Raw genomic sequence first — 273,864 nt, 5'->3', positions numbered from 1 at the left:
AAGATACCTACCTTGAGTCGCACACTGTGGGACTGCTGCTGCTTTTTGGTTCCTGACAAAGGTTCTCTCCTTGACCATCTGGTTGTGACATATAACTCAAATTCTGATTCAATATTTGCATCTAGTTTCCACCATCTTAAATAAACTTGTGCTGTGGGCGATAAATAGGCAAGAGGACCACTTGGAGTATAGTAGCAGAAAGAAAAAAAAAATCATTGCTATTAACCTAAGATTAGTTTATGCTCCTAGGTTTCAATATGTTAACTTTGCATGCGATTCCCAAGCTACTGTGCCAGATTTTTATTGTTTTTTATATGCTTATATTTTTTTTAAGTATTGTGGAAATTTCTTTTGTAATTTATGATTATTATTTTATTCTTCACGGATCCTTAACTATTGTAGATTTTACCATCCCTGCATCATTAATACTCAGTTTACCTTGGAGAATAATCATTGAAGGGGCCACTTAAGGATGAATTGTCACTTTATCCATGGATGACTTTTAGTTAAAATTTAACACAACAATTAAACTTTTATGTTCAAATTATATAGATCCTCCATTAGACTCTATCCTCTTGTAAGGGGAGTTAATCAGTAGCAGTTATCTGTTAATTTGTGAAGAATTTGACATGTTTTTGTCTTCAGATTGCTTCGTGTGCTGGCTTCACGTGCACGCATTACGCACTAGCAGCAGTGGCCCGACATGAGCAAGAACAAAGCCATTAAAGCCAGTCCCAACTGCTCCTCTTTTGGACGCTTCGACTCCATGTGACCTCCAATTCCATGCCTAGAGAACACTGTCAAAGATAGGGGAAGAAGAAGAGCAGGAGGGGGAGAAGGTATCATACACGATGTGCTACGTGGGGAAGGCCACCAAGATCTTCTTCTTCCTAACCGGCTTCCTGCTTCTCCTCGGCCTCGTCGTCGGCTTCGGCCTCTCCCGTCATGGCTGGGCCCACAAGGCCGCCGCCGCCAAGCCCTGCCAGTCCTCCGCCGCTGGCGTCGGCGGAGGCGCATGCAGCTCCATCTTCCCTGACCCAATACCCGCCGACGCCGCCTCCGCTGCCGCCCCGCCGATACCCGTCGGCATTTTCGCCGCCCCTCCTCCGCCCTCAACGGCCGCCGGGATGCCGCAACCTGAATCCGCGCTGACCCCGCCGTCGACGCCCTCCGTGCTACCGTCTCCGCCGGCCACGCTGCCGCCTCCAGCCCCAGTCGACCTGCCGCCGCCACCAGCCCCAGCCGACCTGCCGCCGCCTCCGACGACCACCGATCCGACATCCGCTACGGCTGCGCCGCCACTTGCCAGTCCCGGTCCGCCGAGCCCGGTCTGGGGAGCGAGCGGTCCGGCTCATTCATAGTGGTATAAATGCTTTTAAAGGTCTCATTAAACTAATTAGTTTTTTTCTTCTTAATTTTCAATTAGTTTTAGAATAAAAGGTACATTCAATTAGTTTAATTTGTTTTTTCTTCTGAGAGGAAATTTGACTTCACCTCCCAAGATTATCATGATTTTCAATCCACTCCCCATGTTAAAAAAAAACCATTTTGTGCCATAATATTTGTTTTTAAATTTGTTCATTTCCCTCATAAAATGACTTCACCTGTCATTAGGAAACATGGTGGAAAGGTTGAAATGAAATCGATTTGGAATATATATATATCCCGAAACCTTAGTAATTTGTCTCATCATTCAATATATTTTATTTTTATTTTAAAAGTATTTTTATTTTAATATAATTATAGTAGTTTTTATAAAACTTTTACGGTAAATTATTGAATCACGTAGCTAAAGTTGCCGATTACTCAAATCTCATAGGTAATTTTTAAAATTATCAAATCATTGCAATCGATTAGTAAATCTATCAATCATTTGGGGAATGATTTTGTGGTCAAATCTAAAAATATTTTAATATTGGTTAAAATTGTTTGAATATTAGAATATTGAAAGTTTAGCTAATATAACACTTATTATAATAATATTAAAAGTAATTTAAATTACTTTTACACATTTTTATTAATGTTAGAGTCATTTTATGATCATGACTTATGTCTTCAATTGGTATATTTATTTATTTATTTATGTAGTTTATTGTGTATGCATTAGTGGATTCAAATAAATTCATTTAAAATCTAAAATATTTTCAATGTAGATCTCATTCTAAATTCGAATGAACTCAATATTTCTTAGCTTTTTTACGTGATAAAATTCTGATTTGATTTTCAAAAAGTCAAAATAAATTAATTCTATAAAGTCAAATGTTTTTGATAAAATAAAAAGGAGAGAATTGAGGGGTTGTTTTTAGATTTAAAAAGGATAAGGGCATATTTTAAAAACTTTGTAAATATTTTAACAATTTCTAAAAATTAAATCTTGACTTCTTTCGATGCGAGAATAAATTAACTTATATTGACTTTCATGATGTGAATATTAAATATGTTCGATTATCTGTTATATATATTTAAATATTTTTTACATCATTAATAAAAAAACAGTGTCTAATAAAAATATGTCATACCATTTTTATTTTTGCCCATTCTATTTTCATTTATCACGAAGTCAACAATTATGTCATATTATCATATTTAAAGACTTCAATCACATCATGAGATTTATTTTCAATAATTATAAAAGTGATAATTATAATTGTGATGTAATGATAAAATACTTAAATAATAAATAAGAAAATAAAATTCAAATTATAATAAAAATAAATATGTATAAGTTGTATTAAATAATAATAATAAGAAGAAGAAGAAGTAAGGCAAATGAAATGACACCACTCTTATAAACATAAATTAAAATGTTAGGGTTAAAATGAAATTATCCAAAAAATTGAAATGTACTGTAATGCGCCTCCACTATCTTCGCACTGTATAGAGTTCGTTGACGAGGAGCCGTCGCCTGCGCTTCGCTCGGACTCACAAGCCGTGCGTTCTGGATTGGAAGAAGAGATCGAGGGAAAAGGATAGTTGATCCAAGTTTTTCTTTTGCAGCCACTCCCGGAATATGGTACAGAAGACGACTGCGACGAGGCGGAGCCCCAACTCCGAGACATCTTTCGGTGTTTGACTTCCCGCCCAAGCTTGTTCGGCGCGGCGGCGCGCAAGGTATTCGGTGGATGGATTGGATTCCCTTAGTCATCGTATGTTCGTCTTCGCGATTGTTCCGGTTTTACTTTGATCAGTTCTCTGCCATTCGTTCTGGGAAGAGTTCGGTTTGTTTATATAGATTGCACTTTGATTTGTACGAGTTCTGTTCCTTTAGGGTTAGAGGTTTTGGTAAACCCTTTTGTGTTGAAGAGTTGAAAATCGGATTTTGAGTTTGCTGCAAGGTGTAGTTCTGACTAACTGGTGGTTTTTACTTCAGTGCGAGTCTTTATTCCTTGGTTTTGAGATGCTTTGTGGATAGGTCCCGAAGAACTGCCGTTTTTTTTTTCCGGCGAAGCATACAAAGATGGTTTCTTGATAAATCTTTTTTCTGGAAGAGCAGAAAGCTCCGTTTTTTTTTGGAGTTTGTGGGAATCCCGCATCTTACAAATGAGTGATTATTCATTCTTCTGGCTTTAGTATTACAAGAGAATTCGTATCCTTGATTATGACCAATGGGCGAACCTTCAGCAGAGATGCTTGGTGATGGCTTAGCCCTTTTCATGGGCATTTATCAACTTTTGCATCAATCTAAAAAAAATCCCTTTATGTTGTTTGTTTTAAGGAAGGAGCATCTGCGACAAAGAGGGAACTGAGAGAAGGGATTGGAGCTCTAGGCTCTTTGGAGCCATGGGTTTCAAGCCGGTGGTCTGGTACTGCAGGCCAGAGAAGAACGGAGCATGGTCAATGGTGGTCGAGAATGCTTTTGGTGCCTACACGCCTTGTGGCACTGTGAGCTTGTTAGTTTGCATATCACATGTGGTCCTTTTTGCTGTCTGCTTCTATCGGATTTGGAGAACCAGGAATGACCTTTCCGTCCAGCGGTACTGTCTAAAGTCTCCATATTACAACTATTTGTTGGGGATACTCTCATTTTTCTGCGTAGCAGAGCCATTATTTAGGATGGTAATGGGTTTGTCAATTACAAACTTGGATGGGCAAAAAGGCCTAGCTCCCTTTGAGGTATGCACATAAATTTCCTTTCCTTTTGCTTTTTGGTGTATTGTTTCAAATAATTTGTTCCTTTCCACAACGGCACAATCTATGTTTAGTTGTTGAAGTGTGTTCCTGCATTAGTGAGTGGATGCTTTCCAGCTGGTTGCTGTTCCATCTCATCACCATCCTGTTTTCCCTATATGATCTAATAATTTCCATGCTCCTTTGTTACTTCTTCCACACTTGCTCAAGTTAGTTTTTGTTGCGCACATTGATTTTTAGTAGCATTTTTTACCCATAAAATTGCTTAATATCTGTCAATATATTTCTATGGTTGAATTAATTGAATCATGCAACATTAATTTCTCATTAAACAGCTTCTAGGTAAAATTTAATGTGGTAATCTTATTTTGAGCAAAGAAAGGGTGATATAACAAGATGCTGTTCCTTATGAAAAAAAAAAATCCAAGGATTTTAATCTGCTCCGTGTTTTGTTGTTACTAGGTAAATTTTTATGATCTTCAATATTTGGGAAAATGGAAATAAGGAGAGCTGGATCAGAGTGTTTTGAATCTTTTTTGATTTGTAGTCCTTCTCTCTCTCTTAGTTACTAAATTTGCTATCTGACTATGATGGTTGATGACAATGTATTTTATGGATCAGTCTGTTTTAAACTTTTCTCCTGCAATTTGTTTTACCATTTTTTTATTTCGGAGCATGAGAACTTAAAATTCACTAGATAAGGATATGCCATTTGCATCTACTTTCAGGTTGTTTCACTGCTTATTGAGTCTGCTGCTTGGTGCTGTATGCTTCTGATGATAGGATTGGAGACAAAAATCTATATCCGTGAATTCCGGTGGTATATTCGTTTTGTAATGGTCTATGTTCTAGTGGGAGACATTTCCATCTATAACCTCGTGCTTTCAGTGAGAAACCACTATGACAAGTAAGTTGCTTGGATTTTTGTTGTAATTACTCATCATCAGCTGCACTGGCATACTCCTTTTAGTTGTTTGCCATCATTCATCAACCAATTACTAAAAATCACTCAAGCATTTAAGCCATAGGGATGAAAATGACTTGTATTTTAATGCGTGAAATTGGTATGTTGATGTTGGTCGCAAATGCAAAGCTACCTTGCTTATATCCCGCTAACAAGTCATGAAGTAGCATGCAATGCACACATCTCATTGGTTCTACAATTCATACTTTGTTCTGCTATATAGTAAATCTTTCCTTCTAAAACCAAATCACAATTCTTAGAATATCAATTCTGTGAAAATTTATAAACCCCTTTGTCTCTGTGGAAAGGCTATTTTTGATTTTTTTTTTTGGAAGAAGCAATTTAAGAACTGTGAATATAATTCTTTTTTTTATGCTTTCAATAGAAAGGGTATCACATAATGCATGCTGTCCTTAACCAAAACCATCCATAACCCTTTCTTCTGTTAAATTTCTTTTTGACATCAGATATTGCATACACCTAGAAATTCCTCCTCCTTACCATATCTTAGTGACTTTAATGTTCATCAGACCACAATTTTTCTACACCTATAAAAAAGAACTATTACCTGATTATCTTTTTTCTTTTTTCTCATGCAGATCAATTTTTTACATATATACCAGCGAGATTGCAGCCCAGGTCTGTAACTTTCCACTCACATAACTGACTGATAGCACTTTATCATGGTCAATTAACATTTTTTTCAACTATTTAGGGTCAACTACATGAACTCTTATCTATCCAACTGCTAGGACATAAAAAAGAAACAATTTATTTAGATGACCTTTGATGATATCAATGCTTCAAAGGTTTTATTGTGCATTTGATGCCTACTTAGATGAAATTTCCCTGCTTCTTTCTTTCTGTCAAAGCATATAAGCTTATATGCTAAAGAAATTTTGTTTTCCACATGCAGTTCTTGTTTGGTATTCTTTTGCTGGTCTATATTCCCAGTTTAAATCCTTATCCTGGATACACTCCCATCAGATCTGAGGCATCTATTAGTGATATGGACTACGAACCACTTCCTGGAGGAGAGCAGATTTGCCCTGAAAGGAAAGTCAATATAGTTTCTAGTGAGTACAATGAACGAATGGATTTTTTAGGGACAATATAAGCATAAATTTGCTAATAACATGTAAGATTCTGATTTTTTTTTCTTCTTATTTCTCAGGAATATTCTTTTCATGGATGACTCCTCTGTTGCAGCAAGGCTTTAAGAGGCCCATTACTGAGAAAAATGTTTGGAAGTTGGATTCTTGGGACCAGACAGAAACGTTGAACAACAGGTTTAATTCTCTGTTTTGTTGGCTGATGCATTCTCAAGATTCTAAATACTTCTTTTAACTTGATTCAATTGCTTAATCATAGCTTCTTGCTCCATTTTGTTTCAGATTCCAGCAATGTTGGGCTGAAGAATCTAGGAAACCTAAACCTTTGTTGTTGAGAGCACTTCATCGCAGCCTTGGAGGAAGGTATACTCCGAACATGTTCTATTTTTTCTTTTTCTGTCCTGAAAATGACATTATTATTTTCCTATGTTAATATTGCAATTTCCTCTCAATTTTTTTGCAGATTTTGGTTAGGTGGCTTTTTCAAGGTATCATAGAAAGTAGTCTATGAAATTCAAGTTTTACCATTGTTTCTTTTGCCAAATTTGTTGTCTACATGTTAATAATTTTATGAGACGGAATTATGATCTTGTGGAGCTCTCTGTCAAGTTTATGATTTTAGTTTGTGGGTAGTCAAATCATTCTTGGTATATTTGAGGGCTATTAAAGAAGTAGGGCAGTCAACATGTTTTACTTTCAAACATTCTTGGTAACTTTAAAATACCAGCAAAATGGAACTAATTCATGTCTCTATTTTGTCTAAATGTATTTTTCAGTTCCAAATCACAAAATTGAACTATTTTTGTTGGCAAATCTCATTGTTCTTCTTATGTGACTTGTTTTCTTGTTTGGCTCAGATTGGTAATGATGCTTCTCAATTTGTTGGTCCTCTAATATTAAACCGTCTTTTACTGGTACGTAATTTTCTTATGCCAATCATGAATGCAGAGTTCCTTTTTCCATGCTGGTGACATTCTTATTCCTTTATATGTGCTTGTTTAGGGGTTTGTTTCATTGTTGAATTTCAATTTTTGTATTTTCTTGGTATTGTTAAATTAACATAAGCAATTACATGTGTAGTCAATGCAACAAGAAGAACCAGCATGGCATGGCTACATTTATGCTTTCTCAATTTTTTCTGGAGTGGTATGTGATTTAATTCTAAGTTTCTAACTTACATATGCTATAAATTTTGTTCAGCTTTGGTTACATATTTCCAAATAACTAGAATGGGCTTCTTGAGATAGAGATGTACAGGAGTTAATAAATTTGTCCATTTGAAAATAAATATTCTTATTCTATTGCCTATACCTTAGTTATTGAGGTATCCTATTTAGCAAGTTGGTGGTTTGACTCATCAGTTGACAGCATAGTGTGTTAGTGAGCAAGCGCCTTGAAGTACTCATTTTGAGAGTCTGCTCGGTATATTCAACTCTTTGACATGGTAGTAAACCAAATCTGCACACCCTTTAAGTTTGAGTGCTTAGCCCATTTAGCTTCTTTAGTCTATACATATAGTAGTTTTAATATAGTAACTCTTGCCTTCTTTTGGCAATTAAATAATTTGGATTTAAGCCACAATGTTGTAGTCTTTTACTCTGCATCACAGAACCAATGTTGCTCCTAGCGTTAGCTACTCTACCTATTGGGGGAAAAAATACAATTGTTCATACTTAAACTTTGCTCTTTGGTTCAATTGGGGGCGCACTTTTTTTGTGTTCTAAATTGTAATCACATGAGCTGACATAAGTGCTATAATTGTTTATGTTTGTCAAATTAATTTAATGAGACATGCTGAAGAATTGACTGAGACTTCCAATCAACATTCTTTTTTTCTTAAACCTTCTTTATTTCCTTTTTCTTCCTCCCTACTATGCTTTCATCTTCTTTGCCATTGCCACTAGAGGGGAAGCCCAAGGCGATATTGCAGGGATACACTACCTTAGGGCTGACAACCTTGTTGATGGGGGTTGTAATAAGATAGAAGAAGCGAGGAGAGTGAGGAGGAGAGGAGAGGGAAAGAGAAAAAGGAGGGAACAGAAGCTTTAACCCAAAAGTTAATAAAAAATTGATTTAAAATGTTTATTGAGCTCACAATTAGTTTTTTGTTGGCTATGTGCCCATGTCTTCATGCCATCAAATAATTGACGGATGAATCCATTTGTAAATATTTACGCAAGTTCATAATTCATACACAATTCCATCATATTGGATTAATATTGTATCACTCCTAATTACTGACAAAAGATTTTAGATTTAAAGGATGCAGAAAATTGATGGGGCGAGCTGGTGGGCTTATAATTCCTCGAGTCTTGGTGTACGCTTCATCATATGAAAATTTGAACATCCTAGCAGGTTCTGTGAAGTTGAGATGCTTAGGCAATTGCAAGTTAGGATCTTGCAAACCTTCGGAATTTGCAATTTTGATGCAAGCTACACTAGGATTCTTACTATTTGTTATTACTTTTTTGAAAAATATTTTGTTTGATAATTAAACCAATTGCTTTAATACTTTTAGAAGTAGAATCCAACACCAGAGGTAAGTTACATTATAAATAAAGTGTGCACTGATGAGATCAAGTGTTTCTACCAGTTCTATAATCAATCTCAAATTCGAAGTTGGAGCTTTTATCACTGTAGAAATGATCAATAGTGACGTAATTGCTTCATGAACATCCTATATTTTTCAGAGTGAAATAAGTGTGCATCAAACTATTTGAGGGGAAGAACTAGCAATTTTGCATGAGAAAAAACTGATTATGTAAAGTGGGAACTTAATAATATAGATGTGAATATACAGTTACTGGTGCAGGAATGGAAAAAAGATTGCTGCAACTGGGCTTATGTAACTTCCTACAACTGCAAGATGCAGTGATACAAAATTGCAGTCTGTAACTCCTGCACGCTTTATGGTTTCACTCTCACAGACCACTAGTAGTCTATTTTTGTGCTTTCTTCAGGAGTTCTTTTGTCTTTTTGCCTTCAGACCTCCTTTTTTTGGTTGCTATTTCTGTACAGCTGAGAGAGATTATGTCATTTCCTTTACCTACCTAAGGATTTATCTTAGGTAGCAAGAACTTTAGTAGCAGCTACAACTGAAGTATTTGTCGGTGGCAAAAGGTGAATTTGCCACCTCGGTCGCCCCTCTAGGGTGGCCCCCCACTTTTTGGATGGGAGGTAAATCACATGGGACTTTGCCCTTAGCAACAGTAGATTCATCAACTGCATATTCATCATAGAATGTTACCAAACCTCTGATTTGTATACCTTACCCTTTTTCTACTGACATCGAGTAGAAGATTATATTGGTAGCAGTTTTTTTACTTGTGAATTTTCTGTTGTTCAGGCACTGGGAGTATTAGCGGAAGCACAATACTTTCAGAATGTTATGCGAGTTGGCTTTAGATTGCGAGCTACTTTGGTATGCTACACATCTCTTTCCATTACCTAAGTTACCATAATTACAATTTTATTCTTCATGTAATACATTTCTCCAGGTTATGCATGCTATCATCCTTGTGCAGCTCTGTTTGCCCCAATTGCTTGTGGCAATCTATAGACGTCATATCCCTCCATTGAATTCTATAAAGAATGCATGGCTAGTTTAATAGTCTGTTGTCTGATTGCACAGTAGATGTACATACATGCATGAATCCATACATAGATACACATACCCTAAACTATTTTCTTTTATTGGTTATATTCTTCAAATCATATGATCATATTGTCTGTTTATTGGCAGATTGATTGCATGTTCTAGAACTATAAGCAAATTCTTGTGCATCAAGCGATTAATATATATTTAATACATATCTACTGTCAGATTTTATAGATGTAACTTTGATATTCTTCATGAAACTTGGAAAGCATTAGTGTCGTCCTTTGTCAATGCCTGTCTAATTTTCCCAGATTCATGAATTGCCAGTATATTCCTTCTACCTATGGCTTCTATTACAGCATGATTGCCATCAAGCTGAGTTTGTCCCAACTATTTGGAATTGACTAGATGACTTATACTTCCACTAGCCTCTATGCTCTTTTAATTACATATTCAAATTAATTAGTCTCCCTCTACCAGTACACTTTGGGCTCTATTCCTTTCAACTCTTGTAACCATGGAATACTATCTCATATATATATTTTTTGTGAATTTGCTATAAACTAACACTGGAGCTATGCTCTTTTGCTGTTTTTCTCATATATAAGCCTAAGGGATATATATATATATATATATATATATATATATATATATTTTTAGACCACCATTCTTATTCTATTAGTGATATAAATCCAAGATTATCTAAAACTCTTACAAGAATTTCAGTTGGTTCACATGATATTGTTATAATCAGTCTGATCATGTACTGATATAGAAATTGGTTTTTGCTTTTTGGTATACCAACTCTGGTTGAACAAAAGGTCGAGACTCAAGAGCTTTGAGAAATTTTGTATTTCGATTTTTGATCAATATGGTAAATTGTTTTGGCACCATTTGCAGCAGTAGACATAACATTCTCCTGTACTCTTATGAAGTGCAAGGGGCACCATGACACCTTATCGTAATTGAATTTTGCCTTGACTCATGTTTTCTAACTGTTTTTGAATTGGAATTTTTCACTTAGATTGGAAATATAATGCTTTAATTGCTATGATGTTTCTCACATGACCTCCAAAAGTTTACAGACTGCTATAAATTTTATTTAGTTTGTTTGTTCTTGTTTTATTCTTACTTTGGTTCCATGGTTGCATGGAAGAAGTTGTTTGATTGTTCTTTTGATTACAGGTTGCAGCTGTGTTTCGGAAATCACTAAGACTAACTCATGAGAGTCGCAGAAAAATTCAATCAGGAAAAATAACCAACTTGATGACCACTGATGCAGAAACACTTCAGGTTCTTGCTAAATCTACTTACATAAATGAGATGACGCTGAGGAAATCAGTTCATCATAACTGCTAAAATTGCCAACAAGTTTTCAGTGAGATGGAAAATTAGAAATTGTTCCTATTGACTTATTTTTCACCCTGGGACCAAAGTTATGATTTTAAGAACATTTTTTTCTGTATTATTTTGATGCTAGATACTAACTTCTATTTATCTCTTTTAAATACATCTCGTGAATAAGGGTACTACACTGTGGTTGGCTAGTTCAATTAATTAATTTACCTTCTGATGTTACTTAAGATGTGTGGTACAACTGAACACTTCTTTCCACTTTTTCTACAGCAAGTGTGCCAACAACTTCACAGTCTGTGGTCAGCTCCCTTTCGGATTATCATTTCAGTTACTCTTCTGTATCAGCAGCTGGGTGTTGCATCTCTTGTCGGTTCAGCAGTGCTGGTTCTTTTGTTTCCTATACAGGTACTTGACATTCTGGAAATCTTCATCTTTTAATTTGTTCCTTGTGGATTGAATTGATTTAGAAAGAGAATAAAATCTCAATGCAAGTCATGATGGAATTAGCTTGTTTACAAATAGAATTGTACTTCAAAATTTAATAGAAATTATGTGAAACTAGTATGTGTTTTGTCAAGAAGCAAGCCACTTATGCTCAAAAACTTTAAATTTAGCTAGATATTTACCTTATTCCACCTTGAAATTATCTGATGATGCACTCCAAGAATGCAGATCAATTTACCAACTTCTATAATCATATAGTTTACAAATTTGATAAGTTTTGAAGTGATTGTTATATCTCTTAGTGATAAACTAAACCTTTTAAACTTTGTTGTAACTTAGAGATAACTTAGGTTTTTTTTTAAAGCCGACTTGGTCATGTTATGAGTTTATAAAAGGGATTAGGATCCCATGTACTAATATCTTTGAGTTTAATATTTTTTTGCTTACCATTCAAGCATTATTTGTGCGGTATGATTTGTTTGTGCTGCATCAAGTGGTATTAGATTTGAACCTAGTTCGGCGTCGATGCTAGCATTAAGTGTTTCCATGTTTCCTCTACTTTGGTTGGAGTTTGCCTTGAAGGAACCTGCCTACTACCTGTGAGAATCCATGATCTTTGAAGAGAAGTCTTCCCTCTTATCCCCAACAAACAACAACACCGACACCATCTGTGATCACATTAGTTACTGTATTATAATGCTGCTTCGATTAGAGCCTAGGCTTCCCCTTGTCCATTAAAACTCTGGTTATTGGTTAGTCCTTTAAATACCTATCCTCCATTGAACAAGGTGTGCTTGCCACTTGGTCCTGCATCAAATGGTAACTGGTACATACTGGTTGGAACCATTTGGCAGTCTGTTGCAATTATTTTACTATTCAGTGGCTCACTTGAATATTTCATTTGTTTTAATCAAGCATTAAATTCCACGAGTAGTTTTAATTGGACTGTTCTTGATCTTTACATATTCCAAGAATTTATTAAATGATACAAAAAAATGGTCTTGATCTTGGCATCTTGCATTGTAATTTGAATGCAGCTTACTACTTTTCATATACAGGTGTTGTTTATATGTAATTCTGTGTATGTAGGTTGTCATTGAAATTTATCTACATTCTGCAGCATACCAATTTTTAAATTGATGGAAATATGAGTTATTTGTCAACTGTTCCTTGGAAGGATGTATCAGCCTGTAGACTAATCTCTGAGAATGCTAATGCTGCAACTCTTTTCAGGCTTACCAATAACTTGCTTGTATTTCCACCATACTGATCTTTGTTGGTTTAATTTTATATCAGACGTTGGTTATTAGCAGAATGCGAAAACTTTCTAAGGAAGGTCTTCAACGTACAGACAAACGGGTTAGTCTCATGAATGAAATATTGGCTGCTATGGACACAGTGAAGTATGCTTAGGTTGGATAACTGTTTTATGGAATCATTTATTGTGGCAATCGTTTCTAAATCATTTGGCGTCGCAGATGCTATGCATGGGAGCAGAGTTTCCAGTCAAAGGTCCAGACAATTCGCAATGATGAGTTGTCATGGTTCCGTAGTGCCCAGCTATTGGCAGCGGTGAGGCTTAAGCAAAATGTTTATTCCATCCCTGGTGGAATCAAAGAATATACTTTTGTGCATGATGCTGAAGCTATAGCATTTCCTTTTAAGTTTCATATATTCTTATGGTTTACATATCTTTTTTGCAGTTCAATAGTTTCATTTTGAACAGCATTCCAGTTTTCGTTACAGTTGCCTCATTTGGGGCCTATTCTCTTCTTGGAGGTGATTTAACACCTGCAAAGGCATTTACGTCACTGTCACTGTTTGCTGTGTTAAGGTTTCCTCTTTTCATGCTGCCAAATTTGATAACTCAGGTGCAGTACTCTGGAAGATTTTAAATCCATTTTATTTTGTGCGATTAAAAGATATTGAAAAATTTTCTTCTTACATATATTCCCTCGAACTTGGTATGGGTATCCTGAAGCACATGGATCTAGGTGTTTGATACAATTTTTCTTCTTAAAATTTTTCATACGTGATCAATAGGGATGTTAGTTTTGGCGTGTCCAATGTCTGACATGGGTTGGAGCCCTCATAAAGAGGAGTATTAAAAGCTTCTTTGAAATTTCAAAAAATTATATTGCTGATCTTTGGATTCTATATAGATGTTGGATATTCAAGTTTTTATTATGGCTAGTCTTATCACCAGTAGTGTTCCTGTTGGATGACTTGTTAGGCCATTAGGGGGTGATTATAAAATTGATCTCGATACTGCCATTTGGTGTGTGTGAAGCATATAATCGTCTGTATCAATGACAAAATCACTGATAGGAACCTTTTTTTAAAGATACTACCAATGCTTGAGATGTCAGTATTTTTACTCACGTCTATTTTGGCTTAAGTGTTTTTGTATCTATCAGTGTTTAGAAATCACATTCTTATCAGGAGTTTGATAGGCGCTAGTGCATGAATCATTCATTTTTTGGCTGCACATTCTTTATTTATATTTATTGTCACAGTGTTGTGATACAGTACGATACATATAAGTTACCCAGTATGTAAGCTTACATATTATTATTTTTAATCATTTTATGGTTTTGTATGGTAAGGTACATGTTTAAGAGATCTTCAAGACCAACGTCAAGTCAATTTTTAAATGCTTGTAGTAGTCTACGACTCTACGTTATGGGTTAGTACCATTCAGATCATGTTTAGGACTGATGCCACTCCTCTAATCCCTTCTCATTTGGCTTTTAAAAATGAGAAACATACTAATTTTTCTGTTAATTGAGATAACATTTCAGTGGAACGTCTTCATAAAGTATGAGAAGAAGTTAATAGGTATCCTTAGTAGTAATTCATGGCTCCATTAGTGGAAAAATGATTATCACCCAGTGAACAGGTGTGGATTATGCAGCAACCAAGTAAAATCAATTCTAGATGTTTTCTTTGAATAAATTAGATTAGTTAATATAAAAATAGTCCCACATGTTCACACCAAAATAAAGTCCCACGTGTGCTATTTTATTTCTTTCCATGTATGGAACTATACAAGGTGTCCCATATTGTGTGAATAATGTTGTTTCCTCCAACTCACTCAGATTAACGTAATTACAAAAGGATGTTATCCTGAATCCTGAAGGATTTGCCATTCAACAGGAACAGGAATTGTGAATTATCAGTTAGGATATGAGGAAATACAAGAGGACCACAAGACAATTACTTTGCATGTCTTTAACAAAGAAATATCTTGCATTATTTGCCTGTACCTAGTCCATTTAAATTCAACTATGAATTTATCACTGCGATGTTTTCTTAACCCACAAGAATCTGCAATCTGAGCAAGAATGAACTGCCTTGATTCTGAGTGCTGATTACATCCTTCAGCAACCATGCTTCATCAGTTCATTGATCAAGTCCCATAATTACTTTCAATTAACTCCTCAGTGTATACTTTCATGAATTAAGATAAAATTACAGAAATAGCTTAGTATTTACCAATAATATTACGCATTACTATGCCTGAAAGCTATTTATTTTTGTCAGGTTGTGAATTGCAATGTGTCACTCAAACGTTTAGAGGACCTACTTCTAGCTGAAGAGAGGATTCTATTGCCAAATCCACCTATTGAAGCAGATCTACCTGCCATCTCAATTAAGAATGGATACTTCTCATGGGATTCAAAGGTTCTCTTATTATCATTATGTCTTCATTCGTTAAGTTGGTATACAAGATGAACTTTTCATATAAGTTTAATAAATATTAGTTTAGTGTGCCAATTTTATGGTAAGATTTACTAACCAAGAACATAAAAGCTGAAATGTTTATTAATTTCTGTATTTTGTTTGTTTTGCAATTAATTACCAACTTGGCTCTTTTGTCCCAACTTTTGGCATTTACTACTCTGCTGAAACATTTGTTGAGAGAAAAAATTTAGTACGAAATGAAGAATGAAATATAAAATAGAAAGGGAACATGTGTTATTGTGAGCATTATCTATTCATTTTGTCAATTTTAGATTTTTGTAACGCATATGTTCCAGTTCATTATAACTGTCATACTATCTTTGCCATTCCATATGATAGATACTGTGTCCCTTGAATTTGACTATACTAATGTATTGATTGATGTGCTCTTATTGTGAAGACCAACAGATACTGTTGCTTATTACGTGGATATAACTATGCAGTCATATCATTACATATTTGTTGTATAACTTATCAGATTTATGTTTGTTAGGAAAGCAATATATACAGGTGATTTTGTTTGTCATGTATAACTTTCATATTTTGCACATATAGTCAGTGCATTATCCATGCAATGGCCATGTTAACAACTCAAACTCTTGAGCAGCCCCCTTCCACCCAACCTTCTTGTCCTGAAACTGTTTACCCTTTTTTCTTGTACTTTACTTTCTTCTTTGAGTCAATACTGCTTGACATAATGATGTATTCATCCTGGAATCAAGCCAAGTCATCTAGATCAGCCCATATATTCTCAGTTTGAGAGATTTCAGATAGTTTTTGGATGTATTTTGAAATGACAATAGATTCATCTGACTGCAATCATCTTCCATGCTTTCAGATATTGTTTGATTTGTCTTAGAGTTCTATATTCAAATTTTTTTGAATCTCCCAACTGTACTAACAAATGATTATGCAGGCAGAAACTCCAACACTATCAAATGTCAATTTGGATGTACCTGTTGGTAGTCTAATTGCAATAGTTGGAAGTACTGGGGAAGGAAAAACATCTTTGATATCAGCCATGCTTGGGGAACTACCACCAGTAGCTGGATCCAATACCTCAGTGACCATTAGAGGAACTGTTGCATATGTTCCTCAAATTTCGTGGATATTCAATGCTACTGTGAGTCCTAGAACCGTCTTTGCTATCAAATTACTTAGTTGTTGATCTAGATTTTCTTTTTCAATACAGGTACGTGACAACATATTGTTTGGATATCCTTTCCAACGATCAACTTATGAGAAGGCAATTGAAGTTACTGCTTTACAACATGACGTTGATTTGCTCCCAGTAAGTGCATGTGTTATAGAATAAATCTTTAAGCTCTACGATTTACATGGTTTTTCTCCTCTTTCCTCTTTATGCACTTTAAAAAACACTGAAATGGTGGGTTTCAAATATTCAGGATGTACACTGAAAATATATGCTCATTACTCCCAACACATGTACGTTTATATGCATGCAGGAGAATTTATGAGCGTGGATCATCAAAAGTTGTGTCTAATCTCTTGAAATATAGATGAAAATAAACTATCTAATCTTTACCTCTTCTTGTCTTCCTGTTTGTGGATAGGAAAAGTGTATATTAAATATTAATGAAAAGTCTAGTCAGTTAAGTATTGGCTTAGAATTCCTGAATTTAATGGATTTTTATACTCTAGTTTGTATGGTATAGGCAATCTATGTGCAAATTGATTACAAATTCTAGATCCTGTTGTTGATGAGGAATATATTCCTTCACAAAATTCCTTGCAATTTGTTTTCCAGGGTGGTGATCTTACAGAGATTGGTGAAAGGGGTGTCAATATAAGTGGTGGACAAAAGCAAAGAGTTTCCATGGCCAGAGCAGTATATTCTGACTCAGATGTGTATATATTTGATGATCCTCTGAGTGCATTGGATGCTCATGTTGGTCGGCAGGTATCCCCTATCCAAACCATCATCAAGTAGATTATCTTATCCTATCATTGTATTTGGCGGTTTAGATATCAGATGTCTTTCTTGTTTTAACTTCTAGAAATTCCAGTTTCCTATGTAGTTCAGACAAACACGAATAACTGGATCTTTGCTTTTGCCTAATGCACCTAACTTGTTTGAAGATAAAACCTACTTAAATGGAAATGGCTACCCGTTGTATTTTGCTATTAATGCTGTTTTTATCTAGCTATGCACTGTAAATTCTAGTTCTTTTTCTTTCCCAATGTCTTCATTATGTTCTTAGTCTGTAGAAAGTATGAGATCTTTATTCAATTATTAGTCTTTCTTCATTGCATTCTGATTTATGATCCATTTCTTTCCAGGTTTTTGATAAATGCATCAAAGACCAACTTAGAGATAAAACTCGTGTGCTGGTAACTAACCAGTTACATTTTCTTTCGAGTGTGGACAAGATCATCCTGGTTAATGAAGGAATGGTGAAAGAGGATGGTACCTTTGAAGAACTCTGTGCCAGTGGAACCCTCTTTCAAAAGCTAATGGAGAATGCTGGGAAAATGGAGGAACAAATAGAAGAGAAACAAGGAGAAAATGCTGAAGCACCTGCAAAGCCTTCTGAAAATGGACAGTTGACACTTAATCCTTTGTTGAAGAGTGAAGAGAAAACAAGTAAAGGGAGAGAAGGGAAGTCAGTTCTTATTAAACAAGAGGAACGTGAAACAGGTGTTGTTAGTTTGAAGGTTCTTGCAAGGTAAATGTAAAATGATTTAAGATTGATTGCAATAGGTTTTCTTATCACTTTATTCCTGTACTCATGTGGTGAGCAAGTTGCTAGTGGAGGAATAATTAATCCATGCTTAATGGAGGAATAATATCAATGCAGCAGAAGCCAGACTGTTTGGACAAGCATTTCTTGCTTTTACCTCAGCAGTGGCACAAGGTCAATGTTTTACTAATCTGTTCAACTGTCTTTTTGCAGGTATACGAATGCTTTAGGTGGATTGTGGGTTGTCATGATAATGTTGTCTTGCTATGCCTTGATTGAAGTTCTCCGAGTTTCAAGTAGCACGTGGTTAAGTGTCTGGACAGATCAGAGCTCCCCAAAGGACCATGGACCTGGATTCTATAACCTGATTTATGCTCTTCTTTCTTTTGGTCAGGTACTTCTACCTCAGAAATGTTGATTCTTTTGTGCACTGTGTCGAGTGTCGACAACTGTTTGTAGTTCTAAGTTGGCTCAAAGTCTGCTTAATAGTTGTATTTTTAGCCCTAACTTTTCTCGTTCTATTTTGACTTAGGTACTTGTGACTCTGTCAAACTTATATTGGCTCATTATGTCAAGTCTTTATGCTGCCAAGAGGCTGCATGATGCCATGCTTCATTCCATATTAAGAGCTCCTATGGTATTTTTTCACACCAATCCACTTGGGCGCATAATTAATAGGTTTGCAAAAGATCTTGGTGATATCGATCGCAATGTTGCAGTCTTTCTAAATGTGTTCTTAGGACCAGCCTCACAGCTTCTCTCAACTTTTGTTTTAATTGGCATCGTGAGCACTACATCGCTGTGGGCAATATTGCCGCTTCTGATGTTATTCTATGCTGCCTATTTGTATTATCAGGTACAAAATTTTTAACCAAGTTTAACATATTTTCAATTCTGCTCCTGGAAAAACATGTTGCGTTCGTTAGCAGTTACCTGATGACTTCTATACAACATCAATTTGAAAAGATATGTCATCAGTCATCAGTGCATCATTGATATGTCTAACAAAGGAAACCGACAATCAATGCAACAACGTATGCTCGCTTTGTAACTACTAGCATCCATGTGAGTAAACACTAGAACAGACAGAAGGCCACTATATGATCAAATACAATCAATGAGCATTAATACAGAGATGTGGGTGTTTCCCCTTGCACTTCCCAATCTATGACAACAGCATGACATTACATGTCGGCTTGGACACAAGTATGGTCATCAATTAGCTCAAGCGTGTTGCATCAACACTTCACATAAGACAATCTGTGAACAAGATTGATGAAATAGGTACAAACAATGCATTATTACGGGATTGTATTATCTACATGACTGAGGTATTATTTGTACTAAAACCATCATAAGTGCGTATCACTTCCTATGCATATCAAGTCCCTACTAAGTATCATATGATCATTTACCATATTGATATCCATACATATCAGAACATTTAACTCATACTGATCAGCATGCAATCATATACTTCAGACATTAACATGTATGCTGGTTAATTATATAAGCATGATACTGTGCATAGTGCTATCACATAAGTTTGTATTTATAACAAGATGTGATATCATATGGTACAATTGTATTATGCAAGAACAATATAAATGCATTGTCCCCATATGCTCTCTAACCAATAGTCATGCTAAGTACCATAAAATCAGTCATTAATTTGTCACCATTTTTTGTCATCCATTGCCATTTTGTCTATCTGTATGCTTGCTTGAATCTCTGTAGACAATCTATGGCATGCACACTTGTTGATTGATCATTCATTATTTTAATGCAACTAATGGACCTTGATGGCGTCCTAAAGGATGGAAATTTGTTTTAAAGATTGGAACTTTAATTATTCATGCAAAAAAATCCATACCCCTTATGTTAGAGGTCAAGAACATAGTTCCAACCAATCTGGTAATCCAAAAGGTATGATAAATGGATTTTTGGCTGGTTGTTTGGACTTCCAGTTTTGATTATAGTTCTCTGTCAATGTTGGTAGCACTAATCTCATTCCTAATTTCTTGTTTAAAAAATTATTCTCCAGACTACAGCACGTGAAGTAAAGCGGCTTGATTCCATCACCAGATCTCCAGTTTATGCACAATTTGCTGAAGCATTGAATGGTTTGTCAACCATCAGGGCCTACAAAGCATATGATAGAATGGCCAACATCAATGGTAAATCAATGGACAATAATGTGAGATTCACACTGGTTAACATGAGTGCTAATCGGTGGCTTAGCATTCGGTTGGAGACAATGGGAGGTATTATGATATGGCTCACAGCAACTTTTGCTGTTGTGCAAAACCAACATGCAGAAAATCAAAAAGCATTTGCATCCTCAATGGGTCTACTTCTTACTTATGCTTTGAACATTACCAACCTCTTGACAGCAGTTCTAAGGCATGCAAGTCTCGCTGAAAATAGTTTAAATGCTGTTGAGCGAGTTGGAACATATATAGAATTGCCTTCTGAAGGTCCTTCTGTAATTGAAAGCAGCAGACCTCCTCCATGTTGGCCTTCCGCTGGTACTATCAGATTTCAAGATGTTGTACTTCGTTATAGGCCAGAGCTTCCCCCTGTTCTTCACGGCATATCCTTTAAAATTGAAGCAAGTGAAAAAATTGGAATTGTTGGTAGGACTGGAGCTGGAAAATCTAGCATGCTTAATGCTTTGTTCCGTATAGTGGAACTTGAACGAGGACAAATATTTATTGATGAGTATGATGTTTCTAAATTTGGTCTATGGGATTTGCGTAAAGTCCTTGGCATAATACCACAGTCACCAGTTCTTTTTTCAGGTACAATTCTTCTTCATTGTTATGTCTCCTTGAAACAAAACTAGATTTTCTTTCTTCCTATACAAGTTTATTCTTAGGAGTAACAAAAAATTATCCAGGAACTGTACGGTTTAATCTCGATCCCTTCAATGAGCACAACGATGCAGACCTCTGGGAAGCTTTAGAGAGAGCTAATCTAAAAGATGTCATCCAAAGGAATCAACTGGGACTTGATGCAGAGGTATAGTTCACCTCTACATCACTGTGTTTCAGTTTTTTGTCTGCAATACTTCCATTGATTTTCTATTTTTACATTTGTTGCTGAATGCTCAACCCACATGTCGTTACCGATTAGGTCTCAGAAGCTGGGGAGAATTTCAGTGTGGGACAAAGACAACTTCTGAGTCTTGCACGAGCATTGTTAAGGAGATCAAAGATTCTTGTCCTTGATGAAGCTACAGCCGCAGTGGATGTTAGGACTGATGCTCTTATCCAGAAAACAATAAGGGAAGAATTCAAATCTTGCACAATGCTTATTATAGCTCATAGACTGAATACCATCATTGACTGCAACCGGCTTCTTGTTCTTAGTGCTGGCAAGGTTTTTTTTCCTTTCACTTCTATTACCATTCAACTCGATGAAGATAATCTACTTGCAATTTTCCCCCTATTATCGTCAGATAATGATGTTATATATCCTAATAATAGCCATCTTTTGTTTTGTAAAGTTCTATGTTTGATTGTTGTTCTAAGGTAAGGAAATACATCCACTCGTATCCATACCGACTTTAGGCTATGCGGCTAATGGCACAACAATTGTTCATATGAGACTGAATTTGAATGCCAATCTCCTTCACTTAAAGCTTAACATCTCTACCAAGGCAAAAAGCTCAACTAAATCATCCCAAATTGAGAATGTGTAGGTCTAGTAATGCCTCCCCCATCGCATAGGCAATCCTTTCCAAAGTCCAAACAACTTATTATGCCTAGTATTATGTTCGCTTTGAACTAGTATTTTACTCATCTAAGCTTCTAGACACCTATGTTGGCCCAAAACCTTGTAAGTACTAAGATGTCGACGATACTTTTTTGGATCTCAAAATTCAATCAGGTCACTAGTTCTTGTCCCACTTCATGTGGTTACTTATCGTTATTATTTCTCAAATCTTTTGTTAATTCTATGATCCGGTATGCTTTGCAGGTGTTGGAGTTTGACACCCCTGAGAATCTTTTATCAAATGACGAAAGTGCTTTCTCCAAAATGGTTCAAAGCACAGGATCTGCCAATGCTCAATACCTCCGGGTACTCAGTCTCTCTCGCTCTCTCTTTTTTTTCTTGATTTTATTGAGGTAATATCTAGTGTCATTTTTTAGATTTATGATTCATCAAACATGCAAACTATTACGGTTTTGAGCCTTTAAGTCTTATTTTACTATTCTTTGATAGTTTTTTTCATCGATTCAGATGGAAATACAAAATGCAATTTGATTGCAGAAATTGCTTAGTAATTTTTATTTTGTCCAGTCTCAAATCTCTATCTTGCATAATTGTGGAGCGATCTAATGATCTTTCTCTAACATTTGTTGATTATTGTGATTCAGCCTTGATGCCCTCAACTGTTGGCACTTGATATTTTACTTGCTTTCGGTGCAGTTTCATTGTCAACATATTCTTTTCCTTATCCTTTGCGAAGTTGTGCGCATCAAATATTCATGACTATTAGTGTTCAAATTTAGTTGTTAGCTACTTATTCCATGGATGTTGTTTGTTGCCTACTTAGTCGACTTTTGAATCAGAATTTATGACTTTAATATACAGAGTTTGGTGTTCGAGAGGACGACAATTGATCTCGAAGAGAGGCTATCAAGAGACTATGCATTCTAAGACAAATCGCTTGATTGGGATCGAATGGACACGTAACTCGTAAGTCGCTCACAAATTTTCCTCTTTGAAGATTCACATGGAGAGCATGATGCTTCCAGTTTTGGCAATCCAAAGAGAGATACTTAGAATTCAGCTCTCTCGATCGATTGGAATTCACCTACTACCGAAAACAAGTGCTTAACTGTCGTCAAATTTAGTTGATAGAACTATTCGATATTGTTAGTCTAGGAATATGAATGTCCTTGTATGAAGATACTTCAGGTATTAGAATGTTTTATGTTGCGATTTTCACATTAAGAAGTATTCTTAGTGTGGAGATGATTAAAGGAGAGTTTCACAAGTAAACAAAGAAAGAACAAGTATGGCAAATTCAAATTCTATGTTTCCTCCCAAAGATGAATTATATGTATCTTTCATAAACTCTAACTAGGAAGAATATGTCATGTGATCACATGCGATCGAGTTGTTGTGGTTGGTTTAGTACGAGGAACTCGAGAACGAAACCAATTTAGTTGGATTAGTCGATCGAGTTCTCTTAGTATACTCAACAAAGTTTGCCTAATTTGTCTAGATACACTAGTCATGTTTTGACTTAACACTCAACTTAATAAATCGAGTATGATTTTTATTGTGGTAATCAAACCCTAAATTTGGTTTCGGAGGGTGAGTTTTTTATGTTCGGGATTAACTTGACTCCGATCAAACCAACCCTAATTGGTCTAGTCACTTGGTTCGATTCGACTTGAATTTACAAAAGATGCTGCCCTACCATTATCTCAGCCTTGGAATATTCCAAGGTCCGGCCCGAGCAAAATGAGCCGGAGCGGTTCACGTTCCGGTTCATTATAATTGAGATACGATACGCGCTTCCACCGTCCATGCGGCCATGAGACCAAAACTAAAGGTGGATATTTACTCTCTCTCTTCCGATGGCCAAATCCAGCCGTCCATTTTGGCGGAGAATATCAGAAGCAAGTGTTTACTAATAAATCTTCCCCAATCTCCACAATCCGCATCTCGTCCGACGACGACGGCGAATCCGATCTGAAGCTCTTCCTAGGGTTTCTACCTTCTACCGTGGTTGGATCGTCGCTTCTGGCGTCGAGGTACCTCCCTTGCAATTGCCTGTTATTTTGATTCTGATAACTTAGTTAGGGTTAGGGTTTCGTATTCGAAGAGTCTTTTTGAAGCTTAGATTAGGATTCGTTGTGTGTCCGAGCTTAAAGGTTAGGGATTTATTGAGGATTGTTGTTAGAATCCTCCATTAGTTTTTTTTTTCTGCACTGCCATCATTAATTAAGGTATTGCATCGGGAAGAAAAGGATCCTTTGTGGATTTGATCCAGTTTAGGCCATAAAGGAACCTGTTTGAAGAGTAGTTTAGCTCCAAATTCAACTCTTTTATGGCCTTTGCGTCTCCGGAGATAGAAAGATCGTCCCTGGAGAAGTTTGTTGATAGTCCTTGGGACGAAGATATTCCTTTGGCTCGCGTGAAATCCCAGGTTTTATATTCCGCTCCGGAAGCAAAGTGTGATAGGAAGTTTAGCAGCAAATCTTCCCCATTGGAATCTGCTTGTGTTCCATTGAAGAGAGGTGATTCCAAATCTGGAACCACAATTGCTGATGGTTCAGGTTGTGGCGGTAAGCTGAGGTCCTTCACTGACCTGCCGACGACTTTGGTGTATGAGATTCTTCAGCGTCTTGATGCCAAAGAGCTTGGTGTTGTGTCCTGTGTCTCTACTTTGCTGAATAGCCTTGCATCTGATCATCATGGTTGGAAGGATTTCTACTGCGAGAGGTGGGGTGTTCCTTTTGGTCTGAATGCTCAATCATCGAATCAGAAGTCATGGAAGGAACTATTTGTGGACAGGGAATTTCAGAGTAAATCTTTTATGGGGAGGTTTTGCATAGATGTGCTCCATGGGCACACTGAAGCTGTTCGGTGTGTATTTCTTCTCCAAACCGCAAAACTTATCTTTACTGGAGGATATGACTCTGCTGTGCATATGTGGGACATGGAAGAAGGCTTGTCAATTGGGGTGTCTCGCTCTCTTGGTTGCACAATTCGAGCCATTACTGCTGATTCAGAGCTCTTGGTGGCTGCAGGAACAGATGCTTTTCTGCAGTGTTGGAGAGCAATTGAAGGCCATCCTCATCTGTTTGACATTGCAGCTTCTATGAACCACAACTCCAGCTTCCGCCTCTGGGGGCACGAAGGGCCTGTCACTTGTCTTGCACTGGATTCAACCAGAATTTACAGTGGTTCATGGGATACAAGTATTCGTATATGGGATCGAGCTCATTTGAAGTGCTTGAGGACATTGAGACATGGCGACTGGGTTTGGTCTCTTGCCCCACGGGGAGGCACAGTTGCTAGCACAAGTGGTAGAGATGTTTATGTCTGGGACACCGACAATGGATACTTGACTACTATTATTCATAATGCTCATGTAGGTAATGTACATGCATTGACTCGAAATCATTCGGGGGATCTTCTGTTTACTGGAGGTGAAGATGGTGCAATTCGTATGTACATGGTTTGTGATGATTGTGATGACGATGATATGAAGCCAGCTGCAACTTGGATTCCTCACACCGGTCCCGTGCATTCGCTTTCTTTTGAGTTTCCATGGGTCGTGTCATCTTCAAGTGATGGGAGAATTGCATTGATCGATGTGCGAAAGTTACTAAAGTCACCACAATCTTGTTCCTCTAGGCTGCATTACAAAGTCAAGCATTCACCCCCAGAAGCAGTGGAGCCTCCCCAAAGGATGTTGCATGGCTTTGGCTGCAATCTTTTCTCTGTGGCAATTGGATCCGATCGGATTGTTTGTGGGGGCGAGGAAGGTGTTGTTAGAATCTGGAACTTTTCACAGGCACTTGAAATCGCAAAAAGGGTCGAAGCCCTCAGAAGCATCAGGTTGGAGAATCGGATGAGGCGACGGAAAGCGCAGACCGAGATGAGCGGTAACGGTGCGAGAGCTGATCAATGTTCAGTTTCAGCAAAAAAGAATCAGCTGAATGCAGAACGCATTGGTGTTTGGCACAGCAAGCGCGGCTTAACCGGAAAGCTCAAGCCCTAGAGATTGCTAATCCATTCACTTTAACAGAATTACTCCATGCTTTCTTTAATAGTTCTGTAGAATGTTTCTGTCAGTCTTCAAGTTTAGCTGGGAACATTCAATTCTCCATTGTATTGAAATTCATCTTCACTATCATTTGCAACTTTGAGCAGCTAAACTTGTTTTTATTTCTCCACTTAACATTTTGTTTAAATTCAATGTCTCTATCCAAAGAGTTGGCATCTTGTTCATAGCTTCTTATTAATTCCTTATGCAAAAAATTTACATATTTTCATAAATAATCTGAGAATGCTAACTGATTGGCTTCCCTTTTGAGTTTAGTGATTGTTTTGGATAATAAAATATAATTAAATGCTCACTTTAAAGGGTTTTACTCTCATCATACTGTGGTATGTATAAGGAATTTATTCATGCCATAGATAATTTGTGATTGTTGTTAATAATAAATACCTTAAACTTTTATAAAGCTTTCGTGATGAAGTTAATGCTAACTTTGAATTTTATGTTTAAAATAAATTTTTATAATAAAATAAATAAATAATTTTGCTCTTAAAATAAATAAATAATTTTCTATTTTTTATTTAATAAATATATTCAATTTATCCCCGATAAATATAAATGGACAGACGACATGTGGGCCCCGACGGTCAGTGTCTTCTGGGCTTCGACTTTCGTCCTTGTTGACTTCTCGGGCAAGTAATCGAGCGTGCGTTATTCTTCACTGATTTCTCACGCTCCTCACCGCAGAGGGCTCCTGGAGGCGGAGGGAGAAAGGTAGGCGATCCCTTTTTGAAACCTAATTGCTCAAGTGCTTTCTTCCATTTTGTTGTTGCTTCTTATGTAAACTTTCCACATCCGAGGTTGATCGCATGTTTATGATGCGGAAGATTGTGATGTCTGTGTTTTTTTTTTTTGTTTTATGTTTTTCTCTCGCGATGTTCGTGGCGTGTTTTTGGGTTCGATCAGCGTGTTGTTCGTTTCTGTTCTTGTTATAATCAGCGAGATCGCCTTGTTCTTATTGTAGGTCGGAGCATAATGTGTGTCTTTTGATCATGGAACACGAGGTTCCTTCCTTTTTCAAGCTTCTGTTCCATTTTTTTAAGAAAATATTTATTTCAATGTCAGTGTTCGAAAACTAGGGAAACGATGCTGGTGGTGCGAACAGTAATGTTCACGACGAGTTTTGGGCTCGATTAGTGTGCTCGTCTTCTGTGCTTGTTATTAACGCCAGCCTAAAATCTTCAGTTATTAATGGGATAAAATTAGTAGAATTAATTAGTTTTAAAATATTTTTTATTACTTTTGTGTGGAAAATGACTGGGATAATAATTTGGAGAGTGTATAATTATATTAGCGATATTTCACTGAGAAACTAAAAAATAAAAAATTGGAGGGAAGATAAATTTCCTCCATAAATAATGTAGGATCTTATAGTGAACATAATTTATTTATTTATTAAAGAAAAAATGAAAGTCAAATATAAACACTTAAATTACAATAATAAAAAAATACAAATATATTTTAAAAAAGAGGATATCAAATGTACAAACATATTTGTAATGTATATTTATGCATGGATATATGTAGGCATCATGAGAAATTAACGGATAGGAGTTATATGACGAACATTTTTGTAATGCTTTTTAAACCTGTTATTACTTGTAAATTGTGATGACATATAACACTTTGCGATTTGCTAAATCTCAAAATCTTCATTGGCAATAAAACTTGATTCCATGTATTGCCATATATATTGATTGTCTGCTTTAGATATTCTAGAGTTCTTAATGTTCATAATATGTGAGAATACATTACATTTTGGTTTTGTTCTTTCTTTCTTTATTTATTTTTTGTAGTTTTTGGTGATGAAGTTTGGTTTGTTTGGATATTTACCTGGGAACTGCTAGTTTGGTTTGTCACTAACTTGAGAATACTTATGGTTGTGATAAAAAAAATCAAGGTTATTATGGAATTTCCAGAACAACCAGGGCTTTCCATAAAACGACCAGTAATGACACCTAAGGCTCTGATTCATCAGAAATATGGTAGTTCTGCAACTTATAGGATTGAGGAGGTAAAGGATGATGTTGAGAATGGTTGCCCTGGATTGACCATTCCACAGCAGGCTAAGATTTTATATCGATGTCATCTGGATCTACCAGGTCTCTCGGTTACTTCTGAACCATACAATAGAAAGAAAGATGCCGAGCAGTCTGCTGCAAGAATTGCTGTTGAAAAAGTATGGCATTTCTCTATTCTCATCTAGATAACTTGAATCAGTATTTTATGTTGTTAATTTCATTCAATAAAAATATACAGCTATTTGTTAGATTGATGCTTGGAGTAGTCATAAACAGAGTGACGAGAGAATCAAGCTCATGTGACTTAGCTCTAAAAAGTAAATACCCATGAATACTTAGAATGTTTCGATTTATTATTTTCCTTGATCATGTGAAAGGGGAATACTGGTCATGAGTTCTTTCTCATGGATATATTCTGAGGACGTGACCACTATTTGACGATGAAGTTTTGAAGATCAACTTCAAATAACAGTGACGTAAGGGGATGAGAAGAAAAAAAAACTATGGTTGCGCAAGGGCTCTTATTAAATCCTACTTCTTTCATTATCTATCTTGTAATGAAAAACATGAAAGCTATAGTCTAACATATCAATTTAAAGGATCTTCCATATCATTCCAAGAGTGTCTTTAATCTGTTTCTTGTGTTATATTTATTCAGATTATTTTTCTTGTGTTTAATAATAACATGGATTTATTATGTTAAACCTAAATAGTTTTATTGGGGCATAGTGACATGACACCTAATTATTATTATTTTTGACTTATTTAATTGAAAGATTTGAGTATGCTACTATGTTTAGATAGATTCCACCTTGTCCATAAGTTTTTCTTCTCCCTCTGTTAACAAGATTATGTATACATTTTGAAAGTCTAAATTCTCAGATGTTGTTCTTTTGTTGTTATTGTGACATCTATAATGAGCAGGACACTTATATGTCATAACCATTTATATAATAATACCCAAAATTTTATTTCATGTTATATTCTTTCCATTTTGTATGTTCGGTCTTGATGTTTTTTCCTCCTTTCCTCAGCAGATATTTTTCTTTTTTCAGACCAGCAATAAAAAGACATCTTTCACAGTGTGAGAATAAGCATGTTTTATACAGTGTATGCCAGAGTTAGTTATAGGCCTCAATATACTGAGAAGAATTTATAATTTCACCATAAAAAAATTGAGTTGCCCAATCAAAAACTAACGAAAGTCATTTTGGTGATCTAGAATGTTTCATTTAGTGTAGAAATGTCATTCATTGATTACCATAAATAGCAAACTTAGATCTGTGAATGTTTCATATACTGATTTCATTATTTCATTTTATCACATTTGTTCTCCTACATAGTCAGCCTTCGGGGTGAAAACTATGAAAAACCTCATCTTATTCCTGTTCTCTTATGCATGTACCATGCAAATTTATGTGTTATTCTTGAAAAGTAAATGTGGCCTAAGATTGTGATAGCACTGCTCTATATAATAGTAATAATATATGGTAAAACATTTTACCATAATATGCCTTATGCTGTGTTTCCTTATTCTGTGAATCCTATTTATTGATGGTTGGAAAAAGGTAATCTTGCATATGTTTTGCTCTGAAGAGGTTGTCAGATGATACACAAGCTTCTTTATCTAGCTATTTGATGTTTTTGTGTTTAACTATTGGTTTTTGGCAGCTGCATATTCAGCCTTCAACAAATGATTCCACTCCAGAGGAAGCATCAAAAGAATTAGTTGAACGTATCTCTGGTTTTTTCACTGATGGGGTAAGCTATGGACCACAATTCTTTATGTTTATGTTTTTACCATAACAACCTTGCAATTTCTTAGAACATAATTATCTAAAATTGTTCTGGGTTGCAAGAAGTATGCCGATCATATATGTTAGTATTCTACTAAGTATGCTGATCATATATGTTAGTATCATGCTAATTTTGACTCTGAATAAAGCTTATATATGGCACATGCAATATCACTTATGTGAAAAATGGCAAACAAATCACATTGCTGAATGATATAGCATAATCCCCGTTCTTCTTTGCTTAAAATCACTTTGATTTTTCTCTTTACCACCTTTTAGAATCCTAATCAAACACTATTTCCATAACGCCTATAGGATCAAGACAATTTGTTTTGCCCTAGCATCCTACGGCAAAAGGTCATATGCTGACCCCGGGCACCCCACACAGCTGGCTCCACATCCATCTGTAGAGAGATAAATCAAGAAACTGAAGCACACCCCCATGTGGGAGGTTATGGTCGCACGGTTTTGCCGGGATTCCACTGTTGCTTTTGTGGCAATTTATGGTGACCGGCTTGGCTATGCCTTGGGGGTGTTTTGCCCCAGCATCCTGATGTGGTCTTGGTGGTCAAATTGGAGAGGAAGATACTAATATTGCTGTCATGCCATAATTAATTCCCTAGTTTAGTCCGTCATTTCTCTTCTAGTTTCAATTTCATTTGTTATCCTATTTAAATTTTCTCCTGAATTATGCCTCTCTTTTTTTGGGAATTGATAAAAAAAACCCTATCATATGTTCCATTTTTCTTGCCATGCAAATTACTGTAATTTTATATCAAATTTGGATAATTTGTTGAATAAGTCAATTATGTAACTTGTAAACAATGTATGAAATGTTTGGTATTATCTTCCCTGGATGAATCTGTTTTTTCTTGTTATATAATAATTTATTAGGTGTTGACTAAATTTGTTTTTTTTTTAATGATTTTCTTTATGTGAACTGTTAATCCCTTTGAATGTATGTAATGTAAATGTAAAAAAAAAAAACCCATTAACACTACCGTTCTCTTCATGGAACTGGAGTCTATAGCTACTAATACATTTTACAACTTATGACAGTTCCTTTCATCATCTCATCCATTAATTGGGCATTTTGGTGTCGCACTTAAAGCAAATAGAGAACATTTTGGTATGATTCCCATATCTGCCATTGCCTCATGTGATGTGAAGGTTAATAACCTTTGCAAAATCATTATCTATAAAGCAGAATCAGATCCTCTTTTGGTTTCATCACTTATTTTGGATGCTGCCAGAAAATCATCTGAATTGTGTACTGCTGATGATGGACTATGGATTTGGAAGAAAGTTCCCTATTCTTCCGAGACTATAGCATCAGTAAATAGTCGTGATTCAGATTCTCTTGGGTTTCTAAAAATACAAGCACTACATATTCCCTGCTCTATCAAGGAAAATGTTGAAGCACTTACTGTTGATGTCTCTGATGATGATTACTACCTTGATTTAATTGCTCAGAAGTTGAATGTTAGGGATTCTTCTCAAATTCTAGTCTCAAGGTTTGAAACATATTGCAAATTGTTTTTTCTAGTTTCGATACCTTTTTTCGAGAGTTGGCATATTAATGATAGATAATCTTGCTGACGTAGTTTTCTGGTATTTCAGGACAGTTGGCAAGGCTTCTTCTGAGCTGAAGTTATACTTCCCTTTGCCAGACATTCCTTTCTGTGAGGCTTCATCAGATCTATATAGATGCACAAGAGGAAATGTTGAGTTGATGCTAAATCAAAGGGCTTCATGTCTCTCAGGGCAATATGTTTATGGAAATGCCATCTTAGCTAATATTGGATACTCATGGAAGACCACCAATCTATACCAAGAAAATGTCTCCATCTGTTCTTATTATAGGTTTGTCTCGCTTACCAGATGCTTCTTTTTCATTCTGGCTGTTCTACATGTTTCATTCCTTTTCTCCTGTCCAAATTTTCTTTAGCTTTTTAGTAGCTTGTAAATTTGTACCATATGGTGTTAGAGAATCTATATCTTGACTATACTTTTTCAAAATCAGTGATTTACGTGAATATGACTGAACTTATCTATGGGTAAATGTTATGGGTTTAAACCAAAATCATCAGACTTCAGCCATCATTTTGACATGTTATATATTACTGGCATCATTTGGGTAGATGAGATTCCAATTTTTGTTGACCATATGTTTATCTGCACATGTTCTGATATCTCTTTTGTGACCTTTTACTCCGTTCTGCTATTTAAACTCAGTATTATACTTGTGATCTGCTATCGACACCAGGTTTCATTTTTCTTTAATAACTACTAGCTTGTTGTATTGTCATATGACTTTCTGGGGGATGTAAAATTGACTTTTATATTCAATTTCTCCAACAAAGTATCATTATTCTCTAGAATATATTGGACTGATTTTGGTTTTTCAGAATGCTTCTTTCTAAGGTCCCTGACGGGTACTACAAATTATCCAGAGAGGCAATTCTTGTATCTGAGTTACCCACTGAATACACTGGGCGTTCCAACTGGAGGGGTCCTACTCCGAAAGATCTTCTCAGTGCATTTTGTCATCAACATAGGTTACTGGAGCCCGTTTTCTCTGTTACAAGTAATGACACAGAATCTTCTTTATCACATACTCTAGTGAAATCTAGTCCACTGAGCTCAACTGAAGTAATTGATAAAATAGGAGGAGATAGAGATGATGTTGGCCACAGGAATATGGATAGTTCTGATATTTTCAGATGCAAAGTAAAGATACTGTCGAGAAAAATGCAATTAATACTCGAGGGTTCTTTTGTTGATACTAACAGGAAAGAATCTGATGCCATTCACTCTTCTGCACTAAAAGTTCTTCTTTGGTTTGATAAGTATTTTAAACAATTAGATATTCCTGTGGAGACATTATCCTCTTTTGGATCTGCTCATGGTATTACTGTGAGTATGGAAAATGTTTGCAAAGAATTTTCTTTGTGTCTATCTACCTTAGGACTGAAGCAGAATTACTGCCTTGAAAGTAGTCCACTGGAATCATTCTGCAAGAATCATCCTGACAGAAAAGTGGAGAATGGAATGGTTATGTTAAGTATTGATGGTCCAGAGTCTGGTATATTCCCATCACATGGATCTTTGATTTGTATTGGTTGTGCCGTTGCACTGGTGAAGATAGGAGATCCTGAAAAATATCCTTTAGAAAGTGAAGATGAGTTTGAGTTTGAGGTAGGGACTGGTGCTGTAATAAACCAGATTGAAGCATGTGTTACTCAGTTGTCTGTCAACCAAACTGCACTATTCGTTACTGACATTCCTTCTAGAGATCTTATATTGGCTGCAGCAGGCGAGACTGCTAAACATCTATTAGAAATGCCTCTTCGTGAGTTCTAAACTTTTATCTGTAGTTGTAGTTCTTTTGTCATCAATCATCATCATCATCATCACCATAATCATCAAGGCATCACGCCAACAATTTTAGATCGGTAACCTATATTCTCTCACTGGAGTTACACCTAATATTGAATATTAGTATTTTATTTTATCTTTTCCAGTAACTTAACACATTCATCTTAGCATTCTAATCTCTTTTATATTAAATTCGTGGATGTGTTATTTCCTAACAATTCCAGTCTCTTATCAGTAAGTATGGCAGGTCTTACAAAATCCAATAGATATGATAATCACATAAGATTCTGAATGGATCATTTGTTTTATCCTATTAATTATATCTTCAACAATTTTCCTTTATTTTGAATAATGGATCCAAGATAACTTCTAGTAGCTGTAACGACATTATTGCACATATTTTTTCACATCAATATAAATTAGAGGTTCCCTTTCCAAAATGCATTAAAATAGTTGTCTTGAAACTCTATTATAATCTTTTTCTGATCAATAAAAATCATATGGAAATCCTTTTTATCTCTAAATTTTTTAGTTGTCTTGTCAAATAAATAATTTCTATGGTTATTCTTCCAGATATGAAACTAAATTGATTTCTAGAAGTGTTACTCTCACCTTCTATTGTTCTCTTGATAACTCTTTTTCAAAGTTTCAAAGCATGACTCATCAACTTGATATTTCAATAATTAGAATAATATTGTATATCATCTTTCTTCTTTTAAACAAGCACTAAGTCTTTTCTCCATTCTTCAGGCATCTTATTTATTTTTAAATTTTATCGACTGACTTAGTTAACTGAATTGCTCCTTGATCACTTAAAATTTTCCAAACTTCAATAGGAATATCAAGTAAATCTGCACATTTTCACGTGTTGTGATTTTCTTTTAAGTTTTTAACATCACTTAATCTATCAGTATGAACAAATTTATATTTCTCAAATATACGGTAGTTTTTAATTTTCAAAATTAAATTATCTATTGGATCATAAACAGTCTATCAAATTTTGATTTCATGTTTTTTAATTGCATTATTGTCAAATTGTATTTTTTTTATTCTTTTATTCATTTAACGTTACCTAAGTCTGTATATCTCCTTTCTGTAGCCTTCACAATCCAATAAATAGTTTCCTCCCCATTCTTAATTCCTAGATTATCATAAAACTTATATGATTTGTACTTTGCTAAGATTATAGTTGTTTTGTCTCGCTTTTTTTGCTATTTTGTCCCTATTATTCATACTATCTTCATTTTTATAATTTTATCAATATTTAAAATATAATTTTCCTTCTCACACTGCCACCAGCTCTCCCTATATATTTTTACATCTACACTCCAAGAATGGATGTAATTGCATTCTTGATCTTATAGTCAAAGTTTACATGACATCTAAATTGTGAAACTTTTCATTGTTAAACTTCTTTAGTGATGAGCAAAATTGGAAATATTTATGTTTCTCTTTATCATAGACAACTGCTTGTTGGAGTACTCGCTGAAGGTTTTACGTGTTGCTGAACCACCATTAGAAGACAGAATGGAACAAGCGTTTTTCAACCCTTCTCTTTCAAAGCAGAGGGTTATGTTTGCAATTAAGCACATTAATGAATCTAGTGCTGCCACTTTGGTACTACTTTGCTATGTTCCCTTTTCTTGTCAAGATTTTCAAATTTTAATGCTCATGCAAGTTAACATCCTTTCGTTTTTTTTCCATAATAAAAGACTTTGACTGTATTTCCTAATGAAGGTGGATTTTGGATGCGGATCTGGTAGCCTTCTTGATTCTTTGTTGGATCATGCAACGTCTTTAGAGAAGATTGTTGGCGTGGATATCTCTCGAAAGGGCCTCACACGCGCTGCGAAGGTATTGTGTTACGTCTGTTGTCACTGTTTTTAGGAGCTATATTTACAGACACTGTGAGTCCTTTCAGATTATAGTAGCATATACCAATGTCATTCTCAAGTTTGAACTTTAAGAACGTCTTCCATCTTTCGCTGTCGATTGCATTTCCAGCTTCTTAAACTTTCTGGTTTTTCCAATTTTCAGATTCTTCACCAAAAGCTAAGTCAGAATTCAGGCACGTGCACAAGCATCAGACATGCTGTTCTTTATTATGGATCAATCACAGTTCCTGACTCCCATGTTTTTGGATTTGATATTGGCACTTGCTTAGAGGTACTAAATATTTAGTTAGATTCCTTTGTTGAGTTTGATTGAAATCTGATTCGGTGAGCCGACATAGAGGTTTTCTCTTCACTGTTCTTGTCATTATGAGATGGGACCGACATAATATGCAGTAATTATGACTCACTGTATCTGTGTTCAGATGGAATTTCTAGATCATGTTTTTCAATTTTGAAGGATATTAGAGAACGAACAATCCCAAGGAAGATGAAAATGTTGAGCAAATGGAAAATAGTTCAAACAATTAAAATTATAGCTGACAATAGAATGCGATATTAACAATTAACCCACCGTTATTTAGCTGGTTACTTGACTATTACCTGCATAATCTCTTATCCATCAAATTATTTGAATGCAGGTCATTGAGCATATGGAAGAAGATCAGGCATCTCTGTTTGGCAATATCGCATTAGGCACTTTCTGCCCTAGAATACTGATCGTTTCAACACCCAACTATGAATACAATCCCATTCTGCAGAGGTCAGCTGCACCAACATCGGAAGAGAAAACAGCACCATGCAAGTTCCGCAACCACGACCACAGGTTCGAGTGGACGAGAGAGCAGTTCGAGCGCTGGGCCACTGACCTTTCGGCCAGGCATAACTACCATGTTGAATTTAGCGGGGTTGGTGGATCAGCTGACATGGAGCCAGGTTTTGCTTCCCAAATTGCTGTTTTCAGAAGAAACTCAAACTTATGTCTTCCAGCAGAAGAGAAGTCATCCCGACCTTATGAACTCGTATGGGAATGGCCCAATTCTCAGATTTCTATATCCTCACTCTAGGGCTTTTGCTCATTGCATGCTATTTTAGTCGAGGCTTGCTATAGCACTTAAGTCAGGAAGTCACAACTCACAAGCCACTCCGGTAGAGGTGGATTGTTAATAGACGCACCGTTTGAGCATCGAATGGAGCTTTTTTCATCCTTCTCCATGGCCTAGTGGTTTCAAGTGCAATGAGGTATCTCTGCTGTCAAATTGCTAACCACTACCAATTTTGTCTCTGTTTTAGTACCTAGAAGAATATATCGATCTACATGCAATAGTTGCAAATATTTATCAAGGTGATTGATGTGTATGATTTACCTCATGGATACACTTGTTCTTAATTTTCCTTCATCCTTTAACATTATCATTGACCTACATTTGCATTACTTGTGCAAATATAAAGGCAGCTGTTGATCAACACTTCAACATATATCAAACCCTATGCTGTAAATCGATCTTAATAGAGAAAAGAACATTAGTAATAAATTTAGTTTTAGTCAAATATATAATTTAAAAATGGTCTATATACGATTTGATCTACTATCTTTTATATATAATTTTAATAAAAAATTTTTAAAAAGAATCACAACTGATCAAAAAATCCTCAACTAAAATTCACCCTGCTAGGGTAAACAAATCATAATCTACACGCACATGAAGGCTCTCCTTCAGAATTCACCAAATTAAGAGATCTTGCTCAACTCTTTCAGACTTCTATTCATCTCATACTTCACCGCATTTGCAAAATTATAAAGGTTTTTTTTGAAAATGGCATAAATCGGGGGATGAAATTTTCCATGTATTAATAATTAGCCACGAGTCTCAATATTCTGAACCCGATCCGGATCCAGCAGCCCGGTTCAATTGTAAACCCGGCTCAATCCTCTCACTAAAACAACAGCTCGAATTATTAATGGAAAAAAGCCATAAAGAATAAATAAAGCAGAGGAAAGCAGCTTAATAAAATAATTTAATGATGGAATCGTCACCCAGCCCTAATCGCATCTCGCGTCGATCGTCGCTCCACTCCGTCGGCGACTCCCAAAGGTGCGATTTTCCTTTTTCTCCCAGCCTATTTGCCCAATTTCTGCATCCATGCCTTCCTACGAATCTTGCTCGTTCGTGTTTGGAGTTGGGGATCGAAATGGCTGCGTCTGTTGTTCGGATTACCAGAGGATAATGGCGTGTGGGGATCCAGTTTGAAGCGTTATTATGCTTGTTTGATTGCGGTAGTTTAGTATAGTTTGGCTTGTTGATCTATTGGATTCTGACTGTTTGGAGGGAACGGCTTGGCACTAGTTGTAGTTTGAACAATTTTGGATCCTATTTGCATATACACTAACTTGGATTGTAGAAGGTCTGAGACATTATTGAGTGTTAAAAAGGTAGCTTTTGTAGTTTTGGAAACTACGCATACGTAACTTTGTGGTCTTATTTTAGTGCGATTGTCAATGTTTCTTCAGTTATGGTACGTGGAGTTTGATAGTTATGGAATAAAATTAGCCTGCCTATTCTATTTTGAGTTTCCAACCAAGGTAACCAGCTCTTGCTTTCTTCATCAGAATTCAGAACTTCTCTCCTTCTGTATATAATAAGCCTATGAAAACAATGCTGTAATTTGTTGAATTTTTCTCTTCATCTAACCATTCTTTTTGCAGCCATTGGGGTTCGGCTACACGAATTTTGTACCTCCATTTAGCTCTATGCAGGGTTATAAGCCTATATACCTAGTAATATACAAATTAATTAAATAAGTTTTAGCATATTTATTATTGTTTACACTTACCACTCTAATAGATTACCTATCTAGATTATAGGGGATCACTTCTGTGTCTTCTTCTTTCTAACGTATTATGTATACTATTAGGGGATGGAATGTTTAATAGATCATGCATGCTTACTACTTTCATTGCCGTAGAACAGCAGAGAACTTATGAAAACAAAATTATCTATTTTAGAAATCATTATTGTTCTAAATAATTCTATAATTTGTTGTTTTCTTCCTTGCAGGGTTTCGTTGTTATGTTAGTTTGAGTTTCTGCTTTATTCTAGTTTGAGAAATGGAGGATGCAGGAATATCAAGCTTTTGGGGACCTGTGACATCTACTACTGAACTTTGTGAGGAGAATTATGCATATTCTTCATATATTGCCGAATTTTACAACACTATATCAAACATTCCCTGCATTCTTTTGGCGCTCATTGGCCTGATAAATGCCCTAAGACAAGGGTTTGAGAAAAGATTTAGTGTTCTTCATATTTCCAATATGATTCTTGCAATTGGGAGCATGATATTCCATGCCACGTTGCAAAATGTGTAAGTTCCTTTGCTTGTCTCTGTGAATTTTCTTTTCAACTAATAACAACTTATGATTGTTTATCTTATTTTCTCTATGTGACCATCTTTAATTTCTGTTGGCTGCAATGTAATTTTCTCTATGTGACCATCTTTAATTTCTGTTAGCAGCACACTGATAGATATGTAGGACTCAAAGGGGAAAAACATACATCTATGGTAGAAGTCCTTGTTTCCATATACCTCATAAATGCCATGATTAAAAATTCATATATTGTATATTATTGCTTTAAATTCTCATATGCCTCATAAATGTTGTTCACATCGTGGTTGGCAGAATCATCTGTTGTGACATTGTAAGAATCAAGGATGGGGTTTAGTTCTGAAAGGAGGAAGAGATCCCATTACCAATTGAGGAAAAGGCAAGTCTACTGCCATTGATCTGAAAGGAGATTTTCTCACGGAAGGAGCAGCTTTTCCCGGCATCAAAACCTAGGGTGTTCCTTGTGTTACACATATAAAATTAGATTATATAATATAATAGGTTATATAATATTACACCTGAAACGCAATTTTGAATTTAATAATAATGATCCTATTAATAACATTTTATTATTTATTATTCTGTACATAAAATTTTATTTATTTATTTCATTTTTAATGTCATTTCAATACTATTAATAATATTATCAAGAATTGTATTTATTTATCTAAAAATAATAATAATATATATTTATTAATAACGATACTATTAATTTATTTTGTTTGTCTTTGATATAAGATAATCTTATTAATAATTTTTTTGGTATTTATTTGCTTATTTATTTTTAATATCAGATTAATCAAATTAATAATATTATTTATTTGTTTAATCAGATGACTTATTTATTTATTTATCTATTCATTGTTTAGTATCAGATTATTGATAATATTTATTCACTTTTAATATCAGATTATTATGCATGTGTTAGTTTGTATCACATTATCTAATCAGATTCTGATTTTATTTTGTTTTTATATAGTGCTATTTATATTACATTAATTTTTGTTGATTATTAATCCTCTAGCTTGAAAACACGTAGTTATTTATCAAGTATTAATCATGGTTTAAAATCTCGTGTCGTATCGGATGACACGGGCAAAATATTTTGTTTCACCCACCAATCTGTACGGCACAGAGACCAACATGTCTGGCAGTCGCGGGGTAGTGCGATCTTCGCGGCCGTAGTAGAGGGGTCGTGCGTGCACGCACGTGCAGAGGTGCTACTTTGTTTTTTAATTAAAACATAGCTTAATAATTTTAATCAACTCTTAGCTATCGTAGGAATAATCTAAATATGTTTAATTAAACTCTAATAGAACTATCCCATTAATTATATAACTATATATATATCTATATATATATATATATATTATCTATTTTAATTTTAAAAAATATATAATAAAGTTTATTTATTTATCATACTGGAGATCTTGTATTTTTTTAATTTTTTAAATATTTAAGTTAAATTTTTATTTTTATTAATATATTTTATATTTAAAAAATATCGAAATTTTATCAGCATAGCACAATATAGTATCGAAATCGTATCGTTTCGGTCATAAATCAAAACTGTAATACAGTTTGAAATTTTAAACCATGGTATTAATTATTTATTAATTAATTTTGTTAGAAAGAGATGGAAAATAATAAATGACTAATTCAAAGTGGGTATTGATCAAAGAGAATTGATGAGATAATTGTAGATTATGAAGCTATTGGATGCGAAAATGATAGATTACTAAATTTTAAATAGTTGAATGCGAATACTTAATGTTTGGAAGAAATTTTACTTGTGTGATACTGATATTTACTGAAATATAAGTTACGTCATCATTAGAATTTTTATTTTTTTAATCTTATTAAACAAACTTATTTGTTATTATATATATATAAATATATATATATATATATATATTTTTTTTAAATTGTTAAGAATTGTTTCTCATCAATCACTATCCCACTGATTCAATATAGCCGAGTACCTATGTGCTTTGAAAATGCAATACTGATACCAATATTGACAATCATGATTTACATGATTAGAAGTTGGTTAATAATAAAAATTTACAATTATTGATGTTGGAATAAAGTTATATATCCTAAATTCCCATATTATAACCTGCAACTATTTGATTTGCTTTTATTCTTTCCATCAATTTCCATTATGGACTTTATTTAATATTTTCTTTTAACCTGCCCAAGAACTAAACAGATATACTAAAATAACAAGGTTGCATAAAACTATTAGATGTTAGTGACAAACTTTGATTTTTGTCTTTTTCTTTTCATCAGTTTCCATTTAGGATTTTATTTTTAATCATTTTTTTTGTCCAGTATCATGCCAAATTCTGAACAGATAATACTAAATAACAAGGTTTCTTAGATACATTAGTTAGTGGCCAAATCCGAAGACACTTCATATCATGTTTAAAGGTAAACTCACATACTTGAAAGATTTTTTTTTTACGAAAAATATATTTGTAAGATCAAAATTGAAGGGATATAGTCCTTGGTCTCCAAATTTCAATCTACTTTTACGACTCTAATGCCTTAAGTATAGATTTTGTTGTTTGGAGGGTACATTTCTACAAATTGTAGTGACAAATTCTGAAAATTTAGTAACAACATTTACCCTGATCCTTTTTTAGCATTTATGTTTTCAGGCTTTCTATCTGTGCATTGAATATAACAATTTTCCATGCTTTTGTGATCTCTTCCAGACTACAGCAGAGCGACGAAACACCAATGGTATGGGAGATGCTTCTTTATCTTTATGTTATTTACTCGCCAGATTGGCACTACAGGAGCACTATGCCAACTTTTCTGGTCATATATGGTGCTGCCTTTGCTGTGGTTCATTTCTTCGCGCGGTTTGGAATAGTTTTCAAGATACACTATATCATCCTTTGCCTTCTTTGTGTCCCTCGGATGTACAAGTACTACATACAAACGAAAGATATTGCAGCTAAACGGCTTGTCAAGCTCTACGTGTTGACTATCTCCCTGGGGACCTTATGCTGGTTGTTCGACAGAATATTCTGCAAGAAATTATCACACTGGTATATTAACCCTCAGGGTCATGCGTGGTGGCATGTGCTCATGGGCTTCAATTCATACTTTGCAAACACATTTCTGATGTTCTGCCGGGCGCAGCAGCGCGGCTGGGAGCCACAGGTTGTTCTCCTCTTCGGCTTCTTTCCATATGTGAAGATCCATAAGCCCAAAAAGCAAGAGTGAGGAGTCAGTTTCCAAAGTGTTTGATACGGGTTTCTTTCGACATATTTTGTTAGTTTTAACTAAGCATGAACTGGAACTTGCTTTGTATCATAACTAACTCTGGAATCCATGCTGATAGGGTTTGATCATGCTCTATTTTATTTTCATTTTTTTTTTCATCTGTATGTTTTGTAAGGTTTAGACTCAGAATTGGATTCAATTTTTTTTCTTCAAATCATGTATCAGTCTTTATTTATTTATTTATTGTTATGGGCTTTTGTCATTTAAGACAGATTTATGAGATTGAATTGTATTTTGTCTTCCAGTTCTGAGTTGTGTATCATTTCTGAAGAACATTTCACTAAAGTTTTCTATTTTTTATTCTTGCAATTGAAATATTCTTTTATATGATGTGTATCTTTTGAGCTTTTTAAAAATCTTTTTTACTTGCAGAAAGGAGACAACTTTTATTGCAAATGCAACCATCACAACTAAGAATTTTTATTTGGATAGCCAGCCTCTTCATGGCTGAAAAGAGAGCTATGTGATCAGAAGACATCAAAAAGTGGCGCGAAAATAAGAAGGGAAACTTCGATCAACCATATCGGTGGTCTAGTCGGTATGTTCCTCCGATCAAGACATTTGTGTTTCATTTGAACTTAGAACCCTGCTCGGCCCTTTCAGCTCGGGCTTGACTCAAATCCCTACATAAACTTTACTGATGCATTTGTTCTTGCAGCTAGCTTCATTGTGTTTAGTGATCGATGCTCAATGCTGGATCTGATCGTTGTCTTTTATGTTCTCGGTCGCCTAAATGCAGAGAGACACACAGATCTTCGCCGGACGAGTTCGCTAATGATGACAGGTTTTTCCTTTCCGGTCCATCCTCTTGATCCCGCCGCACTGGGGAAGTGCTGAAATTCAGGATGAACTGATGTTCTTCGACGTTGTTTGCCACCTCAACAGTATCTACCTGAAATTCAACACCTGCACAAGATGGATTAGTATCTGGAACAGAAGCACACCTCCGCGAGCGAGATATCGAGAGTTACTAATACCGATTGGTTCGTATATCTCATCGATCTTTTCGTTTGGATGGGTGCATTCTGTAGGAGATGATTCACCAACTGTAGAGTTAAGAGCTGCGGCTAGAGCAAATCTTTGCTCCTGAAGGGCATCTTTGATCACAATGGAGAGAACAAGGAACACAAGTCGAACATGTCAATATAGATACGAGGAAGAAAATGATATAGTTCGATGAGAAAAGTAAACCTTGAAGTTCTTCGCTAGTCGTTATAAGATCAAGCTCCAAAAGATCAAGAAGGCGACCGAGATCAACTCCGCTTGTCCAATTCTCTGGACCATGACCACTTTTGAGTTTCAATCTTCCCCGGTTGGCAGTCCCACCCCAGATGATCCCTATCGGCTGTGGCTTCTCGTCGTCTTGTCCTGTTAGAATTATGAGACTTCCACTATCACCTTCCAGATCAAATGTCTGCTGGTTCTCACCCACAACAAGAAAATCAGTGAAGAAGCATATCCCTTTTTCATCGTTATACTCCAAGGCATATGCCATCACAGTGCCGGTCGTCAATCCAGAGCTTCTTCCAACCTTGACCACTCGCCTCCCGATCAGGCTGCCGATCGGTGATTGTAGATCTATGACCTTGACATTTCCAATGTCACCCAACCCCTTCACAGTGGTGGTGACACAAGACACATCAAAGTCATCGGCAAAAGGAACGAGCGCACCATCTGCCCGCACAAATGTTTCTGCAGATGCATTACGAAGTAAGAGTTACAATACGGAATCATAAAGGCCGAGAAGTTGAGATAAATGACACCCTCCAGTCCATCTCCAACCTTTATACATGCAACTAACGAGTTCCATTTATCCTTAACATGCAAATTCTCGGAGCATCATAAGCTATTTTAGGTCGGATTGAATTTGCCCCCGGACCTTAACATGTTGAAGAAGCGGGATCCCCCACCTAAGTGGCTAGCGAGCTACTTTGAGGAAAATTGGGATCATATTCGATTGGATTGGTTTAGTCTTCGCGGGTGAGTTATTGTCCTAGGCATTACCCGATCGCTAGTTTGTGTGTTCCTATACTTGCTTGAGTGACTCAATTCTACACCTAGGTGATTAGCCATTTTTAGGATAGTAAACAAGCCCTGGACAAGGCATTAAGGATATACAGATGAAACATGTAAATACTAGGCGTTATAAACCGTAACAATTTGAACTATTAAGTTCGTTTTTACCTGGGTTAGTTCCGGCGTAGATCCCATACCAAACATCATCTGTGATAAAGGATGTTGCCCTTTCAACAGCACCCAGATAAACTCCAGGGCCAAGATTAGGTGGTAAAGGATGAAACATCTTCTGGTTAGGGTAATCCAAATCAACTGCAACATGGCGATTAGTGAGGAAACCAACTTGTTTATTACCCGTTCGACTTTTCACAATGGCACCTAAAGTTCCATATGTTTCTTGGCTCGCAACCTGGTTATGCATCAACCAGAGAATAAGGATATGCTGGTCTCTATCATTGTTAACATTATGCATATGCTATGTCTGCCCGAATCGGTTACAAAGGTTTACAATGAATGATAAGCAAATTGAAGGTGAATGTACCTGAGAACCTGAACCGATACATGGATCACTTCCCCGCAATCCATCTACAAGCTCATTGTACAATTGCTCTTTAGGAGTTGGTGCTGGTGCACCATAATAAGAGAATTCCACCACATCGACATCACACCATACACCTCCTGGTCCCTGTTCAGAAAGAATTAGGCTGCATCAAAATGAATTTCTCGCGTTTATATGGTCGATCGAAACTCCATAAACACATACAACAACTACAAATAACTTTGGAAGGAAGCACAAAGCTAATGCACCATTGGTAATGTTATTATATTGTCAATAACATTAATCATCCTTATACACAATCTGTATGTCCTTAAAGAAGAAGAAAACTAAAATAGTAGTGTTTACCTCAAGCATAGATGGAAGACATTGACTGTGGCTTAGCCATTTTCTATGAACTTTCCGAGCAACAAAGATGAGAATTGCTGGAATCTCTGTCAATTGACCTTTCCTTATGCGGAATCCTATTGCTGTACCAAGACTATAGCGACGCAAAATCTTGCTGTGAAATGCTCTTATAGTCATCAGATCAAGCAGTGTCGTGGCCTGTTGCCCGGTTGGAAACCGGCCGAGATGTGCAGGCAATACTCCTTTCTGAAGGTTCCCAAAATAATTAGCTCGACCTTCAGCAGCACCATGTAACAGTGTTGAGGTTGGCCAAGAGAAGTATGCAGCAGTGCATTCGGAATGTTGGCCACCTGATGCAATAGGTTGCAGAGGAGATGGACTGCATGAATACAAGTGATTACATACATTTCTCTCCATGTCCAAGGCTGATTCCTCAGATTGTGCAGACCCTGAGTGATGATGATGACCTTGAGTGCCTGATAGCCTCATTATCCCAAAAATTATACATGCTCAGGCAACCTAACTAACTGATTGTTGAATTCATGGTTAAGATTAAACATTGAGAAACAAATCCAAAATGTGTTTGCGAGGAGGCTACCATATTGTTCATGAGGCTAGTCATCAAATCCAAAATCTGCAATAGACACAGTTAAGAAGAAAGAAAAAGAATATAATAGATCAGAGTATAATCTTTGAAGGGGGAAATGAGTTCATGAAGGTAAAGCTTTGACATGCTTCGCAAGTGTTTGTTTAAAATAGGAAAATACCCAAAATCAAAATGCCATACATGAACAATAATCCTAGCTAAAATTCCAAAAGACCATAGGTCTTCAGATGGATCGATAACCACAGAAACACTTCCATTTGACCACACAATCAATTTACTGCAAGAACAAAGCTTTCATCTTCCAATGGAAAAGGGATGAAGGATCCTTTGAAAAAAAAGAAGGGGAAAAAAAAGTGAGCATACCTTCCAAAAAATGCATTTTTATTGTGGGAAAAGATGGAAAGTGCCGCAGAGAGGGTAGGGAGATCGTCGCGGACGTTCTACGGAGGGATGGCGATAGGCGTTCGGGGACGTGGTCGATTGGCTCAAGTAGTGGACGCCAAAGGCCCAAAGGGGGGCCGATGCAATCCGGGCCTTTTTCTTTCGCGCTGGGCAGAGGAGGAGCCACAGGAGGAGAGAGCAATAATGGAGGAAGGGAGAGGGACAGGGCAGGGCGGCAGCCCTCTGGGGACTGTGGCGTGAAAGAGACGGCGGAGGGAGAGAAAGAGAACGCTGGTGGATCGGTGGATGTGTCGTCGGATGAAAAAGGAGGCAGTGTCCTAGTGGGAATGGATGGTGCGATGAGGAGAGGATTGGGAAATGCAAGCAGAACAGCGAACAGGGTGCCCGCTGTCCAACCACCAACGACCACGCCCTCGCTCTAAAAATAAAATCCAAATTAAGTCCTAATATGGATTTTTATAATTCTATAAATATTAAATTTCTTAATCTAGAGGTGCCTGATCCGATAAGATCTAGATTGTGTTTGGCTAAGCAAGGTGGCTCGATCTATGGGTCGAGCACAAGCGGTCCTCTTTAAAAATAAAAACTAAATATGAAAGAACCGATCGGTCAACCTCCAGCCGCGATTTAGTCAGAATCCGATCATAATTTGGTCGGAAACGTCGCGTGGTACTATCGGCCGTGTTCCGATCAAATTTCACCGGATTCCAGTCACAATTCGATCGAAAATCTGACGCCAGCCGATGTGTCGGCGAGTGGCGCGTCGATTGGGTCCGGTCCAATGGGCGACAGTGACCGGACGGCAAGGCAAGGGCGACCGAAAGCGGCGGGAGTCAGGTGGGTAGAACATTGTGCATTTCTACATTTGGACGATTAGATCTGACTCACAATCGTGTGATGGACGATGGATCACGAGTCACGCACGAGCGTGTGTATATATATATACCGAATCAAAAAAACTCCAACTTTTCCGTTCATCTCAACCGTTCATTTGGGACGGCCACGTTGCACATAAAGGGCAGGAACATTCTGGAAGCCCAGCACATGTTAGCGTCAGACGTCTTAGCGTGAGCATCTTGACTCCCTTCCTCCTCGTCTCCAGCTCGCGATCGAACCGATCGAGGTTTCCGGCATCGGTGCTCGAGCTGATTCATCGGAGAAATGGCGAAGAAGAGCGTGGGAGACCTCAAGGGGGACGACCTCAAAGGGAAGAGGGTGTTCGTGAGGGTGGATCTCAACGTGCCCTTGGATGAAAACCAGAAGATCACCGACGACACCCGCATCCGCGCCGCGGTGCCGACGATCAAGCACCTGATCGAGCACGGAGCCAAAGTGATCCTCTGCAGTCATCTGGTCGTTCTCACTCCCTGATCTAATCTTATGCTTTTAGTTCATTCTCCGTCATCTCCATCACGGATTTCGCGCGGAGTGAACATCACAGATGGGGATCTTCAAAATTTCCTGAGGCTAGCTTATCTTGATCTTTCCCTCTACTGTAGGATCACAATTACAGATGTTTGATCATACGTATGTTGTTCGTTTCCGTTTTGTTGTATGTTCATAGCAAGGAGTCATTCCAAATTTAACCTAGTATCTGCTATCATATGCTTAATAGAGAACTAACTGTGAGTATTAATCTTTCAGGGGCGCCCTAAAGGTGTCACCCCCAAATACAGTTTGAAGCCCCTTGTGCCTAGGGTTTCTGAACTTCTTGGTGTTGATGTATGCATAAAACTTAACTTTTACTTCAATTCTTTCTCGATGTTTATAGTTTCTCAGATAAAGATTTTGTAGGTTGAGATGGCTGATGATTGTATCGGTGAAGAAGTAGAGAAGAAGGTGGCTGCGTTACCAGATGGAGGTGTTCTGCTGCTTGAGAATGTGAGGTTCCATAAAGAAGAAGAGAAGAACGACCCAGAGTTTTCCAAGAAGTTAGCATCGCTTGCTGACCTCTATGTCAATGATGCCTTCGGCACAGCTCACCGGGCGCATGCTTCGACGGAGGGGGTTACCAAATTCTTGAAGCCTGCTGTTGCTGGCTTTCTGATGCAGAAGGTATTGGTATTTTTGATTTCTTAACAAACTCTTAGCTTATCCTTATTGTGTGTTCCAGGTATGATATATACTTCAATTCTTGTTTTGTTGAGGATTCCTGGATATGTTCTTGTTGATAATACAGTATTATTCATTTTATGATTGGAAAAAGTATGCAATTTGCTGTATTTTCCTTGATCTGTTGTTTTCAATTTTGTATCACTCTGAAGATTGTCCTCCTTCCTCTATTCAGGAGCTTGACTATCTTGTTGGAGCTGTAGGAAACCCTACTAGGCCTTTTGCTGCCATTGTTGGTGGATCTAAGGTTTCAACCAAAATTGGGGTGATAGAGTCATTGTTGGGGAAGGTAGACCTCCTCCTGCTCGGCGGAGGAATGATATTCACTTTTTACAAGGCACAAGGATACTCTATAGGATCATCTCTCGTCGAGGAAGATAAGCTTGAGCTTGCAATTTCACTTTTGGAGAAAGCCAAATCTAAGGGGGTTTCTTTGTTGCTACCCTCAGATGTTGTAGTTGCTGACAAGTTTGCTGCTGATGCCAATAGCATGGTTTGCTCTTATACTTTCTTTTTGTTAGTTAAGCAAACTAAATTGTCGCATCGTAACAACTTAATATCGATCGTTGTTTCAATTAAGAAGAATAGATTGCACAAGAATGGAAACACTTATTTGACGCCATGAACTTGCAGCCTCACATAAGACTCCAATTGATGATAATTTGTGGTTTTTTTCTTGCATTTTCAGGTTGTGCCAGCTTCCAGCATCGCCAATGGTTGGATGGGTCTCGATATCGGCCCTGATTCCATCAAGACATTCAGTGAATCCCTCGACGCTGCCAAGACCATCATCTGGAATGGACCCATGGGAGTCTTTGAATTTGAAAAATTTGCCGCCGGAACCGATGTATAAATGATCAAAAGCACTACTATAACTCCATCACTTTCTCAGTTAAAGTAGATTGTGAAGCATCTTATGTTTGTTTACCGGCAGGCGATCGCGAAGAAGCTAGCCGACTTGAGTGGCAATGGCGTGACGACCATCATCGGAGGCGGCGATTCGGTGGCTGCGGTTGAGAAAGCAGGGCTCGCTGATAAGATGAGCCACATCTCCACCGGAGGTGGTGCTAGCTTGGAGCTGCTGGAGGGCAAGCCTCTTCCGGGTGTTCTTGCACTCGATGACGCCTGATTCACAATGTGTCGTTATTAATCTTCCAGTTTGTTTTCCAGAGAGTTGGAAAAAGTTTACTTCGAATAATAGGCTTCCTTGGATCTCAAGGATGAATCAACTGCTATGGTGTTGTATCAAAAACTCAACTTTTAAGTTTGTTCTCTCGAAGAGTTGCATGTTCTGTGCATCGGCAAATCCAGTTTGATTGTGTATAAGTGTTTTTTATTAAAATTGAATAATTAAGAATTTATTTGTATTTTCTAAAGTCATTAATCATGAACAAATGAAACTTGGATCGAACTTGAGTTAAACTCAAGCGAAACTTGAACAAGTTGATTGGTTTGACTCGAGCTCGCTCGTCTCTCCCTAATTCCTTAAGAAGTGATCGCAATCTCTCAGCCCTACGCCGCCCACTCTCCTGATCCATCTGCGGCAGAGCAGCGAACGCCACATGCGGTCCTTCGGCAAGCTAGCCGCCGTCCCCGGCGGCCGCCCCAAGGCGGCCACCGCCCTGTCTGCCTACTCCACCTTGTCTGGTGGTGGGAGTGGCGGCGGAAGAGGAAGAGGCCGGGGCTCGGGACCCCCGACCCGCGTCCCTGGCCAACCCCCCTCTCCCGACGACGGCGACGAACATGGTTTTGTCTCGCCGGGCGTTGGACGCGGGAGAGGCCAACCCCCCGTCCTCCCGTCCTCTCCTGTCCTCCCCTCTTTCTCGTCTTGGATGCCCCCCGGGAATCCTGCTGCTGTAGGGCGGGGCCGCGGGCGCTTCGCCCCACCGCCGCCGCCGCCGCCGCCGCCGCCTTCCGATTCCTTTGAATCCTCCGCCGGTCCTAAAAAGCCGATATTTTTCAAGCGGGGGGAAGTCCCCTCCGACCTGGGAGACAAACCGAAGTTAGCTGGCTCGGATGAAGTCGCGCCGCTTCCTCGGAGCCTGTCCCCTGGACCCTCTGGCGCAGGGAGGGGCAAGCCCACCCGCGTCGCTGAATCAGATGCCCGGCCGCGCGAGGAGAATCGACATCTCCGGCAGAGACCAGCTCCTAGGTCTGGCCCGGAAACCTCTGATCAGACGACGAGCCAGCTGAGGTTGGGACGGGAGGAGGCTGTAAAAAGGGCTGTGGAGGTGTTGTCTCGTTCGGGCGGCGGGCAAGGCCCCGGGAGGGGAAGAGGAGGTAGAACGATGACGCGGGGAAGAGGGAGAGGCGGAAGATCCGGGGGACGAGGAAGAGCGGAGGAACAGGAACTTGACATTGGCATTTATCTCGGAAACAATGCTGATGGAGAGAAATTGGAGAAGAGGCTTGGAGAAGAGAAGATGAATCTACTGAATGAAGCATTTGAAGAGATGAGCTTGAGAGCTCTGCCATCTCCGCTGGTGCAGGCTTATTTGGATGCCCAACACTATAACAATATGGTCTGTGTTTCATGACACTGGGCAGATTTGTTCTATGGTGTCTTGCTTTCTCTAATCTTTCTGTTTGTGCAGATTGAGTATGAGCCAGAATACTTGGTTAATTTTGAAAATCCAGATATCGATGAGAAGCCTCCGATGTCCCTTGAGGAAGCACTGCAGAAGGCTAAGCCATTCTTGATGGCCTACGAAGGGTTCCAAACCCATGAACAATGGGAGGTGATTCATGCTCCTTACTTTGTATTTTGTCTGTAGATCTGTGATCTGTTTACCTTATGATAAATATTTGATGATTCTCAACTGAAAGTGATCATTTCTATTTCCATATCAAATCTTGAATTGCAATCATGTAAACTAGGCCTAGGTCTTTGGTATAAGGTTTCCGAGGATTGTTGTCCGTCTTTAGACATGGTAAGTGATGTTGTAACTGACCTACCATGTTAAAGCTTGTATAGTAATAGCAGTGTTAGAAACTTATGTCATGTACATTATAACATTTCTGCACATTAGTTTTGAAAGCTTTTGCTATACACAAGACATGTTTTGCTTACTATTGGTTTGTGTCGGAACCTTATGCCTTTTTCTTTCTTATTAATTAGGTTGCAGCTCAGAATTTTTTGAATTGTTTTAGAGATTTTGTTCTTTAGGATTATTCAAATCAAACATTTTTGGGTGTTAACTACTATTGTACATCATTAAATAAGATCACATATGAATGCTACTTGACACTTGTTGATTCTCCCCTTACAAAACTTTACTTCACCCACTATTTACCACTTGTGAGATATAGGCTTATGTTGGTCACTTCATTTTTGTTGTTTGTTCCATAATTAATTAACGGCACAAAATTGGTGGTATCATCTAGTGGTCCTTGTTCACTTGGCATTTTTGTTTCTATTTTCTACTACAAATTCTGTTATTATCCGTATATAATGGATTTGTTTTCCCCAGTGGCACCATACTTTTATTTGGTAAACTAATGTGCCTAAAAACCTAGAGGCTTCAATACAAAGAACTGCAGCGACTATACAAAAGCAAGTGTTGCTACTATTTATGCCTCTGCATAACTTGGATGAATTTTGTTTTGCAATTGTGGACATTTTAGTCGTAGCTAGCACTTGGACACAATAACAGCAACAAGCTGTTAGTTCCATTTGCCAGGGTCAGCTGTGTGTCTAAGCACTTAGACATATTTGTATAGTATTTCACGAATGTCTGATGTGCAATTTTCTTGACAGGAAGCTGTACAAGAAATTATGAAAAAGTTGCCTTTGAAGAAAGAACTTATTGATATGTATTGTGGGCCTGATGTGATTACTGCTAAGGAACAACAGGAAGAGTTGGAGAGGGTGGCAAAGACTATTCCAGAGAACGCACATTCTTCTGTGAAGAAGTTTACTGAGCGAGCTGTTCTTTCTCTTCAGGTTGTTTTACTCTTGCTAATTTTTTGTGTTATACTGTATCACAGATTTCAAAAATAAAAAATATATAGTTTAATAGGCCATATATCTTCATTTAAGGTTTATATTGCATTTGCTTCCAATCATTCTGTTCTGAAAATGCGCTTCACGAGTAAACTTTATAAAATAGCTTGTAGTAATACTAAGGAAGTGCATTGTATAGGTGTGTGGCTGCTGAAGGATCAAGCCACCACCCTTGTCCATCAGTTTTATAAGGACCATCTCCCTTAATGCAAGTAGAATCCTACCCGATTCCTAGTACTGACCTACCGATTCTTGTGTAACTTTGTGGTTCAAAATGGCCTTAGCTCCTAATCCTTCACACTAGAGATTCAAAAATCAATACTCAAACCAACAATGTTATCTATAGATGAGAGACTAATTCTGAATTGTGGTCCCATCATCCCTAGTGAGAGGTTTGAGTGCTACAAAGGTTCAGACATATAGATGGACAGAGAATCATAAAGATTCTCATGGCATCACTTCATTAATTCATCATGCATTTGCTTCATTTAGTTCCTTCAGGGATATATTTGATTTTCCCAGATTCTTGATGATTATCTTGTGGATAAAAAGTATCTTTTTGTTCATCAACAATTCATGTAGGTTATGCTATCTGTTGTGTTTGAGTAATTTCTGTTGTGGTTTACACGCTGATTTCTGTCATTCTCATCAGCATTGTTTCATGGAAATTCTTCATAGATCTAGTTCAAAACTATGAACTCTAAACTTATTGGCTTTTCTTGGAGTCCTGATGTGCTTTCTGAAACTAGTTATGACTATTTTCCTCCAGTGCAGAAGAAACTATACATTGTTCTTTTTTGTTTTGATCCAATTTTGTCATCTTTATTACAATCGAAGTAATCACTAAATCCAAATCTAATATTTTTCCTGATGGGGTTTCTGCAGAGCAATCCAGGCTGGGGCTTTGACAAGAAATGTCAGTTCATGGACAAGCTTGTGTGGGAGGTCTCACAGCATTACAAGTAATTCATCATCCCTCGCCGGATCAACAAAGCTTCAATACATTAAACCTAAACTGATTTTTCGAGCTGAGAACTTTTCTATGCGTCCTTAATTTGATCTTGTTCATTTCAAGCTCCAGAATAAGATGTAGTCGACTACTTTCTACTCTTGTAACTTTATCATGCTGCTTGTCGAAGTCGACAAATAGGAGTTTCCTAGGAAATGGGAGTTGGATCCCTGTGTAATGTCTGTTTTTAGATCATTTTGCTGATATTATTAATTCATGATCTTTTAGTGAAAAAGAAGTAATAACCATCATTTGAAATTTGATTAGATGTCTGTAGTTCAAGATCCTGGAGCAATTTCAGTTTATAGAGTTCTGATAACCATGAAAGTTTAGGGGAGGAGCATGAAATGAAGTTTCTTTCAATTCTAATGGCATTTTCCCTTCAATTTCTTGGCTTTATTTTCTCAAACGTGTTTAGTTATTTTGAATTATCATGTACCTTCTAATTTATTTTTTTAAGGATAATTGTTAAAACATTGTTTTTTTTATTTTTAATAAATAAGTTTGTAGTTTGGTAGATTGTCTATGTAAAGTAATAATTTTATCATTATATAATATTTTTATAGGATTTTAAATTATTAAAATATTATTTTTTTATTGTATATGTTTATTGATTTTTAAAATGGTATATTTTTTTTGATGTGATAATGGAATCAAAATGAAATCAAATTAATGTTTTTTAAAATCGAATGAATAATGATATTTCAAATTAATTTTATGAAATTTAAAATGAATAAAATAAATTTTTGAATTAACTGACCTTTTAAATTCAATTAATTTATTTAATCGATATTTTGCTCTTTGTCTTATCAATTAATTTAATAGATTAGGTTGAAATTTTATCAATCTATTTTAAGATAAATTTAAATAGATCGATCGGTCTAGCCTATGATTTATGCAGGTTATTTCATGACAACTTAAATTGATCGTGGGTTAATTTTTTTAAAAAAAATTAAAATTAAAATAAAAAATTCAATATATTTATGAATTTAATTCATTTAAATTGTAAATCAAATCTAAATTTTTTATTTTTTTTTAATATTTTTTTTATTTTGTTTACATGTTTGTGGATTGCTCTGTCTAAATCGAAAGTCACTTTAGATTAGGTTGGATTGATACACTCCCTTAAGAAGTCTATTTTCGCCTACCTGAAACTCGAAGACATCTATCTGAATACTCTTACTGATTCTGAAAACGCTAACCTGAATACAAACCTATCTTTGCTAGACCAATCCGATACATCTAACTTATCTTTGTCAACTCGAATACACCTATCCGACATCTAAAGATGCCAATCCGAATATGCCCAATCTATTTTCACCTTTCTTATGTGCATTATTTAAGATGGTGAGCTAGTCCATTCTACCATATGATAAACTTTTGATGGAGCAGTCTACCTTATCACGTATTGACTTGTTTAACAGCTTTACCTTAGATAGGAGACAATTTAAAAATCTTAAATTGATCTGTACAAATAAAAATAATTATATTCTATTTCTCCCTGCCCAACATTTTCTTATTATTTTTCCTTAAATTGATCCATACATGATAAAAACCGCTGCAATTATATTGATATTTCTCCCTGCAACATAACTGGATCTTATTATTATTTGTAAAATAACTATTTAATTTAACACCAATAAAATAAAACCTATAAGATAAATAATAATTAAATAAAAATTGTAAACCGCATATTTTATAATATAATTTCGGAAATCATGGTATTCCATGATTTATTGATTTAGAAAATTACATTTATTTTTTACTTTCTATATGTGCCTATGAATTTTAAGCTATATTTAAGCCACAAGATTTACAAAATATGTGAAATAAAAATGAACTATATTAATATATTAAAATTAAAATTAATTTATTTTGTCCTTAAATTTATTGGCGATTAAGTATAATTTTCTTTAATAAAAATAAAAAAAATTGTTTTTCCAATTTTTTTTATCGATTCTTAAAATATTAATAGTCGGACCAATTCTCTTTTGAACCGGCCCGGTTTAAACACTCCTCGCAAAGACGCATAGGCCATAGAGTCGCCAACGCCGACGCACGCCGCCGCTCTTGAAGTTGCGATCCGCAATCGCCGACGAGCCTAGCCGCCGCCACCGCCGCCTCCTTACCCTAATTGTGCTTCTCTCTGGACGCCGGTGTCTTTTCCTTCATCGATCCTTCTGAGGAAAGGCCGTCCTTTATCGTTCTCTCGATAAATTTTCCCGAAGATGTGCGTGCCTTGTATTCTCTCTTCCGTCGCGTTAACTCTTTACCTACCTTACCTTGTTGCTCTGATTAATTGTTTAAGCTCGTCGGCAGGTCTCGGCTTTGCGTCAAGAATTTGCCCAAGTACGCCAATGAGAACCGGCTCCGGGAGTTCTTCTCTCAGAAAGGGGAGGTCACTGATGCTAAACTCATGCGCACTAGGTAAGATTCATAGTGATTGAAAATTAACTATTTTCGTTTTCACGCCTTCTAAATATTTATTTGAAGGGTAGACAAAATTATCTCATTGCGAAAGGTCACAGCTTTTTCTCACCCGTCTAAATTTTAATGTCTCGTGAGCAAAAATTTTTAGAATTTTGCTAAGGAGACGGGGCCTTTTTGATTTTCATATCGACTATGTGTCATGCTGTCTAGAATTCATAATCTGTGCCCAAACTGAATTGAACCAATTGTTTTCAACTGATATGGCACATTCTATTATTAGGGTTATCAATTCTTGATTTATTTTTATGTCTTGAATAGTCTCATTTGGCTTCCTCAGAGATGGAAAGAGTCGGCAATTTGCGTTTATTGGTTTCAAGACGGAGAAGGAAGCTGAAGATGCGCTTAATTATTTCAACAATTCTTACATGGACACATGCAAAATCACATGTGAGGTATTGTTTGATGATTATAAACCTTTTTTCCCTTTCTACTATGCTCTTATTGGTAGTAGTAATATTGATGTAAACAATGTTGGCAGTTCTTCTTATTCAAATACATATTTGGTATTGGTGATGTGGAGTGGACAAGATTTCATTATCGCTTGGATGGTGGCTTTGTTTGTCATTGTAATCCCAGCTAGATTAAACATTTAGATGAAAAACAGATTTTCTTTATAATTATTTTTTGGTCAAACAACTTGCATGGTTTATCAAAAGCTAGGAATGCCACAACTTGTAAAACATATTCCTAATTCTTTGACTTTTCTGTTTTGGCAACTATGCACTTAGTTAATTCTCTTACTAATTATTGGAGACATGAAGACTTAAACAATATGCAACAGTTACATAATTTACAAGATCTTGTATCGCCTTTTCATCTGTTTGAGAGGTATTGTGCAAAATAAAATCGTTTTCTAATAACATTAATTGAATTGTTTATGTGATTCATACATTTTACTTTTTTGTTTGAATGCAAACTGATTTATACACTTTAAATTTTCTTGTTTGATAGCTTTTTAACTTTTAGATATATCTCATTTACTACTAGATCAATTTTTGACACATTTATCAGGTACTAACACAGTCTAGATGCTGGAGATTCAGTTTGTTGAATTGTAATGTTATCACTAGTTTTGGGACTGCCATTGTCATGCTAAACCAATTGTTTTCCCCCCACGTATCTGATTCTATACAAAATCTTTTGATAAAATTTCATTTCATATCATTTTCAGATATTTGCTTATTTCTGTGATAAATGAGCCACCTTTACTAGTATCTTTTTAAGTTTCATTTGCCTTTTGCCTGGAACAATGGCCGGAAACCTCAAAAAGATTTTTAAAAAGGTGAATTTACACTACCGACCAAATTAAGATAGTAAATTTAGTTTGGTAAATTCAATAGCAAGTGATGGAGCTGCTCTGTAGTGCTGGCAATCTAAGACAACTTGTTCCTCTAGTATTTGTTTGTCCTAGTAATTCCACTACTAGTCAAGGACCAGACATTTGATAACTAAGTTGAATGGTTGTTATAGACACATGAAATTTCTCTTTTTGTTTTTCATGCATAATGAAAGCATTGATGTAACATGGAATAACTTTCTTGTAGGTTGCTCATCGAGTTGGTGATCCAAGTATTCCTCGTCCATGGAGTCATTACTCTGCAAAGAAAGTCAGTACATGTAGTCCAAATGATTCAAAGACAAAGAATGAAGTTATGAAAGTTTCCAGCTCAACTTCCAATGACTCTTCTCTTAAGCAAAAAAATGTCAAGCCTAGTGAATATGAAGATCCTAAATTTAGAGAGTTTCTTCAAATCATGCAGCCACGATCAAAACAGAAGACGTGGGCTAATGATACTTCAGCTCCTTCTGATGCAATTGTGAAAGATGGAAATGCTGACCAAGAACAAATAGAGACAGTCAAAGGGATTTCATTAAGCCGTGGAGAAAGAGAATCTTCTGAAACAGTAGACAGGGAGCAATTAAATGGAGATGATGACACAACAGATATGGAATATTTTAAGAGTAGGGTTAAGGCAAATTGGTCGGATTCAGAAGATTCAGAAACAGAAGGAGAAGCATCTGATGGTGAACCTAGTAAGTCTGATGTAAATGATGAGACGATTGATATGTCTGGTATTGATCAAGCCCAAATGCAAGAGGAACCTTCAAAAACTTTCATTGAGGAGAATAATGACAATGAGATCCCTAATTCATCATTTAATGATGACTATAAGCTGGAATTAGAAACTGGCCGATTATTTATCCGCAATCTTCCATATACAGCAACGTATGGTGAAGTTCTTTGAACTTAATTATATCAGTAGAACGTCATACTAACTGCTTTCTGGCAATACCCATTTGTTTCCCTCTATGTGATTATCATTTTTTTTGTATCCAGCGAAGATGATCTGGCAGAACTTTTTAGCCAATTTGGTGAACTGTCAGAGGTTCATCTTGTTGTTGACAAAGATACAAAAAGATCTAAAGGAATAGGCTATGTCCTTTATGCACTTCCAGATTCTGCAATAAGGTAACTATCCCAGTTAGTGTATTTATGTTCAAATTCATGAATGTTTGGCATGTCATCCTCTACTGTTAGTCTACTGCAAAACTTGTGATTGTACTTTCATATTATTCTGGTGTAAAAAATTCATAATCATGCAAGAAGAATGGTTTTTTAGAACATGAAAGAAAGTACTTGTTTTAGGTATAGTAAATTGTTTAGTCAATGATGATATAACTGGAATTAATAGCATCATTTGATTTTTCTGTGATCAGCTTCGCGATTGTCTCTACAAGTACAGAACAAATAATGTTGCATGAAGTATCTTGGGAGCTGTGACAATTTGATATTCCTAACTTTGGATAAATAATAAGAATTTAGAATTCCTTAGTTTCTTGCATTGGAATTACCTTGGGGCTGCAAGATTCTAATGGTTTGTGTATGCACATGTATGAGTTTTCCCTCCAAAAGTTAGTGCTTGTATGGTCTCTCTCTCTCTCTCACTGTTGCCTATTTTTGCAGAAGCCTTTTGTGCTTCTGTATGATGCATAGGAATTTTCCAGTTCCTTCCCTCACTGTTAGTAAATAGGCGATTCTTCAGCCAGTAGCACCACACCCTGCAATTTATTCAGAAGAAATGAATCTGTAATGCAAATTGTCTTCTCAAAGTTTGGATTCATATCCGATTTGTTCAGTTTTTTTTTTTTTAAAGCAAGGATGCATATTTACCATCACTAGTTCATTTTTGTGGTTTTGGTTTCATCTTTTATAAATCTAGGTTATGTGACTTTCATGCATGGACTAGATTATTGCTGGCTGACTACTTGAATTTTGATTAATGCTAGTTTTTAAAATTGTGTGCAACATTGATTTAATTAAATTCTTAAATGTAGGGCACTAGAAGAATTGGACAACTCAATATTCCAAGGCAGATTGTTGCATGTTATGCCTGCTAAAGGAAAAAATCCAACTAGTGAAAAGATTGAGTAAGCATATTGCAGTGGTTTCTTTTCCCTTGTCACATTTTTCTGAAATAGGGAGCTGCAAGTTATATTTTTCTTACAGTCTAAGCTAGTATGCTTATTCTTTTTTATTCATCATCCTTAAAGGTCTGAACATGCCACTTCTAAAAAGAACTTGAAGCAGCTACGTCAAGAACAGAGGAAGGCATCTGAAGCTAGTGGTGATACACGAGCATGGAATGCTTTGTTCATGCGTCAAGATACAGTATGATCTTCTAAAACTATAAGATGAAACAATTTTCTTGTGTGGATTACATCAGTAGTGTAGGGTTTGATAATGTTATTTTCTTCTGCTGAGACTACAAGTTTCTTTTATTGCTTTCTATCTTTTCATATATATGGGATGAGTTATCACCTTACAACCCTCAAGGTTAGAGATTTTTGCTAAAACAATACTCTGGTGTAACTAGTATTCATGCACACCAGATTAGTCTACAATTCATTTTTAGCAATATAGTTATACCTACCTGTCATAACAAGCCCATAAGGCTCTTCTTATGGAGTATCATTTCCTAGTTGATCCATTTAAATACCACCTTTTAATCCCTGTGTATATCTATTTAAGCTGTAAAAGACAAAGGAATTTAATGAAGGATAACATCTGTAGTTAATGACTTGGGAAAAATAATATCATGGGTTATAGATAAGATAAGAAAGATGCTTTTATGTGCTTACATTTAGAACTTTTCCCAAACAATGTACTTTGTGGTGTAAGGTACTCTTGGCAAATAATATTACTAGCAAGTGTTTTTAACTATTGAATCCTATTGGTTAGGTCTTCAAGATGTTCAGGCAGCAGGTGGCCGACCCATTGCATAATGCTTATTAGTATATTTCATATTTATTAGTAACATACATATAATTGATTTGTAAAGTTGAACTTAATGTTCTCCTTGCATGAATCAACGGGGAGAGGAATAGAAGAGACCATTCTTAGAGACTGGTTGCTACATCTATAAAGTTAGCCTAACAGCTGGCAGATATTCATCATGTATGGAACAATGGATGTGCAAGAATAAGACAGTTCAGAGATCTGATTAATGATAAAAAATAATAATATAATTTTCCAAGGCCGACATATTTTGTGTTTTTTACTGATCTATTAATAAGATTCACTTTGATGGCACATATTCCAATCTAACATGACATGGACTCCAGATTTGTTGACTACTTGGTAGAGTGTCACTATAACTTTGGTTATATTCTCATGTTAAATTTTGTTTTATTTCTTTTTCACACAATTTTTTCAATGGTTGCTATGGTTCATATGTGATCAATTTAATACTGAAATTCAGCTAAGAAATGTGTGTTGTATTACATAGGTAGTAGAACACATTGCAAGGAAGCATGGTATCAAGAAAAGTGATCTCCTTGACAATGAAGCAAATGATCTTGCTGTACGCGTAGCTCTAGCAGAGACACATGTGATAGCAGAAACAAAAAAGGCTCTGTCCAATGCTGGAGTTAACATTAAAGCATTAGAGGAATTTGCTTCTAAGAAGGCTGAAAATTCCAAAAGAAGCAATCACGTGATATTGGTTAAGAACTTGCCCTACACTTCTAATGAAGGAGATCTTGCTGGCATGTTTGGAAAATATGGGAGTCTGGACAAAGTTGTTCTCCCACCTACAAGAGTCTTGGCCTTGGTATGTCAATCACTCTTCAATCATCATATATTGTATCTGTTCATGATTAGTTTCTTTCTTCTCTCTAGTATTTTGTTTTTAAAAATGGATTTTGATCGCATGGAATTAGCTTGGAGATTTCATTTAAAATACTGTTTACATAGCCATCTAATCTCCCAATTGTTTGCATTAAAGCTTATTGACATAATTGTTCTTCATTCAAGATGACATTGACAACCTAGTTGAAGTGCCATTTGCATCTCATGTGTTCCACTGAATTTTCTCAGGTAGTTTTTCTTGAAGTTGGAGAAGCTCGTGCTGCTTTTAAGGGTTTGGCTTATAAAAGATACAAGTAAGTTCTGGTAACAACATCTTGAATGGCAGTCTTGTCCATGCATTTTCAGTGCATCTTCTCTTTGGTGACAGCATCATGTTTTGATTGCTTTATGTAACCATCAGTAATTGCACACTTACACATTTCAATGCTGATTACAATAGTATAACATGCTATATTCTTAACTACTAGATCTACTAAATCTTTTCATTCCTTAAATAAGAACCATTATAAACTAGTTAGTTAGCACAATTTGTCACATGACCTCTCCTAGGTGTTTCTTTATTCTTTTCCTTCAATTCAGTCTATTTCATTACAATATTAGGTTTGTAAAGATTCACATTGAAAGCACTGAGCTTCACTAATTCTAACTTATGTCCTTTGCCTTTATTTTTGAACCTAATCATTAAGTGTTCATTTTGACTATTTTTAGAAAGAGGAAATATATTTGGGAATCTACATGTGCGTGTGAGTTTTCATGATCATTATGTAAATATTGAAAATATTTGTGTTTGTTTCTCATGGTTTCTTCTTGTGCTCTTGATAAACACAGATACAATCGTCATCTCTTCTATCTAGTTATTCTTTTAAAAAATGCTTTAACTTGTTAGGGATGTACCGTTATACTTGGAATGGGCTCCTAGCGACATTTTATCTTCTAGCCCAAAGTCAAACAATGAGGAACAAAACAATATAGTGGGTGAAGAAAAACTTAACAAAATTTTAATTCGGCAAGCTGTGGAAGGAATAGCAGAAGAAGAAATTGATCCTGACAAGATTGAGGTGTGGCATCCTCATTCCCCTTCTTGTTTATACGAATGTGTATGCAATTTATTTTTATTTCTTTGTTTACTAAGGCTAAAATTGAAAATTACTTGAATGTGCTTAGTTTTTAAAGTAATTTTCCTATTGGTACATATCACCTATTATTGATCACTTACAATTATAGTTTTCGTCAAAACTCATAAGTAGTCATTTCAGTTTATCCTGTAGTGTTTCTTTCAAAATTTTGCATCTTACTAGTATGCAGGTAATTGGGTAATTCATACCACATATGTGGATTCATATTTCACTCAGGCCTCATTTAAGGTTTTAGTATTTCTTTCACAATTTTGCACGTTAGTGATGTGTAGGTAATCAGGTGGCTCTTAGTGATGGTTTCATATTGCATATGGTGAATGTATATTTCTTTATTCAAAGGTATTTATTTAAGTTGTTTCACCAGCTCACGTTTCCTAATTCATTGTTCATACTCCAAAATAAAAGCACATCTCATCACAATATAGGAGCAAATCAACAATGGGTTTTGTTGTCTTAATGCCTGATATCATGGAAGAAAAGCTGCTGATCTTCATAGATTGACCACACAATGATGAGTTTTGATGTCTTGACTTTGAATGCCTGAAGTTATGGAAGAAAAGCTGCTGGTATTTGTAGATTAGCCATACAAAAGTTATAGGATTTCTGCACTTGTTGCATGGTTTAGCTTGTAAATGATTACTGGCGATCCATTGCAAAGCTACACGCACTTAATTAATATCGCTAGGGTCTTACATGTGGCCACGTGTACCTCATAAAGTCATAATAGATGTTGTGGTTACCATTAGCATTTTGGTTTCATAACACATTACCTTCCAAATACAAGTGCTTTGCTGAAGTCGATGGGCTGCATCCTTATCTGCAGGCACTTAAGCGAGTGCTTGAATAAACTTCTGTAACTCTCTGATTTTAGGCAAAGAAAAGTGAGGCCCACTATCTCATTACATAAAAAATAAGAGGGCTATGCCAGAAGGCCATTTGCTAAAATCGATAAAATCAAAATTAAAATAGAAATTACTTGATACAGAAGAGATAAATCCAATCATGTCTGTATCCAAAAGATAAACAATAGAGTGAAAAAAAGAGAATGCTCTATGGAAATGATATTTGTTGCAGAAGGTAGTGCCTTGATATACTTTAATATTAGACATTCTTGATGACATGACTATGAACATGAATTTGCATTTAGCAGAATTAGAGGCCTAGTTAGTCTTCTTTTTTTATGAGGAACATTAGAACATTAGAATTTCATGAGGACTTTAATTTCGTCCAATTAAGTTTTTTATGTAATTTTTTTTCTTTTTGCAATCTGTATTCTAGCAAACATTAGAACTTCATGAGGAATTCAAGCCTCTCTTGGGCTTATTTTCACAGTTTGGTTTGGTTTTCAGTCACGGTCACTATTTGTTAAGAACCTGAATTTCAAGACTACTGACGAGTCACTAAGGAACCATTTTAGTGACAAAATGAAGAATGGGACACTTCAAAGCGTAAAGGTAGAGTCTGGCGATTAGCTTGTGAGCTTTTGTCTACTTATGTTACTTTTTCTAAGAAAAACATTCTACTGCTCTTCTATCAGGTGAAGAAGCATGTAAAGGGTGGCAAGAATGTCTCTATGGGTTTCGGGTTCATCGAATTTGATTCCGTGGAAACTGCTACCAATGTGTGCAACGATTTACAGGTAAAGTGTCCCACAACTTTCAAAGCACTAACAAGAACAAATATTTTTCTCATGAACTCTTTTTCCGATCGAAGTTTTTGCTATATGTCTCTTGGTTCACAGTTAAATCTTAACAGTGAAATTACAAGCTTATACTTAAACATGCAGGGAACGGTCCTGGATGGCCATGCTCTTATCTTACAACTTTGTCATTCAAAAAAAGCCGGTGAGGCTCCCAAAAACGATGAGAAAAATAAGAGCTCAACGACACTAATGGTAAAAAATGTTGCATTCGAGGCAACAGCAAAGGATTTAAAGCAGCTTTTCAGTCCATTTGGTCAGGTAAGCATATGTATCTAACCATCGTCTTACTTTCGAACGATTTCAGCTTTACACAGCCTCAAAAAGTTGGAAATTAGTTTGTTATATAGCCAGAGGCCACAAAATGCTGAAAGTGATTATTACATTTATGGGAAATTTTCTTAAACCTGTCACTTATGTAGCTTGGCTTAACCTGTCATCAAAGTGCATTCGCATCTTAATTTTCAAAACCGAGCAACATGAATCCACAGACATCCCACCATCAGTGGTTAATCGATCATATTCGCAGTCTCCCAATTCATAGAGTGTGATTCATTGATTGAAAATTACGCCTATAAATGATCATTCAACTTGTTGATACTGAGAATTAGACAGGTTCATAGCATGACATATCTTCTAATCTTCAATAGCATGAACCTCTTTGATTCCCTTTTGTGATTTCAGATCAAGAGCTTGAGGTTGCCAGTGAAGTTTGATGGCCACCACAAGGGTTATGCATTTGTCGAGTACATCACGAAGCAAGAGGCCCAAAATGCAATGGAGAATCTATCGAGCACACATCTCTACGGCCGCCACCTGGTACTCTTCTTGCACAGAAAGTCCAGCTTACACACTTATCCACTTATTGATAAGTTAAGAACTAGCTCACCTTGCATTACCTCATGCAGGTCCTCGAACGAGCAAAAGATAAAGAGACGATGGAAGATCTAAGAGCAAAGGCGGCTGCTCAGTTCGCAGATGGACACAATGTCCTGCCCAAGAAACGAAAACAAGATACTTTGGCAGAGAAAGCCGACAAGATTGCAAGAATATTGTAGTAGTTCTTCCGAATGTGGTTGTTATCTGTTTTGCTCTACTTCTTAAAACTAATTTAACATGTAACAAAAAGAAAATGTTGTAAGAAATTTTGTTTGAAGTGTAAGTTGTGGTATTAAGTTATCAATTTGCAACTAAAGAAGTTTATGGTTTTGTTTAAATTAATTTGATCAACAATAATAAATATGGAGTCTGTATTAAAATAAGTTTTTACATAAATGCTTTTATGGTTATTTTAAATTGACCATAAAGTGATTATTAAATTACTTAATAAATTCTTATGAAATTTTGGTAATTTTTTTTTACTTTTGTCAAAATGATTAAGTTTAGGGTTAGAATCTTGGCGAGAAACACTAGAAGAGAAAGGTTTTAGGTTTAATAGAGTAAAGACAGAATATATAGAATTTAAGTTTAGCAATATTGAACGTAATGAGATAAATATTAAAATAGGAGATGATGAGTTGTCTGGAACTAAGAGTTTTAAATATTTAAGATCATTTTTGCAAGCCGATGGAGGGATTGAGAGAGATGTCTTACATAGAATACAAACAGGATGGTTGAAGTGGAGGAGAGCATCAGGTGTTTTATGTGATCGTAAAGTGCTTCTAAAACTTAAAGGAAAGTTTTATAAAACGGCAGTTAGACCTGCCATGTTATATGGCGCTGAATGTTGGACTATCACTCGAGCACATGAGCAAAAGATGAGAGTTGCGGAGATAAGGATGTTAAGATGGATGTGTAGACATACGAAGATGGACAGAATAAGAAATGAGAGCATTAGAGAGAAAGTTGGAGTTGCATCTATTGAGAAAAAACTCCGTGAGACACGTTTAAGGTGGTACGGACATGTACTTAGACGACCGATAAATGCTCCAGTTAGGCGGTGTAAAACTATGATAAATACGCATATCAAACGAGGGCGAGGTAGACCAAAAAAGACTTGGTTAGCAACAATAAAACAAGATAAAATTTATTTAAATATAAATGATGATATAATAGGAGATAGAGTTCAATGGCGTAAAAGGATCCATATAGCCGACCTCACTTAGTGGGATAAGGTTTGGTTGTTGTTGTTGTTGTTGATTATGTATATTATATTAATTTTTTATTAAAAAAATAATTGTAGTTAAAAATAAGTATTCATGGCTTTAAATAATTGAAATAATTAAAATTTTGGTTGAAATAATTGTAGGGAATACCTTTTTATTTTTGATTCTTTTAAAATTTTGGTATAGTTTTTAATTTATTGTAAAGGTCTAGGGAACCTACCAATCTATCTTAAAATTTAAACTAAATTTTAAGAACTAAATTTTAATTAATCGAAATCGAATGGAATTAAATTTTTTTAACTAGTCGAATTGATTGAATTTTTAAATAAAAATCGAATCAATGAAATGGATAAAAATATCAATTAATTTGATTTTCAACCAAATTAATTGAAATAATTAAAATTTTTAAATATTATAAAAAATTTATTAATTAGTTATAGATCTATAAGTTTACTTGGAATTTATAAATTATTTTTTTTATTTTGATTAATTCAGTTTATTCGATTTAATTGAATAAAAAATTTTAAAATTAAAATTGAACTAAATTAATCTATTTTTAAAAAAATAATTAAAATTTTAAAATAATCAAATGGAATTTTTAAATTTGATTTACTCACTCCTACTTTAAAACTAATAAGATTGATTAAATTTGATAAGAAAAAGATGAACATATAAGGTGTCAAGTTATGGATTCTTTAGATACACATATCTCCGATTTGTTCGAATCGATAATTATCCATATTTTGACCGAAAACAAAAATTATATAGCATTTTGGATACCTATAAATATTAAGTGTCTTCCTAGTATACTATCTATCCATTTTGTGATATCACAAAAAACATCAGCCATGAAGTACTACTTCCTTCTCTTCTCTCTTTTGATTTTGGCCTTGGTAGGCAATACCACCTCCTCACCAACAAGGAAAACAGTAGGGATTTACGAGCTCACGAGAGGAGAGTTTGTCGTCAAAGTCACCAATTGGGGTGCAACTATCGTCTCCGTCATTCTTCCCGACTCCAAAGGTGAATCACTTATCAAAAGCTTCATTCATGGATGTAGCAATTTGACATTTTATCCTTCAACAGGGAAGTTAGACGATATCGTCCTCGGATACGATGGAATTGGCCCTTACATAGTAAGAATTAGACATTCATCAACACACATTTCTCTTCGATATATCATGACTAATATATATATATATAAATATATATCTTTTGTTATCGCAGAACGACACAACTTATTTCGGTGCATTAGTGGGACGAGTTGCTAATAGGATTGCAAACGCCACATTCACTCTAAATGGCAACAAGTATCATTTGTATCGTAACAATGGCAATAATTCACTCCACGGTATTAAATATTATATATTTTTAATTTATTTATATATATATATAGTAATAATATACATTTTTTATTTCTAATAATAAAGGTGGGCATAGAGGATTTAGTCGAGTTATTTGGACAGTAAAAGAGAAAGTAGATGGAGAATTTCCGTACATCACATTTTATTATCGAAGCTTCGATGGAGAAGAAGGTAATAGTTTTTTTTTCTTCTAAAAATACCTCTAATATTTCTTGGAATTTTTTTATTTTATTATCAAAATAGTCTCCGTAATTTAAAATAATCAAATAATTTTATTAATGGGTTTTATTGTTATTTTTTAATTAATTAGGATTTCCCGGTGACGTGGACGTGTTCGTGACGTATAAAATCGACTACGACTTCACTCTCAGCGTCCTCATGCGGGCCGTCCCCCGCACCAAGCCCACGCCCATCAATCTGGCTCAGCACGCATACTGGAACCTCGCCGGCTCCGGCGACGTCCTCCGCCACCGGATCCGCCTCCTCGCCGACCACATCACCCCCGTCGACGCCGCCCTCATCCCCACCGGCGCAGTCGCCCCCGTCGCCGGCACCGCCTTCGACTTCCGTGACCCCGCCGAGCTCGGCCCCCGCATTCGCAGCCTCCCCGGCGGGTTCGACATCAACTACGTCCTCTCCGGGGAGGCGGACGGGCAGGGCGTGCGGCGGGCGGCGGCGGTGTCGGACCGCCGGTCGGGCCGGGTCCTGGAGCTGTGGACCGACCAGCCCGGTCTGCAGTTCTATACGGGCAACTTTCTGAAGGCGGAGAGGGGAAAAGGAGGGCGGGTCTACGGGGCCCACGCCGGACTATGCTTGGAGACGCAGGGATTTCCCGATGCGGTCAATCATCCAAATTTCCCCTCGCAGATTTATGAACCGGGCCAAGTTTACAAGCACTACATGCTCTTCAAGTTCTCCTTCGTTAAGTAAATAGACAAAATTTGGGGGGTTTTGCTTTATAAAATTTTGGTTAATAATTTGTGTTTTTATTTTGATTAGGTTGAATTATGTTTGGAATCATATGTAAAAATAATAATAAGAAAATATGATTTGATTAGTTTATTTTATTTTTTATTTTTTCAATTATCAGGGACTTTTTTTTTTAGTTTTGGGTCCATTATTTATCATTGTTTATAATCTTGTGCCTGTCACTACTGACACACATCTGACAATATTTATTAAAATAATAAAATTTTGAAAGGTGTTTTTGAAGAGGCAGTAAATAATAAGGAGCATTTTGAAAATTTACCTTTTATAAAATAACCGTAATAATTAGCAGTTAACTACTACAACTTTTTTTTATCTTCTCCTTTTGCCGTGGGAGAAGACGACTCGCCAAACCGGCCAAGGCTGCTGCGTCTCCGTCGAGCGAGTGTGGCTCCGGCGAAAAGGCTTCGCCTTTCCTTTCACCCTTTTCACCTTCATCTTCCTCCTCCTCAACTCAGCCAGCATCGGGGAATCTCCCCAATCGGCCATGGACGCCGCCACGTTCTCAGGTCAATGCCGTTCCCTTCTGCGCCGCAATGCCGTCCTTCTGCTTCCATTTCCTTCCATTTTTAGCCGCATTTAGTTTTTCCAGATTTAGCATCCTGACCGCTTTGTCCTGCGTAAGAAAGATGCATCTTTTTTGCCTTTGGAGTTTTTTTTACCCCGCTTCCCTTTCTGGTTTCCGCTGCATTGACGAAATGCCGCTGTGACGCCCCTTTTTTAGATTTCAGATCCTAAAGGTGGAGCCTGGGCTTCGATTTTGAAGATGCTTATCGCTTTTGAGTTGATTTTATCATATATAGTTTCTCGGAAGTTTCAGGTGTTAGGTTTGAAGGGAAAGGAGGATCGACACAGTAGATGTTGATCTTAGAATTATACTCGAACAGTGAATACTCTACTGAGATCCAGCGCCTAGATCTTTAAAGCTTTAATTGCTGGCATAAATGTCTTTTTCGTTCTAGCATATGTTGGAGAAACCTCAAGGACTATTATTTGCAGGGTGCTTTGCTTCCAAGTTGCAAATTTGGAAGGGATTGTTCAAATAATGGAAAGCCTAAAATTTAAACTGTAGGAATTCTTTTCAATTTTAACGTTTTGGGAAGGTGTTGACCTTGCATGTTGGAATTTCACCTGCTTTCTTTTGTATCTTAGATGTCACACTGGCTGTGCACTTGAAAACCTTTTAGCTCTATTGCTCCATGAAGTTTTCAGCTATTAGGTCACGGGAAGAGTGTGGACACTTGAGATTTACTTGTAAAAATACTGGACTATGTAGGTACTGTTGCATGAAAGTTTTCATCCAATGTTTAGGATAAAGTTCAGATCTTTCCTTCTATCAAAGATATCACAAGTAGTATGCTAGACTATTTGAAAGTAAATCTGGGAGCATCTTGAATAGTTCTTATGCAAAATCTTCATAGGTCCTTTTTAGAATTTTTGAACAGGATGACCATGCATGCTGGTATGCTTCATCCTGCCTTCTTTCCAGGATGCTTACTTATATTTCCCTGATGGTTTATGGTCATTGGATTTATAACCTTCAGAAAGGGTGCACAGAAAGATAAATCTGATCGTTTGTCGTAATTTTGAGGGTGAAACAGTGGGCAATTCAGGCTGAGGTGTTTTTAACATAGAGTTACCGAGATCACTATTAAACAGTTGTTTGTGTTCCTTGGTTTAATGGATGTTACTAGCTAACGCATACCGTTTTCTGATTTTATGGTGTGCATCTTTCTTTTAATCAAGGAATGAAAGAAGCCTCATATTATAAACAAGATATTTTTCATCTTTTTGAAAAATTTTGGTGGCAGAAGTGGTTATTAGACTGCTCAAGATAGTACCGGGACATGGCAAAGAGATTCTCCTGCAGAGCATTTGTATATCTTTGTTTTATTTATGACATTATCACTTCTCTGGAAGAATCCGATATCATGTTGTTTAAGTCATTGAAAATCTATTAGGAGTTTTGCTCATGGCAATAAAATTCATCAAAAGTAACAGCTTTTGGCTGCTATATCCAATTCAAAAATCGAAGGACCTAGCGTGACTCTTAAAGAGGAAATAGCAAGTGGCCTTTTGGCATGAGTTGACTCGCAAGTTGAGAGTTTATGATGAGATGGTTCCCCAGATTTGATACCACTTGTTCTTGTTTGCTTCGCCTTGTCTGTTTATCTTCTTGTCGTCAACTGACTCACTTGTTTGCTTTAAATTGCTGGAGCATTTTCTTTTCTTCCATCTACCATCAGATGTCCTTTGGCCTCAATTTATGATCAAAAGCAAGGGCAGAGCATAATGCGACTCAAAAAGTATCGTCAATCTTCAGACCATCTGCTCTGAGTATTCTTCTACAAGCTTTGCATCCTCTCCTAAGGATAATATGATAAGTGGACTTATTATTATCGTATAAGACATTCACCGACAACTCTATGTATCAATTTGTGTTCAGTCATTGTGTTTTGATGAAATTGCTAAAATTTCATGACTACTTATTCTACATGATAATGCTATCGAGATATAAGGTAAAAGTTCCATATGTATTGCAAAATTTCCCTTAAATAAATTATTCTGTGAAACTGAAACTTTTCAATAACTGACATTCCTTTTAATATTCAGGTTTTGTAATAGACCCGTCGAAATGCAGCCATCTAAATTTGGAGGAGAAGAGAGAGCTAGTTCATGAAATATCACAGTGGGCCGACAGTGCACCTGAAATTCTCCAGTCATGGAGTCGTCGGGAGCTTCTCCAACTAATTTGTGCTGAGATGGGAAGAGAAAGGAAGTACACTGGCGTAAGCAAGCCTAAGATGATCGAGCATTTGCTTAAGCTAGTTTCTCGAAATATTGGAAAAGAAGATATAGCAAGCCCTTTATTGATCATACCAAAGAGTCAAAACAGATTGAAAAAGAAAAGGAAAAAGGAAATTGGGATACAGATTGCTCCTGATATAACAACTCATGCTATGGTGAAAGTCACACAAGAGCACAGCACCACCTTAATCTGCCAAAATCCAGCTTGTCGAGCCACATTAACTCTAGATGTCGGTTACTGTAAGCGATGTTCTTGCTGCATCTGCCATCATTACGATGACAACAAGGATCCTAGTCTATGGTTATTTTGCAATTCAGATCCTCCTTATCGTGGAAAATCATGTGGTATGTCATGCCACTTGAAATGTGCCCTTAAGCATGAAAAAGCTGGCATATCGAAGACTGGGTGTTCCCCAAAATTGGATGCCAGCTTCTATTGTGTTTGCTGCGGGAAAGCGAATTGGCTGATCGGGTAATCAACTTTTAGAACACAATGATTTCTAACTCATATCATTTACTGCAAGTTAAGCATACATTGCTATGTTTTTCACTTTATTTCATATCATAGAACTTATTGAATAACTCATGCCGGCAAAGATACTATTGCTCTAGTGTTTAACAGACCTTTTATGCATCATTTCTGCAGATGCTGGCGAAAACAGATGCTCGCTGCAAAGGAGGCTAGGCGAGTCGATGTATTATGTGAGCGCTTATCTCTGTCTCACAAGATGCTCAAAGGAACTGAATGCTACAAAGAGCTACAAAGTGTTGTCAACTTGGCTGTAAGGATACTCAAGAAAGAAGTTGGACCTCTTGACAAGGTCTCGACGGTAATGGCTCGGGGCATAGTCAACCGACTTAATTGCGGTGCAGAAGTTCAAAGGCTCTGTGCCTCTGCGCTGGAGGTCGTAGACTCCCTACTTTTAACTTCTTCTCACCTACTGAATGCTCCAGGTGCGATTTTCTCTCTTGGTTTTCTATTTGTGGCTGCTTTTGTTGATTGCTTTGCTGCACTGACTGTTTTGTGATTTGTTACTACGATCAGTTGGTAAAGGCTCCCAAGCATTCCATATTGATTTTGAAGATGTATCTCCATTCTCTGTCGTAGTGTCTCTTCGATCCCAAGATGATATGTTCGAAGAAAACATTATAGGTTGTTCACTTTGGTATCGTAAGTACGATGAAGAAAACTATCCAGAAGAACCCACCTGCCTTGTACTGAGGCCGGATACGAAGATTATGATATCAGGACTTATCCCTTCAACTGAATATTACTTCAGAGTTTCTCCTTTTAGTAGCACCAAGGAGCTCGGTAAGTGGGAGGCCAAATGTGTGACAGAGGGCCTCATTGGCAATGGCGGCCAATGCTCAACCCGGAACTCCGGCAGCACTTACATTGGCGAAGAATTTATTTCGGTTTCAAAGAAGGAACATGACATGGCTGAGCTACCAACGATCATTCGATCAGATTCACAGAAAGGTTCAACAAACAACAGTGATAACAACCATGCCCCAGAGCTTCCCAAGTTCATCAGCCATGCCAACCACCACAAGGTTTTGCCGTCCGAGGATGCCAGTGACAACAACGAAAGGCCATCGAGTTTGGTGCCTTGTGAAGCAAATGCCAATGACACACCGGATTCCGACAGCAAGAAGGAATCAGCAGAGAGACAGTATGAGTACTGCGTCAAGGTGATCAGATGGCTGGAATGCGAGGGGCACATGGAGAAGGAATTCCGGGTGAAGTTCCTCACTTGGTTCAGTCTGAAAGCAACCCCTCAGGAACGAAGGGTCGTTAGTGCGTTCATCGACGTTTTGATCGACGAACCTGTGAGTCTGGTGGCCCAACTGATGGATGCTTTCATGGATGGCATATGCACAGGGGAGAAACCATTGCTGCACAAAGGATTACGCGCAAGGCTTTGGCACTAACCATCAGCTTGCAACTGAACTCTGTGCCAACCGATTTAACTGTCACGGAATGGAATTAGTTTCTTCTAATTCATTATGATTTTGCAGTAGATTGAAGCTTGTAATTGATTAACTGGTGTTCTTTCTAACCATTTTGCCACTAGCTTGTGAAATATAAAATTTTCATATAGCAAGGTTAATATTGTTAGGTTTGTGGAGTTTTTTCTAGAAACTAATCAGGATAACTTGTTTATCTCGAGTGAGAGGTGTAAATCGGGTTGTAGCATCCGTGATCTACTTGTCGTAGTTCTATCTCATTCGTTTTCGGAGATATAATTGAGTTGTTACGACGGAGCAAATTTATTGAAGTGGACAAGGTCGAATCTCGATGAAGTTGAGGTAATACTTTTCTTTGTCATGATTAAGTATAATTTTTTAATTTACCTCTTCACATATGATCCTGAGACCCGTTGGAATCTTTTGCTTTGCTGAAGTAGTTCTATCTCACTCACATCAAGATGGTTGTCCAACTTAACAAACAACGTTCTTTAATATTAGGACAAAAATAGAGCAAAGGTGATTTGGTTTCATTTCGGGCACGTCATATTTAAGCTAATTTTTTTTTATGTTTCTTTGGGGTTTTTTCTTATTTGTTATTTAAAAAATTCATGAATAAATTTAGTATTTAATTTGATAAAATTCATTTATGTTTAATCAATAAGTAAAATAACATATAAATTAAATAAGTTTGAACACTAATATTTCGCTGATGAATAATTTAAATTAGTTTTTAAAGAATTACATATTAATAAAAAAAATTAAAAAACTAAATGAAAATTATTAAATAAAATTTAATTTTGTTAATTTAACTGTAAATAACAATAAAAAAATATAAAAAATAATTTTTTTCATGAATATAAATATCCAAAATCACCGCCGTTAATCCCCTCTTTCCCATTTTCTTCTCTCTCTCTCTCTCTCTCTCTCTCTCTCTCACCTTCGCTGGAGAAGCGGTTCCTGGTTCCTCCTCGCGATTCCGTTTTCCTCGAACCCTAACACGTTCGATGCGATTGATCGCTTAGTCTACTGCCTAAAGCCCCAACTGGTCGATCGATCTGGACGCGCCATGGACGACTGCAGCAGCACGGCCGCCACCGTCGCCCAAGCAATCGCCGCCGCACTGGATTGGAACTCTCCCCCCGATTCCCGCAAGGCCGCCGTCGCCTACTTGGAATCCGTCAGCACCCGGATCTCTTGAATAGCTTGTTTGTTTTAATTTGATCGGTTCCTGTTCGCTCTTTGTAGAGGTTCAATCCGGGTTCTTTTACAATTCTATTATAGAAACGACTCATTTTGCCATGAAGTTTCCAGTCCAGCCTTGAAAAATAGGCGTGGTCGAGTGAATCCAGGAAGCAAAATAAGATGAAAACATGAAAATTAATACATCGTTTGCGAACATTTGGAAATGCGCATCACTGAATTTCTAGTGGTTTCGATACTTGAAGACTGGTTGGATTATGTGCGGTAAGAGCTTATATTTCGGATGAGTAGGATAAGTTGAGAAAAGTGGAACCTTGGTTGATCACTCTGCTAAATACAGAAACACTACCCTTGCAGTGTGTTTGATGAAACAAAATTATGTGCAAGAATTCCAGTTCACTTATAATGACCTGGCCTACATTAGTAGATATTGTTGTCCTGGTTGAGAGCTGATTTGACGCTATAAAATCAATGATATTTCAGAAATCTGTAGTGAAAATGATCAATGAATAAGATGAGACTAACAAAGGAGGTTCAATTAATCATTCACATATATTTGCAGTACTACCCTTAAATGTAGTGCTTCATGAAGAGAATGCAAAAAATTATGCCCTATATCATGCAACTAAATCCAAGCAATAAACTGTTTGCTGATTACAAGGCTCGATATAATCCTTGTCATTACAAAGCTCATTTTCTTTTTAACAATCTGATGCATTCAAAAGATAAATAGTGAATGTGGTTGCTCAAAGATGTAGAAAAAGAAAAAGAAATGCATAACTGAGATGTTCATGATGTTTGGTTCCTTTTGCATTTTTGTAATTCACATAACATGCTTTTTTGTGTTGGGTTCATTTCTGTATTGGAAAAATGGTCATTCAATTTGTAGCATATGAAGAGTAGCATGTGAAATTGGGGCCAGACTCAAAGTTTGAGACTACTTATCCAGTCAAGTTCTTTCAATTATTTCTACAACTTCTTAATGCATATGGATAACTAGGATTCCTAGATATTATGTCCTGTTTAATTGTCTGTTTGTGTTTCATTACTAGAGAGAAATCTAGTGCATCTTTGACTATTGTTGCATAGCCATACCTAGGGGGAAATATAGTGTATCTTTGATTATTGCTGCATAGCCTTCTTTAACTTTTAGGTACTTTGTTCAAATGACTTAATCAGTGCCTAGGTTACTCTATCTGAATTTTTTATGTGTGACATTGGTCTTTGTTCTCAATATGCTATGTAGGTCAAGAGTGGGAATGTTCGAACTTTGGCAAGCACATCTCTGCTCCTAGTTCGACGGGATTGGACCTCTGAGATTCGACTACATGGGTTTAAGATGTTGCAGGTCTGTGCTTATTGATCCTTATCTTTCATTGAACATAAAAGGGAAATTCTTGACCTTTAAGGGTCGCATCCTTTTATAACCATACATATAATCAAATTCACTAAATCCATTTGTTGCAGGTTATAACATAATTTTTTAGTTTAATATGATTCACGGTTTGTACTTTACATAATACAATGCCATTCATATAAAATAATATGTATTATAGATTTGAATTGATTATAAAAGAAACATGGAATTCATTTAGCCCATTATGGTTTAGGGCGATTCATATTTTATACAATTAAGAAAGAAATTCTTTTTAAAAAAATTCAGTTCTACTTGTTAAAATTAAAATAACCCATCAAAAATTGACCTAATTCATTGTAATGAAAAAGAAAGAAAGAAACTATTATATCAAATAGAGAAGAAGGGATGGTGGAGTCTCAAAATTGACAATGATGTGCATGCAAAAAATTTTCCCTGCGAGTCTAAATCAGTTGAAATAAACTTAAATTGTTTGAAATAGTTTTTAAAATTTAAAAGTTAGATGCTAATTTTAGTCATCTATATCTAATTGGTTATTCTTTGACTTGAGCTTATATTTATGACTTTTTTCAACATTGTTAGGTATGGATAATTCATACTTTATTTTGTTTGCTTGTAAATGAATGACTTTGATATGATGTTAGTTCTTGCTAACAATATAAATATGTAATTTGGTTCCTTTTTTTTAACTGCTCCACCTTTTTTGGAATAAGTGGTTAGATAATCAATTTCAATATAACACCAAAGCAGCAGGATTTGGGTGCGAATCTTATATGTCTCAAATTGACAAAAAAAAGGCTCGTTTGAAACCTTCCTAACTCAAATTGACAAAAAGGCTTGTTTAGTTGATGTGATATATAAAATTTGGCATTGCAGTTATAGGTGATGTAGGTCTGATTAGTTCCATCTCTGCTAACTAATTTTTGTATTATGGAGAAAGATTTCAGCTGTTATATCCCTGTAGTCCTTCTGAGATAGCTCTTTTTTCTCAGATGCCATTCAATCGCTACTTAAGCATTATAATTATATGGAATGTATAACAAGATGTCATTATGGTGATTTACTTGTATTTTCTGTAGCATTTGGTTCGATATAGATGGGATGAGTTGAACATTACAGAAAGGAGAGAGTTTGCAAACCTTACAATTAGTATAATCTCAGAGGTGGTGAATCCTCGGGAGGAATGGGCATTGAAGAGTCAAACAGCTGCTTTAGTTGCCGAGGTGCTTTTATTTCCTTATCTTTACAATGATATTTCTACAGTATGCATAGACTTATATCATTGGCCTTTGCTGGCATAAGGTTGTGCGACGAGAAGGAGTAGCACTTTGGCATGAACTTCTACCAACTTTGGTTTCTCTATCAGTCAAAGGTCCCATTGAGGTACTAATCACTTCAATGTCTTTTCTTTTCTGGTCTCTTTTTTATTTTAGTGTCTATGCCCGTGATAATTGGTATATTGTCTGTTTTGAATCAGGCTGAGTTAGTTTCCATGGTGCTGAGATGGCTTCCTGAAGACATCACAGTTCATAATGAAGACCTAGAAGGTTCTATAAGATTTTCTTAGGGAACAATTTTTAATTTCCACAATTGAGTTGTTAGTGGATATAGATTAATGGGAAGAAAAATAGTGCCTTCATGACTTTGTATGTTTTTGAGAGTGTAACAGGTGATAGGAGAAGGGTATTGTTGCGTGGGCTTACTGAATCATTGGCTGAAATTTTACCACTATTATACACTGTAAGTTTAGTGAGCCACAGTTAAAAAAGGTTATTTCGTTTGGTTAGGCGAAATGTTAAGACAAAGGATATTATCAATTAAGTAAAAGAGAAAATTTTGTTTTAGTTGCTTGAGAAACATTTTGGAGCTGCTTTGAGAGAGTTCATGGCACAACAATTAGATGCTGCAAAACAACACGCAACTGCAGTAATAGCTTCTCTGAATGCTGTAAATGCATATACTGAATGGGCTCCTGTGCCTGATCTCGCAAAATATGGTTTGATCCACGGGTATGCATATATTATTATCTGAAACACCTATTCTTTGGAAAAATACATAACTTGAAGATCTCTTTGATAGGGATAACCATTTCTTCCTGACAGGTGTGGATCCTTACTGCCTTATAATGAATTTCGCCTCCATGCTTGTGAGTTTTTTAAGTTCCTTTCTCAAAGGTATGATGTATGCATCAGAAAAAATCTGTGTCGGTGCTATGGTTAATCAATGTTTAATCTTTGTCTTGTACATACAGGAAAAGGCCCACTGATAATACAGCTGTGGAGTTTGATTCTGCAATGATGTCTGTCTTCCAAATTTTAATGAACGTGTCAAGAGATTTTTTCAATAAATCTAAATCAAATTTTAGTGCAATTGATGAAACTGAGATTGAGTTTATGGAATCTATATGTGAGTGTATGGTAACTTTAGCTTCTTCCAATGTGCAATGTATTACTGGTGATGGAGCAATGACTTCTCAATTTCTTCAACAGGTGAGACCTAGAGCCTTCTTATATTATGCAGATGATGCTCAAATAGTTCCCTTCAACATATTTGTTAAAATGAGTAGCATTTTCGTTCAATGTTTGATAGATCAGATTCCAGAAGTATCAGGTGTGGGTAATGTTAAAGTTGGGTTCCTTAAGTACAAAATTCTTTACAGCAGGTTTTCAATAGATTTTTTATGAAGTGATAGGGCACAGCTTTTTGATATACTTGTTTAGAAAACAATAATACTCTTTTTAAGGGCCCAGGGGAGCTCACTAGGTGCTCTAACTAATTAAAAAATAAAAATCCTTGTCTTCCTTGCCATCAATGGCCTGTGGCAGAACATGTCTCCCTCTGCATGATTCTTGTCGTGCGATCTAAAGACCTTGCTAGTTGTTACTACAACAAACACGAGGTGGTAGTGATGCTAGAAACAGTTGCTGCTAGTAAAGGGTGACTTTGCTTGTGAGTTGATGAAGAGATTAGGGTTGAAGGTGCCGCCAATGTTTTTTGGGTGAGTGATTAAGCTTGGTAGCATTTAACGCTGAGATTGATTGAGAGGAAGGACTGTTGTTGTAGGTGTTGTGGACATGGACAATAACAGCTGTGTTGGTCAAAGAGCAATGACGGGGGCAATTATGTGTACAACACGAGCTTGGTATTGATGTCATTGTACCCATGGCACCAAATCCTAATGGGTTATATGTTGATCATAGCAACAGGGGTTGGCAATGCTTGTGTCTTGATTTGTGGCATCAGGAGAGGTTTGGTGGTTAATGCTGCTCGTGCCCGCTGAGCAAGGGAGGTTGGAGGGTTCATGTCGAACAACCCAGTGAGATGGATATCCAATGGGCAACAAAGTTAGCAAGTTGAAGAACTGCCTCTGATGATGTTGGTGGTTTGTAAAGATCCTTGGGGATCTTCTGTAACAAATTGTACGATGGGGCTTTGCTAGTTTATGGTATGGTGCCATTAAATGGGAATGATAAAATGATGATGCTGTGTAATAGGTGGCTGGATGAGATTAGGCTTATATCATTTGACACAACACAAGGTAGATCTGTGCCTCAGTTTGGGATCCGGAGGGATTTTATATTTTGGCAGATGATCTCATGAGAGAGAAGCCCAAATAAGAAAGGAGAAAAGCAGTATTATTGTTGATGGTCAGAATGATGGGGCGGTGGTACCTTTTTGTGGTTTATAATAACCTGGTTTCATTAAGATTACTAGGTATATTGGAAATGAGAAAATGATAAATAACATTTATAGTTTAGATCTAGACCCTAAAAATTTCAAAGTGATCTTTAATATTTGCAATGACATGGGTGGATCCTTTTTTTGCATTTTGACGGGGAATTTGGTTGTTGGTGTTATTAGTTGAATCGGCTGTTGCTGTCCAGCTGTTATAACTGAGAAGAATTATCGGTTTGCTTAGTTGGGTGTAACCTCTTTCTAGGATTTTGATACTTTATTTTCTCTCATCCTCATGAACAACTTCTAGTTCTCATGACTCTTTCTAAATTCTGATTTCCCTCTTTGATGAACCCAACAATGCAGATAATTTAATTATTATTATATTATCTCTTTATTATCTGCAAATATATCCGCACTTCTCAATACCCAATCTACTAATTGGTTGAACTTGACAATGTATTCATGGGATCTATAATCTCTTTGTTGTATTTTATTTGCATTATGTTGGTTATAGCTAGGCTTTAATTGCATACCTTCTCTTTTTAGATGCTGGAGTATTACCAACATGTAAAGTTTGCCCTCCATTTTCAATCCTTGCTCTTTTGGCTCGTAAGTATAACTTCTTGCTCTGGATTTCTTAAACACAGCTAGCATCATATATTATCCATACCTGTGATGCACAGGTAATCATGAGAGAACCTGTATCAAAGGCGAAAAGTTCTGGACAGGGTGGGGGTGAAAATTTTCTTGGGAATTTGGGAATTGCCTCCAAACCCTCCGATAAAGAGAAGATAATAATGTCAGTCCTCATGAATGATGACATTTGTGCAGCTATCTTGGATATTTCTTTCCTGAGAATGTTAAAGAAAAATCCATCTGCAGGCAATCTATCTACACAGAATGACTTTGAACTATGGGCTGATGAGTTTGATTCAAAAACTGACTTCAGTCAGTATCGCTCTAGGCTGGTATGACTTCTATTGCATTACAATTTATAAGATGCATCATCAAACACATGGAAGAATCACTTGAGCGTATGACTTTTATTGCCTTACAATTTATAAGATGCATCATCAAACACATGGAAGAATCACATGAGCCTGTAATTTTCTCAGTTTACACTAGTAATTAGCGACAAATTTCTCCTTAACTTTAATGTCGTGTTTTTGGCGAACAACATCATGCTGATTGTGGATGAGATTTGATATGAAATCTTCCTTTTTCCCTGACATTTTTTGGTTCTTACTTTTCATTAGAAAATGTAACAAAAATTCTAGTTTGTTTGTGCATTAAATCTGTATAGTTGTTGACTGCTTTGGGTTACCACAATTTTCTTATACCAGCAGTAATTTAGTCATCAACATTGTCTTAGAAAGTAGTCCATGCGGCCACATGTGCATATATGAATAGAGTTTGTGTCTTTAATTAATTATCTAGTTCATATTTAATCTGATTACATCAGAAGGGACTAAATCCTTTTACTTCAGAAGGTAGATTCTAAAATCTTGATTTAGAAAAATGGGTCATTAGCTAAGGATACATGCAATTTACTTTAAGCCTAAGGTAAATTTGCTCACTTGAGCAAGAGACCTCTAAATCTTTTTGTATATCAAGAAGAAAACTGAGGGTCTTAGAACCACCACTAAATTTGGAGTAAGTGTAACGATTGAGGAATTAAATTATATTCTATGATTATGAAGTTTTTTAGGGCGTGCTTTCCTAATGACTAATAATTTTGCACATTGATTTTTGATGCTTGTGAAACTGTGGCAATATGTTCTGCTTAGTGTTTATTTGTATGTGTCAGAAACTTGATTAGATAGTATTTTGTTACAAATCACATATACATCCACATAGTTGCCATTTTGTATGCAAGCTGCATGGTAACCTAATTGCTTCCTGCATAAACTTCTCAAACCTTGGTGATAAAAAGCCTTAATTTTGGTTGACTCTTTATCCTTCTGTATGGGAAAAACTGCATTTTTATGTTACATATTATTTCACATCACATATGTAACTTCACGTGCTGTGTCTTTTCATGCCTTATTTGGATAAAGATTTTTTACAACCATTAACTTATTGAACTGTCCAATAGGTAAAATTCCGCTTTCAAAGGAAAGATTATCGGTAATGTGGGCTATATATCAGATTTAAGTTTTAAATATAGTCCTCCTCTAGGAAGTTTCAAACAATTAGTTGCAGAAGTTAGTGCAAATTCTCCAGTTGTCCTATGGGTGACTGTTTTTTTTTTTTTGTTTTGCCCATTTCATATTTGTGGTTGGTGTATTGTCCCCAGCAACATATTTTGACTTGTAGTCAGGGTTTCTATATAATGTTGGATTGATCATTATACAAATTTATTGAGAGTATTGGCTAGTAGGCACTAGTCGGTTTTGAACCCTTGATTAATGTGTGAATTTACAACTTTGTAATGTTTTAGGATCAAAATATAGTTGATTTCACGGGATCCATAACTGAATAACTGAGAAAGGCGTTATCTGTTTATTCTTGCATTCTGTTGCCCATAATAATTTGGAGATCTCATACTTTGTTAGATTACTATTGGATGTAGTTTCACAATCTTGTACTGTATTATTTGATACAGCTGGAGCTTATTAAACTTATTGCTGTTCAAAAGCCATTGCTTACTGCAACAAGAGTTTCAGAGAGAATTACTATGATTTTTAAGACTTGTGCTCAGGCTTCTGTGTCAGCTCAGGTTTGGCACTTGAATTAGTAGAAGCCTAGATCATTACTGGAAACAAAATTTATTCCTGATCTAATTTAAGCAGAGTTTTTTTGTTGTTGTCGTTGCGTGTGTTTGAACCTTAGGAATTAGCATTGATAGAAAGTGCTCAAATGGGACTTGAAACAATTGCTGTTGCAATTTTTGACGGCCCTGTTGAATTTGTGAATATTGTTGCCGAGTCCAAGTTTCAGTTACACAGTACTTTTGAAGGTTGGCCTTTGTACTCCATGTCATTGATGAAGGCTTGTATGTTTCAGTTACTTTCTTGCATAATTATATTCTCTGCTGCCGCCATACCCAGGTCTTCTTCAACATTTCCTTTCCTTAAGATGGACTGAACCAGCACTTGCAGTAATTCTCTGTAGATACTTGGATTCGTTGGGACCTTATTTCAAATACTATCCCGACACAATTGCTAGTGTTGTTAATAGGCTTTTTGAGCTGTTAACATCACTTCCTATTGCAATCAAGGTTTGTCAAAAGGCCTTTTTCCTGAATGAAACGTCTTAACTTCAGTGAAATTATCTTCTCTGAGTTATGGCTACTTTACACTATTGTGCAGGATCCTTCTTTGAATAATACTCGACATGCTAGACTGCAAATTTGTACATCATTTATCCGCATCGCCAAAGCTGCTGGTAGAAGTCTTCTTCCTCATATGAAGGTAATTTCAACTTGCTCATGAATTTAAAGGCACAAACCTTTGTGAATTTGTACGATCTTGGTTTTAGTTACTAAATTTATCACAATTGTATCTTGTATGGGTTGTGATGTTAGTGACTAAAATACAATGCTGGAAACTGATTAGAATAGTGCATGTAACCTTACTGGCCAACAAATGCAACCTGTTAGATATTAGTTAATCAATTAATTTCTTAATTCCTGCTGGTAATCCTTAACTTTTGGTACCATTTAACAGTTCTATTCATACCAATGGAAGTCTAGAAGTGGGGCTATAGAAGTTGGACCCATCTGTATTTGATGGGCTGATTGATGGGTAAATCATAGTATCCACCATGCCTACAAGAATTGCACCAATGGTTATTCTTTAAGGGGGCCCTAGTACCTAATGTAGCCTTTTTTATAACGTTTTCCCTGTAATTCTTTTAATTAACCACTTCTCCATGGCAAAACCCTCTTGCACTGGAGCCTTAATTCTGAATCCCGATGATCTTAGTTCTTTCAGATTTGAGCTTGTTTGGATCCTCCTAATTTTCAAATGTTCATTATTATTAATTTCTAGATAATGTTGATTATACTAAAAGGCGAACAACTCAACAAACAATTGAGAAACTAAAACTAACAATGCACATTGCATGGTCTAATCAGATTCACACATAGTCAACGGAATATTGGATACAAGCAAAAGAGAATGAAGATTTCTGCCATGAGATTATTCATGTCCCAATTTGAATGCAGAACGAACTGTGACAACTTAGGTATTGATGAAAGTTGTACTACCTATGCTGTGTTTGAAAAGCTACTACTCAAGTCATGATATTTCTGTTCATCCCAGCCATGATGATGCCAATCTTATATCCCTGTTTGTGTCAGCCATATACGCCTTTAGTTCCATGATTTCTACTATGTAAAAAACCATTTTAGACTATAGAGTCAATGATACTCATGAAATTTGCAATATTTCCTTTGCCTAGTTGACATCCTTATTTTTCAACATCAATGTTGTCCACTTTAACCCATAACTCATACAACCAGTCTGGTAGCTTTGTCGTATGGTAGAAAATTTCCAACTATGACAACCCATAAAAATTTACAGATAAACTTGTAAAGCAAATATGCTAAACTTGCTCAGAATATTTCTGTGAGATCATTCCAACACAAGTCTCAAGGTGATATTCTAGTAGGCTTCACAAAGCAGATACTGGAGGGCTTTATGCTAGGTGTATAGATTGACATATGTAAGGGGGTTTGCCTCTTCTGCAGCTGCTCACTTTTTCTTCATGTTATTTCTTATTTGTATAATGAAGAAATTGGAGATAGACCATTGCATAAACTGATTAGAGCTCATTATCAATCCGGATGTTCACAGATTCACTTTGCAACATGGTGTGAAATTCTCCATCATAGTGTGTTGGTTACTTAGAGTCAACTGTTTAATGCTGTGATATAAGATTGCACATCAGTCATAAGACACTTGAGGGTTTTTTTGCCAAATTAAAGACTTCTAACCAAATATGTGCATCAGACATATCTACTCAAAATTGTGGATGATTCAAAAAGGATGCTATATTCTGCCAGATTATTAAGTAGATAATTCTATACCGCCAAGGTATTCCTTGACGCATCTGATCAATTCTCTTTTCTTTAGTAACGTGAGAATCATTTGGCCTCATTCAAAGGGAGAGCAGTGGTATGGAAGTTGTCAGATTCTCGCAAATGCTCCCAATAATATATTAGTCATGAGAGAGAAATTAAGTGAATTAGTTTGATAATAATCACAAGGTTGCTCTGACATGCCTTTTTGGTCCAATACCTGCTAATTGTTGTTGCTGTGGAATACTTGTGAGTGTAAATTTGGGTTACGTCAGGTGTTTATGGATACTAGGATCTTCATAATGCATAATTTGTTTTTGGAAGGGCATCCTGGTAGTAGGCTTTTCATCCATTGAATGATTTGTAAAGGGTGGTCAAGCTATGCAGATGCAGCAGAAGGGTTTTTTCTTTGATCTAAGCATTAACCATAATATTATTTCTAGCGATACTTTATGATTTTTGCTTATTAGTTACCATTTTTTTGGAAATCTCAACTTGTAAAAATGTTCACTTGAATATTTTTATATAGGTGTTACTTTGTGTGATTGTTATGAATTACTTTCGCAAATGTTGGAAAAAAGTTGTAGTAGATCTGGTTAGCAGCCAAGTAATTGGATTTTTAGCCAAACTATACTTCTAATGTTGTAGGGCATTGCTGATACCATGGCCTATCTACAAGGAGAAGGTCGATTGCTGCGGGGTGAGCATAATATTTTAGGCGAAGCATTTCTTCTTATGGCAGCTTCTTCTGGGTAAGTTTCTACTCTGATTGTCATTGCTTCATCATCCACCTTAGCAATCCATAGTCTTTCTGTTTCTTACCTCTTTCTTATGGAGAGGGAATAATGAATGTTATATATGTTATCTTGCTTTCAGGATTCAACAACATCAGGAAGTATTAGCCTGGTTGCTTGAACCTTTGAGCAAGCAATGGACCCAGTCAGAGTGGCAAAATGCATTTTTATCTGACCCGGCTGGTCTAACCCGATTGTTCTCTGATCCTCAATTTATGTGGTCAATTTACCATAACGTGACCTTTTTTGAGAAGGCACTCAAAAGAAGTGGAATTAAGAAGCCTGTCATGAATCTACAGGGAAGTTCAGAAGCCGCTGATGCATCTACTCATCCATATGCTATGTCTTCTCATTTATCATGGATGCTGCCTCCTCTCTTGAGGGTGAGTGAAGTTGTCGAAGCTTCTTAGACTTTAATGTCTTTTGAGTTGTAAATTGAAGAGGCAAAGATTATTTTTATGCAACATCATCATCAAAAAACATGAGCTTAACTATTTTGTGTCGGTTACACATCCATACCTTTCCTATCTTTCTAATATATGAAGCATTGGTGTCTCCTTGAAACACAACCTTAATTTATATTGTTTCTCTTGACAAAGCTTCGTTTATACTTTGTCTAGGCTTTCGTCGATTAGCATACTTTCTATGCAAGTAATGTACACCACATAGATGTTATGTTGAATATGATTGGTAGATAGTGTTGAAATAACTGACAGCATAATGCATATAAACCTAGAGTCAGAGGAAAACAAAATCTTACATGTACTCTATGAAATTTCTTATAAAATCACTTAAGAGTGCTTGTTTTTTGTACTTCCACAGTTGTTACGATGCATACATTCTCTATGGTCTCCACCGATAAGTGAAGCTTTGCCAGCTGAAATTAGAGCAGCTAAGGCTATGACTCATGCTGAGAAGGCTAGCCTTCTTGGCGAAAGCACTAAATTGCTAAAAGATCTGTCTACTTCAGGAGATGGACGGCAGGCTGACACAATAAGAGAAGAAGAATTAAGTGAAAATGACTTGAGAAATTGGTTAAAGGGAATCAGAGACAGTGGGTAAGGATGATAATGCTGTGTTTGCCTTTACTTCTTTGAAGCATGAAAGATTTTTGCATCCTTAGCCTTATTGTTTGGTTGAGCTAGCAACAATAATTATGTCTTATTAAATTAAAAGAAGCAGCTTGGATGGCCAAAGCGCTTTGCACTATTTTTGTGTTAAGGATGCAAAGCCAAACCATAACCTTGCATTGGTAACCAAATGTTCATTGCTGGAATCTTATTAACAACTTAGAAAGAGACCAACGTGATCAACCTACTTACAAGTTACAGCAACATCATGTACTGATACCAAAAACTATACATGGAAATATATTTTCTTGACCAACTAAAATTTCACTACTCAACAAACTTACTGCCTGTTTCTAATAGAGTAGGAAATAGTCAGAATTGTGGAGTATATTATGTTGAGCATAACTTGTGATTTATTATATGCACTCGCCATGTAAGTTACAATTACTTCTGATACTTGAGGAAGTTAACAAGCTGAAGTTAATTGGTACATAAATACAATTACAAATTTCCTTAAAGTTAAATTATCATTCTTATACAATGTATTCTGAATCATCAATCTTGGAAATGTCAATTCCTGAAGTGGGGAATCAATAAGAAACTAGTTTTAAGCTGTTGGGATAATCACTTGGCTTGAAATGTATCATAGTGCAGTTATTGGAAATCCCTATTGTCATTCTAGTCATTTTGCTCAATATTCCCTTATTCAGCAAAATTGCTGGTGGATTCTGCATGCAAGAAATAGGAGTCTGGCATAATTGTGGGTCCACAATCCTTTCTTTTTGTTTTTGGTTACATGCTCTTTAATCTTTTATGCCAAATGATATATGAAAGAGTTTGTTAACCAAGAAATGATTTTCATGAGATATTATACCATGAATTATTTCCATCTTTGCCTCTCTATGGTTGTTTCATTGTCTTGCAGTCCTTGTATATTTTCTGTCACACCTAAAAAATAACAATTTGTTTGATTCATTGTAGCTACAATGTAGTAGGACTATCAACAACCACTGGCGACACATTCTTTAAATGCTCCGAGAGTCATTCTGTTGCATTAGCTCTAACAGATAATGTACAATCAATGGAGTTTAGACATCTACGACTACTTATCCACTCAGTCATCATTCCTTTGGTGAAATTCTGTCCTCCAAACTTATGGGAGCTTTGGCTAGAAAATATCTTACACCCTTTACTGATCCACTGCCAGCAAACCCTTGCTTGTTCATGGTCCAGTCTTTTATGTGAAGGTCGGGCAAAGGTTCCTGATTGCTTTGGCAATCTTTCTGGTCTGGAGCTGAAGGTGGAAGTGATGGAGGAAAAGTTGCTCCGTGACTTGACTCGAGAAGTGTGTTCGCTTCTTTCGACTTTGGCTTCACCACCTCTGAACACTGGGCTTCCTTCTTTGGAGCAGCTTGGACCTGGTAATCGTGTTGATGCACTTAAAGATTTGAATGTCTTTGCCTCAAATTCTTTGGTCGCGTAAGATCCCTGGCACACAAAATTCCAAATTCCATCACAATGCCCTGCATATTTACTTTGATCCAACTTATGCTCTGCAGCTTCCTCATGACTCACCACGGTCTCGCTCTTCAGTCATTGAGAATAGGCATAAATGCATTGGCATGGACCGATGGCGATTCTGTGAATAAAGTTATCCCCTTCTGTGGGTCAATTATTGTTCTTGCTATTATAACAAGCAGTGTGGAACTTAGAGAGATTGTCTCCAAGGATTTGTTCCTTGCTTTAATTCAAGCTTTATCACTTGAGTCCAATGCCGTGATTAGCTCGGACCTCCTTGGATTGTGTCGTGAAATATATGTATATCTGGCAGATAGAGATCCTGCACCACGCCAGGTATCTTATTACTAAGATTTGTACCAAGTCATAAACTTTCGATTCAAATTTTTTCCTCCCATAATAAGAACTAATGTCACGAGATGTGATTGCTTTATTCATAGGTTCTGCTGAGCCTCCCTTCTATTACAAGCAATGATTTGCTTGCTTTTGATGATGCTCTGACTAAAACTGCTAGCCCTAAAGAACAAAAACAACTCCTTAAGGGCTTGCTTCTATCAGCTACTGGAAATCAATTGAGAGCTCTTGCTGCCTTAAGGACCACAAACATCATAACAAACGTTACAGGTGATTTTTTTTTTCTTTTCCAAATCTCTTGCTATGCTGTATTTTTGTTGTCGATGGGACAATTTTCAATTGTATTTCTGTTGTAATTTCTTATTATTAAAAGAATACCATTCTTGCAAAAGATACAACCATAATCCAATGAGTGCCTTTCAAAAGTCAAAAAGTTAGTGAAGATTCCGCTAAATGTTCTTCCCTATTCTTTTCTTCCATATTTTCATGTCTGTCTACATTCGGATGCTCAACATTGAAAGGGTCAGCAGTAAAGGTAGCATCGATTCTATCCTTAGGGTAAAAGATCAGAATCAACTCACACCAAAGATTGAATCCTTGCATTAGGACAGCGAGCTTTGGTTTCTGTTTTTTTTTAACTCTTTACTACCGTGTTCATATTAGAATTTGTTGTTTGATTCATCATTTGATATCTCTTGCACGAGAGAGTCCAAGTACAAAATAATCTTCAATTGCTCACTTGAATCGATATTATTTCTAATATTGTGGTTCTGACATTTCCTTGTAGACAAGTAACTTAACTCTTTTGGGTTCCTTTTGCTTTATTCGCATTTTCAGCTAGAACAAGGAGTTCAGCTTCAAACTCTGGACCAAACACTGAAGAAGACAGCACCATTGGCCTGGCAGCAATCACTTGAAATACTTTCGTCTCTATAATGTTCCTCACATCATCACATTATTGACAATGGCACAAGAAGTTCCTAACCGAGCTGAGAGAGATCGACCAAGATATCCAGATTGAAATACTAGAATCAACGCCGCAGCGATTCCGGATATCAAAAGAGCGAATCAACTCACTACCTGTTACTACAATTTTAGCAAGGCTTTTTGTTGTTTGAGCTCAAACCGTGATGTATCAATGATTTGAGCGAGGTTCTCTGATTCGACTGTATATGTTGCACACCTGTCCAGTTAAGTTAATTTGTGTTGTATATTATGGCGATGTGCAACTTGAATACCTCAATTATTGGTGGTTTAGAAATGTAGTTCTACTAAAGAGTGCAATGAAAAAAAGGCTGTTGCTTGTTCTCAAAACCATAACAAGCACCTTTGTTGGTGATTCTTTCTTTTAGTAATAATCTTGGACTTCACTGAATTTTTCTTATCTTATTTTCTCACCATTTATATCACAAGACCAAACCCTAATTGATCTTGTTTCATTGGAACCCTTCATAGCTTGCCCTTTTTCATTTGCACAAATTTCTTCTATATCTTTAATGAGGAAGAGTTAAAGATGAGTGTCTCCTGAATAACACCCCGTGCGCACTAAGTAGAAGATTAATGACTCCTGAATAAATTATTCGTATTTTTAAATTTAAAAATATTTCTATCAAATCGAACATATCATTTTGACAATTCGTTTAGTGCAATCACCATCTTAATTGTAGGGTACTAGGAAGGAATTTGAATATAACGCACACGCCCAAATAGTATTACTAACAAAAGACAGCATCCAAGCTTATGGGACCCAGGAAGCTGACAAATATGATGGCACCACAATGGATGGCCCCACCTGATCGTGACGGTACTTTGTCTCTTTATTTCCATGCACTAATTGCATCGCTTTTAGACGCTTGTCCATCGATCCGATTCCACATAAATTTTTTATTTAGGATAAATCGAAAAACACATACGACGGTCAATCTAGATGTCCAATATCCTTTGATTGCGTTACTTATTTAAAAGAAAATTTTTATAAATACACCGTAGCTAGAGATCAAATCATGAATCTCTGATCACAACTCGAATGTTCTACCGTTGCACCATTCTCCCAGGGATCACACATAACACAACAAAACAGTAGCATAAATGCAATCGAATTAACTAAGGCACGTGAGCTGCAATTATTTCAGGAAAGGAACTTTATCACAGAGGACCCTTGATAATCTTTTCAACACTTTTTAGCAAACGGTAATTTGATGAATTACATCGACTCAAATTTAAAAGTATCTTTTTATAAATTTAAAATTATTTTACTATTGGCCAATCTATTTAAAAAATAATAATAATTGAGAAAGAAAATTTAAGATGAGACTTTCTTTTTTACCCTTTTAACAATAATGATAAAACGACTGAAGCCTAAATATTTGGATATATAAAAATAGCGATAAAAATAAGAGGTGTTTTCAATTATTTTTTTTACTAATGAGTATTGTAAAAAAAATTTTAAAATTATAATTGGCAACAAAAAATAGAGGATATCTTTTATTCATATTTGTGCCCTTAGAATAATTAGAACAGCCATCTTTAAGCTTTGATCGAATTTCGATAAAAACTGTTTTAAAAAAGAGAATTTTCCAATATCAAATTATGAGTGAGATATTGTTACCGAAATACAAATAATTTAGGGGGTTCTTTTAATATTATGTCAATAATTTTCTGCTATTGTAATCCCAAATAAAAATACAAAAGCAAAACAGGAATCTAGTGGGCCACGTCCACGTGGACGTCATTGATTGGGGATTAGAATTCCTCCGCGATTTAAAAATTGTGGTCTAGTGCTGGAAGATGATTAACAGATTGGAAAGAAACCAAATCGCTACTTCACATTTTGGCGATCGATTGCTGCTCCCAACGCGATTTCAAAGAAAGTAAGTTCCTGTTCCTGTCTTTCTTCGCTTAAAGTTTTGTTTTTTCGCTCTATTTCAGCATTTTCTGTTGGAGATTTGGTTCCCCTTTTTCTGTACCTCCTTTCCGCATTCAGTTCCATGTAATGCTCGAAGAATCGCAGAAAGATTAGTCTTTTTTGCTGTTCCTGTAGGAATCTTCCCTGTTTGGATGGCCTTTGCCCGACGGACGTGGTTAATGCTGCTGGTTTTGGTCGGATGGCTTGGTGTTTCCGGTGGAAGAGGTAAGCTGAACTCTTACCTCTGTTGGGCATTGTGTGTGAAAATTGGTATGCTTCTCTTTACATGTTTTTGATTCAAGACTTGTAATACTTGCTCATGGTGGTGAACAGAAATCGCGATCGAGCATGAAAATAACTACCCTTGCTACAATCAAACTATTGCGAAGATACTTGTGGAATATGCTTCTGCTGTGAGTATCAAAGATTACATGCCAACATATTTAGAAGTTTTCATTTGGAATCTATGCAAGTAAATTCTATGCTTATACACTCAAACATAAAGGTTTGCTGAACTCTCGGTTGTTCTCAAGCTGATCTGTTATGATTATAAGGCTTTTTCTTGGAGTTGATTCCTGTGTTTCACATCCTTACTGCATATCTAACATGTTTGCCAAATAATCCTCCTATTATGGCTTCTTATCACTAGAGAAAGGCAATATGTTTCTTTTGTTGCTATGTAGGAATAACAGATGAGAAAAAAAAGCTTTACACAAATTTAATATTGCAAAAAAAAAAAATCAATGTTGTCGGCCTTATAAATTGGAACTTTGGACTTAGTAATGATTTGGGCATAGAGTGGGAAAGAAAATATGATGTGGCAAAAGGTGACTCGCTCACCCCAAGTGCTCCTCACCGCCGGCTCCACAGCATGATGAAGGGAGTAATTTAAATCACGGTAACTGAACGATCTTTTTAGGTGGAAGAGATTTTATTTCCCAAGGGATTGTTCCCTCGGGGATTCAATCTCTGTTTTCATGTGATAATCTACCATCCAAGTACCAACTCAGTTATGTCCATGGGGGCTTATGCAGTCTTCTTGATGCCATTACAGTGGTTTGTTTGTTTAAGAATTAATATCTAAGTTGACTCAATGACTGTTTATTATTTAGGCTCAGAAAAATTGTGTTTAGTTGTGGAAGAAAAAAGTTTGGCATCCTATAGCTTCCAGTTTAGTAGCTATGCTAATTTTTTAAAGGAAAATTTTCATATTTGTGAATTTTTTGGAGAAAGAACCTTTTAATAAACAAATGTTTCCGAAACATACTGAAAATTTGTTTTTCTTCTTACATGGATACAGATTCGAGACACCATTCAATATATTTCCTTTTAGCCATTGGTCTGCTTGTATTTTGTGTTCATAATTCCTGCAAGTATAAATGCTTTTTGCAGGTTTACATCACAGATCTTACAGCACTTTATACATGGACCTGCTCGAGGTGTAATGATTTGACAGAGGTAAAAGGAACAATCATTTACTGAATCAAAAGTTTGCCTTTCAGCAAAGGTTGTCTTTTTATGATGACCTTTGTAACTTACTCACGAGACTGTCTCCCTACAATAGGGGTTTGAGATGGTAGAGCTGATTGTTGATGTTGAAAACTGCTTACAGGTGCACTTAAACCAAAGTTTTTATGCATGTTAAACCAAACGCAGAAGATTTTCCGTTGTCATTAATATGCAAATTATTTTGTAGGCCTTTGTGGGAGTTGATCATGATCTGAATTCTACCATTATTGCTATCAGAGGCACCAGCGAAAACAGGTAAAATTCACTTTAAATCAATCATCTCTTCAATTTTCCTCTTAACAACACAATAGATATCGAGTGACCAACCATTTATTATAGAATCATAATTTGCAGTTGTGGCACAATGCCTCTTATCCAAAGAATGGCAACTGTTGTCTTCTGTCATTGTTCTCCTACTTTGTCTTGAACCATCAATATCAATTTACTAAGCACAGAGTTTATTGGATATTTGCTCTCCTCACTTTATATATCTCTTAATTACAAAAGAAAAGGAAAATAAGATAAATAAATATTTTCAAATTACTACCTCTCTTGGTGTTTATGGCCATTGGGCATAGTTTGACACTTTGAATTACTGATTGACACAGCATAAAGAATTGGATTCAGGATTTGTTTTGGGTGCAGCTTGATTTGAATTACCCGGGTGTGAAAGATGCAAAGGTATGCTAAATACCAATTTTTACTCTATTCAGTTCTTACAAATCATCACTGTGCTGCCTTTTTTTTGGCTCCATAGGTTCATCACGGGTTTTATCGCGCTTACCATAACACGGCTCTCCGTTATGGGATTACAAGTGCTGTTCAAAGGATTAAGGAATTATATGGAGATATACAGATTATGGTTACGGGACATTCTATGGGAGGGGCTATTGCTTCATTCTGTGCACTTGATCTTAATGTAAGTTCGATGAAAAATTTTGCCCTCAAAATTCTTCAAAAAACTCAAATTATGCACTAATTGTAATTAGCACTGGTTTTCGTGTGGTTACGATGATGCCCACAGCTTCTTATCTGTATTTTTTCTTATAGTTGTTTGTAAACTTGTTTCTAAGAATGGAAATCCTGTGAGGGTACTAATGATATTAACTGAACAATTTTATCTTGCTTATTGTTTTTCTTATTGTGGCAACTAGTCGGAATCTTTATGTAACAGGACTTATAATTGAATCCTTTTCAGGTAAATTATGGAGTAGAACATGTTCAGCTTATGACCTTTGGACAACCTCGAGTAGGGAACCCTGCCTTTGCTGCCTACTTCAGCAAGCAAGTGCCTGATACAATTCGCGTGACTCATGCTAAAGATATAGTACCTCATTTGCCACCATATTATGCTTCTTTCTCGAAAAGAACATACCATCATTTCCCAAGAGAGGTATAATCTTTTCAAACTTTTGCTTCTATCGAGCGTGATGAACCTCTATAAAATGTGTTCCATCTTATTCCTCTTCGGATCATACTCTTTGGAATTATGAATTGTAGCTCTCATAGAACTCTCAGTCAACTAAGCTTCATTTCCATATGCTCGAAAGCCATTAATTTCGACGACAAATCAGGTATGGCTCCATCGCGCTGAAGTGGATGGCCAAGAGTATATAGAAGAGAAGATCTGTGATGGCTCTGGAGAAGACCCAACTTGCAGCAGGTATTCTGCACCTTCTTTCCTTCAGTGTACCATTACATCAATGCTCATGCTTCATCGTCGAATAGGTCCGTCTACGGGACGAGTCTAGCTGATCACCTCGAGTATTATGGTGTCGACCTCGAAGCCGATGCTTGGGGCTCTTGTAGGGCTCTTGTGGATGCTAGTGTCTCACAATACTATCTAGAGTACAATGGCAGCATAATCTTATGGAGGGAACCCACTACTCTACATTCTAAAATAGTTTCACCTCGATCGGTTGGTAGTTCTCTATAGAGTTAGTTCCTTGTGAGTTTGCATCGAAAAACTGCCCGTAGAAGAATACTTTGCGATTGCTATTTGCCTGTAAATACTAGACACAATCTTACGTGTAGTCTGTGTGTGATCTTTGGTGGATGATGAATTGAATTAGCATCCAAATTGTATCAATTATGAACTATTTTATGAGTAGATTGTCATAATTAACAAAACTATTTGAGTAACGAAGGAAACTAATACGAGGGAATGCAACACCATCACTTCATGACCGAATTATCTTTTTTTCATACAACATCAAGATTGAACTGTTAAATTATTCAAAAGCAAAACTCAAAAGGATGTCTTTTTTCGTTTTTGATTTATTATCAAAATGATATTCCATCATACATATGTACATTTTATTTCTAAAATTGTCCTCATTTTTTATGCTATTGTAACAGTAATAATATCATAATTACTATGATCTCGTAACTGTTACATAATTATAGCAGTTACGATTATGTAGTTGTTACAATTATGTAGTTATAGTAATTATTATCTTTACAGCTGCTATAATATAATATTGATTAGGTGACTAATATTGATTAGTGTTGACTAAAGATGAAGTATCATATCATAAGTTATGAATTGTAATTATTATAATATAATATTATTAATATTGATTAAAGTTGAAGTGTTATTATAATATAATATTCGATGTTAATTAGAGATGAAATGTTACTACATAGTTTATTAGTGTTAAAGTCCCCGTCCCCGGCGCAATGGTGCAACGGTAGGACATCCGGATTGTAACTCAGGGACCCGCGGTTCGATCCCTAGCTACGGCGTATTTGCAGGAATTTTCCTCCAAATGGGGAACGCAATCAAAAGGATGCTGGGCATCTGGATTGGCCGCCGTATGCGCTTCTCGATTTACCCTGGTGGTCGATGGGAAACTTCCGTGGGACCGGACCGACCACCCCCAGAGATGTGGCTACTGGGATTATCATTAGTGTTAAAGTCCCCGGGGCAATGGTGCAACGGTATGACATCCGGGTTGTGACCCAGGGACCCGCGATTCGATCCCCAGCTACGGCGTATTTGTAAGAATTTTCTTCCAAATGGGGAACGCAATCAAAGGATGCTGGGCATCTGGATTGGCCGTTGTATGCGCTTTTCGATTTACCTTGGTGGTCGGTGGGAGATGCAATCAAAGGATGCTGGGCATCTGGATTGGCCGCTGTATGCGCTTCTCGATTTACCCTGGTGGTCAGTGGGAAACTTCCGTGGGACCGAACCGGCCACTCCCAAGGATTGAGTCCATGAGACTGACTTGGATGCAATCAAAGGATGCTGGACATCTGGATTGGCCGCTGTATGCGCTTCTCGATTTATCCTGGTGGTCGGTGAGAAACTTCCGTGGGATCGGACCGACCACCCAGGGATTGAGTCCATGAGACTAATTTGGATTTAAAAAAAATTAAGACAATTTCAAAAAATAAATGTATAAAGGTGGAATGATAGTTGATAATAAATAAAAAAAATATCTTTTTTACCATTCCTATTATTTTAATTTTCGCCCAATAAATTTGTCAAAAGAAATCTTTTTCAAATTTACTATTTTAAAGTATTTAATAAAATTTATTTTTTACCAATTTCAAATTTCTATTATTATTTTTTAATTTATTATTATAATTATTTTTTTAATAGATCATATCACACATCGCTTCGCCACCATTTTGCCTATTCTCAACCGCGGGACACCGTACCGCCTCTTCTAGGGTTTCTGCGTGATTGAGCCATTTAAATAACGCAGCAATTCGGATAGACGTCTCCGGAAGCGGCGGCTGTACTCGTTCGGAAGATGAGTCGCGGTGGATCGGCGGTGGCCGGTGCGAAGGGAGGGAAGAAGAAGGGCTCCACCTTTGTCATCGACTGCGCGAAGCCGGTGGAGGACAAGATCATGGACATCGCCTCCCTGGAGAAGTTCCTCCAGGAACGCATCAAGGTGAACGGAGGCAAGGCCGGCGCCCTTGGCGACGCCGTCACCATTAGCCGTGACAAGAGCAAGGTCACCGTCACCTCTGAAGGGCCCTTCTCCAAGCGGTAACGATTATTCACATCTTACTTTTCCTTTATGTTGAATCTCATACATTGATCATGGTGATCTCCGTTCAACTTCGGCGGCTTAGCTGGTCGTGTCTATTGTCCGAATGTTTTTACAAAGAAGTTGCTCCTTATCAGGTGCCATTGGCTTTGAATCTTAGATCACATTTTGTTAGGTAATCCTTTAAATGCTAAGTTATCAAAATTATGTATGTTAGCATCTTGTCTAACATAGCTAGAAGGATGATAAGATGAAGAAATCTTGCAGGTTTATGTTTTTTTTTCTGATTTGAAATGGATAAACTTCAGGTATTCACTCCTATAGTTAGCTTATTGAATGGATTAACAGAAGTCTCATGATTAAAGAAGATAAGTGGATCACATAGCTTGCAGGCCTCAATTCATCCTTTGTAAAAGAACGTAGAACAAATACAGATACTGAATTGTTGTTTATAAAACTTCGAGGCTCTTATATGTTGTTTATAGGAACAGATTGAAGACCTGAACATTATATTGGATTAAGATTTTTGGCTTCTAAAGATATGACTGTGAATTTATACATAAATTGAGTTCATATCTAGGAGTAAAACTTGCTTTTTTATCTTCTTTTGACTTACTTTTTAATGAAATGATGGCATGTTTTGGCATATCCTTAACAATATTTTCTATGTATTTGTACTCTGAAATAATAGTTGCTCGGTTAGTTCTGGGTGCAAACAGCAGGATTCAATGAGTAAAAGTCACCAGACAGGAGGGAAAATTTTTCTATGTTTGCATAGACTTTCCTCCTCTCGATTGCTTTTTTTTTTATTTTTGTGCTTGTTTCGTCTTAGTTATCATAGAATTTCTTGAAACTATGATTTATACTCCATTCTATTTCTTGGGAGGTTTGAGGAGGGGAAATAGTGAGGAAGACCTAAAATGCATATTCTTGTGTAACATTTTGTTAAATTTTAAGCAATTATCATATAAGCCTGAGCACTTTGAAGCTTTTGGTTTGGGGATGTTTCACAATTTACAATTTACAGTTAGAATTGCTGTAAACTAATCAAACATGTAAAAAAGGCTTCTTGCATCACTTTGTCAATTGCCTTTGTGATTGTAAATCTCTTTACTCATCACTCTAATTTCACCATCTTTATTCTTCAGACCTCCATCTAGTTTTCATCATCAGCTTAAACCCCTTTTGCATTTACCTCTGATCTTACAGATACTTGAAGTACCTAACAAAGAAGTACCTGAAGAAACACAATGTGCGCGACTGGCTGCGAGTCATTGCTTCGAACAAGGACCGCAATGTTTACGAACTGCGGTACTTCAACATCGCAGAGAACGAGGGGGAGGAGGAAGATTAATCTGCCATGCTACCTTTGTGCAAGGTGCATTGTTAGGGTTTATTTTTGATAATGTAGTATGCTTCTTGTTTGGTACTGTTTGTTTGAATGAATGCTTATTATTTCCAGTTGACTTCTTTATGTGTGAGGTTGTTTAGGTCAAAGATATTCTTCAATGCTATGCTTTTGGGGAAATGATCTAATAAATTTTATGTGATAAGTTTTGAAATATATATATATATATATTTGAATTGGGATGTGTATTTTTTGATCCTTTTTCTTTCCTTTATCAGAAGGTAAACACAAGCTGTTTATATATATATATTTTCTTTTTAAAATTTTTAGTTGTATTTTATAAAAATTGCTAGCAGTTAATAATTTTAAGTATTTAATAATATTAAGTAAAATTGTAATTTAATTGATTTAAAAAGGATTTTTATAATTTTAAAAATAATTAAAAGCGTAAATATTAAAAAAATGGGTTAAACAAATTTGGTTTTATAAAATTTTCTTTTAAACTTGTTCATTAATGATATATAGTAATTTCTAAAATTTTATAATTTTAAAATATTGATAATATCTTTAAAATAAAAAAATAATATAAGTTCATGTATTTTATCTAAATTATAAAAAAATGTAAACTTAACGTGAAATCTATAACATTTTTAATAAATAAATAAATAAGATGAATAAACTTAAACACAGTAACCTCATGTACCCGCCTCGGAGACGGCATCATTGGCTTTCCCTTTGCATGTTCTGCCCCAGCACGCTGCCGGTTCTCTCGCGGGATACGGTCGCAGAATTAGGGTTTAAGTTTTAGGAAAAGGAAAGGAACCGGATTCGGAGATCCATGGGGAATCCGGAGCTGGTTCTCTTCAATTCAATGTCGAAGCAGAAGGAAGCGTTCAAGCCTCTGGTCGAAGGACAAGTCTCCAGGTAAGTCTGCAGCATCACGCCTTACGATTACAGCCATATTGGCCATGCTCGCGCTTATGTCGCCTTCGACGTCCTTTACAATACAGGTGATTTCTGAAAATAAATTCTAAATTTGTTTGTCTTAAAATGGCTGGTTAGTTACTTATAAACATAAATTCTAAATTTGGTTTAGACAAAACCTAAAAGTATACTAATATAACTATTATATAACAACAGTGCCTTCTCCTAAGCAAGGCTTGGAGTTTTCGAGACTCGAAAACAAACTTAGGTTACCCTCATGCCATCACTATGATGTTTCTCTCCCCATATTCTTAAAATTTATGTTTTTCTTTTAATCTGTCCCCTTTTGACTGATATCTTCTTCCTGATGCTTTACATCTTTCTTCTATCTCTTTTGTTCCTGCTTACACCAAGTAGCCATCATAACAGTCGACCATATTTCAGCAAATTTGAGTGAGTATAAATTCTTGTAACAAGGATAGTGATGCATGTTTTGTAAGACATCATGTTATGTAATATCATGATGTAACAAGGATAGTGATACACTTCTTGCTCTGAGGTAATTGCTATTTTATTTTATTTTTTCGCTGGAGTTCAATTGCTTGCAGTTTCGACAGCTATGAGAATTCTCTTGATTCAACAGATCTTAAAAGATAAAGCACTATTTAGAGTTGGGATAACTGAGGAACAAATACAGCAGCTCATCGAGAAAGAAACCTAGTGAGGAAAAACAAGGAGTCCGAGATCTCGGACAATATAAGAAAAGACCTTTCCGTCAAGGGCATCGCTCTAATGAATGAATCAAAAGGGAGCATTTGGAGACCTTGTGAACCAGAGGAAGATGCAGCCCTAATGCTCTCTAATTGCAGTATCAAATGCTGACATTAGTAGAATGCCGAGTTCCAATATTATGATTGAGCTGCAACATGAATTGTTCCTTGTATTCTCCATTCAAATGTGAGAAATGATCATAGTTTTTGTATCACTAATGCTATATTTTTACTTTTTTTTTCCTACAAACATTAAACATGGTGGTGGTTCTGCTGTTGCTGAAATGAGTTCTACACAATGCTAGTAATTTCACTTTGAGATTGAAAATGAGAAGCAACTGAATTAGTAATATATAGCAGCATTCAGTTTATATAATATAAAATTTTCAAATAAAGCATTTTCATTTGAAGGTAAAGATAGGCCACACCCATAATTGCTCTTTAAAGTAGATTCACTGCCTCAACGGCCCTCCTAGAGTCGGCCCACAGGTATGGAAAAAGGTTCATTCAAGTAACCGTTAAGCACATGACGGGCCATGCAGGTCATCACCTCCTGAGAATAGATCCCTAACCATTACACCAATAATACCATGTGTGTCTGTGCTACGCCATGGGGCACCATAATTGCTCTTTAAACATTCATTTAAGAATGAGATAAAAGGAACACAATTTTTTCCTTACCTAAGTGGTACAATTGATTTGGGCCAAGAACCAGCACAAAAAAGTTTAAGCCCAACAAACTCATGCCATGCCAGCCCATGCATCTGATCCATCCTAAATCCCTAATTAAGTTCCACGATCAGATCAACCCAAGTATATCACAGTGCATAAGTATCTTCCTTCTGAAAAAAAAAATTAATCCAGTTCCTTTTGAAAAAAAAAAAATTAATCCAGATCATAATTCCTGACTCCGCCCCATTGGGCCCATGCATCAGCCCATGACAACCCTAGACCATAATATGTCGAGGAAAAAATGATTTGCAAATCACACAGACAGTTCATCAATCACGACAGTAAGAATATTGACAGGAAAACAAGTTTTTCTTATCTCAGTGACTTGTTGGTCTGGTTTATGCCCTAGTAAGATCACATCCAGCAGCCGCTACCAGTTTTCTAGAGAAATAAATTCTTAAATTTGCCATTCGCGAGCTGGCATAACCCATTGTAAGCTGACGAATCTGAGAAGAACAAGAACTTGTTCAGTGATGGAAAAGTAGCAGGAGATATTATGTTGCACATATGAAGGGTAAAAACATGCTCTGATTGAATAAACATAGGATGATATTCTGCATTTCATAACTACAAGAAAGAAAAAAAATTATAAGATGAGGATTCGGAATTTGTATATGTTCATCAAACTGCACTCGAGCAAGAAGCTAAGCTCTCAAGGTAAGGCATTGCTAGAATGCCTTTAATCTTGTAATGGGAACCATTTTAAATCGGTATTGATAAGCCGAAGTGTTTAGTCGGTGCCTAAGAATGTCTCAGGGATCAGAAAGAGTGCTTGAGCATGGAAGATTATATTACATTGTTTTTTATAACATAAATTTTATTATCAATCTTTCAACAGACATGGTCATTAAGGAATCATAGCATAATTATAAAAACCAAATTGTTCTTAGTTTGCATATCCAACATCCTTTTATTTGAAGAACTTAACTCCTCAAATATATTAAAATTAGAATGTCCAAATACGATAATACTTTGCTTCAAACAAGACATGTAGCAGACTTGTAGACCCTTGAGTAACTTGTTAATTCATACAGGATTTTTTAGCTGTCATGACGTCTTACATGTGAGATAAAGCCGTCTAATTTTGAATTTTCTGTAAACTAATACAGATTGAGGAAAAACTGCATTTTTAATCAAGAGTTTTTTTTATTCTGTGTAAGCCAAGATCCTTTCAGGTATGTACATTTCTAGGAAGAAAAAGTAATGCTTAGGACTAATTATGATAGATGAAACTATTATAGGTGGCATTCTAGATCAAAATTAATTAAGGTTACTCCTAATCAAACATCTTTTAAGTATAAACAAACAAACAAAAAAGAGTGGAGTTCAAAATTTACCAAAATTTTCACCGAAATCAGTGCATATTTCAGCTCGAATTGATTGGTTGCTGTCAGCAATGCCAATGACCTCAACATAACGGGACAGGGGAAAGGCCTGAGAGCCCTTAACAGTTAGCTGTTGCCCATCAGTTGATTTGCCAACAATAACTCCAGCATCATTTCGCAAGACTTGAATGACAGCCCGGACTCTTCGACCAAGGTACATTTTCAGAATCTCTGAGTTGACAAAAACAGCAGGACTAGATGTATCCATACTCTGTACAATCATGCATAGAAATTTAAAAAGCTGCTGGGAATTATACACGTAAAACATATTTTCTAGATACCAATTATTAAATTAAGGTGACTCAAACAAATAACGAAGACTAAATTTATATATTTAACAGATACTACAAGCATGATTATACAATAGAATCTCCAACATGAAGGTGGCTATATACTGTGACAACATATAAACAAAGTAATAAACTTATATTTTGGTCAGAAAACATAGTGTGCATACGGAAGCCAAGATAAAGTATTTTTCACATAATATGTTGTTTTGTTTTGACATTGCATACAACTAGTCACGAACGATTATTCTTGCCTTGATCATCAAACTGTAGAGAAAAATTAATAATGGAACCACATTGCCCTCAATTTATCTCATTAAATGTTTTTCTGTGATCAAACATGTGATTTTGTCAGGTAGGAGAGGTAGCAGCTGACCTGACCACGCCTAGGTGCAACCTAGCAGAGATCACCAGACAGACAAGCAAGTGTGCACAAGCAAATACAACCAAACATCATGATCCAACAGTTAGTCAAGCAGTTGGCGTGGGCTCAAGAGGTTGCTTAACTACCAATGCCCCCTTGAATTTGACCATAAAATCATGTAAACCACAGAGAAGACATAATGCAAGGAAAAAGTCTCAACATGGTGTTTAAGGTAACCTTGCTGACCATCAAACTAAGCAGATCACGATTGAAAGGTACTCGTTTTTTCCTGCTTCTTGCAATTTGTTAAATAAGAACACAGCGAATGACCCAATCAAAAAATAGATGACGCAAGAAAAATCTCAAATCAAGCCGTCAAGAAAGGGTATGTTCAGAATACAATTTCTACATGTCCCCCCAAAAATCCCAACAAGTAGAAAAGAAATGCACTCTCATAAACTGTTAGTGGCGAACATAAAAGATTAGACTAGTTAGAAAGGAGAAGAATCCAAGGGATAATCGAGTTTGAAGTTGCTCTATCGTCTCGCAGACAGCCACTAAAAGGCAGGAACCAAACCGATCTACAGGACTATACATAGGGACATGAGAATGGTTTAAAAGATGATGAAGCGTATCGCACATGCGCAGATTTGCGAAGAAAACAAATCGATCAAGTAAAACCTAAACATAACGACCGATCCACTCCAATCTCCCAGCGACGACCACAATAGTGAAAAGGCAAACAAAACCAACATCAGATCAAAGAGATGCAATAGGAAAGAGTAGATCTACGTAGAGGGTTAGGGTTTTCACCTTTCCACAGCGCCTCAGGATTCGTCCTCTTTTCTCGGAGACGGCCAGTGAGGGGAGCGAGTGGCAGAAGCCGAAGGGCTTGCAGCGCTTTTATAGGCCCTCGCTCCGTCGCTCGCCCAGGCCGTGGGTCCACTTGCGTTATGTGATGAACGGGCCCCCGCGTAGAAAATAACGTGCGACCTGAAGTATCAGCCGTTGGATCTCATCGGAGGGCAGAGCAGCGGTGCAGGCTACTTTATTAGCAAAGTTAGGCATGGTAGTCCACTGCTATTGGCTGCAATGGCGGGGCCCAACTTGACTCGCCAATGGGAATGCCCATTTCATCTAAATACATTTTCCCCCAGAAATTTACAAAATATTTAAAAGAAAAAAAAGGAGACTTTGGAAAATTACAATGGAGAAGAAAAAAAAAGGCAAACATTAAAATAGAAAATTGGAAATTAATTTTAATACATTAATATTAATATATTAATGTATTAATTACTAGAGTTGGAGAGGTATCGGCGGCGGCGGTGGCGGCCTCTTCTTCGGGTCCATCGCCACCGCTCCGCCGCTCCCCACGATGATCGGCCCCGAGTGGGCCACTAGCGCCCCGTCGTACTCCTCCTCTCCTCCGCCCTTCTCTGCCGCCTTCCTCCAGTCGAAATCCTGCAGCGTCTCCCGCCCGCTCGCGTACCTCCTCATCGTCCCCAGCGCCGGCAACGTTAACGACGCCGGATTTATATCTCCTCTGACGATTTCCTTCTCATCCTCGGCCGCCACGGGCGCTTTCATCCTGCGCGGGAGAAACATCCGACTGAGAAACAGGGAGGCGTCGCCCGTCCTCTTACTCTTCAGCCGCTTCTCTGCGGGGGCTTCGCTGGCGGAGGCGGCGACTTAGTTTCCCGGTTACTATTGCAGCTCATCTTACTTAGCTTCACCTTCCCCATGCAGGTGACCTTCGGCGACGTGGGCTCCTCGAACTCCCCTCCGGCTCCGCCCTTCCCCTTCCGCCGGACCTCTACCGGCACGATCGAAACGATGAAGCCTCGCCGCTGCTGGAGGACATCTGCGTGCGCGTTTCCGTCGCCGGAGAAGCCTGTCCGTTTGGGGAGGAAGCTGATGATGGACGCCGCCGACCTCCTTGGCTTCTCCATGACTGTTGAATCACGCACAGAACGCCAATCGTGATCAATTCGCGAGCTCCCGTCGATTAAAAATCAAAATTTGAAGCTCGATTCCACGAATAAAGTTGAAATCGAAGAGAAGTATGTGGTCAAAAAGAGATTTTGATGATGAATCAGAAGGAGGGGAGGATCGATGAGATGAGATATAAAGGAACAGCGGAGGAAGGGGATTACGAGGCAGCTGGAGACAGACTGGTTGTGGTCAACGCTATAGAAGGTGTGTATCAGCTTTTTTAGGTCTCATTTATTAATTTTAGTCCAAATTAATTAAATATTTCCATTTTAAAATTTTTATGCAAAATAAAATATTCTCTTTTTTGGCTAATTCTATCCAAAATAAATTTTATTGGAAACTAATTTTATAATAATTAAAATTATTGTAATTTAATTTAAAATTTATAGGGTATTTTACAAGAGGGCGCATCCAATTTTTTAAATTTCCTAATGAATGCAGCACACTTATTACTAAAGCACACACTTAATTTCCAAAACACCCCTCCCCTAAACCGTTATAACTCCCATCTAACTTCCAAAGCATCAGAAATGAAGATTATTCGAATCACACAAACGTCAACTAAAGGTTCGTACTTTCTAAGTCATGTTTGCTCAAAGAATTATTTCGACGATATAACAACCTAGAAAAAAATTTTAAAACTGCTTTTTTTACAAAGAAAATTGATTAGGATTTACTTCCATCATTACTTCACGTATAATTTATGTTCTTCACATTTATTATTTTTTTCCAAAATTTTCTCATGTATGTTTTCTAATTTTTTTTACAAGTCATATTTTTAGATTTATTTTGTTTTGGAACCGTTGAGGTTGTAGAGGGGTGAATAACGATTTGTAATTCTTTGATAGTCTTCAATCATCATTCGTTGTACTCGTCGTCTAAGGAGTTAATGCACAACAGAAATACACATAAAATAAACATGAATCAATTTTATTTGATTCAGAACTCTTAATTCCTATTTTATGGTCTACCATCCCAGTGAAGCACTATTATTTTTTTTTTTATCATAGATCTTCCAAAGGTATAGAAATCTTTTACAATTCTTGTTCTTACCAGCAACACAACATGAATACAAAAGATACAATAATTAAAAAGAACAAAGCAAATGAAATAATTTTATAATAATAAATCTTTGCTTTGATCGCTTTTGGTTGCTTTAGTTTGCCTTTTGAGATTTGAAAATGCAACAATACTCTCATCCAAAACCCTTAAGGATAACGTCGAAATCCTTCACAAAATCTTTCCTTTATAGCCTTTAGATCGGAATTGATTTCACCTAACAGTCGACTACTAGAATTCATCAATCGATTGCTTCATTGAATTCGTCTGACTCTTTCTACTTCAGATTTAACCATAACAGTCAATTGTTACTATTCATCAATCAACTAATCTGAATCAATCTAGTATAATAGTCAAACTATAAATATTTTGTTCACTTCAACAATGGTAATAGTCAACTAATCATTTTCATCACATAACTAATGACAAAAAGTTAAGTTCCTAACTTGACCTAAAAATCTTTTGTTCATTGTAACAGTTCCTTTAATAGTCGAGTCCTTAACTCGACTTGAAAATCTTATGTTCACTGCAATAGTTCCATTAGTTAAGTTCCTAACTTTCCAAAAATCTTATGTTTGATGCAATAGTTCCATTAGTCAAGTCCCTCACTCAATTAATATATTAGTTGACTGATAAAATCTATCAGTTGATTGATCAATCATAAATCTCCTTAAACCCTCTCAAACTCCAAATTTAATATTTAAGGGTCATTAATCTATTACTATTCCTTAGCAGCCAATTGATACCTCTGATTTCAATTTTTCTAAGGTTGAATTCTCGCATTGTTTAATTATTCGGTTGACCTTAATCTATCAGAATTTTCTTTGTTCAACATCTGATTAACCTTAATATGTCAGAACTTTCTGTGTCTAGTATCAGATTAATCATGATATGTTTGGAATTTTTCATTGCTCGCATCCGATTGATCTTGACCTACTGAGACATTATTGTTGCCTTGACCTATTAGAATTTCACCGTTGCCTAATATTCGATCAACTTTGATCTGTCGGGACTTCATCATTGTTTATCTTCTAGACAATCTTAACCTGCTAAGATTTCATCACTATCAAACATCTAGTCCTCTTTGACATATTTAGACTTCCTTCATTATCAAGCATTTGATTAACCTTGAACCACTTGGTGCTATATTTCTTCAGGATCCACTCAGACTTCATTTTCCATGTCAATTTCCTATTGAACTTCCAACTGCCCAAATGTTCTGTCAACTTTGATCCACTGGAATTTCACGTCTTATGTTAAGTACTTGATACTTTGTGATCCACTTAGACTTTACTTCTTATGTTAATTTCTTATTGAACTTCTAACTGTTAAATGTCTTATTACCATGATCCATTTGGACTTATGTACCATCGAGTATTTAGTCAATCTTAATCTACTTAACTTTTCACTCAACCATTCCCCTTGGTCAATCTGACTCGAGTTCGATTACACTAACAACCTCCCTCTCCAATAAATTCTTCTTCTCAACGTCTCAACTCTCAAACATATCGAGCAAACACCAAAACTCAATTCCAATCAACTTGGACTTATCAACCTTAATTAGAAATCAATTGCAATAACATATTTATATTTTAAATATATATTATGTAAAATATATATTTAAATATATATTTTGAATATATATTATGCAATAACATATTTAAATATATATTTTAATTATATATTATGTAAAATATATATTTTGAAAATTGGGTTGAAGCTTATGCGGTTTGGAATTGGAGGAGAAGCGGAACTGGTAAATTCGTAATTACTTGGAAAGTTCTAGGGCATTTTCGCTCGCCCGTCTCCTTTTCTTTTAAAAGAGAGAAAAAGGAGATGCTGCTTCTGCCTCTCTTCGTCGTCGCACCTTTTCCTCTATACGACGAATCGCCGGAAAGCAGACTCCAGTCTCCGCATTGTCGCCTCTCTGCGCCCTCCACCTCTGCCGCTTTTGCACTGTGCCCCCTCCCAAGTTTTCCCCCCTTCTCTCTTTCTCCGCCGCGATCGCTATTCGCTCACATCGCCACCGCCGCGAACCCTAACCCTACCGCTACCACGCGCCGGCCATGTCGCGCTCGCCGGATCTCTATTCTCCGTCCGCCTCCGACGCTGCTTCCTCCTCTCCGCCGGCGCCACCCCGGGAAGAAGCGTCCGATCGCCCGCTCGGGTCCACAGACGGCGTCGACCGCGGGACCAGCGCCAATGCTGCGCTTTTGGAATCCGCAGTCAGCGCGTCCTCCGCTCCCCTGGTGCGATTCCTTCTTCTGAATTCTTTTCTTGAATATTAATTTTTCTCCATTCTTAATCGCGAAGGAACGGAAAGGAATATGATCTTTTGTTATGTGTATCTTGATTCTAACTTCCTCGTCTTGGTAGAGGTCCACGATCGATGCTCCCCAGTCAAGGCTAAACACTAACCCTAGTTTTACTCGGAATCACGATCCTTTTGTTCGCCAAAAATCTCATCGGAACCCTAATTTTTCAAAAAGATGTACCGATGCTAGCAGCAGTTCGCCGATCAATCATAGTCCAAGGGAAGCTCAGCATCCAACTAGCCCTTTGGATGTGCCTCCGCTCATGCCTCAGACGCAAAGCAACAGCACTTACCACAGAGCTGGCCATAGTGGCAGTAGAAGGGGAAACCATGGTGGCGGAGTCGGTGGAACTCCTACCCACCATTTGCGCCATGGTAATCGGCGTGAACATGACCGTGGAGGCTATGGCTGGATGAGTCCTAGAGGTTTTAACACTAGAGAACCGCAAACGCCGACACCATTCCTTCAGCAGCGAGGAGACCCCCGGCCATTCATTCAGCCACAACTACTACAGCAGCCTCCACCCTCACCTACTATGATGCCGTTCTTTGGCATGCCACCGCAGTTCCGTCATGTTATGCCTCCCATGGGCTATGGTATGCCTTCCCTGTAGTTGTGATGCGTTTAATGTCGTTTGTTTGCATAATTTTGAGGGTGTTCATCTTTTTACAAGAATTTCCTCCTCTTTATTATCTCCCTCCGCCACTGCCTCCACTACCTCCGCCACTTGAGAGCATGCCTATCATCACACATCAAGCGCCTTCTGTAGTTCCCCCTGCTGGGTTTCCATCGCCAGCAGATTATCAGCGCTTAATGTTGGTGAAGCAAATAGAGTACTATTTCAGGTAATTTATGAACCTTTGTGGCAGATTAAACTTTTCTTATGCATTTTTACATCTGTTGTTTAAGGGTTTGAATTGGCAGTCCTGAGAATCTTTGCAAGGATCATTATCTCAGACAAAATATGGATGATCATGGTTGGGTTGCTGTTTCCTTGATTGCTAGCTTTAACAGGGTGAGTTATTTTGACTACATGTTTTCTTATTTTCGTAATGCTTCTCATTGGCATGTTTGTTACTGAATAGTTTGCAAAGGTGAAGGCTGTGCCAGAATCAGTGTTTAATTTTCTTTGTGAGATCTAGAACACAATGTTGCCTGCATGATCTTGGAATCTCAATATCTAAAATCCTGTAGTCAAGAATTCTGTAGGAGTTCTTGTGTCTTTGAACTTGTGTAAAATTATGAATATGATAGTGTATGAGCCTTATTTGATCATCTTTTAGTTTTGGACTGCCTAGGGACACTGACATTATGAGGTGTGACCTCATGTTGAAGCATGTATTATTTTTGTTATAAAATAGCTTATGAGCTAGGTATTGCTTAAAATCCTTTATTATGTGAGATTAAGTATGAATTTTACACACCAAGGAGTTTGACAAAGGTTTTTTAAGAGATTAAAATAAACTAAAGTACCAGCAACATATGGCTACTTGAAATGGGAAGAGATTACTAAATTCTTAAGTTACCATTCTTGTTTACAACAACAAAAACAAGGCATTGAGTAATGTGTCTCAGCTGTTAATTTTCTTGTTTTGAAGTCTCAAGTGTTTTTGATTGTTGGTTTGAATGCTTCGGCTAGTGCTTACCTGTAGATGCTCAATAAAAGTGATTTTTGAATTAAAAATGAGTGATTGATTATAGGAGGAACTACTAATACTGTGATTATCAACAAGCAAAGGACTTTTGAAACACTATGTATTTTGTCTAGATGATAAGAAATTATCCAAATTTTCATTTGGAAAACAAGATTATAATGGGTATTTAAATAACATCGAATCAACTTTTAAGGTTTTGATACTTCTTCCTTAACTTTGAAGGTGATCATGTTGGTCATATGCTCAAAGCATTTGCCTGGGTGGGTTGTTTATTTATTTATTGTTTGTTTGAGTGAGAAAGTGAATTATTTATCTTTTTAACTGCAGGTCAAGCAGTTGACACATGACATACCATATATATTGGATGCATTACAAGGTTCAACAGTAGTGGAAGTACATGTATGGTTCATCATCTCACTTTTTCATCTCGTAGCTCGTTTTGACCAATCGAATCTCCTATATCATTCTGCCATCTTGTTCATTCTTGCATATGCATGCCATATGCTATTTACAATCTTCATGAATTATATATGTTGTAGGGTGAAAAGCTGAGGCGACGGGGTGACTGGATGAGATGGACACTGCCGCACTCCCTCAATCAATATGACTCAGCTTCTAGTCCTCGATCGCCTCAACCACTACATCCTGATTCTATCCTATCTCGCCTCCATGCTTTTGGATTGAATGAAGATCCTTCCCGACATAATGGCACTGGGTAGTTCTGCACCATTCAGAATTTTGAACAATCAGATGCAGGAGTTGCCTTAGTGAAGAAGAAAACAAGTTGATCATTCATCTCAGTGATAAGCTGGAGCGATCTCTAGTGGTCGAAATACGTGAAGGAAACCATTTCTTGGATCTGGAAAAGGGAGATGTGGCCCTAAATGAGGTATTTTCTTCGACAGCAAATATCCATCCATTGGAAAGGGAAAAAGTAACGAGTACAAAACGATGATAAACTTGCATGGAACTTAAGATGGTTTGGCTGCTACTGCTACTGGCTGGTTATGTGGTTTGTTTCTGATGGGGTGTATGTTCTCTCTTCGGTAGGATCACTGTCGGTGGGTGATAAATTTTGTCACATTATTTGGGAAGAAATTGGGTTCAGTAATGATTGGAGAACTGGATTCTCAATGTAGAAATGGTTGTATTCAACTGATGGATTTAGCACGTTCTTTTTGATCTAGTTCTCTTGTTGTTAATTTTTTTCCTTCATTATTCCGTTAAGCTCACCTAAATTGTGCATTTGTTAAGCTTAGTAGGCTTGCCTCGCCTGCTATACTCACACTCAGGTATTAAAGCCAAATGGTATGTTTTAGGCAAATGAGACTAACACAGACTATTAATACCAGCTCACAAGCTCGAACAGGAGGATTTGCCTCAAACACTCACCATGAGGAATGTCGATAAGAGGATGTTATACTATTTGGTCTGTTCAAACTTAGACTCATTAGACATGTGCATGCTGGTCAACGATCATTGCCGCCAACATCTTGGTAGCTCTCAGCCATCTGCCATACCTGAAGAATATTGTCCTCGGCCATACTGGCAATGACCCAGGGCTCCTCGGGGTTCCATGAGAATTCTGAGATCTTTGCAGTGTGACCTGCGTGGACAAAGAACGCCTCTGGTGGCCCATAGACAGCATCGTCGGCAGTCTGTTCATCCCCAATCCTAGCCACATTCGTCAAAAAAAAAAAAACTAAAGTTATCGATTGTGTTGTATTCACTGCAGTCCCAAGCAGTGTTCTTGCAGTTCATGCATATCAAGAACTATCAGATATATGCACAAAAATGAGTGAATGTGGCATCTAATAGTCCAGTCAACCAGCTCTTTAATTGAAGCTTTGATTCATCGGTTGCCAAATAGAACGGTCAAACTAAGAATGCATATTTCTATACTATTATTTATCAATTCCATTCCTTAACCAAAAGCAGTTGTATTCCAAAAGAATGATTCATGCATTTGCATTGAAGTTTTATGTACCGGTTAAGGTCCCAAATTATCAGCCTTTTGTCAGCAGCAGAGGAAGCAAAAATAGTTTCATGCCTGGGGCTCCATTCCACTTGAGCAACAGATCCTCTGTAAACACAAATACTCATCAAAATAACAAAAACAATAATAAACTACATAATAAAGGATTTATGAAACAATAAATATAAACTTTACTACCATATTTGAACCTAGCTACAAGAACCAGTAGTTCATAACTTCTGGAACTATACTTTCCTGACATAATTATCTTAAAGTACATTTTAGTTTTCTTTGTGCCAAACTAATGTTATTAGAGCTGAATAGTGGCATATAGGTTCAACCAGTTAGACTGAGAATCAGTATGATCCAGTTTGAGTAAGAAAATAAAGAAATATAAATAGCTCCACCGGTTCACTTGTGAAGGAACAAGAAGTCTGGACATCTGAAAACAGCCAACATTGCATGTGGTAAGTTACACTAAGATCTCATATCGTATTAGTTTAACATTAACCGAATAATTCAACAAGGCAATGCAGAAGGCCATGTACTTACACATGACCTGAACATGTATGCAAACTTGTAGTGAGCTTCCGAAGGTCAAATAGGTTAACTGTACTGTCTTCAGATGCTGTTGCCAAAAGCCACTCATTAAATGGATTAAATGATAGTGAATTGACCTGGGAGAGCAAGGCAATACATACCCAACATTAATGAGTGTTGATATGCTTAAAAATAAGCCAGAGAAAACATAATTAGGCAGAATACTGAATAAATGCAATGCAAAAAGAGCAGAACAACCAATTGTTACTTGTTTTCACACCAACTTGAAACAACTCTAGTGTGGTTCGCACTTGAGAAATGTTACAATGTACTTGGTTTATCAAGCCCTATAAATGTCTAATTGTTTGAAACAGAGTGACCAATGCTATCTGCATTCTGGTTTATCAATCAGCTGTGCCAAACTACTTATGCATAAGATCATATAAGAGGCAACTGTACCTTTGTAAAACATTACTACTTGCAGGTGCATATGAATGTATTCATATTGACAACAAACTACTTTACCTTATTTTCATGAGCTTTTAATGACTGTTGTGGCTTTCCAGATGCCGATGAACGAAGGTCCCAAATCATCAAAAGATGGTCATTCCCAACGGACCCAAACATGTTTTCATTCTTCAAGTGCCAAGCAACATCCTTAACAGAATCAGTATGGGCCTAGAAGAAAGTACATAGTTTGAAATCATGAATTAGTTATGTGATTTCAGTTTGCAAGGAGAAAACTAGAATATAATCTATAAGGCTAACCAAAATGAGAAGGAAAAAAACTTTGCAGCAACATCAGCTTTCTCATTAGGTGTTTGAATCTAGAAAGAACGCACACCTAGTTCAATCAGTGGAACCACAAGTCCAAGAATCTTAGAAGGATCCCTAGGGCAAAATTTGATGGTTTTAACAAGGATTTGCTTCAAGTACGAACATTGAAATGCTCTTTCGATAATTTTTTTTTTTGCATTAAACAGAGTGAAGTATCATATAAGGACGATGCTAAAGATCTACGACGCGTTACCTCAAACATGTATCTTGCATCAAGAACCTTCTCTTCCGGCATCATTCCCACATCCCACAGACAAATCTTGGAATCATACGATCCGCTCAAGAGAAAGCCCTCCTTGTGCGGACTCCATGAGATCCCATATCCTTCCTTGGAGAGGCCGCTCAGGACGACGTCCGGACCACTCTCCTCCCCCTCGACAGGCTTCAGTGGCCGCCGCTCGCAGTCGAACACGTGAACCTCCGAGCCACGGGTCATGGTGGCTACAACCGATGGTCTCTGCGGCATGAATCGGGCGCGTTTGACCTCCCCCTGATGGGGGATGGTCTGCGAGATCTCGACCTTGGGGAGCGGCGCGCCGGGAGGAGCCTCGGGAGGGAGCGGGAAAAGCACGTCTGCGATCATTAGGGAGTTAGGAGCGTAGCCGGAGGTGTTCGTGCCGAGGAGGAGGCGGTGGGTGGCGCCGCCGGGGCTGCTTCCGGAGGAGGAAGACGGCGACGAGCACGGGAGCCATCGGACTGTGAGGGAGGGCCACTTGAGGGGGTGGGAGATGACGAGGTCGTAGAGGAAAGGGGTGCTCACCTTCCACAAACGGTAATCCTCCTTCGCCTTGTCGCGCTCGGCAGCCTTCTTCGCCTTCATCTCTCTCCCGCCAAAACCCGCCGATGGCGGCCGATCGGAGCGAGTCGCCGCTGCTTTTATTGCCGGGACCGGATCTCCTCCAATACTTGCGCGGGAATTGTGAGCCCCTGCGATATTGCATCTACACCGTTCGATCGACAGTTCGTCCCATCTTCGCCGCCCATTTTTAAACCTTCACTGAATGCGGGAGACACCATTTTCCTTTACAAAAATTTAAAAACTTTTAGGAGTTTTAAGATTAATTTTGAAAACTCCAGATATAAATTGTTTTCAGATTAGATAAACTTTAGGGATCAAAATGAAAATGTTCCTTTCAGCCATCAGATATATCGCCGTTCTCCAAGCTGCTTCCGCAACAAGAGAGGTTCTCCCCGGAATCAATCGCCGGTGAGGCACGCCGCCGAAGCGAGCAATGCTCTACTGCCATGAGACGGTCGAGGAGCTTCAGATCGACTCCTCGTGCACTGGCCGAACACCTTCGGGTTGGGAGCCAACCTAGCCGACATCGGTGGAGTTTCCGGCCGCGTTACGCCAACGAGGTATCATGTGTCCTAGCTTTCTTCCTACATAACCAAACTTGCAAGCGCCTTTGTGTTGTTTCACTAGAAATAGGATTTTTGATTGCTGTATTGTTAATCAAGAAAAGGATTTCTATCACTATATGATTTCCATGCCAAGATTTTTTCCCTTCCTTGGACAATTACTTCATCAAGCCCACCTTTTTTTGTTGATGTATTTGCTCAAATAACTAGGTATATATGTTTCTGAGATAGGATTATAGTCGGTGCTAGTATATTGAGAATGATGGTTGTGGGTTGCATAGATTGCACCAAGAGCAGAGTGTAGGATGGAAATTTGTAGTGAGGCTTCAATGCATTAACTTCATGCAGGAGTGTCTTAGTGACTGCAACAGATGGTTGCTTCTCGACAATTTGTTGGCAAACCTGTGTCATTATGTTCGTAAGGATGACCCAGTTGAAATTATTGATTCTTTTGCTTCATTTTTTCTTTTGATACCTTGGTTTTTGCAACTGCTTGAAGTTGCATCTCACTTGGCTTTAAATTCTGCTACACACTTTGCTGTTTGGTTAGAAACCTCATGTTGTCATGTTGAAGGCGAAATTATTCTTTTAAAATCTTAGCTGAGACATTGCAACTTAAAAAGGGATTAAAAATTAAGCTTTAGGAAGGGGAAGCCATGATAGAGAGTTCATGATGTGACACATTGATGATCTCCGTACTCCGTATATTGAAGAAGGCAGTCTGGTAGCAATGGAAATGGAAGAGCAACTTGCTCCTACTTAAAAATGGTGCTGAAGAGAGACACTGCAAAGGTGGCAAAATATGGAGGTGGCTATGATACGGAAAGGAGACTCTACTATAAGAGTATAGACGTATAGTGATGATGGACAGGATCTCTGTGGCTTTAATTCCAGGTTGATATGAACCACTGCCATATCTAAGGAGTTTGGAAGTGAAGAAATAAGAGGATGATCATTTTGAGGGGATTGTCCTCCAATCCAAATAGAATAACATAATTTAATGATCGATTTGCTTGATAGAGAATGAAAACAAATGGTGATGATTTACTGATTTATAGGCAAATAAGGTTTCTTCTGCTACAGAAAATAAAGGGAATAACTCAGTGTAGAAAATAATATATATAAGGTATAACTTGTAAGAGAAATTGGTGCTCTACTGAATGAGCGAATGAATGGGTCTTGACTCCTATGTTAGGGCCATCTTTATTTTCTAAGAAGAAGCCCTTGTTTTCCCATTAATTTATTTTTGGATATTCTGGTTTTCAGTTACTTAATGGTAAACTCTTTTGACCTTTGTTTCTTCTCTAACATGACCTTTAGAGAGGAACTTAGAACCTTTATGATTTAGTCTCCAAGAGAAACTTTTAACATAGATATGGTAGGATAGTGCTGTGTGTTTCAGTTGATTTGGCTAAAAATGGATATAAAGATTATTTTTCTTCCTTCTTGCTTATTGTTGTGTTTATGGTTATTCTAGTTTACGTAACCCTTTTTTTCTTACTTATATTTGCCTAGTTTCCTTGCCATTTTTGTTAGCAAATTATGAGGCCAATATACCAATCCAATATTCTTCCCATATGGATAGTATAATGATGATTTGGGAAGACAATTCACTAAAAATCTGTGCATTATGACTGGACTAGGGTAAGTCTCAACAGTTTGTAGCCAAATCCAAAAATATGCCAAGTTTTTTAAGTCCAAAAGTGAGTGTCTCAACTGTATAATTGTTGTTCTAGATGTTTTTCTAAATGCCAAAACATAAAGCAAGCCTAACCTAAAGATTGGGCTTCTTAATATAGTTAAAACTTTGGTATCAAAGAATTGCTCAATTTGTTTTGTCTAGATTGAAATTCCTTCAACAGGGGAGCCTTGGTGCAATGGTAAAGTTGTTGTTGTGTGACCTTGTGGTCATATGTTTGAGTCGCAAAAATAACCTCTTGCAATGCAGGATAAGACTGTAAACAATTAGGGGGTGTCAAAAATAGACCTGACTTGCCAACCTGATTTGACCCAACCCGAAAAATATCGGGTTAGGTTGAGGGTTTTCGGATATGGGTTGGATTTAGGTTGACTCGAATTTAGGGTTTAGGGGTTTTTGGGGTTAAATCAAATTTTGTTTTGAAACCTATGATGTTTTATGTTATCAATAGTAGAATGTTAGTATGACAATGATGAAATATTGAGATAAAAGTGAAGAATTATTAAGAAAAATAGTAAAAAAAGTTTTTTCCCAAGTCAGTCAGATTATACATGTTTGGATTTAGGATTTTCGAGTTAAGTTCGGGTTCGCATCGGATTTGGTTTGAGATTTTTTTAATAATATTTTTGCTTTGACCAGACCCAATCCACCTGAATTAACACCCCTATGAACAATAGACCAAATGTGGTTTGACCTTTCCCCAGGACCTTACATTGGTAGGATCTTCGTGTACTAGGCTGCCCCTTTTATTGAAATTCCTTCGATATGTAAACCTTGTACGGAAAATTGCAAGAGGCTTAAAAACTTCCCAATTTATTATAAGGGCCTAAGCTTGTGTAGATTGGCACTGTAAAAGGAAAGTAACATTAATAGAGTAAACATTGCAAATGTAAAGACCTAAAATTCTAAAGATTATATATTAGATAGTTTTGTATCTACATTTGTTAAATACTAAGGTGTTTATTCCAAAGTAAGATTTCATGAAGCATATGGAATCAATATATGTCAGTCGTGGTCGACCTACTCATAATGCAATATGATCAATATTAATGTATCAAAAAAATATTTATATTGATATGTAAAGTATTTTCCGCTTGTAAAATAATTGTTCAAGTTAATACTTACAAGTACAAGCTACTAAGTAGTAGATTACAATTTTAAGTTTAAATTATTTAAATAAATCAAATAATGTTTTTTAACTGTAAGTAGATGCTGTTATGTGCTCTCCTTTAAAATCTCCCTAGGCAGCAACAAGAAGGGCTTTTTAAAATCATGTTCCCTAGTGTCAAACTACATTCTCTGCTCTACCTAACTACACTCTCTGCTCTACCTAATTGCATTTGTTAAACTAGTGGATGACCCAACATTGCCTTCGAACACTGAAAATATTTGTTTATACTTTTTTTGTATTAGATAAAAACAAATTAAAAATTTTATTATTAAAAGAAATTATATAAAGTTTATAAAAAATATATATAGTTAATTTTTAAAAATATAAATTTAAAAATCAGTTCTACAACTAATTGAAATAAAATGTATTCTGAAACTCTGCTACATATCTGCTGTTATCATTTCCAACTTTGAAGTAAAAAACAAATCAATTTACAAAATAATTTTTAAAAAATGAGGATGCTAGTGCTACCATTATGAAGGTTTAACCGTTTAAGTGGTGGGCCCTCCAGAGGTCTGTATCACCTAGTCAATAAGAGAAATTGAATTCTTGGGTACATAGTTGGAATAATTCAAATAAAGTTTAATATATATATATATATATATATATATAATATATATATATATATATATATATATATATATATATATATATATTTTATATAAGAATGTTGAGAAGATAGAGAAATCTAATAGTAGTGAAGGTATTACTCAATTGCCTCACATGAGCGTTATAACATGGAGAATAAAAAATGAGAGAAAAAAAGGAAAAAATATTGAGGAGAAATAAGATGGAGTGGTTAGGATAATTGATAGGGTTTGATTGAAGAACTAATAAATGTCATAAATAAATAGTACTATAATAGTAATAGTTGTCCTAAATAAAATAGTATATAAAGTAAACAGTTGGTGAAATTATAATTCATCAATTTAAATGAATTATAAACATATACATAAAAAAACTAAAATATACTTTGGTAGGAGATGCAATAAATAGTTAGTTAATAATGAAATTAGAGATTTCAAAATGTCACCTTCTACAACATGACTACCAATTAAACACAGAATCAAATGGAGGAATGTAAAGGGTGAAACAAATAAAGAGAACAGGAAAGCTACAAGAAAATTTAATGCAACTTAAATATTATTTATTAATTACAGTGTATCGTATAGAATATAGAATGAGGAGTTAATACATCATTACACAGTATAAAAAGGATAGAAATATAATCAATAATGGATTGATTTCCATATTATCTAGAATTAACAAATGGAAGCTATCAAAGCACAATAAATTGCATTGTATTAAAAGTTTCTAAATTGTTTTTAAAAAATAACTGTTTTGAATGGGAATATCTTGCATTCAGCCTATATTTTTTCAATGAACAAACATAAATGCGTAGCTTTTATGAGAAATTTTAAATTCCACTAGAAGCAAATAAAGAACAAATGGCGAGTTTTGATTAGCCATTCACATTGAAGGAAACATGCTTATGTGGCAAAAAAGCGGAAGTCACAATTTCGTTGATTTATGCCTGTCAAGTGCATGCTTCCACACTTTCTTTCATAAAGGAGAAGATATTTACTTACTATTCTTTCACATAAATGCCTTTTCTTTTCAGTAAACCTATATAAATTATATTACTAAACATATTAATAATTAAGTTTTTCATAATCCCATCTCTATAACCAGTCTCCCATGTAGGAATGAAAATGACTCCGAAATATCTCTATAAATATGTGTGTGCATGGTCATATCTTTCTTTACTTTCTATTTTTATATTAGAAATCATTCAATTCTTTGTATATAAGGATTTTATACATGTAATATGGAGATATCCACATCTAGAAAACTCAACTTTTGTGAAGATATCGCTGGTGAAACGTATAGGAAAGCATAAACTCACTTGGACCGTGGGATTTAGTGGACTGTGGGATTTAGTGAGATGCTTCAGAAGTTTGCTTCTCTTTCTATTTCAGTTTCATAAGTCTGTGGAAAGTGAATACCAGTTCTCTACATTAATCACGACAAAGTAGTACTGAAAATTTGCATAAACGTTCTAACATGTGGTTCCCAAGAGTTGTTGCGGCATCCTAGCTTCCGTAGACGCGTGTTCGAGTACATGTCAGCTTCCTATCTTTCCCTGCTTCCTTAGTCTAGAAGTACCCGAGCTTGTTATATTCAGCCATAACTTATGGTCTTTATCTATAGCCTTGGCTATCTTCTTGCTTGTTCTCCTCTTGTTGCAAGCTTTTATTTTTTATATCTCCTTGGCTATCTCCTTGCTTGTTCTCCTCTTGTTGCAAGTTTTTATTTTTTATGTGAGATTTTTCATGGGGTTTCAAGGTCCTTTTCCATTCCTTCCAACTGATGGTGCAGATGCCCACTTCCAAAGTTTGTGGCAACCCTTTGAACAACAAAGACAACAAGAAGTCTTGTTTACATCCCCTTCTACATCAGCTTTGCTTCCAACTTCATCCTATTCTATCGATCAATCTCTCTTGGTTGATATGACAATTTCCGTAGCATCGTTGATGCAGACATTTCAAGAAGAAATAGACCGGTATCTCCAATTACAGGTAGATTATTCTTTAGTCAATCATAAAGAGTTTTAATCCAATTATGATCTAATAGAGTCAATGTGTGTGTATATATATATATTTTGGTGGAAGCACATAGTGGTTGATGCTCACTTTTTGATTCTGTTGTGTAAATCAGAATGAGAGGCTAGTGGAGTCGCTTTTTGAGCAGAGAAAGCGGCATGTGGATTCTCTTTTGAATAATTTGCAAGCAAAGGTTGCCGTGCTACTTAAGGTGAAAGAAGATAAGCTCTCCATTGCGATCATGAGACATCAAGAATTATGTGAGCAGCTAAAGAAGACTGAGGAGTCAAAAGAGTTATGGGAAAGTATTGCAAGGCAAAATGCAGCCCAGGTTTTATCTCTTCGAAGGGTGCTCAAGCAGATACAGCAACCTCAGTTCTCCTCTACGAATCCAGGCACAGCAGTTGGCATCAATTCCACCTCACCAATGGAAATCAGAAAAGAAATGAAGCCAACAAATGATGGGGATGACAAGATCATTATCCAGTGCAGGTGTTGTGGTGCTCGCAATGCATGCCAACTCCTCCTCCCTTGTCGTCATCTTTGTACATGCAAGGAATGTACAGACATCCTCGCTTCATGCCCTGTTTGCAGCTCTAAGATAAGAGGTAATGTGAAGGTCCTGTTTTGATGTTGCATTACTGATGCATGAATAAAAGATGCCAAATCTCATGGTTAGGGGTAGTGTACTTGGTCTTTTGCAGTATGTTTAAGGTTCTTGTCTTTTGATTTTCATAGAAAAAGTGAATCTTTCCTGTTTTCTGAATGAATGTTTCTTCCATACTGAAGTCATGGTTTCCTGTACTGTCATCATCTTTTGGTAACTGGGCATCTAATAGCATTACTGAAGGTTGATCCTTCAAATCAGTGTTTTTAGAACCAGATGGCCAGTTGAATCAATGGTTCCGGCAATTCCTGATTTTTTTTCTCTGGTTGATTTTGTAGGATTACTGAATTAGATATATCCTTGTTTAATCCTTTCAGAACAGTGTTCTTTAAAAAACCAATTCACCCACCAGTTTCCATTTTTTTTTAAATCTTGGTTCAATTGACTTCCTGTTCTTGGGTTAACTGGTTTAACCAGCCGGTCTAATCTGATTCTGAAAACACTTCTTCAGGCACTCATATATTTCTTCAATTCAGATCTCTCTTTTGATTCAACCACATCAGTTTGACTTCCAGTTCTTGGTTTAACCTGTTTTAACCTTTCTAAAACACTGCTTCAGACACAAATACATCTTTGATCTTGGGACACAAATACAAGTCTCAAAAAGAGCCTGACAGGGGCCTTTTCGATTCAGTAGAAGCAAAAAAGAATAGTAGTAGGGAGTGTTGTTGTTATATGTCATGTTGGATTAAAGTGTAAAGACATTGGACTTTAACCTGAAATCCATGAAAAGTCGAAACAACCAAAACAACATGTACTACTTTTTTCTTTGGCTGAGTAGTTGCAATGTGGTTTGACTCAGAAAAAAGAAACACAAAAGCTAGTTTGGCTTGTTTGGTCATCGACTTGGATGCTTCTGTGTGGTTACATTTCTCTCTATTCTGAGCTGAGTAAAAGACAGGAGGAGTCCCATGAGAAAGCTTTGGTTGCAACAAACTGTCTTCTTGTGAGTTAAAGTTGTAAAAGATGGGACTCAAAAGTTCAATTCAAGCTCTTGTTCTGTTCTGATTGACTTGTGCCTGTGCTATCCACATGTTTGTTTTCAGTTTCCACACTTTTGTTTCATGTGTGCTTTCGTGGGATAGGTCGCGGGCCGTGGTTTTTAGAATCAAACCGGTCAATGAACTTAGAGTTATCTGATAGGATCATGAGGCACTTAGCAATTGTTCCAGACTTTTTGAGTATTGTGAGATTACTAACTTGCAAGGACTTTCTGCTTAATTGTGTAATGAAAACCCCTAAACTAGTTCAGTTCAACTTTTTGACTGTACAGCTTGATTTTCGTATACGAGTTTGATACTTGATAGTATCGAATCTTTATCATCGAACAGATCTCAAACCATTTAGCTGAGCTTGTTGGGGGGCAGCACACAAAGTTTACCTGCATTTCTTATGATTTCTGAAGTGCTATTCTTTTGTGTTGTTAACATCATCTGGTGCATTCGAGCTGCAAATTACATGAACATCAGGGGGCTGCTGGATCAGATGCACCTAACACGATAAAGAGGAAGACTACCGAAACGATCCATAAGACATTCAACATCAAAAATAACTTTCATTAATCCATAGACCAACACACGCACAAACCGAGTTAAGAGCAAAGTTCAATTATGTTTAAGCTTAATAAATTTGAGCTGACTCAAATCTAAAAAGTATACGAATCAAATCGATACAATTTATTAGGAGCAGATTCAACCAAAACAAAACTTGCATCACATAGACACACAGAGGCATTGGACAAAAAAGGATTTTGAAACAAGAAGCCAACAAACAATCTCAAGCTTGTAAACAAACAGTATGTGATAAGATTAGGTAGAAGATCGCCAGTTATCAACCTGCTGAGGCCGTCAACGGAAAGATTCAGACGCATAAGTGATATGATTCATGATCGCGAAAGAAAACCACACCCAATGCTTCAATGAGTTGCTGCAGCTGTCAGTTAATATACACCTACTGCCCTAAATCAAGCTAGCGACTACGAGGAATGGTGGCTGTGTTCGTTTTTGTATTCATAGAATGGAACACAGGCCCTTCCCCTTAGTTTTCTTTTGCCTGGGAGGTTGAAGAACCACCTTTATAGCCATATCGAAAACAGCCTTAATATTCTGCATATTATATTTTTAATAAAGTGAAAATTTATAAGGATGCTATGATCTGAAAAAAGTTTGTAGCTTTGAGGATACAACATACTTGTTGGCTCCTCGCACTGCACTCGATATAGGCAGGTGCTTCAATAGTTCTTTTCAGCTCTTCTCCCTTCAAGCATGCGAGAGTTATCGTCAATACACTATATAGTGATTTTGAATGAAATGATAGAGTAAATAGTTCATGCTCTAACTCGGTTGCCATCACGGACCTGAGCAGTACTTATTGGTTGAGAACTAGGGTGATCGATGAAAAACTGTTTGTCATCACGAAGATCTGCCAACAAAGCTACACATAATCACTTGCGACATTCAGAACCAAAAGCTTCTACGTGGATCACTCAAGCAGACATAGCTGATTGGCTGAAACAGTTCTTTGGCACAAACTCACCAAGGAATGTTGCAGTCTCAACAGCATTTTAAAAAACAGGTTATTTGGAGTTTGAATCTTATAAGTACACCCATATAATTCAAACAAAAGGAAGGAAAGAAATATGAGTACCGAGTTTTGTCCCGACGAGAATAACTGGCACACCAGGCGCGTAGTGCTTCAGTTCAGGAATCCACTGAAACATTAAAATGTTGCAATCCAGAACAAAGCGAGGCATCAGCAAGTGAAGCAAAAAAGAGAAAACTTAATGAAATCTTACCTTCTTGGCCACATTCTCATAGCTAGCTTTACTTATTAAAGAGAAGGCTAGTAGAAAAACGTCGGCGCCTCGATAACTCAATGGTCTGAGTCTATTGTAATCCTCTTGACCTGGTTCCTCACACCATCACATTAGAATATCCATCACATTAGATCGTCGCTTGGAAACAATAAAGGGGTAGCAGACAGGAAGAAAGGGTTACCTGCAGTATCCCAGAGGCCCAAGTTAACTGTGTTTCCATCAACAATCACATTTGCACTGAAATTGTCGAACACAGTCGGAACATAATCCTGTGTATCCAAATAAAGAAGTTAATGAAAAGGCTATGAATGTAGAAGAATTATTCAACAGATTCATAATTCATCCCCTTTCATCTATAGAAAGCCAAGAAATTAATAACAACAACAATTTCATAAGACATTAGAAAGCCAAGAAAACATTGGTGTATGCATACAAGAAGAAAGTGAACAAACATGCAAGAAAGAGAAGATAATATATCGCAAAACTAATTAAGCATACAAATCGTAAAGAACCAGGAGAGGAATGCTTTTGATCTTTCCTCATTCCATGTCTTCCTAGAGATCAAATCATAAAGAACCAGGTGAGGAAAGCTTAAAGATTCGTGATCTTTCATAATTCCATGCCTTTCCAAAGATCAAAGCACAATGTTTTCCTCATTCCATAATCAACCCATAAAGAACCAGGTGAGGAAAGCTTAAAGATTCATGATCTTTCGTAATTCCATGCATTTCCAAAGATCAAAGCACAATTTTTGTCCTCATTCCATGATCAAACCATGAAGAACCAGTTGAGGAAAGCCTAAAGATTCTTGATCTTTCCTAATTCCATGCCTTTACAAAGATCAAACGGCACCACAATGAACTACGGGAGGAAACCCTAAAGATTATTGATCTTTCCTCATTCCATGTCTTCCCAGAGATCAAATCATAATGCACCAAGAATAGGGAAAAGGATCGATTAGCTGCAGACTGACCGTGGGGAATGTGTTGCTGGTGTAGGATATGAGCATGCAGGTCTTGCCGACGGCGCCGTCGCCAACGGTGACGCACTTGATGAACCTCGATGCACTCATCTCGCTTCTTCTGCAGCTATTCGAAGCCTAATCCCGCGCAGCCACAGCAAGCGCAAATGCACCTGAAATTCGAAAGCGAAGCCCAATCCCACGAACCTCAACAAGCGGGGCAGACGCAAGAATCTCTTCGAAGCCCAATTCCACGTCGCCGAGGCTTCTCGAAGCCCAATCCCACGCAACCTCAACAAGCGTGACACTCCTGATAGAAGCCACAAGTATGCCTTTTGGGAGAGATGAATATATAGAGGGAGAGACGGAGAGAAGCGAGGGCTCAGCGTAGACTTCGGAGAGGAGGAGGAAGAAGAACTGGCGGAGCAGAGAAATCGATGCTGTAAAAACGGCCGCATAGAATGAATTTATGCTCCACTAAATTTCTTTTCATTTTACCTCACATATTTATATTAAAGAAAATTTAAATTAAAAATTCAGATTATTATTATAGTTAATTAAAATTGAACCTAATCAACTGAAGTATTTAATCGACTGAAAAACTAGGCTTTACTATAAAGTTTATATATGTTTAAAATATAGAATCTTCTTTGTTAGACTTAAATAAGCCGACTGAAAGACTAGTTTAGTTGATTGAACTTTTAAATCTTGGTTCACAATATGTTTATTATGTAATCATCTATGTAATCATCTAAAATGTTTTCATTGCAAATTTCAAGATGACTAAATTTTTTTACTTGGTGGTCGGTGGGATGGAGTTTCTACAATTTAAATGGCATTAATTTTCTACAATTTAAATGAGAGACTTGTAGTTGAAAGAAAATCTTCTTGGAGTAATTTGTTTCCTTCTTTTTGGCCTCCAAAATTCAATATCAATGAGGTTTTTAAGCTCTAATTCTCTTTAGTCTTGAGAGAGCTCACACATACACAAGGTACAAATTAAACAATGTGTTTATATGGAGTCCTATTATACTTCTACAAGGGAGTCGACAAGCAATAGAGTGGTCTTCGAGCTCATTCAATTGATTAGAGTCATCCATCTAAGAAAGCAAAAAGTAATTTCGTTCATCTCAAACAGTCCAATATCATTTGCTCAACATCGAGATATAAACAAATCAAGTACGTAGTAAACCCCAAAAGGGAACAACTGTCAACTCCGCAATTCGAACCCGTATCAATAAGACTAATTATAGTGCGAGGAGAATTCGTAAATGATCAAGGGACTTGGGTGATGATTAAGAGATTCTACTTAAAGGTTTAGTAGGAGGTTTGACATCATATCTACTAATGTAACAAAGTCTATTAAATACTCCACTTGACAAAGAGACGAGGAAATCATCAAATATCAAAGAGTGATCAATAGATAATTGTAGGGGTGAATATTCACTTAAAATCGAATTGAATCAAATCGAATTAACTAAAACTGAATCAAACTGAATTTTTTTGAACTAACCGAATCGATTGAATTTTTAAATAAAAATCGAACAACGAACCGATAAAATATCAAATAATTATATTTTCGACCGAATTAACCGAAGTAATTAAATTTTTTAAGTATTATAAAAAATTTATTAATTATTTAAATATTTATAAATTTACTTACGAAATTTATAAATTATTTTTTTAATTTTGATTAATTCAATTTAATCAAAGAAATTTTAAAATCAAAATTGAACTGAATTAATTAATTTTTTTTAAAAAATTAACATTTTAAAATAACTTAATAGAATTTTTAAAATTTAATCGGTTCGATCGATTTATTTAATTTAACCAAACTTTTAATCACTCCTAGATAATTGACTAAAATAGTTAGAATCATCAAAGAATGTGTTTGAGACAATGTCATTCATATAATAGCCAATAAAACTATAACAAAGCACTAAGTAGAGATTGAAAAAATATATACACCATGATCACAAAGCAGTAAAGTAGGTTCAATTTAGCCGTCGCCGTTGTAATCACCGTTATTTCAATCCACACGCCTCACTGCCTCCGCCAACGAGGGAAGGAAGATATCATTAACTAGCTCCACGCGGGGCTGGCTTCTTCGGACATCAAGTACTGCTGCTTCTTCATATGCTCCCTAAGTTGTTGAGGCAACTATTGGGTGACCTTTTGCTTTATCTGTTCTTTAAGTTCCGATATGCTTCATGATCGTGAAAGAAAATCAATCACCCAACTCTTCTAGGCGTTGCTGCAGCTGTTAGTCGAATATAAATTTATTTTCCATGTCAAACTAGACACTACAATTAGGAATGTTCATTTTCTGGAACAAAAGCATTCACAGAATCGAGCACAAGCCCTTCCCTTTATTTTTCTTCTGTTTGGGAGGTTGAAGAACCACCTTGATTGCCATATCGAAAACAGACTTAATATTCTGCATATCATCATATTTTCGATAAAGTGGAAACTTATAAGTAAAGATGTTATGATATGAAAATTTGTAGCATTGGAGACCCGACATACTTGTTGGGTCTTCGCACTGCACTCGATATAGGCAGGGGCTTCAATAGTTCTTTTCAGCTCTTCCCCCTTGAATCATGCGAGAGTTATCGTCAATAAACTAGACAGTGTCAATAAACAGTTCGAGCTCAAAATGGGTTGCAACGGGTACCTGAGCAGTACTTATTGGTTGAGAACCTGGGTGATCGATGAAAAACTGCTTATCGTCACGAAGATCTGCCAACAAAACTACACACAGTCACTTGTTGCATTTAAAACCAAAAGCTTCTACATGGATCTAGTGATGAAGATGATTGACAGAACTAGTTCTCTTGCACAAACTCAATAATGGAAAATTACAGTTCTAGAATTGAACAAAATTTAACAAACAACTTCATTGGTCAAGAACCAAAATGATAAAGAAGAACTATGATCCACAGAGAAACACCTCAAGTTTACAATATTCAAATGTTCTCCAATGCTTGGACTCACTCTTCTTTTAGCTCCTCCATACCTATGTGACATCACTCAAACACCAACACTCAAACGTGGAGAAGAAACTTAGATTTACATATATGTCAAATACTGATACATGACTCCGAGCAACGCATCAAATGCTATTCTATTATAACTTTTCAACTCAAGAATTTAAGTTGACTTCTTTGTAGAAAAGAACTTGGGATAGTGCCCAGTAGCATCCATTAAACTTATTCTAGACACAATCTATAGTGTACATAATGTTTCATTGGCTGAGACAATATCAATCCCTACCTATCGAAACTTAGATTTACATATATGTCAAATACTGATACATGACTCCGAGCAACACATCAAATGCTATTCTATTATAACTTTTCAACTCAAGAATTTAAGTTGACTTCTTTGTAGAAAAGAACTTGGGATAGTACCCAGTAGCATCCATTAAACTTATTCTAGATTATAGTGTACATAATGTTTCATTGGCTGAGACAATATCAATCCCTACCTATCGAAAAAATGCCCCCAAACAAGATTTCTAAATAACATTCAGAAAAGGCTACGAATATATATAAATAGATACATATAATTTAAACAAAAGACAAGGAAAGAGTTACGAGTACCGAGCTTTGTCCCGACGAGAATAACTGGCACACCAGGTGCGTAGCGCTTCAGTTCAGGAATCCACTGAATCATTGAAATGTTGCAATCCAGAGAACGAAAATGAGGCATCAGCAAGTAAAGCAAAAGAATAAAACTTTAACAAGCATAACTTTTCGAGACTGAAGAATGACAATTGCAATCCGAAAAAGAGAAAGTGATACATTAGCAAGTGAAGCGAAAGGAGTTCTTACTGAAACATTACCTTCTTGGCCACATTTTCATAGCTAGCTTTACTTATTAAGGAGAAGGCTAGCAGGAAAACGTCGGCACCTCGGTAACTCAAAGGTCTCAGCCTATTGTAATCCTCCTGACCTGGTCCCTCACACCATCACATTAGAACAGAGAAATAGACCATGGTCATTTATCAAACGGGTTACCTGCAGTGTCCCGGAGACCCAAGTTAACTGTGTTTCTAACAATCACATTGGCACTGAAAGTATCGAAGACGGTTGGAACAAAATCCTGTGCATTCAAAACTACTAGAAATTAGCGAAAAGGTTAGGAATGTAGAAGAAGAGTTATTGGGCATAATCATTGTTCATCCCCTCACATCTGTAGTGGAAAGAGAAGGTCTTAATCTTTCCTCGTCGTCCCATGTCAAATCATCCGAACAGCTAAATGTACCAAGACTGGGGGAAACGTCGATGAATTGCAGACGAACCGTGGGGAATGTGTTGCTGGTGTAGGATATGAGCATGCAGGTCTTGCCGACGGCGCCGTCGCCCACCGTGACGCACTTGATGAACCTCGAGGCACTCATTTGTTCAGGCGCAAGTTCGTCAGCAGAGAGAAGCCACCAAGCAGAAGAAGACTAAGAAGAAGAGGTCCGCAATGAGGAATACATAGAGGGAGAGAGGGAGAGAAGAGTAGATTTTGGAGGAGGAAGAAAAGAAGCAGTGGCGGAGAAGACAAATCGAGCGGTAGAAGCGGTCGGATCTCTTTAATACTTAGAAAATTTTGATTATTTCAATTATAGATCGAATTAATCAATATTTTATTGATTCGATTTATTCAATTTTTATTTGAAAATTTGATCGATTGAATTATTTCAAAAAAAATTAATGTATTCGATTTCGATTAATTTGATTTCGTTCAATTCGATTTTTATCGAATATTGAACCCTACTCCTAAGTGGTTTTGAAAGGTTGTTAGTGCAAGAAATTTTATACAAATGGTTAGAGCAACAAGTTTGAGATTGTAATTTGTTCCGATTGAGAACCGTCCAGGGATGTGTCACCAACCAGATCGCCTCACCAGAAAAAAATCAGATTGAAGGGTGTGAAATCGCTGAGTCTTGCAATCAAAATGAATGTGAGAGGGAAGGCCAGGAGTGCCCTAGCGCGACCACTCCGACGCTTAAGTCAGCGAGTGAGAAGGAAGAAAGAGAAAGAACAGAAGAGAGGAGAATGAAAGAGTGAATTGTGTGATCACGTGTGAGCGTACCTGAGGGCAGAGGGGAGTGGTCTCATATATACAGGGAAGGGGTGTGATGTCATGTCCTAATTAAGGAACATGTCTCATCATTAGTTATTACCTTGTCAGAAAAGATATGGAATGATCAGATTACAAGTCACATCGCTGACATAAGTTTATAGGGTCACGTCGCACATAGGTGTCAGGGTGGCGATCATAATTACAGAGTTGGGGACTTGTCAGAAGAAATGATCGGAATCAACGTAGTCGGGCATTGTGATGACCATTTTGCATGGACCTTAATCGAATCCGGCTGAGAGTGAGGTAGCCGAGTCAACTGGGGAGGATTCGGCTCGAAGCTGTGCATGGGGTATCGACGAGTCGGCTTCGTGGGGAATCATCCAAATAAGAGGATTCGACTACATAAGAGGGTCCGAGTAAGGATTCGGCTCGGGCTTAGGAGACCTTATCTCAAAGAACTCGGACTTTATCTCTGACTTGATTCGGTCGATTCGAATCGGGCGTGGATTCGACTCAATGGGCGACTCACTCAAGGGCCTAGCTCGAGTCCCGAGGGAAAGGATTACAAGTCGAGGGCTGACTCGATCCAGCCTTAGAGTCGGTAGATTTGGGTCGACAAGGGACTCGGACCGAAGGTCAAGCCGCCCCCCCTGTTTTGTCGGTCTACACTCCTAACCACCCATAACTAGATCGCCTCACCAAAAAAAAAAACCGGATTGAAGGGTGCGGAATCGCTGAGTCCAGAAAAGAACCGGATTGAAGGGTGCGGAATCGTTGAGTCTAAAAAAGAACCGGATTGAAGGGTGCGGAATCGCTAAGTCCTGCAATCAAAATGAACGTGAGAGGGAAGGTCAGGGGTGCTCTGGCGCGACCACTCCATGCTTAAGTCAGTGAGTGAGGAGGAAGAAGGAGAAAGAACAGAAGAGAGGAGAATGAAAGAGTGAATTGTGTGATCGCGTGTGAGCGTACCTGAGGGCATAGGGGAGTGGTCACATATATATAGGGAAGGGGTGTGATGTCATGTCCTAATTAAGAAACATGTCCCATCGTTAGTTATTACCTTGTCAGAAAAGATATGGAATGATCAGATTACAAGTCACATCGCTGACATAAGTTTGTAGGGTCATGTCGCACATGAGTGTTAAGGCGCCGATCATAATTATAGAGTAGGGGACTTGTCAGAAGAAATGATGGGAATCAGCGTAGTCGGACACTATGATGACCATTTTGCATTGACCTTAACCGAATCTGGCTGAGGGTGAGGTAGCCGAGCCGACTGGAGGATTCGGCTTGGAGCTATGCATGGGGTATCGAGGAGTCGGCTTTGTCAGGAATCATCCAAATAAGAGGATTCGGCTACATAAGAGGGTCCGAGTAACGATTCGGCTCAGGCTTAGGAGACCTTATCTCGGAGAACTCGGACTTTGTCTCTTACTTGATTCGGTCGATTCAGATCAGGCGTGGATTCGACTCGATGGGCGACTCACTCAAGGGCCTAGCTCGGGTCTCGGGGGAAAGGATCACAAGTCGAGGGCTGACTCGGTCTAGCCTTAGAGTCGGTAGATTTGGGTCGACAAGGGACTCGGACCGAAGGTCAATCCGCCCCCCTATTTTGTCAGTCTACACTCCTAACCACCCATAACCAGATCGCCTCACCAGAAAAATTTTGGATAGAATGGTGCGGAATCGTTGAGTCCAAAAAAGAATCGGATTGAAGGGTGCGGAATCGCTGAGTATAAAAGAATCGGATTGAAGGGTGAGGAATCACTGAGCCATGCAATCAAAATGAACGTGAGAGGGAAGGCCAGGGGTGCCCTGGCACGACCATTCCGACGCTTAAGTCAGCGAGTGAGGAGGAAGAAAGAGAAAGAACAGAAGAGAGGAGAATGAAAGAGTGAATTGTGTGATCGCGTGTGAGCATACCTGAGGGCAGAGGGGAGTGGCCGCATATATACAGGGAAGGGGTGTGATGTCATGTCCTAATTAAGAAACATGTCCCATCGTTAGTTATTACCTTGTCAGAAAAGATATGGAATGATCAGATTACAAGTCTGATCGCTGACATAAGTTTGTAGGGTCACGTCGCACGTGGGTGTCAGGGCGGCGATCATAATTACAGAGTAGGGGACTTGTCAGAAGAAATGATGAGAATCAGCATAGTCGAGCACTGTGATGACCATTTTGCATTGACCTTAACTGAATCTGGCTGAGGGTGAGGTAGCCGAGCAGACTAGAGGATTCGGCTTGGAGTTGTGCATGGGGTATCGAAGGAGTCGGCTTCGTGGGGAATCATCCAAATAAAAGGATTCGGCTACATAAGAGGGTCCGAGTAAAGATTCAGCTCGGGCTTAGGAGACCTTATCTCGGAGAACTCGAACTCTGTCTCTGACTTGATTCGATCGATTCAGATCGAGCGTGGATTTGACTCGATGGGCGACTCACTCAAGGGCCCAGCTCGGGTCCCGGGGGAAAGGATCACGAGTCGAGGGTTGACTCGGTCCAATCTTAGAGTCGATAGATTTGGGTCAACAAGGGACTCGGGTCGAAGGTCGAGCCGCCCCCTGTTCTATCGGTCTACACTCCTACCCACCCATAACATAATTGATGGTCAAGCCCAATTCTAGAGCCTTGTGTAGATTTAATTGTTACAATCCTACCGTGTCTGAATATTAACTCATAGATTTAAGAGAAAACAAGATGAGTGAAGACTTTGGAGCAAATTGAACCGATTTAAGTATTTAGTTGATTGTAAACTCTTTGAATCGACTATAAGATAAGTTTAATCGACTTTTAACTATTGGCTTGCAATGACTATTTATGTCATCTTAATCGATTAAATTAGAAATGTTCAAAAATTAATTTTGACTAGCCGTTGAAAGTTATTCTGTATGTGTTGGACGCATTTTTTCTTCAAAGTTGTGCACAAAATTGATAGTGATATTTCAATATCTAAATAACCGAGAAAAACATTTTGGCTCTAGAATGGAGTTTAATAATGAATTTCAAGGTAATTCACCTATCTGATAAGTGTTTTTGTATCATTTGAAGTATTTCGACCAAACATTGATTTTGCAAATGGTATCAATGCCCTTTCCTCCAAGAAAACATCATTTGAATGTTGCCCATCTATAGTTTTTCATCGATGATTGTACTAGTATGTCGAACAAAAATCAACTCTGAACTTCACAATGATCGTAAAAAATTTTATTGACGGAGCATTCTACAACTTAGAAGACATCGTGGAAATGCATTTTTCATAACACAAGCTTTATTCCCTATGTAGTTAACTGAAGAAAAGAAAGCTACAATCAAAACAGTACTTTCATCAATGTATGTGTTTTAGATTTAGTAACCAGGTGATCAGTATTTGGTCTACTGGTATGATTCTTGCTTTGTGTGCGAGGAGAGCGAAAGCAATCCCTACGGTGCTTTGATGGAGTTGTTTCTTCTGGAGGAGGAGCTCTGCGCGGGGCTTCTTCGGTTTCGGGGGCGGGCTTCATGATGGGCACCATCGTTGGGTGCTACCTCTTCATCCACCCCACACCCTTGCATGTCGAGTTAGCTACCAGGTGACTTCTTTGCTTCCAAGAATTGTTGCAGCTGTTAGTTGAATATACCTCTATTTCCTAAACCAAATTAGATGCTACAAGGAATGACGGTCGTGCTCATTTTCGTATTCATAGAATGGAACACAGCCCCTTCCCCTTAGTTTTCTTCTTATTGGGAGGTTGAAGAACCACCTTGATTGCCATATCGAAAACAGACTTAATATTCTGCATATTAACATATTTTCGATAAAGTGGAAACTTATAAGTAAAGATGTTATGATATCAAAATTTGTAGCATTGGAGACATGACATACTAGTTGGGTCTTCGCACTGCACTCGATATAGGCAGGGGCTTCGATAGTTCTTTTCAGTTCTTCCCCCTTGAATCATGTGAGAGTTATCGTCAATAAACTAGACAGTGTCAATAAACAGTTCAAGCTCAAAATGGGTTGCAACTGGTACCTGAGCAGTACTTATCGGTTGAGAACCTGGGTGATCAATGAAAAACTGCTTATCGTCACGGAGATCTGCCAACAAAGCTACACACAGTCACTTGCTGCATTTAAAAGCAAAAGCTTCTACGTGGTCTAGATGATCGAGAGAAACACTTCTCAAGTTGCAGTTCTAGAATCGAACAAAGTTTTAATAAGCATGGTCATTGGCCAAGAACCAAACAACAATGAGAGAAGAAAAACTTCAAGTTTACAACAACGTAACATTCAAATGCCCTTCAACAATGCTTATGACAACCTCAAGATCACTCGAACACCGACACTTGAAGTGGATGATATTTATAATAATCATGTGTACAAATATTTCAGAAATAGTTGCATAAGACATATTAAATGTTATTTTATTATGCCTTTACTACTCATTTCAATAGGAATGCGTATTCGATTAAAATCGAACTGAATCAAACTGAACCAAATTATTCGAAATCGAACATAATTTTTTCAAACTAATAGAACCGACCAAATTATCAAATAAAAATCACACAAACCGAACTAATAAAATATCAATTAATTCAGTTGAAAATCGAATTAATCGAAATAACTGAATTTTTTAAATATTATAGGAGATTTATCAATTAGTTAGAGGTTTATAAGTTCACTTATTTAAGAATTTATCGATTATTTTTTTATTTTGATTAATTCAATTTATTTGATTTAACCGAATATTAAATTTAAAACTGAAACGGAACTGAATTAATTGATTTTTTTAGGAAAAGAATTGAAATTTCAAAATAACCAAACTGAATTTTTAAATTCGATTGGTTTGTTCGATTTAATCGAACTTTTACTCACCCCTATATTTCAATGTGCATAAAGTTGCATTGGCTCCTAACAAGATTTCTAAATAGCATTCAGAAAAGGTTGCTTGGAGTTTGAATCTATCCAAATACAACCACATTATTCAAACAAAAAGTGAGGAAAGAGTTATGAGTACCGAGCTTTGTCCCGACGAGAATAACTGGCACACCGGGCGCGTAGTGCTTCAATTCAGGAATCCACTAAAACATTGAAATGTTGCAATCCAGAACAAAATAAGGCATTAATAGGTGGAAAAACAAAACTTTTTACATTGAAAAATGGCAATTGCAATCCAAAAAAGACAAAGTGAAAGTGGTTTAATAAAGAGAACTTCTTGCTCTAGCATTACCTTCTTGGCCACATTCTCGTAGCTAGCTTTACTTATCAAAGAGAAGGCTAGTAGAAAGACGTCTGCACCGCGGTAGCTCAATGGCCTGAGTCTGTTGTAATCCTCTTGACCTGGTTCGTCACACCATCACACATTAGAACAGATCGCTTGGAGACAATAATGGAGCAGCAGGTAGGAAGAAAGAGTTACCTGCAGTATCCCAGAGACCCAAGTTAACAGTGTTCCCATCAACAATCACATTCGCGCTGAAATTGTCGAAGACTGTTGGAACGTAATCCTGTGAATCCAAAACAAGAAGTTAACGAGAAGGATATTACAAAAAAGTTTACAGATTCTTGATCTTTCCTCATTCCAGAACCAGGTGAGGAAATCATACAAACATAAAACATGCACCACCAAAGATTGGGCGAAAAGGGAGATTAGTCGTATACTAACCGTGGGGAATGTGTTGCTGGTGTAGGATATGAGCATGCAGGTCTTGCCGACGGCACCGTCCCCCACCGTGACGCACTTGATGAACCTCGAGGCACTCATCTCCTTCTCGTTCCAAACCCAAAAAGAACAAGCGCGAAGCACCTGAAAGGAGGAAGAAGAAATCGGCGATGCAATGTCTTTTCGGCGGGCAAGGAAGAGGACTATATAAAGGGAGGGAGAGAAAAGTGAGGGCGCAGCGTAGACTTCGGAGGAGGAAGAAGCAGTGGCGAAGCAGAGAAAGCGATGCGGTAGAAGCGGTTGCATAAGAAAACTTAATTCAATACATTCTGCGCACGTTTCTTTTCTATCTGAGAAAATTTCATTTTACCCTATATATTTTGAAAGTCTGTCTTCGTTATTATTATTTTTTAAATTATATTTAATTTATCTCCTCTGTTCCGTTTTCGATCCATTGCCCGCCATTGCCGCCTCCTCTGTTCGTCTTCGAGAACAGGGCCCAGAAGAGCCGCCACGATCGCGTCATCCAACTCCGGCCACCTGTCCGCCGCCGCCGCAGCATTCTCCTCCTCTACCATCGCCACCGTCGCCATGTCGGCCTCGTTCCACGACCTCGTCCTCTTCAAGTTCGCCAGAGGATCGTGATTCAATTCCTTGACCAGCTTCGACGAGAAGAACGGCGGCGCGTCGATGTTGAGCGCTGCTTTGTTCAGGGTATTGGCGTTCTCCTAAGAGTTTTACCGCCTCTGGGGATGGAGCTAGAGGTGGCATTGACGTCTGGTAGTCGACGCAGGGCTGGGGCTGCCATAGCGAGGCGGAACCGACGAAGGCCTCAAAGAGCCAGCTCTGGTCGGAGCTTCCGCATCTCCTGCGCTCTCTCGAAGGCCTTGAGGTGCGAACCACGCCGCGCAGGCCGTCCGCAGATGCCTTCACCGGCCGCACGAGCTTCAGCGTGTCCTTGGCCTCCGCGATCCGCCCCTGCTTCGTCTTGGTACGCTTATTGCTGTCGGCGCCGATCTGGAGGGCTAGCAGGTAGGCCTCCTCCGCCTCCGCGTAGTTCTCCTTCTGCATCAGCGTCCATCCCAAGTTCCCCTGCCACACAGGCAATACATCAAACACTTAAGTGCCTTCCAAGCAACTTCTTCCGTGCATGGCGGACCAACGATGGCGGCAGCGAGCTCTCACCGGGAATCTGGTGGATTCCTGTTCCAGAGTCACCTGGAACTTCCTTCCCTGCGATCGCGCCGTCTTGGTACGCGTCCCGTTGAAGGCGAGCCCCTTCTGGATCAGTTGCAGCTTGTGCTTCAGGAGCGCGATTTGATCGTCCAATCTCCCGCACCTCTGCCTAAACAACCCCAAATCAATCCACATTCGCAAAATCGAGCAATTCAACACGGACCTAGGATCAAAATCGGACCTTCTACAAGTCCAACTGGATGTTGTCAAAAAAAAGAGCAATAAAAAAAGGGAACCTTGCCATCCGATCGATCGAGAAGGGAGGAGGAGCAATGGATCACCTGGACCCGTTTCGCGCAGACGTAGGGCGTGTCGCCGACGGGGACCTTGTGGGCGACATGGAAGGGATCGGAGCGAGCGCTTGGTTCCGGAATGGGCTTGATGGGGAGCAAGGTGCGTACTGGGACGCCAGCCGGTCGCATGTGGGGGCGTTGGCATTCCAGGCCTCGTGCATCATCAACTCTTCCTCATTCGAATTCGTATGCAGCGCCATGTGCTGCGGCCGAAGGAAATCGAAGACGAAGAAGAAGATCTCGAGGAAGGAGGAGGAAGAAGACGCAGAGTCGCGAAGCATAGGAGAAACGACCGTTGGCCGTTGAGAATTGACACGCATAAACGAATAACAGAGGAGGGTAATTTGCTTAAATGTCCTTTTCCCGTTACTTATTTTCAAAGGCACCCATCATTTGGGAAATTTATCAAAATGCACCCTTAGATATTCAATAATATCAAGCTTTGTAAAATTTATTGTGTGAATGCCCATGAATTTTCTCTAGAATAAAAGACTAGGAGGATTGGGTTCGACATGTGTATAAGGTTTTATTACAATCATATCGATATGTCTCTAGGCTTAGCTTTCGAATTTAAAGCTCAAATTGGATTATAATCTATATTGATTCAATTGAACAAATTGCACCATAAAATTAAGACCGTTCAACTCAGTCTCTTATATGAGTATTCCGTTCGTATCCCTAACGAAATAGAGATAAACATAAACACTGATATGGATGGTCAGCATAAACACCCTCTCCTGTGGGTCAGGGTCAGGAGTCTTCTGATAGTCAAGGTCTAAGTTGAAGTGTCAACACAGATCAACATGACCTTGATCTCGTCTCGGTTAGCAACTACCTTAGTCTCGGTCGACTCTGTTTCGGCCACCTCTCGTCTCGGCTGACGACTGCCCTTAGTCTCGACCAACTTCGTCTTGGTCGACTCTGTCTCGGCCACCTCTCGTCTCGGTCGGCGACTGCTCCTAGTTTCACCCAGCCTCGTCTTGGCCGACTCCGTCTCAGCTACCTCTCGTCTCAGGCGACGACTGCCCCTAGTCTCGGCCAACTCCGTCTCGACCAACCTCGTCTCGACTACTCACTCCACCTCACCTAGACTCACCCCTAGTCTTAGCTATGAGCCCCTAACACACTAGCCCTGTGCGTCGCCGCTTAAAGAAGGACTTGTCTGTAAATAACATAGGTTTGGTTCCCTCTGATCTCCTTCTGCGTCACCGTACAGAGGGTGCATCAAGTTGTTAGACGTGACCTCCCGCTAGCCTCCTAGCCTTGCACATAACGCCAAAAGGAAGATATCGGTGTCAGACCTGATCTCCTCCAATGCTTTTTCCCTGCATATGCGACCAAAAGGGAAGGGGACAGAGAGGAGTTGCTTTCTATAGCAGGCGGCCGCATGCAAAGAGGCGGACGTCATCCTACCCTGCAAACAAAACCCTAATATAGGTTATAAAAAGATTAGTTCACTATCGAGAGGAGGTCCGATTTCTGAAACTCTTACTACTCTTACTGCTACTTGCTTCTCGTTCTCCTTATCCTCACCAGAACCCTAACTTGAGCGTCGGAGTGGCTTGTTGGGACTCTCCGGCACCAATCTAACCTCTTTTCTTCAAGTGTGTTTCAGGTTCGGTTCGGGTTCGATCCTTCAGCTCAACCTCTCCTTCACGCCTAGTCCAAGGATCATCCGCGTTGGACAGTTCGCTGACTGATGGCTTGACCATCCGCGATGTTTAACCGGAACAAACACTTATGACCAAACAAACCTACCTCCTTTCCCTTCCACAAATCCCACTTGATACTTGCACCAAACATAACATATACACGTGAAAAAGAATACGAGGAAAAGGAAAAAAAAAAGACAAGTGGAAGGTGAACCAAAGCACATAGCACTACAACCACAACCATGACCACACCATTCAATTCATAGCTTTATCCACCACCTCCATCTTCTAGATTCATATATCATCGAGGAATTAGCGGTTGGCATCTTCGACAACTCTACCTAATCAAAAGCGACACGAACCAAAATATCCCCTAAAGTTAGCCACCCATCAATTGTTTAGTTACTTTAAAACATTAGTACTCACTAAAAGTAAAGGAATTCTTCCATGTTGCCCACCTTAAGATTATTCCTTCAACTAGGTTAAAAGGTGTTAGATAAGAGTGCCATGTGCCAATATCACACACCGTGCACATACAAGGCCCGGCAAGAGAATAGGAACATATCCTTATCCTTTTATGTTTGTTTCTCTTGGCAACAAGAAAGACTAGGTCTTACAATGATTTTTAGATCCTACAAACCCTAAAAGATCAAAATGAAGCCGCGGGAAGATAAAAAAAATGCATTTACCTTACGAACACAATCTCAACAGTGTACCTAAATCACATTAGTTGGTTGTAGTGTTGCACATGCATAACGAGTAAATTGCAACTTTGTTGCTTATTTTCTTCTAAGAAGATTCCACCTTTGTTAAATTGGACAAACAACTTTCGAACTCACCTTGGAAGCATGTTGAGAGAGTGTTCGCCCTACCCTAATGGATCATCGAGGAGACAAATTCCCCTTTGGATTTATTTCAATAGTATAGATAAATGAGATGAATGGTGGGCATACAAAGGGACCCCTTGGTGGGTTCAAGTCTCAATCATTGCTCGGGTACACCAAACCAAACTAGACCGATATGAGCCATATAATATACATGATCCTATGCTCCACATGAAGAATTCATATTGTGATGGCCCCTCTCACCTTCCTCTCTTCTCCCATGCCCAACCCTCATCGCGAATTAGCTTGTTCTTGTGGGTTACGAAAGCAAAGGTTCGATTAAACTCACACACAACCAATCTAAAAAAGATATAGATGGGAGGTGCTAAGTGTTTCTTCAATCAATAAACCTCTTAAATTTTTATTCTCTGAGCATTGATGATTATTTTGTATTAAATATAAAAAATCAACGATTGAGACTAGACAACCTACGAAGGGTCTTTATCGAATTTAAGTTCGGTTCATAGGATTAAATTCGGTGATCTAGGTCACAACCCTCTAATGATCGAGTCAAATAGTAAGTAAGGGACGAGTCATCGTAGGTCAAAACGTTGTTAGTGACCCTCTAAAGACCGGTCCGAGTTGGTCCGATGCATCTTTGATCCTAAACCGGGCCGGGTTCGATTGGCGGTTCGCACCCACCAACCTCGAGGTCGGTCATGGCGACCAATGATGAGACGCTGTGCCTTTTGGAACGAGACGGTGACGCCATGGTGGCTCTCGAAGGCGACGCCTACCTTCCTCTCGGCCTCCTTTTCCTCATCAACTCGACCGCCCCCTCTCTCTTTATAAGCAGATCGAGGGCGATCGGCCGCATAGCAGCGGCGGGATCGATCGGCGGCGAGTGACCAATCAGTCGATGGGGAGGTCGCCGTGCTGCGAGAAGGCGCACACGAACAAGGGGGCGTGGACGAAGGAGGAGGACGACCGGCTAGTCGCCTACATCCGCGCGCACGGCGAGGGCTGCTGGCGGTCGCTGCCCAAGGCCGCCGGCCTCCTCCGCTGCGGCAAGAGCTGCCGCCTCCGGTGGATCAACTACCTCCGCCCCGACCTCAAGCGCGGCAACTTCACCGACGACGAGGACGAGCTCATTATCCACCTCCACGCTCTCCTCGGCAACAAGTAATCACGACGCGATGCCCTAAAAAAAAATTCCATCTTTTCAGGGGAAAATAATCCCCAATATCCGATTTCGATCGCAGATGGTCGCTGATCGCCGCGCGGCTGCCGGGGAGAACCGATAACGAGATCAAGAACTACTGGAACACTCACATCAGGAGGAAGCTACTGAGCAGGGGAGTCGATCCGGTGACTCACCGGCCGATCGCCGACCCCGACGCTTCCATTAATTCGACCGAAAAGAAGCCTCCTTTCACGCTCGGATTCATGTCGAATCAAACGGAAGCGAGGAAGGAAGACAAGACCGCCGCCGCCGCCACCACTAGCAGCAGCAGCGGCGAGGAATATGAGTCCCCAGCATGGCGGCGGCAGCGGAAGCCCAAGTTGCCGGACCTTAACCTTGAGCTCTGCATTGCGCCTCCCTTCCCAATCCCCCGGCAGCTCGAAGGTGATCCAATGCCCACAAAGGAAGAGGAAGAAGACCAAGAACAAAGAAGAGTTGAAGGCTTCTGCTTCAGCTGCTGATCAACTGTAAGCTTTAACTAAAAATTATGTATTTAGTCATAGAGAAGATGGACAAACCTCCACTAGAGGCTCACTTTCAATCTAGAGGAGTTGTATCTTGTGAATTTACGAGTTTTTATTAAATTAATTCAGTTATTGGTGATGAATTCTTGCATATTTTATTAAGTTTTTGTTCTTGATTTTCCTAGATCATGTTGACCTCTGGTTTACTAGTTTCTTGGATCATTTATTATTGCATAGTAAATATTTTTCGCTAGACAAATGAATCCTTAGTTTAACAAGTTGAATAGTCTGATTCTTTTTGAAATTTATTATTTAAAAAAAAACATCTCATCAGCCCCTTAAAATAATATAGAGCTATAAATAATTACAACAGCTTTATAAATGCTACAACGCAAAATAAAAAATAAAAAAGAAAAAAAGAAACATTCTTTCTTTTTTAGGTTTGGCAGCTGCACAGCACAACAAAATGCATTGCATGGATTTAGGTACGTAGATGAGAGGGGGTAAGAGGAATCTTACTGAATAATAAATGAGAAAAGTTAATAATAATAATAATAATAATAATAATAATAATCCCAACAGAACCGTTGAGCGAAGTGACCTCACCAACCACTAAGCATTGATTGATTGGTTTAGTAGATCAATATCGGACCGGATCTACCGGTTGGATCAAGTAACCTAAAAGTCGAAAACTAAATTAGTTTAACTAGTTGAACTACTACTTAATAATAAAATCGATCGAATCGTATTAATTAAAATTAAATAGACTAAATTTTTAAATAAAAATTGAATAAATAAATTGATAAAATATCAATTAATTTAATTTTCAATCAAATTAATTAAAATAATTAAAAATTTTAAATATTATAAAATTTTTATCAATTAATTAAGGATTTATAATTTTTTTATTTTAATTAATTTAATTTATTTGATTTATTTGATTTAATCAAATAAAAATTTTAAAATCAAAATCGAACCGAATTAATTAATTTTTTTATAAAAAAATTAAAATTTTAAAATAATCAAATTAAAATTTTAAATTCGATTAGTTTGTCCATTTAATTGAATTTTTACTCATTCCTATTTAATATATTCAATAAAAGTTGAAATGTAAAATTTGATAAGACGGTATGGCCAAAGATGTATGTATTGAAGCTTCAATAGAGACATTTTGTTGCCTCCAATCCACTAAAATAACCTTCTATCAATTGCTTAGGCAAATATGATCATTGAGCTACTAACTTTAGCAAAAGGTGGAATCTACCACCTCATCTCACACGATCATCTCACGTTTATCTGTGAACAGGTAAATCAGAAAATTACAGTTGGCCACGACGGAGAGAACATTACCTTGACTTTGCCAATTCGACTCTTGTCCATTCTCTGCTCATAACCAACTCAACTATGCTTCAAGCGAAATCTATATGTTGGTTACGATGCACTAACTCAATCAATCTTGACGAAGCTAAGCAATACCCTCCTGTGTCGTGATCATTGAACTACTAATAATTATATAGACAGTAGACTAGTACTACAGTAGATCCAATAGATTGAATTGGCATCTAGGTAGTAAGTTAGTCAAATATGACTTGAAATATGTTGTCCCTCACAGCTTCGTTGATATTTTTCGCCCACAAATCCACCTCATGTCAAGCAAAAGCTCCTTGAGTTTGTTCTACATCGTCCGAACCTCCACACGTACAAGTCCTCCTTGCTTCAACTATCCTAAAGTACACCTCCAATTAGGCTCTCCGAGTTTGCTCCATACTATATATCCGTCAATCCTTCTTACATTCCTTAATCTATCTCGCAATAGTCCTTCGAGTCATTAAACCCATGATTGAATTTCACCACTTGCGGTAATCATTTGAAAAAACAAAGAGGAGTCATAACTCACTAAGCTACGATGAAGTTCCGGCACTCGTGTAGATCAATGTCATCTCGATCTCCTACGGGAAGCAGGGGGCATGTCTATAAATCCTTTTAAATCATAGTAGCAAATGCCAAAAACACATTGCAGCCCAAACTTTGGACACTATCTTTGTAAAATAAATGCAACAAAACAATATGCTTTTAATATACTACACTCATGCTCATAATGTGCAGATAAATTAGTTGAAAGCCTAATTAATAACTCTTCTATAAGGTGTTGTCGCAATTCCCTAACAATTTAATGCACATTTTAATCTTCCCGATCATTAAAAGTTCAGAATGTGTACTTAAGTGATGTTTGAATGAGATGAAAGAAAGTTCATTAACGGAATAGAAAAGAAAGGGAGAAGGAAAAAGAAATAAAGTATTTATGTTTTACCTTATTTGTGGGGCTCGTTTAGAAAGGATGGAAAGAGAAAGTGTTAACTGATGATATGTATTATCTTATTTAGGGAAAAAAAAGATTCATAAAAAATAAAATATATAAAATTATAAAAAAAAAATATCTTTACTTTTTAAAAAAGATAATGTTTATATAGGACGGAAGAGAAATTATAAAATTTTATCAAAATATTAATATTGCATATAAAAGTTGGAATATGAAAAACTTTGAAATAGACGTGTATGCTTCTTTGAATAAGTTTCTATCCTTGGAGAATCGGCACTAACATCATTGGATATGAGCAGTTGGACATTGAGTGATGATTGCATGTTGTGTGAGGAGCAACGACGTAAAAATGAAATATTTAAATAGTTAAATTAATTTAAAAATTAATATTTTAAAATAAATATAAAATTAAAATAAAATATTTTTAAATTTTCCTTCTCCCTTACATCCTAAGGCTCTATTTGGATAGGACAAGAGAAGGTTCATTAATTGAAGGAGAAGAGAAAGAAAATAAGGGGATCTAAAGTATTTATAGTCTTCTCGTTTGAGATAAATGAAAGATTCATTAACATAACATATATTATTCCGTTTGGAAAGAATAGAAAGGAAATGAAAATTAAATATATAAAATTATAAAAATATCCTTATTTTTTAAATTAGACAATGACTTTATTTTTTATAATATTAATATTTATTTTATAAATACAAATTAATTACTTTTTAAATAAAAAATTAATTCTTTTGAATAAAAAACCCTTAAAACTTATCTCACTCCTTTCCAAACAAGGTTTAAAGTTCTCTTTCCCTTATTTACCCTTCCTTCCCCTTCCCTCACCTCCTCTCAAACAAAGCTTAAATCGAAATGTAAAAAATTCTAACGATTCATGAGCATGCAAGAGTAAAACTTATCCTTCTCTCCCCTTCTCTCCTCCTTAACTCATTTCATCCCAAACAATGATCAAAATTCTCCTTGTCTTATTTATTCTTCCCTCCCCTTCCCTCGCCTCCTCTCCCAAACAAAACGTTAAACTGCATGAAATATTAGGTATTTTTTAAGTACAAAAGATGATTACATGAGCATGTCTAAATAATGTATTAGATAATACATTTCTCAAAACATACATAATTTGGAGAACATAAAAAAGCTACGATTCAGTTTGATTCAGTGTGCTAAACCTAAGTCTCATGCCTTAAAAAATTTGAGGGCTAGAAAAGAAGGATAATAAATCTTTTAGTTCTTTGTAGACTTACTTTTTTTTTTCAGTGTTTGTCCACTTCAGGAGGGGCTAGCTCTGTCGTGGTACAATAGAACAGGTCTTGGTTTTATGAAAGCACTGCCTTGATCTTAGTCTTCTGGTCTTCGGTTAGCGACTTGGGGAATAGAACTTCGTAAGTGACGTATAAATCTCCTTTCTTGGCGCTCAGGTGGAGAGGCATTCCTTCCCCTTTGAACTTTCTGATCTCTTTAGGCTTAGTAATACCCTGGTGTTCATTTTCTCGATCAGTAAATGGAACTGAGAAGATGCTGCTAGAAAAGTGGAGTGTTGGAGTGTTCACTGACCTTGCTACCTATTTCAACCGGATGCCCATCAAGATGTTGGATGGCTTTCTCAAAACCAACAAGAGCTTCAAGCTGGAAGAACAGGCGAGAGTTATTAGGCATAGCTCGCAATGGCACACACAAATAATAATTCTGAGAAAGAAAGATGATATAAAGGTCATTTAGAGAAGAAAAAAATACCAATTTGATAGTCACTGTCATATGCAAGTCATTTCCTTGTCTTGTGAAGCGATCGTGGGGTGCTGTTCGAATCCTGAACTGTTCATCAGAAATCCAGCTTCCAGTCATAAGTTATATGTTCTAGTAAAGACATTCAAGATGTAATGGCTAAAAATACCTTCAAATCTCCAGCTTCACCATCAATTTTGGGTTCTCCATCCTCGTAAAACATCACCTCCTATAACATGAGTATATTGTTTTAAGCGATTTTAAGGTGAACAAAAAAGGCAAAGGAAGAAGCTTCAGGACATAATCACACCTCGTTCCTCCATTTAAAATAGGTATTAATGCTAATAAAGGATAGACTAGTAATATAGACACAAAAGGAAGAGAAGAAATAGATATCGGACAGAAATAGTCAAATCGTCTCTAAGAGTTCACAAACTAGAAAATTCTATTTTGTTTTTCATTGTCATGGATGATCCACATCAGTTAAAGGTTGAACCTAGAGCTAATACCATATTATGTCAATGGGGGAGAGATCTGAGGTCCCTTGTGCCATCCAGAGTGTGATTAAATACATTGTGCCTGTACTGTTATTGTACTTGAACTCATCAATTATTTTACAGGCCTGAACGTGCCGACGCCTTCAACTTATAATGCACAGTGCTGATTTTCTTCATACAAAGTTGTAACAAATGCAAAGATTGGACAAAGGTGAATCCTTATAATTGGTAATGATAGTAACAATGGCTACATAGCAACACTAGCAATCAACAATAAGATATTTAGTAGCAAATCTACTTTTGCAAACTTGAAAACAAGAAATCCTGCAAGCATCAAGAACATAAGAAATAATTTTATCTATTTGCAAAGAACTGGTCCATTCAAGACAACAAGAGGCATTTGCTAACTGAACCATTTAGCAGCGACAGGTAAGAAGTATTAAGGTTTAGTAATTTACTTGACCATCCTGCATTCCCTTCTCAATATCCACTGTCAAAAAATAGCCTTCTCGCACAAATTTCACATTGGGACATTCTTCACATACCTGAAAAATTCAAAACATTGTGAAATTTCAGTAAACAAAAGCATAACTACAAAAGCTTCTGTTAAAAAAATGATGCTAATTTAAAATAGTTCAAATAAAATGAAAAAGATAGTTAATAGACACCAGCATTACCAACTCAGTCATTTGTTGGAACATTCCTGGAGCAATTTGCTTATGATATACTTCATTCTTGCAGTTACAGCGCCTCTTTCCAGGAGCTGGCTTGATGACATTCTTCTCTCTCCAAATCTTATAGCCAAATCACAAAATAGATTAGGATAACTACTGTGCAAGTAATTTCTTCACTAATATCTTAATTTCCTTGATCAATATATTAAATTTAAACATGTGATAAACATAATTCTGTAGAGCCAAAGAACAATTGGTTCTTCTTTAATTGATTACCCTTTGAGAGAAAAAATGCAATACCCTTTACTGCAGCAAGGAAAGCTCTAAGGTCAAGAAAAGCTAGAACAGAAAACCTCAAGAACCTATAAAATGGTTTCTTACCTTTAGTGTGCCTCCCATGTATAAATCTTCCAAAGTGGCATCCAATTCAACAACAACATCATCACCTTTTGGTATTGTCTCTTCCTCCTCTTCTCTTGGACCACCCCCAAAGAAGCTGAAGAAATCTCAGTGTAAACAATGCTTATTAGACTGCATCATCATTAATTCATTGAACAAATGATTTACATGATATAAAAAGAAAGATAAGCAGCTTTTGTGAAGTAATTCAGAAGTTACTAAAAACACTACTTGAAAAAATAAGATCAAAACAAAAGAAAATGCATATATTTATGTGTGTTACGTCAAAAACATGAAAAATTAAAGCCAATACACAAAGAAAAAGCATCCTAATAGTTTACCATGATTGATCCCTTTTGCATCTAGATATTTGTTGTTCGATGCATCTTTTATTAGTATTTTTTACTCAGATGACTAAGACTGCTAACTTTTGTGTAACATTATTTGGTCAGTAAAACCACTTGAGTATGATTTTGTAATAAAAGCTCAGAGTAAGAATGAACATCTTGATGCTAAACTAAAATTTACAAAATGTATTGGCATGCTGACTTCCATTGTTGTTGCTGTTCTTGTCCTTGAACATAACTAGGCAGGGATCCCCCACTAGAGCGCTACATTAGGAAAATAACCAGTAAAAGCATTTGCTATTTTTCTTCCCTCTGATTGGAATAGAGAATGATAGCAAATTATGAAGTATAGAAATGAGTTAAATATGGCACAACAGCTAGCATGAGGGCAGATAGTTGCAACAAAATTTTGAGGATTCCCCAAAATTGCTTCATCGTAGAAGCTTATGTTTCTGTCTTATTCATGTTCTAAAGAAATCTATCATTTTTAAATAATACCTTCAAATTTAAGGTATCCATATCACTAATACCGTCTCACAGAAAACATCAATTTTGGCTGGATGTTTGTTTTGGCGACTGCCACATTACATATTATATTATCTAATATGTTCCTAAACAAATTTCATTATCCTTTTAAAAATACTCTAGCATAGAATCACAGATAGGAAGACAGCAAGAGCATATAAGTTTATCTGGTGAAATAAAATGGTAATTCCAAGAGATAAATTGTCATAGTAGATTATGCGCCGAGCCTAACAAAACTGATCAAATTGAAGCAGTTAAAGTATCTCTGGCAAAGGGGCAATTCATATGGTTATCGGTATACAAACTTCCACAAGATTACAAAAAAAAAAAAAAAAAAACTTAACATAAATAACCTTTTTACCTGCTAAAAATGTCTTGAATGTTCATTCCTTGGCCTCTTCCACCCCCAGCAGCATGCTGCTTCAGTCCCTCCTCCCCATACCGATCATAGATTTTCCTTGTCTCACCATCAGAGAGCACTTCATAAGCTGGTACCAAAAGATCATATCTTTTTGATAAAACAGACCAATGATCGCAAGAATCGAAGCACTAACTTCCAATATAAAGCAAACAGATATCACATTTCTTCATCCTAAGTTCTCTCAACCCACCATTATTGATCTCGGCAAATTTCTTGTTGGCCTCTTCATTTCCCTGGTTCTTGTCCGGATGGTACTTCAAAGCGAGCTTCCTGTAGGCCCTTTTGATCTGCTCCTCCGAAGCACCCTTCGGCACCTGCAACACGTCGTAATAATTCTTCCTGGACATGGAACCCCAAACTTTCAGCGATCGAACGAGAAGCAAAGCTCGAATCTCAAACGAAGCGAAAGGAAATCGAGGAGGGAACTGATCGAGCCGTACCCTCCGAGCGCGCAAAGAGCGTGGGCGAGGAGCAAGGCGAGGAGGAGGAGCAGACCTCTCGCCGGAGTCGGCATCGGGAGCCTTGCGATGGGATGATCGATCCGGGGGTTCTCCGATCCGGCTGCCGCCGCTCGCCTCTCGACGATGGAAGATCGAATTGCTTATTTATTAAAAGCTTAATAAATGTTTTTAAAATAATTTTTTATGCAAAAAAAAATAGAACAAACTGTGGCGCGTCAACGAGACTTCGAGGACGTGGAACGAATAAGTTGAGCCAATGAGAAGAGGAGCCGAGACCATGGTGTCCAATTGGAAGAGGACACGGGGCGTCGATCTTTCAAGTCGTTATTCCACTTGCTGATTTGAGGAGAACATTACATTGTCACCCTGTACTTTCACAGACTCCCGAAACACCCCTGTAGTTTTACTTATTATAAAGTTTTTCCCCTTTTCATGAGTTTTGTAGTCTTGTAAATTCCCTTTTTTTTTCTAAACCGGGTGTCTCATATTTATTTTCAATCAGAAGAGCATTTTTTGACACTGTTCAACTATGAACAATTATGCTAATATCCTCAAGTATTATTCTATATTATTTAATATTATTATTTCTGATGTAAATTCTAAATCTTAATTTTTAAATTGTCTAATTCAGGATTAAATTTATATTGTAGTGTCTATGAAATCATAACTATAATAATTTGAATATTTTTTAATAGATTTACATCGTAACAATTATGATTTCATAGTTGTTACAATATAAGTTCAATCATGAATTCATGTTATAGCAGCTCCAAAATAATAGTTGCTATAATGTAAATTTTTATTTACATTATAGTAGCTACGAAATCATAATTACTATAATATACCTTACCAGCTCAAGATTTAGATGGAAATAATAATATTAAATAATATAAAAAATTAAATGACATTTTTTTAAATCCTATTGATTAAAAATAAACGTAGGACATTCTTTTAAGATTTAGAGGGGAAATGAACTCAAACAAAAATATTTTTACTTTTTGAAATTCTTAAACTAGTCGACTTCTAATTTATTAGGGCAATATAGTTGACTTGACTTACTATCGAGTCGACCAATACAAAGTCACAACATCCATCTCAACCGACTTATGATCTTGTAGCTTACCCTAAGGTTTGGAAGGTTACTAGTTGGGTCTTGAAATTAGATTTTTGATTCCATGTAATCATAAAAATACAAAAAATAATACAAGATTTCAAATTATATTTTATCTATTTAATCCCACAATTATAAAAATTCAGATGGAAATTTCATTTTATCAGGTAGTTAATCATTTTAATTATATCTAATCATTTTATAATATATATATATATTCTTATTTAATTAAAAGAATCATAGATTGTTTAAGAATCATGGATAGGGTTAATAAAATTCTACACTTGCTTTAGATGATGAAGTTTTAGATTACAATTAGTCCCATATCGTTAAAATAACCAGATGCAAAATGTGAAAACTGCTATTAAAGTACATGGACATGAACCTTTGCTCCATACTTACCTGGACGGGGTTTATAGGCGATCAAGAAGGCCTATGACCTAGCCCAACGACCTCCATTGCACTTTGGAGGGGCATTGGGTCTACCATCTCCCCAAGTTGGGAGAGTGGACGTCGTAATTTGTGATAGTGGGGGTTTGCGTTCGCGCAACCCCTGCCCAATTCTTAAAATAAATTGTTTTGTTTTATTTTAATTCTAAATTTATTAGTAATAATATATATATATATATATATATATATATATATATATTCGTTATTTGTATTATTTAATCATTTTATTTTACATTCTTACATTTTCAAAGAAATAAAATTTTAATTATAAATAAGTAAATATTTCAAAAAATTAATATAACCTAAGAAAGCCAAATAAATGAAACTATATTTATTGTTAGAAAAAAATTCAAATAGATTAAAGTTGAAGTTCAACACCTGAAGACAAAAAAGAGGTTCACAAGGACCTTGACCGATAGGGATGCTTGAGTAAGGTAGGTGCCAGTAGCACATTCTGCTTGCAAATAAAAAAAGTTCTTTTTTGAGTTGAATCAATTGAAAATGATTTTGATCTCAGGGAAATAGGTGTTAAGTTATTAAATCATAAATTTTAAGTTAATTGTGTTGATCATCCCTCCAATCAACAAAATAAAATTTTTATTATTCCTTGTCCAATAATCAAGGTCACATATTTTTCATCACACTAGAAAAAAATATTCAATAATTCATCATAGTAAAGATTCAAACTATAAATACTTGATTAATTTGTTGAACGTTTTACTATTATATCAAACCGGAGAGGCTACTCTTATTGCTTGTACTACTTATAAAGGTTTTTTTGTAAGAAAATTTTCAGCCTCTAAAAGGTTTCATAAAGAAAAAGGTTTAATAACTTTTCAAGGGTTAACTCACCTTACCATTCTAATTCTATAGATTGAGAGATGAAAACATCAGGATTTTGATCCATGATAAAATATGTTGTATTTATTATTTTATGTTTAATCTTAACAAATAGAAATGTTTTTTAACTTTGATATTTGCATTGGAATGATTTTCAAAACCACAAGATCACTCCCTTCAACCCCTCTAGTTGTTTGTCTAATTATACTAACATAATGAAGTTTTAGATTTTAATTAGTCCCACATCGCTAATATAATAAGAAGGAAAGTGTGAAAGTTACTATTAAAACACATGGACATGAACCTTTATTCCATACTTACCTGGACGGGGTCCATGGGTGATCAAAAAGGCCTATGACCTAGTTCAATGATCTTCATTGCACTTTGGACGATTGTTGGTCTACCATCTCCTTGCTGCAGGGAGAGTGGACGTCGTAATTTGTGTTAGTGGGGTACGCGTTCGCGCGACCCTACCCAATTCTCATAATAAAATTTGTATTATAATTCTATTAAACATGAAATTGATATGATTCTATCTAAATCTCAAAATAAAATGTAAATTATTAAAAAATAAAATTGATATGATTAAGAAATAGGAAATAAAAATTGATTTTTTAATTTATTTTGATTATCGATATTTAAAGTATAAAAAAAAAAATCAGCCCTAGCAGGCACAGTTGGATCGGGTCCAGTTTAAAGCCCATGGGCCCAATTGGCCCATATTGCAGTCTGCCTCTGGGTCAAGCAAAACCCTAAAAAAAACCCCTCCTCTTCCACCTCGCCGTCGTCGGTTCCGAGCTCTCCCCACGATACCGACTCATGGGGAAGTTCCCTCCTGGTCTCCGCTCCGTTGCAAGGCTCCCCTCCGCCTTCCTCGCGCCCAATCCTTCTCCCTCTGCACCTCCACCTGCTCCTTCCCCTTCCCCTCCGCCTCGCAAGCCCTTCCCTAAGAACAAGCCCCGGAAGACCTCCAAGCGACCGCCCGCCGTCGCCTCTCCGGCGCCGCCCCCTTACCAGCACCTCTTCCAATCCCCTCTCCTCTCCGACGCTATCTCCGCCTTCGACTCTCTCACATCTTCCTCCCCCGTCGAGCCCAACTCCATTATCCAATCCTTCTGCAACGCCGGGGCCTCCCCCGCTGACGCCCTCGCCTTCCTCCGTCATGTCTCCACCTCCTCTGGCCTCGTCGCCGAGCCTGGCCGCTCCGCCTTCCACATCCTCATCGGGCACTCCTGCCTCCACCCTTCGGCTCCCGACATCTCCCCCCTCCTCGACCAAATGTCCGCCGCCGGGTTCCCCCCGGACGCCGCCTCTGCCGACCTCGCCGTCCGCGCCCTCTTCTCCGCCGAACGCCTCGACGACGCTTGCGCACTCGTCCGCGGCCCCCTCGCCGCCGTCACCGACCGCTTCACCTACAACTACCTCATCCGCCGTCTCGCCCGTTTCCGCCCCATCTCCTCCGTCTACGCCCTCATCGAGCAGTTCCGCGACGCCGGCCTCCACCCGGACCTCGTCACCTACACCAACCTCATCGACGCCGTCTGTCGCGGCAAGAACCTCCGCGAAGCCACGCGGCTCCTCTCCTTGCTCACCGACGCCGGATTCAAACCCGACTGCTACCTCTACAACGTCATCATGAAGGGCTACTGCATGGTGGACCAATGCGGAGAAGTGATGGAGGTCTACAACAAGATGAAGGACGAAGGCATTGAGCCCGACCTCGTTACCTTCAACACCCTCGTCTTTGGACTCTCCAAGGCCGGAATGCTCGCCCAAGCCAAGAAATTCCTGAATGTGATGGCGGAGATGGGGCATTTCCCCGACGTGGCCACCTACACCTCACTCATGAACGGCTTGTGCAGGAAAGGAGATGCCTTGGGAGCCCTTAAGCTTTTAGGGGATATGGAGGAGAAGGGATGCACTCCCAATGAGTGCACATACAACACATTGCTTATGGGCCTTTGCAAGGCTAAGTGCTTGAGCAATGCCATTCAACTCTATCAAGAGATGATTACCAAGGGCATGAAGCTCGAGAACCCATCGTACGCGACATTCATGAGGACCCTCTGCCGTGCAAATAAGATTGCAGAAGCATTCGAAGTGTTCGATTATGCAATCCAGAGTAAGAGCTCAACAGATGTTACAGCATACATGGCACTGGAAAGCTCACTCAAGTCACTGAACAAGACAAGAGTGTGACTCACAGGCACTCATTGGTTAGTTCTCTTCAATCTCACTTCTAGTTATTTTATTTATTGTGGCTTATGCATTATAGATATCAGTAATTTAGTATGATGAACTTTCTTCTACATATGAACAAGTAAAAGATTTTATTGTTTGACACAAACATGGTCAAAACTAAGAATTGTGGTAGGATGATTTGGCTCAAGTTGAGCATCTAGTGATGACATCCATGATTGTTCTAGGCATTGTTTACTCAGTTTATGTGGCCACATATATGCACTTCACTATATGATAACATACTTATATGTAGTTGTATTTTGTTGTATTTTGAGTTCACTTAGATCAAATTTGCTATCTTTACAAATGAACTATGAACTAGGATTTAGAGTGCAAGTTTGCTGCTTATATAGTGCAAATATGAATAATAGTCAACATGAGGTCCAGCCGGGGATCGTTTCTTATAAAAAATTTTGAACTTGTATGAATTTTTTTTTTTCAAATCAAGGTAAGTCGATCCAACTCTACTCAGGTTGGATTGAGTCACACGAGTTATCATTTCTTGCTTTGGAATTAGAGAATAGAGATGGGAAGTCATACGCTATACCTGTTTCATAATGTTAAGATGAGAAGTCATACGCTAAATTACGATAAAAATCGATGAGAATAGCTTCTTGAGACCACGCAAGTAGTCATACGACCTATCTAACAATAATAATCGATGTCCACAATGAGATCGTGATTGGTGTACCTAAATTAACATCTTTTGTTTTTCAGGTGGATGCAGCGGAGGCCCTCTGATATCAGGCGCCGATAGAGGTGGTGGAGCTACTCCTGGAGGTGCATTGCCCACCGCTCGGCCTCTTTCTACTGAAACCGCGAGCAGGATGAAGGAAGCACTCTGCATAGGTCCTTTCTTAGTTCTTATTATCGCTATCGGTTTCAGAGATAAAAACTCTATTTTGCCTGGTTTCATTTTGTTCCCTTCCAATCCTACCTAGCATGTGCAAAGTCTTGGTACAAGTATGGCAATTGGATTTCTTACTCTCCAGTTGCTCTTACAAGTAAGGTTATAATTTTGTTTCATGCCGATTGGCCGCGCTAATAAAACTTCTTGTTTTGGTATCGATCGACACACTAGATACTCTGATCAACCAATCTGTGGATACTCTTTGCACATGAATTTGTTTAGTGTTATTCAACACAATAACTTTGCTAGAAGATCTTGCTATGGCATTAGTGTTATTGTCCACACTAGAGTATCCTTTGCCACAAGCTCGAGCATGTTCTTCTTTGTTATTAGGTCAAAAGGCTCACGGTAAGTCCTCGAGTCATCGTCAACTAATAACTTGAGGCCGAGACGAGGTAGGACTTAGTAACTATATGAGAAATGACTAGTTTCTAGTCCATTGCAAATCTTCTTTGCCTAAACATTATGTTTCTTTGGAGGGTGGGAAAGTAAAGGAGGCGAGGCGATGCCAAGGAATACAATGTAGGTGTTTACTTGTAATGATGGCTGTGGATGACAAAAGGGAATCCAAACGCGTAAACTACCTCTCGTAGAACACTCATTCGAAGAGCTTCTTGCCGATGAGATGATCGATGAACACATATCGACACCTTGAATCGAGAAACCTTGTGTCAAAGACAAACCACTAGATGGCCATATCGAATCGGAACGAAACAAGATTAACAAAGACAAAATCTGAAAGTGACAAAGAAAGCAATTTCAAGTATCAAGAACTCATGTATACTCACTGCTAGAGAAAGGTCCTCTGTCTCGCTATTCTTTACCTTTCTTTCTTTCTTATTCTTCTTCCTTTTGTTCCATCAATTATGCTTGTGGTCGTACTCCCTGTCCTCCTGGCTCTTGTGGTTTGCGCAGTTGCCGTCGGGTGCCTGCCAGGAGGGGAAGATGAACCTCCTCCTCGGCTTGCTCTGCGCCGGGGCGGAGCGACTGCGGCGCCGCGCTCGGCCACGTCGGGGAGGGGTGGCGGCTCCACGCATGGCCGTGCAGCGCTTCGGAAGAGGTGGAAGACTGGTAGCAGACGTAGCAATGCAGGGGCGGCGATGGCGGCGGAGGAAACAGGGGAGGCTTGGCGTTGGTCCCGTCGCCGGCCGCGGGGACGTGGAAGGGGGCAGCGTCCTCATTGGCTGCGTGGGTGGGCTTGAGGCGTTTGCAGGGGGGCGAGAGCCCTTCGTCTCTGTTGAAGCCTTCGCCGGCAGCCGCGTCGGCGTAGAGGTGGAAGCGGTGGGCGGAGGACATGGGCGTGGGCTGCGGATACCAAGAAACTAGTAAACTACTTTATTTTATAAACAAAAGAATATTCCTTTTTAAAAAATAAAATAAAATCATAATTAATTATATAAAGATTATTAAGAAAATTGCCGAGTGTGCAAATTCTTTTAACCACTTTGTCATCTCTTAATTATTTATCTTTTTTGGTATAAACTATGCTAATTAATTGAATGAAACAATTATTATTATTATTATTTTGCATTTTAGTTTACTTGAAATTTGTATAATAAAACTGTTTTTTTTGTACTGGTGATTATTGTAAAACATATACTTTTAAGAAATGGAAAATTTGTAGATTGTCGATAGTTTTTTATCTTTGAAACTAATTAAAATATCTTAAAATAAGCTATTCACTAACATTTTAATTATCAATGACAAAAAATGAACTGAGTTATTAATACATAAACAAATATTTATAGCTCAACCACATTTTGTAAATTTAATCACTATAATGTAAATTCTCATCTTGCTCTGGCAAAGTTGGGTTGCGCCGGCGATCGGCTCTGTGCCGGAACTTGCCCACCGGTTTGGCGATGACCCACCGTCACGGTATGTTCAGGAGCATCATTGCCGATTGTCCCTTCTCTCAATCTCGCTTTTATGCCCTTGATGCGCTCGAGCTCCACCACCACTTCCTCCATGGACGGTCGACTCTTGGGGTCACCGGCGAGGCAATTAAGCGCGAGTTGTGCAGCTTGGAGTGACCCCCTTGATGAGTATTGCCCCTCCAGCCGCTGGTCCATGAGTCGAGCCAACTTTCTTCGATCAGCCAACATGGGTCGCGCCCACTCAACCAAATTGTGCTGCTTTACCGGTCGATTCATGTCAAGTGCCCTCTGGCCCGTCAACATCTCCAACAACACCACTCCGAATCCATACACATCGCTCTTCACATACAAATGACCTAACCACCATCATCCATGGAGTCAAGACTATGTAACTCTCAAATATCGTAAACAAACACATACATATTGCTCATACATACAATTGCAAGCATACCTGTGGCTACATACTCAGGCGCGGCGTAGCCAAAGGTGCCCATGACTCGGGTGGTCACGTGCGAATTCTCACCCGTCGGGCCAATCTTTGCCATGCCGAAATCGGAGAGTTTGGCATTGTAGTTCTACACCAAAAGCGTTGCGGAATTAGAAACAACACACAGCTCTGGCCTCTTTTGCCAGGGCGCATAGCTGAAAACTCACTGTGTCAAGAAGGATGTTAGAGGCCTTGAAGTCGCGATAGATGATCTGTTTCTCCGAGCCATGTAGGAACGCGAGGCCGCGCGCTGCCCCGATCGCGATCTTGAGCCTCAACTCCCAAGTGAGGGGCTCAATGACACCCCCTAAGCAATGCATACATATCATGGTCAATCACCAGTAGCAGTAAACTTAACTAAAGAACTGAGAACCTGAAAGAAAGAAAGAAAGAAAGAAGATCTACATGATAGCCAGCTCCAAGCTTCTGGAGTTGACTTTTGGAAGGGAATTTAACAAAAGTCAAAGGGAGAATCTTTTCAAGTAAAAACAATAATTGTTAGTTACTGACTTCTGAAGAGGTGGTTTTCCAGGCTGCCCTTTGGCATGTACTCGTACACAAGGAGGAGCTCCCTCTCCTCCCAGCAGTAGCCCAAGAGCTTGACTAGATTTGGATGCGAAAGCCTTCCCAAGAAGTTGATTTCTGACTGCAAAACAAAAGTCAATTCATTGATTAGTCAATGACTAAAATTGGTTGACTACCAATTCCAAGTCATCGAGAACATTTGCAGTTTAGTCCCTTGAGTTTTAGGAAATTTCATTTTATTCTCTAAGAGTTTAAGAATTGTATTGATTTGCACCCTAAACCCTAAAATTATAAATGGAGATGTGGTTGACCGAGCCTTAAGTTTGGCAAAGTTAGACTTTTATGGCTATAGGGAATAAATATAATTTTTGGTATAAAGAGGAAGTAGAAAGATAGTGTGAAAAAATTTCAAAATAAATTAATTAAATCTACTTTTTAAAATACCTCTCAAAATTTAAATATTAAAATGTCTAATATGATCTAAATGTAAAATGAAAATTTTTGAAGATGGGTCGATTATATGTATGGTAGTGTGGGAATGAAATGGCAATAATGAATTATAGGGACATTTTAGCAATGCCTATAAAAGTGTGAGGTAAAATGACAATTGTGAATTGTTCTTATGATAATAAGTGCAACTAAAGGGGCTATATTGAAAAAATTGGGGGGAGAGAGAAAGAGACCTGCCATTCTTCGACCCCTTGGAGGCTCTCCGGGTTGAGCTTCTTGACGGCGACCACCATGCTGGCGCCGGACTTGGCCGGATTCAGCGTCTTCTCATCCACCCATCCCTTGTACACCCGGCCGAACCCACCCTCGCCGAGCATGCTATCCGGGCGGAAGCCCCTGGTGGCGCTCCGGAGCTCCGCGAAGGTGAAGATCCGCAGGTTGGGCACCTCCAGGATCCGCCCCTCCTCCGGCAACGGCAACGGCACCGCCTCCTCCGCGCTCGCGCCGCTGCCGGCGGACCTCCCGAGCGTCGTCGTGCTGCTGCCGAGGCTCGACAGCTTCCCGGTCGTCGTCAAGCTGCTGCCACCGCCGCCGGTCTTCGACGACGACGGGCCTGCGCGAAAGATTTTCTTCAGATTCGAGGCAAGATTTCAAATATAGATCAAAACAGGGAAAATTGCGATTCCGGTAACGGCGACGAAAGGAACTTCATGCAATTTGTGTAATCCAAGCAGAGAGATTCAAGGAGGGGATAGAAGCGATCCAGCTAAAATCAAATCTTCAAAAAGGCGACTTCGATGACAAAGATGGATATCTCAAATCCCCATAAAACTCCAAACTTCATGCAATTTGTGTAATGCTCGAAAAAGGGAGAATCCAAACAGACTGCTCCATGGAGCAAAAAAAAAAAAAAAAAAGAGGGTTTTGATAACTTTTTTCTAGCTTCAACAGAGAAAAATCAATAAAAGAGCCGACTTCGATGACAGGGAAAACAAGAACATCCCCTGAAACCCTGTAAAAGTCGAGGCTTTTTGCGACTTGCGTAATGATCGAGGAAGAGGGAATCCAAGCGGATTGATTCAAGAGGCGAATACCTGGACTTGATGGCGAGGTATCTGCCGGAGTTGGAGAAGAAGACCCGAAGCAGTTCCCCATGCTCTTGCCTTCTTCTCTCCTTCTCCGCCTCCGCCTCCGCCTCCTCTCTAGTAGACGCTTCTTCTTTTCTCTGCAATTAGGATCCGCGAGAGAGAGGAAGGAAGGAAGTAGGGAGGGAGGGAACATGGAAAGGGAGCATTTATGCAGCGAAGAGTTGGCCGGACTTGGAGTCATGACTTCCTCTTTGACTGTCAGCACAGAAGTCAACGCGGGAGGGGGGAAAGCGCATGCGCATGAAACACTTTCATAACAGTTTGGTCCTTCTACTTTTCTTTGCAATTGGCAACGACGGACGGTGGCGTGTCGACGAGACTCAGGGCGGAGTCTTCCCACATCATAGCTTCCTTCCTACAAGACAAGGAAGAATAAATCAATTAATTATTTTAAAAAAAAACAAAAAACAAAAAAACAAAGGATCAAAGTTAGATTTGAATTTGATTCGTAAATGTGTAAGTGGTGTCTGAATGAGGACTTTAAATTCAAACTCAAAGTCTATATCACAATATCATGTTTCCATGCTCTCGGCGACTCAATAGCCGTCGATAATATTTGTCGTCCACACTGTCGCTTCTTGCTCTAACATGAGTAGCTCATGCCATGGACTAGAAGAGAAGAAGCAATGGTCTTTCCCTTTTTCTCTATCTTCTATGTTTTCTCTTCGATAAAAGAAAGCTTCACTATTTTCTCTTTAACCTTATCACTACCGCTTTAAACCGAATTACATAGACACCTCCTAGTTAACAAAGATACTTTGAAAGACACCTTTATTCATCTAATATTATAAATTTTGAACACCGGCCTCAAAGAGTAGTTGTCCTGGTCATCCTTTGGTAGCTCTACGTTAACTATAGAAAATATGTAGGCTCTACATGAATTAGAGTCAAATGTAAGACAATACAGCTGTTGAAAATGACTAATAAATAGTTTACTCAGATGTCATGATTACTGTAAAATTCAAAGTTATTTATCTCTTAACAGGAGAGGATAGCCAGTGTGGTGTCTTAATTGAAGATATCTGACAAATAATTACAAATTCCAATAAGTTCATACAACATCTGGTGAGCAATGAGCATAGGAAAGATAATCTCAACAAACTATAAGAATGTTTTTAAGTCCCCTAAAATCCTATAACCAATTGCTTAAACTAAGAACAGTTTACACACTATGACTATTCTTTTGAACTTATAAAGAACCCAAAGTTGTGTCAAGGCACTCTACCTTAATTAGCATTTGAATGGAGAATAAATTGTCCTAAAAAAATTCTTTAGGCTCAGTGCTTAGAGGTCAATTTGGCTTTTTTTTTTTTTGTTTTTTGAGGTAATATATTCCCCTTTCAACGTGATTAATCACAATTTGATTATTGTTGTGAAATTGGATTGTGTAGCTGATTACTCTTAGCAGTTTTTGAGTGGTTCGACTCCAGAGTATGAAGATTGAAATAAGGATTAGGATCTTTGAGTTTCTGCCACAACATCACTATTGATCTTTGTTCACCAACCATTCGGTATTAAATTTTGGATTTCTCAATGGGTTGTTCTAGTTGTGAGATAGGTTTAGTGTATGTTTAATCGAGAAGATGATGGTTGTTTCTCAAACTTGAGTGATTTAAATGGCGAGTCTTTCATCGCATAGAAAACTAGAATAAGTTGAATGGTAGGCTAGAGATCCATGATGTACAAGATTGGTTTGATTTGCAGTTGGTGGTGGATATTAGTTAGATTAATCAATAGACAATGGGAGCAGAAAAATAGATACACCATCATAACACAGACAAACGCAAACAGATTCTGAGAAAGAAAAACACATCATAAAACAAGCAGATATGATCGAAAAGGTCTTTCCTGTGACAGCGATTTCAGTTGTTCGTATTCAACTGTTCTACCATAGAAAACTAGAATAAGTTGAATGAAATGCGAAGGTAATCAAAGACCATTATTGAGGGGTATCTTGCTTTTGCAGGATACATATCAACACTATTATGCTAGTTTTACATAACACCAGAATTTAAAGAATTCCTGTAATATGATGAGTATTACACAGCTTAGCAACCATGAGGTAGCTTTGGTCATGAACCAAGAAATCAATATACATATATATACAGGGAAAAAGATTTTTGATTCTTAGTAGAAAAGCTAAGACAATTATATTAGAACTAAGGAACTGCTGCTTCTAACCAGCAGATGGATCACAATACACTTTAAGGCAACTCCAATAAGTACATTGGAAAATTCCAATAGAACAGTTCTTGAAATGAGTAGAAGATAACCAAAGATGAGAAAGAATGAATTCTAATCAATTTGTGGACTTTAGACAGCTTGTGCAGTACCAGGAATAAGTTTTGCATGCCATCTAATGTGAAAAATTCTTGTAATGTGAAAGAACTTTGCTTTCTTTATGAACAACTACAAAGGAATGTTGAAACAGAGAGAACAATACAACAACACAAGCAGGAAGAAGTTTTCTAACCTTTTGAAGAAGCTTTTGACTCCAGCTCAGAGAGTATGGACAATGTCTTTCCATCCAACCTCAGTCCAGCCATCTCTGCCTCTTTACGCAACTGCCTGCACTTTGCCAATCTACCTGAAGCTGCATTAACAGCGATCATATCATGGTAGATGTCGCACGTTGGAGAGAATCCAGCGTCCTTCAACTTGGAGAAGTACCGAGTCGCTCTCCCGAGATCGTTAAGCGCAACCAGTAGCCTAATCACGACACGATAAGCCGGGAGATCAAAGGGGCACCCGGAACTCTCCATCTCCCACACCAAAGCTAGTGCTTCGCGGAACTTCTTCTCGCAGTACTTGCCGTGGATGACCGTAGTGTACATCACCACAGTGGGGTGCCTTCCGCTGAGCTTGTACCAGTGGAACAGGTTCTCCAGGGCTTCAAACCTCTCGAGCTTAATGCAGACCTTCATCACAGCCGTGCAATCCTGCGGCTCCAGGTCGAAGTCCTCCCTTTCACCGAGCTCGTCCAGCACGGCCGCTGCCAGCCTGTAGCCATCAGAAGTCTTACCGGCCTCGGCAATGAGCTTCGCGTAGATACCGGGATCGAGAGTTCGGTGGTTGTCCTTGGCGAAAAGCAGAATCTTGCGGGCTCGGCTCAGCCGCCCTGCTTTGAGGAACCCCCTGGCCATGGCTTCGATGACGGAACGGCTGGCGGAGTTCAAGTATTTGGACAAGTCCGCCTCGATCCTCAGCTGGCCGCACCTGGCCAACACTTCCACCGCCGAGGCGAGAGTGCGGTCGTCGGGGAACAGCGAGGGCTGCTTCTGAACCCAGCACAAGGTCTGCAGTGCTCGATCGGGGAGGCCCATGTGACCCAGCTCTCGGACCGTCATCGACAGTGACCCTTTGCGGAGGAACCTCCGCCACCGGTCGAGCACCTCGCAGGCGTCGCTGTCGGCGGGAAGCGCCGCGATCTCGCGCGCGATGCCGATTAGGGCTTCCGGGTTCTTGCGAACCCGGTCGGCGAAGGAACACCGCGGCGCAAGTGAGGAGCCTGAGGCGGAGCGAACATGGCGCTTCGGGGAAGGAAACCCCGGGGGACGCGCCTTGTGGGGTGTCGGGAGTGGCAGGGACCGGTTTATAACGCTCTTCACCGGCTTCTGTGCCATCGGCCGGTCAAAGAGGGCGGAAATTGCCTCCAATTCTAGGGCACTCCACTCCGAACCGTCGTCGCCGTCCGCCCCGTGCTTCTCCTCACGACCGTCGTCGAGCAGTTGGCGGCATCCCCCAACCCTATCCAAGGGCATTCGTGATATTCCCAAGTCAGGCGGCTGCTTGGGGCGGCGAGGGTGGAGAAGGATCTCCGGCGGCTTCCGGCGGGACCAGGCACGGAGGGCGGAGGCGGCGACCCTGCCGTGGCTCGAGCAACATCTAGTTATATACATCGCAGGCGCAACCGGAGGTAGAGAGGAGGAGCTCGCGAGCAGGTGGCGGTACTCCATGGAAGGATGGATTTCCATAAGCAGCTTGCGAGCATCTTGTATCGACGAGTACCTCTCAGTGGTCACGTGAATACCATGTGATATCAACTTGGGCTGTCGTGGGCCGCTTCAGGGCCGGCCTTTATAGGACAATTTAGCAAAAAAGCAATATGTAGCTTGCTGACGTGGCTCAAATTATAATAGAATTTATTTTATCAGTAATAACCTAAAATTTTTGAGAAATTAGCAGACAGCTATAAGAATTCAATAGTCCATAAACTCACAATGAAACATCCAGTGATCAAATTCGTCTAATATTTTATTTCTGAAAGAAAGCATTGATCAAATTCATAGTAACCATTTTTCACTCAAAAGAATTCTCTTGCTAGTTTGCAAATTGTTAAGAAAAAAAAATCTTAAAATGAAAGACGACTGTATAAGCAATACGTGTTAAAAAAAAATCATCAGCAGTTCCCTCATACCTGTATCTGCAGAGGTAGGATTTCAAATGAACTCAAGCACTCTAGATGAAGTATCAGTTTTGTAGATAGGGCTTCCAAAAGCACAAATCTTTCACAATCTCATGTATCAAATTCGATAGAATGGCCCTCTCGATCTGTCTTCCTACCACATCCATGTCCTCATACAACTTGGTTGGCCAAGTTGTCATCTTCATCTCTTGAACAACAATGCTATCTAGAGTGTCAGACTCATGCATAAAAGGGTTCGAGTACAACTTGATCTGATTCCATAAGTCCTCCAACAAATTTTTTCCTTCTGATGGTGTGGCTGGACCTAGAACCCATCTCTTCAGCATGGGGCATCTTATCTTTGGACCAAGCATGCTTTGTAGAGCCTCATTTACCAAGTCGAACAGAAGTTTGTGTCCTATGGTTACATCGTTGTTGTAAGCGATGGAAGACTGTGTATCCGCATGGCCATATTTGTATGCTTCTTCCACTTCTTCAAAAACCTGGTGTGAGATTGGCCTTGTTAATTCATCCAACCTTGAGTTTGCAAGATCTGTGGAATTATCCTCGTAAAACCCAGCAGTGATGAGGATATCACGCAAATAAGACGCGTCCCTCTCTTCCATGTCATCTATTTCTTGCTCTTGAGACTTCTCTCCAGTTGCCTTATCCTGTCCACCATGCTCAATATTTACAGGCACAAACGGCTCTGCCAAAGAGATGTATCAAATTAAGTGTAAAATCTAGTTTATAAAACAGTTCAACATAAGAATAAATTATCATTTTTTTAAAGGGAAATAGAAGTATGCAGATCTGAGATAGTTGTTTCGTGTCCATAGTCATAAGATAAAATATCTAGGAACCTAAATTGTGTAATTCTAGTTAGAGTCAAGCACACTCACATATCCATTAGAGAAACATAACTACATGTTGTTTCATGATGGCAGTACCATAGGTAGACGTTAAGCATACTAGTCGAAAGCTACCTACCTCTAGCTGGAAGATCAGTGCTAAACTCTTCAGAGACACACGATGACGTATGATACTCCATGACCTCAAGTGGAGATATAGGACTCGGGTTATCTTGCCTGTAAAACTCATCAGGAGAAGCACTGGATACTGATGCTGGGCTTGGTGGCACCTCAGTAGCGTTTTCCTGAGACCGAACAGTTTATATAGAAACATACAATAAAAGTAGTCCCAGAAATATACAAAGTTTGAATACAAAAGCCTTGCCTGCAAAATCCCAGAATTGGTAACGATAGAAGGCGCAGTTTGTAACTCTTTCGCTGGATAGAAATCACTTTGGATTGGTTCCTTAATCAACCGATTCTTGTTTCCAAACAACTTACCTCTAAGATTTAAATTATGTTTTAAACTGGATACTGTTTCCTTTATGTTGAAACTATCTTTCCTCTGCCTTCTTGCTTCTGATAAATTATTAACAGATGATTCACGTTTTCTGCGGATTTGAGCCCCAGAAATGTGCTGGTCCTCCAAGAGGAGCTTCCCAAAAGGTGTTCCAGACACTGGTGCAGAGAATGATCTGGTTAGGTTTCGCTGTGATTCTGAGTCAACAGCCAGAAACTGTCGAGTATTTCTTGGAACTGATTCATGCGCAACTTTCTTGTTTTTCCAGTAATCTGCATTTTTACCTTTATTTGCAAAGTCAGATATCACCTTTCGTATTGCTTTCCCTGTCGTTAAGGAAGCACCTGAGCGTCCATGGTTAACTAGAGGACTCTCAAAAAATGACTCATTTTTCAGTACATTCTTTGATTTCTCTGCTAGGAATTTCCTCATATCTCTTCTAATGAACTCAGGCGAATCGAGTGCATTGATTTGTATGCCACTCCTAAATGATCTAGTGGAGTCTGATGGCATCAGAGTAGCTCCCATGTCTCTACTCACACTTTCTCTTATTCGTTGTGCTATGTCACGAGCAATTTGCTTTGTATCAACTGACCTTTCACCAAATGAAGACCTCACATCAGTTCCTCTAAATTCAACATTGTTTCTGTTCCTTCCTTGAATATCATTTTTGAGCCTTTCCTTCACCTCCTCAAGAAAATCTTTCATGCTACATCCCTTCCCTAACTGATTGGATGAAGCAGCTAATTGCTCCACAGTGTCATCCATCATATAAAAAGTAGGTTTCAGGATCACTATTCGTGTAGGTGAACTAGGTCTCTCCTTCTTACTATCAGTCTTAATGCCTGGAAAGTGTTCGAAATTGTTCATTTTGGTATCAAGTGTCGTATGCATGAAGGTGTTTGAGAAAGTTTTGGACTGTCCGTCCAAGTGTGTGTGTAAGTTGGTCACTTCTCGAGTAGCTACAGTTTGTTTGGCTGATGAAGCAATATCTACAAACTCTGTAGGTTTCTCTTCAGCAAAGTTTTTCTTTGCAGTAAGATATTTAGTCATTTTTTCTTTGTTCAGAATTTCCTGTGCAACAGTTTGATAATCCTTGATATCTCTCAAAACCTGATTCTTTTGTGACCCCGAGTGTTCCCACGATTTGGATGCTTGCCGTGACTCAAATTCCTTCTTGAACTTCTGCAGCAGCTCCTCCTGTGGATGTTTGCGTGGACGTGGTTTTCTTCTATTCACAGCTTTTGAATCTGGTGCGCTACCAGTCAGAACTAAGCTTTGTTTTAATTCTCTAGAGGACATAGAGCTACATGAAGTTTCTTTAACTGAATTAATCAGAATAGGGCTACTTGTGTCCATAGATTTTCTTGATCTGTAGATTTCATGTTCCTCCTTGAGAACTTTCAGACTTGGTTCTGGCATCGAGTCCATTCCCATCAATCGGGCCACAACACTTGGTGCAGCATGACTATCACTTGCCTGCCTAGAAATCTCTCCATCACTCAACTTCTTAATAGGGGTTCCATTGAGACAATTATTCACTTTAGAGGAGTGATGTTTCACCTGAAAAGAATTTTGATATTCAAAGGCTCTTCGATAGAATATCCATGACTGCATATATAAGTTTTTAGGTTGTGGAAAAGAAAAACTTGTAGTGGAAGTATGTTGTTTAGAAGATGCCATCATCTATGAACTTAAGACAAAAAACCAAGGTTTTGTTTCACTTTGGCAATCAGTGGTAGAGAAGATTATTGCAGAATTGGGTCGAAGCATAGCGTAGTATAAATTGTATATTTAATCTAACAACACATCATATAATCAATCCAACAAATACAAAGAAAAGCATAGAGAATCTTCATTACAGAGGTTTCTCAAAATAATCTTCAGTAAAGACAAGTTTCCAAAAATTTAAAATTGATCAGACGTCAAAAGGAAATGGATCTAATATCAGAATTCCAGACGCAAGCTTTTGTTATTTTTTCCCCTTAACCTTCTTAAAATTAGAGAAATAACTTCTTTCACGCTGTATCATAATTTTAATCGAACAAAATTGCATAACAGGGTGAGAGTGTAAAGTTCATAAAAATTTGAACTAAGTCTAAGACTGATGTTTAATCATTGAAGTGAGTAGTACATAGTAAAGCCTTATCTAAGTCAAAAGGTTATTCATATGTTAGAATAAAAGGATGTCATCAGTGACAAGAAGCTCCTAATTTTGATGTGCAATGTTTAAAATCACATATTTGTAAATATGGCACATATAGCTCACCTCTTCAGTGACATAGTGATACCCATAAGATGTGTTAATGGGTATATCCAAGCTATTCCGAGGAGCTTCGAAACCTACCATAATCAACAGAATCTTCTTAGGAAAAGGAAAGATCTAGCAATTATGATAAAACAAGAGATTATACAAACAAAAAATTCAAAAACCGCAATAGTTGCTTTTTTTTATTATTTTAAGATCTCAATCAGTAATCTAAGAAGGAGCACAGTTCGTACCATCCTCATGGTTCTTGTGTATGGATTTGTGGGATTTACCCAATTTGCTGGATTCAAAATTTTGTGTTATTCCTCTCATAGGCCCTGGCATGCTCCCAAATGCTTGATCAAGTTTGCTTATCAATCGTCAGAACAGCAATTTCCTATCAGAAATTGCAATATTGCAAGAATCAAAATTTTACTTTTTCATGCAATTTAATCAGCTATTATCACCAAACTCATTATTATCTACAAACCTTAATTTATCATATAAGAACAAAGCCAGACGATAAACATTGGAATGTCAATAAAAACAATTCCAACAAGCTATAATACAGGTATGGAATGAAGCAAAAAAAGAGATGGAAAAATCCAAATTGGAGGCGAAAAGCTCTCATCAAAATCACAGGGAAAAAAATCAATTGGAAAATCTCAATCACGGAAGCGGAGTTAATTTTTAGCTGAGAAAAACTACTGAAGAAAAAGTTTCCCATAGCAAAGAAATGGATCATCTACTCCGCTAAACAACACGAAGAACAAACAAACTCGAGATGCGGCGGTTGACCTGACTCCACAAACCTGCTCCGAAACGAGCACCGAACGTCGCATTAAACTTGCGACGCCCAGAAACAGAAAAAGGGTCAAAAATTTTCTTTTTCGTCAGGAAAACCTAATCCCAAAACACGAACAACTTGAATTAAAATCGCAGAGATGAGAGGTCAAACCTTTAGTACACAGCCCTCGTTTTCATCCTCCGCTGCGATCGAAGAGGCGAGGCGCATGAGGAGGAGGAGGATCGAAGAGGAGATTTTAAGAACGAAGAGAAGAGATCGACGAGGTTGAAGCTGGCCGTCTTTTTAACGCCAGCACGAACCCGAACCGTTTCCCCCGTCGCCGGCGTTTCTCCTAACCAGCTTGCAGTGGCAATTAAATTATTTTTTTTAAAAATAATTAAGGAAAAAAAGATATATTTGATTTTGTAGGGCTTTTACTTTGGGATTAAATTAATTTTACTTTCATTTCATTGATTAAAAATAGAGAATATTTTATTCTACACTATATTTTATTATATATTTTTAGTCCCTAAATTTTTTATGATTTTGGAGTTATTAAAGTTTCTCAAATTCCTTGATTAAAAGAGCATTTTTTTAAAAAAAATAAGTATTTTATATTTTAACAATATCTTTATCTAATATTTTTTAAAATAAAATTACTTTAATAGTATTCACCAATTTTAATTAACTTTGATCATTCTAATTAAATTATAACATTTTTAATTAATATTGAGCATTTTTATCAAATTATTTAGTAATTTTAAATATATTAGAATAATTTTGATCAAATTTATTAGGATAATAAGTGCCCTTTTAATATTTTTTTAAAAATAAAGTACTTTTTAACAATAAATGTAAATAAATATTATCTTTTTAATTTTTATCATTTAGAAATTAATTTACTGTCATATGCACACAACCTCCTCTATTTTGAAATAGTTGGTAATAGATCCAAATGATAAGGATAAATGAAAATCTTAAAACTATTAGAGACATTTTGAAAAAGAGTAAAATAGTTTTATTTTTATTAAAAAGAATTAAATATAATTTTTATCGACGAAATTAATTAATTAAAAGAGGCGACAACTCACAGGGAAAAGAATAAAAAGGTTAGTTGGCCGTTGCTTTTCGCGCGTTGCATTTGGCGCCATTTTTAAAAATGGTTTAATCTGCCGTCTGCAAACGGCGCGTTCCGCCGATTCCGGTGCCTCGCGGAGCAGGATAACTTTCAACGTAATTATTCATTTAAGTGTACATCTATTTTTTTTCATCTAATTTCATTCGATTAATTTTAAAAATAAACGGTCTATTTTTTATTTATCTATTAAATAAATTTAAAATATAATTTATACATAATTAAAGTTCGACTTTTAAAATATTCAATTTAAAGAATTATAAAAATACTAGACATCCAGATCAATTTAGGTTCATTAATACTTTTGGATAAAACTATAAAAAAGTATAATATTTTTGGGCAAAACTACTACAATATTATTGAACTAGTCGGATAAAGATAGATAATTTTAAGTATAAAATTTAGGGTAAGTACCTAAATTTTTTTTAATATATTTGGGTAAAAGTTAGAAGGACGTCCTTTTATTTTCTCAATTATCAAAGAAGTTCCACTTTAATTCTTTATCAAAAGGATGTTTCACCTCATTATGCTACCATGTATATTTACTCAAATGCTCTCCTATATTATTTTGTATTGTTATCTTAATTTCTCGAAAGTGCGAGTTACGGTTCACAGTTGTGATAAATCATCTAATTTCGTAACAATGCGTCCGACATATTTAATATTAGAAATTATTTACATTGTGGTAGCTATGATTTTGTAACTGCTATAATTCATACTTAACCTATTCAAAAATATTCATATTATAGCAATTATGAAATCGTAGTTGCTATAATGTTGTAGCAACTACGAAACTATAACTATTACAACTTTTATAATAGCTATGAAACTGTAACTACTACAACGTGGATTCAACTTGCTCACCTAATATTCATGTTATAATAGTTATAAATCGTAACTGTCACAGCGTGAATATTTTTAAATTTAAATATATCAGACGTGTTGTAGTAACAATAAAATTATAACTGTTACCACATGTATAGTAACTATAATTTTATAGTTGTTATAATATGTCTGACATATTCAGAAATTAAATGAGAAATTTAAATAGAGATAACAATATAAAATAGTACCAGAGACATTTAGATAACTATACCTAATAGAATAGTGAGATGGGGTGCCTTTTTGATAAAGATGAAAATGAGGTCTTTGATGATTTAAAAATAAAGAGACTTCATTTGATTTTTATCCAATATATTCCATCAAAAGTCGTTCTCATCATAATTTTTTAAAAATATTTATGAGATACATAACCAAACATCATGAGAGTTTGACCATGGCTCCCTGATTAGAAACTAATTAAAAGCTGAGTTGTAACATGCACAGTCTTGCCTGTCCAAAGAAGGTAGACATTCTCTTTAAATTGTTAATTAATTGATTAATTAACTAAAGTGTTCATTAGTTGATTAATTAACTAAAGTGTTGATAAAAAAATTCCATGACAATTGTAAAGATTAGGTAACCTCTTGATTACTTGTGTGTTGGAAAGGCAACCCTAGAAAACTTCACCCTTTGAGTATCAAAATTTTCAAGGGGCATGTGGACCAACAACAACAATTTCTTCTTTTGGATCGGACGACAAGTCACTCGACAACAATAAAAAAAATCAAGATTCTTCTAGTTGAAGACATTCATGATCAAGGATGGACATTCCCTCAACTTTATAAATACTAATAAATTTTTACAAAATCTCATCAATTTGAACTAATGTCTCGTTTGATCATCAAGGACCATCGAATTGATCTCTCGCCACCTCCTCCCTCGGTCATGATCTTCCTTTAACACCTTGTAACTCGACTCGAGTGGGTCTGAACTCTAAAGGGTCTTAATATCTTTAGTTGTATAGGAGTCATGATGATGGCATGTGTTGTGCATTGATAATGTTCTTGACATTCCATATCGATTTCTCCCTTTCTTTTATCACCTTTAACTACAAATGATAAATAAAAGGATCACCGACACAAGTGATATAACAATGGATTAGGTTCAAAAGCCGTTATTCTCCGAACCACTCCTTAACTTTGTAAGAGGCTTAGCACGTATCTCTCTACGTGTGAGAATCCTCTTATTGAATTGCATCCTTATTCAACCATTAGTATCCTCATCTCTATAACAAAAATATCATAAAGGTTAGTAAACTTGCCATGATTGATTCATAGTGGGAGATATTTTATATTTTGTTGATTTATTACGTGATAATTTTATTTTTTTTTAAGTAATTCTATGTTATAAGACCTATCATGTTGATGATTGAGCCCAGCCCGTGATGGCTTGTGATGGGCCGTAAGCCCTCGAACCGGTTCGCTCAATCCGCCGGCCCGAGTCGGTTCAAAAACAGATCCGCGATCTGATCTCAAAGACCACTGCTGATTCGACCGGGTTCAACCAATTTGGGCCGGCCATGGAGACATCAGAGATATTGATGATGGGCGGCAGCTCCCGTGCTTCGTCTCACTCTCTCTCCTCTTCCTCTGAATCGCTCGCGAAAACGATCTGGTAGCTGAACGCCATGGCGGCAATCGCGAGCTCCCTCGTCTCCTTCAGAGATCCCTCCTTCCGAGAGCACTCCGGTATTCTTCCTACTACTGGCGTTGGTATAAACAAATTGTGAGATCCGCTGCTTCTCGTTCTCGTGTTTTGGGGGAAAGACAAAGATGGATTTGCTTGTCTACCACCGTTTCATTTACTTCCGTTTATTTGGCGTTCGGGAAATTCTTAATACCTGATGTAGGATTGTGGCCTCGTTTGTTCAGTCCATTTTTTTTCTTCCTGATTTCGTGTTTCTATTGGCTTTCTGATCGCTCAGGATCTTTTTTTTTTAAATTTTTTTTTTTTTCATTCCAGGAAATACGTTGAAGACATTGGAGAAATCTTTTGTCACTTGCCATCCATTGGGCTCGTCTTCTGTTCCTCTTCGCCAAATGAGGGCTGGAGTTACAACTCCCAAGCGTCAATTAATCCTTCGATCTGCCTATAGGTGATCTAGTTGTTATCTAAAAAGTTGTTACTTTTTCTTAAAGTTCTGAAACCGTTTGTTGATTTACTCGTATTTAGTTATGGTTGCTTATCCAAGATATCGTGATAGAAAGAGTTCAGTCTGGTTAGAATTATGATTAAAAATATGTTGAATTTAGTATCATGATTAACCAAACCAGGGCTTAGATTCAGGTGCAAATTGAATAATGATTTACATAATTGTTATAGTTTGTTGGGACTTTCTTAATCAGTTCTATCAAAGTGTACAATAATTTAGTAATAGACTAGAAGTTCTTGAATCAGCAAACATGTTTAGTTGTTTTTAATTTTTAAACTCATAACTCCTTGCTTGCCAGAGGAAATGGAAGATTAATCGCTACAAGTTCTCTCTGATACCAATTAGCATATATGCCAACAGTTTACTATTATGCATCTGATTTTTATAATAATTTTGTTACCAAGAAAGGCAGCAGTGCTTTTTTTTTTTTTTTACGAAATGGATCATGAAAAATTGTTTGAAGTTACCTACTGGTGAGCTAATTCAATATGGGGAAATCTTAAGTACTATGTGCAGAATGAAACTTGCGAGGAGCTACAGAGTTGACTTAACAAAATCCAACAATATGAAGAAAGAAATTTCTGGGCTACTCCAAATGTAGCAAATAAAAGAAAATCTCAAGTTCTCTTAGACATGGACATTTAATTAAGAAGCCTGTCATTAATTTTCTTAGATGATACCAAATTTGATGCCACTATTTAAGTCTCTAACGGCGCTGCTATTTTCAGTCTACTGGATTTCACTAGATTTGGAATTAAATTTAAATTTGAAGCCTATCACAAAATCCAGAAAGGAGAATCACTTTATCAATTTTATGCACCAAGGTTTATAATGATATACTATGAAGAGATTGAACTTGATTCGACTTTGTTCCTAACTAATTAGTGCCAATTTTTTGTGCATTGTGCAATGGACATAGAGAGGGTGGAAGGCCAAACACTGCAAGCACATTCATTGGTGGCTTTTTGCTGGGAGGAGTGATGGTTGGGACACTTGCTTGTGTCTATGCACCTAAGGTATGGAGTGATCTTTTCTTATTTAGCTAACATCATCATTTCGATATGTTCCATATGTGGATGACTCAATTTTTGCATGATTAGCAAATTAAAGCTTCACCTTTTGCATCACTTTCTAGTTGAAGTTAAACTAGAACTTCAGTCTTGATACAATAAGCTGTACAGTGAAGGGAAACTTTTTTTGAACAGCTGCTTTTGTATGATTGCAAGAGTTCTTGTCATGTGCATCAGTGCATACCTGTGGCTTTTGTGCATGCATTTTGATTAGTCATAACTAATGATAAACAAGTTAGAACTTTCATTTCAAGCTGATGCAAATTTTCTTGAAGGCATTCACAAAGTAGGGACATGATTGTCATTTTAGTATTCTTTCTGATAAATGATCTTTGTTCCAGATCAGCAAAGCACTAGATGGCACAGACAAAAAAGAACTAATGAGGAAGTTGCCAAAGTTCATCTATGACGAGGAGAAAGCTTTGGAGGTACGCATTATCATTGTAGTTTTAACTTGCATGGCAGAAGAATCATATTACAACCAAACAATTTTAGCTGTCTCCCTATTATTTGACTCACTGATCACTCATGCCCATAAAGAGAATGGCATTATTCCTCTAGGTGATAGAAAAATTGAAGGAAGAACAACAGCTAAAATGAAAATGTTTGGAATCAATTTGTTCTATGTTAAAGATCAGACTATAGATACAAAATATTAGAATTAGATTCCTAGATAATATTCTGAACTGTACACAAACAAAAAATATCTCGTCAATCACAGTTCCTGAACATTAAGGAAACCCATTACAGATAGGAGATTACAGATTTGCAATATGAGTCACATAAAAGGATTTTGCATTGGCCAATATTCACCAAGCTTACTCAATGCCAGGACATGATTCTTGTAGCCAATATAGTTGGGTCATACAAAGTGCAAATAATGTAATGATAAGATATGATTTTACTTAAAGAAGAATCACAGAATTGATCAACATAGCGAAATCAATTAGTTGTTGTTCAATTATGCGATGGGAAAAAAGGTTTTAAAATTTCATTCTGCCTCAGTAGGAGAAATTTATCGTTTTGTTCGCTGACCTGCACACGGAACACTTCAATACACCTGATATGCAAGCAATGTCATAGTTCCATGATTTTTGCAGTTTTGGTTGTGAGTTGAAGTGAGCCAAGTTGATTTGTGAGTCTTCCATAGTGTCAGGCAAGCATCTTCCTCAACCACGAGCTTCTTCATAGTTTTGGCTGCAAGCGAGATGGATTGGATGGGTTGATTTACAAGTGGGGTGGTTTGTCGATTTGCTAGCAGAGGTGTGTGGGTCGATTTGCTAGCTGGCGGTTGCAGCCAGCTATGGCAGATTTGACAAGGTGACCTTCTCTTAGGTGCCATCAACACCACATGTTGGCATACCAGCACAACACTGGTACTGTTTCGTTCCAGCTGGAGATGGAAACCCAGGTTTGGAATGAAATTTTTAACTTTGGTGGGAAGGTGAAATTGGATTGATCACATTTCAAAAGTTTGGTCTGTTCTGTGTTGAATGATTGATTTAACTAGTCATTGCACAATCACAAAACTGATGCACGTAGCCTAACCTCAAATAGTTGTCTGCCCTTGATGTGGTGGAAAACAAAGTTTCAGATTTAGTTCCATGCCGATTGGCATGGGTAAAATTTATTGTTCTGTGGATCGACCAACATATGGAGCACTTGAATGCACCTGATAAACCTCTTATTTAGTCCCACAAGTTGTGAGCATCTTCTGCAGGTTCAGGCAAGCATCTATCTAGCTGCCAGCACCTTCTGCAGTTCCATGCCAATCGACATGGGTAAAAATTTATTGTTCTTCCAGTCAACCGCTCACATGGAACACTTAAATCCATCCAATTCGCAAATCTCTTATTTAGTCCCGCAAATTGTGAGCATCTTCTGCAGGTTCAGGCAAGCATCTGTCTCAGCTGCCAGCGCCTTCTTTAGTTCCAGCTGGGAACAGAGGTGGATAGGTCTATTTGTGAGCATCTTCTGCACAGGCTGTGAGTGAAGGTGGGTGGGTCGATTGACAAGCAAGTGGAGGTAGGCAGAGGTTGTTATTTGGTCTTCTGCAGGTCATTGACTGCAAGCTTGGGCATATTCTACGAGCGATAAGTTGCCACAGCCTCTTCTGCTTCTCTTCGGTTTCATTCACCTTATCAGTGCCACTGGAAGATTTTAAACCTTGGTGGAAAAGCTGAATTGAATGATCACATTTCAAAAGTTCAATCTGTTTGGTATTGAATAGTTGACTTATCTAGTTATTGCACACACTAAGGAGCCTTCTAAATTGCAGCTCTGCTTTGAATTATTCATCTGATTTGATTTGCTCACTAGTGTTTAGCTGATGGATCTTCAATTTCATGGTTAAATGTTCTTTTTTTTTTCTAGTTTGATGCCTCCTAATTAAACAGCAGATGGATCTTCTAGCAATTTAATTCTAGTTCCATACTGAAACAACAACTTCATATCACTCACAATTCCGATAACTCACAAAGTCATCTATGCTTTCATGCCTTTTGTTAGTGTTAAGCCTGGTTTTGCCGTTTCGGTACACTAACGATAGCAATCGGTGACTGCAGAAAACCAGGAAGGTGCTGACGCAAAAGATTGAAGAACTTAACTTGGCGATCGACCAGGTATCTTCTGAAATCCATGGGAATGACAAGCCAAATGAAGTGACTGTGTCTCCTAATGAGATTGAAGCTGCTATATGAAACGCCAACTTGGGGGTTCATCAGTTGCTACTGCTCTCTTTCTCCTTCTTTGTTCATCTGCAAAATACACCATGTAGTTTTGTCAAACTCTTAAGGTTACATCACATTTAGTTTTGCATTAATTAGAATTTCTCCTCTCAAGTGTTATTGTTCATGCATGCAAACATTGTTCTTTAATAGGGGTAGCTTTTTTTTTCTGAAAAAAAATAATTGCAAAAAAATTTGAAAATATTAATTTCTCATGGAATTGTTGTTGTATTTTTTAGCTTTTTTTTTTGTATTATTTCATTCTTCAAATGGTATTTATGTTTTCCTTTGTGTATTTGTATAAGAAATAGGTGTTCTTGAAAGAGCAAAGCAAAACTCCAAATTAGTGAGTTATTGTTAAATCTAGTGTCATGCTTAGTAGAACATATGCCTAAGGATAGAAATTAGATCAATCATAAAACCGAAATTAAAGTTCCGAACATGTTCCATATGAAGTTAGATAATTAAGATATAATTAGGTTAAATTACAATTTTTTTTCTTCACATTACAATAGTAGTATCTTGAAGATTCCTTGTGAAACATGTCGATCGATTTTTGAATACAATTCTCAAGTTCCCGTTATCGACTTAAAGTGTTTGAAGTTTCTCCTAAAAAGAATCTTAATTGTTGTTTGATTTTCCCCTATAGCTCTTGGTCATCTATCTTCGAGGAATCAATGCAATCAAATATCAACTTAATAGAACATCCATAATGCATAAGAAACTTATCGACAAAATTTTTAAGTGGATCTAAGGTTAAGTGGGAGTCGTAATGAGTCAAAGAGAATCTAAGACGAGACAAGTAGAACTCTTAGTAGGTCAAAGTAGATCTAAGATTAGATAAGTGAAAATCTTAGTGAGTCAAAGTTAGTCGATATTAAATAGATGATGAAATTCTAAAGGTTAGGCCTCTTGGTAAAAAAAGTACTAGTAAATTAAGGTTGATCGGTATAAAATAAATAAAGAAGTTTCGAAGATAAAATCTCTATAGGAAGTCTCAAGACCTCTTGGCAAGACAGCAAAATCTTGAAGGTATGATACCTTGGCAAATAAATTTAAGTGAGATAAGAATCTAATAATGAAACATGCAACAAAAGCTAAAACAAGTAGAAAAAAAGTTCAATCTTTATAATTTATTTATTATATATTTTTTAATAATTCAAATGCATAAATTTCATTCAACTAATTTTAGAGATAGATAATTTTTTTCTTAATTCAAGCACAAATTATAACACTAAGAGGTCAATCTCTAAAATATTGATGTTTATTAGGATTTTAAAAAATGATTTATAAAACATAAATCATACAGTCAAAAGTCAACATTATTATAGACACAAACAAATAAACAAGTAAATTGACATAAAAAAGAATGGTTAAAGAAAATAAATTGAAGTTGAAAAGTAGAATAAATTAAAGTCTGTTGTTTAATTTTTAAAATATTGTTTATTATTATTTTAAAAAAAAGATAGGACAAATTATTCCGGTGCTTTTAATTTCATGCAAATAAACAACTTAAAATAAATAAAAAGTATACATCATTTATTTATTAAGTTTGTGGTTATCACTTATTTAAGGAGATCCGAATTTGCATTTTTTTTTTCGAAACTTAAATCGATTTTTTTTCTCTATTTCTGTTACGATCGAACCTCTATATATACGGGGACAGAGAAAGAAAAAAAAAAATCGAGATCGATCTCTTTCCCTGCCTTCCAAATCGGAACCCTAACCTGAAGGCCAATGGAGTTTCTCCCGTCGATGGAGGAGCAGCAGCTTCTGGTCTCGTCCTTCCTTCAGATCGTCGTCGGCCAGACCACCGCCATCGCCACCCAATTCCTTCAGGTACGACCCCTTTCTGCAAAATTTTGCCTCTTTGTAGACCTCGGCCCATCAATTCGTCCCTCGGTGCCCCGATCTGTTCCTAACGGGATAGATGGATTGCGCAGGCAACAAGATGGAATCTTCACGACGCTATTCGACTCTTCGTTCATGTCAAAGATGGCGGTGGGGTATCATCGCCTTCCATGCCTCCGCTGATCAATGGAAATCTTAGGTGAGCTTGGTCGGCCTGCTGCACATCAAATTTAGTTCAGTTTTCGGATGATTTTTCTGAAATTGTGATATGAAAATTGGCTTCTTCCACTTGTTCATGTTCTAATTAGATAATAAAGAAAGAGAAGTTTGGCCTTTTAAGCTCAATCAAAAATCTTATGTTATTCCGAAGAGATATCTACTTCATGTCAACCAAAAGCCAATTTGTAGCTTTAGCAAGGACATTGTTTGGCCTAAGAAATGCCAAAACTTTGATTTGATTGTAATAAGATAAGGATTATTAGGATCAAAAAGGGATATTGACCAGTAACATAGGTTTGTTGATAAGACTGTGTTATATGTAACATTGTTAATCTTGTCTTTTTCCTCCATTCTACTTCAGGCTTCAATCAGGTCAAGTGCTTGCATCCTGCAATTCTGATTTAGTATCGAGACGAGCTGCATGGGAGTCAAAAGAAAGTGTACCTTCAACAGCAAATGCTTCCCATGATAAACTTTCTTCACTGCCGTTTGACTTGATGCGCCAAGGAATTTCTGACAAGGTGGCTATACTATAAGTTCTCTTGCTTTCTCAGTAATGTCACTTGGATATTTATTTGCTAAATTTTTCCTGCAGTTTCAGGAAAAATATGGAGAATTAATTAGTTATTTACAAATTGCAACTGGTTTAATTTAGGAAATGTGTGTATATCTATATCTATGAGCATGACTTATTATTTAGTATGCTAGTCATCTTATACCTAATTTGGTGTTTTTTGTTTGTGTCGTTTGGGAACCCTTATTCACCAGGCCTGTCAAAATGAGAACAGTTTTGTTTGGCATTTAGTGGACTTTTGATTGACTGGTAACTGTATCATGCAAGTGTTTTTTCTCTCCCATTGATTATGACTCCAACTGTAATTGATTTAGCGCGTACAAATTGTAACTGCCTAATAGCTGCAAAATTGTAACACCTTTCCCAATATACTCACAAATTTTTGATATTGTTATCTCTTTTACACTTTGTGTCAACTACATTATAGGGAGGAACATTGCATAATAAGTGAAAATGCTAATCCTTGTAATTGTCAACGAATGAAATTTGACTGGGGCTCTAGCTATTATCCTTCCTCTATATGATTAACTTAGATCTCCATTATTGACAGTATTTCTTTTGTAGGGTTTTCTCATGTTCGGTCCAAAGGCAAATCATTCTTTTCTTTGTCAAAAACGTCAAAGACCTTTTGATTCTACATTGCTGAACATACAAGGTAATTCAGACTCTGTTGCTTACTATATAAAACATCTGATCAAATCAAACAAATTGGTTGCTTAATGAAATTCTCGTCTTTTTGTTATTGATGACAACTATGAAATTTCATGATCGATTTGTACAAGTCATATAGATATTTGGGATTTTCTGGATCATTTGTATCTTTTATTTGCTTCTGGGGTTATATCTTCAAACAAACAATTATCAGATTCGACCGCTAACAATAAACATTATAAGTTTGGATTCTGGGTTGTCAAGTTCATCTGTATTCACCTTGCCTTCATTGTTTATTCCTAATAGATCCTTCTAAGAGGCAACACCTACTTGACGAGGAACCTAACCTGGACAAAAATGGTGGAGCCTTCTCAAGTGGAAAGCTGATTTATCCTATTCTTCCAGAAGAACCACAGGCTACCAAAGAAGTTTGTAGGATACGGATTCGTCTCCCTGACGATGGACATTTTATTCAGCGAAACTTTCTCCGAGCTGACTCAACAAAGGTACTTTTTCTATCAAAGTCACTTGCTTTCCGATCTCTTCATTTCATGTCCCTAACATGAATTTCATCATCGGCCATGCAGCTTCTGTGGTCTTTCTGTTCTTTGCATCTAGAGGATGGCCAAAAGCAAGGTTTCCACTTCACTCAAGTCATTCCCGGTGCATCGAAAACCCTGACATACCATAGCAACCTAACTTTTGAAGAAGCCGGATTATCAAATTGGCTGATCACATTGGTTTGGGATTGAATACAGTTAGTTTGTCGACGATCAGGGATCCAAATTTGCAGCAAGAAAGGTTTCTGTAATGCCTGCCATGCTTACTTGAATAACCTTGTGCATAGCCACCAAGAAATACCATTACATTCTCATTCTTGACACCGATGCACATCGAAGAACCAAGGCGTCACCGAAGAAGCTATTGCCACTGGCGAGCCCAGACCTAGCGAGCTCGGCTATATTTGGGCAGGGGCTTTCAAATTATGGAATGGCATGGAATGAATTGAAGTTATGATTTATAGTTTTTTTGTTTTTCTGTGTTCATTCCCTGTTCTTTATTTCTTCTATAATTATGAATACAGAAGATATGCTTGTTCCATACCTTGTTGATATCATAAGTTCAAGGAGATGTCCTTGATCCAAAGTATTTATAATTTATTGAAAATACTTTCTTTTAATATTTTAGTACTTTAATAATACCACCCCCAAAAATTTTTGAAAGTTAATTATTTAAACGTTTATATCAATAATTATTTCTTATGTGCTACATAATTTAATTTAATTTATTTTAGAAAATGAAACACTTTTAGTTTAATTTTCGATGATTTTCCCCACCACATAGATTGTAAAATTAATTACAGTCTATTATTTTTTAAAAAATTATCTAAATGATTAAAAACTGATCATATAATAAATTCGGACCTTTATTGGGCCTAACATAGATTTTGGGCCTCAATATGGAATATTATTGGGCCACATTATGGACCGAGTTTGATTTGATAGGTAATTGCAAATTTGCCATCCGCTTTTGCACCTGCCCTCTGCGATCAAGAGTCACAGCCACGCTCTTCACTCCGAGTCGATCTGCCGTCAAACTCTTCCCGGCAACTTTAGGGTTAGGGTTTATCGTCGCCTTCTCCATGGAGGACGACCACCAGCCTGCCAAGCGGATGCGGAGCGATTCGTCCTCGATCGCTTCCTTCAACGGAGAAGGCGTCGACCTTTCTCTCCTGGAGGCGGTGGAGAAGTCGGCCCAGAACGGTGGGGTGGAGGTGCTTGACGTGCGCGCGATCAAGAAGCTGGTCCTCGCCTTCGAGCGACGGCTCAGAGACAACCTCGAGGCTCGCATGAAGTACCCGGACCAGCCCGAGAAGTTCGCCGACTCGGAGGTCGAGCTCCATGAGGAGATCGAGCGCCTCCGGGTTCTTGCTGGCGCCCCTGAGCTCTACCCGGAGCTCCTCGCCCTTAACACCGTCCCCTCCCTTGTTGGCTTGCTCGGCCACGACAACCCTGATATCGCCGTCGACGTGGTTTCCCTCCTCATGGACCTCACTGATGAAGATGTCATCGGAGATGACGACGACAATGAGGAGCCTGTTCGTGCCCTGGTGGACGCCCTCCTTGAGAACAATGCCCTCGAGCTCCTCGTTCAGAACCTTGGCCGTCTCTCCGAGGCCGACCCCGATGAGGCGGCTGCCATTCATAGTACCCTTTCCACAATCGAGAACCTCATCGAGGTCAAGCCTGCTGTTGCTGAGCTTGTTTGTGAGCGGACCAAGCTGCTTCGGTGGCTTCTTGGCAGGATAAAGGTGCGTGAATTTGATGCAAACAAGCAGTACGCATCGGAGATTCTGGCAATCCTGCTGCAGAATAACCCTGCGAATCAGAAGCGGCTCGGCCAGATAAATGGAGTTGATGCGGTTCTGCAGGCGGTGGCGGTGTACAAGTCGCGGGATCCAAACACTGAGGATGAAGAGGAGATGCTTGAGAACCTCTTCGACTGCTTGTGCTGTCTTCTCATGCCAATGGAGAACAAAGAGAGGTTTTTGAAGTCGGAAGGAGTGGAGCTTATGATCATTATCATGAAGCAGAAGAAGTCTGCCTATGGGTCGGCAATCAGAGCACTTGATTTTGCAATGACAAAATATTCTCCTGCATGTGAGCGGTTTGTGGACGTGCTGGGATTGAAGACAGCTTTTGCTGCATTCATGGGTAAGGCAAGTGCCATTCTCCTTTGTTTCCTTGCGTCACGTCAATGTTCCTTGTGCATCTTAGCTCTGGTTGTAGCTCTTTTTTAGCTCCTTTTTTTAATACATATTTATCATATGCAAGATGGAACATTACATATTTGCAATCAGAAGAATTAAACTTTAATTTATTTACCTAATCTATTATTGTATTAATATGAACTTCATCTGTTTTGATCTTCATTGATCTTAATTTTAATGTTATAATCGTCCATCTAATAAACTCACACCAGTACTTATTGATCACTATAATTATATAAAAAACCTAAGATATTTTTTCCTCATGAATTGTATTGGCACAAATATATGTTACTTGGAGTTTGTGCTTACAACTAACTAGTCAATATTTAGTTCAACGGCCTTCTGCAATTTTTTACAATTGGTAGGATATGTATGCTAAAGCAAATTTTGAAGTGGTACATATGAAAACAATTATCTGGAAACACATGCGTTTTGTCTTTACTTTTTATTACTCTTAGTAGCCTTCTAATGAGTAAGTGGGCTTTTAAACACCAAATATAGTAGTAGAGATGTGAATGCTAAAATGGATGCATGGGTCATTAGAAAGGATATAATAAGAATGCAAAAGATGAAGGCAATTAGGTGTAGCTCCATTATATGATAAACTAAGAGAAAAAAAAATGTTGAGATGGATGTGTTAAATGGCAACAAATAGATTCTACATTTAGAAGAGGGAGATGAAAGAATATATAGCCAATGTAATAAAACATGATTTAATTGAATTGCATATTGGTAGAACCTTGCAGAGAGCCTAATTGAAGTATGAGTTCCTGTAGTTGTTCCCAAAAGTTGTAAGTAACACGGTTTGATGTGATGACTGTTAATAGACTTTTAGAAGTACTTTACCAATGGTTGTTATCTAAGAATATATGTTACTGGAATTCTCAAATTGAGCAATAACCTTTTGACAAGTACCATGTAGTGTAATCCTGTATAAAGAGTTTTCTTTAGTTGATAAAAGATCCCCCATAGTATAGACATGATTGAGAATTTTGTTGGCAATTGTTTGGATCGTTATTGTGCAGCGCATGTTACTTCAGCTCATATGATACAAGCAAAACCTACTTTTGTTTAGGATTGAAATAGTAGATGTCAGATTACATAGTTAAAGTTACTGGAAGAGGAATCTATGTGAAGTAGTTGGTCAAGAGCAAGGATTGAAATCTCAAGCCGTATCACTCGATATCGGCGAAAAATTTCATTCCGCTAGCGGACTGACACCAGCACCGGCGTTCCGGTCGGGATACTGTCTAGAGGTGTCACTCGGATCTGGCGACGTCTTCGGAGGCGTCGCGCGGGCCGCACACGCCTCCGTCGCGTGTACCCAGTTGTGGTTGCCGCCTGTTGATTTTTTTTGAACTTAAGGGTTTTAATAATCAACTCCCAGGTATAGTTTGGAGATAATTTAAATATGTTTAATTAAAGTCAAGTAAAGTTATTGTTGGATCAGGTTGGACCGGCTAGAGGGGGTGAATAGACGGTTAATGAATTTAGCACTCGTCTCTTTAATAAAAAACTTGGTTGCAACTGGATCGTTGCTTCCAAGGCGATTAATGCTCACTCAGAACTCCTTTAGGCGGAGAAGCCTTTACAGTTGTAGCACAGAGACTTAGCTAGAAGAAAGAATACAAAACAATTGATGATCTAACTCTAAAACTCTAAGTCTATTTATAGATTAAGAAAACAAATCCTAATCGTAGATCGTAGATAGGTTTTTGCTCTTAACCATTGATCTGTAGATGAGATCTTCATCGTTGGTCTTTGATAAGCTTGATTTGTAGCCGTTGATTAAATAAGGATAAACTTTATCTTTAATAAAAGATAAAAAGAATTATCCTTAGTAATAATTAAGTATTTATCTTTGTATAATAAAAGATAAAAACTTAATTATCTTTTCTCTTTTTTTTCTTCAAAAGTCACGTCCAAGTTTTAGTCTTTTTGCTGGTCAAATTCAGCGGTCAAAGTCAACGGTCAAAGTCAATAGTTTAACTTTTGTTGACTTTTTGTTGAATCGTCGGTTGGGTGATTTCTGGCCAACCGGAGTTAGGCTCACCCGAACCCGACTCCGGCCTTTCGCCCTTCGAGCGTGCTTCCTCCCGGCTTCTCGTCTCTTGGACGTCGCGTACGTCCTTCTCGTTCCACCGGCGTACTCTTCCGCAGCTTTCGCGTCCCTCGAATTGCACCAAGCCCGTCGGCTCACTTCCCCGCGCAACCTTTCTCGTCCGCTACGTCTTACGCTCGACTTCCTCCGTACCTAAGCTCCTGCGCACTTAGCAGAGGGATTAACAAAACACAAGACCTAACTTAACCTGGTCGATCACATCAAAACTAACCAGGGCACCAACAATCTCCCCCTTTTTGATGTGCATCAACCCAGATTCAGTTAGGGTTAAACCAAAAATAAGAAAAACAAAATAAACAGGTTAAGCAAAAAAAATGTTTCATGTTAAAACTATAATCTCCCCCTGAACTTCAGCCTATTCTCCCCCTTTGATCACAGCAAAAAATCGGGGATTAAATATTAGGGAAGGAAAGATTAACTTTGAGTAACTGAGATAAAGTAACAGAAAAGATAAAAAAAATTTCCTAAGTGTTAAAATAGCAAAAAAAATTATTTTTCAAAAATAACATTTTCAAGAATTTTCCAAGTTTAAAATCTTTAAAAAATAATGTTATTAACAGAAAAATTTTGAAAAGTTTTGTAAAAATTGAGCAAACTTTTTTAAGAATAATAGAAAATTTTTAGAATTAAACAAATTTTCTGTGTCTTAAAGAAAACCCAAAAGTATCAAATTATGAAATTTTGATATTTAATTTTTAGAAATTCAAAATGTACTTAACAAATTCGGAAAAAATTCTGACAAAGTAAACATCTGATGTACAAATCTAGAAAAATTGGATCTGATTAAAATATATATATATATATATTTCAATTTGTTAAAATTAAAAATTAGATTTCATTAAAAAAATTCATAGTTAATCAAAATCTCAAAATTTTACATTTTAAAAAAATTAAACTTGAGAAAATAAATTACTTTTACATTTTTAAAATTTGAAAATTTAATTTCAAATGAAAAATCATGAAAAAAATAAAAAAATTTTTTTTTGAAAAGATATCAAATGTATAGCTGTTATATCTGTGCATTAAGGAAAAATAGTAACATAAACATAATTAGTTTAAGATAGATTTAGGAATCCAAAATAAGTTCCTATCTACCGGATTAACTAAAAATTTTGGCGGTACATAATTTTTAGAAATTTTTCTAAGTTGACCCTTATGGTTTTTCACATACCAATTTAGACCTTGAGAATAAGAATCCTTTTTGTGTCGCAGGCATGTAATATCGAATTCTAGTTTTGCGACTAAGTTTTCTAAATTTTCATTTTTAATTTTTAAATGATCAAACATATTTAGTGGACATGATATTGCTAATTCCTTTTTCAGATTTAGCATTTTTCTTCTATTTTTACATAAACTACTACATAGCGATTTTATAGCGGAAAATAATCTGTCAGAAGGTAATTTACATACCTCACTTACCATTTCATCGTAGCTGCTGTTTAGTGGTTCCTCATCGCTGCTGCTTTCATCAGATGATTCTCCCCTTTCATAGATGCTCATTTCTGAAGAACTCTCTTCTTCGTCTTCTTCTTGATGACTTGCCATCAGAGCAAGTCCGGCATACTCCTTAATTTCTGACTCGTCGGAAGACGTGTCGTCCCACGTTGCTTTTAGCGCTTTCTTTTTTCGCTGATTCTCCTTCTTCTTGTTCTTCAATTTAGGACAGTTGTCTTTAATGTGACCTTCTTCATAACAATTGTAGCACTTGACTGTCCGTCTTTTCTTTTCCTGAAATTTTGAAAACTGATTAGATTTAACAAATTTCTTAAATTTTCTTACCAGATATCCTTTTTCTCCTTCTTCTTCATCATCTGAGGATGTCGGTTCTGATTCCGTTGTCTTCGCATTCAAGGCTACACTGTTCGCCTTTCGACTTCCTGCAATTCTTGATTCGTGAAGTTCAAATGTTGAAAATAAACTCTCGAGCGAAGTTGTCTCGAAGATCTTTAGCAATAAAGAAAGAATCAACAAAAGACGACCAATCGAAATTTCTTGGAAATGAATTGAGCGCGTACCTCAGCGAATCTCGGTTACTTACCTTTTCCCCGAGATTCGTCAGTTCAGTTATCAAACCTTTGATCTTTGAGTGCAGATGCGCTACTGTTTCGCCTTCTTCCATTCGGAGATTAGTTAGCTGGTTCCGAAGAAGGTCCCTTTTGGCGAGCTTGGCCTCCGAAGTCCCTTCGTGTAACTCTAGGAATTTTTCCCAGAGTTCTTTCGCGGATTTGAACGTGCCAATTCGGTTGACCTCTTGCGCGGGGAGCACAGAAAGCAAATGGAATACGGCTCTTCCATTGGCCACGTAGTCATCTTTCTCTTTCTTGGTCCAGTTAATCTTTTCTTTATTTTCGGGGACTGCAAAACCAGTTTCCATTATAAAATCTAATTCAAAATCAGTTGAAAAGAATACCTCCATCTTGCGCTTCCAATCGACGAACTCCCCCTCAAATTTAGGCGGATAGATAACGGGTCCGACCATTTTGTCGGCGGTGCTGCAGTTGGCGGTTAGTCCTTTCTGCGGCGTCTCGGCTCTGATACCACTTGTTGGATCAGGTTGGACCGGCTAGAGGGGGTGAATAGACGGTTAATGAATTTAGCACTCGTCTCTTTAATAAAAAACTTGGTTGCAACTGGATCGTTGCTTCCAAGGCGATTAATGCTCACTCAGAACTCCTTTAGGCGGAGAAGCCTTTACAGTTGTAGCACAGAGACTTAGCTAGAAGAAAGAATACAAAGCAATTGATGATCTAACTCTAAAACTCTAAGTCTATTTATAGGTTAAGAAAACAAATCCTAATCGTAGATCGTAGATAGGTTTTGCTCTTAACCATTGATCTGTAGATGAGATCTTCATCGTTGGTCTTTGATAAGCTTGATTTGTAGCCGTTGATTAAATAAGGATAAACTTTATCTTTAATAAAAGATAAAAAGAATTATCCTTAGTAATAATTAAGTATTTATCTTTGTATAATAAAAGATAAAAACTTAATTATCTTTTCTCTTTTTTTTCTTCAAAAGTCACGTCCAAGTTTTAGTCTTTTCGCTGGTCAAATTCAGCGGTCAAAGTCAACGGTCAAAGTCAATAGTTTGACTTTTGTTGACTTTTTGTTGAATCGTCGGTTGGGTGATTTCTGGCCAACCGGAGTTAGGCTCACCCGAACCCGACTCCGGCCTTTCGCCCTTCGAGCGTGCTTCCTCCCGGCTTCTCGTCTCTTGGACGTCGCGTACGTCCTTCTCGTTCCACCGGCGTACTCTTCCGCAGCTTTCGCGTCCCTCGAATTGCACCAAGCCCGTCGGCTCACTTCCCCGCGCAACCCTTCTCGTCCGCTACGTCTTACGCTCGACTTCCTCCGTACCTAAGCTCCTGCGCACTTAGCAGAGGGATTAACAAAACACAAGACCTAACTTAACCTGGTCGATCACATCAAAACTAACCAGGGCACCAACAGTTATCTTATTATTTTTTTAAAAAATATTATAATTTTTATTTTTAAATATTTAGATTATGTGTTTTATTTTAGTTAATATATTTTATATTTTAAAATTACCGAAACCATACCGACACGTTACGATACGGTATCAAAACTGTATCGTTCTGGTTCGTGATCAAAACCTCGGCACGGCTCTTGTAGTTAATAGAATTTCATCATGTTGTCCTCAGAACATGGTGATCTATTGCCTTTTAAGTTAGTTGTTTCCGTGTTTTGAAGGGAGCATTTAACTTATTAATGTTGCTTTGAGCTTGTTATATGCTTCTTGTTTGTTTATGTGATAGTAGTTAACTTGGCATATAGAAAAGATTTGTCTATCCTTTGGTTTTTCTATTTTCTTCTTTAAATTCATTATTTCTGAAGCAGTCAGCACCAAGTTACATCCACTTATGACCACATAAGAATCGTGTAGGGCAAACCAATTTCCATCTTGTTAAAATCCAAGTCATGTCAACAAAACCAATTTAATTGGATCATTTCTAACAAAATAAACAATCATAATCATATGCTATGGATTGCTTAAACCATATCTATATATTGCTTTGATTGACTAATATGCATTGCATGTCAGTAATACCAATTTGGTTGGATCATTTCTAACAAATTAAACAATCAGAATCATATTCTATGGATTGCTTAAGCCAATAAGCTAATGTTTCCAACAAAATAAACAATCAGAATTACAAATTAACCATCACTTTGCATACATGTTTCTTGTTGGTTTGCCTTGTGGCCATACAAAATTGGTAGCATTGGCTGACTCGTAGCATATATGCTGTGTTTTATTTTGTGTGATGTCAATATGTAGAGAAGTTTAAATGGAATCACATATTTCTTAGGATGATTAATTTAATGTGATTAATTGAATATATTATATGGTACTTATATACACACACAAATTCCTACTCATTATTATGAATTATTGTCAATATCATTGATGTTACTTGTATCATTTCATATGCTTCTGCCCCCTACACGTGTTTGCTTTGCATATGTTATTTGGTGGTTTGATTGCATACCCGCTTATTAGTTGATGCTTTTTGAAACCTTTTGTTTTATATAAATTTGATGAATTTTGTAGTTATCCTGTTAGATGGTCCCTAGATTTCTTTTGTTATATTGCCACTGAGTGGGGCACCTCCCGGTGTGTGGGAATTACACCCCTCGGGTGTGACACCTTTGTTTTGTATGCTCTTACAATTATGTTATTCCAAATACCATACAGATTCCATTGAAGAAGAAAAATAAGAGAGATAGATCACAGGAGGAGTTGGAAGAGCGCATTGTTTCACTTATTGCTTCATTATTTGGTAAGTTACCAAGTCAAGTGCCTAGAATGCATCTGTATCATGTTCTTTGTGCCTCACTTAGTGCTGTTGGATAAATTTATTTTACATTAGTTTACTTGGCATGTCCATGATTTTTTTTTTTTAGCCAAAACTGGATTATTACCCTATCAACATGGGTTGTAAGTGCTCTTCAACAAACAAAAGCCCTTCATTGTGGCGAAAATAAAATAAATAAAAAACAAGTGCTCTTCTAATGGAAGTTGGATGTTACAATGAGGTTTTGACCATAAATATTTTATAGAAAAGGAAAGATGCTAGAAAATCATTTCATACTTTAGGAAGATTAAATGTAAATGATGGCACTACGGACAAATAATTCATTTTTTATTTAAAAAAACTGTAACTTGGATTTTGTTTGGTTATATACTGCTAATAGAGAAATAGACTACATGTTATCCCAACTTCCGGATTCCTGTACCTTTAGGTTTGGCAGATTGCAGTTTACAATGTAAATTTGAGTAATTTGAACTTGAAACCTGATTGGGCCTTAATAAATTGACATGCATCTTTTTCTTAAATTTTATTAATATTTTAAACATACTAACATTCCTTTTGCTATATATTGCATCTCTTGACAGGTGGCATTTTGAGAGGTTCAAGAAGGGACCGATTATTGAGCAAATTTGTAGAAAATGAGTTTGAAAAGATAGACCGACTCATGGAACTCTATATGAGGTTAAGTTAGGAACTCTGTGATTCTCATTTTCTTGGTGTATTGCTTCTGTCCAATTTTTTCTTCGCTAGTGGGTTCTTACCTCTTTAAATTTTGCAGATACTCTGACAGGGTAAAATCAGAGACTCAAAGGCTTGATGCACTTGAATTGGATGATTTAGAGGTCACTTTCTAACCTGATTCCCTATTCTTCCAATATCCGTTGTGGACAAATCTGGGACCAGTAAATGCTTGCAAAGCCTAACCTTGTCCTCAATATATAGATTGACGAAGAGGAGCTCTACAACCGAAAGCTGGAGGCTGGGCTTTACACTCTTCAAGTATGCACAAGATAGCAGACGATTACAATGTGTAATTCTTTCCCATTCCTTCACTATAGTTTATTCGCTTTCTGAGTCCCTTCTATATTTGCAGTTAATTGCTGTAATTTTGGGGCATCTCTGGTCATCTGAGTAAGCCATACTAAAAGAGATTTTTTCCTAACTTATCGACTCTGCTTGTCTTTTCATTTGAGGTTAATTTTTTATTACAGTCATCCCAGGATAAGGGAGAGGATTGAGCTACTACTAAAACAAAATAGATTGACAAAGAATGATGTGGGAGAGATACTTCAAGTATGCATTCACTTATAAATGTTCGACTTCGGTTTGATAACTGTAGTTCTCTTGCTTGTCTTTTTTGACATCTCTCAATATATCTATTAGCTGCCAACATAGATTTTTCAAGTTCCATTGTAGTTTCAGGAGTTATGACTGTTGTTATGATATTTTTTATAATACATTATAGAATTCTGCTAATGATCCTGATTTAATTAGAACCTCAATTTGGAATCGCAGTCAGGTGAATACAAGGTCTAGTTTAGTGAGAGCGGACTTGAGCTTAACTTAGTTCCCCTCAGGCAGATGTAGTTCGGCCGAGGTGAGCCAGTGCTTTTTAGGTTTCATCGAGGTTGATGTAGTTTGGCCAAGGTTAGCTAGGGTTAGATAGGCTCACCTAAGATGGTCGATGGTCGTCTCAGGTCAAACAGCTGGGTTGCAGTGGAATGGACTATAGGTCAAAGTGAGGCACTTTGTTCGGTTCATAAGTGGCTGTGCCTTCTCTTTTGTCTCTCTTTGTAAAAAGTTTTAAAGTTAGAACTGTCTTTCTATCAAGTATCAAGGACTTTAGACTTTTTGTTGTCAATATATCAACACCAAGGATTTCGCCAGTGTGCCACCATGATCGACAAGGTTGATACTTGATTCATTTATGATTATGTGAGTTTATTTTCATTCAAATAAATTTGTATAAAGACTCGCATGATCTGTCAAATGTCTGATAAAATGCATAATTGTTTTCCTCCTATGCTAATTGTACATGTTGTAGGAGTATCATGATAACATCGGAGATCTTGATGGACCCGAAGAGAAAGAACGAGCTCAAGCAAAGATCCAAAGGTTCATCTCTGCACTTTAAAGCATTCCTTCGGTCGAGAGCAACATCGTATCAATTCGATATATGGCGGATGCTAGTAGATAGATACTAGTAATGAGAAGCTTTTGTGATATTTTCTCACGCAGTGTGTTCCCTTCTCATGTCATTTGAATTAACCCAAAGATCATGTTCTTGGGATTTGCCTGGCATTCTGTTAATTCATGTTCTGAACTGTAATTTGTGGGGAACAGAAGTTGGAGTTGAGGTTTAAGTGTTTTTAGATTATCTTGTTTTCAAGATATTCTTCAAGATCTTGAAATTGTTAAATTACTTTTCATCATTTTAAAATCTTTTATTATCTCATTCTCTTATCATTTTGATGATTTTTGAAAGTTAGTGGCATTCTAAAATGAGGTTTAACATTGGGATGAAAATCAATATTCGTAACTAATTGTATGGTATTAAATTAATTATTATTTTTTTATGAGTCTAAGTTGATCAATTGATATTAAGTCGTTGAATTAGATTGGTTTATCTATTGAATTGTGTCCCATTCAAGTATCTGATATTTTGATTTAATCAATTTATGAAATTTAAAATCAAAATCGAAAAAAAATTTATATTTAAAAAAATAAATTTTTTTAAATTTCTAAATGATGACTACAAATTTTAATTTAATGTTGAGTTTAACTCCAATTTGATATTAAACTATATTTATGTTAAATAATTATTAAAAATTACATTATATGTTCCTCAAATTATATATATATATATATAGTAAACATAAGGAGGCGTTTTGGGCAATTATCGATGATTATATGCTTAGTAATAAATAAATATGAATACGGCCTCCTTCCTTCTTTAGGTTTTCGAGGTGCTGAGCTGCGGAAGGATTTCTGCAGATCCAAATCGTCGGCCATCTCTTGCCGGCGTCCCTTTCGCCTCCTCCGCTGAGTCTCTACCTTTCGCTTGTTCTCTCTCTCGCGTGCGCCTCCATCGTCTCCATCTACGTCTCCGTCGTCCTCGTCATGTCGGGGGAGGAGGAAGAGAACGCTGCTGAATTAAAGATCGGTGATGGTGAGTAATTTTCGTTCTTTTGGAATTACTATTGAATGTCTTACCTTTCCTCTTTTGTTTTATAATTGTTTGGCCATTTTTTTTTTTTACAAAGTCTCTGTTCCGGTAAGATTCCTGTAACCGTGTAATTTAGTAACAATGTTTTCTTGTAACCCTGTAATTCGTAACAATGTTTTCTTGTGACAAGCTCATTTGATTTGTTCTTTCATGGATATATGACTTCGGCTAAATGGATCAAGTACTGCTTAGGTTTTGAATTGCTTTTTCCCGTCCTTTCTTATTCTCCTTGTTAAGGTGTGTATTGTTTGGTTGAACTCGAAAAAGCAAACTGGACCTAGTTAACTTTGCTTTGGTTTTTCTACTTATTGACTGTTTAGTGTGGTTTAATGAATCTATTTTTATTGGATTAAGTTTCAGTTTTTATTTTTCAAAATTATTTTGACCTGAAATATCAAAATGTAATGAATTTCGATACAAGTTTGGAGCATTTCTCATCATTAATAATAGGAAATGATGAAATAATTAGTTAAATTTTGCTAAGTTGCATGCATGTAACTTAAAACATTAAATAGTTTTTTTCCCCTTGTAATTAAATATGAAACAGTTTTGAATGTTCTAATGAGTATGTATATCAAGCTCTAATTACAAACATAAGAGATGATTATGCATTTGAACCTTTAACTAAAAACATAAAATTTTTATAGTGTTAACATTATATAAAATGTTTAATACTATGCAAATACAGGTTAAACTGAACTGAACTAAATCAGCAATCCTAGATAAAATTTTCATGGGTTTGCTTTTTTGTTTCCATTCATAGATTCACTTTTAATCCTTTTTTTGCCATTTTGTTTAATACTATGCAAATGTTTTATCTTAACGTTATATCAATTGTCACGATTTGTACTAACCGCTCACATTTTGAGGATATTCTGTAGAATTTTGAAAAATGACATGGATCTGAAGTCTTGGTTAACCCTTCATAGCGAATGATTAGACTTGTTTATTAAAATTTTTTACTTTCTCATCATCTTTTGTTCATACCTAGTTGACCACAATGCTTATGCTTCCATAATGTGATACAATGAGAAAATTTTTCTTACTTTTACCATGTGACCATCAGGATTTTTCTGTGAGTCATAGACCATCAATTATTTTCTCACAAAATCAGTACAACCATAACTGGCTACCGTTGGTTAGCGTAGCTTTAATTTGTATTTCATGCTGAAGTTTTCTGCTCATTTTCATGTCACTTCAAACTTAAATTTTTACTGGGTTGACATTATTGTTATTTCTTTAGTTACAAGAAGTTATACTATTTCTGTCATTGTTGATTTCTTTAAAATTCCAGAGTTTTTGAAGGCCAAATGTCTGATGAATTGTGAAGTTGCTCGAATTCTCGATCACAAATATGATCAACTCCAGCAGATGTCTGCTGATCCTACAAACCAGATCTCCCAGTGAGTGCTGCTTCACTTTCATCATTTTGTTGTTGTCTCTTTTGCCTTGTGACAACACTTTCACATTCACTTTCTTATCTTTAGCTTCACTGGCATTCTTGTTATGATTCAGGGTATTTGAGAAATCAATGCAATATGTCAAACGCTTTAGTCACTACAAGAACACAGATGCAGTGAGGCAAGCACGAGAGTATCCTTAATTTCGTCATTGTGCATGAAAGAACGTTTGTTCAATATATTCAGTATGGGCATCTAGGTCTGTATTTTCTTGTGTTCATTCCTAATTTTCTTCCTACAAGTTTCAAAAGTTTCAACCTTAATTGATTTCATAGAGTTCTAAGCAGATACAAATTAGCTGAGTTTGAGGTATGGCCATTTTTCCGTCTGAAATTCCAGGGGCATCTTGTAACATTTAACCATATTAATGTTCATTTGCAGCTTTGTGTACTGGGAAATCTCTGTCCTGATACTGTTGAAGAAGCTATTGCAATTGTCCCATCTATCAAGGTATATTTCTTTAGAACTATCTCATTAAAGGAGAGTTTTTGACATGTTATTTGCGTGCTTGGCTCGAATTCGATAAGATTTTTAGTGAATATGCTCGAACAAATAAATGAACGAGATTGAATATAGTCAAGCTCTGTGTAGCTCTCTGCTGAGCCTGCCTTGTCCATTCGATGGATGTCCTAAATGTTTTATTCAATAATGTGGTTGCATTTTGTATAACAATGAAATAAGATCACACATTCATTCAGGGGGATGATCTTTTGATATAGATGGTATTCATACATCTGAACCCTGAAGAGTCAGTCCATTATCATCTGTGCTTTCCCCGAATAAAATCTCGATTCACTTCACTCTTTGTTCTTGCATTTCAAGGTTGATTTTATTTTGCAACTAATGGATTGCACATTGGAAATGCTAATGATTCACAGAGCAAAGGTCGGAAGCTGGAAGACGATGCGATTGAGAAAATGCTGCACGATCTCTCGCTGATCAAGAAATTTGAATAGCGGGCGCGCTTACACGATGGATTGTGTGACTGCTGGAACCAACACAAATAGTCGAGGCTTTGCTCTTAGAATTAATATGTTGTGCAAATTGCTTAATTCTATCACAGGGAATAATACATGCTTTGGATACTAATGGCATGAGGAAGCATTGTAATAGTAGGAATTGTTGTTCCAACATCTGCTTCAAATTTGGATCTCCTTCCAGTTGCATCTTTCAGAATTTGTGACTAGGTTCAAAATAACAGATTTCAAAAAAAATTTAAAATCGTACATTAAGTTGATTTTAAAATCAGCTCGCACTCATTGCCCATTGGTGGTGGTGCACTTTAATTCTAAGATCAGCTTATACTTTAGAAAATTATAATTATTTTAATTTTAGGAATAAAAACACATTCTATTACTCTTTTTTGTTATTATTATTATTCAAAATCTAGGATGCTAATATGTCTTCTGTTGCAAACTAATTTTAAAGATAACATATTGTTAGTTTAGAACAAATGCCTAGAGCAGACTGTTAGATTTGGAAGGAATGGTAGTCGGAATCAAAACATAAATCTACAGGCCAAACAATCAGTGTATCTCCTCCAAACAAACCTTTCTTCTTCTATTTCTTCTGTCGTTTATGATCTTTTTTATCGAACAAATTTGATATCACGCTTAGTTCATAGTTTACCAAGAAAACAACAAACAAATCAACAATATGATCAAAAGAGTAGCTTACAGGATGCAAACTAGTTGGCCTATATCGATTGAACCAGAGTTTCGAATGAACAAGAAACACTATAATCGAGTTGCGCGCAGAACATCAACAATATAAAAGCGAGAGTGTCACAGAATTGGTCAGTTGGAAATACTATGAAAACATAACATAAGAAGTATGATTGAATGAATAGCTTACACAATCCAAACTAGTTAGATCAGTTGAACCAAGTTTCAAATGAACATGAAACACTTTAACTGAGTTTCGCCCAGAACATCAACAATATAAAAGCTGGCGTATCAAAGAATTAGTCACTTGGATTGACTTAGTCGTGAGAGTTTAAATACTGATACACAGACCTTGAAACAAAGCATTTCTCAATCCTGATGAAGCAATCGTAAACTCTTTGAACCATACCACAATCTAGCTGATTGCCACTTTCCGCTAAACTCGTCTCTGGATACTTCAGATACAGGGTTTATGCTCTGTTATCAGCCGAAAAACTGCTACTGCTTCAATTAGTGAATCGGGTGGTACTGAGTTATCTCACGTTTAGGCGGCAGCTTCCTCAAGATGAAAAGTACCGAGGAAGAAGGCAGGATCTCAACAAACTGTAAGAGACAGAAATGTAGCACATCATTAAAAAAATAGCTCAAATAAATGTCAATTATTGACAAGAAAAAAAAATGGTGAATCAACTCTGAATCTTGTAAGATTAAATGGATATATTCATTACTATACGATTGCTGGTCCAAAGAAGAACAATGACTGTAGTTTCTTTCAGTGATTGAGATGAGAAGAAATCAGAATAGCAATTCATTCATTTAAGCCTCCCCCATTGTAAACTCATGTGAGCTTAAAAAATTAGGGCACCATCACAAATTCCCTCACTTAGGGCATGCTTCGAGGGGAAAAAAAATAAAAAAGAAAATAAGCTGACAGAAAATTTTGCAAGAACAAATGTTTTACAATTCTTTTCCTATAAATTTTTCCCTGCTTTTTTTTTTTCTCTATCTATTTCCTTTCTTTGTAGAAAACTGGCCCTTAGTATCACAAAATTCTCCAATTAAGGCAAACGTCTCCATAATCGACCCGAATTGATAACATGTGAGATCCAATACCGGCGTAGGCATACACAGACAACCCTTTTCAAATGCCTTATCATATGTCACAAGCAACCCAAATAAGAAAAATGGTTTATGAACTTACTATGCCTACGCATTGACCCAAAATCCTTAATTCTAAATTAACAATAATTCCTTTATTAGCCTACAACTCTACTTACATGACTAGATAGTCTAGATTAGGGTATCACATATGCCCACTTTTTCTCTTTTACAAACTTTTCTAGTTCTTAAATCTGCTATATAATTTTTTTATGTTGATATTTACTCGTACAAATTCTATCTAGATTTGATGTACTTTATTTTTTACAAACTTTATAAATCTATGATCCTGTGTTGGTTTTTATTAGTATTTTATTTCTTTTACAAGCTAAACTCAACTAACAGGGGAACTGGATCAAACCTCACTCTGAAAAACACCAGCAGAGTTGTGTTTTTATTCACATTCTATTTGTTTCACTACCTAAACTCAATTAACTTTGAATTTGACCAAAATAATTTTGGTCGACCACAACAGTTATCCCCTACCAAACATTGAAGAGATAGAAAATATCAGTTCTACAAGATATTTTTAATAAACAAAATGGACATCGGTGTTAATGAATTGTCAAATAATGTTTGTATCAACTATTTAGAGTAGGCAATCTCATCCTTCCATTGATCGCAGTGTCAATTAAATATTAAAGGTAAGAGGAGCCTTGACGCAACAGTAAAATTGCTGCTGTGTGACCTTGCGGCCATGGGTTTGAGTAGCAGATACAACCTTTTGCAATGTAGGATAAGACTACATACAATAGATCTAATATGGTCCAATCCTTCTCCGGAACTCCATATTGATAGGAGTTTCGTGCACTGGGTTGCTCTTTATTATTTAAGATCATATCTCTCAATTAGAAGACACAAAACTTGATATCATATTAAAATACATCCATTCCCATAGTACCACTAACTTCTACAAATACAACTACTATGTTATGACAATCATCATCATATATACATCCAAGCAGGGTAGTGGGTGTATGAAATTCAGAATATGATAATACCATGTAGTAGACGAAGTTCAGAATTGGGTGGTCGAGAACATCAAATTCTGCAGTTCTATCAAAAGCACTGATGCACATCTGAAAATTAGAGTTCAAATAAGTAAAACTAATATGTCAGTTATCTCACAAGAAAGGTTATGAAGCAAAGCATAAGTTGTAAGTGACCGAGTGCCTCTGGACTCTCTATACTTACCATAACACATCTGAATAAAAAACAGAGGAAACATATAGCTGTAACATAGCCAATCTATACAAGTGAAGGAGAAAAAAGGTTATCAGTGACGAATGCAAAAGTGAACAGTATAATAGGCCATAATATACCTCCTGCAACTTCTTTTGACGCCCTTTCGATTCCACAGGGAAGTGCTTCAACATTAAGAAAAGCCTAATAATAACATAATATAACTTCATAAAGCAAACCAAAATGAGTGCTGTAGGAGGAATGAAGTTCTCATGATTACAAAGGGTAAAACTAGATTATAGCAACAACAATATTATAGTAACAAGTTTATTCATCCTAGAAACTTCTGGTTTGTTCCAAAATACCATAGGAGCGAAACACCATAACAAGCGGGGTGATAAATGAGTAAAACCTTTGAGCAAGTCTTAGCTGCATAGCCAGCATCGACTAGCAGGGTCTCATATTAATCTTTTTGATCTCTTAAGCTCAAATTCTCCAAAATTCCCTACCAAGGAGTTTGTGTAAGAATAGTGAATCGATATCAATTGGAAAAACCCACTCTTGCATCTAATAGCCATCATACAAGAAATCAAATTTCAAAAAAGGCACAAGAATGAGGCATCATGTTTCCTTCTCTCTGACTGGCAGCATTACTTCACATTTTACATGCCTGTAATGTTTTTTTTTTTGGTGTGACTGCTAATAGTTTTCTGTATTTAAAATCTCGGAGATGGATGCAGGCCAAAACTGATATTGTGACGAATGTCAGGCATGCAAGATGGGAGGGCACAGGCTTTCCCATAATCTTTCCTTTACTATGCAAACAAATAAACCATAACAGAGACCCGCTATGAAATAGGACGTTAGTGAACTTAAAACTAAAAACATAGTATCATAAAAGAATGAAAAAACCATAAGAATTTGAAGTGAATATGAGGTGACAACGTGTTCATTAGCAGATTTGACATACCTCCCACCATACAAAAGGAAACCAAAGGCAGCAAACAATGAGACACCTGTTGGAAGCAAAAAATATTTCCCATATTATATTTCATTCACGTATATTGGGTTATTAGGTAACATAGTACCAAGAACCAAACCTGCAAATAACATTTGGGGGACAATAGTCATGGGTTGGATTGGCTTCCACCACAAGACCAGCCAAAGTGAGATCTGCAAACAATTGAAAAAATAAGATGCCACTCTCAAAAATCGTCAAGGCAAGTGTAAAAAAATGGTAGCCCAATGCATGAAGCTCCTACCAATGTGAGATCGTGTAAAAAATAGTTAGACCATATTGAGTCTATTGTAATTACAATAGAGTAACATATATGAGCTAGAGTGAATCTTTTTTCCCCATTCCCCTGCCTAAACTTTTGTCACAAAAACAAAAATCATACTAGAGCCATCTGATCTAGTATTTCAATTTTCAAGTAAACAAAAATGTCAAGGAAGACACAGGTCTATTGACCATCTCAAATGCATAACTGAGTTCAAGCATAGATACCAGAGAAAGACCAATAGTGAAGACTACAAGTGTCATAAGCATACTTGAAGACACACGCGAGGTAGTACAATGCTAGTTGTCATAACGATACTAGGATAGTATAGAAAAGAGTTTTGAGATGCCTTTCTTTTGGTTCCTCATTGTTCTTTCTATCTCCTCATAGTCCCTGCCAAAATGCACAAAACATTCATCTAGTTTTGAGAGTCCAGGTTCATAATCGACCAAACCATCCAATAAGGTCCAGAAGATAATTACTTCAGATGTAATTCACAGCAACTGCATGAAACATTCATCTAGTTTCCTCTCTTTTTTCTTCCAAAAGATGACACTCTTCTACCTCTTCATCGTCCATTTATTGTCCAAACCTTATGCTCACTATACCTAATTTACCTAAATTTCATTTGAGTGACAACTTAGAGGTAATAACTAAGATGAAATACAATAGTGATTATGCTTATTAGTTCACTTTAACTAGTACTCTGATATATCTAAGCAACAAAAGAAGAGGATTGAATCAGAAGGGATAACTGAAGTCATCAATGAACATGAATCAAACACCATAATCCATTTGGAACTTGCAGTAAACCTTTCCATGGAAATCACATACTAATAGTATGATTATCTGTGACCTCATAGAACCATGGAGAAATAACAAAATCCGCTGGCTAGAGCCAAGACCACTCATGTTGCAAGGATTAGAACTATGAACGAGATAAAATACCTAAAAAGGCATATGAACCATGTATATACAAGGATATAAATTATTAACCAGTCAAACTGCAAAAACACTATAAGCCTTTTTCAACTACAGAAATAAGCACAATATTAATGTTACAAAGAAAAATTACCTGTGTAACATACACAACTGCATTAATTGCATAGAATGTAGGCCTAAGCTCATCAGTAGATACTGAACGTGCCTGAAAATAACACCAAAAAAGAAATAAGCACACGACTCAGTTTGAGTTCTTTAAACAATCACGGATCATAATTGTGATACCAACCTGATAGTAGATTTCTGCCCAAAATAATACCAGCAATGCATACGTAGTAAAGAATGCAAGACCAGGAAAGTCCAGAAGAATATGCTGAATTATCTGAAACCCCAACAAGTATATACATGCACTCAATAAGACGAAGCATATATCAAAAAGGAAGAAGAAGAAGAAGAAGAAGCAGAAAAGTAGCCTAGAAGGGCACCTCAGGGCTTATTTTCTCAATACCCCGACGAAATACAAAGACCAGTGACCGAACTGCAAATCGCAAGTAAAAACTAATGCCAAACATGAACATGCAAGAAGCAGATTACTAGAAAAGTCATCTTATTTACCGCCGTCGACAAGGAAGTTCAAAAAGTAGAAGACCTTCTGCGTCGTCCAACCAAACTCCGGCACTCTACATTCAATCCTAATCAATTGAATCTGCAATTAAGGAACTTAGAGAATGAACACAACGATATGCAACAATAATTCCACGCAACTGTAAATTAGTCAAATTTCCCAGTCCAGCAAACACCAGAATTCAAAATCAGAACAAAATAGCATCCATTTGACAGATAAGCCGAAACGAAAGAGCGCACGATCGAGAAATGCAGTTGAAGCAAAAGGGAGGGAGGGAGGGGGATTACGAGGGCGACAACGGACAAGAGGCCGTAGAGGAGGGCGAGTGTGTGGAAGATCCGATCTTGCCACAAGCCAGAGCCGTTCACCTCGTCCCACCACCCGGTGCCGCTCCGGAGCGCTAGAAAGGCCGCCGAAGTCACCATAAACCGGCGCATCCTCCGAGGGCGACAGTCTCAGGCGATTCGAGGTTCTCCTCGCCGACCGAGAAAGAGAGAGGAGTGAGAGAGGGAGAGAGAGAGAGAGAGAGGATGGGCAGGAATAACACGAAATTTTCAAACTGTATATTTTTTCAAAATGCCTTTTCAAATTTTGATAATGTTAAAATGTGCTTTAAAAATTTAATTTTAATATACAATATTTTTTAAAAATTTATAACATTAATCGATTATTTAAAATCTAAAAAATTTAATCTTTTCAGATTCTGCATCTAATAAAATCTGAACTGTCTTAATTAATACTTTATTTTTAAAAAACACTCGATCGTTTGGTTACGTTTTGAAAATGCTATAAAGATAATACTTAATTAACATTTAATCAAATTATTAATTGCTAAAAATATTAGTATGCATATATTTATCTAATTACATACTAAATCAATCCTAATTTTAATTACAAACCATAGAATAGAAATTAAATTATTTGTATTTTATTTTTAAAAAATATCAAAAGAATGTTGTTCGATATCTAAAAAATACTCTTCTCCAACATTATTCTTCTATTTTTATTATCATCTCTAGTTTTAAAATTTTAAGAGCAATTTTAGCTAAAAATACTTAAGTAATTTTAATCCACTACTCTACAATATTTTTAATTAAAAATATATTCGTTTGTAAAGATGGAATCCACCTCCCGTGCGCGACCGCCGGAGCGTTCCGCCGACGTTCGATCGCCGTCCGGTCACCGCCGGCCACCATCTCGTAAAAAAGTCGACGGCGCACACATCGACACCAGATTCCGGCCGGAAAAGAAAAGTGAGAAAGTACAATTGGCGGCAAAAGAAGAAGACATTGTCTGTTGGCGACTTTATCGAAATTCGGGTCCGGTCCGGCGGCAACTTTTATCCGGCGACTCACATCATAACCAATCATATGTATCGTACAAATTGGATGCATATTACATCATATATATATATTTTCCCATATATATTATATATATATGCGTTTTTCGATTTATAATTGATGAAAATTTTATATGAAATTAAATAAATCGATCACTTATAAAATTAATTGGATGATAAAAATTGAATATCTAAATTATGAAAAAAAACACCATTTTGGGCTGAGTTGTAATACAAAATTTACTAGTTTCTTAACTTTAAAACCCAAAATCACATTCATTACATACATCAAAATCGCTAATTGAGTCTCCAATGTTCTTAATCGCAGTCCAGTTTGATACGCATAAGAAGATTGAAGTAGAAGTTACATCTCAAATTGATCAAAAGTGGTAAGAAGATTGAACGAGAAGCTACATCTCAAATTAATCAAAAGTGGTTTACTTAATGCAAGGCCAGGCCATGATTCAAGCTCCATCAGAAGGATTTCAAATAGAGATCTCAGTCCTGGAGATCAAAATGCCGTCGCTGTCGGCGTAGAGCCACTCGCCGTCGGAAATCCTTGTCCCGGCGATGTTAACCGCTGCATGCTTCTCCCCAAAGCCTTTCTTGTTTGCCTTCATGGGGTGGGAACCCAAAGCCCTCACACCGATGTCGCAGCCATTGATCTCGTCCACGTCCCTAATGCAGCCGTTGACGACGATGCCAGCCCAGCCGTTGTTCTGAGCCTGTTGAACTGGATTGCCTCCCAAAATGGCGCAACGCATGCTTCCTCCTCCATCGACGACGAGGACACGGCCGTTTCCTCTCTCCTCGAGGAACTCACGGATGAGGACGTTGTCCTCGAAGACCTTGAGGGTGACAATGGGGCCGGAGAAGACCTGCCGCCTCCCATAGATTTGGAAGATCGGCTGGAGGGCCCGGAGCTCACCGTTGAGGATCAGATGGGGGTTTGCATCACATGCTTCAGCAGTTGCTAATGGCAAAGCAGACATTTTGTTCAATCAGGATCTGGAAACACAGAGGAGTTTGCATTAAACATGTTTTGGCTTCTCTTGAGTGAAAATATCAGCAAGAAAATTCAAGAAAAAAAAAGTATCAGTGACAAAATCCATAAAATTATAGTGCACTAATGACTTCCTAATGCAATATCTTACACTGTAACTGACCTCTATTTTGGGCCATATCACCAGTAATGTGTAAACTAGAATAGACAGAGAGTCGAATAAACAAGGAATCGAATCCGAATAAATATGAAAGGCTGCTCAAAGGGAGGACTTGGGTCTCTGCAATGTTTCACTTCAGAAGTTGATGTAGAAATGTCAGGTTTCAAGGAAAGGGTGTCTATTTTTCTGGAGAGCAACTCATGGTCTTCTCACAAATTTGGAAAGGCACATGCCACATTTAGCCACTGATAATTTTCATTATGCTTTTCTAGAAGTGGAAGAATTGCTACTTCACCTGTTAAGGAATGGCTCCTTGTCTTAAGGCATTCAGAAAAAGAATAGGATCATGGGTTCGATATAAACTTCTTTTCAGATGGTCTCGTGCAGCAAATGATGGTCTCCAACATGTGGTCTTCGGGGAAGCTAATCTATGTATGGTAGACTGTTCTCTCCAAAAAAAAAAAAAAATCTAGCCTAGGAATTTCTTAGATGGATCGAGGTTAACTTAGCTGACAACGTCAGCGCACCAGTTGAATGGACCAACAGGTGTTTACAAGATGAACACTGATGCCTCAGTTGTCCCGCGCATGAGTGGTGCTAGCCTTAGAGGAGTCATTCAAGATCATTCGGATGATTGTACGTGGGGCAATCTGCACTTCTTATCATCTTTTCGCTGTGAAGTAGAGCACCTGAGTATTAAGTCGGGTCTAGAGTTAGTGTTGAATGATAACATCTCTAATTTTTGCGTGGAGTCATATTGTCTGGCTGTAGTTCAATAGATCAAACTGCATCCTCCTCTTCAAACCATCCATGACGCAAGGCTGTGGATGAAAAAAAAAGAGCTCTTGGACAATCTCCCTTTCATATTGGCCAAGCGACACTAACCTATTTGCTTTCTATCGTGTGTGTGTGTGTATATATATATATATTGGTTGTCGATTTGCTTATTTTCTTTCTATCCTGTAGTGGCTCATCATTTCCATTTCCACTTAGGTTTGTACATGTTACCTTCATTCTAGTTCCCCTTTTGACCCAAAATGATAACCATTCTGCATGGCTGATAAGCTTATAAACTAAACTACAAGACCTTTCTACATAGTTATGCCATATCCTCAAAGCATCTATGTTAACAAAACCGAAAAAAGATATTTGACACATAAAGCATGAACCAACAAATGTCCCATTTGAAACCATAATAGTTGGAATTAGAATTCTATTTCCAATATTATACTAGAATGTTTAATAGAAAAACAAGTGGAAATTAAAATTCAATTTTCATTTAACAGTGAGATTCAAAAATCCTAGCAAATCGGTCAGGTTTGTGTTTGAGAATTTTCTGAAATCATGAATACAAAGCCTACAATGTAATGCTAAATATATCTAAGTCCCATGATGCCATAAATAAGAAATGAAATTTTGATTTGCTTTTTCTCTTCAAACAAATCCTTAGAATTCCTTACTGATACTGAATTATAAACCTTTTCTTAAAGAAAAAATTGGCTCTAAACAAACTTATAGCAAAGAAAACATCTGTCTCAAACAGAAGTTAATACTAAACGAACAATGAGAACATGTATCTACATCGAGAAGTTGATAACGATTTTTCCTTGAAAAGGATAGAGAATTACCATGCATAACTGACCAGCAAATCAACAAAAAGCAAAACCAATACAATCAAAAAATAGATTCACAATCATTTGGATAAGGTAACATTGACTTTTTTGTGAACTCTACTCGTATCAATATTGCTAGTCAAATAAATAGCACTTGGTACTCCATTTTTTTCTTTTTAATTAAGTATTGCTATATCTTCCTCAACTTTTTGCACATCAATATTTCTAATCAAATTCATGTTGTCCAACTGGAGAAATAAACTTTTTGAACATTTTCACATGGGCTTAAACAGCAACAGATAAATAGAATTTCAACAGACATTTGGCAATGGCATGAAACTCCAGTACAAAGATTGTCTTACTTTTGAGGGAACCGGAGGGGAAGAATCCATTTTATTGTTAGTGCTACATAGAGTACAAAGGAGGGATTAAGATTCATATAATTGACTCCAAATAGTTGGGACTAAAATAAGTATGAAGATAATGATCATGCAATATTTGATTATTTCCAAACAACTAAGATTCTGATTGAGCAACCAGAAAACGAATACAAGAAAGAATCATTATCAAACTATTAATACAAAATCCACCAAATTCTAACCACAAATACATTTGCAACCCGAAGGCACCACCAAATCCACAAACGAATTGTGAAGATTGTTATAATAACTTCCTCGGCTATTTTGACTCAATAAGATCAACAGACTCAATTTAATTTCTGTTGTGTTTGCCTATTAAACCTGATAAAACAAGAACCTTGCTCAAAATCATTCTGAAAGATCTCAATGATCAGTAACAGCATGCCAAAATGAATCAAGGTGAGAACAAACTTCCCCTAATTGTGTAATGCAATTAATAACCTAGCTCAAAGCTCGCTCCCACTGAATTTGATAGCTCTATGACCTCGTCCGGACTACAAATGGGTATATTCCCCAAACTACGAAGGGCTAGATTGCTAGATTCAAGATCCCACAGACGGAAACGAAATTCAGTAGCCCCTCGAACCATGTTCTAGCTTTCTTACGGAATCAAAGTGGAACCTCGATGGACAAACTAAAGTAATTGATCGACTGCAGTAAGAGAACAGCGTGATCGAGCAGTGAGAAAGCGATGATTCCAGATTTACCTCTCTAAAGATCGTGCGATCCATGTAAAAACAAAGAAAAGGAGAGAGAGGGATCGAGATGCTGCTTGCCTGAGGTAGATCGGAGGCGGGAGGAATCGAACTGGTTGCGATTTGCGAGGATTGACGAAGGCGCACCAGAAGAGAGAGGAGGAGAGAGCGAAGGAGGTGACGAAGGCGAAGGACAGGGAGGAGGAGGATGCGGTCGTGGTATAAGGTTGACCCATGTGAGCATACACGGACGCGGATTGGCCCAATTGACGTGGGGCCCAAGTCCAAACAGCCCAATAACGTGGTTTATTTTTAACTCATCAATTAATTACACCAACCATACAAATCGAATACTGGGCCGGTTCAGCATGGCTCGACCGTTACGGAACGCTACTTGGCTCCGCTTCCTCTTCATATCCACCGTGATGCTCCTCGCTTCGATCACTCGCTCCTTCCCCGTCCGCCGCCTTCCGGCTTCCTTCAATCCCTACCACCGGCGCCGCCTCCTCTCCGCCGCCTCCTCCAAACCTCATCGCCCATCGAAATCCTTCCCTTGCCCTCTCTGGTCCGCTTCCTTCTCCTTCTGTCTCGACCGCCGCGGCAAATCTACCATCCCCGTCCACTGCTCCGCTGCGCCCATGGCCGCCGCCTCCGACGAAAGCCCCGATTCTAATCCTCTCCTCCAAGATTTCGCGCTCCCTCCCTTCGACTCCGTCGAGCCGAAGCACGTCCGCCCTGGTATCCTCGAGCTCCTGAGGAGACTCGTACGTTTCTTACCCTAGTTATTTATCTCACTTGGATTGATCGTAGGATGGTATCATCTGCATTTGCTTCCTTTTTTGTTGTTTGTTTGGAGTTTGTGTATGGGTTTGTTATCTAGGGTTTTCAGCATGATCAATGTGATGTGAATGTTACAGGATGCTGATCTGGTGGAGTTAGAGAGAACAGTGGAGCCGACGTGGCCCAAACTGGTGGAACCGTTAGAGAAGATTGTGGATCGGTTGCAGGTGGTTTGGGGCGTCGTCAACCATTTGAAGGCCGTCAAGGATTCACCGGAGCTTCGATCTGCTATCGAGGAAGTCCAGGTCCGTTTCATCTTCGACACTGTCATCTCTGATCTCTGTAGGATCTAATTCTACATACTTTTGCTCCTATCCCACTGTACAAAATTAGATTTTGCCCCTCTATAGATCTAGTTGTGAGTAAGAAGAAAATACTTTGTTATCGTGTTTTTCATGAGATCCTTTCTTACTTATTGTTTACAGTTTGCTATTTTCTTTTGCTACTGTTTTTTTTTCTTTTTCTCAGAGTCCTACTTGTAAAATTTGTTTGGACAACTAGAGATAGTAGGAATCTATATGTTGTTATCACACTCAAAATGTTGAATACGATCTCATTGATACGGTGAAAGATATCATGGTGTTAATTAATTTTTCCTTATACTTTCTAGTTGGTCGTTCTACATTTTTCTTCTAAGACAGAACCATGTTGCAATTGCTTAAACAGCCAGAGAAAGTTAAGTTTCAGCTGAGATTGGGACAGAGTAAGGCTATATATGATGCATTCAAGGCTATTCAAAATTCATCATCATGGACAACCCTTAGTGATGCCCGTAAACGTATAGTAGAAGGTAACATGCCGTACTCCACTATCATTTCTGTTTCTACTTGTAGGAACACCTGATTGATGAACTTTTATCACCATTAAATATTCTTTTCTTTTTTGATAAATATTCTTTTCTTCCTCCTTTAGCCAACGATGCATCAATTAATGAATTTACTGTGCTGATTCTTTATTCTCCAACATTGAGATGAACTTTTCTCCTGTTAACAGGAACATATTTCATTCTATCCTCTATTGATTAGTGAGCAAGGAACAATAAATTGTATTTTATAATGGCGCATGCTACTTGTAAGGCTACAATCATGTCTATCTTGTAGATCAATGGATTTTCTTGCTTGTTATAGAAATCTTCAGTTAGATACACCACTTTACTGTTGTGTTCTGTAAAATGTTCTCTTCATTTATTTAATCAATTCTTCTGAATTGTTGCAGTATACACAAATTTTCAAGTTAGATAATGTTAGCTTCCAGATGATTCCTTCTTCCCTTAAGCATGTTCTTTCTTTTGCAGGTCAAATCAAGGAAGCTGTTCTGAATGGTGTTGCTCTTGAAGATGAACTCAAAAAGAAATTTAATGAAATTGAACAAGTAATCCTTTGCCTCTGCATCTGATTGTTTCAGATTTTTCATCTATGTCAAATGCTTCCAGTGATTTGGTTGCTTTATTTGAAATGTTGCAAATGATAATGGTTTTTGCCTAATCATGCATTGAAAACATTAGAATTCTGTGAGCCTGTAAGATGCATAAACATGATGCTAGTTGACGTTTGTTTTTAAATTATTTTATGAAGGTGGTTACATGTTAGGTTCTTAGTGTTGAGATTTTTCTTGGGAAGAGTAAGGGGTCTGTAAATGTACATTCTGATCCCACAACCTTGGAACGGATCCATGCACAGATGATCTATTGATATCACACAAATATTTAATATTTATTTCACCATAGCATAAACCACACGATCTATCCTGATTACTCAGGGTTTTAATTTTGGATAATTAACACTTAAATATAATGGACTATATAAACTGACACATGTCCCTTAAATTTAACTTCATTTTTATTAATGATAGTTACTCTGGGGATGCTTGTATTTGCTAATTTATTTGCTTAGTGAATGACAGTTATTTTTGTTTATTATAGGATTTGTTTTCTTGGCTTTCATTTATCGTGAAAGAAAATTGAAATTTGGTTTTAAAGTTGGAAGAGTACTCATGTATATTACACGATTCCTTGTTTTCTTTGTTTTAGGAACTCGAGAAACTTTCACAAAAATTTAGTGAAAATGTTTTGGATGCTACAAAAAAATTTGAGAAATTGATTACTGATAAGGAGGAAATTGAAGGATTACCAGCCACTGCCCTTGGCCTTGCAGCACAAACAGCTGTATCAAAGGTATCTTTCTCTCTTGTTGAAATGCATGTAGCACAAGTGCTTCCTCAACCACTTTTATTCTTTCTTAGTGGTTCATTATCTCTCGCAACACTCGTATTAGTTGTTTCTTTAACTATTTATTTATTTGTTTATAATGTTTACTGGTTTCTATTAACAAGTACTCTAGTTTCATATTTTTGATAATATCTTGTTTAAGGTTATTGATCCATTTATTGTTTTTCTGTCATGATTATTTGCTCCAATTTTATATCTTCTTTTTTCTGATATTGCTGAATATATATATTTAAAATATCAGCTATTTAATATTACTTTTGGTTGATCTTCCTATTCACCATATAACATTAATTAAAGAATGTTTACTTATGATGTAAAATCTTCTCTGTTTTTTGGACAACTTGGGATAGATCTCCAATCTGGACATTTTTTTCATTTAAGAAGCAATATATGTTCTTGTAATACATTCCTTATGATCAGGGACATGAAAATGCTACTCCTGAAAATGGGCCTTGGATAATCACTTTAGATGCTCCGAGTTATATGTCTGTTATGCAACATGCAAAGAATCGATCTTTACGTGAAGAAGTTTATCGTGCTTATGTTACACGTTCATCTAGCGGAGATCTTGACAATACTCCTATTATTAATCAAATTCTTAAGTTGAGGTTGGAGAAGGCTAAGCTTCTTGGGTACAAGAACTATGCCGAGGTATGTGGTTGGCAATTATGCAATTTGAAAACTATTAAGTTCTTTATTTTTTACAATGATTATTTCATCTTTTTATCGGGATGTTTTTTCACTCTAGGTCAGCATGACATTGAAAATGGCCACGGTCGAACGAGCAAATGAGCTTCTTGAAAAATTGCGTACTGCTTCTTGGGATCCTGCTGTTCAAGGTACTAAGTGATACTCATATAATGCTTACTCATTGCAAATTTATACTTTTCCCTGGATGATTAAAGACTTCCTTAATTATTTCACTAGGAATCCCTTGTATCCAGTTGCAATTTAATCATTTCTTCTCTCACCTTATATACATTTTACTTGAAAAGTCACACTTATGAGAGCTGAAATTCCTTTAAAAATATTATAAGAAGATCCGATTGCATACTAAACGAGAGTTAAATGATAAATAGGTTGATAATTTATAATGTCAACTAATCTAACACATTGATTTGTTCATATCTTCCATCTTCAGATTCATCTCCTTTATATTTTCTTCTTCCTAATTAGTCTAGATGTTTACTAATCAATCATCATCAGTGGTGTCTGCTAATTACTAATCAATCATCATCAGTGGTGTCTACTAATTACTAATCAATCGTCATACTTAATGGGTACTTATTAGTCTAGATGTCTTCTTTCACATTGCTATCTTTTGTTATTTTTAATCATTTCCATCTTCAGATTAGATCCTTTATTCAACATCTCACAAATCATGACCAATTTTAAGAGTTTTATTGTGTTTGTAGTTGGCTCATGATTCTGATTGCTAGTTTCTCAAGTTATCTCCTAGAGTCTTAATTATACTCCTCTATTCAACTATAAAGATTTTGAGGCTTTCTCTATATTACAAATTTTAACATTCATATTGAATAAATGGCAATTTGATTGGATTATGATCACTTGGAGCCTTGGTTCCTATTTGCCTTTACTCTAATCTTCATGGGAATTCCAACGGTTTCCTCATATGCTTGTATGTCAACAATATTCATTTGTCTCTTGAATATCAATCCCATGGACCAATTTGTATATGGATTAAAACAGTCCAGAGAAAAAAACTTCATTGCCTCATTTAATAGATGGATTGCTGTAATCAAAATATGAATTCAATAGCATCCTGCTGCATGCACAAGATAAGGAAGCTATCATCACATTTCCTATTAACAATTTCAAAAATCTTCTTATGCCTCACATATGTAACTGCATTTGTGCTCGGATATTTCTTGTTACAACATAAGCTTTATGATGTGGTCTCATAGGCTTCTTGTGGGCGAGAAGGAATTATATACTTAAGATTACACTTATACTGTGCATATATAATTGAATTCAACCTATTTAGTCAATATTATTGTGATTTGCTGCCACACACGAGTTGCATCAAAAAGTTTAGCTGATCTCATACCATTGAATTTAATTATCGAGTCAAAATCACTCCTCTTCCATGTTTTATTAAGGATGCTGTCAATGTATGTTTGCAAGATGAACATTCACTTTCATGTCTGCAACAGGGGCTCTGTAATGGATACAAGATACCTACTGTTTTTTTAGTAGCATGGTTGTCATATTGTACTAAACTGGCCAACTGATAGTTTCATTAAAAAGTTTACCTGCAAATAAATGTTCAGCTGATGAGATTTTTATGCATGCAGATATGGAAGATATTAAAACTTTTTCTAGTAATGCTGGTGCTGCAGAGGCAAATGAACTGACCCATTGGGATATTACTTTCTGGAGTGAGAGGCTTCGGGAGTCTAAATATGACATCAATGAGGTTTGTATTCACTATTCCAGTCCCTTTGAATAATTTCTTTAGGTTTTGATGTGTAACTGCGATCCTAATTCTTTTGCTAGCATTTTATCTTTGTGAGGCCATGATTTGCATAATTGTCGGAATTATACCATTCACAATTCATGTCATACGATAATATGATTCACATATTAAATGATACAATGAATTGGAAGTGAAAAGAGCCATGATGATTTGGATTAATTCATTGATTTGATACGAATCTTCTTTTTATACAATTAAAAATAAACTCATTAAAAGTTAAATCTAACCAAACTAAAAATGAATTTATCCCATCAAAAGTTAAATTAAACTCAATATACTTGAAATTAAATATAAGAAGATTTTTTTTTATGATACAATAGAAGTGTAGTGGTAAAGTGAAATTTCAAAGTTAAGGATAATTTAGAACAAAAAATCTTATCAATGGGGATACTTGATATAGTCGATAGCCAATATGAACCCGACACCTTACAATAACTGAGAGGAATATTTCTTGTCACATTGGTACTAGAGTGATAATAACTGCAAAATTGATACCAACTTAGAAGTCATGTCAGGTTACATGTCATAGATGAAAGGGTTAAGCTTATATTTTTGTTATGAATCAACATCAACTTCCTCTATTTATGTTTTTAGTATTTCAAATGAAGTATTATAATATTTTTAGAAAAGTTTAGATATCAAAACTATTTTGAATACAGTAATATTTTTTACATATTTTATAATATTTTTAATTATTTATCTGCATTTTATGTTTCATGATTTGAGAACTTATTGAAATATTTCACAATATGAATCTCTATTTGACAACCTTGGCGATTTGTACAAATTGGCCATAGACCTGCCTACAAATAATGCATCAAAGTATTCTTTTCCTGCTAAAAGAATTTGAATTTGCTTAATGGTGACTTTTTCCACTTATAGGAGGAGCTGAGGCCATATTTCTCACTGCCGAAGGTAATGGATGGTCTTTTTGCCCTTGCTAAGAAGCTTTTTGACATTAACATTGAACCAGCAGATGGACTTGCACCAGTACTGCAAATTCCTGCATTATCTTCTTGTGATCCCTATAGTTGTTTTACATCATATTGACATTCTTTTTCATCTTTTACGTTGCAAGGTTTGGAATAGTGATGTTAGATTTTATGCTGTCAAAGATTCCTTGAACAATCCGATTGCCTATTTCTACTTTGATCCTTATTCACGACCTTCTGAAAAGCGTGGTGGAGCTTGGATGGATGAGGTCTTTGCTCGTAGTTGTGTACTGGCACGTGATGGTGCTCCTGTTAGGCTACCTATTGCACATATGGTGTGCAATCAAACACCACCTTTTGGTAACAAGCCTAGCCTAATGACATTCCGTGAGGTAATTGACGTATGGTAACTGTTTCAGTTTCTCTTGCTGATTATCCACCTTCATGTCTAATCTTTCTCATAAGCAATTGGCAATCTAAGAACTCTTCTTATATGTTTACTGGGTACACTTATTTAGAGAAAATGGACAAGTGGTTTTCTAAGTTTAAGCTTCATTATTTTGGTATGTTATAGTTGGTTGAACTTTTGAAATACTAATTAAACTATTAACTTTTGGTTTCTGTTCTAGGTTGAGACAGTGTTCCATGAATTTGGTCATGCACTTCAGCACATGCTCACTAGACAAGACGAAGGCCTTGTTTCTGGAATTAGGGGCATAGAATGGGATGCTGTTGAGCTTCCATCACAGTTTATGGAGAATTGGTGCTATCATAGGTAATAGGTGAAGTTATAAATATTTTTGCAGCAAAGGGACTAATATTATATTGGCCAATTGGAGTATACTCTTATTGAATACACACGATCACTTCTTCTGGTTGACTCTTACATGCACTATATTTTAATGGCACCAGTTTTTGCACTTGCACTTTTTAACAATGTAAATACTTTTTTTCACTTACTCATAATATAATGTCTGTATGTGGAACACAAAGTATGAAAAAGAGGGGTCATCTTCCATTATTTTTTTTTTATGTTCTTGCTTTGACAACCAAAGTATGAACCTTGCTATTGAGTTCTGGGGTTTGGTGCAAATTCATATTAAGATGATTTTGTTTTGCCAAATGCTTTATGACCAAGTGAAGGTCACATTTAAATTTCATGGAACAGTATAGTGCATACAGTGTTTTTTAATCACCATGAGTCTGTAAACTTTTTATTTTACCTCTATCTTTTAGGGTCCCACCCATTCAATATTCTACTCAGGTGTTCTTTTTTGCCTTTACCTAATTGTTCTGATCAAACAATGCAAAATGATATAATTATTATTTTTAACACATTGTATGGAACAAACTGAATGCTAAATTCAAAGTGGAATCCTTTATATTGCTGATTAATAGATGGCATCCTTTTAAGCCAACAAAGCTGAGCTTATATCCTTATATTTGTAAATTTGATACTTATATTGTTCTGTTTTTCAAGTATTTTTAATGTTTTGTAATTTATCAAGGTTCTTTTTGTTGTTGCTCCAATGCTCAATTCTTTTTTGCCAGGAACACTCTTATGAGCATTGCAAAGCACTATGAAACTGGTGAACCTCTTCCAGAAGATGTGTATCTGAGGCTTCTTGCTGCAAAAACTTTTCGTGCGGGGTCTTTGAGTCTTCGTCAGGTTATATTAATTATCTTATTATCCCTGAATGTAATTTTTATGGTATTTTTTTTCCCTCTGACAATGAAATTTTCATTCTTATTTATGAAATTTTTGTTTGTAGTTCTTGTTACATTATCACTCAAAAAAGTGTTGTTTTGGTGGATACTAATCTTTGTATATCCATACTTCAATTTTAGTCTTAGTTCAACTCAGCCTTCTTCACTTGGTTTGTTTGATGCCATTGTTTGTCTCTCGAACTTTGTTGACATTTTGTTTCTTTCAAAGAATATGAACGTTTTATAGTTTAACCTCAGGTATGGATAAAGGCATACATTGATTTGACCAGCATGTGTAGAACTGGATCTTACCCAACTCTGACCAATGAAGTGATAAACTTGTATATATTTTCGTAGATCACAATACGATTGCTAAAAAGGTCCATTGTATGTCTATGTGACAAACCCATCTGGTTTTCTCTACAGTTCTACAATTATATTCAGGAAAATAACATGTCACAGCTTGGTTTTGTCTGTCTGCCTTTGTACCGGGCAATTTTTAGTTTAGTGATAACACTTTTGTCGTGCTCTTTTTGCTTCATGTATCTTTACCTGTGGGATACTCAGGAATTAAATTTTTTTGGCATTCTGTCCTGTTGCAATTGACTGATTACTCTACCAATCATGGAACCAGCTTTTTTGACTACCCACTACTGTGAATGGCGAATGCTTTGTACTGTCACAGTCCAGTTAACTATGAATTGATTTTTGTAGATTAACATGGTTCTTTCTAGTTGAACTGGGCAAACAGTCTTGATTGACTTTTAGCAGATGAAGTATTTTTATTTCCCTCTTTCCTTTAACAAGTCTGGTTTATCTTAGAGAAACTAAAAAAAATGAAAAGTTTATTATGCTTTTAATGAATTGACAATTGATTTTCATTTTCTCTATTTAGAAATGGTTTTCCATTAACACCGGAAGAATTAGACTCATTTATCTACTTTGCAGATAAGATTTGCTAGTTTAGATTTGGAACTGCATACCAAATATGTTCCTGATGGACCTGAATCCATCTTTGATGTTGATCAAAGAGTTGGAAGGAGGACACAAGTTATTCCTGTTCTTCCAGAAGATAGGTTCCTCTGCAGTTTCAGTCATATATTCGCAGGTTTGTCTAGATTTTTGTTGCAATTGTGCATGATGACAGCTATCCAAGTCTGTGTTTTACATCTTATAGTCCTGTTGTTCATTGCTTTCTGTTGTGTTCTGTTAGGTGGATATGCAGCTGGTTATTATAGTTATAAGGTATATTCTGCTCCTTTCATTATATGCATGCATACAACGGCGTGGAAGAGTATTAAAACTGTGAATGACACTTCCTTATGCCCCAGAGTCAATTTGTTGTCTCAACTTGCGAGTGACTCACAATTGAGTTAATAGTTGGGTTAGCTCATATTAGATATTTAAGTTGGGTGGTTAAACTCAGTTACAACTAGATATAGGACAAGGTACTCCCTCAGACAAGTGATCTAGTGAAGTAAGAATTCAGGATCTTGATTGTGACATCTAGATGGTCTTCATACACATGATTTACCTTTCATCTAGTTCTATTTTTATTTTCTTATTGTGAACCTTTGTCACAAGTAACAGTTTATCTATCTGGATTAGGATATATGTTCAAACTTTACTTTTTGCACCAATTACATGGCACTTCAATGCATATCCATTGTGACTAGAAATATAAATTATTTTAGCCAGAATGTTGCAATATAAATTGAAATGTATTCTCTTGTGGAATTCTGAAATGTCTACTAAACAGTGGGCTGAGGTGCTGTCAGCTGATGCATTTTCTGCATTTGAGGATGCTGGTTTAGACAGTGATAAGGTATGTTCAGTCACATCTATGAATGGTTCTGTATGATTGTAATCTTGATTATCATGTAAGCCATGTTCTGGGAAAAGATTACTTAGTTGTGCTAGTCTGGAAGCATTTTTTCCATTTTCAAATTTCCTATTATTCTGCTATTTTCTGGAAGATTGACTATCTTAGAAAGTATATTTTACTATACAAAGTTAAAGAAGTTGATGACAGTTTTTTATTTATCTTTTCAATTTCCATATTCTTCTTATTCCTGGAAAAGTAAAACTGGAGAAACAGAAAATGGGAAGGTTTGTATAACCAAATAAATACATGGCGTACACCTAATTGCAAGTTTAAGTGAGCTGTTTGTATTTTGTACTGTTTAGGACTTTGAACTCCTTCCATCTTTTATTATATGCATGCATGTTTGGTTGCCGAGAACAGAGTCTGTTTGGCAAATGAATGCTTGTATAATGGCTAACGCATGTAAAATATTCATAAATTGCTCTTTTGTGCTATCTCCTTGTGTAGCCAATGTAAAGTCACGAATTCCCTTTATAATCTATTGTTGAACCTGTCCTCCTGTTATTGAACCTCGCGTTTCAGTCATGAACTTAACCTAGCATGTGTTCATTTTTCTGTTTTATTCCATTTAATTCTCTTTTTTTTTTTCACTTCTAAGTTTGCTTCTTGTTTACCGCTGATATCCAATGAAGTGTGGAGTATTTTCTAGTATAGCAATTTGCTTAACATGATATGTTAGTTGATGGTTTGGTGTGTTTTTTCTTCTGCTTCAGGCAATCGAGGAAACTGGTCACAGGTTCCGTGAGACCATTCTCGCACTCGGAGGTGGAAGATCTCCACTGCAGGTATGCTAAATAAATTCACTGTTACTGCTAAGAAATGTTGTTTTCCTTGCTCTCTTTGGTGATCTTTACTGTTAGTCTACTGCCTGCGACTCTAAATTCCTGTCTTGGTTCAAGAAACTACCACCTAACCATTGTAAACATTCATTAATTACCGATGAGCAATCCATTGTCAATCTACTTTCTCTACAGCTACATGATCCACACACCTGAACACAGCTGCTATATCGAAATTATAATGAAATGTGTTTTGTGATTTACTTATGAATTACATGGCCTGTTATATGCCCGTCCTTATGTATGTGTTTGCAAAGTATCCTCACTAATATCCTATCATTTCTGGCTCAAATTCTAGGTTTTCGTCGACTTCCGAGGGCGCGAACCTTCACCTGAACCCCTGCTTAGACACAATGGACTGTTGCCGGTGGCCGCCTGAGATTGATGAACAACTACTGGTGTTCATCTTGCTTCAAACCTATTTGTGCGATGCGCCAGATGTACTCCCCTAAATTTCAAATGATCTAAATGGCAGGTACATTCTTAGGCAGACAAAGAAGTTTTGAACTACAGTTATTAGACAGTTAAGTTAATAAATCCCCCTCTTGGATTTTTCATTTTTGAATCTGTGCTGGTGATTATATAATATACCCTGACTCGCCGTGAAACACAATCGTTTGCAAGCTTACTTGTTCTCCTACTCTTTCATTAACATCGATTTGCTTGTGGATGACTGACTGCAAGTGCCCCTCCTTCCACCCTCGATCCAAACAAGGTTGATTGCAAGCATTGCATAATCCTTAGTGGTCGATGCTTTTCATGAACTTGGCCTTTGCCCATGGTTGGTCATGAACAAGTGGTGCTTTACGATCATGCTTCTCGCAAACTTTGCTTTTTATCGGTTCTCCTTGCGAACTTTGTTCTTTGTTATTGCTGACCTACGCTAAATGCACTTCGGCTCATTTGAGATACCAATTGTTCGTGTTAAAAACAGAAAGATGAATTAAATAGTAAATAATAAATGAATGAAACTCTCTTTTAATAATAAATAATGATTTACAAAATTGTCCTGTTCTACATTGTTGTATTAATAATAAATGAAGGGGAATCTTGATACAACGGTAAGGTTGTTGCCATGTGACTTAGAGGTCACGGTTTCAAATCCTGGAAACAGCCTCTTGCCAAAGATAAGGTAAGGCTGCGTACAATGGATCCTTTTCCCGAACCCTGCATGATGAGAACTTCTTTCACCCCCATCCCCTTAATCTATTTGAAATTTCCCAATTCCCACCTCATAGTTTTATATTTCCACGTGCTGACCTCGCTTATTTTGTTCCTGATTTTCTTAAATTTTTATTTTTCTATTCATTAAATTTGAAGAACATTTTTTTTTATTAATTTACTCGAGGGGAGGGCATAATCTGAAGAATATTGAACATAGAAATTGTGCTTTGTTTTTCTCAAAATTGAAATAATTTTTTAAAATGTAAACAGAGGAAATGGACAAAATTGTGTGTGCTTCCGAACTCCGAGAAGTGAAGTGAAATATGGGAAGTTTAAGGGGATGAGTGAATAAGCTCGGACTTCCACCATGGTTGGCGCTCGCTTCTCGAGAGCTCTCGGAGGAGATAATAAAGCCCTTCCCTTGATCGGATCGAGCGGAGGTTGCTCCTCGTTCCGCGATTGTTCCATGGCTTCCGACTCCGTCGGCGACTACTGGATCGACGCCGGCGGATCCGACGGCGACCTGCAGTGCGCGATCGAGAGCTTCTGCGACATGCCGCCTCCCGTCGCCGCGGCCGCCGCCCAGTGCGTGATCTTCTCTTACTCCGTCCTGCTTCTATGATTTTGCGCTGTGGATTTGGAGGGGTTTTAATGTGCGTGGAATGGGACGTGTTTGGCAGGGTGGGAGGCGAGGAGGCCTGCGCAGCTGGTATTTCTGGCGTCGAGAACTCAAGGAAGAGGTCGGTCTTCTTTCCATCTAGGGTTTAATTCTTCATTCCTTTGTTGCTTCCCCATTTCTCTGGATTGCTGTTCTTTGGACTTACTGTTCCTGTCTGATGTAGAAAAACCACATTTTGTGTTCATACGAGTAGCAATTTCAGCAGAAATTAGGGTTCACTTTTCTACTTTGATCTTCACCTTGATCTATACAAGATCTCAAAAAAAAAACTTGAATATTTTCCCATCTGTGCCATGTTTTCTCCTGCATCTCTGAAGAACTCTGATTACACTTCCATATCTATCATGTGAATCTTCTTAACAGCTAGTAATAGACAGCAAATTATTTCCCCATTTCATTGTTCAAGCAAATGTGGATAAAGGAGCTTTGGCTGCTGTTTATATTTTGTGAAAGCATTAAGCTCGTGATACAAAGTCACATATGCTTATTGCTGCTAAATTGTTGAATTAGATCCTAAGGCTTAAATTATTTTGTTTTGCGTAAATAACTTTCATGTATAAAGTATTTTCCTTTGGAAACATTTATAGGAAAAATCAAACATTTTCCCTTATTTGGTTGTGATGCAAGGAAAATATTTTCCTTTCCTTCACTTCCATACTGGAATTCAACTCTGTTGATACCCTCTCCGGGGCATTTGACAGGCTCACAAGGGGTTCATAGATGGTGGAGGCTGAAGAGGGGGGAGGCTCGGGGGATAAGAGGAGAAGATCGGTCAGTGGCAGAACAACACTGCTTGTTCCGAGTGGAACTTGATTTGTCCCTGAATAACCACATTTTTTGTTGCTCAGGAGATGAACTTTCCATTGACGATGATTTTTTCATTGCGTCAAGTGTTGGGAAACAAGAAAGGAAAACATTTATTTTCACAAAACAAAGGGCCCTTAAATTTCTAGAAATTTTGATGTTTCTTATCTCCCTAAATTAGAGTGGGTAGTTTGCAGCATTTTGCAGTTCCATGCTTTTATGTGGTATCTGAAATTTTTCTTGTATAATTTTGCAGGGCCAGAGACGAGTTCAGTGCTGGACCAAAATCAAAAGCCTGTCGTGAAAAAATGCGGCGGGATAAATTAAACGATAGGTGCTCACTCTAAATTAACATCTGGCAGAATCAGAGGGTTTTTTCGCATCTGAGACTTCCTTGACCATGTAGGTTCTCAGAGCTGTCTTCTATCCTGGATCCTAGTACACCTCCTAAGTCTGACAAAGCATCCATTCTAAGTGACACAGTTCGTGTATTGACACAATTAAAGGGTGAAGCAGAAGAACTCAATAAATCCAATGAAAAGTTACAAGAAATGATTAAGGATCTAAAGGTTTGACCACTATCCTTCTGTTTTTTTTTCTCTATGGACAACTGTAAATAGGTTACTACATGAAACATGATCTGTTCTATGGTGGAATACGTCTATCCAGATTGCTTTAGCACTTGTGGAGATGTAGGTAAGAGATCAAAATGTATGTGTTGTGGGTACACAAAGCATATCAAGAATTTTTTTCAAGATAGTGAATTGATACACGAATATGATACTGTAAGTTTTATTTCGGTCATAGGAAAGTTGAGAAAAGATTCATCCTTAGTTTCTCCAATTTATGGTAGTCGGGCGAGATGAGTGGTGTGAGCATGCTGTAGTTATACTGGACAACAATTAGTTTCCTTTCTGATTTCTTGCTCATGTTTTTTCCCCTTCTTTCGATCCTTGCAAACAATTTAGGCATTTTGCAAGACGAACTATTGTGTTTCTAATATTCAGTGATGCTCGATATCTTAGCCTACCACATAATGCTAAGTAGTTACCCGAGTTGATACTACTGCATGCGATGTTTCTCATCATAGCTAACACTTGCTGTCATAGGTGGAGAAAGATGAGCTTCGAGACGAGAAGATGAAACTGAGGGTCGACAAAGAGAAGCTAGAACAACAAATCAAAGCAATGACCATGACTCCAGCAAGCTTCATACCTCATCCTCTCGCATTCCATCCTGCTGCCGCAGCCCCAGCTGCATTTGCTCCCGGTGTTCCGGCACCAAACAAGGCAGCTCACTTCCCGGCGTACCCCAGCATGGCTATGTGGCAATGGCTTCCACCGGCTGTCATGGACACCACCCAAGACACCAAGCTCTGGCCTCCTCATGCATAACACAAGCACTCACCTCGCTAACGACAACTAATACTATTATCTGATGCCGAAACATGATCAGTTTTGACATCTAAATGGTTGAGGTCGTAGTTTATCCTTGTGATGTGCTCATTCTGCTCTACTAAGCAAAGGGAAGAGAATTCGATGGCATCTAACTCCATCAAATTGAGAGTTTTACCTTTCTTGTGCCTCCAAAATGTAAGACTATATTTTTTTTTTAGGCAAAAGTTAAAAAGGGTCCCTTGTATCACAAGAATATTTTATTTTACTGTTCAATCTTGTATAATTATTTAAATATTTTTCAGTATTATTTTGTATTATTCAATATTGTTATTTTCTGTTTAAATCTTAAATTAAATAAGTGGATTGTAGTAGTTACGGTTTTATAGTTATTATAATATGAATTTCTATTCAGTTCTAGCAATTACGAAATTATAATTATAATTGTTGTAATAATTATGAAATTATAGTGATAATTGTTGTGGTAATTATGAAATTATAATTACTATAATATGACGATTGTAACAGTTACAAGATCATAACTGTTATAATATAAATTTCTATTTACGTTGTAGTAGTTATAGTTTCGTATCTGTTATAATAGTTGTAGCAGTTACGATTTTGTAATTATTATAATATATTTAATTAATTTAGAAATTAGACAGGAGATAATAATATTGAACAATACTGAATGATAGTTGAGTAATTATATACAATTGAATAGTGAAATTTAAAATGGATGTTCCTACGATGATTTTTAAAAAATGCCTTCCTAATTTTTGCCATTTTTTTAAACACTTTTCGTTCTTGGTTTTGGTTGAACTTTGCATAAATCTGTAACTTGGTTTGCTGTGAAACTACATATTGAAAAATAAATGTATTATTATTATTATTATTATTTTCAAAAACTGATTAAAATTTTTCAAGTTTTTATTGAAAATAATAAGTAAAGAAGAATAAAAGATAATACTAATTGGTGCAGAAGAGCTGAGCTTGATATGGCACGCTAGGGATTGGGTTATATTGGGTTTATATAGTATTATTAATGATTCAAACATTAATAATACTATATTATAATAATTACAATTCATAATTATTATAATATAAACACTTAATAATACCTATCAATATAATATTATTATAATTATAAATCATAATTATTATAATATAAATAATTATTTTTAATAACACATTAATATTATATTATAATAATTATAATATAATTATAATAATTATAGAATTATAATTGATATATTTATATAATAATTATGAGATCATAATTATTATAATAGATAAAAATAATTAAAAATTAAAAGAGTGAGATAGAATGGAAATATTATTTTGATAAAATAAAAAGAATATCATTTTAACCATTTTAATAATAAAAAAGAGGTCCTATTCATCGTTGCGCTGTAAACTATCCATCTATATATATTTTGTCACAGTGAGTGGCACGCACGTTTGGTCTTCTGTTTCTCCGCGGGGATCTCTCACCGTCCACCACCAGTCACTCCGCTGCTTCCCTTTCGCCTCGATCGATCGCTTTCTTCGCTCCTGAGACACTCATTTCCAGAGGAGACCAATTGAGGCTCCTCTTCCCCTCCTTATCTCAACCAAGCCCTACTCCCTCCCTCCTTCGCCGCCTCTCCGCGTCTCCGGGGGTCGCCGATTGGTAGGGTTTCTCCGGCACACACTCCGATCCGTCGCTGTTGCATGCTCTCCGCGAGGTGCTCCATTTCTTCCACTTTTTTCCGTTGTTTTTATCTCGTTCTGGATGGTTTTCCTTCCTTGGGTTAAATTAGAAACTTGGCAATCGTCCGCCATATGTTCAATCATACAAGAAACAAAAAGTTCGAATCTTAGTGGTCAGTAGTAATGGGATGGGTTTCCTACTTGATGCTTCATGCATTTGGAGTTTTCTATGCAAGGAAGATTCAAACACTTAAGTTCAATCTAAAGTCTATAAAGAGAATTCTTAAAGAGTGAAATCTTTTGGTTGATCTACATGACTTGTGGGCGGTGCTGCCCTCCAAGTCTAGTACTTGTTTCTCCGGTTGGTTGATCTTTCGCAAAAGTTGTGCACCATGAGATTGTGTCTATGCTCATATTTTCTATGAGTTCCAATAAAATCTGTACATTTTTTTGTTAGCAATCTGCTTAGTGATAGCATGAATGTTATTTATCATGTAACTATATTTTTGATGTTGAAACTTGTTGTTTCATATTGTATAGACTTGGTTTTAATAGATTGAATTTAATTTACATCTCATTGTTAAATAGCATGAATTTTGGTTTCAGGATATGACAACTATTATCTCAGGCCATCCTCGAAATTTAGCACTTCAAGTTTTCAACAATTCCACAAAGACCAGACTAAGTACAATACAATGTTTGGGATGCTCAGGCACAGAGTTCCATTCTGCTGGAACTTCATATTCCATAACTCAACAGCTCACTAGTAACCATGGAAAAGCACGGAGTTCTAGATTGGTTATTGTAAGAGCAGTTGATGATGAAGCTGAATCAAACAACTCTAAAGATGATGACGAGGACCAAGAAAGTGAAAAGGTAGATGAACTTCAGTCAATTTATTTTTATTTTTGCTTATTCTGGATGTTTACAAGCAAAACTACCCTTTATGGACTCTCATATGTTGTACATAATTTTTTCTTTTGAATAGCTTATGCTACCTGTATATCTGTTTATATGGTACAGTCACAATTTTATGTGGGTGTTGTTTTACCTCGAAGAACAGAGGTTGGGATTCTCAGATTGTTTTTATAAGTAGTGAATAGACCAAATGGTAATGGATTCTCAGATTGTAAGCAATGTACAGTCACATAGATGAGGATTACAAAATAAACATGGAAGCAAAAGAAGGATTGAAAATGCTAGCATATTTACAATGTTTTTTTTTTGGTTTGTACCATTGTTTTGTTAGACATGTTTAATCCTCTTTGATATTTCTAAAGAACAGTGTGGTGCTAGGATTGCAATATTTGTTAGTTTGATCAGCATGTCATTTAGGGGTTTTTGCAATGAAGACTGTTGTTCCTGTATATCCTCATAGTCAGATATGTGTGTCAATGTTTTTGTAATATTTCTTCCTTTCCTTTTTTCGCATATGCGTTCAAAACCTTTTGATGTTGCTCTCTCTTCTATATGTTGATTTTCGCAAGCCATCCTTGTTTGGAGACTAACGGTTTTGTTTGTGCTGCTCTATTAATATGCACCTATTCAAAAATAAGCTTAACATAGGCTCTATAATTTCCTTGTCATTACAGATACATGGTGGTTTATCTCGTGAGGATTTGGAGAGAATAGTCGGAGCAGATGATTCAAGTTTTAATGGAATGGATCTAGCAACTCTAATCAGAAAAAAATATGGTAGATCATATGATGTCCAACTAATAAAGAAGGTATTTTCTTAGTTGTAGTATATCCAGCTCTAATTCTTGGGAGAATATTTGCAAAAACATCAAAAATATTTAGAAGTTTTCCCTACTAAAGAATTATGTTCTCTGTAGTTGAACGCTACATTTCTCCTACCTAATTCTATGGTGATTCCCTTTGGTCTAATATGACGGTGGACCCTGCAATGAAATTGGAAATTGGATACTGCTTTTGCAACATCATGTATTTATCTAGGTACTTTCTAGTCAATAGTAAAACTGTACGTATGGGGATACCATCAACTTAGGCCCATTGTGCTGGTTGTACATTGAAGTATTAACTTGGTTCTTAGTTACTACACCACTTTGGATGCATAAATCATCTCATCCAAGTCCCTCAGGGAACAGATAATAAGCCAATATGATTAATGTGATAAGGATTTGTGTCTCATGAGTGAACCAATAAATCTCCCCTGCAATGTTCAAAGTTGTATAAGCAAATTTTAAGTGTGCTTACTTCTTAATACAGGAATTTATGGGACGAAACCTTCTGGCAATGAATGTAATGTGGAAGTATGTGGAGCAGGTGACTTCCTATTTATTTTTTAAGCATTAATTTCCTATGTAAAGCTGCAGAAGTGTAAATGTATGACAATGCAGCGATATTAGCATTTAAAATAGAATCACATTGTGTTTACAAGTATGCTGTTCTGATGGGTTTTATGCCTATATTTCTAAATTACACATTTAAGTCTAATTTTGAGAGTGATAATTCCTAAAATTCCTGTTTGGTATTTGTAAGATCTATACTTCATCTGGTTTAGTGCATATCGGCATGGTCTAGGTAAGACTTCATTTGAGGGTTACTTATCTCCTACACTCCATGAACAAATATATGAACTAAAGACTGGAAGGCAGTAATATTTCAATGTGCCATGACTCGTGAGTACTTAGTTATCAATTTTCAAGTAAATGTACACCCCATTTTGGTTTTTTTTTGTTCGATAATTGTGAGGGAAGAAATTTATTCAGGAAGATGACAGCTTTAGGTATTTCTCAAGATATATCTTTGAGATTCTTGCAATTAATTGGATATTAGCAAATCTACATTTGTTGGGGCCTCAGTATTTAAGCTATTCATGTTTAAAGTTTAAACTATATTTGATGTTTCCTTTCATGCATTTTTTAACTTGCATTCTGTATTTGCACTCTGAAACATACAAACATATTTTGATTTAGGTTCTATCTTCAACTCAGTATCAACATTTATAATTTCAATATCTATTTTGATGCCACGTGTATGTTAATATGCAGTAGGGAGTGAAAATGTAAATAAAAATTCCAGTTTGGCAACTGCTTTAATATGGATACTCTTTTGTTTTATGTTTGTTTTTTTTTTCCTTTCTTTAGAGGTCCTTTCCCTTAACTGAAGAGGAGTATATATTGAGACTTGATGATGTAGCAAATACACTGAAGTGCTGGGGAGCTGTCTCGCATATCCGAAATAGCCTTGCGAAACTGAAGGAACGCCCACGAATAGGAAAAGTATATTTTCTCTCTATTCACTTGATTGAATTAATAAATGAATTATTTTCCCTTCGAGTTTTAGTTAATGCCAAACTCCACATGGTTGATCTAACGTCTAATTGAGTACTTCTTATTCTTCCTTGTACCTTAGCTATGCAACACCTTCAATGAACTGTGGGATGATAAAGAAACCTCAATCTTTAGATGAATGAGCTACTATTAAGTATTAATTCGGGCTTAAGCATTTTGGGTTAGATAGTGGACCTAGGGTTACCTACATGATGTGTAACTATTGTTGACCTAACATACCATACCATCAACTTTGAGTCTTCATGGAGACATCAAGCCTTAAGTAGGATAGGGCTAATAAAGAAAGCTTAGATGAATATTCTACCTGACTCACCGGCTCTCTTTGTTTTTCTTACTATATTACACTCGATCGGCCAAAAGCATTTGTGACAATGAAGCTCAACCCATAAGGAGTATTTTTAGATCTCCTTTACAAGGGTGATCGACTACCATGCCATTTATTTCAACTTCATTTTACTTTCAATTTCCTTTTCTTTGCCTGTACATATTCTCTCTTCTTACTCTACACCTCCCTGTATATTCCTCCACATTATTCTACCTTTATAGTTTCATAAAAATAAGCATGCACCTTTTTGCTTAGTGATCTTGAGATTGTTATTTTACTTCTGAAAAGAAACTTGCAGTTTTGATCTTATATTGAAGAAAGTGATCCATTGAAGTGAAGAAATATTCTCTCAGATGGAATTAAAGAGGAGAAATATTATTTATTAGATGTGTTAAAAAAAATTTATCCTATCCATTTCCATCCAATTTGATTAAAGAAACAGAGAGGAAATGAATAGGATTAGAATTTATATTATTTGATTTGTTTTCTTTTTTGCAAAACACTCATTTATCTATAATACCAATCTAGGCAGTGAGCATCTTCATAGACATGGATGAGACTGGGGGCAGATCTAGTGAATGGATGTACAAGTAAATTCCCAGACCATACATTTGTTGTGCAATTTTGAGGATTCGCAAAGGATCAATCTATTGTAAGTGAATCAGTTTTTATTTGACTGTCTTTTGTGTCTTTAGTTCCAAAGTTCCTCTTTTTTTACTTGTGCAATTGAGAAGATCAAATCCATGATTGAAATAATCTAAGCATTAGCTGGGCATACTAATTCGATAAGATTTTTTATGTTTAAAAAATATATTGTTCTACAGGATGAGAAATGTTTGCCATGGATACTTGCATTATGTCCAAGGACTATACGAGCTAATTTTCTTTTGCGCCAAGGGCTTAGTGGGAATTTTCTTTTCTTCCCTACATCCATGCCAATATACACTCAACAAATCATGTCGATTACTTCTAAGACACCAAGACATGAAGCGATTTCGTAATCATCTATAATAAAGATGGAATCCGTCACTTTAGCGGTCTCACATGGTTGGTCCCACGATCATATATGAGGAGGTAAATCGAGAAACTGTAATTGGTCATGAGTGATTTCGTAATCGTGATTTGCCTCCGAGCATAATTTCATGCATTATACAGTGAATGGGCGGATTTTGGCTCGATCTTGTGGGCCAAATCATATCACAAGGTTGTACAGTGCATGTGTATCGGGTACATTGCCCGTAAACGGCCTATTTTAGGCTATTTCTCAAACGAATTTAAGTTTTTCTCCACCGCTGCAGCATTTCCAAACGTAGAAGATTTCATTTGATAAATAAAAAAAATAAGGGAAAATAATTAAAAAGTTAGAAAATAATTATAAAAAATATTTTCCATTTGATTGTTTTCAGGGAAAGTAAAAAAAGGATGATGCTTTAAATGTGTGCGAAAGTTATTTAAAGTGGAGAGAAAAAATCTAGTCCAAGAATTCCTCTTAAAGAAATAGAAAAAAAAACCTCTTACGTGATTTCTTTACTCTCTTATGTCCCGTCTATTTATTTGGGAGGATGAAAATGAAAATTATGAAAAGATTTTTATAATGAAAGCTTTCTCTTATTTACTTCATAAAAAAATTATTTAATTTTATTTTTTACCTTCCTTAGGGATTTTTTTTCATTTGAATTCTTTTTCTTCTCATTTCCATCATAAGTAAATAGAGCATTAGTGTTTTTTTTATATGCATTAAATATAATCAATTAGATTATGCTTGAAAATTGTATTATTACTGCCTAGTGAGACTACAACACATAAGATAGATATTAGGAGTTGTTACGCGATAAGCAATATCATTAATTAGATCTATATTAGAAAGAGCTGGTTGTGCGTGCCACATATGGATATGACCCATGATGAATCTAGATATGACCATATTCAATGAAAAATACCAAAAGTGCCTAAAGCTTGAGGCCAATTGTCATATTTTATAATATTTATGTGAGATTGTAAATAAATCAAACTTAGTAAATTTGGGATTGATAAGAATGTTTAATATATATAAGCTCAATTAAATAAATTAATTTGAATAACTTGTTGAATTAAATGAATAAATTTAAACATGTATATATTCAATTAGTTAATATTCACAAAAAACTTTTCATGAACAATATTTATGGATAATATTTACGAATAAAGTTTATGAAACAACAAACTAGCTTAAGACATAGACCTTAGTGGCCTATGCTTAGCTAGGGCCTCTATTTTATTTGAGCCCTTCAAACTTATTATATTTATTAAATAAAAATAATAATTAATTTATTTTGCAAAGATATGAGTTTAACTGGTAATGTTTTAAAATTATTGACTAAAACAAGTTTTATTTAAAATTTATTTTAGTTAATAATTTTAATTTTTATTAGTCAAATTAGATTTCATCGATAATTTTTAATTTTTTATTAGTCAAAGTTAGATTCCATCAATAATTTTTTATAGGTCAAAATTAAATTTAATAGTTAATTTTTATATTAGTGAACACAATGATAAAAATTGCTACTGCATATAACTAGTGGTTACAACATTCGATTACGAAAATAACCTTCTATAATACACTGAACTATTTTTTTATTTTACTAATAAAATTAAATATCTTTAATAATATTATATATATATATATATACATCATTTTTTTAAAAATAATTTTTAATTTTAATATATTAAGGCCCCATATAGTTTTTCTGCTTGGAGCTTTAAAAAGGATTAAGAGAGGATCATGTAAATCATATTCATTATTCATTAATAAATTTTTATCAATATACTAAATAAAAAATAAAATAAATAAATAATTTATATTATCAAGCTTAATAATCAATTAAATAAATTTAAAAATATAAAATTTTTAAACAATGAAATAAGCCAAATTTAAGCAACCATTTTAAAAGCTTGATTCATTAATTTTACTGAGATCCATATAACTAATCTCATTAATAAGTTGAGATATTTAAGTGTAATTAAGAGTAAAAATTTAGTTGTTGTTATTATTGTTCGTATATTTTATAGTATTTATGAGTAATGCAAGATAAAAAAGATGCCTACTTGCAACACAATAAATGAGCATAATATCTCATGTGCATCGAATCCACGTGAGGTGCATGCCCTAGTTACAAGGTTCAGTATAGCCATTGAGTTAATGTGGCGGTTGAAGAAAGCATATGGCACAAGAGCCAACTGGCAAATAATCACCAACTTATTCATGTTTCAGCTACTCCCGTTTATAGCTACCACAATTATTTAATTCTGAACCGGACCGGCGGGTTCGATCAAAAATTCATTTGAAATTAAACCCGAACCCCTTGCTATATATAAATTAAACTAATAATAGTGATAAAACTATATCATAATATATATCTATGCTAGCTATTTGCATTGGTTTATATATGTACTGGTTCAATTAGTTGGTGCTGTAATTTTATGCTTGAACCGGCCGGTTTATTCCCCTCGTCAATAGCTATAATGGTGTGGCACAAGGCACCAACAAGATGTCCTACAAGTGAGGTGGGAGAGTTGTGTCCTGTTGTGCCGGCAAATATTGCATCCTGAGCTGGAATAATGTGATGACAGGGTTGCACCCATGACTGGTCCCTTGTCACCAAATTAAATCTCATGCAACGCGATTGCGGTGAATCCGATGTCACCTCACTTGACTCGTGTCACCCCAAATCGAACCAAACCAGACCAAACCAACTCGGGTCAGAAGGCAGTTACTGCAGTGCTTACTTAGTTGCTTCTGCTTTTGACAAATGAAGGAAAATGAGCAGGCAAGCAGTGGTTGATAGATACATGGATGGATGCATTGAGAAAGCAAGCTTGGGTGATCCATTGCCAAACATGGCCAAATCTAGGCATTAAGGGCTCCACAAATGCCAGGCCCCAAGACTTTTTACTCCTCTTGCCAGGTAGCCATGACATAATTGTCCTCTCCTCACACAGGACTCACATGATCATCTTCCCCTTTTCCCCACATTCCACCCTCCTCTTTACCTCTCACCTTTCACTTATATATATATATATATATGACCTACTTCACTTGGAAGCTTGTGCTTTAGTGATTTGATTATTACTACACTTGTTATATATGTGTTTTTTTTTGTGATGGTGTTTCGAGTACGTGAAATAGGTAGATGATGAGTAAAGAAAGGAGAAAAAAAATTAGGAAGAAAACGAACCTTTTTGCGAAGCAAACTTGTCGTGTTCTCGCAGTCCGGCTTTTAGCTCATTAAGGACAGTAGTGAATGTAGTTGAAAACTGTACGAGCTGCAAGGTAATATAATTGTGGGCGGTACATGAGCAGGCTTGCAAGTGTAATTAATGGAGAATTATGAGTTCATAATGGAAGTTATGTGTGGTATTTGAGTATGAATTGAACCATGAAAAGCATGTTGAATCATGCAACAAGAAGCAAATCGATCTTGATCACAGATCACAATGACATCTAACCCTAAAATTAAGTGAATTACAACTTGCAGTTGGATAATTGATATATTCCACCATGTTTTCAAGAAAAAAAGAGAGTAAAAATTCACACAAAAAGGTAATTGACAAAAGAACAAAGGAGACATGAATCCACATGCAATAATTCAGCAATGGAAGTAAACAATTCTTGATCAAAATGAGACCACTTTTGCAAGATCTACAAAGAAGATATCTTCCTGATAGGGAAACAATTAATTCAAACACTAGAATTCAGTGAATTCACAACTTCAAGTTGAATAATTGAGATAGTTTTGGCAGTTGCACAAATTAAAAGAATTCGCACCAGATTCTAAGCAAACTTGAAAGAAATTGGAACCACTTTTGCAAGATCTACTAAGAAGATATCTTCCTGATATGGAAACAATTAATTCAAACACTAGAATTCAGTAAATTCACAACTTCAAGTTGAATAATTGAGATAGTTTTGGCAGTTGCACAAAAGAATTCTCACCAAATTCTCAAAGCAAACTTGAAAGAAATTGGAACCACTTTTGCAAGATCTACAAAGAAGATATCTTCCTGATATGGAAACAATTAATTCAAACACTAGAATTCAGTGAATTCACAACTTCAAATTGAATAATTGAGATAGTTTTGGCAGTTGCGCAAAAGAATTCTCACCAAATTCTTAAAGCAAACTTAAAAGAAATCAGAACCACGTTTGCAAGATCTAGAAACAAACTCTAACATTTCGTTTTCAGTAAATTTACAACTTGCAGCTGCATATATAATGTGAATTACTGCAAAAGAATTCTCTCCAAATTTGCATAAAAGACTGCAAATTCACACAAAAGGACAAAGGAACCTTAGAGGGAATTGAAAGCATGAAATTATAAATCTGCATCTGAATCTGACCAGAAACTGATTATAATTAAGATCTGCCATGGTTTCCACCGGCTTTCTTGAACTATCAACGGGGGCCAGCCTCCCTCGAGGGATTCCCCATCTTCTAAGAGTATAATTCAGTCTGAGAATTCTCTCCCAGAAGATGAGATCGATTAGGAAGGATGATAGTTCACAGTTCAAGAAAGCCTGTGGAGAGCATGCCCACAATCTTATCACAAAATCTTCCCAATTCTCCCCGCCCGCAGGTTTCTCCTTGCCGAGTGCGCACCAAACCCTAGAAAATTACAAGAATTCAACAAGAAAGAGATGAAATGGAAGAGAGAGAGAGAGAGAGAGAGAGAGAGAGAGAGAGAGATTAAAGGGTAGAGGAAGGATGGTGATGAAGCGATAAGCTGGCCCGGCCTGGTTTAAATAGAATTGGGAAGGGGAGGGGAACCGGTTCGGTTCGCGGCGGTTTCAGAACCGCTTCGTGCCTTGTGCAAGGAGGCGCGCACTTTCTAATTCCATCCGCACGCACTGCTCCAATGGGCAACCGACGTGTGTCACCGAGCTAGTTCGTTCGTGACGACTCCCGAATCGAGTGGGTGGTTAGTGAGCGGGGCGGGGCCATTCCAGTCGGAGATCGCAGCCATCAATCTACGATCGAATGGATAGAAAGGTCAGATGCGGACCGTGTGGCGGATGGGATGCCAATCGGTTCGACAACTCACTGGACGAACCCGGTCCAATATTTTTTACCAAAAATATATTAATAGCTGACATTTTATTTCATGTCACACTATCATCATTATTTTTTTAATTAAATGGAGTATTTTATTAAATGCAAAGTTGTTTTTAATATATTATTTTAGTTTTAATATAATATAAATAACTTAAAGTTAACTATACAACTGGTGAATAATAACATTAAAATTAAAGATAAAAATAGTACCATATATATATTATGAGATAAGTTTGTATAATTTATTTTGTAAGCTAGTAGCATTTTGAGTTCATTAATATATAAAGGTTAATCGAATATAAACAAGCTGTCTATTCATGAACATCATATTAATTTGCAACCCTATTTTATTATAATAGCAAATTTAAGTCATTTTTAATCTCCGTTATTTGAATTATTGACTATGTACTATCAAATTATAGGGATCACATGTCATTGAAAAGATAAAAGTGTCTATAGTCTTAATTAATTATCTAAAGACAAGTAATTGAATAACAAAGTTTTTTAGTTGCACATAGGATAATAAGCTAGTTGGCATGGAGGGATAATAAAATTTACCCTAAAATACTATTTGATTGTTTACTAGCTAGTTGTGCCCATGGGCATGTGTTTAACACATTAGGGTTAATTAGTTGGATTACATAACAATTATATTAATGAGGGAAGTATTTCATTGAGTGTGTTGCTTATAAGTGATTATGCACACAATTCATTTACAATTAATCACTGCAGTCAGACAAATACTACTATTAATTAATCAACAATTTAAGAATACAATTAAAAAAAAGTGATGGTTTTGCCTACCTGAAGGAACAGTACCTGCAGGTGATTCCATTGCAGTGTGCTGTAGCCCCAGACATGCTAATAGTGACGAACTGTACATACTGCAAAAAACAAGGAAAATAAACTTCCCTCGTTGTCGTGCCAGATCAAGAATATTACTTTCACACAGTGTTCTCAACTATAGTTATTATTTCAAGATAATAAAAAGATAAATCTGACACTCAGTCGAGCAAAAGGAATAGAAAATTCACACTTTCTGCACCAAAAGAACATATTCTCCCTACATCTAAAACAAGAACTATATGTATGTATACAAAATGATACCAGCATTTTTCAGAAAGTTGTTGTTTGTTTTTGGAATGGCGATGAGTAGATAGTTTGAAATTTTGTTAGCACTGTAGACTAATGCCTTCAAAGCATACATTATAGAATGGGATTGCAGAGACATTGAGGACAGACTGCCAAAAGTGAGGCTGAAAACTTTTAAGGACTACAGTAGTGTCAAAGAACTAGATTTGCTCAACCGGAATCTGAAGTTTCATCAGGAAACGAAACAAATGTAATCTGCTATTCAAAAAGTTTCAGTGTCTCTCACTGATTCTTATGCATCTGAGTTACAGTAAAAAAAAAAATTGTAATCTAAGCAGTCCAAACCAATCTAATTGTTTATTACAACCAAAACCAACTAAAAAACTTTTCCCCTTTCATGTTATGTTAACTCAGATCCTTAAGCAAGCTGATTACAGCACACATTTCCAGATTCAGGAACAAACAATGTACATCAAATTTGAATTTCGAAGGAAATATGGAAGAATCCCAATACTTTTTGGATAAAACATAAATATATCAACGATCATGCAAATGAGGGTATAGTTAATTATTACATCCTATTTCAAGTAGAAGTGAGATCAGAAATCATGGCAATGATTCTCAAAAGATGAAAATTTTCTTCTCTTAGAACTAGAAAATGATGCAGATATGGAAGAATAAACAGAGAGAACAAGGAAACCTAGATTAAATTAAGTTTATCGAAGATGAAGATTTTCTTCTCTAGAAACTAAAATGGTCGAAGATGAGCAATTTTGGTTCCTCTTTTCCGGATGCATCAGATTCAAGTAGATAAGTTCTGCTTGTCCTTGGAACAGGAAACGAGAAGATAAGTACGAGGGATCAATCTACTCAACGATGACAAGATCAAAGGGGAGATCAATGGATAAGCACAGGAGAAGATGAGTACCTGCAAATGCAAGCCGCCAAAAGAAGCCGAAGAAGTAGTCAATCAGGAAATGCCTCCAGATACATACGATCTACAAATCGAAGGGAAGAGGTAGGTAGAAGGGTTGATTGCCGATCGAGGAGACGAAGAGGGCGAAGAGAAGGGATCGACTGCCATCTCTGTGATCTTGTAGCGGAATGGCGAAGGACAAAGCAGAGGGAGAAGAAAGAAGGACAAATGAGCGAGAGACGGAAGGCGGTTAGCGAAAAGGGCTACTGCCGCACGTGAGAGCTCAAACCGAGAAGACAAGCGCGTGTCGGTCTACGAGGTGAGAGATGACAGGCGTCGGTTGGCGATTGGGCAGCAGATGCACGTTAACATGCTTTTTGCCGACCACCCTGCTCGTGCGCCGGTTCACGCCCTCGCTCTGGCGCACGTGCCGAGCTGAGCCGTGGCACGCACTTTCAAGCCAGATTCGGTTTTTCTTATTATTAAAAATGCAATAAATGGAAAAAATAATAATAAAGTTAACGTCACGCGTGCTGCACGGAGTGGACCTGTCGCACGATTCAAAAACCGTTGCTCGAACCGGAAGCCATCGACACGTGCCGAATATTGACTCCACCCAGAGCCAAGTTATCGGGACACGTGTGGTCTCGGATCGGGCGTCTGCTCCCGTAACTTACGAATCACATAATTCCACGTAAGCACGTTGAGGATGAACAATTCTTCAGTTCGTAATTTGCTTCTTTTCTCATACGCCCCTAGAATTTAGAATTTGCCAAAATACTCCAAAGCCCGTGCTGTATTCTTAGAATTGTGGAAGATACTTCGACGAAACATATCAAAAAATATTAAATTACGGTGTCAAAGTGAAAATTTTCTAATTTTTTCTTCATGGAGTTAAACATCTCCATCGCCTTTAAATAGAGATCCTCTGCCTTTTCTCCACCGTCTCTCTCTCTCTCTCTCTCTCTGGTGAAGCCATGGCGCTCCTCCAAGATCTCATCAAACTTCGGCCTCAGCAACTCCACGGGAAAGAGCATCGCCGAGTACGTCTCGTAACACTACCTCTATCTCATCCAGCATTCCTATCGATTCGTGCTCGACTTAGGTTTTGTGTTCGATTATATTTCTCCCTTGTCCTTTTTCTTCGATTGATCTGATCATTTCGATTCGCGTGTTGTCGCCTCCGTAGACTCTTCCTAATCAGGAGATGGATCCGAGCAAGCTTCCCGCATGGAACTACGATGGATCCAGCACAGATCAGGCTCCAGGAGACCATAGTGAGTGCGATCGTGTAGAAATTTGATTATTTTTTCCCCTTTTTTTCATGGGAGTTTATTACTGGTTTTTCAGTCATCAGCCAGTGCTCAAGATCCATTTAGGAGAGGAAATAACATTCTGATCTAATTTTTTATAATAATCTGCATTTTTTTAAGCCTTAAATTTAATGTGTTTGAGATTAATATTGTTGGTTTAGGTGGCGTGTGATGCGTATACACCAGCAGGAGAGCCGATACCTACCAACAAAATGTTTAATGCTGTGAAGATCTCTAGCCACCTTGATGTGACGGCAGAGGAGACTATTCGTATGTTGTTTTTTTCCCTTGGAAGAGTTTTTTCTATTCATTTACTAGAGATTTTTTGTAATATATATATATAAAGCTCATGCCATAATACTCCAGCTAAGTTTATAGGTACTCTTTATTAGCCCAATTAGCCATATAACAAACAATACATCATCCTATGGTGTCACAATAACCGAACAAAATCTATTGGTTTGATGGTTTCTATGATCTATACATATATATATATATATATATATATGAGTGAATAGAACAGGTTAATCAAATGAGTGAAGGTACAGAATGGGCAAATAACCTGGATGAATTTGACAAACTCAAGTAATACTGAGCGAATCCAATGGAATGAATCAAATAGGTTGGACAAACCAAATCAATCAAGCTACATTATGGACAATAGGCTGGATGAATTTGATGAAATTGATAGATGGGCATACCAATCAGTTAGATTGACCAAAAGAGTTGCATTGGCAGAAGGAATTAGATGAATTAGACGTAGATACACTAGACGAGTTGGATGGTCTAGATAAGGCTGAATAGGTCGAACAGATAAAAAAGAACTAAATGGCCCAAAATGAAAAATTAAATAGTTGAATTTGTTTACTGCTACCTGTGAAAAATCTTAGCTTCCACTAGATCCGACCAAACTATTAACTGCATTGATTAGTGCAGGTATGGCATTGAGCAGGAGTACACTTTGCTTAAGTAGGCCCTGCCATTGGAAGTTCAGCTGGTGATTAGTTGTGGGTCGCCTAATACATCCTCGAGGTTGTCTTGGAATTCCAGCTGGTGATTAGTTGTGGGTCGCCTGATACATCCTCGAGGTTGTCTACTGTACTAACAGCCAGATCTTAACAAGGAACGCTGCTAAACTCTCTGTTGTTGATCTGCAGAGGATTTCTGAAATTGCAGATGTTGTCTTTTGACCCCCGAACCAATTCAGGTCTTCTTATAACTTCATTTCCTATTTGTATCAATCCACACAAGTAAAACCAGGGTGACTGGAATGGAGCTGGTGCTGATACAAACTACATGTGAGTTTGAACACATCTGCTCATGGAGAAGCACAAAGAAAATGATGCTTGAGTTTGCAATACGAAATTCTAGGGAATTGCAAACCGCCAGGTGCAGGTCCAGTTCAGATGTCAAATATAAGGAATGGCAAAGGTACGATGATAAATTTTCAAACTAACTCAGCTATTTATTAGCTAGGCAAAGATTGAATCAAGATACTTTATTGGAACCAGGACATTACGCATAATTGTTTCAGAGAATGGGAACCAGTTTGCAGTTTCAGAGAATGTTGAAGTACTAGAAAGAAATGAAAAGAAGACTATCTCAGCCCTCTACCAACTCCGCGACATGAAGAATTTATAGTCTGGGTGTCTGTTTGCAGACCTGCAGTCACCCTTTGAAACTACTGCACATGACATTGCAGCAGCTGTTTGCCTCAGCGTCCTCAACCTCTCTTTCACTAACTCAGAGGAACTCATACCAGGATGGAGGACATTTGCACCCTTATCCGTTGGTTGAAACCAATTCTCGCGCTGCAATGCAAACACAGTTTATCTTTTCCAAAGAGCATTGGCTACTTCTAAAGATCAAAGTATGAACGTAGAGCAGATGGGCTACTTCTAAAGATTAAAGTATGAACATAGAGCAGATGTACCTTATCATTGTATGTCTGCAAACCTACAACTGGAGAAACTAGAGCATCAAAAGAACCTGGAGCATATGCTGGATTACTAGGACTACTGAAATGTCCCAGAGAATGATAAGTGAGGAAGGCGGCACGAAGACTACCAATAGGTATACGATATATGGGGTACCATGCAACACAATACCTGAAAGGAAAAGAAAGATGTCGATATTTATTTATGCTAAATGGAACCTCAAGTGACAAAAACTATACAAACCAAGAAGCAGGATGAAGATGTTGTAGTTCAGTAGATTCCAGAGCTGACGGATTTCCAAACATGCAGCCACCAGACAATGTATCACCAGCTGTTAGTTCTTTGATCCTGTATCGAGGAAAATAATAGCATCAGGTAAAAAAGAGTGCCAAATCTAGCACAATGATGCAAGTGTAAAATGAGGGACCAAAGGATTTGGACTTCAACTAATCATTTCTGTCATTTTCTCTCTTCTATCAACCTGTGCTTCGATAAAGGGCATGCTCTTTAGCAGCTTGTTTGTAAATGCATGTATAACAACCAATCTTATGCTTATTTGTTCACATGCATTGCATCTATGATGTTTAAAATAGTTCTCTTTTTTTTTTATCTTAAAGGCATTGGAAGTTAGTTTTGTTGAAGTATTAAGTCACGCAACGATTTAACACATGATGCTGGAAAAGATGACTTACTTGTTAAATAACGGTTGGCGCCTAGGAGGTAGTTCAGATTCAAAGTATTCAAAAAAGAGATCTGGCTGATTGATATTAATTTTTTGATCAGATAAATCTTCCTCTTCAGAAGAGAATTTCAACAAGCATACATCTGCACTAGTTTTATCCACCTGAATATTCCGATCACAGTTTCTGCTAGTTCCAGACATTCCAAATAGTTGCACAGCAGAGAGAGATGGCACAAAATAGGCACTGAATTCTAACTTGCCATTGGGCAGGCTTCTTGACTTGCGAAATTCATGTGCCTTCACTTCCAACCCGAAGCAACCAGGTTCTTCGTACCATTTCCAAATGTTCTTCAAGCAGATATTATGACTTCCTGTTTGTCTAATAATCGGAGAGGCCATAAAAAGCAATCTCTCAAAATCAGCAATTGGACAGCCAATCATGAACTGAGCATATTCTACTACTCTTTGCTGATGGGAAGCATCAATTATAGCTAACATTATCTTGTCAATATCTGTCGAACCGCCCTTACCAAATGGGATACTCTTTTGTATTGGAGAACTAATTCTGTTCAAATTGCATAATTCTCTGTAACTTCCAAAAAAAGGTTTTCTGAATTGTTGACCTTCAGTCCTTACAATGGAGCCTAGTGTGCTCTCAGAGTTCATTTTGGTAGAAATAGATTCGATCTTCGATGTGATTGGAATACAGCTAACTTCACTAGGGCAAATTCCCTCCTCCATAAGAACAGGTATTTTCTTCTCAGGTTCGGGCAGACAATGGTCAGTTAGTTTAGAAATACCTCTTTCAGACAACGTATCACCAGGCAGTTTTGCTTCAGTTTTAGTTTGGCTGTTAAACTGCTCGTGCAGTAAATTCTGGAAACCTTCTCTTTGCTGAATATGATCTTTTGCACCATTTGGCACACCTATTTTAGCAGTGTAAATTGCGTCCCCCTCCTTATGCTTTGCATTTTTGGCAATTGAGTTAGGTTTGCACTTAACACCATCAACAGAGTTCCCAACTGTAGATTTAGGGAGAGTTACACCAGCCTGCTTAGAATTTGCTTCTGAACCGGAGGTTATTCCACTTAGGCTTTTCTTCAGCACAACAGGTTTATTGTTTTGTGATTCCATCTTGTTGTCCTTTGATGAAAGCTCACTTTGAGGAGGTGTAACTTGGATGCTATTAGGTTTTGAACATTCCTCTCCAAACTTTTCGACCGTTGGACAAGTGGAAAACTCGTCATCTTTCGCAGCATTATTATGTGTATTTGCATTAACTGATGTATTTGCTCCATTTAAAGCTCCATTACCCATCCGTTTCCTAGCCCTTCTTCTTCGCCTTCCAGAAACAACTAAATGGAAGCCATTACTGAGGTCATCCTGCTTGATGCAATCTGCTCTTTCAGTACCGCTACAAGCATCAAGGGCAGCATTTGACAGATATGCGAAATTGCTATGGCAATCCTTTGATATTTCTGAAGAACTCAATCCAGTTTCATCCTTAACTGGTAACTGCATTACGGTATCATCACTAGCGTTCTCACTGATGTCACTGTCCCACTGTTGAGAAGTTTTGTCCTTAGGAATGCTCAAGGAATTATCATCATGGCTATTGTTTTCTTTAAAATCCTCTCCTCTACTGCTCTCATCAAAGACAAATGAAACAGCTCCAGCATTGTTAATGCTGCCAGATGAATGTTGGGAATTGATAGTGTCGGAGGGTAACTCATCGCCAGAAAATCTTTCAGATGAAAGTACTGTTTTGAAATCATCAATATCATCACTGAATGATGTCGACAAGAATGATTTTTGACAGTCTAAAAATTCATTAGTATTTGTACTGTCATCCTTGTCCAACAAATTAACTGATGCTACCTCATCGGACGAATTATTATCTGAGAGATGTTTGTCTGAAGAGCAAAGTGAACCGGGGGTAGACGTTTTAAAAACAGAGGTGCTATTAATCTTTGCATTGCACTGAGCATCTGCCTCATTGGAATCCTTTCTAGAACTGACTCGTTTATGTTGCTTCCCTTTCTTTTTTCCTTTCTTTCTAGATTTTCTTTTGGCTTTATTCTCCGCCTTTGGAAAGAGATCGACCAAAAAATCTGAATTATCTATATTTGTGTTAGGAATGGAAGAGTTACCGGATGTACTTGATAGATTCTTCTTGCCTTGCACCGAACTACTTGCCTCGCCACGAATATCAGATGAACTTGACCTTGGACAGTTTGTATTTAGGTTGATCATGAAAAGTCTCGGCGATGATGTATCATGACCAACCATATTAGAAGGCAATTCAGATTCAACATGTGCCCCATCGTCTGTAGTGTCTGCTAAAATAAAAGAATAGTTTGTTCCATTCCTGAATGCATCAGTATCAACAAGGAAGAAAGTGAATGGAGTCAACCTGACAGATAAAAGATTGCCACAGTTTGAAAATAGAAGAAGAAAAAAAGAGCATAAATTAGAATTAGCACAGTCCAGCACAAACTGTTAAAAATGTACTAAGCAAACAGCAAGTATTGATAACAGACAACTAAAAGATAGCACAGTCCATCACAAACTTTTAAAAACATACTTAGCAACTTCTAATTGCTCAAATGTTAAGCCGAGTTAGATTTGAAAAATAAAAAGTAAAAGTCGCAATATCAAAATAGAAGGAAAAAATGAACAGTAGCAGTACAAAAAAGACAAATGAAAAGAACATAGACAATAGGGTAATGTGTTCTAAAATTAGGGGAAATGATGTTAATTAGTGTTAAGTGTCAAGTTAGGAAGTTTAACTTTTTTAAGTCTTAAAAATTTGTTTTAACATCATTATTGTGTTTTATTGGGTATTATATACCAGATAAAATTCAACCTAGTGTCATGAGCATTTTAGTCTTTTACTTTATTTTGTGATATGGGTTCTCCACCAACCTTGTATCAACTTGATCAATTGCAACAAAAAAGGACAATTCCTTCGATGATCCCTAAATGACAAGCAAAGAAAGATGTTGACAAGTAGCCTAGAGTTGACTTCTCATTTGGTTGAGGAAAATGATACGATCCAAAGCTAGAGACAAAATAGTGTGTAAATTAAAAAGCTCAAATTGGAAGCTTTAAATTAGAATGTCTAAATTTTTAAGTTTTAAAAGTTTGCTATAGCATCATTTTTATGTTTTCTTAGGTATTGTAAACTAGATGAAGTGTGTCTCAATCTTAGGAAAATTAATCTTTAATTTGGTTTGTAAAAGAGATTTTCAATCCCTCGTGTAACTCATTCTAGGATTTAATAAAAAATTCCTTCATGAGATTTTGATTCTCACGCGTGATCATTTTTACTCTTTATGTAAGATAATTAACCCAATGTTGCATCATAGGGCACAATGGCGAAGCCAGCCCGAGCTATTTACCCGAGTTGATCCCAAACTGAGGGCCACAAACGTCGATTTTGATACTGTCACCCGGGCTAATCTTCCTTTTTTTCTTTTCTCCCATCATAAATTGAAGTTTATCTCCTTTATAACGCCATTGAGCCCCCGAGCTACAGCCCGGGTAGGCATGAACATGGCTCCGCTCGTGATAGGGCATCTCCTACCCACTAGCATAGAGGAACACTCATTAAACCACAATAATTCACTTATTGAAAAGTGCCCATTGCCAACCAGCATAAGGTAGTCTAGATTCCATTTTGGACCACAATCTTATGGTCCAAGCTGGCGTAAATAATCCAGATCTTATGTACAATCTAAATTTTGCTAGGATCATATGACCTATATTGCGATCATAGGCCTACTCACCATTCCTACGTAGAATCTCAATCCCAACAACCATAACTAGATAGATATATGTACATTTAATTAGACATTTTTAAATTGATATTTACTAGAGAAATTTTTTTTTCTTGTCCTATCATTTGGAAAAAAAAACATTATATAACATTATCTTTTTAAATATTGTGACTATTATCTGCCTTACAAAAGTTACTACTTACTATATAATATGCAATATTAAAAATTATATTTATTTCATATAGCTAGTATCTAAATAACTTTATTTATGTTTCATGATACTGTAATGATACTCTTAAAATGTTTACATATATAGTAGTATACATATATATATTGAAAGTTAATACATATGATAAATTATGAAAAATATAGTTCTAAAACATTTTAATAAAGATACAGGATCTTACAATCCTATGATTCAAGCATATGTACCTCTTCATGTTGCTAGGTGAGGTTTGGAACTTGACAATCTTGGTTGGCATCTACAACAATAAAAGGTCGTTGAACCCCTATACGGTTTACGATTTTGCATAAGCACACCAATTTTAGTATGTTGTGGCAAAATCCCAACAGTAGTATTGAATAATTTGATATTCAAATACAGTTATTTGCATGTAGTTATTAGCTAACAAAAATACAACTAGGATATATCATAACATTGAATACTCATAATCTCTTATTAAAATTATATCTATAATATGTCATCCTTAATATTATTACTTTATATTCATTTATTACTAATAGTATTATGGTTTCAGCTTTTATTTAAGTTAATAACTTTTCCTTAATATGTATTCTTTATCATGACAAAAAAGCTCTCCACATCTCTATTCTTCTGCCTTTCGAACCATGTTTGTCTTCATCGTTACTCCTCAATCCTCGTAGCATGCCAAATTATGTCAAAATCATGGTCAAGCATCTCCATTTCCTTCACTAGTAGGCGTCAGACTTTGAGGTCTATCTGGAGCCTTTTGCTATAACCTTCATGATATGATAGGGCTCAAGTAGTTACCGACACAACTAGTTTCTAAGACCAATCAAATGATACATATGATTTTGTTAAAATAGTAGCTGATTTTTTATCATTTTTGAATGTATTTCATGTGAGTCGTAACTTCTTATGGATGTCTAATTTTTTAGCAAAAAGTGTACAGTATAAAAAACTAAACCTATATGGTAGTGTGGATGTGGTGAGATTCCCTACAATTTCATCCGATTTCAAGAACTTGCCATAGAGGGAGATTTTTTTAGTTGAGCACTTCATTAACGTTAACACCTACCGATGCACTCATAACTCAACAACAATAATAGTAGGCAGATTCAAGTAGGAATACGATCTAAATTTTTTAAATACCTTTTATTATCTATTGATTACATGTAGATAGGTTTTTTATACCCTTAATATATGATTATCAAAGGATCTCAAGTGGTCCCTTTTGTCATCACGGAGTAGGAAAATCCTTGGACTTGCCCTGATGCATCTTCAAGGGAAAACACAAGGGGGAGGGAGGCAAAAGGTAAAGTATAATTAATAATATTTCCATGTGCTAATAAGTAATTTTATTTATAAATTTAGACGGAGGTGGAGGAATTTTTAAGACCAATCAACAAATACATTTGATTTTGTTAAAATGGTAGCTGATTTTGGATCAATTTTGAATGTATTTCATGTGAGTCGTAACTTCTTAGGGATGTCTGCCGTTTTAGCAAAAAGTGTATAGTAAAACAACTAAACCTATATGGCAGTGTGGATGTAGTGAGATTCCCTAAAATTTCATCCAATTTCTAGAACTTGCCATAGAAGGAGATTTTTCTAGTTGAGCACTTCATTAACATTAAAACCTACCGATGCACTTATACCTCGCCAACAATAATAGTAGGGAGATTCAAGTAGGAATATGATCCAAATTTTTGAAAAACCTTTATTATCAAATGATTACATGTCGATAGACTTTTTATTGCCCTAATATATGGTTATCAGGGGATCTCAAGAGGTCCCTTTTGTCATCATGAAGTAGGAAAATCCTTGGACTTGCCCCTAATTCGTCTTCAAGGGAGAACACAAGGGGGAGGGGGTGCGTGCTAAAGGATAATTAATAATATTTCCATGTGTTAATAAGTAACACACACAAATAATAGTTGGTGGAATCCTCTTCAACAATTTATAAATTCATTTTAAGATTTGTATATGAGATTGAGTATTTGCATACATATGCATACGGAGAGCTCTACCTCATCACATATGCCCCCATATGCATATAATGAGAAGGAAAGAATTCGTTAGCTATGAATGATTTTGTAAGTGTTATAGGTTAGTTAGAAGTTTAATGTGTGATAAATTTTTCAATGGCTCAAATTGCTTTTGTAAGTCACTCTCAAACTTGACATTAAATAAATAGCAAAAAAATTTGAGAGACAAAGCACTATCCCAATCAAAGGGAGAAGAAATTCTCTGAATCTTATAAACTTATTATATTTGCATTATGCTATCTTATTTTTATATCAACGTTGTCATTGTTATCAAGTCATATTTGTCACAAACTATTTTGGGTTAGATAAATGAATTTTATCCCTCCAATGAGCTCCAAGTGAGGAAAGCATTAATAATCATTAGATTTAATAACGGGTTGTAAATATCAAAGTCTATATGTAAAATTTCAAAGTTCAATCATCTAACACACAATAAATAAATATGTGGGCACACGCATGGAGAAGTTATAAACCACACATCTTTCGCTATTCTTCCGTAGCTTTGCCTTCACCATCATCATTCAAAATGAGACTTTTGTCAGGATTAGGCTAAATGAATTGCTTGATGAGGAACGCCTTGCTGTGTTTTGCTGACGAAGGTGGTGGTCGAACTTTGTAATGTGAATCACGTTGGATGCAGGCAATCCTAGCCAGATGGAAACTGACTATTGGTTGCCTTTTGGAGATAAGGACACGACAGAAGGCTGGCACAAATTCATGCATGTATGTATTAACATATTAAAATAAATCTTTAATCCATCAAGAATATATTAAACATACCATTTTTATTGGATATAGAAGTTTTGAAGTAGAACGTAGCATACCCATGCATCTTTTGCTATGTCCACCTCTCTTCCTCCAACTTTGTCTCGAGCATCATCCTCATGGATGGGATTGTTTCAGCTTTAGGGTGCTTTGATGAGCACCTCAACAAGGGTGGGCAGTAGAAAAACCTTTGGTACATGGTCATGCTTTGAGACTAGGTGGTTTTGGAAGGAAGGCTATCGATGACACTTTGAAGTAATCGTTGAACAATGTATATTTCAATGGTTAGGTTCAATAAACATAGGCTTTGTTATATGGTTGAGGGGTCAAGGTTGATTGTGTAGGGACTCATCCTTAGCAGTTATGTGAGAAAAAGTGGGGTCAGTGATCATAGGAAGCATGACAAAGCCAAAGAGGCTAAAAAATTTAAAGTAGAATGGCACCATTAACACTCAAAGAAATTGTCAATGGAAAGAAAGAAATAGCATGAATGGATTCTAGGAAAATGGGTATCATGACAATAGAGGAAGGGCATTGCTAGCATTGTGATTGCAAGCCGCCTTCCAAACCTTTTCCACCTTGCTTTTTTAGTCCACTAATCCAAATCTCTTCAATTGGCTCACTTACACAAAGTAGAATGAAGCTATGATTAAATTGGATGTGAAGCAAAGGAAGATGAAAGAGATGCAAGAAACAACATGATAAGTTTGTGTAGTATTTTTACGTGGAAATTAATTGCTCTATATCCTACTTTATTGTTCTACATGGAAACTAATTGTTGTCTAGCCTAGTTAAATAGTTGCTCTCTTAAATGAGCATTGGTTTGTTTCTGATGATCAACTTTCGTATAATCCATTAGCTTTAAGTAAAATTTTTCTAATTAAATTGTCAATAATTTTTACATTTTACTTGTATGGATACAAGTGTTCAATATTTTGCTTAATTTGGGCGTATATGCACCCAAATATTTCCTTGCATATATAATCTATAAGCATTGTCTACCAAATGTACAATGAGTAGGAGAGGAGAGAAGGTGAAATTGGACAATAAGAGAAAAAGAAACTAGGGAAAATAGGGAGATAGGAGTAGAGATAAGTAGAGAGGAGAGAACAGATAAACTATAAAAACAATAGTTCAAGTCTATTATTATGCATCAAAACCCATTCCAGCACAAAATCCAATACTAATACCTTCTATGCATGATATGCATTCCCGTACTTATAAACACAACACAGATGGCAAAAATAAAACCATCAGAATTTTGTTTAACTGCTTTTTCCTAGGCAATAGAAGGCACCATCATCACTGCTGTGCTTCCTCCATTGTCCCAAAGCCATGTTAATCTCAGACTATTTGGATTTCGTTATTAAGATTCATGCTAAAAAGTTTTTATACTTCTATCACTAGCTGTCATGACCTAGCACAACTTTCAACACTTTTCAACCATGATTCAGATTTGGAGAGACATGGAGCATACAACTAACACCCCAAATATCACCCTAAAGGAAAGGAGAACAATTTTACTATAAATATTGCGCACCTAAAAATTAAGGGAGTAAATGGAAAAAATATTTTGCTTGATAATTTAGAAAGTACATGTAGGAATAAGAATAGATTTAAACACATTGAAAAATAATGACAATTGTAGACAGTTGCTAAGCTGGTAATGAATACATGACCAGAAAGAATAGTACCTTAATTCAGGAGTCCCTGAGTCAAGTTCAAGTGGCTGAAGATCCTGGAGAAAAAATAAGCTCAAAAATTAGTGGAAATTCAATCTGTAACCTATACTTTCAAAACATTGGAAGTCCAATTTGGATACAGTACAAAACTCACTTTCGTAAAGATTTCCCTATCAGATCGAGCTGATGATCTCCTGAAGAGTGGATAAGGTCTCCCATATGCAATCTGTTCAAGAGCACTTCTCCTCCTGTGCCCATACGACATCACCAAGGATCCCTGTTTGTGCACAAAAATAAACAAAATGAATGCACATATATAAATCACATGAATGATAAGTAGCACATATTTTAAAGAAAAAGATATTTAAAACTTATTGTGGTTTTTTAAGCATATCCATACAGTACCAATATTTTTTCTATTAAAGAAATAATTAGAAGCACACAAAAATTTCATACAATAGAAAGAATACACAAGATAGTACAGGGTCTGTGCAAAGTACTACTGCAAAGTGCAGATAATCAACTATCTCTTATATTTCAAATTTCTGGAAATTCATAAAAAAAAATTGTCTCATTGGATGTGTAGCAAATAATTGATTTAATAAATCCAAAATGACTGGGCAAGAAGTACCCACATAAACTAGATGATCACTTAGGCTCAACATATGAGGGAGTGAAAATAGGTAGAAACAATAAATAAAAAATAAAATCCTGAAGCATAAGATTTAGTGGAATACACATTTAAATTAGCACTCTAGATACTAATTGGTAATGGTATATAATTGCAGAGAGACCAATATGTAATTACAAATACAAAAAATGGAAAGAGTTAAGTCATATTTAAATGAGTAATTAACAATGTAGTATGAAATAAGGAGGAGCTATCCTCCACTAAGTTCCAAAATAGGCATCCCTAAAAATCATGTCCCAAGCCTTCTAGTCTATCCCATTGTTCCACGTGAAGTAGATGTATCGATAACCATTTAGTTCTAGTCTAGAACGAAAGCTCTTCAAGAAAAACAAGGTCTTTGGAGAAGGATGTTTATGTAAACGATGAAATCCAAAATCCGCCTATCTTGAGTATATTTTTGACCAAAGTTCACTGCATAAGAGACGCACGCTCCTTAAACTGAATCCAAGGAGCTCTCATATTCGCAAATTTTGACATATATATATCCGGCCAAAAAGATTAGGATTTAGGCGGAGAGAGTACAAAGATTTTTAAAAAATCTTATTTTGTATCGAAACTTTAGCCCAATCTGAAGAAGAAACATCAGAATTGAACTCATAACCTCAACCACAAGCCACAACTTTCCACCATTATCGCAGTAAAGGCAATCCACAAAATCAAGATCGACAAGCCCAACGATCACTAGGAGTGAGCCGACATGCACTACAACATTCAAACAATCACACGCAAAGCCTCGAGAAGGAATCCACGAACAACTCCACGGCGACCACAAGGCGCAACAAACAAAGCACCACAGTGGGGAGCACAAACCATCTCCGATCGTGAAACAGAGAAAAGCACGAAAACACACATTGCTAAAAACAGTGCCGATCGGGATCATCGAACCGCACGCAGGAAAAAAGATCACGCGCAAAAACTAACGCAGGGGAACGCCGGAGTCCGAAACCCAGACATAAGGATGGAGGGAGCAAGAAAGCCGAAGACTAGTACCTTGAAGCGCGAACCCGTCAGGATTCGCCCTCCACTGCTCTTCGGGTGCTCGATTCGAAGATCGAGAGATCGTTAACTCAAACGAGAAGAAGAAGAAGAAGCAAAGATTTCACTGTTCTTGGAGATCGCCACCTCTCGATTCCAAAGAAGAAACAGGGTAGGTGGAGGGGGGTATTATAGAGGAGGAGAGGGAAATATCCACGTCCGTTGGTAGGGTCGCCTCCAGGTCCTCGATGCGGCGGGACCGCATAGTACGACTCACATGCGGTCGATAATTGGGGCGACGTTCGAAAAGGGTGCGAGGGAGTACGCGGACGCAGGAACAGTCCTATGCGGCGATGCCGGAGAGGAAATGCAGTTCTACGGACGTCGCTTCGTCGCGACTTAAGTCACGAGTGGAAGCCGTGGCGCCCTCTGGTAGTTCCCCAGGCTTTCGTGACTTAATTCGCGATCGTTGTCGCTGCGAATAACGCTAAAGAAGGAAAGCATGCAGTAGTACATTTAAAGAGTAGGAATAAAGGAAAAAAATAAATAAAATTATACAAAATGCATATTTATATGGATAATAATAACAAAAGGGTTTTTTTAATGTAATATAATATAATTAATTTTTTATTTAATAGTTTGATTAAATAAATATTATTTTTCATATGAGAAATATTAAATTATTTCCTAAACTCCACAAACTACAAAACTAATGACATACTTGCTGTTTTTTTCAAAATACATAGAGGTTATCCATTTGACACATATTTTTTAAATAAAATTATTTTTTAAAAAAGATTTGTTAAAAATATATATTTGTTATGGATAAAATTGTAATCTATTTTGAAGGATTAAATAAAATTAGTAGTACAATCAAGGGAGTCTAATATGTGTTTATCATTTTAATTACCTCTTAAATATTAGCACTTAATCTTTCTAATGGAGTAATTATAGTATTTACTAAATGATAGAAGTTCGAAAGAGCATTCTCGATATCTTTGAAACTCAAAGTTAAAATTAGATGAATCATGTCTGACTGTTTTGTATTATTAATTTCTTAGTCATTTCTTTAATTACCATCAACACTATCCTATTTTGGAATTTATTAAATAATATATTTCATTTTTTAAATTCCTTCATCCAACTCATTTCATTTCGGTTTTTTTTTTCTATTAAATGTTTTTGTCCAACTCAAAATAAAAAATAAAAAAGACATAAGCAAATTTTAAAAACACCGCGTGCAATGCTTCTTATTTGGTATGATTTTAATGAATCCACAACTTCAATTAAATTATTAAATTAATATTTTAGCTCTCTTGCTAATTAATTGTCAATAAATAATTAAATTTATATAATTCTTGCCTTACTAAAATTATAATTAATTCATGAATTCAATTGCCATTAAAATAATATTTTTCTTCATTGACAAATAATTAATTATTTAAATAAAATATAAAAATAATTTAATGCATTTAAAGTTTAATAATTAATTAAATAATTTATTTACTTTTAATTATTTGCTAAAACGGGTCATCTATTAGTTGTCTTCCCCAGGGCTAAACTTCTCTATAAATAAGAGTGTAATGGAACTGAATTGAACAGCAAGAGATCTTGCTCGAATTTGAACTCAGTTTATTTTTTTTTAAATTCAAACTCAATTCAAATTCGATTCGAGTTATAATTATTAAACTTGAACTCGGTAATGGCCCAATTTAAAATAATTCATTCGAATTGGTTTCGAAAATGAATTTTAAACGAATTTAATTTGAATTCGATTCATAAATTAAATATTATTAAATTTGAATTTATAATATTTTTGAATTTAAAATTAAATTAAGCTCAAAATCTATATAATCGTTTACACGCCGTAAAATCCATTGCCTAAAAAGCCACGCGTCATCCGCCTCTGCATCGCCCTTGAGCTCGAGCCCTCTGTAAAAGCTTCGTGCCGTCCTTTTACTATGATGCTCCTTCCCCGTTCCCCGCTCGGAGAGATAGAGATCGGTGAGCCTTTGAGCACACTGCACACTTGGCTGGGCGATTCGGGAACATCTTGACTTGCAGTTCGAGATCCATCAATCCAGTGCTCGTCCAACTGATCCGGCTTCTTCTAGGGTATGAATTACTTTCTGTCGATTCCTTCCTCTTCTTCCTCTTCACGGAGTTTGTAGTCGAAGACGCCGATGTAAATTCTAGGTTTCTTTCAGGTTCAGTTCTACCGCTCGCTATGGGATCTCTTTCGCCGGAGAGACAGAATGATACTTTTGCTCTTCCTGCATCGGCGATTTGTTCTTCCCCTTCTTCTTCTTCATCTTCTTCTTCTGCTGCTGGAGGTAATTGGCAAATTCTTCTTCGTCATCTACAGCAAACAAAATTCTTCTTTTTTTTCATTGATACTGCCAAAGAACTCTTCTGATTGTTCTTCCTTCAGTCCCAAATCACTAGATGTGGAATACTGTTGATTTCATTTATAAAATTTGTTTCTTCTCAAACATTTCATGATTTCAATTTTCTGACTGCTTTCCTTCTTCCGTTTCTCTTGCCTAAGCACACAACTCTTACATCCAATTAGTTAAGTTAGCACAAGATTTAGAGGGCAATGATAAGCCTGCTCATCGTTCATCTTTAGTTGCAATGATTAAAAAAGGGCCTTATAAACTACACTGCTCCAATTTTATTGCAAGATTACAGAGGGGCAGATCGCAATTGCAAACATCTAGAAAGATGGATAGATAACAAAATTCTTGCCAAAAACTTTTAAACTCGAATAAGTCATCCATCTAATCATGCTAATGATATATATTCGCTCACTTGGGAATGGACCATTAGTCGATGAAAATCTTTGGTTTGCAATGACTAAGTTTACCCTTCAGTCAGCATATCTTGAAATTTTGAGTCTGATTTGATGTCTTTTTTTTCTCTCCTTTCATGCTTCCAATAAGCAGGCGGTTCATATTCTCACCATCGGTTCTTTCGCGGCTTGACTTTGTAGATACGAATGATCCAGTTTGATGTCGTGAATGCCTCTTCTAGGTATTCAAGTTTGATGTCCTTGTTTCCAATTTCAACTCCTCTAGCACGATCGTACCTAGCATTGAGAAAATGTTCATGGTTAGATGAATGCAAAGTTAGCATCATCTCGAGTGCAAGGAAATATATTTGGAGAAAACCATAATAATATAATTAATGTCACACAGCAGTTGAGTGGAGTTGGATTAGTGGTAGATTGTGAGCAGGGGAGTGAGGTGGTTTTATAATGAGAATTTGGTGTGGCAAGACAATTCTGAGCAAACTGGTGCAGCTTAGATGAAGAAGGTGTCGGTTGGATGCTAGACCTCGGAATTGGGGCAGGAAGAAGAAAGCAGCATGTATTATAGCGACATGAATTGGAAGGTGGATGACACAGGAGGCTGCACGGCGAAGAACTGCTCTGTGAACGTGCAGCAGCGTCATTTAGAGGATGGCTTTCAATGCAAAGGTAGGAAGAAAAGGCTTTCTTGAGGTAGTGAGCGTTTGGTGTGGCAGCTAAGTGGGAAAGAAAGAGAGAAATGGAGAGGAAGGAGAAGGGACAAGGATTTTAGCAAGTAATTTCGGCAATTTAACTGCTGGAAAGAAAAATGTGATTCATGCGAGCATAACCATGAAATCACAACTTGATGGATGAAAAAAGTTTGTAGTACTTTGCCTTTGAATCAAAGGGTTTAGAGTAGTATTATTTGGGATCTGCACCAACAAGAAAACAACTTACCCAGTCGGCTTCCCATATTCAGTAGTCACCTCCCCAAACCGGTAATAGGAGAGCTTGTACCTGGTCATTAACAAAGATAAATTTCAGTAAAATAGAAAGAAGCCAAAATCATGACATATTTTATTTCAACATGACGTTACGGTATAAATACAGCTGAATCAATCTTCTGAGAACATAAATTTTAGAATTCATTCGTAACGCCCATAAATTATAGCCTAACTTGCTCCATTTTGTTTGTCCACAGATGGGTAGGTCACATGAAACATGAGTCCTTGACACCTGCAAAAACTTAAAAAGGAAGTGGATATCCACATTATGATCAATTCATGGTTGCATGCATCTCCCTGTTGGAATAGTCATGCGGTATATGTTAACCCATTCACCAGCATGCTATCTTACGCAAAGCCAAAGATCTTCGAAAGCAAAAGAAGTGAATATCCACATCATATAAAACTCATGATTCCGACCCAACTAAGACACAGATCAACATACAATGACACTAGTGTTTAGAGTTGCATCTGTGTGGTGATGCTGCATTTGACAAATGCACTAGCAAGTAGTAACCTGCGGTATGCATACAAATTCTCAGCAAGCCAGAATAGCTTCCAAACTAAAATAACTTGTTACACAAATGGTTGAAGATGTGGAAAGGGTGCTAGAAACAAAATTAGATTTTTATGATAGTGAAATCAACTAGAATTCCGGTAAACCAATCAATTTGAGAAAAGACTTACATGAGACAGTTCAACATTTTTGGTGCTGCTCCCTTGTCTACGCGATATTCACCATTTACGAGATAATCTGGTTCTTTTATTACAGGGAAAACCCCACCACCAATTCGAACCATCCAAAGAAACCTATAAAATTGAACCAACCATTAAAATAATTGGTATGTGAGCTACTTGTAAACACTGGTCTATACAAAGGTATAATAAAAAAGGGAGGAATAAATAAAAGGCGATAGCCGAGTGTTGTCTGGTAATTGCCAAGTTAATTATATGTCTAAGCAAGCTTACTTGTTAATATCATCAGAGGAATACCCAGTAAGACCCCCAAATACAACAAGCACATAATCTACATCCAATGACTGCATTATTTCATATGCTTCATGCTCATATGACGACATTGCCCGGCCGACTGTAGCAATATGTGTATTATTCCAGGTGTTATTATCGACAATAACAGTTCTATTTCCCATTGCAGTTATCTGGTAACCATAGTCCCACCAAGACATTACTTTAGCATCTGGAGGAGTATTTTGCCGGAGCCAATAATAAGCCTCCCTATAATCGTCAAATATAACCCGACCACCATGAGCACCCCTTGCAGCCAAGACAATAGAAGGAGAAGAGTATGCCTCCGATGTGACCCAAGTGCAATGAATAGCATATCTGCTAAGCAAATAAAAAGCACCAACAAGTAGAGCAATAGCGCCATTGTGTTGGAAAGGAAGAGGTTGATCTACTGATGCCTGCCAACACCAAAAAAAAAATTGTAAATATTTAAGGGAATTAATTTCAGTTGTTAAATGCAAAATAATTTTTCTAAAAACCCAGGAAATGGACTACAAAAGAAATAACTAGGATTAATCAGAATGGGACAACGAGGGCTTCAGTACAGTTCAAACAATTAAGTGAATTTTCCAAATATCAGGAAATTAAGTTTTGTACTTGAGCATAAGTATTTTGTTATTACAAACTCCTAAGCATTCAATTCCTTGTCTTGTTTAAATATTAACTAACGAGTAAAAAGAAGAGAAAGGAAAAATAATGAGAAAGAAATGAGTAGGCCAGGGGAATGGCCGAGAAACATTTTCTTTGTTTAGATACCAGTAGGGGGGTCAAGGGATCGAAAAATCATCAAGCCTCTCCCACAAATTCAGGGCAATTTGGAGGGTTTGTAACTTGTGTAAAATGAAAAGAAATGAATCTACAAGGATATTTCTTTGCCAACGCAGCTCCTTTTATCCAAGCTGTCTGTGAATTTCATGACAGACCCACAAGATACATTTTTTTAACTGGAAAGATTATTTTTGTGTTCCTCAGATTTATCCCTTTGTAATTTTATTTATTCCAGGGCCTCATGAAATTCTTAAACATTATAGGTAGATCAAAGTTCTTGGTTGCATTGGTAATAATCAACTAAACATGTCCCAAAATTATTTGTGATTCGTGGATACAAGTCAACTAGTTAGCATCAGCATACACAACCCAGCCCGAGTAAAATGGAGTCTTAGAACCCGATATCTGCATCATGGTGGGAAAGAAAATAGGAACTGGCTTGGCAGACAAAGAAAGCAAATAGTTTTAGATAACAACAGCAGACACAATCAGCTGTAAGGTTAGAGTGATGATATTTGTGTACATATACATTTGCTTACTTCACGGAGACTGGGACTGGAAACACACAATGACTTTTATCAACTAACAAGTCGATAACTAAGATGCAGTCTAACCATTTCAAAAAAAGAAAACTAAAGGAAATTATGATGATTTATTAACTTATAAGGCATATTGAAAGGAAGATTGCATGTAATACAGGATATAAGCATATGGAAGCGTTACCTTAGCTGATGCCTTCAAGCTAGATGACCCTTTGGCAGAAATTGTCTGAGGTGCCTTGCTTTTTGTGCGTATCAAAGATGTAAGATTTTTTGTCGTTGCTGAGATTGCTATAGCACTAATAAGGCAGACAGCAGGTGCAGCTACGAGGATCAACCGCACCATAACTCCAGCAAAATACATGCTTGTAAGGCCATACATAACAATGAATATAGTTGCATCTGAGAGACTCTTAAAGCAGAAATAGAGACCTGCTGGAAAAAGAAAAAGAAGGATGTGGAAGTCAAACATGAAGGATGACCAAGCAGTTGGTTGATGCTCTGAAACAGAGGCAATAATTGGAATGTGGTCTTTTGCATATGTTGGATCAAGCAAAGAATAAAAGCGGCCAGTCCATGGAGAGATATAGCCACTTGCAGTTCCAATTCCAAGAGCAAGGACAGCAACACTTATAGCACAAGTCAAGGTAATTCTCAAGAATGATTCGAACAACTGTTTATCATTTAACATGTACTTCACCCAGTCCAAAAAGTAAAATACCTACAAAAAGAACTAAGTTCAGGTATATCACAGTTTATCGAGCAAACTTCAATTGGTTAATGGCTAGGATGTACAGAGAATAGCATATATGTTTATATATGATAAAACATTCAAGCATGTAGGTATCAGACTAAGAATCCAAATTAGTTAGGATTGTAGACAGTAACTCCGTATACAGAAAAATATCAGATATAAAGGTACTTAAAGGTCAGTTAAAGTAGCAAATTAGTGATGTTGATTATTGAGAATAACAGCATTAGAGCATAAAGAAACAAAATCGATTTCTAAAATATTAAAAGCTTTCCAACACTAGAAGTCACACATTTAATCAACAGATTCTTAATGCTAACTAAAAAATTATCATATGATCATATTTGGCTTCCCATGAATGAGCACATTACTCCACCTGTACATCAACCATAGTGAAAATAGAACTTAAACTCGTATCTTCATTCACGTGTTGTCATATGTTTTTAGGTTTACTCACCCATCCCATTAATATCAATAACGATCATCAATCCAACCAGAAAGCAAAGGAAGTCAAGTCGTATAAAAGCTTCCTTCTGGACTGATATAGTCATGAGAATGGTTTCTAATTAAGGAAAGAAGAAACTAAAAACAAAAGGAAGGATAACTGTAATGCAGCGGGCAATTTGGTAGTCATGGACTCTTAGTATGAAAATGCAGAGATTTTTATTAATTATGGAAATGCTAATTACATAAATCAAGAATATCTTGATCAAGATAAGTATCTTCCCGCAAGTATCACACAAGGAAAATAATATTAAAAAACAAGTTGGTGCTCGACTCATTTACCATGAACCATTAGATTTACAACATAACTTTAAGGGTGTGTTTGGTTCAAGTTATGATATATAACCTTAGTTATGTGATTACCAAGTAATCACATAACCAATGTTATCGGGCATAAAACATAACTTAATGTTATTTGGTTTACTTTATTTATTTGGAAGGAATAAAACATAACCAGTTTTATATTTACTATATTATCCTTCATTCAATTATATTTTAATATAATTCATTAAATTAATAAGTATAATTTGTTAATTTTATTTTAATAAAAAAATTCATTAAAATAATAAATATAATTTGTTAATTTTATTTTTCTAATTTTAAAATAAATTTATATATATATTAATAAAATAATTTATTAAAATAATTATTTTAATAAAATAATTCATTAAATTAATAAATATAATTCCTTAATTTTATATTTTTAAATTTAAAATAAACTTATATTTCTTTTAATAAAATGATTTATTAAAATGATTATTTTAATAAAATAATTTATTAAATTAATAAAGATAATATGATAATTTTATTTTAATAAAATAATTCAGTAAAAATAATTATTTTAATAAAATAATTTATTAAATTAATAAATATAACTTGTTAATTTTATTTTTTTAAAATTAAAAAAATATATTTTTTTAATAAACTAATTTATTAAAATAATTATTTTAATAAAATAATTCATTAATTTTATTTTTAAATTTAAAATAAATTATTTTTTAATTTATAAATATTTAAATTAAAATTTATTGAATTAAATAATTTGATTTTAATTAAATTTCATATTACCTTTTAATTGACTTAGTTTTAAAATCAGAGGGTAATCATGGAAAAAATTTCGTTAACCTCAGGAATCGTAGAAAACCTTAGGCTGCCAAGGTAATCACATTACCGAGTTATAACCCATTTGTTAATGTGGCGGTAATGTTGTATTACTTGGGAATCAATCATAACTTGAATCAAACAAGGTTATCAACGATAACCTTGGACAAATAACCAAGGTTATCAATGATAACCCTCAACCAAACACCCCCTAAGGATTTTCTCATAGTTCTCCTTGATAATAATCACTAGTAAAAGAATTCCTCAATTGCATTTATAAAATGAATCATGCATGTAACACTAGCATAGACTCAAAACCATAGAGGTCGGTTGCAATTACTGATGGCCCATTACAATATATTTGTCAAACCACAACAAAATGGATCAGATCCACAAATGCTCCAAAGATCATTAGATATAAATTTTATTTTTTTTCCATGATTTGAGGTGAAATTGCTGAGTAGTATTCCAACCCTATCAACCTTCTTCAAAAGGAAATAGCAAGAACAACATACCTTACACGAAGAAACTATCAAATATGATGTCTACCCTAGAACTATATGGATGATTGAAATGTATCAATGTTTCAAGATTTGAATCAATTATATCAAAAGTCTGGTCATATTAAAAAAAGTATCAGAAAAAAAACTAACTTTTGGCATTCCTATGACGAAGAGAAGTCGGAACTTCAATCACTTTCTATGAACTGGAAAATTCACCCACAATTCAATTAGTTTCGACGGTGCGAAACAAAAAGGCCGACATACCTGCAACAAGAAGAAAACTCCCATGGCCGCCATGTGCTCTCCGGACTGGACATGCTGAAATCCCACAAACCTGATCTGCATGGCGAGAAGCATCCCAAGGATATACATACAATTATATGCTACATAGAGCCTCATCGAATACCTCCCAGTCACGAGCAAGACCAGAACGTACAGAGGGATCAAGTTGATGATAAACACGTATCCTCCCCACGCCGACACCATATAAAAGTACCCAAACGCAGAAGCAAGAGCCCAAGCGAGCGATCCGGTGTTGACCGCCTTGACAAACAGGTAAAAAGTGAGCAGAAGCGCAAAGATAGCGACGCCCTCATTGTCATAGGAGCCGGCAACGGACCTAGAGATATAACCGGGGCAGATAGCAATGAGAGCAGCGGCGACCAGCCCGGCTCCGGAGTCCCAGATCTCCTTGCCAAAGAAGTAGGCCACGATGGTGGTGTTGGAGGCGAAGAATGGCGCCGTGAGGACGCAGACTTCACGGATGTGGACAGCGAAGGTGAGGAAGCGCAGGACCCGGTAGATGAGGGCGGCAGTGACCATGAGACCCGGGTAGAGCGTGCCGCCAATGATCCGCCCGAGGGGGTACCAGCTCTCGGAGTCGAACCAGTTCCAGAACTCGTAGAATCCATTGCGGGTGAGGAAGAGCGTGGTGCGGTAGTTGAAGTAGGGATCGAACTCGTGGATCATGGACTCGTAGCGGAGGACGCAGAAGAGGCGAACGTAGCAGCGACGCGGATGAGGAGCTCCTGCTGCTTGGTCTTGAGCCGGAAGAGGGCCTTAAGGGGAGGCGCCGAGGGCGTCGATGGAGGCGGTTTGGGGCCGTTCTCGGCAGCCTTGGCGCCCATGACGCAAAAGAAAATGGAGGAGGAAGCGAAGAAAAGGAGAACTGAATCGAGCTGAGGAAGATCTAGGGTTTCATCGGCGAGGGAGAAGAGAACCCCTCTAGGGTTTTGATCCGATGAAGAAAACGGGTTGTGACGTCATCTACTTACGAAGAGAATACGGGAAGCAGACCCGAAGCAGGAGTTTGTGCGGCTTGGGTCCTGGCTCGGAACAACGAGACACGTATCAAGTTGGTTCAGCGATTTGGCTCGGAAAATGCTCCGGATTGACTCAGTCCCACCGGCCTGACATCGGTCGACTTGGGCCGGGCCGGGCCCGATCGTCTGGTTTTGTGGGCTCATGCCCCACATTGTTCTTCGTCACCACCGGTCGCACCCGATTAAGTATGCGCGGCATCGCTTAATTTTAGATGGGTCAAGTTAGACACCGCACAAAAGAACTCATATATCATGCTTGGTGTATCATCGAAAACAGCTCTCTATATTGAAAGAATATTAAGTATTTTTAAATTATCTTTTTAATCTAATCCATCTAATATTAATAGCTAAATCTACTATAATATAAAATAATTTTGATTAAATTTATTCTTAATTAAAATTATTTTATGTTATACAAATTTATGTTAATAGCTTTGACCAAAACTACATTAACTAAGTTAAAACATTTTCATCAACTTGGATCATTTTTTATTAATATTAAATTATAAACAATAGAATAATATTAATCATATTAGAGTAATTTTAAATAATATTAGTGCAATTTTAATTAATATTAAATTAAAGTTATTTTAAATCAATATTAGAGTAATTTTTTGATAAAAATTAAAAACGTAATCCAATTTTTTTTAAAAATATTATAAAGATATTTTATATCTTAAAATCATTCTTATCCAATATTATTGTAGTAGTTTTAATTAAAATTATTCTAATTATAATAGCTTTGGTTAAAGTTACTTCAACACCGACACCGAATTGTTGGAGCAATTTTGATATTTGTTTCTATCTCTCATAAATATCTGGACCTAATAAAAGTGATGTAAACTGCGTGCGGACAGAATGATAATATAACATTGTTTAAAAAAAGTAAAAAATAAAATTAAACTTTATCTTTTAAATTTTTTACCCTACGTATAGTACTTTCTTGAATGAATGATCTTGCAAGGGGTCGTTATTTATACTATGTGAAGGTTTGCAGTCTTTTGGTTCAATCAAATGTGATCCATTGGGAGCGTTTTATTTGCTCAAATTAGTTCACTAGTCGATTGTTATCTCATAGCAATCGACTACTTGACCAGTAACAATATTTTTCTCCCTCAAATCTTAAATTCTGAATTTAGGATTTATCAATCTTGTTACACCTATCAGTCGATGTTAACTCTATTTCAACTTTTTGAAGATTAAAATCTTGACTTGTTTGATATTCGATTAATCTCAACCTATCAGATTTTTTTTTTTTTAATATCTGATCAACCTTAATCTGTTGAGACTTTTCGTTGTTCAACATTTGGTCAACCTTAATTAACTTGAATTTCACTTTTCATACTAATTATCTGGTCCTCCGTGACTCACTTAAACTTTCCTCATATAGTAACTCCCATTTGAACTTCCGATCATTAAGTGTTCGATTAAAACTTTTTTACACCATCAAATATTTGATTCATCTTAATTTACTTAACATTTCATTAATATATTGATCAAATATAAAAATACAACTAAAGCTTATCAACTTGGGTCATATCCCTCTACATAACATGTCATCAGCAAAAATAATAAAAATATAAAAGAAACGTGAGAAAAATGTGGATAACTTAGAAGTTTTGGAGGCATTTATTAATAGCTGAAAATTTTGGTGTTTTTCTTTCTCTTCTCCGAGATATATTTTTTTTCTCCTTTTTAAAATTTTAAAAAGTCTCCGTCAAAATTATTTTATTTTAATCTCTGTCTATATCCCGTTGTCTTTTTATTCTACATATCTTGCATAAACATAAACATGTCATCGACAAAAATAACAAAAATGTTAAAAACGTGAGAACCTTAGCTGTCAAACCTTAGCTGACTCTAGATTGAGAGCATTCTATTCGCTCGAATTAGTTTCTCAATCGATTATTATCAATTGATTATTATCAGCAGTCGATTATTTAACTAGTAAAATTTTATTCTCACTCAAATCTTAAATTTTAAGTTTAAGATTTACTAATCGATTGCTACTATCTAGTAGCAGTGAACTACTAATTCTATTTCAACATTTTCAAAATTAAAATCTCGACTTGTTTGGTATTCGATTAATCTCAATTTATCATGACTTTCTTTGTCTAACATCCGATCAATCATGATCTGTTAAGATTTTTTATTGCCCAATATTCAATCAATTTTAATCAATTTGGACTTCACTTTTCATGTCAAATATCCGATTCTTCGTAACACACTTAGACTTTCCTTTTGATAATTTTCTGTTAGACTTTCGATCGTACCAAATGTCTGATCAAAATTTTCTTACATCATCAAATATTCGATCAATTTTGATTTACTTAACGTCCAACTAACCCTCCATTATCAACTCGAGTCATATACCTCCTACGTAATATGTCAACGACAAAAATAATAAAAATATAAAAGGAACGTGAGAAAAATGTGGATAACTTAGAAGTTTCGGAGGCATTTATTAATAGCTGTAAATTTTGGTGATTTCCCCCCTTTTCTCCGAGATATATTTTTTCTCCTTTTTAAATAACTTTTTTTTTAGAAAAAGTCTCCATCGAAATTATTTTATTTTAATCTCTATCTTTATCCCGTTGTCTTTTTGTTCTATATATCTTGTATAAACACGTCATCGACAAAAATAACAAAAATGTAAAAAACGTGAGAAGAGTTTTGATAAAAGTTTTGGAGTTATTTATTAATGGCTGAAAATTTTGGTGTAAAATAAAAATCTTTTTTCTCCAATATATACTTTCTTTCTTCTTTTTAAATAACAAACTTTAATTATTTTTTAAAAAATCCCCCATCAAAATTATTTTATTTTAATCAACATATTATAATTTTTTTCTAAAAAAAACTTAAATTAAACTTTAACCCCTCCGTAAAAGAAAATATATAGTTTTTATATTTTAAAATAAAATTATATAATTTTATGGTTCGCTGTTCAAATTGTGCACAAACTCTATTTTCACAATCAAGCTAAAATAGTGTGATTTCTATATGAAACATGTTCTTTAATTTTTTTAAACAAAAAACATGTGCCTTAATTTTAGTCATGATGGACATCGAATAATGAGCATCAATAAGGGTAATTGCTAGCATTCTTGGTCCACTATCAGAAAATTCTTACAAATTCGTTGTAACTAAATTTTGAATTTTAGATATCTAATCTATCGCATTGGCGTATTTAACTATCTCATCATTCTCCATCAACATGTCTCCATTTATGGTAGGTTGTTTCTATCCTATTAAATTGTGATTATATTATTTATAAAAATATCTACTAACATTAATAGCATAAAAATTAATCATTGTCCATCCAAAGATGAAATATCACAGACCTAGGCATGTTGGCACATCTAATCACTTTAAAATAGGTCAATAAAATTTCAATTTAATCTATCTAAATTGTTTGACAGAACATAATCTAAATTGTTGTCATCTCACGAAAGAATGCAAGACAATATAGTTTAAAAGTCAATTTTTTAAATTAGATAGCCCTAAAAACAACTTTCTCAATAAAGTAACGATTTTAGTTAAACTATTTTAGCAAATGATTTAAGAAGACGAGAAACACATCATCGATTACTCGAACCTACTATGCATCGAATTAAATTGGTAGTTAGTCATAACTAACTTTAATTGTGTTTAGATATATGCAATTAATGAGGAGACTATTGTGATCACATCACATGGATGGTAAGTTAAAGAATTAATTGCTATGATTAATGTTCATTTGAAAGCCTTTGATATTGAATTTACTTTGAACCAAACTAAATGGGCCCACCTTAATTATCACTAATTAACTTAATTATCCATGATTCAGTGAAAAAGAGAGTTCATTTCATCATTGTGGATATATAAATTAAATATAATCTTTTATGAATTATTTTTCTTTTTAAAGTATTAACTAAAGTATAATTCATCAAAAGTAATTAAATCTTTTCAAAGAACTAAACCAATATTTAAATGTATATAAATATGTAAATTAATAATAAAAATGATGATTTATTATGTGTGTAATTAAATGATAAACCTACACATACACCGGGCGGTAACATTTGTTAGTAACTTGTGGGACCGATGTTTTGGCGTTCACGTAAGGTACTCGCGTGTCATTAGCTCGTGTGGTTTGTTTTATAAGGACCACGCGGCGGCCCTTCTTCGTCTCCCTCGTCGAGAAGAAACGCCGCGTCGCATCGCCACGGACTTCTCCTCCGCCGCCTCCGCCTCCGCCGATCTCGGTTCCAGTCACTCTCTTCTTCTCCTCGCCGCTATTCCCTGCATCTCTTTTTTGTTCGGTTTTGTTCGAATTAGTTGCGGTCCTATTTGAATATGTTAAAACTCTGTTGTTCGGGCGCGTCAATGGAGCATAGTTCGAGGGGTGATGTTAAATCATAGAGAGAGAGAGAGAGAGAGAGAGATCTTTTCTCGTTCTGGTACTTGTTTCGTCTCCTGCTTTTTTGAATTGTCCCCGTTGACTCGTGTGGGACTCGTAGTACTCCTCGTTTCACTCACTCGTTTCATCGATTGAGTTAGATAACGAGTGGTGTTGAAGGGTCCAGAAATGGTGATTAACTGGCGTAGGCACTCCAATTTGCAATCTTTCCTCAGTTGCACGACGCCGAGGGTTCCCGTTTGCCCCCTCCCAAAGGTGACTGCTTTGCCTCTTTGTAGTGATAATCTTGCCCTTTAGGTTTTGTTGTTGCCTCGGATCGTTAATTTCTTTCCTTAAACTTTGAGCCTTTGTTATGCTTCGTTTAATGTAAGATTTCTATCCGTTTAGCGCATTGGTAGCACTATCTCAACTGATATGTTATGAAATATATAGTGGATTGTTATACTTATTTTCATTGAACGCATTTGATACAAATATCTCAGAGAATGTGTTATTGAAGGTCTGGTAAAGTAGATACAGGAATGAGTTTTTGTGGAGTGAATTCTATTTTATTTTGTAGTAGTCGTAAATATATTTTTTGGAAACAGAAGTCCTTCTAAATTTATGCTCATTATTTCTTTTCATTTGGAGATTTTATATGGAAAACAATGTTTCAGTTTATAGAGGACTCATATAGGTATATTCCTTCATTTGGAGGATCAAAAATGCGTGCAAATGGGTGGATAACAATTTGAATTGGTGAAAAAAGTGATATGTTCACTTTTTGTTTTCTTTTTCTGTTAACTGTCTCAACCAAGTGATGTATTGTGCATCTGAGGCAATGGTCATGCCTTTTTGGCATGGCACATTTCGTGTGAAGGAAGTTGGTATAACCCACGTCTGTTTGGCATAAACCAAAAATTGTTCTAAATGCTTCAACAACTTGTGTATGAGTTCACGTGTACACAATATCTCTTGGCACAGAGTGATGAAACTTATTGACTAAGTTCAAATGCTTTCCTAGGTTACATTTGTGCTTGTAGATAGTGTTCTTAACCTATCTCATATTCCTTTTTTCTGCTTCGATATATCACCGACTCACCTTTCTTTTTTAGCTTTGCGTTTTAAGTTTTATATCTCACATCAAGCTCTAATGGTTGCAGACAAATTCATACTGTCAGCCAATCTTACAACGCAAGGTTGAGTATTTTAATCTTGGAGATCTTTGGGATCAGTATAGAGAGTGTAGTGCATATGGAATTGGAGTCCCAATCATTCTTGATAATTGTGATAGTGTAGTTCAATACTATGTTCCGTACCTCTCTGCGATCCAAATTTACACTAGCAAATCCCATTCTTTCGCGAGGTGTGTGTAACTAAGGCATTGTATTTGTTGCTTCAAATGACCATTTTAGGAATCATACAACTGTGATTTGTTTTACACCTTTGTACAGGTGTACGTTGGAAGATAGTGAAAAGGAATCATTCACTGATGACAGTGAGAGTGAGAAATTGTCTCGATCATCAGATGTTTCAGATGATTCTCTGTTTGACCAGGATGTTTTATCATCAGCAAGACATCTTTTGGGGCAATTGTGCTTCCAGTATGTAGAATACGGTTCTCCTTATGGAAGGATACCTCTCTTTGATAAGGTATAAATGTTTTTGCTAGAAATCATGTCTAATGTGCACTCTTGACCAGTTCCAGTTTGTCAAAAGTAGACACTAAACTCGGTTTACAAGTCATAGTTTTCTTTTTCTTTATTCATAATTAGTTGTCGCTAAATTTGGTGAACAGGTAAATGAACTAGCACAAAACTATCCTTGTTTGACATCGTTCAAGAGTGTGGACATCTCACCAGCTAGCTGGATTTCGGTTGCCTGGTAATTCCACGCCTCTATTTCATCTGATTATTTTGTTACTTGGCAATGCTACACCTCTATTTGAGGTCATTGTTATAGAGAAAAACTGAGTTACTAAGAGGTTTCTTGCCAATCTAGGGAATGGAATACAAATCAGTCATGGTTTCCTTCTATCAAAAGGAATCATGGTTTCCTACAGACATAATTTATACATTGAGAACACGCTGCTATTCATAGATTTCTAGAGATTGATTCATTGTTGTATAATGGTGTTTTTGGTTCATTAATTCTGATAAATTTGTTTGCTTATCAGGTATCCAATTTACCACATTCCATCTTGCAGAAATGTAAAGGAATTGTCTACTTGTTTTCTAACTTATCATACAATCTCCGCATCGTTCCAAGGTATGGGTGATCCTTTGTTAGTTATGTGCAAGTTATGGATGACAATGCTTTGCCCTTTCATGCAAGAAACTGCGAAGTCATGTGGCGACATCGCCTAGTAATTAATGCTCATCTTTTTTTTGTTGTTGTTGTTCCTTGAGTCAAACATTTTTCATTGTTACATTCACAGATTAAACACTGATAAACCACATCATTTTGGATCATTACCATCTGATACAATTACATATTTTCTTCCATGTGATTTTGGCAGAAAACAACGGTGTGCCAGAGGAAGTGGTCAATGACTCATGTTCCACAAAGGCAGGCGACATGATGGAGAAAAAGAGTGGCAACAACCGTGTCTCACTTTCTCCCTTTGGCCTCGCCACATACAAACTGCAGGGCGGTCTGTGGATAAACCCTGAAACATCAGACAGTGAAGTGATGAGCTCCCTCTACAGTGCAGCATATTCTTGGCTGAAGCAGTTAGGAGTCGAACACCATGACTTCGACTTCTTCACTACTCACTAAATGGAAATAACGTCCACCTTTCCTTTAAGTGCTTGTTCCTCTAGCAACCATGTCTGAATAACACTGAAGAGCAAATCTTTATCTCCAAGCTGATAGGATGGTAGGCAACGGCGACTAGTGGTTTGATCAATCTCAACGCTTTCAAGCTTAACAGCCTAATTATGAGCCTGAGTCTAACTCTATGTTAGGGCTACTAATAAGTGATTCCGAAACTCTTGTGAGTGGCTTTGCCATGAGTTTTGTATCTCGAGTGACTTGTACTGGGGCATGGTGATAGTTATTACTTTCGAGTTTCTTGTTAGTCCCTGCTTTCTGTAACAAATAGCCTTCAAATGTAACCATGATACTCGCCTATTACGAGCAGTATAAGATGAATTATCACTGGATCAAACGACTGTTGGTCGGTCAAATGACCTTATTCATAAGTTGTATATTGAATTATGTTGGAGATAATTGAACAGATGGTATGATATTTCTCACATGGAGTAAATATAGTTGTTAATTAAAATTAAGCCACACAAAGCACACAAACACCTTAAACAAGGTCCATTTCACACAATTTTCCCTTGCACCTCATGCACCAAAGCAGCTGAAAGTACTCTTCTTTGGAGTTTGTCGTGTCGCGCGAAACTTGGCAGCAGCTTCTTCGGCTTTCAGGACCTCCTCCCCGTGCTTCGCATCCACCATTGCACGCTTCTCATCGGCTGTTTTGTGTACCATTGCTATCTTGTTTCTGACTTTCTCTGCGTACTCAGCCTTTTTTTTCTCATAACCTTCCTGTTTGTAGGTTCCAAATCGATTACGATACACAACTCAAACTCATTTTGGACTGTAATCTATGTTTTGAAGTACAAGAAATATAACAAGTGTGAGGGCATGTAGTAGGAAATCTATGTTGCAATCCTAGAACCAACAATTATGATGTTTCAGCTTGTTCAGGAATCACATTAATGACAGAATTAGGACTACAAGTGCATGGTTTAAGATTCTAACAGACTTAAGGAAAAAGAATCATACCTCGACCTTCTTCAGCTCAGCTTCCAAACCCGCCTTCTTGGAGCTCTCCCACACCGCGATAGCCTTCTTCTTCTTCTGAGCTCTATTATCAAATCATTAGCTTAGGACTATATTGCTTTCGGTAGAGTTTAAACTCAACATCAATGAACAAAAGGTGTTCCAAACAAAATCATACTTTGTAAAGAAAGAAACACCAGCAACAACATATTCTTACTTGTTATCTGCCTTCGATTTTTCACCTTCTTCCCATGCTCTGATAAATGATAGCTGCTTTTCATGCTCAACCTCTGCTAGAGCAGCATCTTCCCACATAACAACAACAACAATAACGACGATGACAACACTAAACTTTTCCTATTAACACACAACTAGAAAACTTATCAAACATGTTTTGATCCTCACCTCTTTCACTCGACTTTCTTGAGCTCTTCTTTTTGGAAAAGGAACCTGAATTTCACAACAAAAAGGACAATAAAGAAGAAAAAAAACTCTAACCACGAGTAGAACTTATGACAAATGCTTTGATCATGTTAAAACTGAAAACAATTTTCAGAAGCATACAATTTGTGTATATATATATATATATTAAGAATATAGATTTTTCATAATTAAAATAGAAGAGTTTAATAATAATAATTACTCTAAAAAAAGAATTGTTCTTACTGGAATCCTCCACCTTGACTTCTGCCATTTGCTCAGCTTCCTCTCCCATTTCTTGTTTCTCTGTGTGTGACAGTGCAAGAAGAGTTCTATTTTGGTCTGTTAAATAGCTGCCATGGCTTCACTCCTTTGCCAAAAGTATTCTTTATCAAGGCAATAATAAAGAAAAGATTCTGATTTTTAGTTGGTCTTAGCTAGCTAGCTAAGAGGTGCCTCTAGACATGTGAGATTATTCCTTGATCATTAAGGTATGAGCGCGAAGAAGTGATTAAATCCCTCCTAGCTAATAGTTTTGTTATACGAATTCAAAACCTCACGCGTTGGTAGAAGTAGTTCTTTGGATCTAATTCATGTATTGCTAGACTAAGAAATAAGTGTGTGATAATTTCATTTTGTCTCAAGAGTTTAGTTTAGAGTTTTCTATAAGCACTTGGATTATTTAGTCTACCTTTTTTCTAGAGTTTTAAGACTTCGAACACATTAACTATTTAACTTGCCGGTAGAGATTCTTAACTTCGACTATATGTTGGTAATGTAACACATATTGTTAAACATAAGTGTACTTAGTCTATAAAGAGAATTCAAATCTATATATATAAATTGGATGAGAATCGGGCAATTGGTCTCTACATTTTGCACTGAAGCTCTCTCAAATTACCTTAGGTTAGCACCTACAAACACTAAAATTTCTTCTTGAAAGAAAAATTATTTTTAGTAATTTAATTTAATTTCCATAGTTCTAAGATGACTCTTGGCCTTTAGTAAATTAAGACAAATAATACTCCTCTCTTTTTCCACCTCTAAAATTGCTTTAAAAATAAATTTCAAAATAAGATATAGTGCCTCATGAGAACAATCAATACCACATCATCAGTTTAACAATTAAAAATTTTAATATATATATATATATATAATATAAAATAAAATGTTAAAATATTCTATATTAATTAATTGATTTTGATGATGATAGTTGAAAAACTTGAAATGAGAAATAAAAAAAAAAGAGATAAATCAAATGGATAAAAAGCAATTTAGCATTTATTTGCTAGAAAAATAGCCTTTGAATACATTACCTGGATTATGCTTGTCACTTTCATTCACTTTTTTTTTCCTTTGCCAAGAATACGATGCTTGAATGATCATCTAGCTAGTTTAATTGACATAATTAATTTATAGTAATTATCTTTCTCCTTTTTTAAATATTAGAATAATAAATAAGTTAATAATAATGTGAGGAAAATTGAGGATAGAATAATTAACACAACTTTTCCCCCTTGTTTTCCCCTTTATTCTTGCAATGAGTAGTTTAAGTGTCAAAAAAAGAAAGAATTTTGGCATCTCATCTTTTTAATTAACAAGCTTATTTTGTGGTCCAGGTGAATAATATGACATTGATTGGTTATTATGTTGTCTCCATCACATTTAATTACATTTAAATTAGTTATTTTTCTATAAAAAATTAATTTTTAGAAGAGAACATCATAAAATTATTATAAAAAAAGGGCTTCCAATGATGTTTTTATGAATTAAAATGGTGGATGACTTTAATTTAATATAACTTAATTTTGTTGGATTGTTTTAATATAATCTATATATATTAGTTATGTGTATATATCATTATATGCTTTATTCAATAATTTTATTTCATGTATGATATCATTTTTCACTCTTCTATATGAAGTATGTCGATCAACCATGAGTTAGACTCTTCTTCATGAGCTTATCCGTACATTAAACATTAATGCCATTAAATTTATTTAATAGAATGAACAAACATGCCACATGGACTCGTACATAATATGAGCATCAACAAAAATAATAAAAATATTAAAAACGTGAGAAGAATTTAATTTTCATAACTATTTTGGTGGAATTTATTAATGGCTGAAAAATTTGGTGAAAAATAAAAAAAAATATTTTCTCCAAGATATACTCTGTTCTCTTTTTTTTTAATGACAAATTTTATTATTTTAAAAAACCATCAAACCTATTTTATTTTAATCAACATATTAGAACTTTATTTTTTCTAAAAAATGGGCTAAACTTTAACCCCTCCGTAACAGAAAATATATAATTTTATTTTTTAAAAAAATAGGACCACTATTTTTATATGAAATTATATAAAAAATAGTGGTCCTATTTATATATGTTATATATAGTGGTCCTATTTATATATGAAATTTCATTTTAAAAATAGTTATGGACCACTCTATTTTTCGCAATCAATAGTTATGGACCACTATTTATATATGAAATTAAATGACATGTTCTTCAATTTTGTTTCCTTCTTTTTTTAAACAAAAAACATGTGCCTTAATTTTAGTTTAGATAATATGACATGCACCAGTATTAATTATTTTAGTAATTTTGGAATTATATTTTGTATAAAAATTATGATTAGCTTGCAAGTTTTCAAACTTATCCATTTTTAAAATCTTAAAATAAATATTTACTAACATAATGTTATTTTGTCGCATCCTAAAATTATTTTCTAATTTTCTTTTGATTGAGCAAATATAGTAGTGGTTGTTGAATTCAAATTCAGTTGTTTTGTTTTGTTTTGAACAACCAAATACAAATTCTCTTTTTGCTTGGGCAAATACTAATAATTACTACTGAATTCAAAAGGAATTTTTCTTTAATTTTCTTGGTCAACAACATAATACAATTATTGAATTCAAAAAGGAATTTTCTTTAATTTTTGAATAATAATAAAATACAATATCAAATCATAATTCATGTCTATAAATTGCTTCCTTCCCTAACTATTGAACTCACACATCCACTCTCTATACCTCATTACAATTGATACTAATCAATGGCGACCATATTTGATCTTGGCAAGCTTAGTGTTGAAATAGTGACTAAGGATTCCGATAGGAGGGCCTCCTCTCCTCCTAAGTCGCTTTTAGTTGTCACTCCTTCTGAACCGGGATCGTATCATGTCGTCCTCTTTATTCATGGCTTCTTTCTCCACACCTTATCTTACCTCCAAATTCTTCGACATATTGCCTCTCATGGCTTTATCCTTGTCGCTCCACAGGTTAATTCTATTATTTTATTCTATATATATTTTTTTAGAAAAAATAAATATTATATAATAATAATAATTGTTTGAATTTGATATTTTTAACAGTTTTTTACCATTTTCCCATCATCGCCGGAGGAAGACATCGCCGCCGCGGCCGCCGTCTGCGATTGGCTACCAGAGGGCCTCCAGTCCTTGCTCCCGGAGGGCGTCACCGCGGACCTTGACCACCTTGGGCTCTCCGGCCATAGCCGCGGCGGCCACACGGCATTCGCTCTAGCCCTGGGCCACGCCAAGACGAGTCTCAAGTTCTCCGCTCTCATCGGCGTCGACCCTGTCGCCGGCAGAGGGAGGTCGAACCAGGTCTCGCCAGAGATCCTCACCTATGTGCCTTCCTCCTTCGCCCTCGACTTCCCTGTCCTCGTCATCGGCACCGGACTCGGGAGCCAGAGGAAGAGTCTCTTGTTACCGCCGTGCGCGCCGGAGGGCGTCAACCACGACGAGTTTTACCGTGAGAGCCGACCGACGTGCTACCACTTGGTGGCAAAAGACTTCGGCCACCTCGACATGTTGGACGACGGCGCGGCGCCGCTGCAGAAGATAGCGTGCAAGTGCGGCGACGAGGGAGGCAAGGACGCAATGAGGAGGACGACGGCCGGAGTTATGACAGCGTTCCTGAAGGCTTATTTGCGCGGCGAGGGAGCAGACCTCGACGCCGTCGTCAGGAATCCTGGACTCGCCCCGACGACGCTCGATCCGGTTGAGTACCGCCTGAAATCGTCGGCTCTCGCCGGCGTTATTAGATCCAAACTTTAATTAGTAGTTGTCCTAACAACTTCAGTTCTACAAGAAGAAATAAAATGGTTATATTTTAAAATAATACAAAAATATTTTTTATAAATAAATGGTTAAGTCAGGGGAGACAACAATGTGATTCCTGAACAAGCTGAAACATCATAATTGTTGGTTTTAAGAACCCGAAATTCCATTTTAACCCTATATTTTGATACTTCATTCAAAACTCAATAAAATATAATATACAATTCTTACTTGTGGATTTCTGTTAACAATATATAGATGCAAATAAATTGACAATACTAAGAACAATTAGGATGTAAAATGACAATAATAAAGTACTACAGAAAGAAGTTATGAAGATATTAAAGCAAAATAACAAGATTGAAGGAGTAGCTAAAAGAACTAACAATAATTTTTATATTTCCGTAATCTTGTCATAATTTCAAGTCCAATAAAATATTTTCATAACAAAATCTCTGCGAATGATAGGGGAAAAACCGAAAAAACAAAAGGAAAAAAATGCATATGTGTGCAAGAGAGAGAAGAGGAGTGATTGGTACGCAGTTGATTTCAGGTAGGTGGAGGGAGGTGGATTTATTTAAGTGATCTATTCAAATTATAGAATTAAATATATAAAATATTTTAATTTGATTATTTCGTTCTTTATTGACGGAGATTTTATGACATCATCAACCTATTTTTTTAAAAAAAGCAATCATTTTATTTCCATTTCATCTTCTTAGGGCATCTGTAATGGAGCGTTAAAAGGGCGTTAATAACGCTTCTTTTATTCTCTTTCCAGATGACATGGAGGAGAGAGTGTTGACGTGGAAGAGTGATAAGGGAGTAAAGGGTTGAATGCGTTCAAAAGCTTGAACGCGTTAATGGGGGCAAGTGGGTCCCACACATTTTTTTTATTTTTTTTTTAAGCTTGAACGCGTTAATAACACATACCGTTGCAGATGCTCTTATGTAGGATCGAACAGTTGATATTATATAACACGGACAATGACTCTTTAATCAAGTTCATTATCATTATTTACATATTTTATATATTAAATCATATTAGATTATTTTTAAATTATCTAAATTTTATTCGATATATATGAACTTATACAATGTAAGGTTTACAAATTCAGTTTCATCGATTTTCATGATTTATAAAATTGTGGTTAATATGTAATTGGTGGTATATTCATTCTAAATTGGTTGTGAACAGGTCAAATTGTAGACTTAATTTGTTAATTTGTTTAAGAACAAAGAAGTATTTTTCACATTATAAAAAATATTTTTTTAAAAAAATGAGAACCTTTCAAATTTTCTTTAATAATTGACAACCCTATCACCTCGCACCTTCCTCGCACCTTCCTCGCTGCACCTTCCTCGCACCTCGTGCCTTCGATCGCTTCAAGTAGAGCGCACAGAAGCGTGTCCGATAGGCCGTTGACGTCCTTCGACTCCATCAGTTCGCGCAGAGCCTTCCGCAGTCGATCCACCAACTGAACTCCTCCACCGGTCGAATCTCCTGCTCCGCTTCAGTCCTCACGATGATGTTGGAGGATCCGTGAGATCCTTAGCTTCCTCCTCCGATTCGATGTGAAGGGATAAAGGGATGAGAAATCCAGGCATCACAAAACAGGGAAATCGGCCAGCAAAGCAAACTTCGAGCTCACCTCCGTCGGATCCTCGACGATGCTGCTTAATTGCCTCAGGAGAAAAATCAAACAGATCGCCGCAGTCATCGAGAGTTTCCTCCGGGACCGCCGAGAAGGGGAAGCTCAAGGGTCTGGAAACGACCTACGGCGAGTAGGCGACTGATGCAGGTGTTCCCATTTATAGATCTTTCTCGGCGTAATTTAGATACAATTTTCACTTTGCTCCTATAGTGTGTAGACAATTCTATTATGATTCACAACCCATCAAACAAACCAATTTTTACTTACTATCGCATACATCTAAGGCCTTTAGGGCTTCCCCATAAAGTATCATGTAGCACTCCATAAAGTATCATGTAGCACTGCAGTGCGAACAACTCATGAATATCTTCCAAACCTTCAGAATGTAGAGAAGATAGTCAAGCTGTGAGTAGGCTATGATTATAGAGACATATTAATTATATTAATTTTCAGCATGCAAATTGAGCATCGAGTGGTAGATACATTCCAAACCTTTAGCAAATTGATTAGGAATAACAAATTGAATTTACAACATCATTAAATCTTCTACTAACTTTGTACTGACATTCGAGCATTTAAAGTAGAGTAAATTGAAACATAAAAATAACACAAATTTCATACAACAGCTGCTACAACTTAGCAAAAGGATATTAGCTAGGTAGGTTCATAACCTTCAGAAAAATTTATTGCATAACTTATATCAAATCCATACCATATATATAATCCTCATCACTGACAAGTAATTGCTTAATTAATTTCATACTATATTGGTAAATTTGCGTATGAACTCATGCTCTTTGTTGCCGTAGCCGTTGACTATGCTCGTCAAATCCTTCAAGGTACGCTTTATCTTTTTAATCGTCTCTTTCATCTCCGATTTCTCCATGCGCTCACCATGTTCCTTCAACTTCCAACGCTCAGCCTCGATCTCGTTGTTCAGCGTGTTCGCCTTCTGCTGGACGTTGTTGAATTCGTGAACCAACAGCCACTCCCCGTCCTGCATCATCTTGATCACCTCCTCGTCTCCCTCCAACATCCGCCCCTCGTTGCTCAACCTCACATTCAAATACGCCTCCGTCGCTTTGATCGCCATTGCTAATGTGGCGGTGACGACGGCGACCATCCTCTTCCCGTCGACTGCAAGCCCGACGGAGACAGCCAGCATGATGATGACGAAGATCATGATGGTTAAGTTGTAGACTGTGCGCCGCCACTCAAACGACAGCTTCCGGTCCGACATCCGGTCCTGCTCTCGACGGATTCGGTCCATAGTCTTGTTCAATAGGACGGAGTCGAGGTCGTCAGGGACGATCTTCAGGCCAAGATCATCATGATCTAACTCCTTGCGATCGACGGTATGGAGAAGGCGAGCGATATTCTGGACGACGACGTCGACTTTGGCCTTCGAGTCCGCCATGAGTTCAAAGCAGTTCTTCGCTATGGCCTTCTGATTTGGGTTTTGCTCAATCTCTATTTTGAAAATGAAGTTGGTCACAGGGATGGACACTTCAGAACAGGAGCCCATATCGTGCTATGTATAGAGCTGGAGAGTAAATAAAATCTGAGAATAGTTTTAAAACAAAAAAAAAATTCAGATTTGAAATTAAACCAAATTAAGATATGCAGTTAAAGATTAATTCATTAAAAGAAGAAGAAGAAGAAGAAAACCATAAAAAAGAAAATTTCACAAAGTCATGTGAAATCTGGAGAAGAAAACGAGCCACAAAAGTCTGAAGACGTGATTTTCTGTAAAGGAAAAACATGATGTTGTTAAAGAACAACCTATCGATAATGTTGGGATTGAGAGAAATTGTTGGCGACAAATTTCTGTTCTGATCAAGTATAAGAACAAAGAGGGGGACTTGGTGACAATCAGTACAACCGAGGAACTGGGATGGGCTGAAGAATCTGCAGAATCACAGGGGTTTATGAATGAAGCTGATCTGTAGTGTAGAAGTTTCACCTAGCTAATTTTGAGCCTTTGTTTGAAGAGTCCAAAAACCCATATCATATGGGAGGACGTCAAACACGGATGATACTTGTTTCTATGAAACTGGGAGCATCAAATCTGAGGCATATTCAGGAAACATCGATGACTGTTTTGTTCAATTTGCTCAGCTATTCAAGAATCATATTGGTTTTGAATCAGATGGCTACATGAACCTTCATAAGTTAGGAATGAAATTGTTTTCAGAAGCAATTGAGGAGATCGTCACAAGTGAAGAAGCACATGAAAATTTTGAAATTGTTGCGGCGAAATTCCAAGACATGAAAATGCATCAGGAGAAACAATACTGGCATCGCTGAACTAAATAAGCTAGTGTGTGACGACTCAGTCCGGTTTGAGCTTTACTGTCTTAAACTGGTTTGAACATCTGATCTGTTAAAAAGAATTACATCGATAGGAATAGCAACGAGCTAAGCATGATCTGCTTAAGAAGTAAGTTTCCATATTGGTAAATTAAAATAATTTCCAACACGAACGCAGATCAAACTTATGTGAAAGCAGAACAAAATACGATAAATTAGGTACTACTTACACGAACGGAAGGGAAAACGCCGAAAAGCCTGGATCGTCTCCACGGGGCTACCCATTTAATTCGACCGAGAGACACATAGCAGATCTCTGATAAAAGAAACCGTAGGATAACTCCCAACCATCAGAACCAGGCGGAAGAAACAAATCCGGATAAAATGAATTTTCACCAGTAATCCATATTTTCCCGTAATGAAATTAAAAGAGCAGAGAATTAAGCTTCAAGCTATGAAAAATCTAAATATGGCCGAAAAATCCGCAGTTGTTGGATGGAGAAGATGAAAAAGAAGAGTGCATGGAGAAGATGAAAAAGAAGAGTGCGCATTTGAATTACCTCAACGATTGCGATCGAGAGGGGATACAAGCGATCGCCTTCTGGAAGACAAGAAGAGGGAACACAAGAAGAGAGAGCAAGCAGGGGATACAAGCTCCGTAGCGTGGACATGCCCGTATAAATACTGAACGACATGCTATCGCCGCGGAAGGTTCTAAGCGGGGTTGAACATTTTAAGTGCGGTTGACCATTTTAA

The 273,864-nt window shown here is 36.8% G+C and overlaps 40 protein-coding genes, 1 long non-coding RNA gene, 2 other non-coding genes and 3 pseudogenes across 51 annotated transcripts in view; 29 read left to right on the top strand and 17 right to left on the bottom strand.

Moving 5' to 3' along the window:
• LOC141826002 (uncharacterized) overlaps positions 1 to 1,379 on the top strand; it is a 1,412-nt gene extending 33 nt beyond the window's left edge. Inside the window, exons 1-2 of the mRNA XM_074713260.1 lie at positions 1 to 61; positions 646 to 1,379. The exon at positions 1 to 61 is cut by the window's left edge and continues 33 nt beyond it. Of these exons, the coding sequence (XP_074569361.1) occupies positions 852 to 1,361 (510 nt within the window). The 5' untranslated portion in view covers positions 1 to 61; positions 646 to 851 and the 3' untranslated portion in view covers positions 1,362 to 1,379. The remainder of the gene's footprint in view (positions 62 to 645) is intronic.
• A 1,584-nt stretch (positions 1,380 to 2,963) lies between these two features.
• LOC141827433 (ABC transporter C family member 2-like) lies at positions 2,964 to 23,057 on the top strand. Of its 2 annotated transcripts, XM_074714676.1 has the most exons (28): positions 2,964 to 3,111; positions 3,716 to 4,113; positions 4,857 to 5,035; positions 5,692 to 5,731; positions 6,009 to 6,168; positions 6,267 to 6,381; positions 6,487 to 6,567; positions 6,668 to 6,692; positions 7,062 to 7,118; positions 7,285 to 7,350; positions 9,551 to 9,625; positions 10,988 to 11,095; positions 11,429 to 11,563; positions 12,899 to 13,005; positions 13,081 to 13,174; positions 13,306 to 13,473; positions 15,146 to 15,286; positions 16,263 to 16,469; positions 16,539 to 16,637; positions 17,115 to 17,267; positions 17,648 to 18,033; positions 18,262 to 18,442; positions 18,581 to 18,904; positions 20,093 to 20,849; positions 20,948 to 21,069; positions 21,184 to 21,429; positions 22,030 to 22,131; positions 22,648 to 23,057. In XM_074714676.1, exons 2-28 carry the CDS (start codon positions 3,781 to 3,783, stop codon positions 22,711 to 22,713), a joined length of 4,527 nt encoding a protein of 1,508 aa, XP_074570777.1. In that variant the 5' UTR covers positions 2,964 to 3,111; positions 3,716 to 3,780; the 3' UTR covers positions 22,714 to 23,057. The 2 variants fall into 2 exon arrangements, with proteins under 2 accessions (XP_074570777.1, XP_074570778.1); XM_074714677.1 differs by lacking the exon at positions 22,648 to 23,057 and having other exon boundaries at positions 21,184 to 21,424; positions 22,030 to 22,125.
• A 656-nt stretch (positions 23,058 to 23,713) lies between these two features.
• LOC141828481 (F-box/WD-40 repeat-containing protein At5g21040) lies at positions 23,714 to 25,988 on the top strand. The gene has a single exon (XM_074715917.1). It carries the CDS (start codon positions 24,116 to 24,118, stop codon positions 25,793 to 25,795), a length of 1,680 nt encoding a protein of 559 aa, XP_074572018.1. The 5' UTR covers positions 23,714 to 24,115; the 3' UTR covers positions 25,796 to 25,988.
• A 559-nt stretch (positions 25,989 to 26,547) lies between these two features.
• On the top strand, positions 26,548 to 36,313 carry LOC141827309 (small RNA 2'-O-methyltransferase). Of its 2 annotated transcripts, none has more exons than XM_074714527.1 (10): positions 26,548 to 26,569; positions 27,756 to 28,034; positions 29,548 to 29,637; positions 30,732 to 31,186; positions 31,293 to 31,535; positions 32,081 to 33,024; positions 34,513 to 34,667; positions 34,788 to 34,904; positions 35,088 to 35,216; positions 35,584 to 36,313. In XM_074714527.1, exons 2-10 carry the CDS (start codon positions 27,762 to 27,764, stop codon positions 36,007 to 36,009), a joined length of 2,832 nt encoding a protein of 943 aa, XP_074570628.1. In that variant the 5' UTR covers positions 26,548 to 26,569; positions 27,756 to 27,761; the 3' UTR covers positions 36,010 to 36,313. The 2 variants fall into 2 exon arrangements, with proteins under 2 accessions (XP_074570628.1, XP_074570629.1); XM_074714528.1 differs by having other exon boundaries at positions 26,555 to 26,569; positions 27,775 to 28,034.
• Positions 36,314 to 36,969: 656 nt separating this feature from the next.
• On the top strand, positions 36,970 to 41,816 carry LOC141826398 (alkaline ceramidase-like). The gene is made up of 3 exons (XM_074713644.1): positions 36,970 to 37,038; positions 38,002 to 38,308; positions 41,051 to 41,816. The coding sequence occupies exons 2-3, from the start codon at positions 38,052 to 38,054 to the stop codon at positions 41,565 to 41,567; spliced, it is 774 nt and encodes a 257-aa protein (XP_074569745.1). The 5' UTR covers positions 36,970 to 37,038; positions 38,002 to 38,051; the 3' UTR covers positions 41,568 to 41,816.
• Positions 41,817 to 42,002: 186 nt separating this feature from the next.
• LOC141828499 (protein NARROW LEAF 1-like) lies at positions 42,003 to 45,819 on the bottom strand. Of its 2 annotated transcripts, XM_074715942.1 has the most exons (8): positions 45,518 to 45,819; positions 45,335 to 45,431; positions 44,548 to 45,181; positions 44,185 to 44,328; positions 43,812 to 44,052; positions 42,819 to 43,319; positions 42,605 to 42,724; positions 42,003 to 42,533 (listed from the first exon to the last, which is right to left on the bottom strand). In XM_074715942.1, exons 3-8 carry the CDS (start codon positions 45,034 to 45,036, stop codon positions 42,301 to 42,303), a joined length of 1,728 nt encoding a protein of 575 aa, XP_074572043.1. In that variant the 5' UTR covers positions 45,037 to 45,181; positions 45,335 to 45,431; positions 45,518 to 45,819; the 3' UTR covers positions 42,003 to 42,300. The 2 variants fall into 2 exon arrangements, with proteins under 2 accessions (XP_074572043.1, XP_074572042.1); XM_074715941.1 differs by lacking the exon at positions 45,335 to 45,431.
• Positions 45,820 to 46,611: 792 nt separating this feature from the next.
• On the top strand, positions 46,612 to 48,947 carry LOC141826397 (phosphoglycerate kinase, cytosolic-like). Its single transcript, XM_074713643.1, has 6 exons — positions 46,612 to 46,909; positions 47,201 to 47,278; positions 47,351 to 47,611; positions 47,844 to 48,161; positions 48,357 to 48,515; positions 48,603 to 48,947. Exons 1-6 carry the CDS (start codon positions 46,718 to 46,720, stop codon positions 48,795 to 48,797), a joined length of 1,203 nt encoding a protein of 400 aa, XP_074569744.1. The 5' UTR covers positions 46,612 to 46,717; the 3' UTR covers positions 48,798 to 48,947.
• A 249-nt stretch (positions 48,948 to 49,196) lies between these two features.
• LOC141827691 (uncharacterized) lies at positions 49,197 to 52,893 on the top strand. 2 transcript variants are annotated; one of them, XM_074715004.1, is made up of 5 exons: positions 49,197 to 50,190; positions 50,263 to 50,406; positions 51,426 to 51,611; positions 52,557 to 52,656; positions 52,699 to 52,893. In XM_074715004.1, exons 1-4 carry the CDS (start codon positions 49,231 to 49,233, stop codon positions 52,635 to 52,637), a joined length of 1,371 nt encoding a protein of 456 aa, XP_074571105.1. In that variant the 5' UTR covers positions 49,197 to 49,230; the 3' UTR covers positions 52,638 to 52,656; positions 52,699 to 52,893. The 2 variants fall into 2 exon arrangements, with proteins under 2 accessions (XP_074571105.1, XP_074571104.1); XM_074715003.1 differs by having other exon boundaries at positions 52,557 to 52,893.
• A 1,842-nt stretch (positions 52,894 to 54,735) lies between these two features.
• On the top strand, positions 54,736 to 64,325 carry LOC141827415 (multiple RNA-binding domain-containing protein 1). The gene is made up of 15 exons (XM_074714649.1): positions 54,736 to 54,910; positions 55,000 to 55,107; positions 55,448 to 55,562; positions 56,715 to 57,397; positions 57,509 to 57,640; positions 58,507 to 58,599; positions 58,723 to 58,840; positions 59,958 to 60,281; positions 60,548 to 60,612; positions 61,206 to 61,377; positions 62,805 to 62,909; positions 62,993 to 63,094; positions 63,242 to 63,415; positions 63,839 to 63,973; positions 64,063 to 64,325. Coding segments are annotated over exons 1-15 (2,478 nt in total). The 5' UTR covers positions 54,736 to 54,908; the 3' UTR covers positions 64,213 to 64,325.
• A 1,782-nt stretch (positions 64,326 to 66,107) lies between these two features.
• Positions 66,108 to 67,563, top strand: LOC141827070 (uncharacterized). Its single transcript, XM_074714349.1, has 5 exons — positions 66,108 to 66,282; positions 66,346 to 66,395; positions 66,487 to 66,610; positions 66,690 to 66,794; positions 66,934 to 67,563. The coding sequence occupies exons 1-5, from the start codon at positions 66,108 to 66,110 to the stop codon at positions 67,551 to 67,553; spliced, it is 1,074 nt and encodes a 357-aa protein (XP_074570450.1). The 3' UTR covers positions 67,554 to 67,563.
• Positions 67,564 to 68,097: 534 nt separating this feature from the next.
• On the top strand, positions 68,098 to 72,350 carry LOC141825945 (VIN3-like protein 2). Its single transcript, XM_074713205.1, has 4 exons — positions 68,098 to 68,119; positions 70,224 to 70,890; positions 71,065 to 71,372; positions 71,464 to 72,350. The coding sequence occupies exons 1-4, from the start codon at positions 68,098 to 68,100 to the stop codon at positions 72,348 to 72,350; spliced, it is 1,884 nt and encodes a 627-aa protein (XP_074569306.1).
• Positions 72,351 to 73,327: 977 nt separating this feature from the next.
• LOC141828107 (protein HASTY 1) lies at positions 73,328 to 88,709 on the top strand. Its single transcript, XM_074715475.1, has 22 exons — positions 73,328 to 73,566; positions 74,836 to 74,937; positions 76,044 to 76,187; positions 76,267 to 76,347; positions 76,442 to 76,511; positions 76,634 to 76,704; positions 76,810 to 76,973; positions 77,067 to 77,138; positions 77,216 to 77,453; positions 79,189 to 79,251; positions 79,326 to 79,610; positions 81,248 to 81,361; positions 81,475 to 81,601; positions 81,693 to 81,862; positions 81,954 to 82,055; positions 84,314 to 84,417; positions 84,542 to 84,842; positions 85,282 to 85,517; positions 86,511 to 87,008; positions 87,089 to 87,383; positions 87,488 to 87,671; positions 88,239 to 88,709. Exons 1-22 carry the CDS (start codon positions 73,456 to 73,458, stop codon positions 88,316 to 88,318), a joined length of 3,612 nt encoding a protein of 1,203 aa, XP_074571576.1. The 5' UTR covers positions 73,328 to 73,455; the 3' UTR covers positions 88,319 to 88,709.
• A 1,501-nt stretch (positions 88,710 to 90,210) lies between these two features.
• On the top strand, positions 90,211 to 93,904 carry LOC141826611 (lipase-like). Its single transcript, XM_074713869.1, has 11 exons — positions 90,211 to 90,271; positions 90,442 to 90,531; positions 90,640 to 90,719; positions 91,699 to 91,764; positions 91,871 to 91,918; positions 92,003 to 92,070; positions 92,424 to 92,496; positions 92,573 to 92,734; positions 93,014 to 93,208; positions 93,390 to 93,478; positions 93,544 to 93,904. Exons 2-11 carry the CDS (start codon positions 90,459 to 90,461, stop codon positions 93,749 to 93,751), a joined length of 1,062 nt encoding a protein of 353 aa, XP_074569970.1. The 5' UTR covers positions 90,211 to 90,271; positions 90,442 to 90,458; the 3' UTR covers positions 93,752 to 93,904.
• Positions 93,905 to 95,536: 1,632 nt separating this feature from the next.
• On the top strand, positions 95,537 to 97,372 carry LOC141826885 (large ribosomal subunit protein eL22z-like). The gene is made up of 2 exons (XM_074714205.1): positions 95,537 to 95,818; positions 97,029 to 97,372. Exons 1-2 carry the CDS (start codon positions 95,577 to 95,579, stop codon positions 97,171 to 97,173), a joined length of 387 nt encoding a protein of 128 aa, XP_074570306.1. The 5' UTR covers positions 95,537 to 95,576; the 3' UTR covers positions 97,174 to 97,372.
• Positions 97,373 to 99,679: 2,307 nt separating this feature from the next.
• LOC141828274 (replication protein A 14 kDa subunit-like) lies at positions 99,680 to 102,542 on the bottom strand. Its single transcript, XM_074715670.1, has 3 exons — positions 102,443 to 102,542; positions 100,931 to 101,189; positions 99,680 to 100,039 (listed from the first exon to the last, which is right to left on the bottom strand). Exons 2-3 carry the CDS (start codon positions 101,184 to 101,186, stop codon positions 99,975 to 99,977), a joined length of 321 nt encoding a protein of 106 aa, XP_074571771.1. The 5' UTR covers positions 101,187 to 101,189; positions 102,443 to 102,542; the 3' UTR covers positions 99,680 to 99,974.
• Positions 102,543 to 102,832: 290 nt separating this feature from the next.
• On the bottom strand, positions 102,833 to 103,809 carry LOC141828273 (uncharacterized protein At1g76070-like; annotated as a pseudogene).
• Positions 103,810 to 106,572: 2,763 nt separating this feature from the next.
• Positions 106,573 to 109,836, top strand: LOC141828194 (uncharacterized). The gene is made up of 6 exons (XM_074715569.1): positions 106,573 to 106,929; positions 107,057 to 107,591; positions 107,669 to 107,840; positions 107,920 to 108,010; positions 108,978 to 109,049; positions 109,190 to 109,836. The coding sequence occupies exons 1-6, from the start codon at positions 106,747 to 106,749 to the stop codon at positions 109,367 to 109,369; spliced, it is 1,233 nt and encodes a 410-aa protein (XP_074571670.1). The 5' UTR covers positions 106,573 to 106,746; the 3' UTR covers positions 109,370 to 109,836.
• Positions 109,837 to 110,119: 283 nt separating this feature from the next.
• On the bottom strand, positions 110,120 to 112,822 carry LOC141827069 (WD-40 repeat-containing protein MSI2-like). The gene is made up of 5 exons (XM_074714348.1): positions 112,196 to 112,822; positions 111,691 to 111,843; positions 111,178 to 111,302; positions 110,638 to 110,733; positions 110,120 to 110,324 (listed from the first exon to the last, which is right to left on the bottom strand). The coding sequence occupies exons 1-5, from the start codon at positions 112,820 to 112,822 to the stop codon at positions 110,120 to 110,122; spliced, it is 1,206 nt and encodes a 401-aa protein (XP_074570449.1).
• Positions 112,823 to 112,845: 23 nt separating this feature from the next.
• LOC141827068 (putative BOI-related E3 ubiquitin-protein ligase 2) lies at positions 112,846 to 119,552 on the top strand. Its single transcript, XM_074714347.1, has 4 exons — positions 112,846 to 112,962; positions 113,140 to 113,361; positions 118,775 to 118,813; positions 118,953 to 119,552. The coding sequence occupies exons 1-4, from the start codon at positions 112,846 to 112,848 to the stop codon at positions 119,466 to 119,468; spliced, it is 894 nt and encodes a 297-aa protein (XP_074570448.1). The 3' UTR covers positions 119,469 to 119,552.
• Positions 119,553 to 121,088: 1,536 nt separating this feature from the next.
• LOC141826025 (rac-like GTP-binding protein RHO1) lies at positions 121,089 to 123,722 on the bottom strand. Its single transcript, XM_074713281.1, has 7 exons — positions 123,293 to 123,722; positions 122,501 to 122,588; positions 122,299 to 122,408; positions 122,151 to 122,214; positions 121,861 to 121,925; positions 121,695 to 121,760; positions 121,089 to 121,609 (listed from the first exon to the last, which is right to left on the bottom strand). Exons 1-7 carry the CDS (start codon positions 123,389 to 123,391, stop codon positions 121,514 to 121,516), a joined length of 588 nt encoding a protein of 195 aa, XP_074569382.1. The 5' UTR covers positions 123,392 to 123,722; the 3' UTR covers positions 121,089 to 121,513.
• Positions 123,723 to 125,621: 1,899 nt separating this feature from the next.
• On the bottom strand, positions 125,622 to 127,682 carry LOC141826185 (rac-like GTP-binding protein RHO1). Its single transcript, XM_074713431.1, has 7 exons — positions 127,584 to 127,682; positions 127,300 to 127,384; positions 127,125 to 127,234; positions 126,883 to 126,946; positions 125,955 to 126,019; positions 125,807 to 125,872; positions 125,622 to 125,717 (listed from the first exon to the last, which is right to left on the bottom strand). Exons 1-7 carry the CDS (start codon positions 127,680 to 127,682, stop codon positions 125,622 to 125,624), a joined length of 585 nt encoding a protein of 194 aa, XP_074569532.1.
• Positions 127,683 to 132,033: 4,351 nt separating this feature from the next.
• LOC141827926 (rac-like GTP-binding protein 6) lies at positions 132,034 to 139,152 on the bottom strand. 3 transcript variants are annotated; one of them, XM_074715269.1, is made up of 8 exons: positions 139,136 to 139,152; positions 133,999 to 134,092; positions 133,753 to 133,840; positions 133,564 to 133,673; positions 133,351 to 133,414; positions 132,367 to 132,431; positions 132,219 to 132,284; positions 132,034 to 132,129 (listed from the first exon to the last, which is right to left on the bottom strand). In XM_074715269.1, exons 1-8 carry the CDS (start codon positions 139,150 to 139,152, stop codon positions 132,034 to 132,036), a joined length of 600 nt encoding a protein of 199 aa, XP_074571370.1. The 3 variants fall into 3 exon arrangements, with proteins under 3 accessions (XP_074571370.1, XP_074571368.1, XP_074571369.1); XM_074715267.1 differs by lacking the exon at positions 139,136 to 139,152 and having other exon boundaries at positions 132,322 to 132,431; positions 133,999 to 134,097; XM_074715268.1 differs by lacking the exon at positions 139,136 to 139,152 and having other exon boundaries at positions 133,999 to 134,097.
• On the bottom strand, positions 134,406 to 135,844 carry LOC141826237 (protein POLLENLESS 3-LIKE 2-like; annotated as a pseudogene).
• Positions 138,720 to 139,850, top strand: LOC141827925 (myb-related protein 308-like; annotated as a pseudogene).
• A 3,207-nt stretch (positions 139,851 to 143,057) lies between these two features.
• Positions 143,058 to 147,209, bottom strand: LOC141827601 (dnaJ protein ERDJ3B-like). The gene is made up of 10 exons (XM_074714891.1): positions 147,060 to 147,209; positions 146,810 to 146,958; positions 146,560 to 146,686; positions 145,309 to 145,423; positions 144,931 to 145,047; positions 144,712 to 144,798; positions 143,926 to 143,985; positions 143,769 to 143,846; positions 143,589 to 143,660; positions 143,058 to 143,509 (listed from the first exon to the last, which is right to left on the bottom strand). Exons 1-10 carry the CDS (start codon positions 147,131 to 147,133, stop codon positions 143,351 to 143,353), a joined length of 1,038 nt encoding a protein of 345 aa, XP_074570992.1. The 5' UTR covers positions 147,134 to 147,209; the 3' UTR covers positions 143,058 to 143,350.
• A 1,376-nt stretch (positions 147,210 to 148,585) lies between these two features.
• Positions 148,586 to 148,747, top strand: LOC141828709 (U1 spliceosomal RNA). The gene has a single exon (XR_012601805.1). It is a non-coding gene; the product is annotated as a U1 spliceosomal RNA (small nuclear RNA).
• A 1,047-nt stretch (positions 148,748 to 149,794) lies between these two features.
• On the top strand, positions 149,795 to 149,955 carry LOC141828732 (U1 spliceosomal RNA). The gene has a single exon (XR_012601823.1). It is a non-coding gene; the product is annotated as a U1 spliceosomal RNA (small nuclear RNA).
• A 318-nt stretch (positions 149,956 to 150,273) lies between these two features.
• LOC141827952 (uncharacterized) lies at positions 150,274 to 152,784 on the top strand. The gene is made up of 2 exons (XM_074715301.1): positions 150,274 to 151,697; positions 152,440 to 152,784. The coding sequence occupies exon 1, from the start codon at positions 150,301 to 150,303 to the stop codon at positions 151,678 to 151,680; it is 1,380 nt and encodes a 459-aa protein (XP_074571402.1). The 5' UTR covers positions 150,274 to 150,300; the 3' UTR covers positions 151,681 to 151,697; positions 152,440 to 152,784.
• Positions 152,785 to 154,324: 1,540 nt separating this feature from the next.
• Positions 154,325 to 159,747, bottom strand: LOC141827951 (putative serine/threonine-protein kinase PIX13). The gene is made up of 7 exons (XM_074715300.1): positions 159,593 to 159,747; positions 157,066 to 157,474; positions 156,205 to 156,584; positions 155,507 to 155,642; positions 155,164 to 155,303; positions 154,961 to 155,084; positions 154,325 to 154,865 (listed from the first exon to the last, which is right to left on the bottom strand). The coding sequence occupies exons 1-7, from the start codon at positions 159,644 to 159,646 to the stop codon at positions 154,423 to 154,425; spliced, it is 1,686 nt and encodes a 561-aa protein (XP_074571401.1). The 5' UTR covers positions 159,647 to 159,747; the 3' UTR covers positions 154,325 to 154,422.
• On the bottom strand, positions 159,653 to 161,075 carry LOC141827067 (pentatricopeptide repeat-containing protein At2g01860). The gene is made up of 2 exons (XM_074714346.1): positions 159,822 to 161,075; positions 159,653 to 159,712 (listed from the first exon to the last, which is right to left on the bottom strand). Exons 1-2 carry the CDS (start codon positions 161,073 to 161,075, stop codon positions 159,653 to 159,655), a joined length of 1,314 nt encoding a protein of 437 aa, XP_074570447.1.
• A 514-nt stretch (positions 161,076 to 161,589) lies between these two features.
• Positions 161,590 to 165,476, bottom strand: LOC141825907 (uncharacterized). The gene is made up of 5 exons (XM_074713174.1): positions 165,398 to 165,476; positions 165,165 to 165,238; positions 162,761 to 164,458; positions 162,515 to 162,680; positions 161,590 to 162,233 (listed from the first exon to the last, which is right to left on the bottom strand). Exons 1-5 carry the CDS (start codon positions 165,474 to 165,476, stop codon positions 161,590 to 161,592), a joined length of 2,661 nt encoding a protein of 886 aa, XP_074569275.1.
• Positions 165,477 to 169,544: 4,068 nt separating this feature from the next.
• LOC141828362 (uncharacterized) lies at positions 169,545 to 174,091 on the top strand. Its single transcript, XM_074715787.1, has 5 exons — positions 169,545 to 169,635; positions 169,910 to 170,042; positions 171,019 to 171,115; positions 171,511 to 171,597; positions 173,734 to 174,091. Exons 1-5 carry the CDS (start codon positions 169,575 to 169,577, stop codon positions 173,866 to 173,868), a joined length of 513 nt encoding a protein of 170 aa, XP_074571888.1. The 5' UTR covers positions 169,545 to 169,574; the 3' UTR covers positions 173,869 to 174,091.
• Positions 174,092 to 175,570: 1,479 nt separating this feature from the next.
• LOC141828436 (putative plant UBX domain-containing protein 14) lies at positions 175,571 to 178,291 on the top strand. The gene is made up of 6 exons (XM_074715864.1): positions 175,571 to 175,734; positions 175,839 to 175,945; positions 176,327 to 176,486; positions 177,104 to 177,194; positions 177,497 to 177,696; positions 177,778 to 178,291. The coding sequence occupies exons 1-6, from the start codon at positions 175,633 to 175,635 to the stop codon at positions 177,940 to 177,942; spliced, it is 825 nt and encodes a 274-aa protein (XP_074571965.1). The 5' UTR covers positions 175,571 to 175,632; the 3' UTR covers positions 177,943 to 178,291.
• Positions 178,292 to 178,751: 460 nt separating this feature from the next.
• Positions 178,752 to 189,366, top strand: LOC141827450 (uncharacterized). The gene is made up of 8 exons (XM_074714698.1): positions 178,752 to 179,909; positions 186,799 to 186,883; positions 187,501 to 187,597; positions 187,695 to 187,758; positions 187,859 to 187,915; positions 188,010 to 188,047; positions 188,128 to 188,209; positions 188,961 to 189,366. The coding sequence occupies exons 1-8, from the start codon at positions 178,833 to 178,835 to the stop codon at positions 189,048 to 189,050; spliced, it is 1,590 nt and encodes a 529-aa protein (XP_074570799.1). The 5' UTR covers positions 178,752 to 178,832; the 3' UTR covers positions 189,051 to 189,366.
• A 477-nt stretch (positions 189,367 to 189,843) lies between these two features.
• On the top strand, positions 189,844 to 192,782 carry LOC141828117 (DNA-directed RNA polymerase II subunit 4). Of its 2 annotated transcripts, XM_074715488.1 has the most exons (6): positions 189,848 to 190,085; positions 191,437 to 191,545; positions 191,658 to 191,735; positions 191,878 to 191,911; positions 191,984 to 192,052; positions 192,481 to 192,782. In XM_074715488.1, exons 1-6 carry the CDS (start codon positions 190,037 to 190,039, stop codon positions 192,556 to 192,558), a joined length of 417 nt encoding a protein of 138 aa, XP_074571589.1. In that variant the 5' UTR covers positions 189,848 to 190,036; the 3' UTR covers positions 192,559 to 192,782. The 2 variants fall into 2 exon arrangements, with proteins under 2 accessions (XP_074571588.1, XP_074571589.1); XM_074715487.1 differs by having other exon boundaries at positions 189,844 to 190,085; positions 191,878 to 192,052.
• An 863-nt stretch (positions 192,783 to 193,645) lies between these two features.
• LOC141826568 (protein TOM THREE HOMOLOG 1-like) lies at positions 193,646 to 198,893 on the bottom strand. Its single transcript, XM_074713826.1, has 11 exons — positions 198,741 to 198,893; positions 198,444 to 198,534; positions 198,314 to 198,366; positions 198,118 to 198,210; positions 197,962 to 198,033; positions 196,707 to 196,779; positions 196,577 to 196,622; positions 195,747 to 195,810; positions 195,619 to 195,672; positions 195,426 to 195,503; positions 193,646 to 193,869 (listed from the first exon to the last, which is right to left on the bottom strand). The coding sequence occupies exons 1-11, from the start codon at positions 198,888 to 198,890 to the stop codon at positions 193,777 to 193,779; spliced, it is 867 nt and encodes a 288-aa protein (XP_074569927.1). The 5' UTR covers positions 198,891 to 198,893; the 3' UTR covers positions 193,646 to 193,776.
• A 1,135-nt stretch (positions 198,894 to 200,028) lies between these two features.
• Positions 200,029 to 203,864, bottom strand: LOC141828398 (putative 4-hydroxy-4-methyl-2-oxoglutarate aldolase 2). The gene is made up of 2 exons (XM_074715826.1): positions 203,764 to 203,864; positions 200,029 to 200,800 (listed from the first exon to the last, which is right to left on the bottom strand). Exon 2 carries the CDS (start codon positions 200,782 to 200,784, stop codon positions 200,278 to 200,280), a length of 507 nt encoding a protein of 168 aa, XP_074571927.1. The 5' UTR covers positions 200,785 to 200,800; positions 203,764 to 203,864; the 3' UTR covers positions 200,029 to 200,277.
• Positions 203,865 to 204,050: 186 nt separating this feature from the next.
• On the top strand, positions 204,051 to 215,174 carry LOC141827987 (putative cytosolic oligopeptidase A). Of its 2 annotated transcripts, none has more exons than XM_074715334.1 (17): positions 204,051 to 204,446; positions 204,600 to 204,767; positions 205,189 to 205,312; positions 205,817 to 205,893; positions 206,552 to 206,695; positions 207,170 to 207,400; positions 207,498 to 207,588; positions 209,065 to 209,186; positions 210,129 to 210,236; positions 210,325 to 210,570; positions 210,808 to 210,953; positions 211,730 to 211,847; positions 212,834 to 212,993; positions 213,099 to 213,130; positions 213,645 to 213,710; positions 214,484 to 214,555; positions 214,908 to 215,174. In XM_074715334.1, exons 1-17 carry the CDS (start codon positions 204,051 to 204,053, stop codon positions 214,986 to 214,988), a joined length of 2,382 nt encoding a protein of 793 aa, XP_074571435.1. In that variant the 3' UTR covers positions 214,989 to 215,174. The 2 variants fall into 2 exon arrangements, with proteins under 2 accessions (XP_074571435.1, XP_074571436.1); XM_074715335.1 differs by having other exon boundaries at positions 204,072 to 204,446; positions 210,129 to 210,161.
• A 1,056-nt stretch (positions 215,175 to 216,230) lies between these two features.
• Positions 216,231 to 218,898, top strand: LOC141828186 (transcription factor ILR3-like). Its single transcript, XM_074715562.1, has 5 exons — positions 216,231 to 216,358; positions 216,454 to 216,513; positions 217,513 to 217,590; positions 217,663 to 217,825; positions 218,366 to 218,898. Exons 1-5 carry the CDS (start codon positions 216,240 to 216,242, stop codon positions 218,648 to 218,650), a joined length of 705 nt encoding a protein of 234 aa, XP_074571663.1. The 5' UTR covers positions 216,231 to 216,239; the 3' UTR covers positions 218,651 to 218,898.
• Positions 218,899 to 220,112: 1,214 nt separating this feature from the next.
• LOC141828255 (uncharacterized) lies at positions 220,113 to 224,661 on the top strand. The gene is made up of 6 exons (XM_074715654.1): positions 220,113 to 220,377; positions 220,949 to 221,218; positions 221,935 to 222,069; positions 222,572 to 222,628; positions 223,453 to 223,587; positions 224,513 to 224,661. The coding sequence occupies exons 2-6, from the start codon at positions 220,952 to 220,954 to the stop codon at positions 224,576 to 224,578; spliced, it is 660 nt and encodes a 219-aa protein (XP_074571755.1). The 5' UTR covers positions 220,113 to 220,377; positions 220,949 to 220,951; the 3' UTR covers positions 224,579 to 224,661.
• Positions 224,662 to 234,325: 9,664 nt separating this feature from the next.
• LOC141828498 (uncharacterized) lies at positions 234,326 to 235,866 on the top strand. The gene is made up of 3 exons (XR_012601769.1): positions 234,326 to 234,481; positions 234,551 to 234,824; positions 234,905 to 235,866. It is a non-coding gene; the product is annotated as an uncharacterized LOC141828498 (long non-coding RNA).
• Positions 235,004 to 244,753, bottom strand: LOC141828497 (uncharacterized). The gene is made up of 6 exons (XM_074715940.1): positions 244,643 to 244,753; positions 244,501 to 244,535; positions 236,023 to 238,425; positions 235,574 to 235,678; positions 235,327 to 235,501; positions 235,004 to 235,204 (listed from the first exon to the last, which is right to left on the bottom strand). Exons 1-6 carry the CDS (start codon positions 244,751 to 244,753, stop codon positions 235,004 to 235,006), a joined length of 3,030 nt encoding a protein of 1,009 aa, XP_074572041.1.
• A 4,052-nt stretch (positions 244,754 to 248,805) lies between these two features.
• On the bottom strand, positions 248,806 to 256,386 carry LOC141826875 (dolichyl-diphosphooligosaccharide--protein glycosyltransferase subunit STT3B-like). Its single transcript, XM_074714188.1, is given in 7 exon segments — positions 248,806 to 249,242; positions 249,903 to 249,962; positions 250,637 to 250,759; positions 250,919 to 251,373; positions 252,467 to 253,003; positions 255,406 to 256,145; positions 256,148 to 256,386. Coding segments are annotated over 7 exon segments (2,166 nt in total). The 5' UTR covers positions 256,269 to 256,386; the 3' UTR covers positions 248,806 to 249,112.
• A 4,600-nt stretch (positions 256,387 to 260,986) lies between these two features.
• LOC141827397 (uncharacterized) lies at positions 260,987 to 263,998 on the top strand. Its single transcript, XM_074714624.1, has 6 exons — positions 260,987 to 261,117; positions 262,005 to 262,207; positions 262,296 to 262,494; positions 262,640 to 262,725; positions 263,018 to 263,109; positions 263,360 to 263,998. The coding sequence occupies exons 1-6, from the start codon at positions 261,031 to 261,033 to the stop codon at positions 263,617 to 263,619; spliced, it is 927 nt and encodes a 308-aa protein (XP_074570725.1). The 5' UTR covers positions 260,987 to 261,030; the 3' UTR covers positions 263,620 to 263,998.
• Positions 263,999 to 264,077: 79 nt separating this feature from the next.
• On the bottom strand, positions 264,078 to 265,353 carry LOC141828240 (remorin-like). Its single transcript, XM_074715629.1, has 5 exons — positions 265,300 to 265,353; positions 265,039 to 265,083; positions 264,851 to 264,938; positions 264,637 to 264,718; positions 264,078 to 264,396 (listed from the first exon to the last, which is right to left on the bottom strand). Exons 1-5 carry the CDS (start codon positions 265,346 to 265,348, stop codon positions 264,193 to 264,195), a joined length of 468 nt encoding a protein of 155 aa, XP_074571730.1. The 5' UTR covers positions 265,349 to 265,353; the 3' UTR covers positions 264,078 to 264,192.
• Positions 265,354 to 268,114: 2,761 nt separating this feature from the next.
• On the top strand, positions 268,115 to 269,140 carry LOC141828676 (chlorophyllase-1-like). The gene is made up of 2 exons (XM_074716132.1): positions 268,115 to 268,339; positions 268,433 to 269,140. Exons 1-2 carry the CDS (start codon positions 268,115 to 268,117, stop codon positions 269,138 to 269,140), a joined length of 933 nt encoding a protein of 310 aa, XP_074572233.1.
• Positions 269,141 to 273,864: the final 4,724 nt, after the last annotated feature.

Source organism: Curcuma longa, chromosome 4 (assembly GCF_044706935.1).
Source record: "Curcuma longa cultivar G26 ecotype Majalengka, Jawa Barat chromosome 4, ITB_CL_G26_1.1, whole genome shotgun sequence".
Taxonomy (NCBI): Eukaryota; Viridiplantae; Streptophyta; class Magnoliopsida; order Zingiberales; family Zingiberaceae; genus Curcuma; species Curcuma longa.
This window is presented reverse-complemented; position numbering and strand designations above follow the sequence as displayed.

Excerpts from the sequence above, each read along its gene's own strand:
- LOC141827433 (XM_074714676.1), top strand. The coding sequence starts at position 3,781 with ATGGGTTTCAAGCCGGTGGTCTGGTACTGCAGGCCAGAGAAGAACGGA. Across the intron at positions 11,096-11,428 it reads CTGATGCAGAAACACTTCAG|CAAGTGTGCCAACAACTTCA; the intron begins GTTCTTGCTAAA and ends CTTTTTCTACAG. Across the intron at positions 22,132-22,647 it reads CCAATGCTCAATACCTCCGG|AGTTTGGTGTTCGAGAGGAC; the intron begins GTACTCAGTCTC and ends TTTAATATACAG.
- LOC141828481 (XM_074715917.1), top strand. The coding sequence starts at position 24,116 with ATGGCCTTTGCGTCTCCGGAGATAGAAAGATCGTCCCTGGAGAAGTTT.
- LOC141827309 (XM_074714527.1), top strand. The coding sequence starts at position 27,762 with ATGGAATTTCCAGAACAACCAGGGCTTTCCATAAAACGACCAGTAATG. Across the intron at positions 31,536-32,080 it reads TCCATCTGTTCTTATTATAG|AATGCTTCTTTCTAAGGTCC; the intron begins GTTTGTCTCGCT and ends TTGGTTTTTCAG. Across the intron at positions 35,217-35,583 it reads ATATTGGCACTTGCTTAGAG|GTCATTGAGCATATGGAAGA; the intron begins GTACTAAATATT and ends ATTTGAATGCAG.
- LOC141826398 (XM_074713644.1), top strand. The coding sequence starts at position 38,052 with ATGGAGGATGCAGGAATATCAAGCTTTTGGGGACCTGTGACATCTACT. Across the intron at positions 38,309-41,050 it reads CATGCCACGTTGCAAAATGT|ACTACAGCAGAGCGACGAAA; the intron begins GTAAGTTCCTTT and ends GATCTCTTCCAG.
- LOC141828499 (XM_074715942.1), bottom strand. The coding sequence starts at position 45,036 with ATGAGGCTATCAGGCACTCAAGGTCATCATCATCACTCAGGGTCTGCA. Across the intron at positions 44,053-44,184 it reads GTATCGGTTCAGGTTCTCAG|GTTGCGAGCCAAGAAACATA; the intron begins GTACATTCACCT and ends ATGCATAACCAG. Across the intron at positions 42,534-42,604 it reads TGAGATATACGAACCAATCG|GTGTTGAATTTCAGGTAGAT; the intron begins GTATTAGTAACT and ends CATCTTGTGCAG.
- LOC141826397 (XM_074713643.1), top strand. The coding sequence starts at position 46,718 with ATGGCGAAGAAGAGCGTGGGAGACCTCAAGGGGGACGACCTCAAAGGG. Across the intron at positions 47,279-47,350 it reads CTGAACTTCTTGGTGTTGAT|GTTGAGATGGCTGATGATTG; the intron begins GTATGCATAAAA and ends AAGATTTTGTAG. Across the intron at positions 48,516-48,602 it reads AATTTGCCGCCGGAACCGAT|GCGATCGCGAAGAAGCTAGC; the intron begins GTATAAATGATC and ends GTTTACCGGCAG.
- LOC141827691 (XM_074715004.1), top strand. The coding sequence starts at position 49,231 with ATGCGGTCCTTCGGCAAGCTAGCCGCCGTCCCCGGCGGCCGCCCCAAG. Across the intron at positions 50,191-50,262 it reads CCCAACACTATAACAATATG|ATTGAGTATGAGCCAGAATA; the intron begins GTCTGTGTTTCA and ends CTGTTTGTGCAG. Across the intron at positions 50,407-51,425 it reads AAACCCATGAACAATGGGAG|GAAGCTGTACAAGAAATTAT; the intron begins GTGATTCATGCT and ends TTTTCTTGACAG.
- LOC141827415 (XM_074714649.1), top strand. Across the intron at positions 55,108-55,447 it reads GCTAAACTCATGCGCACTAG|AGATGGAAAGAGTCGGCAAT; the intron begins GTAAGATTCATA and ends TGGCTTCCTCAG. Across the intron at positions 63,974-64,062 it reads ATCTCTACGGCCGCCACCTG|GTCCTCGAACGAGCAAAAGA; the intron begins GTACTCTTCTTG and ends TACCTCATGCAG.
- LOC141827070 (XM_074714349.1), top strand. The coding sequence starts at position 66,108 with ATGAAGTACTACTTCCTTCTCTTCTCTCTTTTGATTTTGGCCTTGGTA. Across the intron at positions 66,283-66,345 it reads CATTCTTCCCGACTCCAAAG|GGAAGTTAGACGATATCGTC; the intron begins GTGAATCACTTA and ends ATCCTTCAACAG. Across the intron at positions 66,396-66,486 it reads ATGGAATTGGCCCTTACATA|AACGACACAACTTATTTCGG; the intron begins GTAAGAATTAGA and ends TTGTTATCGCAG.
- LOC141825945 (XM_074713205.1), top strand. The coding sequence starts at position 68,098 with ATGGACGCCGCCACGTTCTCAG. Across the intron at positions 70,891-71,064 it reads AAAGCGAATTGGCTGATCGG|ATGCTGGCGAAAACAGATGC; the intron begins GTAATCAACTTT and ends TCATTTCTGCAG. Across the intron at positions 71,373-71,463 it reads TCACCTACTGAATGCTCCAG|TTGGTAAAGGCTCCCAAGCA; the intron begins GTGCGATTTTCT and ends TACTACGATCAG.
- LOC141828107 (XM_074715475.1), top strand. The coding sequence starts at position 73,456 with ATGGACGACTGCAGCAGCACGGCCGCCACCGTCGCCCAAGCAATCGCC. Across the intron at positions 76,512-76,633 it reads TCATAATGAAGACCTAGAAG|GTGATAGGAGAAGGGTATTG; the intron begins GTTCTATAAGAT and ends AGAGTGTAACAG. Across the intron at positions 77,454-79,188 it reads CTTCTCAATTTCTTCAACAG|ATGCTGGAGTATTACCAACA; the intron begins GTGAGACCTAGA and ends TTCTCTTTTTAG.
- LOC141826611 (XM_074713869.1), top strand. The coding sequence starts at position 90,459 with ATGGCCTTTGCCCGACGGACGTGGTTAATGCTGCTGGTTTTGGTCGGA. Across the intron at positions 91,919-92,002 it reads ATGTTGAAAACTGCTTACAG|GCCTTTGTGGGAGTTGATCA; the intron begins GTGCACTTAAAC and ends ATTATTTTGTAG. Across the intron at positions 93,479-93,543 it reads GAAGACCCAACTTGCAGCAG|GTCCGTCTACGGGACGAGTC; the intron begins GTATTCTGCACC and ends ATCGTCGAATAG.
- LOC141826885 (XM_074714205.1), top strand. The coding sequence starts at position 95,577 with ATGAGTCGCGGTGGATCGGCGGTGGCCGGTGCGAAGGGAGGGAAGAAG. Across the intron at positions 95,819-97,028 it reads GAAGGGCCCTTCTCCAAGCG|ATACTTGAAGTACCTAACAA; the intron begins GTAACGATTATT and ends CTGATCTTACAG.
- LOC141828274 (XM_074715670.1), bottom strand. The coding sequence starts at position 101,186 with ATGGATACATCTAGTCCTGCTGTTTTTGTCAACTCAGAGATTCTGAAA. Across the intron at positions 100,040-100,930 it reads TGATTTCGGTGAAAATTTTG|ATTCGTCAGCTTACAATGGG; the intron begins GTAAATTTTGAA and ends TGTTCTTCTCAG.
- LOC141828194 (XM_074715569.1), top strand. The coding sequence starts at position 106,747 with ATGTCGCGCTCGCCGGATCTCTATTCTCCGTCCGCCTCCGACGCTGCT. Across the intron at positions 107,592-107,668 it reads TATGCCTCCCATGGGCTATG|AATTTCCTCCTCTTTATTAT; the intron begins GTATGCCTTCCC and ends TCTTTTTACAAG. Across the intron at positions 108,011-108,977 it reads TGATTGCTAGCTTTAACAGG|GTCAAGCAGTTGACACATGA; the intron begins GTGAGTTATTTT and ends TTTTAACTGCAG.
- LOC141827069 (XM_074714348.1), bottom strand. The coding sequence starts at position 112,822 with ATGAAGGCGAAGAAGGCTGCCGAGCGCGACAAGGCGAAGGAGGATTAC. Across the intron at positions 111,303-111,690 it reads TAAAAGCTCATGAAAATAAG|GTCAATTCACTATCATTTAA; the intron begins GTAAAGTAGTTT and ends TTGCTCTCCCAG. Across the intron at positions 110,734-111,177 it reads CATACATGTTCAGGTCATGT|AGGATCTGTTGCTCAAGTGG; the intron begins GTAAGTACATGG and ends TTGTGTTTACAG.
- LOC141827068 (XM_074714347.1), top strand. The coding sequence starts at position 112,846 with ATGGCGGCCGATCGGAGCGAGTCGCCGCTGCTTTTATTGCCGGGACCG. Across the intron at positions 113,362-118,774 it reads GGCCGCGTTACGCCAACGAG|ACATTTCAAGAAGAAATAGA; the intron begins GTATCATGTGTC and ends TCGTTGATGCAG. Across the intron at positions 118,814-118,952 it reads ACCGGTATCTCCAATTACAG|AATGAGAGGCTAGTGGAGTC; the intron begins GTAGATTATTCT and ends TGTGTAAATCAG.
- LOC141826025 (XM_074713281.1), bottom strand. The coding sequence starts at position 123,391 with ATGAGTGCATCGAGGTTCATCAAGTGCGTCACCGTTGGCGACGGCGCC. Across the intron at positions 121,761-121,860 it reads AACCAATAAGTACTGCTCAG|GGAGAAGAGCTGAAAAGAAC; the intron begins GTCCGTGATGGC and ends GCATGCTTGAAG. Across the intron at positions 121,610-121,694 it reads GCAGTGCGAGGAGCCAACAA|AATATTAAGGCTGTTTTCGA; the intron begins GTATGTTGTATC and ends TATAATATGCAG.
- LOC141826185 (XM_074713431.1), bottom strand. The coding sequence starts at position 127,682 with ATGAGTGCCTCGAGGTTCATCAAGTGCGTCACGGTGGGCGACGGCGCC. Across the intron at positions 127,385-127,583 it reads CCAGCAACACATTCCCCACG|GATTTTGTTCCAACCGTCTT; the intron begins GTTCGTCTGCAA and ends TTGAATGCACAG. Across the intron at positions 125,873-125,954 it reads AACCAATAAGTACTGCTCAG|GGGGAAGAGCTGAAAAGAAC; the intron begins GTACCCGTTGCA and ends GCATGATTCAAG.
- LOC141827926 (XM_074715267.1), bottom strand. The coding sequence starts at position 134,097 with ATGAGTGCCTCGAGGTTCATCAAGTGCGTCACGGTGGGGGACGGTGCC. Across the intron at positions 133,415-133,563 it reads ACGAGAATGTGGCCAAGAAG|TGGATTCCTGAATTGAAGCA; the intron begins GTAATGCTAGAG and ends TCAATGTTTTAG. Across the intron at positions 132,130-132,218 it reads GCAGTGCGAAGACCCAACTA|AATATTAAGTCTGTTTTCGA; the intron begins GTATGTCATGTC and ends GTTAATATGCAG.
- LOC141827601 (XM_074714891.1), bottom strand. The coding sequence starts at position 147,133 with ATGCCGACTCCGGCGAGAGGTCTGCTCCTCCTCCTCGCCTTGCTCCTC. Across the intron at positions 146,687-146,809 it reads ATTTGCCGAGATCAATAATG|CTTATGAAGTGCTCTCTGAT; the intron begins GTGGGTTGAGAG and ends TTTTGGTACCAG. Across the intron at positions 145,048-145,308 it reads ACATGGGAGGCACACTAAAG|ATTTGGAGAGAGAAGAATGT; the intron begins GTAAGAAACCAT and ends TTTGGCTATAAG.
- LOC141827952 (XM_074715301.1), top strand. The coding sequence starts at position 150,301 with ATGGGGAAGTTCCCTCCTGGTCTCCGCTCCGTTGCAAGGCTCCCCTCC.
- LOC141827951 (XM_074715300.1), bottom strand. The coding sequence starts at position 159,646 with ATGGAAAGACATTGTCCATACTCTCTGAGCTGGAGTCAAAAGCTTCTT. Across the intron at positions 155,643-156,204 it reads AAGGGGTCGAAGAATGGCAG|TCAGAAATCAACTTCTTGGG; the intron begins GTCTCTTTCTCT and ends TTTGTTTTGCAG. Across the intron at positions 155,304-155,506 it reads GGAAAACCACCTCTTCAGAA|GGGGTGTCATTGAGCCCCTC; the intron begins GTCAGTAACTAA and ends TGCATTGCTTAG.
- LOC141827067 (XM_074714346.1), bottom strand. The coding sequence starts at position 161,075 with ATGGAGTACCGCCACCTGCTCGCGAGCTCCTCCTCTCTACCTCCGGTT. Across the intron at positions 159,713-159,821 it reads GTGTCGTGATTAGGCTACTG|CTTCAGGTAGATTGGCAAAG; the intron begins GTTGCGCTTAAC and ends CTGTTAATGCAG.
- LOC141825907 (XM_074713174.1), bottom strand. The coding sequence starts at position 165,476 with ATGAGAGGAATAACACAAAATTTTGAATCCAGCAAATTGGGTAAATCC. Across the intron at positions 165,239-165,397 it reads ACACAAGAACCATGAGGATG|GTTTCGAAGCTCCTCGGAAT; the intron begins GTACGAACTGTG and ends TGATTATGGTAG. Across the intron at positions 164,459-165,164 it reads ATCACTATGTCACTGAAGAG|GTGAAACATCACTCCTCTAA; the intron begins GTGAGCTATATG and ends AATTCTTTTCAG.
- LOC141828362 (XM_074715787.1), top strand. The coding sequence starts at position 169,575 with ATGGCGGCAATCGCGAGCTCCCTCGTCTCCTTCAGAGATCCCTCCTTC. Across the intron at positions 169,636-169,909 it reads CTCCTTCCGAGAGCACTCCG|GAAATACGTTGAAGACATTG; the intron begins GTATTCTTCCTA and ends TTTTCATTCCAG. Across the intron at positions 171,598-173,733 it reads ACGAGGAGAAAGCTTTGGAG|AAAACCAGGAAGGTGCTGAC; the intron begins GTACGCATTATC and ends CGGTGACTGCAG.
- LOC141828436 (XM_074715864.1), top strand. The coding sequence starts at position 175,633 with ATGGAGTTTCTCCCGTCGATGGAGGAGCAGCAGCTTCTGGTCTCGTCC. Across the intron at positions 175,735-175,838 it reads TCGCCACCCAATTCCTTCAG|GCAACAAGATGGAATCTTCA; the intron begins GTACGACCCCTT and ends TGGATTGCGCAG. Across the intron at positions 175,946-176,326 it reads CTGATCAATGGAAATCTTAG|GCTTCAATCAGGTCAAGTGC; the intron begins GTGAGCTTGGTC and ends ATTCTACTTCAG.
- LOC141827450 (XM_074714698.1), top strand. The coding sequence starts at position 178,833 with ATGGAGGACGACCACCAGCCTGCCAAGCGGATGCGGAGCGATTCGTCC. Across the intron at positions 186,884-187,500 it reads ACTTATTGCTTCATTATTTG|GTGGCATTTTGAGAGGTTCA; the intron begins GTAAGTTACCAA and ends ATCTCTTGACAG. Across the intron at positions 187,916-188,009 it reads CTGGGCTTTACACTCTTCAA|TTAATTGCTGTAATTTTGGG; the intron begins GTATGCACAAGA and ends CTATATTTGCAG.
- LOC141828117 (XM_074715487.1), top strand. The coding sequence starts at position 190,037 with ATGTCGGGGGAGGAGGAAGAGAACGCTGCTGAATTAAAGATCGGTGAT. Across the intron at positions 190,086-191,436 it reads TGAATTAAAGATCGGTGATG|AGTTTTTGAAGGCCAAATGT; the intron begins GTGAGTAATTTT and ends TTAAAATTCCAG. Across the intron at positions 191,546-191,657 it reads CCTACAAACCAGATCTCCCA|GGTATTTGAGAAATCAATGC; the intron begins GTGAGTGCTGCT and ends GTTATGATTCAG.
- LOC141826568 (XM_074713826.1), bottom strand. The coding sequence starts at position 198,890 with ATGCGCCGGTTTATGGTGACTTCGGCGGCCTTTCTAGCGCTCCGGAGC. Across the intron at positions 196,623-196,706 it reads CCCCCAAATGTTATTTGCAG|GTGTCTCATTGTTTGCTGCC; the intron begins GTTTGGTTCTTG and ends TGCTTCCAACAG. Across the intron at positions 195,811-196,576 it reads TTCCTTTTGTATGGTGGGAG|GCTTTTCTTAATGTTGAAGC; the intron begins GTATGTCAAATC and ends TGTTATTATTAG.
- LOC141828398 (XM_074715826.1), bottom strand. The coding sequence starts at position 200,784 with ATGTCTGCTTTGCCATTAGCAACTGCTGAAGCATGTGATGCAAACCCC.
- LOC141827987 (XM_074715334.1), top strand. The coding sequence starts at position 204,051 with ATGGCTCGACCGTTACGGAACGCTACTTGGCTCCGCTTCCTCTTCATA. Across the intron at positions 210,237-210,324 it reads CAGCAGATGGACTTGCACCA|GTTTGGAATAGTGATGTTAG; the intron begins GTACTGCAAATT and ends TTACGTTGCAAG. Across the intron at positions 210,571-210,807 it reads GCCTAATGACATTCCGTGAG|GTTGAGACAGTGTTCCATGA; the intron begins GTAATTGACGTA and ends TTTCTGTTCTAG.
- LOC141828186 (XM_074715562.1), top strand. The coding sequence starts at position 216,240 with ATGGCTTCCGACTCCGTCGGCGACTACTGGATCGACGCCGGCGGATCC. Across the intron at positions 216,359-216,453 it reads GTCGCCGCGGCCGCCGCCCA|GGTGGGAGGCGAGGAGGCCT; the intron begins GTGCGTGATCTT and ends CGTGTTTGGCAG. Across the intron at positions 216,514-217,512 it reads GTCGAGAACTCAAGGAAGAG|GGCCAGAGACGAGTTCAGTG; the intron begins GTCGGTCTTCTT and ends ATAATTTTGCAG.
- LOC141828255 (XM_074715654.1), top strand. The coding sequence starts at position 220,952 with ATGACAACTATTATCTCAGGCCATCCTCGAAATTTAGCACTTCAAGTT. Across the intron at positions 221,219-221,934 it reads AGGACCAAGAAAGTGAAAAG|ATACATGGTGGTTTATCTCG; the intron begins GTAGATGAACTT and ends TTGTCATTACAG. Across the intron at positions 223,588-224,512 it reads AACGCCCACGAATAGGAAAA|GCAGTGAGCATCTTCATAGA; the intron begins GTATATTTTCTC and ends ATACCAATCTAG.
- LOC141828497 (XM_074715940.1), bottom strand. The coding sequence starts at position 244,753 with ATGTCGTATGGGCACAGGAGGAGAAGTGCTCTTGAACAGATTGCATAT. Across the intron at positions 244,536-244,642 it reads ATAGGGAAATCTTTACGAAA|CCACTTGAACTTGACTCAGG; the intron begins GTGAGTTTTGTA and ends CAGGATCTTCAG. Across the intron at positions 235,205-235,326 it reads TGCAGACATACAATGATAAG|CGCGAGAATTGGTTTCAACC; the intron begins GTACATCTGCTC and ends TTTGCATTGCAG.
- LOC141827397 (XM_074714624.1), top strand. The coding sequence starts at position 261,031 with ATGGTGATTAACTGGCGTAGGCACTCCAATTTGCAATCTTTCCTCAGT. Across the intron at positions 262,495-262,639 it reads GGATACCTCTCTTTGATAAG|GTAAATGAACTAGCACAAAA; the intron begins GTATAAATGTTT and ends TTTGGTGAACAG. Across the intron at positions 262,726-263,017 it reads AGCTGGATTTCGGTTGCCTG|GTATCCAATTTACCACATTC; the intron begins GTAATTCCACGC and ends TTTGCTTATCAG.
- LOC141828240 (XM_074715629.1), bottom strand. The coding sequence starts at position 265,348 with ATGGGAGAGGAAGCTGAGCAAATGGCAGAAGTCAAGGTGGAGGATTCC. Across the intron at positions 265,084-265,299 it reads AGTCAAGGTGGAGGATTCCA|GTTCCTTTTCCAAAAAGAAG; the intron begins GTAAGAACAATT and ends TGTGAAATTCAG. Across the intron at positions 264,397-264,636 it reads CTGAGCTGAAGAAGGTCGAG|GAAGGTTATGAGAAAAAAAA; the intron begins GTATGATTCTTT and ends ACCTACAAACAG.
- LOC141828676 (XM_074716132.1), top strand. The coding sequence starts at position 268,115 with ATGGCGACCATATTTGATCTTGGCAAGCTTAGTGTTGAAATAGTGACT. Across the intron at positions 268,340-268,432 it reads TTATCCTTGTCGCTCCACAG|TTTTTTACCATTTTCCCATC; the intron begins GTTAATTCTATT and ends TATTTTTAACAG.